The sequence below is a fragment of the Lycorma delicatula genome, chromosome 6 (genome assembly GCF_047948215.1).
Source record: "Lycorma delicatula isolate Av1 chromosome 6, ASM4794821v1, whole genome shotgun sequence".
NCBI lineage: Eukaryota > Metazoa > Arthropoda > Insecta > Hemiptera > Fulgoridae > Lycorma > Lycorma delicatula.
Genome location: NC_134460.1, coordinates 84,439,338 through 84,722,530, shown reverse-complemented (window position 1 = coordinate 84,722,530; position 283,193 = coordinate 84,439,338). Strand labels below are relative to the sequence as shown.

The window sequence follows — 283,193 nt, the reverse complement described above, 5'->3', positions numbered from 1 at the left end:
TTAATAACACTGACTCTGAACAGTACTATTTAAATAAATACTTTATGTAATATCTATGAAAGTGCTGTTATTTATTGCAGCTTTTATGAGTTTGTCTCTTTCAAAATCTGTCTATAAGTTGATCAATTTGAATGTTTGTTTATGTATAATAATTTTCTAAAATATCTAGATTTTTATTTTTTATTTTTTTTTATTTCTAAATTAGTATTAACATTGGAAATTGAGTACTACTTATAAACAATACTTATTACCAATATAAACAATAAATATTTCATTTCTGGGAGAGAGAGAATGCATCAGAAAGTTCTCCCAGGACTTTCATAACTTATTCTACTCATGAAAATTATGGAAAAAAATCACGTAAACATATTTCCTAAAATGCTTGGCTTGATATGCCAAATGAAAAATTTTGCTCGGAATTTTACCTGGTAAAATACCGTACTGAAATTTTTAAAACGTTAATTAAGGAACAAAATTAGTGATTTCTGATGGTTTTTGATCTGAAAAATCGAATAAAATAGATCCCAGGACTGTACCTGCGGTAGTTTTTAAGAAATTTCTGGTGAAAACCAATAAATTGAGGTAAAATCTGTTTTTTATTTTCGACGTACAATAATTTTGTTAAATAGGTCATGAACACATAAAACATTTAAACAAAACTTGTGGAAAATTTAATTCTGGTGTAAGATAAATTGAAGAAAACAAAGAAAAGTTGTAATTTTATTTAGAAACAGTACACTAGAAAAGTGCATTATGCGTAACATATTATAATAAATGTTCAAAAATGAGACATTGCGTAAAATGTAAACGCCATCTCGAGTGAAATTTGCCTCGTCGGTTACAAAAAATACTTGTAGAGTTATCAATTTGTATTCCACCAGTTGCAGAACTCCAAGCGAAGCGGACCGTCTGTAGTTGCAAATGTTGAACTGTCTGTATATGATAAGGGAAAACTTGTTTTATTTAAATGACCTCCAAACCATCGAATGCGAAACTCAGATTCTCTTAGAAAGATGTCTGAATTGACGCCTGGACTGCGAATCGATAATGTCATTAATTACAGCATCATGTTGGACAGATCGTAGCTGGTAGGAATACTAGGTAGTGAACCTATTTTCCGAAGCTTGCAAAAAGTCACTAATTGTTTTGGGATCTGGAATCCTGCATTTCGGAAAATATATTTCATATCCCATTGCAGCAGCTGTAGCATTATTACACACACACATGCGCGCACGCACACACACTTTTTAGTTTGAAAGAGCAACAAATTACAAACAAGGGAAGTTAAAAATGAAGTGTTTGCATGAGTGAGGAACAAGTACTTCCAGATGTTATGATGGATAAGGCATTGAAACAAGTGATTATAAAAACAGGTTTTTCTGGTAACAGTAAATTCTTTTTCTACAGTGCTTAGTTTTAGTAGAACGGATGAACAGCATTCTATGTGATTTAGGCAATCTACAAAAATTTCAGTAGTTCTATGGCTGTATAAGAATTACTTCAATCAATTTCAATATCCAGTGAAATTATGTGGTGCCATTTCATTAGTCGAAATGCAGAATTTTGAAGATAAAATTTAGTGTTGAAAAAAAACTTACTGGTAAACAAAGTATATATATATATATGTTTACACGCATGAGTGTATATACAAACATAAAAGCCATAATAGATTAAATGCTATGAAATAATATGTTCAGTTTCTCTTGAGCACTAATGTTTGAAAAGTTTCATTACGTGCTACATATGCTTCAGTTTAAAAGTCAAGTAATGCAGGTGTTAAATATTAACACTGATAAGAATTAATCACACGACTTTTTGCAGTCAACTTTTAAATCTTATAAACATTAAACATTAATTGTGAATCACAATTCCACTTATGTGAAAAACAGAATTTCCAATATCACATAACAAACAACCCTAATGAAATGTACTACTACAGTGTTTAAGTCACCATGTGTAAATAATACCGCTGAAATGATTATCTACAATTCTTTAAAGATAACACTAGAAATTTCAAATGTCCAAATGATTTACAATTTTAGTTTCCTCAACTAGCAAAGAAATCTGAAATCATGGTTTCAACAGGATGAGATTAGCAATCATATAAGTAGTAATAAATGAATGTAGTTAAACGATTGTTTACAGACTATATTAATTTAAGATATTCCTTAGTTTCATATCCCTGGATTTCACAGCATGTGATTTTTTTCTTATGAGGCTATTGAAGAGTAAATATTATCCTGTTGAAAAGTTGAAGTATAATAAAAGATCTGTCACTAAGAGCCAATTACATTGTTTGATGCAAAACATAAAAACTGGATTTAAGAAGGCATGAATCGAAATGGTGGCCACCTTCAGGATGTAGTATTCAGAGTTTATAATATTTTAAGGTACAGTAAAATGCTATTAACTAAATTGTCAAATTTTAGTAAACGTTTATTTTTTATAAATATATAAAAAAATTAAATCTTTAAAATCACCTGTTTTAGTGGTTCAGTCAATGTGTAAGTATTTACTATTTTACTTGCTTTTTGAGATAATACATTTAAAGTAACACTGTTGTTTATTTTTTGGTTATGGATGGTATTTAAAAGTTCTAGATTTATTTTAAATAAATAAAATAAAAAAAAAACCTTTTGTCTTCTCTTCTTACTGAATTACCTATGTTTATTTTTCAAACTTGTTCCATTTTTTACTCCTTTCTTTAGTTAATTATGTTTAATAATTTTAGTTAAAAATGTTTAAGTACACACACTTACAATAAGTAAATAAGTAGCGACCCATCAGGTTGGTCTAGTGGTGAACGCATCTCACCAAATCTGCTGATTTGCATGTCAAGAGTTCCAGCATTCAAGTCCTAGTAAAGGCAGTTACTTTTATATGGATTTGAATACTAGATCGTGGATACTGGTGTTTTTTGATGGTTGGGTTTCAATTAACCACACATCTCAGAAATGGTCGAACTGAGACTGTAAAAGACTACACTTCATTTACACTCATACATAGCATCCTCATTCATCCTTTGAAGTAATGCCTGAATGGTAATTCCCAGAGGTTAGGCAGGAAATAAGGAGATTAAGCAGTAAATAAGTATAAATACTGTGGAAAAAATGAAAATTTTGAATATATACTTAATTATTTACATATAAAATTTATTTATAACATTACAAAAGCATTATTATTAAGCATACATTGTTGTAATTTTGAATAAGCAATATTTGTACTGCGGTTTTTGTATTTATGAAGTACAAAACTTTTTGAAATTTACTATAAAATTAAGTTTGTTGAACAGCTTGACAAAATTTGTTAACACTATAAAATTATTAAATATTACATAAATAGGTTTTTTCAAAAAATTGAAACTTTTTCTTCAAACATTCTTTTGGAACTAATTAGCAGTATCTTCTTCATTGAAATTACTGTTAATGATAACTATCTTTGAGAAAAATTTAATTTTGTTGTTGGGTTTAATGCCTGAATGTGTTCCTTGCCATTCTTTCTATGAAAGATCATGGAAAACTACATACAATAAAATGAAATTTTTCAATTCACCTCATAGAAGCAGAGGGTACATATTTAAACATTATGATATTTCCAAATAAGTAAAAGTAATATGTATATTAAATGAACAAATAAATTAAAATTCCATATATATGTTTAAATATATAATATAATAATAAAATATAAATAATAAATATGTTTAAATAAAATAAAAAAATAAAAATTTACTAAATACAAATACTATATGTAAAATTGTCACCCACATGATCTTTAATTACACTTTTTTTTTGGGGGGGGGGGAGCAGCCGTGATTTTTAATTTTTAATATTTATCTCATGTTAGCAGATAAGAACAGATGCAAGTAATTTTCACTAAGCTACTTACTTGACTGTTCATGTATATGTGTTTGTGTGTGCTGTGGGTAGTTAAGTATGATAAAGAGCATTTAGACTGATAAATTTCATATAAATTACAAGCTTATCAGTGATAAAGACCGAATAAAATGACTTTAATATTTAATTACACTACTTAAAATGTTTTGTGCGCACATTGTTTCTATTTATATTTTCATCATTTATCGCCAAAATGTTTTTGCTTATTCATGAAACATTCAATGAGTATAAATAAAAAGTTAAATAATAACATATCAACAAAAAAAGATAACAAAGACATCTAGTCTCTAACTAGAATCAATATTGTTTCAAGTAGAGGTATAAAAATATCAACTGCTTTAACGCTTAATATTTTAGTTGATTAAAATAGGATTTTTTTTTCATTAGATTATTTTATAATAAAAAAATAAAACTGAAAAGTTCTCTGTTGTATAAATCTTAATATAGGAAGATTTTTATGAAAAGACAGTGACTTCTTAAAAAGTCTATAAAAGTTACTTACTAGATTATTTTATGTATTACTTTTTAAGCAAATTTTAAAATGTTTAGATTTTTAATTACATTATAATTGATTATTTTAAAAGTTGAAATTTCTTTTGGTTTTTATTATGTATGAAAATATAAAATAAAGTTAATATTTTTTGGAGGTAAAGTCATGGGAAATCATAACAAGTATAATGAAACTTGGGTTAATTTCCCTTATAAAAAAATGAACGGTGTTTTAACTAGGTGGATTCTAAAGTTATTTAATAAGTTGAACATTTTAATTTACCTGATTAGATTTGAAACACTGAATAGAAAATTAATGGAAAGGATATTATGCCATTAAACTAATTATCTTTTAACAAAAAGTATAATTAAATCATCATTCTATGAAACATTTTTCAGTAAGAAATACTTAAAATTAAAAAAAAAAATTATAGATAAATTTTATTTTAATAATTCTGCATAAAGCTTTATGCCGAATGTTTCTAAAATGGTGGGATGGCTATATACTTTTTCGGATTCTACTTATAAAACTAAAAAAAAAATATCCTTAGGAAAAATGGCAATTTTTCGTTTGTTCTCTCCCTGTCCGCCATTTTGTTAGTTTTATACAAACATTTATATCTCAAGTTCAGATAGAGACATCACATTAATGTTTGGTAAGCGGCTTTGTAATAAAGTTTAAAAATTACCAAAAAATCATAATATATGGTTTCACCACGATGGAGCTTCAGTACATTTCAGTCAGTTGGTGTTTAGTTTTTCTGGCATTTCTACCACCACCTCCCCATTCGGTCGTTCTAAAACATAAGACCGAATGTCCGTACCACAAACGGCTACTGTTCTTCAAAACGGTTTAGCGACCAATATCCTAATTAGCTCCTAGAGCTTATCTGCGTGAGCGGAATAAGCGTGGTGCTCTGCACCACCCGTTGCGTCTCCCACCGCTCACTTGTCATATATTACTAAAATGGATAGGCGCACCCTGTCTACATACTAAAATATATGACCTGTCAATAAATTAAAATTTATTCTGTCAAGGACAGCAATTTGCAGCCACGCCTAGGTCGCTGATTGCCAGCAAGTGCCTGTTCACCATATTTTAGCGCTTGGAGCTGTATTTGACCAGCTATTTCTCACGGGTAGCTTCCTATGGCTAGCAGTAGGAGTCTTATATCCCTTAAACTACTGATGCCGGTAGAACAAAGCAACGGCATCAAGGAACTTCCACATGATCCGACAATGCGGCTCACGCCACACTGACTCGCTACTTATGAGTGGCCAATTTTCCCCTGATCTCTAAGGTCCAGGGTGGCCTGAGTTCTGGCCCTGCCAAGAGCTGGGCAGTCGAACATCATGTGTTCGTCCGATTGGACCTCCTCGCATACGCACAGCTCATCAGTAGCCAGGTGGAACCGAAACAAATATTGGTTCAAATTCGCATGGTTGGACAGCACTTGGGCTCCCATTGCCCTTAAAAACGAACTAGAGGCGTACCATCCCCCCAAGTCCTGTACAAATCTATACAAGGACCTACCCTTACTTGTAGCGTGCCATTCTTGCTGCCATGTTTCCATCGCGAGGCTGTAAAGCCTCCTTCGCAGGCGGGAGATAGGCAACTGTTCAAAATTTAGAACCGGTGCATTGCGATCACTGTTCCGCACCGGTACAGGACCGTTCAAAACCGCATCCCAAATACCTCTGCCTCCCTCTTCGCAATTTCCAGATGGCCGCCCGAACTTTCACCACCAAATCGATTGGGAGAGCCTTTCCCAATACGGTGGTAGCCTCGTAGGAGGTTGTTTTAAACACACCAGTCCATACGATTAAGGCTCTGCACTGGGAACTCCTTAAATTTTGAATAAGTGCTCGATTTCTTTCCAACCTATGCGCCCAAACGGACGCAGCATAAGAGGTCATACTATCAAAGACATCTCGGTGCACCATGTACAAATGACAGCCCGAGCAATCCTCCTAAGCTTGTGCATCACAGAGACGGCGTCCGTCGCTACTTGCCTAACGTGGTCGCTAAACAGCAACTTCTCATCAAACAAATCACCTAGGTACTTATGAACTCTTACTCGGCTGATTTCACAACCTTTACAATTAATATGTGGGTTACGACTATACAATAATTTGTCTACACCCTTGAGAAGCATATACTTCGTCTAGGGCACAGAAATCTTTAAATTTTGCATGTCCCTCCAGTCCTCTGGGGTTGACAAAGCCGCTTGCATCCAGTCTTCTAGCTGTGGTTGTGAATTACCACGAACTGACAGGAGACAGTCATCGGCAAAAGGCTGGACCGTGACCGATTCTGGGGATGTCAATCCCAGAAATCCATCGAATACAAGGTCCCACAGCAAAGGGCCAAGAATGGAACCCTGCAGTTTTCCCCTGGTGACTGATTTTTCTACAACTAGATGCGCATCCTTAAACAGAGCCATACGGTTAGACAAATAGTCAAATACCACAGCCTGCAGGGCTACGGGAACAATGCGGCGTTCCATATTTTTTATTCAATAACAACATAATTTTTTCCAAACTGTTTGTTAATAAGAGGCGACTATTAAAGATAATAACATCAACATAAGAAGGAACCCTTATTAAAAAAAGAAGTAATGACATATTTTTATTACATTACAGAACAAAGCAAGCTTATATATTCATCTGAAAAGGCAAATATTATACTAATATTTCTGTTCAGCAATAATAAATACAAACAAAAAACTGACTTTGGCTGTTGATATTACTTATTTAACAAATTTCACTTTAGAGGATATAACTCCATAAAATGTTCTAGGTATTTCAGAATCATTTGCATCGATGACATCCTGGCTGAGGCAGACTGGAGTATGTCAAAAGCCGAGCTTTCGAAGATGATCTCTGGTAAAGCCTATATAGGCTAGGAACAGAAGGGGTGGCTTAAGGTGTCTTCCCCTATGAGATTAGTAGCTTTCTTTGATATAAATGCTAATGGCCATAAGACTTACTACTAAATGATCACTTCTCATCATAGTGAACAGGTACTCCTAAACGGTCTTCATGATCATCCCAATGTAATAAATCTAAACTTTCAAAACTATAAACTCTAAACTTTCATGACTATAAACTGTATTCCTATAACTGATGATTCTTCAACATTTCATTATTCTCAGAGAGGAGCATCTTCAAAATAAACATACGTAAATTTGTACAAAATATCAGTACTGAAAAAGGTATTCAAAAAACCGGCCTTTCTGTAGATCAAAAGTTATAACTGTTGATATTAAATGTAAAACAAAATAAAAATAATAACAGCAGTAAAAGAGTGTTAGTAAAGAATTTAAACCAATGGACCGATACCAAATAATAGGTACTAAAATGGATGATATGTAATTCTATAATGAATGAAAAAATGCTGTATCTGTTCAGGACTCAAACATAGAAAATACAAATGGAAGAGAGAGATTGGTAAATAATACATGAGTGTAACACATGTCAGTAATTCATAAAACATTTAATTCTCCTTTCATTGAATTAATAAATAGATGTGTCGTTTTACCTTTCAGGTCATTAAATATAAAATTATTACTTATTTTTTCTACAAAAAACAGCTACATCTAGTAATGATTTGTTTGTAATAGAAGAATTTTGTAGCAAATGAAAACTGCCAAGCCTAACAACGATTCAATCTCAAAAAAATTAAATTATTAACATAAATACTTCAATTTTCTTAAGTGAACAATTCTCTATAAAGATTAACTATGTTTAAAATTTTACAAATCATTGGTAGAAGAAACTGTTCACCAAATTTCACTAAAATATGCCTTTTGTCTCAAAGTTATTGTAAACTGATTTATTAAACAATTTTGATTTATCAAAACCTACACATATATATTTTTATAACATTTAAAAAAATTTTATATTTCACATTTTACAGTTGCCTTAACTTTATGTGTTCTTGCTGCAGTAATATCACTGAAGATACCCAATCAACTTATTACAGTGCCAATTAAAAGTTGTGCAGTAATTTTAATGTTGTTATATTTCCAATACTTAACAGCCTCATCGTTAATTTTTTTCCAACAAACCTCAGGTAATGGATAATGTTTAAGTACATATACAAATCATTAACATAGTATATATTATACATATAAAAAAATTTGTAATAGCATGTTTTAATGCAAGTATATATTCACTGTAATTTGATGTTCATAAAAATCTATCCTTTTTTAAGACAAGTAAAGAAAAAAAACAGTTGTTTAAAATGTCTAATAAGCAAAGCCAGAGTATATATTTATGCATTTTTCTGAGGTATATTAATGCTTTCCATTATTAGTCCCATTCTTCCAAGTGACTATGCACCTGTAAAGCACCTGAGGTACAAGCGGAACCATTAGAATTGCTTCTCTTGGAGTATTCGAATAAATATGGTAATCTCAATTTATTGACAAAACTAAACTTTCTAAATTTTTTTAATCTAAAATAAATGAGCTGTTAGTTTGAATTTAGTAAGTAAAACATTGATAAATGAATAAGAAAAAATATATTTAATTTAACATATATGAAATTATTATCTCTTTAAGCTTTTGACAATTGCCATCTTCGTCTATTTACTGGAAATTTGTTTTAATGTAACAAACATTTTTCCAATTGTTAATCAAAGCATGGAATTCAGGAGATAGCAAAATACAAGGTCTAATAGAGCATAATAATTATTGTAATTCATATGTAGAGATGGAGATAATAAGTATAACCAATATAAAAGACAACTTTCAAAACAATTTAATATCTCTCCCACAAATCTAATAAATATCAAACAATCTTCTAAAAATATTGTTTTATTTTTATTGCTCCACTTTAAAATTAATAGACATCTTAATTGCACTAATTTGCTATTAGGTCAAATCACATTGCTCCTATCAAAAGAATTTTGATCATTGAAGACTTTCATTAATTATAAAATATTTATTATGCCTAAAATACAATGTTTTGCTTTACAACTGTTTTAAAAGCATGTATTTAAGGATACAAAAATTGCCTATTGATTTTTGGTGCTGATGAATAATTCATTCAGACTAGTTTTTGGTACAGAAAAAATTACTGTAACATTTCCATAGTTTATAAAATACTATTTATTATATAAAAAAAAATACTTGTATCTTATCAAAAAACTGAACTATTCAATTTATTTAATATTAAATTAAAAGATTTTCATTAACACAAATAACGGTTGTCTTTTGATGATTTTTTTTAATTAATACTTGTCATACAGACTTGAATTTTCTGAATATTAGTTTAATCCATTAATATTTAAACAAATAATTAAGTGTAGCTAGGTATATACTTAAATATTTATTAAACAATTTCTTAAAACAAATTATTTTGTATTGATCGTGTATTGTATTTATTTATTACATTTACAAATTTCTATCTTTTTCCTAGTTTGTACACTAGCATTTATCTGTCTACCATCATCATCAGCTAGTCTTGGAAAAGAACAAAAAAGGCCTAGTAAAAAAACAGAAATGTAATCTTTTGATCTTTTGTAAAAATAAAAATTAAGAATTAAAAAAAGTATTTTATGTAAATAATTTTGTTATACAGTTTTTTTTTACACTGGAGGAGAAATCTCTAACAGACACCATTTGCCAACAGAGATGTTAGTGCCAGGCTCTCACAAACCAAAACCTATCCTCCTTAACAATACACAAAGACTGGACCTGCCATAAGCACTACACATCTCCAATGTTAACATCACAGTCTCATGGGGTTCTGAGGTTAACATTCCCTGTTGCAGTGATTGTAACACGTTACAGTATGGAAATCTTTGTTTTAGTGTTGTTTATTTTCAGATTATTAAATAAAAAAAAACCTTAAAAATGTAACAATGTTTGTGATCATATAAATACCATTCTTAAATATATATTTTGTTCAGCAATACGAACCACAGAACTTTATTTGGCAACAAGATTGTGCGCCTTCTAACTGGCATAATGCTGTATATGATTGGTTGAATGAAAGTTTCTCCCCAACCTCTGGATTTGTCGTTGAGGACTAGATAACAGGATTGTTTGTCATGGCCTCCTGATTTGTCCAATCTGACTCCATGCAATTTTTTTTTGGGGGTTTATACAGAATCAAGTATATGTGCCATATGTGCCACCGTTACCAGCTGACCTACCTGACTTGAAACATAAGATTGAAGCAACTGTCTCATCAGTTACTCAGATTTGCTGATTAAAGTGTGGGATGAACTCTTCTATTGGCTGGATGAGTGCCACATGATGCATGGTGCTCATATTAAACTCTTATAGGAAAAACTGAATTGCTCTTTCATTCTATATAATTTATCAATGTAAGTAAATCTTAATAAATATTACATAACTTTAAATTCCCAATATTCATTCTGAAACACAAAGTATATATACCCCTGTTATATATTATTAGCATAGATGCAACTTACCTTCTATGAATCTAAGACATCGTATGAGTTCTACCATGTTCAAAGCACAGCTGCATGTGCCTCTATGTTTGGTTGTATCTGCAACAGCATATCAGGGGGGATCATTTCAAATGCTGATCAAACAGTGTCTTGGAGCTGCTTGTTGTTGATCTCTTCTTTTACAAAAACCCAGAGTGCATTGTCAAGTGTGGTGAGGTCACGGCTTCTTGCTGGCCAAGGCAATGTAGTCAGTAACTCTTCTGACCCACGTCCAATCCAGCGATTTGATTAATTTCATTGAAGGATCTGCAGACATTTAAAGCAAAATGCGCTGGAGCACAATCTTGCTGAAATGTGATATCAGATCCCTTCTGCCATTAATTCTTAAAGCAACCTCTCATCGATCTCAAAAATGTTCAGCTGTTATCCCAGCCCAAATCATAACATAAGACTTGGATGGTGGACATTGTCTTTCTCCCAGAAAAAAATACTCGGTTACAAGAGCTTTGATAAATCACACACTCGTCTGAAAACATAGCGTTCTTTTTATCATTTGCTCTCGCAAAGTGTTCAAGGAATAACTAATATACATAAACACATCGAATAAGGTCATTGTTACTCAACTCAATAACTGTGGCTGGACGAAAACATTTAACTTTAAATCCTTCAGCATATGGTCTTGCACTGTTGATCTTAGAATATCTAACCCTGTAGAAATTTGTGAGTTGATTTCATTAGTAATCGTTGCATCGATACCTCCACTGCAGGACAAGTCTCAGCTTGAATGCTCGTCCTCCCAGTTCATGGTGCTTCAAAAACACTTCTTGTTACAAAAGCCTTCTTCTTTCTCTTTCAGTAATGTTTGCCATGATGGTGACAATTTCCCAAAATGCACAAAGAAACCACAATTACGACTAAGGTTATCCAACCACAAATCAAAACAGTGGACGATTCCCACCACGATTTATCCTCTCCACTTTTTCAAGTACAGTGAGCGATACCAGCAGTAGAGCCCAATTAAGGTACATTTATTACGGTGTAATGGGTCTTCCCATATATGACAGAATAGTTAACATATTTAAACACTATTAAATATGCAAACAAATAAAAGTAATATGTATATTAAATGAAGAAATAAATTCAAATTCCAACAACTCACCATATCTTAAATTACAACAATTCAAAACAATTTGATATAAGAAATTAATTAAAAATTTGGTTATTTTTATTAAAAAATTTAATATTTTTTTTAAATTAAAATAAATAACACTTACATTATCCAGCTACTAAATTTAAATAGCATTTATTAAATACTTTATTTGTATATAAATAAAAGAACAATAATTTATTGATTATATAAAATATATATATTTTTTTTTATTTTTTAAAAATTGTTATTTAAACATTAATTAATAGTGATAAACAATTTAGTTTATTAAATTTGGAAAGTCATTTTTTTATTCTTAATTTCCTGCAATACTCATAACAGTAATCTTTTTGCAGAACATAATAGATATAAGTTTTTTTTAATTACATTTACTTGACTATGAGTATATTATATGACTATATGAGTTTTTGCCGCAGTGAATAATTAATTTTGAATAAGTGTGCTGAAGAGCATTCAGCCTGATAAGTAGCTTTATTTATAAATTATGAGCTTATCAGTAATAAAGATTCAATAAAATGACTTTAATATTTATTTACAGGCTTAAATTATTTTATACGTAAACATTGTTTTTATTTCTTCAACATTTATCATCAAGTTTGTTCTACTTAGTCATGCAACATAAAATGAATATAAATAAAAAGAAAAGTTAACTAGTAACACATTCAACACAAAAGATAACAAGATACCTGTTGTTCTATGTAACTAAGATCAAGATGGTTTCAAATACAGGTAACAAAATATCAACTGCTTTAACATTAATTAATATTTTAGTTGTTTAAAACAGGTTTCTGTATATTATATTTTTATAAAAAAAAATTGAAAACTTCTCTTGTATAAATCTTAATATAGGAAGATTTTCTATGAAAAGGCAGCGACTTCTAAAAGTTATTTACTAATGTATTTTCTGGTTTACTTTTTAAGCAAGCAAATGTTTATACTTTTAATTATAGTCGATTATTTTAAGAGTTAAATGCAAATCTCTTTATAGAATTAAAGGTTTTCTTATGTTTTTATTACATAAAAAAAACTGAAATACAAAATTAAGTTAAATCTTTTGGCTGTAGAATCAATTTACGTTGTGGAAAACCATAACTATTGTAATAAAACTTGGGTAAACTTCCTTTATAAATAAAAATTACCAGTATTTTTGCTAGGTGGATTCTAAAATTATTTAATAAGTTGGACATTTTAATTGATCTGAACTGGATTTAAAATAAGCAACATTTTGAATAGAAAACCAATGTAAAAGATATTATGCCATTAAATTAATTCCTTTTTAACCAAAATTACAATTATGATTTTATGTAACATTTTTCAGTTGGAAATACTTAAAATTTTAAAATTATAGATTATTTAGATTAAAGTGTAAAAATTTTAAGATATAATAATTCTGTATAAGGAGTTACATAATCAGCTCCAAAAGGTCTTTAAGAAGAACAATTTTCATTAATATGAAATTGGGTTGTTCATAATTTTAATTTATATTTATTATATTTTGTATAGTTGTAACATATTATTTAGAGTTTCTGGAAGCTTCCATTATTCATTATTGGTGTATTCCTCTCATTAATATAATGAAAAATGTTAATATAAATGTAGTTCTGGAAAAAGTTTTGTTGTAGTTAGCAAAAATATTTCATCCAAATTTTTGCTCTAAAGGTCAAATAATGGTAAACTAAAACTCTATACAAACAAATTTTACATAAAATGAAGGGTTTAATACTAGTTATTTTAATATTGACTTAATATTACTAGTTGGTTTGGTGGTTTAATATTATTAGTAAGTCCCAAAACTGTAACTCCAACTGGTTTCCAAGAAAATTATTGTAAAACCAAAAAAATTTGGAATAACAAAGCATACATTTTTAGGTTTAAATTTACAAAAGAATTTACCTTGAAATTACCAAAAACCAATTAAAACTTTAAAATAATTTTTTTCAAAAATTTAATTCTGGGGAAAAAATGTAATTGAAATCATTAAAAACTATTTTTTTTTTTTAATCTATCTATATATATTGAAAATCAGACAATAAAATAATTCTGAAATTTTTTATTACATCTTGTTTAAATATTTAATATGGCTATCGACTATCATACTTTACTAATCACTTTATTGGGATTCTAATTCAATGATATATTGAAAGTAAATGGTTTCTAACCTGCTGTAGGTAATATTGATCCTACTGTAAGAAAAGGTCTCTTAGTTCTTATATTAAAACCAAATCTAAAATTTTTCTGTCAGAGGAAACACGATTTTAATACTGAACTGCTCTTGCTATTCTTTGAAAAGGTAGAATAAGAAGTATACTTTGGTTGCATTGTTTCCAGAGGTAGCAAAAATAAATAAGACCAAATTACCACCTAGGTAATTTGACTATGACTACCATGTACAGTAGTAACTAATGACTACCATGTTGTTTTGAGATAAATATGTTAAGTTAACATTAAGTTCCTCAGTAGACTTAATAACTTTAATGGAAGTATATCTTTCACACTAAAGTTTGTTACAAATAAAGAAGAATTTTAAATTTATTTACTCATAATTCTGTCTAGTTAGGGAATATTCAGAGAATATTACTGAGATCTGAGATCTGCTTTATGTAATGTTAATCTGCATTAAGTAATGACTACCATGTTCAGTAACTGTATCAAAACAGTAGAAAAAATACAATAGTGTTTTTGTTTTTTTTTCTATTAATGTGTATTATCATTTATGGTTTATGATTTTGAACACTATTTTACTTTCATTTTTCCTTTTTCCAGTTTACTCTTTTTGGGGGGCAAGATAGAAATGATTTTTATACCCAAATGATTTTTCTGACGTCAAACAGAGATAATGAAGTATAGAATTTTGCAGTGGTGAAAAATACTGAGTCACTATTATGAATAATAAACAAAAATAATCATAAATTATTTTATTTGTGTGTAAAAATAAAATCAAGTAAAAATGACTGTTTTATCGTATTGTGAATTATTAAATTTGCTCTAACAATAAACAACAACTATTTTATTCATATTAGTTACCAATATCATACAAATAGATATGTGTATATTTTAAACAAAAACACATAGTAGTGGTGAGAATATCCTCAAAAGCACTACCGGTTAAACGATATAATAAAATTTACTTTCTTGTTCATTTTTGTGGTTAATCTATATTATTTACACACAAACCTTTAAAAATACACTTAAATTTTCCACATCATGCAAATTAAAAATATTCATGTATCAAACAAAATATTACAAATATGCTGAGATGATCTGTAATTTACAGGAAATCAAGAAGAAATCTCAATTGATGACGCACTGAACAAAATTGGTAAGTTTGGCATTGAACTGATTAATATATAGATAGATACTTATCATAATATATTGTTTAAATCTGTAATTATGTTTAAATAAGCCTACTTCAAAAAGTATTTCATAACCTAATAAAAAAAAATCATTTTTTCTAAAATAAATAATTAGCAACAGTTAATCTTGGATTATTATTGAACACATGATAATCCTTGAGTAAGTAGGCAACAATATAAAATTGCATGTCTCTATAATAAGGAGCCGTTTTAAGTAGTTACACTGACAATTGTCCCCGGTTTCATGACTTGAGTATCTCAACTAATTCATAATGTTTCTTACTTGGCAATGTGATAGATATATTTTTATAGGAACATTTTTTGCATGAATTTCTTCATCACTAGATGAATTCATAATTAAATTAACTAACATACTTAAAAAAGCATTTTAATTACAAAAATCAGTTCAAGAAATAAAATGTAACTTCAAGCAACACAGTTAAGGAATAATCAGATTTTCTCCATACCCAATAATCTCAAAACAATATTGTAATTTAATAACAAGAGTAGAGAAGCTGATACAACAACGCTCTTCTGTGTAATATTGTCCATTTACGTTCAGATCATTGTATGACAATACATAGTCTGATTGTTCTTTTATGGTTCTTATGGAATATGATCATTCTTCCCACAAAGCAATTTTGAAACGTTGCAGGTAGAACAGACTCCAATAGATATTTTGTTTTTCTTAATTTATGCATAGAATGTTCACACAAAACAGAATCATATTGTGGAAAAAGTAAATTTTAGTAATTTTAGGAGTTTGATCTTTCTTTCCTAGTATCCTTCATATATAATATATATATATATATATATATATATATATATATATATATATGTATGCATGTGGGGTCCTTCATTAATTATATTACTATATATTTCATATATGAAGGGTACAAGGGAAAATAGCACCTTTGAACAATAATTAACCATCACAGTAAACAAAAAGCCAAAAAAAGATTTTATATATATATATATAATATTCCTTGTGTGTGCATGTGCGTGTGTGTGTGTGTGTGTGTGTGCGCGCGCACGTGCGCAAGTTTTTTCATACTAGGTTCACCAATCACTGGGATGTATTGTAATTAAAACCTAATAAAAAATGATAATCAGAACTGAGGATATTAAATTAGATAAAGAATAGAGAGATCTGAATCTGTCACAATACAGAAAGGTAAGCACCTAACTGTTGTACTACTTCATCACTAATTAAATATGACCAATTTAGTGATTTAAAAAAAATAACTATTAAGATATAATAAACAACTCGTATTTATTAATTAATAAATTTCCAAGTAATAAATGACTAAGCAAATGAAAAGTTATTCACTATAGATAATAATAATTAGTTATAGGTTTAATTTTCTCTCCTACTTAATTTTTGTAATCTTAGTGTACTTGAATTTTTCAGTTATTCCTTAAAAATAGTAGAGCTTCTGAAAATAACATGACTGAAGAATATGAAAATAACAGTAAATCTACAAATTCTACTGCATTTCTCATGAGAGAAACATTATTTTCCCGTCTGAAAAGTAGTAAAAACCAAACGCTATTTTATTAAATTTATCTAGTTGTAAATATAAAATATCTAGCTATAAAGAAACAAAACTTTTTAAAAATTATTCAGAATGAAATTACTGATTTTGTTTCATAAGGGAAAAGAATGTTTCAGATTAAATAAGCAACAAACAGCTGATGATTTTGATGACATTTGTCAGTGAAGAATATACATGCTATTTTATATTACCAAAAAGCCATTTAGATAATCGCAAAAAAAAAAACATTTTGATATCAGTAAAACATTTTTGTTTTAGTACATATGACCCAAAAAAATTATAATGAAATTGTAAACTGTATGGTAAGAGTTTCGCAGATATTATTTCTTCCGCTCAAAAAACAAAAAATTCTGTAATATAAATAAAATTGTTTTTAACAAAATGATACTGATATCAAAAAAGGTGACAGTGCAGTTTTGTTATCAAAATCTGTTATTGATTTATAATTTTGTTTACAGAAATAATACAATTCTTATGAGAATTGATTATTCATGATTCAATGATTAATTTGATTATTCATTGTTTAATAAATGAAATCAGGCTGGAGAGTTTTGTAACAAATTTTTCTTAACATGTGGAATGCTTAAACATTGTTTATTGTATATTATATTAGTATTGCCTATTACATATATTTAATATGTAATTTTTTTGAACAAAATTTTAAATTAATAACAGATTTTGATAATAGAAATGTAGTGTCTTACATTTTTGATATCAGTATCATTTTGTTAAAAAACAGTTTTGTTTATATTACAGAAATTTTTGTTTTTGAGTGGAAGAAATGATATCTGTGAGGCTCCTTTCGTTCAGTTTGCAATTTCATCGTAATTTTTTTGGATATCACTGTGTTCTGTTAGATTATTCTTAGATTTTTTTATGAATTACTGATAGTTATCTTATGGATTTATTATTAAAATTTATTACTTTTCTAGAACAAACAAATGTACATTTTTTTTAATTTCACGGCCAATTTTGTTTGTTGATAAGTCATAGCATATCACTTCATACCATATTTTTCCTTTTTAATAAAACTAGTATATGACCTTCACGAATCGAAGATCCGTGATGTAATATTGCACTTATTACTTTGTAAGCGTAACCCCCCATTTTTATCGTTATTTTCGCTTTTATCAATCGAATTTATTTCTGTTTTATTTATTAATTTTTTAATATAACTAATATAATCTCTTGTAAACTAATACTTCATTTTTTTTTAAAGAAGTGATGGGAATTAAAATAAATTAATTCATCTCCAATACTTTCATTTACATTAAAGGATTTACTATTAAAACAATCTGTAGTAAACTTTCTATTAAATTTTATTATTTCAAGTACATTATCAAGTTTTTGTATGCTACCTAGTACTATCAAGTTCTGCTATCTAGCGGCGCGATTAGTAAAGCCACCTTAAAAAATGAAAAAATGACATATTCGAGTCCCGCGGTTCATCAAACGGAAAAAAACGTTGTCTAACAAAATTCGAGATATTTTTTGAAAGTATTCTTCATTACAAATCTAATTGAACTGAAATATAATGTTTTAATGATTTTTTTCCCCAATTTTCATTTCACTTTTAGGCCATGTTTAGAACTATAAACGTATTTCGTTGACTTCGCCGTCTGCGGACTCTTACCGGCAAAGTTTTACCGAACGCCGCGATAAAGTTAATAAATTTGTAATTCCCTTAACAATATGATGCTACAATATGTGATTTTACAAGCAGTATTTTTATGAGTTGTGTGGTTTGTTTCTAGAAGCATAGTTTATATATATATAATCTATTAACAAATTATATGGATAAATAATACAATTATTGTTATAAATATAACTATTTTGCAGGTGTTGGATTTTTTCATTATAGAGTTAGCATAATTGGAGGACTTATTCTGCTTTCATCATACTTAAGTGTTGGTGTTGTAACATTTTTTATGCCAGCAGCTCAATGTGATTTGGGAATGAAATCAGAACAGAAAGGGTACCTAGCAGCAATATCGTTTGTAGGTAAGTTACGCATTCATTCTATAATAAATATTTTTTTATTTATCAGGAAAGATTATTTATATAATTATATTTTCTTCCCATTCAATAAAAAACCATAGGATAAATTTAACTTTTTTGTTTTGTTTAGGATATAGTGTTTATTATGTCAATGTGATATAATATACAGCAATATTAACATAACGCATAATTTAAAACAGTTTAAATAGAATTGATAGAAATGTTTTATAGAAATAATCTACAATTACTATTGAAAAAAGAATATATATATTGTCGCCGAATGGTTTCAACGGCACGTGATACTTACTAACCTTATGGTGACCCTGAAAAGGGTCGATTTTGTCGTCGATTGGCTTCGACAGCTCGTTGCAATTGCTAACCTTATAGTAGCCCTAAGAAGGGCTGTCGAATGGCTTCGACGGTTCGTATTTCATAACCTTGTGGTGGCCCTGAAAACCTTGTGGTGGTTAGCTCTGAGAAGAGCTGCTGGGTCTGGAAGCTGGTCTCCGGCGAGGTCGGGGAGTTACGGCTCGTCCATTGAAGTCCAACCGGGCTTTCCCTCAGCGGCAGTGGTGACCCCCAGAGCCCTGCAATGTCGGGTCGGCGTCGGTCGCCCTTCGCCGGCGCGGCCGAGGCGGTTCTACCCGAGCAATTCCACGCTGGGCCGACTCCTGCTTCTAAGTCTGCCAGCCAGAGCGATTGAAGCCCGGCGAGCTGGAGCTGGAGCGGGAAGGTAGCGTTCGCGTCTAGCAACTCCCTCGGCGAGCCGGCCAGGCCTGCTGCTCCGGCGGGGATGTTGGCATCCGCCGGTAGGTCCCACGTTGAGCCGGCCAGGGAACTTCTTCTTCTTCTTAATCTTCTCCAGGTGGTGGTCATCGATGAATAACCACTTCGAAACGGAACGGAACGCAAGGATGTCGGAGGGTGCAATACCCTCCTACTTTTCGCAGTATACGGACTTGCGTCCTTTGCTGCTGGGTGATTCTAATGGACTGACGGTTATTAATGGTGGCTGACGTTTATTCGTTTTGTGAAGTTTGGATTGCGTTCCGATCCAATGGAGGGTTTGTCGGTCGGGGCCCGACGGAACGATGTGCTAATAAGCTTATCTTCCGTGACGCGCTCCATTTCAGCCAAGAGTGGGCTGAAATCCTTCATTAAAGGGGGCGTCCTCTCATGAGGAAAGGACGTCGGAGGCGAATTTTGGACCTACACTTAATCATTTACTTAATTCAATTCAATATAACCACTTCATTCTCGTGGACGCTCTTTTATTGGAGGCTGAGAGTGGTGGGGCCTCAGCGCCGCTATGGTGGGAGAACTGCGCGGTGGGAGTGATGCTTGTATCAGCGCGTCCGTATACTGTGAGCCAGTCGCATCGTTTTCTTCAGTTCGCATCTGCTATGCCGTGTTCGGCCGCCGATATTAAATTAGACATATATATACATAAATGAATTTTTCTCCTATATACGTTTCTATACCATTCATCTGATTACGATAAAACTTTGGTGAACTGTTGTGCACACACACGCGAAGGTTTCTGAAATAGTTTGGATCTGCTAGATAGCGCAGGGGTCCAGATATTTCGAAAAATTGTATTTATGGTCCGATTTAGTTCATATTCTTTAATATATATAGATATATATATATATATATATATTAGTTACGTAAAAAGAAAAATTTTTGAAAAAATGGAACCGCTAGGAGGCGCTGGGGTTGAGATATTAAAAAAAATTTATGGACCGATTCGTATCTGCGGTCGTGCTCAAGCGCGATCTGATCATCGATGTCCACCGGGGGCCCGTTATCAATTGGGTTGCCAGGTCCTAAATAATTATGTCCGGGGAAATTCATACAAACAACTGCTTGGCGGTTGGGAAACACCGCCTTATATACCGCACAGCCAACCTCCCCACCGCTGTAAAGCCGCGAACTGGTCACTTGTTCGGATCTGGATTCCGTTCTGGAACCAGATCCAGCCTCACACCGAACGCCGAACAGCAAGTCTGAATGTATCGGAGGTTCCGGAGCTATTTGGTTCATATTCAGAATATATATTAGTTACGCGGTAAAAAAAAAAAAAAAAAAATCAAAAACTGTACCCGCTAGGTGGGCGTCGGTGTCGAGATATTTCGAAAAATTGTATTTATGGTTTGATTGGACTCATAGTCAGAATATGTGTTACTTAAATGGAAAGAAACATCTCTGCAAAAAATGTACCTGCTAGATGGTGCTGTGGTTGAGATATATGGAAAAATTGCATTTGTGGTCCGATTTGGCTCATATTCAGAATAAATATTAGTTACGTGAAAATAAATATTTTTTGCGAAAAATGGAAAAAGGAAAATAGGGAAAAAGGGGAAAAGAGAAGAAGCGAAAAAGGTAAAAAAGGAAGAAGGGAAAGGTTAATTTTCTGAAGTTCCGTAATGTTCAGTTTTTTCATGTTTTATCAAACTTTCACTTGCGTTCATTTAATCTATATATATATATATATATATATACTCAAATTTAGCAATGGCGAAGCTTTGCCGGGTCAGCTAGTAATCAATAAATAAAAAATATGGATATGAATATTGGTTTTATATAATTTTTTTTTAATTTCACTAATAGGTATTAAACTCATTCATAATGTTCTAAAAGGAACATTGAGTCCAGCCAAATTTAAAATAACTACTTTAGAAAATATTCTCTACTCTTAGTATAAATAAGAAACAAATTTACTTCTTGATCTATAGTATTTGCAAACCTATAAAAGGTTTGCAAATACTATTTCTAGGATTACAGAAACTTGCTATTGCATCAGTTTTCTACTTCTTTTTATATACGAGTAAGGATCATAACTCAATTTAAGTAAATTGGAAATGTAGGCTTCTCATTCCTAGTTTATTTTTTATTAATTTCTAATATCAGACTTGTTATGTATTTAAATTTTCCTTAGCACATAGAAATAATGAAGACTACCAATCATAAGATGCAAGATCATTTAAAACTGTTTAGTTGTAAAAAGCGTTTAAATTTGGTGTTCATTAAATCAGGCTCAGAGATTTCTGAAATAACTTTGTTGCTATATTAATTATAGTTCATATCAAAACAAAAATGAAATATGCTGTAACATATTAAATAAAAAATATTGACAATAATTTACTTTGTTTTAGGACTAATCCTGAGTGCTCATTTATGGGGATTTTTATCTGACACTTTGGGAAGAAGATATATAATAATAAGATGTCTGTTATGTGATGGTCTACTATATTTTATCACAATGTTAACATCTAGTTATTACATTATTCTAGTTCTACGATTCTTCAATGGAGTAGCGTAAGTGGAAGTGAAAATCTCTTATATCTCTACAACTTTTTGCATTTATCTAACTCCAATACTGGAAATTGGTTCCATTACATGTAAATGGATGAAACTCTATTATAGCCTCACATCTGCTAACTGAGATCCATTATAACCAATGTACTAACTCTGTGGTTTCCAAACTTTTCCGAGTCGCGGCGTCCTTTGTAAAATAAAATTTTTTCATGGCGCCCTACCCTAAATAAAAGTATGACTACTCGTAAGTAAGAGATTAAAATAAATAAAACTCTTATATCTTCATTATTTTTTAAATATATTTGCATTAATGTAACAATATTGAAAATAATAATAATATAATTTTTTGAGTAAATAAAACTATGTATATTCTTAAAAATGTTTTGTTTGGGGCCCAACTTAAAATGAACCTACTTTTAGCAATAAAGCTACTGCAGAAAATAATTATAATTCATTAAGGAAATAACATTTCAAGGTACAAAATAAATTATAAATAATGGTAATAATTAGCTAATAATGATCTGAAAACGAAAAAAAATTCCATTTTTGGATAAGGAGACATTTATTAATGTATTTATTTTTCAATAATGAGCAGTTATTTAAGAGTCTTTTGAAAATAACTTTAAAAAACATTAACATTAACATTAGCTGTCATTTTGGTTAGGGCTGTTTACTATAGCTCAAATTTTTTTTAGTGAAAATTTTTGTTTTCAATGGCCTTTAAAATTATGTGTACCAAATCTACTCTTTCCATTTAAAATATTTGAGTTGTCCTCCATGTGGGTTTAGAGTGTGATGTTCTCCTCTGGAAAATAAATTTTTTCAAGGTAAATGAATTTGAAAAACTATAAATTAAATTTTTCTATTTTTAACTACTAAGAAATTTTTTAAGGATTCCCATAATTTATTAATGCTCCATATATAAATTTGTAAGTTATAATTTCTACCCAATAAATTAGTAACCAAGAAAGGTTTGCTTTTAATTTGAATCAAGATACTTTATTTTAAAATTCTAATTTTAAAGTCCATTTTAGTTATACTTGATTAAAACATTGAAACATATTTTAATATTCTTTTAGCCAGTGGTTCTAGAAGCTAGCTTAAAAATAACAGGCTCTTAATCTGAGAAGGCAATTTTTCCAAGTTATCCTCTCAAATTTAAACAATAACTTAAGAAAACTGAAGGCAATCAGTACACAGATAACTAAGTATTTATAAATGTACCATTGTAAAGAAAGAATAGCTACTATCTAACAATAAACAAAACATTAAGCATAAAATTATCACTCAGTAAAACTTATTATATTTCAGATCCTGTGGTGGTGTTGTATCTGTCTATGCATATGTCGGTGAATTTCAACCGACACAATTCCGACCAAGATCATTAATGATTGTGTCACTAGTTGCAACATTGGCATATATATTCTTACCAGGTATGTAACCAAAACATTTTAAAAGTAATTTTTTTAATTCAAATTAAATAAAAATGAAAGATTAATTATCAAATTTATTTGCAATAGTAACTTTGTGAAAATTTAAATGGTAGATGTAAGTAAAGCCGTGAACTATCTCAACTGTTAACAGAACTTTCAACCTTTCAACAGAAATTTTGGAAAATAACAGATATAAATATAACATCAATAGGCAGAAAATAACGCGGACAAATAAATGAGTCAGAAGAAATAGTAAGAATTTGTTAGTTAAAAGTCAAAGAAATAACTGGAATGCTGCAGTACAGTAATAGTTGCACTAATTTTATTTTTAATACAGCTCTATTTTTAATACATAGAATATCAAAAATCAATAAGCGATTACAAATAATAGAGTAACACTCTAAGGACTTAATACAGCACTGATACAGTACTAATGTAAATACAATAAATTCCAACCTACAGTAATGTTTAGAAAAATACATTAAATTACTCAATAAATCATTCAGAATAATTTAAAAATAAATATAATAAAACAGTAAAATTATGTTAACGTAATAGTAAATAATAATACTTCAGAATAGTCATCTCTAGGAAAGCGCTTAACTGCAGCAATTGATTGTTATCTCTAGCAACAATAATCATAGATAAAATAACAATATTAAACAAAGTAGATATATATTAACAATAAAATAGACTGAAATATCTTTGTTCTAAAGATTAAAAATATTGGCTAGATGACTTCCATCTACAATACTTGATGCTGTTTTGTTTACATTCTAAACAAAATTTAAAAACAGTCTATATACAAAAAAGCGATTAAATAATTAGTAGGAATAAACAAATATAAAACATATAGTAGTCAATCTACTGAATATCTACAACTGACCACAGTTTTTTTCATTATTTTTCTATGAAGTAATTATTTGTTTCATTTTAAGAGATTATAAATGAAAACAGGCAAATTATGACAATACAAGGAATGGATCAGATTCATATGCATTTTATTTTTTTTCAAAATGAAAATTACTGAACAGCTTATGTTATAATGATTTCATTGAGGTAAGCCAATAAAGAATAATAATGAATGAATGGTAATATTTTACAAAACATTATTTTATTATGCTATACTACCACTTATTAGCAATTACTTATTAAAGATAATTTTGATTGCTCGCTACATTTTTTTAGTTCTGTTTAATGCTTTTTCAGAGGTTTCTGTCACATTTGTCGAAATAAACTTTTATAAAAAATAATTAAAAACATTTAAACTACATATATATGTTTATAATTTCATTCTTTGAAGTAAAATCAACTATTCTGCAGGTATAAATCCTCTATAAACTGATTTAAGTTGATGGGAAATAAAAATATTTTTTTAGAAATATAATACTTTTTTATTATAGTATTATAATAATTTTACTTTTAAATGATTGCTAAGCTATTTACATAGATTTATAATTTAATAATCAGTAATTTATAGAAGTTGTTACAACTTGTTAATAACAGTCAAATTATAGACTGGGTGATACTGAATTTTGTATAAAAAAATTTTGACTTTTTTTTTTTATTTACAGCTGCTGCATGGTTAACAATTCCATCAAAATGGGCATTTGAATTATATCCTGGATTAATTTTAAAATCATGGAGATTGTTTTATATTGTTAACGGAATACCAAGTATTCTGTCTGTAATTTTATTATTATTCATGCCAGAAAGTCCAAAGTTTTTAGTTGCTAAAGGGGAAAATGAAAAAGCAGTTGAGGTTTTACGTTCAATTTATAAATCAAAAAATAATAATAATGATGATAATTTCACAATAAACAATATTAAATCAAATGAACGCATCGGAAAAATAAGAGATGATAAAAGTAAAATTATGGCATTCTTTTTTTTAATGTGGGATCAGACTATTCCACTATTAAAAAAACCTCATCTTTTTAATTTTTTACTATTATCTTTGTCATTATTCACAACATTTTTTTGGTAAGTTTAATAATTTTTTTTATTTTAATCTTTTAGAACTTGATAGTATGTATTCATAAAAACCAGAATAGTATTTAAAGTTGTAATTAAACAGCAATACTGTACTGTTAAGCTGTACAATCTGTTAGTACAAATATGAAAACTACAAAGTTCAAATTTAGAATCAGATAAATAGTAATGGTAATATATTATTAGTAAAGTATCGCTAACTCAACAAAATTATTTTAAGAATCTACACAGGAAGCTATGTTTCTATGTACTTAATATTTTTCTAGAAAGAAAACTAAGTAATTTTTAGTTTACTAACTATAATAAATTAAATAACAATGAAAAAAATTCAAAGATAATAAAAATGCTGCAATATTTACATATAAATTGTTAGGGAACACATGGGTTTCTAACGATTTTGTGTTTAAAACATTAAGTGATTTAAAAAAAAAATATTTAAATAAAATAATTGGATAACAGTTAAAAAATGCTTTAAATTAGAAAATAATAAAATTACATTCATAAAAAATAATGTAAAATTAAAATTAATTTTTCTTGTACTATATTTCAGATAAATAATAAAAATGTAATTTATGTTCTAGTAATAACGGTATGTACATCTGGCTACCAGTAGCAATAAATAAAATGAGTATATATGAAAAGGAAAGTGGAAAAGATGTTGGAACATTCTGTGATTTAACACAATACGTATCCAATCAATCAATCAATCCAAGTAAAGAAACAGAATTAATAATGATTGAAAATGAATCTTATACATCAAATATGACCACAAATTTATTCAAAGCTGCTGAAGAAACTTGTATAGAAGATATAGATACAAGTGTTTATAATATTTTTATGGTATCAGGAAGCTGTCAAATTTTAAGTTGGATTATCATTGTAATCATCATAAAATATTTTCATAAGAAATACTTGTTGTGTAAGTATAAATTAATTAGTGATATTTCTTTTTTTTCAATATATAATGCTGATATTCTTACTCTCTTAGTTAAAATCTAATATACTTGTCTAATAAACAATTAATCTAAAATGCTATATTTTAAGACCCATTTTAAGATTAAATGAGTGTGATTTGACAATGATTTTAGAAAAGGGTGCTCCTTTTCTTGACAACAATTTACAATTGGGATTGAGATTTTTAATTTTAAACCATAAAAAAACTATCATGCATAAGGGAGATTTGAACCTAGATGAAAGGAAAAGATGCTAACACTACCATGGAGGTCAGTAACATATCAATACACACAATAAATTCAAATAACAAAAGTAGTTGAAAATATTTTGAAATTAATAATAACTTGGTTAAATAAATTCCAGTTTTTGATTTAAAATTATTAATTTTGAACCCAAAAACTTCCATAATACAAAATTAAATAAAAGTTTGGAGGGCTATCAGGTAAATGAGAGAGAAAACTACAATAAAAATGGAAAATGCTAAGGATTAAGAAAATTGAGCATTTCTAATTGATAACCATTATAAGACAGAAAATATTTTGCTGAATGTGACTAACTGCAACACAAATATCCAGTTTAATCCCAAAAGCACCTTTTAGTGACAACAAGTAAGCAATAATTAAAGAAGTTTATGCAAGAATAAAAAAAAATCCCTTTTGACATGCTGTAAGGCAGAGATAGATTTCACCGGTGCTAAGTAGGGGATAAAAAAGATTTCTACCTTAAAGTTAAGAAAAACTTCAAATTTACCCAATACAACAATGGTTTCATGTGAAAAAAGTTTCACGTGTTTAGCATATGACAAGCCCCATCTTACAGTTCCAGCAACATTTTGGTCATCCCTTGCTGTAAGGGATGGTCATATCAAAAATTGTTTCAGATAAAAGTTTTAGGGACTGTTTAGAGAACTAACAACCACCTTAAACCAATTTGATACTGTGCCTATAAAGGGAAGTATGATTTTTTTTTGTCTTCAAAAATCCATTTTTTCCACCCCCTAGGCCAATGATTGGTGATATCAAAAAACTTTACTTACATAAGTTTTAGGCCCTCATGCAAAGAATAGTAGGAACTTTAAAAAAATTGATATTTTACTTAATAACAAAGTTATAGCGATATTTTGTTGTTTTTTTTTAAAAAGCCCTCCCCCATTTCCATCCCCATGGTCTGATTTTGGCCATTCATAAACTCGACTGAGATTTTGGAACAAGTTATTTTTAAGGGATAATTTGAAAGTGATTGGTGCAAAATTACGGCAGTTATTGTGCCTACAAGAAAGTGAAATATATATATTTATATATATATATATATATACCTTTGAGCTGACAGTAGTTTTGGGGTCTAGGGAATGTGAAAGTGAAGACATGTCGAAATTTTGCGCAAGTCGAATCATGATACCCATTACAAGTAGCTTTCTTATGAAATCTACCTAAAAATGACAATGAGGAGTAGGCTATTACTACAATAATAAATGAAGGAATTTTCTATGTATTTAGTAATAATGAAACTCTAAGCATACATAATGAATGATAACTTACATCAAAAAGAAGATAAATAGAAAAACTCAATAACATCAATTGATTTTTTCCAGTGTTTGTTAATAAGAGGCGACTAAATATTGATTTTACTAAAGGTAATACTATCAATGTAAGAAGTGACTCTTATTGTTTATAACAAGTAATGACATGACATTTTTATTACAGTACAGAATAAAACAAGATTTTATATTTACATAAAAAAAGCAAATATGATATATAATTCATAAAATATTTCCATTCAGCAATAATAAATACTTAAAAAAAAAATAATAATAAAATAAAATAGAATATTAAAAAAATTGACTTTGGCTGTTAATATTTTTACTTATTTAACAAATTTTTCTTTAAAGGCTCCAACTCCATAAAATGATTTAGGTGTTACAGAACATTTGGTTTCAGTAGTTTTCTTTGCTATAAGTGGTAATGGTCATAGGACTTTCTATTAAATGATCACCGCACTCAGCAGACAGCTCTAAACAGTCTCCACAATCATAACAATTTTAAAATTTCAAGAAAGGGTGGTGGATCCTTGCTCTGACTATAAAATGTATTCATAATAAATGCTGATTGATTCTTCAATATTTCATATATCTCTAAGACCAACTTGAAAATAAACAAACATGAAATTTGTACAAAATATCAATAGTGAAAAAGGTATTTAAAATACTGTCCTTTCTGTATATCAAAAGTTATAAGTGTTGATATTAAATGCAAAACAAAATTACAGTATTAAAATCAGCAATAAAAGAGTGTATGAAAAGAATCAAAAGCAATAAAGGTGTTATGATATCATTCACAAATGTGAGCTATAGCATTTTTAAATATTCATTCATACATTAGTAAACAGCCTGGTACATAATAATAGTTACTAAGGTGGATGATAGTGAATTCTGTAATGAGTGAAAAAATACCTGATCAGGACTCAAACATAGAACATATAAACGAAAGGAATAGATGCTCTTACCATGAGCATTAGTGTCCATGTATTACTCAAGAGTAATACATGTCAGCAATTCATAAAAAATTTAATTCTCCTTTCACTGAATTAATATAATAAATAAGTATGTGGTATTACCTTTCAGATCTTTAAAGATAAAATAATTACTTATTTTTTTTACAAAAAACAACTGTTTAGTAATGATTTCTTTGTGATAGATGAATTTTGTAGGAATGAAAACTGCCAAGCCTAACAGTGGTTCAAACTCAGAAAAGTTAAATTGTTAATATAAATACTTCATTTTTCTTAAGTGAGCAATGTTCTATAAAAATAACCAGGTTTAAAAGTTTAAAAATCATTAGTAGAAGAAACTGTTCACCAAATTTCACTCAGATATCTAATTTATTTCAAAGTTATTGTGAACCGATTACTAATAAACATATACACCCATGAAGAAATTTTTACAAAGTTAAATATAATAGATTCATAAATGCTAAAAAATAAATTCTTTATCAGTTATGATGTATTATTTTTTTATATAATCAAAAAATTACACATATATGTTTTTTATAATATTTAGTAAATTTTATATTTCAAATTTTACAGTTGGCATAACTTTGTGTGCTGTTGCTACAGTAATATCACTGAAGATACCCAATCAACTTATTACAGTGCCAATTAAAAGTAGTCTAATCGTTTTATTTACTGCGGCTATATTTCCAATAATTAACAGCCTCGTAGTTGACTTCTTTCCAACAAATCTTAGGTAAGACATAATATTTAAGTATATACATAAATCATTAATTTAGTATATATTATATATCAAAAAAAAATGTACATAATGGGTGTTTTAATGCAAGTACTTTTACTGTAAGTTGATGTTCATAAACATTTATGCTTTGTAAGGCAAATAAAAAAAGCACTTGTTAAAATTTCATTTATTATCAATTCAGCTGATAATAAGCAAAGCCAGTGCATGTATTTATTCATTATTCCTGAGGTACATTAAATTATTGCTTTTTACTATTACTGTGGCAAACAAAATAAAATTGTCATTATAAGGCTGGTTATCGTCTGAATTCCAATGGCTTGCATTCTGATCTGCAACACATCTTAAGCTGAAGAGAAAGGTATTGAAAAATTAAAAGAAAATTGAAAAATGTTAAATGTTACTGAGAAATAACTCTTCTTCTTATTTTCTCTATTTAGTTTCGCAGCATGAAATGCTTGTTATTCTTGAAAATAATATTTTATTTACTTTTGTAAGCAACCTGTAATTAGCTTAAAGCCTGTAACTGAATATTAGCCCTATTACAGCCATTGATTAATAAATTTTTATAACCGTGAAAAATGAAAAGCCTGACTGGGATTCAAACCAAGTCCTGCTAGATGAAATGTAAAGACAGTATCAATCTATCATGGAAGTCAACAGAGTGGTAGCACTTTATAAGGTATTATATAAAGTATGTATGTATATAAAGTATTATAATGATATTTTATTTATTTTGATTACAGAGCTATGGCAGGCTGTTTAACTCTCCTGATTTCAAGAATTGGTACAGTCTCTACAAATTTAATGACAGGAATTCTGATTGACAAACACTGTGATATACTGATATGGTTACACATATGTTCAATTTCAAGTAAGATTAACAAGTTAATTTAAACTCTGCTTTATAAAACAGCAATTTATGATATATTAAATTTCAGTGATTAATTCATGTAATTCAAGTTTATGTTTTTACTAAGAGTTTACAATTTTTTAAAACAGTAAAAGAAGTCAAAACCTTGACATCTTGTAAACATCCTTGACATCTTGGTTGACATGTCAACCTTGACATCTTGTAATTTATGTCATGAGATACAGAATAATTTATATTGCTATCTCATCAGTACAATTTAATTTAAATTTATTCTAATTATGTTGCTGTTTTACTATTAATAATGAATTAAATAATTATGCTTTAATGAGGAATTTTTTTTACAGTAATTTCACTTAAACTATTCAACCAATTAAAATCAAGATCTTAAAAATTAAAGTTCTAAATGTCTCTTAAGCAGATCAAGCAAAACGGAGTTACATAACCAAAGATTTAATAAAATATAATGGAAAAAGGAGTAGAGAAGATAATAAGCTGTTAATTTTATTTTCTCTATAAACAACTTTAGTTATTATTCTTCATAATGATTCATTTCTTGAAGCACATTCAGTTTTCAATATTATATTTAGAATATCTCTCTTTTGTCTGAAGAGTTAAGGAAAAAACAATGAATAATAGAAAAACAGTTACAGAAAATATTCAATAATGTGCTATTTTAACAAATTGAATAAAAAACTCATTATGTGATTTGCACATCCACTCATTATTGAGTTCATAAAAGTTCAATTAACTTTGATCAAATACATTACCTCAATTTATTGACAAAAATGACTTTTTAAAAGGTTTCTGATGTAAAAAAAAATGAGCTGTTGATCTAAATTCATTAAGTGAAACAATTATGACTGAGATAAATATATTTAATTTAATTGATATGAAATTATAATCTGCCTGTCTAAAGTTTTTTACACAACTGCCATCTTGTCTACTTACTGGAAATTTGTTTTAATTTATCAAACATTTTTTCAGTTGTTAATAAAAACATAGAATTCAGGAGACAAAAAAATACAAGATCTAACAGGGCCCAATAATTATTGCAATTCATATGTAGTAATGGAGATAATGAGATAACAAATGATATAACAACTTTCAAAACAATTTAATATCTCCGCACAATTCTAATAAATATCTAACATATCTTCTAAAAATAGTGTTTTATTTTTTATTACTCCAGTTTAAAATTAATAGACATCTTGTTAATTATACTAATTTGCTGCTAGATCAAACTACATTTTATCATTCAGAAGAATCTTAATCACGAAAGATAATCGTTATTATTATAAAATATGTATTACACTTAAATACAATGTAATGCTTTAGGACTGTTTTAAAAGCATGAATTTAAGCGTAAAAAAATTCAAAATTCCCTATCGATTTTTGGTGCCGATGAAAGTAATTCATGCTGACTAGTTTTTAGTTCTGAAAACTTTACTCTTAAATTTCCAGAGTTTACGATCTGGAGTTTATGATCTGTTATATGCATGAAAATGTTATTTATTATTGAAAAAATAATAATTACTTGTATCTAATCATAAAACAGAACTCTTTGGTTTATTTAATATTAAATAAACAAATTCCATTAACAGAAATAACACTACTCTTTTGATGAATTTGTAATTAATAAGTGATCGTAAAGTCGCACATCCCAATTTTTTTTGCTTTGTAGGAATGACGGTTAAATTTTTAAAAGACATTTTAATTAGAGTAATTTTTTGTGTGACAGAATGGTGTATGGTAGCACTGTTAGATCACGCTTCCGTGCAACAATGAACGAGGCACCTTGCAGTTTGTTTAGTACGAACAGTTTTTTCTTTTACGCAAGGACAACGCGTCTTTATTGTTGTGAGTTACTGAGAATCGAAATCGTACGCGAAGTGTCAAGAAGATTTTTTAAATGCTTTTCCAGATACTAATGCGTCAAACAAATCCACTCACTATATGTCGTTTTCGGGATACAGGTAGTGTACATGACCGTAAGCGTATCGGCCGTCCAAGTTTTAACTGACGACAGTTTACGACAATAAATGAAACACGTCTTCGTTCTCCGAAAATTTTCTATCCAGATTGGGCTATTTTATGGAAGTGTTCTTATGAACACTATAAAATTACATCAGTACCGGATTAACGTGTCATCAACTCCAAGAAACCAGATATGGAGAAACGAATGCAGTATTGTCGGTGGCTTAGAAGTTTCATTCGAATTGACATATCTGTTCTACACTTTTTTTCAGCAATGAAGCTTGGTTTCATCTTAGCGGGTATGTTGACAGTCAAAATTACAGAATAGGGTCTTCAGAGAACCCACATGTGTTCCATGAACAGCCATTACATTCGCAAAATATTGGGGTGTGGTGTGGTGTATCTCGTCGGAGAATTGTCGGGCCTATCTTTTTTTCGGAGACCATCACAACTGAACGTTATCAAGAAATAATCATGCAGTTTATAAGTTTGCTACATGCTGATTGCTGGCTACAACAGCACACACGGTGATCAGTAGTATGTGATTTCTTCGATGACCGGATAATTTCTTGTGATCTGATTTTTATTTGTGGGGTTTTTTGAAAAATAAATATGTACTATGACAACCCGCATATACTTTATGAATTTAAACAAAATATTGAGGACTGTATATCAAATATTACTGCTGCTACAATGAAAAAGGTCGCATACAATGTAAGAAAACGCGTTAATGCATGCATTGAAAGTCATGGTGGCCATTTCCAGCAATTATTTTAAACTTGTAAGTAATACTTTTGTAAATGTTAATATTATTTTGTAAATTAATAAAAAAATAAATAAAAAAAAAGACTCTAAAAAACAATTTGTTGTCATTTGGGTTGCGCGACTTTACGATCACCCGTTACTAATCAAACAAAGCTGAATTTTCTAAATACTAGTTTAATCCATAAATATTTATACAAATAATTAAATGTAGCTAGGTATATACTTAAAAATGAATTAATCAATTTCTTAAAACATGATATTTTATATTGATTACGTATTATATTTATTACATTTACAAATTATATATTTTTTCCAGTTTGTGCATTAGCAATTATCTGTCTACCATCATCATCAGCCGGTCTTGGAAAAGAACAAAAAAGGCCTAGTAAAACAGAGGAAGTGTAATCTTTTGTTAAAATTAAAAAGCAAGATGTAAAACTATTATTTTAAGTAAATAACTCCGATACACAATAACTATGGAATCATATTTTTTAGTGTTGTTTATTTCAGATTATAATATTAAAAAAACTATAAAAATGTAACAGTGTTTGTGATCATAGTTGTAAATATATTATAGTTGTAATCTTTGTAAATTCTTTTATATTTTGTATGAAATTAAAACAGTTTTTTTTATATTACTTATATTGCTTTTCTTAATACATCAGCCTTTTCGATAACCTATTTTATGACTTTTAATTAAACACAAGCCTAATATTTTAAAGTTACTTTTACTTCCACAAATATCAAGAGTGATATTAAGAAAACTAATAATAACAGAATGGTGAATTTGGCTAACAACAAAAAATTTGAAAAGTAATTTGTGTGAAAGTCATGTAAGAATTATTCAGACCAATGGAAAATGAGAGTGATGAAAATAAAAATCCAGATTTTACAGAAAAACAAATTTAGTACTGACAAAAGAAAAAAAAAACGATCCTGTAGCAAAACAATACAGTAGAGCAGCTTTTTTCAATCTAGGGTCGCGGTGGTATGAAGGGGATCGTGAAATTAGCCTATTTACAAATTTTTCTCTATATAATCGGAAGTGAGTGGAAACATCAAAATTTTTGCTTTGAAGGAGAATAATCCAGAAATCAAGTTTCTTAATGAAAGCATGAACTTTGTCATTAAAAAAATGTTTTTATCATGTCCTTGTAAATTCACATTCAAGTCGTTTAAATATGAAAATACATTAGTTAAGTAAGCCAACAGCAACATACACTCATTATTCTGTAAATGAGAATATTCTGAAATTGAGAATAGCATTTCTTTATCCTGGAAATATATTATTAATTCATCTTGCAATTCCAATAACAGGGTTAACACTTTCCCCCACGATAACCGTCTGACTTCTGTATGGAAAAGAAGAGATTTTTTCTTTTCATCCATTTTATCGCTTAGTTTAGCAAACAGCCTATTCTGTAATGGTCAATTTTTAACAAAATCAACCATTTTTACACCTTTACAAGCAATTGTTTGAGATTTTCCGGCATTTTTTTTTTTTTGTGGCAAATGTCACAAAAACTTCCTATGAAGGAAGCACTGCGTCCATACCTCCTTGGTATAAGGCGATCTTTTAATTTCTTCAGAAATCCACTGTTCTTTCCTATTATTTCCTTTGCACTATCCCTTGATACTACAATACGCTTTATTCAATCTACGTTATAGTTTTTAGTGGCTTCATAAAAAATATCAAAAGGACATTGTTCTGTCGCAAGATCAAGTATTGATTTACAAAACACATTTTCTTTGATTGATCTAGCTCTATCGCATTCATATCTCACAAAATATAAGAAATGATAAATGTTTGCCACATCTGTTAATTCATCAAATTGAATACTAAAAATTCGCTTGAACTCGTTGAATTATCAGACTGCGAACATCGGCAGCCTTGTCATCGATTCACCTTGACACTGTCGTTAAGCGGAAATTTTTTCAATTCTTTTGCTTCTTCCATGTCTTTTAAAACAGTGATCATATCAATTGCAGCAGGTAAAATGATGTTTTCTGCAATTGTATGGGGTTTGAACATCTTAGCTACTCTTAATGCTACGAAATAAGATGCTTCAAGAGTACTTTTATCCGTATAACTTGATTTGCTAATAGAAGCTTGTTAATTTCTTAAAATGCTTCATTTTCTTTCGAGAAATTCAAAGGTTTGCTTTTATGATCCAGATGTTTAGTTTCTAAGTGACAGATTAATTTTTATGGCTTCATGATTTCATCAGAGAGGACTTGAAGCAAACAATGCACTGTGAAACAGTGCAAACTTGAAAGCAAACAACTAATCAAATATGGTAAAACCATAAATTAAATAAATGTCATTGTACAATCTTGTCTTTTTATCAAACGATTCACTGTACGTAGATGGCTCACTTCGTTTTTTCACAAATTTATCCATTTTGCATAAGAATCTAATTGGAAAAAAAATTGTTACACCATTTGACTGTACACCAAAAAACCAAAAGCTCAATTATTATTTTTAATCAAGGCTATGATTTTTCAGTACTTTATTGGTGGAAATAATTTGGTTTATTGAACAAATATTGATGAGCTTATGTTGCACTTAGAACAAGTTCATAAACCTGAGGACTGGCACCTTTTCATAGATTCATCAAAGTATAGTTTAGGAGTGGTTCTAATACACAAAGGTAACAAATATCCTTTGATACCAATCGCTTATGGTATTAATTTGAGAGAGACATACAATGTGATGAAAGACATTCTTGAAAAAATAAATTATAAAAAACAAGCTGGAACATATGTGGTGATTTGAAAGTTATAGGTATTTTGTTAGGCATGCAGTTAGGCTATACTAAGTACATATATTTTCTTTGCGAATGGGACAGCCAAGCTAAGGATAAACATTATGTTACCAAAGAGTAGAAGAAACGAGACAACTTAATTCCAAATGGGAAAAATATTATTCATGAGCCCTTAGTTGAACCCAGAAAAATTTTTTACCCCCTCTCCTAATCAAGCTACGACTAATGAAAAATTAGAAATTTCTGAATGTAAATGAAGGAACAATTAAAGAAGGAATATTTGTAGGTCCTCAAACAAGAGAGTTGATCAAAGATGATGTATTTAATTCAACGCTAAATAATGTAGAAAGTGCAGCTTGGGTTTCATTTAAAGACGTTTGCAGAAGTTTTTTCGGCAAATAAAATCCAATAATTACCTCAACATTTTTAATTAACTTCATACAGAGCTATGGGATGTAATATGTCTTTGAAAATACATTTCCTCCACTCACATCTGGATTTTTTCCCAGACAACCTCGGAGGCATAAGTGATGAACAATTTCATTAGTGATTAATTAAGTGATGAACGTAAGGTGAACATTTCCACAAAGACATTTCAATATATTTAAACATTATGAAATACCCAAACAAGAAAAAGCAATATGTATATTAAATGAACACTTTACTCAAATTCCAACATCTTATCATATTCTAAATTACAACAGTTTAAAACACTTTGATGTAAGAAAATCAGTTTAAAATTTAGTTATTTTTAATAAAAACAACTAATAATTTTATATAAAAATAAAATAAATTAAACACTTATATTGTCAAAATACTAAATTTAAATGGTATTTATTAAATATTTTGTTTTTAATTAAATAAAAGTACTGATTATATAAAAATAATTTTATTTTTTTTTTTACTCAAATATTATTTAATTAATAATGATAAACACTTCAGTTTATTAAATTTAGAAAGTTGTTTCTGTACTCTTAATTTCCTGGAATAGTCACAACATTCCTTTTTTGTAGATAAGTACAGATATAAGTAATTTTTACTACATCTACTTGACTGTGTGCATGTATATGTGTTTATATGTGCAGAGGATAATTAATTGTAAATAACTATGATGAAGAGCTTAGAGTCTGATAAGCTCCTTTATAAATTATAAGCTTATCAGTGATAAGGATCCAAAAAAATGATGACTTTAATATTTAATTACACTACTTAAAATGTTTTATACGCACATTATTTCTGTAAATCTTCATCATTTATCGTCAAAGTATTTTTGCTTATTCATGAAGCATTCAATGAGTATAAATTAAAAGAAAAGTTAACTAGTAACATATTAACTAAAAAAAATAAAAGAACATCTGTTCTCTGCAACTAGAATCAGAATGGTTTCAAGACAACAAGGTAACAAATTATCAACTGCTTTAGCACTAATTAATATTTTAAGTAACTAAAATATTTTAGGTTTTTTCATTAGACTGTTTATAAACAGTTATTATTATAATAATAACAAAAAAAAAAAAACTAAAAACTTTTTTCTTGTATAAATCTTAATACAGGAAGATTTTCTTTGAATAGGCAATGACTTATGAAAGTTATTTGCTAAATTCATTTTATTGCTTACTTTTTAGGCAAGTTTTGTAAATAAGTAAATTTTTTAGTTACATTATAGAATTAAAGGTTGTTTTGTTTTTATCACATAAATAAATATAAAACTGAGTAAAATCTTTCGGAGGCACAGTTAATCTGTGTTGAGAGAAACTATAACAATGTTGAGAAGTAGTATAATGAAACATTGGTTAACCTTCCCTTATAAATAAAAATTAACAATATTTTAGTTGGTGGATTCTAGTGTTATTTAATAAGTTGAACACTTTAATTGACCTGATGGATTTAAAATAAGCAACACTTTGAAGAGAAAACCAGCGGGGGGGATTTTATGCCATTAAAATGTTTCCCTTTTATCCCAAATTATCTGTTGCATGGTGGGGATGAGTGGCGGGCTAGTAAGAGGAGCTAGCAGCTGGGATCCTAAAGTCGAAGGAGGAGGAGTATCATAGCTGGAAGCAGATTGGAGAACTACTACTGGTAGGGGAAGGGAGGACAAGCCTAATCAGCAGGTGGCAGCTCTGTCTGTACCGATGAGCGATTGGAGAACCTGGGGGTCTTGGGAGTGGAGCCTGTGGCTTAGGCAGGCCATCTAGGAGGGGGTGGTCTCTTTGGGGATTCACCACTTGAGGTGTAGAAAACCGAGTCCCGGCCGCTTGGGTTGCTCTGGCGTAGACTGCATAGCCAGGGGCTTCTGAGTGGTTAGAGGCGAGACACCTCCCAGGACCACGTGATGCTTGATTGCAGGTCCAGCCCTGGGAGGCTGGGGGTTTTATGTAACATTTTTCAGTTAGAAATACGTATTTAAAATTACAAATTATTTAGATTTAATCTATGATTACAATATGTGTAAAATTTTACGAAATATTAATTCTGCATAAGGAGTTGTACTATTATCTCCGAAAGGTACATTAGAAAAATTTCAATGTACTCGTAATACGATAGTGGGTTTTTCTTAATTTCAATTAATATTATGTTTCGTAAAGCCGTTAAAAAATCTATACATGGAGTTTATTTTGTACGTTTCCACTACACTTTATAGACGACATATTCCTCTCATCAAAATGATTAAACAGTTAACATAAATTTAGGGAACTGGAAATGTTTTATTTTCTGTTATAGCTAGGAAAGTTTCATCCAGATTTCGGCTCTTAGGATCAAATAACGGTAAACTAAAACTACAAACAAATTTTACACAGAATTAGTGGTTTCATATGCTATTTTATACGAAAAATCGTAATAAATGGGCCCCAAAACTGTATCTCTGGTGGTTTCCATGAAAATTGTTTTAAAACCAAAAATTTGGTATCATAAACATATATTTTTTTTTAGGTTTGGTATAAATTTACTTTGATAAATTACAAAAAAAATAAAACCTAAAAACAATTTTTTTTCAAAAATGTAATTCTGAGAAAGTTGATGTAACTAATGTTATTAAGACAAAATAAAATTTTTAAAAATTCATATCTATTTAAATCAAACAGAAAATTTCCGAAATTTTTTATTATACTGTCGCGTGTTCGTGGTTCGACCAGGATATTGAGAGACTAATAGACTAAAAATTCCTTATAAATACAAATTGTTACTCAAGAGACATATAAACAAAATAAATAATAAAAATAATAATTACAATAGCTATATAGCATACAAAATAGTAATTGAATAAAAGGACAAGATTTATTTAATGACAGTTAAATTTTATAAATAGAATTCAGTCCAATTTACTAAAAACTTAAAATAATCGATAGAAATTAATATTGCATTAACAACAAGATATCAATATAACAATTTAAATTTCATATAAGTCACTTTCTGCAAATATTATTACTTTTACTCTTTACAATAGAACTAACCTAACTTTATGAATGAATATAATACTGTCACTTTCACTACACTCACTACCATTTATTGGTGGTTTTCCTCACCGACTGACGGTAGCATCATCTACTTGTCTTGTCATCCTTATAATAACAACTCTCCTACTCAGCGTGACCGTATACAAGCCTATGGCGGGGACTGTACGCGCAACCCGCCTATATTAATGGTTATGAGTTATAATGTTTACCAGTAGTCATTGTGAATACATTAAGTAAATAGCCTATTATTATAGGACTATTGTGCTACTTTTAAAATAATTTTATTTTTTTAATTGATTTTCTTGTCAGTGATTTTATTTTACAGCAAGTGTAAATTAAGTTTAATTTTAATTTAAAAATTTTTCTTCCTTATTTTCCTCAATGGAAGGAAAAATAAGGCCTCCTCCACCCCGTTCTCCCACCACGGAACTGTCCGTCGGTGGAGAGGAAAGCGAGTCTGGCGCTAGGAAGCGCCAGAAACGCCGGGACTCCGCGCCTCCTATGGAGGCGGAGCCCGTAGCGGGCTGCAGCAAGGCTGCAGCAGCCGCCAACTCGCAGGCTGATGATGGGGCCCCATCACAGCCTGCTACCGTCAGGCGGGAGAAAATCCCGCCGATAATGCTGGACTGCCCGAAAGAGTGGCCAGCATTGGCGAGGGACATAAAGTCGAGGATTGGGGGGCGCCTGGTGGCTAAAAGCACCGGGCTCTCGATAAGGCTGCAGCTGGGCAGCGAGGCGGATTACCGGGCGGTGCAGAGTTTTCTGCACTCGAAGGGGGAGTGAAAGAAGCCTTTCACTCCTTTCAGCTCCCGAAGGACAGGGAGCTGAAGGTGGTTATACGGGGGATCCCCTATGGGGCTGCCCCGGAGGAAGTAAGGGAGGAACTGACCTCCCTTGGCTATGAGGTGGTTTCGGTTAAGAAGCTCCTCACAAGGGACGGTCGGGAAACCCCGACCTGCCTAGTGGCCCTTAAGAGGACCCCTTTGGCCCGGGCCATTTATGACCTTGGCAGTATTTTTTACTGCAAGGTCGCAGTGACTGCATTTGTGTCACGAGGGGGGCCACCCCAGTGCCACAGATGCCAGAAATTTGGACACTCGTCCAATTACTGCCAGAGGGCCCAGCAATGCGTAAAGTGTGGTGGAAACCACGACACTTCTGCCTGCGTCAAGCCGCGTGAGGAACCAGCCTCATGCGTCAACTGTAAGGGGCCACATCCGGCCAATTACAGGGGCTGCCCCTATTATAAGGAGCAGACAAACAAAGTCAAGGGACTTAAAAAGCCCGCGACTTTGGACGGCCGCAGCTGGGCCCGTGTTGCCGGTGGGGGAAAAACAGTCCCCAAACCGGAGGTGCCGGCACCCGTGGCCAAAGCGGTCGTGAAAAAAGGGGAGGTACCCTCCCCAACACCCGCCAAGCCAAAACCGGCGGCAACCACCAAGAAGGTGGTGAAACAAAAGGCGGTGACAAAGCCGGCCCCGGCGAAGAAGGCCAAGCCTTCCTCGACGGGAAAGGCAAAGCCGGCCCCGGCGAAGAAGGCCAAGCCTTCCTCGACGGGAAAGGCAAAGCCTGCTCCGGCTGGGAAGGCCAAGCAGGCTGTTAAAAACACCGCGGCCCCTGTGGCCCCGCGCCCCGCCAAAAGGGCGGCCGCGCCAAAAGGCACCCCCAGCGGCAATCCGAAACCGGCTACCCCGTTGGAGACCACTGGCATGGACTTCCTGTCGCAGATGACAGTGAAGGATATCCTGCCAGATATCATGATGGTTTTGCCACGCCTGCTCCAGGCAAAATCTCTCAAGGACTGTATTCAGTCCTTAATAGAGTGCCTCATGGCTGTACTGTCAGGTATGGTTAGGCCCACCCTCAGACTCTTGCAGTGGAACGCCAACTCAGTAGTAGGCCGGACGGAGGAACTATGCCGTCTGGCCGAGGATCTACTGATAGACGTGATACTGTTGTCTGAGACGTGCTTGAACCCAAACAAGCAACTGACCCTTCGGAACTATTTTACATATAGGACGGATAGGCCAGTTCGACCCGGATCTCGCACCTCTGGTGGAACTGCGGTTTTAGCCCACAGACGCCACATGCATACGCGCGTTGTTCTTCATACAAACGTGATGGAGCAAACGTGTGTGCATGTGGAGCATCTGGGCACGGTGTATCGGCTGGTTTCGGCTTATAGCAAGCCGAACGACGCGGTAACCGGCGCAGATCTGGATGCCGTGCTGGAAAATTGGGATGGGCCCGTGATACTCATGGGCGACCTCAATGCCAAACACGTGTCATGGAACAGCATTCTGACAAATCCGAATGGCAGATTGCTGTACGAAAGGGCGAGAGCCCGCCGCTTGGTCGTCGTAGGCCCTGAGGTGCCCACGTTCGTGCATCGCTCAGGCAGATCTAGGCCTGACGTGCTGGATATCGCAGTCATGAAGGGGGGTACTCTTCCATTCATGATTGAAACGATAGAAGACCTCAGCTCGGACCATTCCCCTGTCCTGTTGGAACTAGGTCAGGCAGGGGGTGGCCGAGATCCCCCGCCTATATCCCGAAGGTCAGTCAACTGGAAAAGGTTCTACGAGACCCTCCAGCGGGAGTACAGGCCGGTAAATCCTGAGCTCCTGAACACCCCGGAGGAAATCGACGACACTGTCGGGCGCGTCACGTCGTCAATGACCGAGGCCCTGGCAGGCAGCTCATCGGCCAAAACTCGAGCAGTTGTTCGAAACGACCTCCCTCCTCATATCTCCGAAGCCATAACGGAGAAACGACGACTGAGGAGGAGATATCGAATCACCCTGTCCCCCGCTGATAAGCGGGCCTTTTATAATCAAACGGACAGGGTAAAACAACTGCTGACAAGCCATCGAGAGGATTCGTGGAACGAATACCTCGCCTCGGTCTCTGACGACATCTCCTCGGTGTTCAGGTTGAACAGGAGACTGCGAGAAGGGAAGAAGCCTCGCCATCCGGTTGTGGGGCAGCGAGGTTTTCTTGCATACTCGGAGGCGGAGAGGGCCGAGGTATTCGCCGATACCTTGGAGGAGCAGTTCACTCCAAACCCCCCTCCCTCCCCGAACGACGAGCACACAACCGAGGTGGAATCCTTTCTTGTAGATTATTTCTCACAGGTGGAGGACGCCCCTCTAGAGATTGACCAAGTCACTGAAGCGGAAGTTTCCGCAGCCATTAAGGCCACAAGCCCCGACAAGGCCCCGGGTGTCGACGGGATCAGCGCCCGTGCATTCCGGAACATACCGGCCTCCGTGATTACAGCAATTACGGTGATATTCACGTCCATTTTGTACGTTGGATATTTCCCGAATTGTTGGAAAACGGCCAAAGTCGTATGTTTACCCAAACCGGGGAAAAGTTTACTTTTCCCACGGAATTATAGGCCAATCTCCCTGTTACCGGTATTGTCTAAGTTGTTCGAGAGGATTTTTCTCGAAAAACTGAGGCGATACATGGAGGGAGAAGTGCGGCCCGAGCAATTTGGGTTCAGGGAGGGTCACTCAACCACCCTCCAACTGGTAAAAATAATAGACGACCTTGTCGGAGGCCTGAACAGGAAACGGGTGACTGCAGCCGTTTTTCTGGATGTGGCCAAGGCCTTTGACAAAGTTTGGCATAGCGGGCTGCTTTATAAGCTAGCGCGATCGGCGATCCCCTACCGCTATGTCAGACTGATGCGGTCATATCTGCTAGACCGACATTTTGTCGTGCGCGTAGGGGAAACGATTTCCTCCACCAGAGAAATAGCCGCTGGGGTTCCCCAAGGAGCAGTACTTTCCCCGTTCTTGTACACTTTGTACGTGAACGATATGCCGCTGTCGGAAGGGGTCAAAACGGCCCTTTATGCAGACGACACGGCATATTTCTACGAATCCGCAAATGTGGATTACGCGGTCCGGAGGCTCCAAAGGCAGCTGGACTTAGTGGAACCGTGGCTCGACATGTGGAGAATCAGGGTCAACGGTGAAAAATCGGTGGCCGTGATGTTCACATGCAAGACACGAAAACCGACCAGAGAGCTGGAAATCTCAGGGGAGAAAATCCCTTTTGAGAAAACAGTTAAGTACCTGGGGGTGGTGTTGGACAGGCGGCTTACCTTCGGCGAACATGTAAATTATGCGACCCGGAGGGCTAAGGCCGCCAGAGCCTCGCTATACCCAGTGCTGAACAGTGCCAGCCCGTACCCACTGGCAACTAAGCTCCTCATTTTTCGGCTGTACGTACTGCCGATTCTAACATATGCTTACCCGGCATGGGGGGCAGTGTTGAGCTCCTCGCTTCAAAAGAAGATCGAGGCCGTCCAAAACATCGCGTTGCGGACGATCTTTGGAGCTCCGTGGTTCGTCAGGAACGCCACTCTCCGATCTGATGCGAGATTTCAATCCGTGTCCGAGGTGGGGGTGGCGCAGGCGCGCAGACTGTTCGGGAGAGCGGCTGTGTCCGAACACAGTCATCTTCGGGACATCTGCCGAGAGGACCCAACTCCGACAGTTGTAAGGAAGCGGCTTCACGCCGTACTGGACGAACCACCGTGATGGTGCGGTGCGGTAGCCGAAAATCGACAAACCAGGCTTAGGGGCCTCCATATCGCATGAGCCATAAACGGAATAGTGCGTCAGACGCGTTTCCGGGGTCGCGAGTGAAAAGTTTTCGCGAGTTATATAGTTTGAAGACGTCAAACACGGTAAGTCGCGCATAAAACAAAAACGCGGTCTAAATTAAAAAAAAAAAAACTTACAGTAAGACAAAATATCCCAGCAATTGCGACTCCTCCGGAAAAGGGGACGCATTGCTCCCTCCTTATAGCTAGTGCCCCGTTGTGGCGTATTCCTGCTAGCCTATTAAAGAGTTAGCACCGAAAGGACTTCAGTGGACGGTCTGAAGGGGAATTACGTCGGGAGGACAGGCTTTATAAGCCTAGCCTTCCGCGGTCGGCCCATGAAATGGGTTCGATAACGCTGGTTTAACAACGGATTGGAATGCAATTAAATCCGTCTTAAATTCACTAAAATAATAATAGACAAAACTTGAAAAATTAGATCCGAGATTAAAAAATAACCCTTTTAAAAACAAGCCCGATTAGAATGATCCAGCAGCAAGGGACTCTGTCCAGGTTCTGCGATAAAGTAGGGAGTAATAGACTCCTGCCAACTTTGCATTCCATTCCAATGTTTACCAATAACTCCCCGAACACCTTCCTGCATTCACTCGCTGTCCACGCTCTAATAGTCGTGACGTATTCTTCACTCGCTGTCACCACATGCCCACTGTCATCGCCGTAATAGTAGCCGCGTCGAACTCGGGCGAAACTACTTACTGTTATCGCTATCTATCATGACTGCGTCAAACACAGCCTCGTATAACTAATCGTCGTTCCCTGGTCCCTGGCCTGCAAAACACGTACCCACCTCATCCCTTTAATTGTTGAAGCATAATAATTTTCCACGTCCGCAACCTTAACGTTTTTCTATTAACTCTTATTCCGGCCCGGTAACCCTTTTGGTCAAACAGCTTTTGTAGGCACCATTCTTTGAATTACAAAGAACAGACTGTTAAACACGTATCTGTTAGTCTGAGAAAAGAGTCTCTTTTAGTTCCTTCTTTTCATTATTCTTTTCTCATTCTTTCTTCTTAGATGGTAGAAATCCGTTAACATATTTATTATGGCTATTAAAAATCATATTGTACTAATCAGTATGTTGATGTGGTTCTAATTCAGTGGTCTAGTGAAAGTACACAGCTACTGACCAGGTGTAGGTAACACTGATTCTATTGTACAATACAAGGTTTCTTAGTTCTTATATAAAAAATATCCATTCTAAAATTTTCCTGTCAATGGTAAATAAATGAATGTAATACTGACTCCTGTTGCTATCCTTGGAATGGATAAAATAAGTAATGTAGTTTAGCTCCATTATTTTCCAGAGGTAGCGTAATAAATAGATCAAATTTTGATTTTAATTATTTTTACATCAAAATGATTTTTCTGACACAAAACTAACAGAGGTAATGAAATATAAATATTTGCAGTGATGAAAGATTGTCATTATTATGGATAATAAACAACAATAACAATAAACTATTTATTTTATTTATGTGCAGAAATAAAATCAAGCAAACATTAATGTTTTATCTTATCGTATTGTGAATTGTTTAATATGCCCTAAAAATAAATAACAACTACTCGTACTTTTTTCATATTAGAGACCAATATCATATAAATAGTATATTTATGTATATATTTTAAAAGATTAAGTACTTTTAGTGATGGTGAGGGTGCCCTCAAAAGCGCTACCAAAATAAAAATTCACTAGTAAAATGGATAGGTAAAGTAAAACTTACTTAATTATTCTGTTTAATTAATACACAAACCTTTAAAAATACACTTAAATTATTCACATCATGCAATATAAAAATATCCTTGTTTCAAAATATTTGAACGCTGAGTTAATCTATAATATACAGGAAATCATGAAGAAATCTCAATTGATGAAGCACTGGACAAAATTGGTAAGTCTGGCATAAAAGTGATTTATATTTAAATAAGGCATTTTATAATACATTATTTAAATCTGTAATTTTTGTTTAAGTAAGCCTCCTTCATAAAAAAATTACATTTTCTAAAACAAATGCTTAGTAGCATTTAAACTTGGATTATTATTATTATTATTGGAGAGATTATAATTTATGTGTAAGTACACAAAAATGATATGTTTATGTAAAAATGGCAATATGTTCTTATACTGAAAAGATTTTTAAAAAAAGAAGAAAATAATACAATTTAAATAATTCAAGAGGTAAAAATCATCAATAAAAACTTAATCAGGAGATTTATATTACAATATAGTTAATATTATATTATATATTATATTTATATTACGAATCTGTTACTACTGTTTCAAGACATTTTCCTTTAGAATATGGCTGTGATACTCCTAATAAAGACTCTATTAAACACTGGTATCAACAGTTTAAGGATACAGGAAGTGTAGTACACAAAGTGCTGGCAACCTCCCTTCCCCGAGGAAGTTGTGGATCGAATAAGAGAAACTTTTCAGAGAAGCCCGAATAAATCAACTTGTGCAAGTTTATAACTGAGATACCACAATTGGCAATTGTGAAGTTTCTACATGAGCACCTAAAACTTCAGTAACATTGAAGTTGGTGCATGTAATTGAATATTATGATAAAACATGCTATTGCAATTTTGCTGTGGACATTCTTGATAAAGTGAATGAAGATAATGTGTTTTAGAAAGGTAATCTTCTCTGATGAAGCTATCTTTGTGTATCTAGTCACATTAACTGTCATAATTATTGGATTTGGGGTAGCAAGAATCCTCATGCCAATTGACAAACATAACATGATAGCCCAAAAATTAATGTTTGGTATATGTTGACTGCTTATGATGTGATCGGACCATTCTTCTTCGCTGAGCGAACGGTTACTTAATAGTCATCTAGACATATCACAGGAGAATGCAACACAACAAATTGATCATTGACAACCCAAGTTTATTTCCAACAAGATGGTGCACCACCAGATAGGGGTTTACATGTTAGGGACAATCTACATGAACAATTTCCTGAAAGACAGGATGTACGCAATAAAGGTTGTCAACATAAATGATCTAAAAAGAAAATTTAAGGTGTAATTAATGGCTAAATTCTGATATTTTTGTTATTTGTAACATGAAACTGAATATCATCTAGAGATTTTACATGTCACAAAAGTGCTCATATGGAAGTTAATAAGTGTTAGCAAAACTGGTTGAAATGGCCTGTTGAACAATAAAACACGCATGTAAGTATATAGTTTTTTATTCATTTATTAACATCTAAAATGTAGTGAATAATTTATGATCACTCTGCATTACATAAAATAAGAAAAAAAATGAATGAAAAATGAATAAGTGAAACAGTAATAAGATTGCAATTGTTTACAGGATATCTAGGGTATCTTTGTTTAAAAAGCATACCTCTAAAACAGTTGCACACCAAGCTCGATTGATTATATATATATATATATAATAAAAATACATATTTTATCTTTATTCGTTTCTTGGGTTAACCAGTCAACTATACAAACTTATAAATTAAATACACAACATTTCACTTAGAATTCTCTAAGCTTCCTCAGGTGACAATACACATCATACAAAATCCTCTTACATATATATATTTATGTGTGTGTGTGTGCGCGCGCGCGCATGTTGTATAAGTTTTTCATTAGGTTAACCAAAACAAACGTCCAGGATATATTGTAATTAGAACATAACAAAAAATAGTAAGCAGAACTGAGGCACTGATAATATTAAAAGAGAGATAAATATTAAAATTTAAAAAGCACGACTACCAAGAAAAAATCCATTATATATATAGAGTGTGCTGGTGAAAATCGGTTCACCGTTGGGCTGCCATGGTGGAACAAGCACACGCGTGCATACATACATACACACAATAAATACTTTTTGGCCAGTCGTGTAAAAACACTAGTAAGACAACTTCACACGTATGAGATAACGAGGTTTCTGAATCGTGCAGATTGAAGTAAACGACTCATTCATATGATAGATTTTTTTTAATTTATTTTAAAAATGTATATATTTATAACTTTTTTTTATATTTGTGTAGCCTATGACACATTTCCGGTAACGTAAGGATTCCAATCCGGGCTCATACGTCTAAATCGGTTCGGCTGTTGAGCTGCTACGCTGGAACAAACATAAATTCATTCATGCATACACCCTAAAAGCAGTATACTCCTTTTTAAGCAGTCGTGTAATTAGAGAGTAAAGATAGATCTTAATCTATCTCCATACAGAAAGGAAAGCGCCTAACTGCTGTATTACTTCATCACTAGTTATTATCAATTTGATGATTTAAAAAAAATAATTATTAACAAATAATAAATCCTATTTATTAATTACTAAAAGTGCTAAGCAATAAATGTATGAAATGGAAAGTTGTTCACAGACAATAATAATCAGTAATAGGTTTAATTTTTGGGCATATTTAATTTTTGTAATCAAAGAATACGAAATTTTTCATTTACTTCAGAAAATACTGGAGCTTCTGAAAATAATATAACAAATAGTAATAAGTTTACAAATAAGAATGCATTTTTGATGCATTAGCATTGCGTTGTAGTCTGAAAAATAACAAAAACCAAATGCTAAATTAACTAACTGTTACTATGAAAGATCTAGCATAAAGAAACAAAATTAAAAAATGATTCAAAATAAAATTACTTATTTTGTTCCGTAAACCAATAAAGTTTTTCCGAATAAATAAGGAACATACACTGTACAGCTGACGTTATTCATGACATTTGTCAGTGAAAAATATACTTACATTTAATATTGCCAAAAAGCCTTTCAGATAATCACAAAAGCAGTTGCAAACACGTATCAGTAAAAAATGTTTGTTTAGTACACGTGATAGTTAATTATTAAATTTGTAATGCCTTTAACAATATGATGCTACAGAATGTAATTTTACAAACAATATTTTTGTGTTTTATGGTTTGTTTCTAGAAGCACATAGTTTATATATATATATATATATATATATATATATATATATATATATATATATATAAATATATATGTTTCATTTTAATCGTTCCAAGCGATTTTCTCGTAAACTACGTCCAATACAAAAAACAATTACATAACAAAAGTTACTTAGATTTGAGGAGAACAACTCATGATGACCTTGACCGTTATTTCAAGGTTAATACGATTTTTTCAAAATTGAATGACCTATTTTTGATCTCACCAATGAAAATAGCAGATCATTTTACATTGAAATATGTGGTCACAATATGGCCTTGGATCTATTTTCATGGTGTATAATTTTAATCGCCTAAGGGGATTTTCTCGTAAAATACGCGGACAATACAAATTACCTAAACAAAAGTTACTCAGATTGGAGGGGGGCAAATCATTGTGACCTTGGCTTTCACCATATTTCATGGTTACCACGATTTTTTCAAATGGAATCATCTATTTTTGACCTGAATGAAAAGTAAAATTTGCTGCTCCTTTCATTGATGGGGGTGAAAAACTGGTCAATCCATTTGGAAAAAATCGTTTTAACCTTGAAATAACGGTGAAGGTCAAATTCAAGGTCACTATAAGGTGTTCCCCTCCAATCTGAGTTTCTTATATTTAGGCCATTTTTTTGTATTGTGCGTAGTTTACTAATCACATGTAGGGTGGTTAAAATAAAACATATATATATATAAATTTTCTTTGTGGCTTATCTATGGTATTAACTTCAAAACTCAAAATTGAAGATGATCTAATCATTAATTACCTCTTATGTAGTGCATTTATTATTATTTTTATTATTATTATTATTATTATTATTATTATTATTACACAAAAATTAAGATTTATTTACAAATTAGATGAATATATAATACAATCATTGTTGTAAATCTAACTTCTTTTGTAGGTGTAGGATCTTTTCATTACCGAGTGAGCATAATAGGAGGAATTATTTTACTTTCATCATACTTAAGTGTTGGTGTTGTAACATTCTTTATGCCAGCAGCTCAATGTGATTTGGAAATGAAGTCAGAACAGAAAGGATACCTTGCAGCAATATCATTAGTAGGTAAGTTATGGTTCATTCTATATAAATATTTTGATATCTACGAGGGATATCTCTAAAGTAAAAAGACCTCTGAGAAATTTCTCTCTTTAGGTTGTTGAGCTTGTCATTCATGGCCACGCTAGAAAAATACACATTGCATTGTTGTCTGTAAGTTGTCGCGTTGTAGTATCTTTGATTACGTTTAATTATTATGTTATAAAATGAATAGGGAAATCGATGTTGCCGCCGACTGTGAAATACGTAGTCATACGTTTTTTAAACCATCAAAAGGTTAAGTCGACTGAAATTCATAAGTAGTTGGTTGCAGTGTACGGTGATAATTCAATGAATGAAATAAACGTCTGAAAATGGTATGAAAGGTATAGAAATAACAAAATTAATGCGCATGATGAAGAACGTTCGGGGAGGCCTCGGTAATCACAGAGGACTTGTTGAAACGTGTCGATGATGAAATCAGAAAAGATCCTCGCTCTTCGATTTCCGACATGGCTCTTCTTTTCTCTGATGTTTCAAGAGCTGTTAATGGTTGCATTGTTCATGACCATATAGGCTTCAGGAACGCTTGTGCACGTCTTAACGGAATGTCATAAAAAATCCGAGTAGGATCTGCTTTGGAATTTTTGATGCGCTACACAGAAAAAGGTATGGGTTCCTTAATTCAATTGTTACCGGCAATAAAACATGGAATTTGTATTACACGCCTGAGAGAAAACGGCAGCCAAGTGAATGTCGTCATCCTCAATCATCAATCAGACCGACAAAGGCAAGCCACAGCAATTTGGATGCAAACTAATGACTACAGACCCTTGGGATAGGTTTGGCATACTGCTGATTGATTTCATGCCACGTAGAACGACTATAAAAGTAGAAGCCTACTGCGAAACTCTACGTAAGTTACGGCGCGCTATTCAAAATCGGCGACGTGGACGGCTGACCGACGGCCTCGTCTCCTGCACGTCCATATGTAGCGGATCCGACACCTGATTTACTAAGAATGGGAAATTTAAGATCGTCCACCATATAGTCCGGACTTCTTCAGGATTATAATTTGTTTGGGAAATTGTAAAAAATATTAAGTGGTAAGCAATTCGCGGGTGACGAGGAACTTAAAAATGCAATCAGTGGCTAAATGGACTGGTGACAGAAGAATACGACGAGGGTATACTGAAGCTTCTTTTTTATGTTCTTCAATTATTACTGTTGCTGTTTGGTTCCTGTAAATGTTAGAAATTGTTCTTCTATCTCCTCTGTACTAGAACCCTAACTTTTTTAAAAAAGCTGGTGTATTGCTACGATAAATTCATGTGGTGATTATATAAAGAAATAGTATAAGGTATGTAGTTTAAGAGAAATAAAAAATATTTATAAAGTTTTAAGAATACATTTTTTTACAATGAAACAGTCTTTATTTTAGGGATAACCTCTCGTATAAGGAAAGGTTGTTCACGTAATTACAATATTTTCTTTACTTTCAGCAAAAAGCAAAGGATATAATATTTATATAAAAGTAATACATGCATATTAACATAATGCATAATTTAAAATATGTTTAAACTAAATGGATAGAATTTTTTATTTATAGAAATAATTCAGCATTATGATTGAAACTGAAAAAAGAACATACACTACATTTGTAAATTATCAATAAATAAAAAATATGGTTTACATATTGGTTTCAAATAATTTTTTTAAATTTTTGCAGGAATTAAAACTCTTTCATAATGTTCTACAATTGACATTGAATCCAGCCAATTTAAAAAAAAAAACTACTATAGAAAATATTTTTTACTGATGAAGACAACCAATTCCAGAATGTAAGATCACTTAAAACTATTTAGTAGTAAACAACACTTAATATTGCTGTTTATTGGGCTCAGAGATTTCTGAAATAGCTTGAAATAGTTATATCCATTAGAGATCATATCAGGACAAAAATGAAACATGAAAATATATTAAAGAAAAAATCTTAATAATTATTCATTTTGTTTCAGGACTAATCCTGAGTGCTCATTTATGGGGATTTTTATCTGACACTTTGGGAAGAAGATATATAATAATAAGATGTCTGTTATGTGATGGTCTACTATATTTAATCACAATGTTAACACCTAGTTATTACCTTATTCTAGTTCTACGGTTCTTCAATGGAGTAGCGTAAGTGGAAATGAAAATCTCTTATATTTCTACAGTTTTTTATATTTATTTAAATGCAATACTGGAAATTGGTTCCATTACATATAAATAAAAAGAACTGAATTACAGTCTCACATCTACCTACTGAGAGTTTATTATAATTGATACAGTAACTGATACGTGGTAAGTTATGTAATTCATTTCTTCTCTATGAAAAGAAGAATCTTGGGCCTATATCATGATTTTAACAATCATTAAATTAATTTAATTATATTTTCCATACAGCATGAGAACCTTAAATAATTTTTCGTTACAACCACAGTCAAAGGATGAAGCTTATAAATAATATAATTGCATCAAGTAGTAATACTGAAAATAATAATATAATTTTTGTGAAAATAAAAGTATACATATTCTTCAAAATTTTTTTTAAATGATTCAAAATGAGTATTAAAATAGAGTCAATTTTAGTTACATTTTATTATTATAATATTAAAATATAGCATTTTATTATTCTATTAGTCAGTGGTTCTATAAGCTAGAAAATAAGTATAAAATATATATTTATTTTAATAATAACTAGCTGTCCTACAGCTTGCTGTCTAAGACCAGTGGAGACAATTTTTTCAAGTTATCATCCTTTCAAATAAATTAAGAAAACTGTAGGCAAATGATGCACTAAGATCATATTAGTAAATGGATAATTAAATGTAGTGCACTATCATCTAACAATAAAAAAGGTTATTAATCATAAAACTATTATTCAGCAAAAATTATTATATTTTAGATCTTGTGGTGGTGTTGTATCTGTGTATGCATTCGTTGGTGAATTTCAACCGACACATTTCCGACCAAGATCATTAATGATTGTGTCATTGGTTGCAACTTCTTCTTATATACTCTTACCAGGTATGTAACCAAAATATTTTACAATTTTTTATTTCAAATTAAGTGAAAATAAAAAATGAATTATCAAATTTATTTGCAACAGCAACTTTGTGAAAATGTGATAGCTGTACGTCTTTTATTAATTTAAATTATTAAACACTTCAAAAAATTTTTGAAAAATAACAGATGTAGATAATATCTATAAGAAGAAAATGATACAGACAAATAAATGAGATAGAACAAATACTAAGAATGTATTCATTTTAATCCAGTTAAAGAAATAACTGGAGTACTGCAGAACAATAATAATTACACTACATTTTTTTTTAAATGCAGCTTTATTTTTAATATGTAATTTATAAAAATACAATCATAAGTGGTATGATGCATTACAGAACCAACGTAAATGCAGTAACTCCAACTACAGTAACACTGGGTGTCTGAAAATTATCTGAACTTTGATGGCTTATTAGGAAAAAAGTAATAGTCCTATTAATGAATTGTTGGGCTCTCTTTAATAGGGAACTCATAAAGTTTCCCTTGGTAAATACAGGACAGTGCTGTGATTGTACACATAAGTCGCCATGAATCCACAGATGAATCAAATAGTAGTATATTAAAACAAAACAGACACATAAGTGTGACACAATTTTAGAACTCTGATGAAAATATAGAGATCATCTGTCAGTCTTTTCTTCACAGCCCTGGGAAGTCAACTTGGAGTGCAGCACACTGGTTAAATCTTCCACAATCTACCATTTACGATATTTTGCAGAAACAATTAAGACTGAATCCTTATAAATTACCAAAACACCACAAGATCACACTGCTAGAAAGAAATTTGCTGTGAAAATGATTGAAAGAATTGAAAATGATGATTGCTACCTTAAAAAGGTTTTGTTCTCAGACAAGGATATGTTTCACATGTCTGGAAAAGTGAAGACCCAGAACATTGAAATACGGGGATGGAGAACTCACATGTTACACCATATTAGATATAGCTCAAAAATTAATTATTGGTGCGGACTGCTTCATGATTTTTCCTTTGCGGAAACAGCAGTCAACACCAATATCTATCTGGTCTTGTTAGAAGGGTTTTTTTACCCTGAGCTTGAAGATCTACAACTTGAAATTATATTCTAACAAGATGGAACACTGACACATTAAGTTTATTATCCCTCAACAACAAATTTCCAAATTTCTAGACTGGGTGTGATGGACCAATTGTTTGGCTACCTCAATCACATGATATAGCTCCATATGATTTTTTTCTATGGGGTTTCATCAAGGAAAATGAATATAAAACTTGTGTAGTGAATATTGATGACCTTACAGAGAGCATTGTTTTTTCATTTGAACTCATAGATATGGATATGTTACAACAAACACAGCATGAAATTGATAACCAGTTTGATATTTTATGAATTACTAATGGTGCACACACTGAATGCCTTTGATTACAGGTAAAAAAATACTTTCAGTTTTATGTTTCTAAATTCATACAATTTGTTATTTTTAGAGATATACATTCAATAATTCATTCAGAATAATTTAGAAATAAATAAAAACAAACATAGTATAACAATAAAATTATGTTAATGAAATAATAAGTAATAATACTGCAAAATAGTTATCACTAGAAAAGTTCTTTCCTAGTTTCAGCATATATAATGCAGCATGATATACAGCACTGTGCTATTAAAGATATATTAACAATAAAATAAACTAAAATATCTTTGCTCTAAAACTAAGATAACATTAACTTGATGTCTTCCATTTATGATACTCAATGTAGTTTTGTTTATTTTCAACAAAATTTAAAAAAGAATTAATAATATAAAAAAAACAATTAAATTTTTAGTTTAAATAAGTAAATACCAAACATATGGGCAATCTACAGATTATCAAACAATTGATGACAGATTTTTCATTATTTATTTATGAAGCTATAATTTGCTCCATGTTAATAATTTTTAAAAGAAGTTTGGACAGGCCTAATTATGACATTGGGACCTAGAAGGTTCCCAATCTGTTGAATTAATAACAAAACGTTGCTTGCTAGGTTCTCAAATTTATAAAGTGTAATTGAATCCTTATGTGTTTCCCATTGCTGCTTCCGCGAAGGATCGGGGATGAGGATTGAAATGTTCATTGGGAGTGTCATAGTTACTATTGTTTGTATTAAAAGATAATCGAAGGAATGGATCAGATTCACGTGTACTTATGCTGTCTTTAAAAATGAAACTACCATACTTGTACCTATTCTGCAATGATTTTATAGCGGCAAGCCTATAAAGAAGAGTAATGGTTGAAATGTAAATATATTGTAAAACAATTTTATTATAGTATACTGTACTGCTTATATGCAGTTACAATTTTTTTATAAAGATACTTTTTTAAACATTTAGTAAAGATCACTCACTGTTTTTTTTTTTTTTTTTTTAGCTCTGGTTAGTTAGTGCTTTCTGAGGTCTCTATTTGTCACAAATTTTTATTGAAAATAGTTAAAAGCATTTAAACTAGGCATATATGTTTATAATTTCATTCTCTGAAGTAAAATCAACTTCTCTGCAGATATTTGTTTTATAAAGTTGGTAGAATATAGATATATCTTTTTGGTATCATACTTGTGCATATTTTTTACTTTTAAATGATAGTATTTACACCAATTTACAGTTTATCTGTAATGTAAAAAAGGAAAAATATTATAACTTGGTAAACAACAATTAAATTATAACTAGGTGATACAGAATTTTATACAAAAATTTTGACTTCTTTTATTATTTTCAGCTGTTGCATGGTTAACAATTCCATCAAAATGGACATTTGAATTATATCCTGGATTAACTTTAAAATCATGGAGATTGTTTTATATTTTTAACGGAATACCAAGCATTCTATCTGCCATTTTATTATTATTTACACCAGAAAGTCCAAAATTTTTAATTGCTAAAGGAGAAAATGAAAAAGCAATTGAGGTTTTACATACAATTTATAAGTCAAATAATAATAACAATGATGATAGTTTTACAATAAACAATATTAAATCAAATGAACACATTGGAAAAATAAGAGATGATAAAAGTAAAATTATGGCATTTTTTTTTTTAATGTGGGATCAGACTTTTCCTCTATTAAAAAAACCACATCGTTTACATTTTTTACTATTGTCTTTATCATTATTCACAACATTGTTTAGGTAAGTTTTAAGCACCTCTTTATTTCAGTATTGTTCACAAATAATTTGTTAGACGGTTATATATAGTATGTGTTTATAAAGATCAGAATTGAATAGTTTTCTAGAGAGAATGAAATACATGCTTAAATAAATTAAAGTTTACTAACTATAATAAAATTAAACAATAATTAAAAAAAAATCACAATAATAATAAAAAATTCAGCAATATTTACATATAAATTATTAGAGGACACAGGTTTCTAATGATTTTGTTTTAAAAAATATTATAAGCGATTTTTTTTTTTTTTAATTTATTGTAATAAAATAACAGGAAAACAATTAAAAAAATGCTTTAAATTAGAAAATAATAAAATTACATTCATAAAATAGTAATGTCAAATTACAACTATTTTCCTTGTACTATACTTCAGATAAATAATAAAAATATAATTTATGTTCCAGTAATAATGGTACATATGTCTGGCTACCAGTAGCACTAAATAAAATGAGCCTGTACGAAAAGGAAAGTGGAAAAGATGTTGGAACATTCTGTGATTTAACACAATATGTAACCAATCAATCAATCAATCAATCAATCAAATTAAAGAAACAAAATTAATAATGACTGAAAATGAATTTAATACATCAGATATGACCACATATTTATTTAAAGCTGCTAAAGAAACTTGCATAGAAGATATTGATACAAGTGTTTATAAAACTTTTATGATATTAGGATTCTGCCAAATTTCAAGTTGGATTATTATTGTAATCATCATAAAACATTTTCATAGAAAATACTTTTTGTGTAAGTATAAATTAATAGTGATACATTTTTTTCAATATAATATACTGCTGCTATTCGTAATGAAACTCTTATTTCAAATCTAATATTCTTGTCTACTAAACATTAATCTGAAGTAGGATCTTTTTAAGACTTATTTTAAAATTAAATGAATTGGATTTAACAGTTTTTACAGAAGGATGTTCTTCCTCATATCATACCAATTTACAATTGGGAATAAACATTAAATTTTGCAGCATATAAAAAGCATCACACATAACTGAGATTTGAACCAAGAATTTGCAGATGGAAGGAATAGAAGCTAAAATGTTATCATGGAGGTCAGTATACATAAATACAAGCAGTAAATTCAATCAACAAAAGTATTTGAAATCAGTAATAAGATTGTTTAAGTCAATTTTAGTTTTTGATTTAATATTAATAATTTTGAACCAAAAACATTGTATACTATAGAAGTAAAAATAAGATTTGGAGGACTAGCAAATAAATGAAGAATAAAACTACAATAAAACATGGAAAATGCTTAGGACTGAGAAAACTCAGCATTTCTAATTGATAATCATCATTGGCAGAAAATATTTTGTTGAATATGACTAAAAATAACATTCAGTGTAATTTGAAAAGCATCTTCCAGTGATAATCAGTCAGCAATAATTAAAAAAGTTGATGCAAGAATATAAAAAAAAAAACAATGAGAATGAGGAGTGGGTGATTACTAAAAAAATGAATGAGGTAATTTTCCATGTATTCAATAATAATTAAATACTAAGCACACATAATGAATGATAACTTACATAACAAAGAAGATAAATAGAAAACTCAATAACAACATCAACTGTTTTTTTCCAAACTATCTGTTAAAAACAGGTGACTACTAAAGATAATAATATCAACATAAGAAGTAACTCTTATTGAAAAAAGAAGTAATCACATAATAATGAGTATTATGTCATTATTACCGTACAGAATAAAGCAGCCATACATATGCTCATAAAAAGGCAAATATGACATATATTAAGTGAAATATTTCTATTCAGCAGTAATAAATAGCTAAAAAAAAATATATATATATATAAACTGATTTTAACTGTTTTTATTTTTACTTATTTAATAATTTTCTCTTTAAAGGATGCAACTACACAAAATGCTGTAGGTGTTACAGAACCACTCACGTACAACAGTTTTCTTTGCTAGTGTTAATGGCCATAGGACTAACTATAATGATCACTTCTCACTGTAATCAGCAGGCATTCCTAAACAGTCTCCATGATCATCCCAATGAAATAATTCTAAAATTTCAAAAAAGGGTGCTGGATTCTTGGCATGACTGTAAATTCTAATCCTAACTGCAATATCATCGTCAAAATGTGTGAACAAGTCAAATGAAATTTTGTCTATACTAATGTTAAAAGTTTTTACAACTTACACTCCATTCTTCTTCTAAAACTGAGAAAGGGTTTACAAATTCATCTTGATTTTATAGACTATTAAACTGAATTTATTGCTGCTATCTATGCTTTGCAAATCGTGTTCATTATGTAAATTCTTTATTGAAAATGTTTAAAAAATGTTTTCATCAAAGACATAATATATATATATATATATATATATCAAATCCCCAAAACTTTTGAATAAAGGAGGTGATTTAAATTGATTTAAAGAGGATTTTTCAAGGGGACTAGTAGATATTGAATTAAGGAGGTTTGATTTAGGGAGGTTTGACTGTATTTTCTTTATATACATCTAATAACTAAACATAACTTTTTTTTATAAGATTTAGTAAATTTTATATTTCATGTTTTACAGGAGGTTTAACTTTGTGTACTGTTGCTGCAGTAGTATCACAGAAGATACCCAATCAACTTATTACAGTGCCAATTAAAAGTAGTCTAATAATTATATTTACTGGTGCTATATTTCCATTAATTAACAGCCTCGTCGTCGATTTCTTTCCAACAAATCTTAGGTAAGGCATAATTTTTAAGTTTATATATAAATTATTAACACAGTATGTATGTATGTATATATATAATTTGCATAATGGCATGTTTTTAGTGCAAATATATATTCAATGTAACTTGATGTTTATAAAAATGTGATGCTTTGTAAGACAATTAAAAAAATAACCAGTAGTTTAAAAACTTCAAATCTATCAATTCTGCTGCTAATAAGTAATGCCAGTGGTTCTGGGATAAAGGTAGCCTAAAGTAAGTAATGATCTATATTTAGAAAACCAGTCATTGTATCTCATAAACACAGGCTCAATCAACAGATAATATCTCTAAGATTTGTTCTGTATATTCTTAAGGTCAGCAGCATATGCATAAGCAGGCAAACTGACTCGCAATGCAATTGTATTCAGTCGACATGTGGACCCCACAACAGAAGGTTCAGTGCATGCTTTGGTTAGTAAAGTTTCAATCAGTTACACGTGTTCAACAGCATGTAGAAACTGAATGGAATATTGATCATCCTATATCCAAGTCTATTCATCAATGGGATACTACTTTAAGAGAGACTGGAAGCATGGTCTACATATTGGAAATTATCCATAAGTTTCAGTTAGTGATGAGACTGTAGATTGTGTACACAATGCATTCACTGCCAGTCCTGGAAAGTCAATTAGATGGGCTAGTTAAGATCTGCAAATTCCCCATTCTACTGATCGTGCCTACAATATCAATTTACTACAGAGGAATGCACCAAGTCCAAAACAATCCTAATTATTGTGAGTCATTATTATTTAGTAATGAGGCAATCTTTCATTCATTCAGGAAAGATAACAGAACAATTGTTGAATTTGGTGTACTGAAGGTGTCTTCAGTACCCCACTGTGACAGGACACAGTACTTCGAAATATTTGAGAACTCTGCTACATCTCAGATTCCTGCAGGCTTCAGCAACAAGATGGTGCTTTAACACACTTTCATCGAGATATTCCTTTATTCTTTAATAACACTTTCCTTTGGATGCTGGATCTGACAAGGAGGTCCAACAACTGCATGGCCACCTAGATCTTTAGATATCACTGCTTTGGACTTTTCTGCTTGGGGATTTATTGAAATTGAAAGTTGTGTGTACCAAAGAAAAGTTTGAGATTTGTTTGATTTAAAAAAGAGAATTTTGAACCCAATAACACCACAGATGCTCCTAAACATCTGGTAAGTTAAATTATTGTCTAGACATCTGCTGAGGTGTAATAGATGCACATAACATTGAAATTGACTAAGCTACATTAAAACTTGGCGAGTTGCTGTTTTTAAAAAGAATAAGGATAGATAGTATTAACTGGTTGTCTTAATCTGTTGCTTTTGGATACCTTCAGCCCAGACACTCTGAATTTATGCATTGTTCCTGAGGTACATTAATTTATTGCTTTACACTATTTGTCCCAATCTTCCAAGTGACTATGCATCTGGGGTACAAGAGGCACCATTAAGAGTTGCTTCTATGATAGTAATAATTACAATATTCAATCAGTTCCTGTGGCACAGAGAATAAAGTTGTCCATAAATAGGGCTAATTATTGTCTGAATTTTAATGGCTTGTATTCTGATCTGCAACAAATGTTAAGTTCAAGAGAGAGTGTTAAAAAGTTAAAAGAAAAGAGAAAGTGTTAAAAAGTTAAAAGAAAAGTGAAAAATGTTAAATGTTGCCGAGGAGAGGAATAACTTCACTCCTCACTTTCTCCAGTCAATCTGGTACGCATAGAATGCTTGCTATTCTTGAGAATAATATTTTATTTCCTTTTTTTAAGCAACCTATAATTGGATGGTTAGTCCAATTACAGCCGCTGATAAATATAAATTTTTATAACATTGAAAATGCCACGCCTGACTGGATTCATATGACCTGCTGGATGAAAGGCATAGACAATTCCAATCCATCTTGGAAGTCGGCAGAGTGGTAGCACTTTATAATAATAAGTACAAAGTGTTATACTGATATTTTATTTATTTTGATTTTAGAGCTATGGCAGGTTGTTTAACACTCCTAAGTTCAAGAATTGGTACCGTCTCAACACACTTAATAGCAGGCATTCTCATAGAAAAATACTGTGATATACTGATATGGATACACATATGTTCAGCTTCAAGTAAGAATAACAATTTTCAGACACTAACATAAAAATAATTTTTATGCTAAAACTAAAAAAAAAAAAAACTAAGTTGGTTTTTATATTTTTATAAGTTAATTTACACTCTGCTGTGCAACACAGCAATTTATACAGAATTATTTATTATTAATTATTATTTTATCTATTTATTTATCAATATTAAACATTCTATATTAAATTTTTGTAAATGAAATTTATGTTATATTACAACTCTGCGATTGAGTCATACGTTAAAAAGTTAATGTTTTTATTAACAGTTTTTGATTTTATAAAACAATTCGTATAATATATCACAATAACTTTTACAGAGTAATTTATGTCATGAGACACAGAATAATTTATATTTCAATTTCATCAATACAACTTATTCTAACTGAACTACTGTTTTACAATTAATAATGAATCAAATGATTATATTATACTGAAGCAATTTTTTCTACAGTAATATTACTTTAACTGTTCTACCAACTAAATCTTTTTCCATTTGGTAATAAGAATATGGAATTCAGGAGATAGTGAGACACAAGGTCTAACAGAGCCTAATAACACAACAGAAAAACTTTTTTTTAATATTTCTCTAAGTGTGATACCATTTTTTGAATGGCTTGTTTGCATACATTACATATCTGTAAATACAATTTTTCTATCGCCCTTAGTTTTAAATAAATTACTCTTCAAAAAAAATTAAGGGAAAAATAGTTAAAATCTGTCAAATTTATTATTTTGCTTGGCCATACCTGTGTTAGAATGATTTCACTGAAGCTTTTCTTTTATAAATAGCCTCAGGCACATCCCTAATTAATGTCAAACAGTAATCAGCTAGCATGTTAATATTCCATTTCCCTTTATAGTGGCTTTCTATCACCGAAATGACTTGGTGGAAATGTTCACTGTATTCGTCACTTCTGAGGTTGCCCGAGACTGAGGTTGTCCGAGAAAAATTCAGATGTGAGTGGAGGAAATGTATTTTCAAAGGCATATTACATCCCATAGCTCTGTATAAAGTAAGAAGTTGATTAACAATATCATGATAATTTTTGGAATTATGTTTGAACATCTTTAAATGAAGCCTAAGCTCCACTTTCTACATTATTTAACACTGAATTAAATACATCTTTCACCGACTCTTCTTATTTGAGGACTAACAAATATTCCTTCCTTCATTTTTCCTTCACTTACATTTGGAAATTTGTGCCTGATGTACAAAAATCCAGGACTATCCTTCTTTATTACTTTTACAAAATTTTTCATTAATCCTAGCTTCATATGAAGCAGGGGTAAAAATATTTTTTGGGTTCAACTAAGGGCTCATGAATAATATTTTCCCATTTGGGGTTAAGGTGTCTCGTTTCTTCCACTCTTTGGTAACATAATGTTTATCCTTAGCTCAGTCCCATTCGCAAAGAAAACACTGCATGCGTAACAAAATAGCTATAATTTTCAAATCACCATATATATTCCAGCTATGTTTTTATAATTTATTTTTTCCAGAACGCCTTTCATCACATCGTATGTCTCTTTCCAATTAATACCATAAGTGATTGGATATTTGTTACCTTTGTGAAGTAGAACCACTTTTAAAATATACTTGGATGAATCTATGAAAAGGCTCCAGTCCTCAGGTTTATGAACTTTTCTTAAGTGCAACATAAGTTCATCAATATTTGTGTAATAAACCAAATTATTTTCACCAATAAAGTACTGAGAAAGTTCTTTTTGTTGGCTTCAAAAGCCCAAAATTTTTGTATTTTTTTAAAGTAAATTCCAACCTTGCAGTCTTGATCCTAACAGCTTAGCTTGATTTTTTGATAAATTTAAATTCCTAACAAAGTCATTTAATTCACCTTGTAATATAAGATGTGGCTTATTGGAAGGTAATGCAACTGTCTTCTTCCGAACTGCCTGATTCTTCATCGCTGCTTTTGAAACATACATTCACAGGTGACTCAGGAACTGGAATAATTTCACTGTGAGGTACAGGCCTGCCTGATTGTAATGAAGGATATTTTACAGTATGTTTAGATAGTTTAGAAATTCAAAACACACTTGTTAAACAAAAGTAAATCGGTTACATGATCCTTTGGTTCACGCCAAACCATAGGTACACCAAATGGCAAAGCCTTCTGTGTACCTTTCAGCCATCCTCTTAAATATACAGAGCAATAAGTGCATACTATATGAGGAGCCCACGTCTTATTCTGGTTACCAATTTTACAACGAAAGTACAAATTATATGCTTTTTTAATTAAAGGTGTAATGTTTTTTACATTTCATTTTATGGTAAACTCACCACATACATAACAAAAGGCATCCACATCATTTACACAATTTCAAGGCATTATGACACTGCACTGTTAACAAACTTAAGACAGCAGTAAGACTGAACAAAATTAATTCATTCCTAAATCCAGTGCTTAATACAAACAACACATCTGTGTTTTCAGCTACATGTTTCGACCTACACAGACATGATTAATCTTGTTCATGAAGGCTCACTCTTCAGTATTAGAAATGATGTCATAATATGACTTAATTCTTTATCTAGTATTGTTTATTTATAGCTTACAAATTATGTTAACAAAGTTAAACAATAAAAATGAGCTAACAAAATACAATACAGGAGCTTAAAATGCTAACTCTATGCGTTGAAAAATGAAAAAAATCCTTTAATTAAAATTAAAAAATTTTTCAAAAATGGTGGGCGATAGAAAGATTATGAATTCATAATCTTTTTAAGCATCAAAATAATTTAAAATCATGTATCGCATGTTAGAAAACAAAAATTATATTTATCAGAGTAATTACTGAAATTCATATATTGATGGAGATAATGAGTATAATAAATATGAATGACTATGAATATAAATGAATCATTTTAACATTTCCAGATTTTATAATCTGCAAGTGTGTCACATGTGTGAAAAAATGCCATTAATTATTAAAAAATAACAATGATCTGTATATAATCAAGAAATAGAACTATTTGGTTTATTTAATAATAAATTAAAAGATTTCCATTTAACAGAAATAACATTAATCTTCTGATGAATTTTTAATTAATATTAATCAAACTAAATTTTCTGAATATTAGTTTTACCCATAAATACATACACACATAATTAAATGTAACTAGTTATATACTTAGAATATTTATTAATCAATTTCTTGAAACATGTTATTTTATGTCGGTCGTACTGTATTTATTTATTACAGTTACAAAGTTGTATTATTTTTCAGTATATTCTTTGTAAATTCCTACAGTTTCAGCAATTACACGAACAGTTAACTGATCAGATTACCTTACCAATTATTTCAATATTTTTATCTATTTTTTATGTAGAAGGGTGACCTGAGTGAACATCATCTTCAACATCTTCTCGGCCATGTTAGAAACATTTAAACCACTCAAAAAGTCGTGCACATGATTAATTCCCATATACTTCTTTTAATAAAATATAAGTTTCAGCAGCGGTTTTTCCAAGTTTTATATAAAATTTCACAATTCTTTGCTCTAATAAAACACTCATTTTTTCAGCAAAACAAAAAAACAGATGTTATTCAAAGGAAGGCCATGGCCAGACTAATATGTCTACAGAAACTGGAATGGCAAAAATTGAAAGAAAAGGCTTCACGCTACACAGATGTCATCATACAAATTTGGCACATGCGCAATTCTTCTGTAGCAACATTAGTCTCGTTATTTAATAGCCACACTTCATATAATTCCAGAGTTTTCATTGATTCTTCCATGCAAGTGCTAGAACAGTTGCTTTTTTTTAATCATGTATTATAACATTACTGTGCTAGCAGTGTTCTGTTTTTTTTGTTCTAAGTATTTTATAGCAAAACATTTGTACTAATTAACAGTTAATTTACATATGATGTTAATTAATATGTTGAATTTTTATACTTTTTTCCAGTTTGTGCACTTACAATTATCTGTCTACCAGCATCATCAGCTGCTCTTGCAAAAGAACAAAAAAGGCCTAGTAAAAAAGAAGGGGTGTAATCTTCATAAAAAAAAAAAATATATATATATAAAACAATTATTTTATGTAAATAATTCTGTTATATATTAGAGTATGAAAATCAGATTCTTTGTTTTAGTGTTGCTTTTTTTAGAATATTAAATAAAGAAAACTTAAAAAATGTAGTGATGTTTATGATTATATAAATGTCATTTGTAAATATATATTACAGTTGTGATGTTTTTAATACTTATATATTTTGTATGAAATTAAAACATTTTTTTATAATACTTTTGCTGTTTTTTCTTAATTCATCATCCTTTTCAAAAATATATTCCAAATATTTTATGTAATAAGAGACAACAGAATTTTTTACCTCACTGTTAAGGTGAATACTTTGAAAAGATAATCCTTTTAATCTGCAAAAGGTAATTTACTTCCTAGAGATCTTCCTGTACTGTTTAAATTTTTATCACTGGATTCTGGACAGTGTTAATAATGTAGACTCTATTTTGTATACCAATGAAACCATTACTCAAAGAAAAATATTTAATTAGCAAAAAAAAATAATATTACACATGGTCATGAAAATCCACACGGCACTATCAAAATTGTTATACTAACACAGGTTCCACATAAATGTTTGATGTGTTATTATTATAGACAATAAAATATTGGGACTACTTACATTCAATGAGAATGTTTTGGTAGGCTTACCGGGGTAATGGTTGGGATTTCCCCGGATGGTCTTGGTTTTTTAGTGCTGTCTGGGGTTACAAAAATGCCCAGGGTTTGAGAATTTTATGACTGGCGAGGATTTTTTTTAATTTTAGACTTATATATTCGATATCATGTTTTTAAACATTCTCTTATAGCCATGCATTTCTCAGCCGACCTTGGAGCAAGCGCTGATGTCAATTTTGACAGAGGCGTGGCTACCAGTCTCGTCACAATGTTTTCCTAGTCATTTGGCAACACAACAGGGGCAATGTGTTTATATTGTTTTCATGTGTGAAGTAACTCATCTACATGTTTTTGATCATTTTATCTCTATTCGATTTTTGTCTCATCGTTTAGCAATGGAAAAAGAAAATGTGTGTTTAATGTTAACCTGCAACAGGAATACAAATTTTTGAAATTGTGTAATGACAGTAACAATGAATGTGTTTATTGCACACTATGTACTGGAGAATTTTCTGTTGCACCTAAAGGAAAGGATGATATTGAAAACCATGTGAAAACAGCTAATCATAGGAGGAGTGCTATTAATGCTACTGCTTCAGCAACATAAGAAATTTTTTTATAGCCAATGATGGGAATAACAATAACCGTGATCTTAAGTGTGTTGCTAAAGAAGCTACATTTTCATACCATACTGCTGGACACGAACTCAGTTTCAAAACATCAGACTGCACGTCTAAACTGGATAAAAAGTTATATGACCCAAAATTTTCATCTGCTAGAACCAAAACTGAGGTAATTATTGTTAATGTTATTTTGCCATTTATATTTGATAATGTGTTGCATTCTTTAGAAAACATTAATTATGCAACAGTAATGATGGATTGCTCAAACAGAAGTGAAGTAAAACTTGTTCTGATTGTTGTAAGATACTTCAGTCTGGAAGAGGAAATTTAAGTTAAACTTTTAAATTTCAATGAAGTGTCAGGTGAAACTAATCAAATTTTGACTCTGTATCTTTTGCAGTGTGTGAAAAAATACAAAGTTGAAGAAAAGTTGGTTTGTTGTACTGCTGATAAACACTAATAGTAATTTTCATGGTGTGAAGAGAAAGGGGAATGAAAATGTGTTCAGAAAAGTTCAAAGTGATTTAAATAACTTATTTTATAAATTGGTTGTTCAGCCCACATAGTACACAATTCAGTACAAACAGCATGTGATTCTCTACCCCTGGACATAGAAGTTATTGTTACAAAAATTGATAAATATTTTCACATATACACAGTAAGACTAATGAAATTTAAAGAGTTCTGTAAATTTGTGGAAGCAGATTACAAAAAGTATTATCTCACAGCATCACAAGATTCCTTAGTTTGTTACCTGTAATAAAAAAATTCTTTCTATTTCTGATGGCCTAAAAGCATACTTCTTAACTTGTGACAAATGCCCAAAATTATTATTTGATTTCTTTGAAAATCTAGAAAGTGAACTGTTTTTGAAATTTTTAAATGGTTTTAAAGTTATTTAATGATGTAGTTCTGAAATTCAAAGCTAAATCTATCACAGCAACAGAAGTATTTCAGACATATTCTGAATTAATTTGTCAACTTTAGGAAAGAAAAACCCACAAATTTATACCCTCTTCTGCCAAAGAGTTGCTATATACTCTAAATGAAAATAATGATGTTCAGGAACAAAAATTCTTCTCAAGTGTAGACAATTTTTATAATTCTATTATCCAATAGTTAGTAAGTTTCAGTGGATAAATTTAAAAACTGAAATTGCCTGGTCTGATTTAAAAGATTGCACAACTTTTTAATGAAATTATAAAAGATTCCATAAATATTGATGACCTATTTGATGGACGTACATTGTTGAACCAGATAATTCAAACCAAAGGGTAGATTGTGGTTCAAGTTCTGAAAAAGTACCAGATACTATTGAAGAGAAGTGGAAAGCAATTTGTAAGGAGTTTCAAAAAACTGATGATATTTTATATTGTAATATTTCTAAAATGGTTAAGTTTGCAATATCTTTGCTTGAGACATCTGGTCCAGTTGAGAGAGTTTTTTCAATTACGGGGAACATTTGATCTGCAGAAAGGGGTAGACTTTCAGTATCTTTAATTCAAAACTTTCTTGTTGTGGTTTTAATGATGTAATAAAAACAAACAAACCATTTCAGAAAAATGTCGTCTAGTGAAAAATACAACTGAATAAATAAAGTTTAATGTTTCGGTAAACTTTTAAGTAATTTAAAAATATCTCCTGGGTTGGACCCCCAAAAAAATATGATAAGCCTATGTTTAAGGTGCTTCATAATTATACTTTTTGCAGAATAATTTTCCAGATCTATTGGAAGATGTTCTCTGATAAAATGATTTTCAGCACAATGAGAAAATTATACACTTTTCTCTAGCAGTAAGATAATGATTAAATGTGACTTTTAAAAGTCAATTAGAAGTAGCTGACCTATTAACTGACCTCCTGGCTTCCAAGGTTGTCTGAAACACCTCTGGGCTACTATATGTGGGGCTACCTGAAATCATTAGTATATGAACAAAAATGAAATACAAGAGAAGAGTTAGTTACCAGAATTTTAATTGCTGTACATCTAGTACAAAACAACTCTGTAGAAATGTTGAAAAACAATTCTCAACTATTGTATCCACTGCAGCGGAGGACATTTTCAGCAAATCATTCAATTGTTTGTAAGTTGGTTTTGAATGAATGAATAAACCCTTATTTCCCTTGTACAAAATATGACACAAAAAAATAATTCTTTTTGTGTCATATATACTTACGAAACATAATAACTGCAAAGGATAACCTGTGCACAGGTATGAACCACTTTATATAATATTTCTAAAAAGGCAATATAAAAATTAAAACTATTTTTAAAATAAATAGTAGTAAATAAAAGTTCTGACAAATAAAAAGTTAATTGTTAAAAATTGAAATTAATTAAAATTAAAACTTATCCTAGAAAACTTTATCAATCCAAATGATCACTCGCAACCATGCATTAATTTAACATTCTAGATTTGGTAATATCAAGAAGATAAACAAATATGAAGATGATGTAAATAATATTTATATTGTCATACACTTTTATGCTTATAATTTTACAAAATTACCCATAATAAGTTTGCTTTCCTTAGTTAAGATTTAGCTCCGTCAGGATTTTATATAAAAAATCAAAACATTATAAAGATAGATTAGGAAATTAACTAATTTTGTATCATGTAGACAAGATGGAGAAACATGTTTAGAAGAGTGATTCATGCACATTATTTGCCATTATCCACTCATCTATTTTTTTTTAAAGTTTTTTAAAATTACCGTGATATTGTCAATGATGTTATAAAACGACTAATCATTGGTGTTTGTACTCCTGCTATACATAAACTTAGCAGGAATAAGATTTATTAGTTTGTCAGAAATATGTACATAAAATGTCTTCTGCAGACTGATAGGTCATTTCTGAGTACTGTAGAGGTTCACACAAATCTTTCTCATTCATTCTCTGAAGTAATACCTTATGGTGGTTCCGGAGGTTAAACAGAAAAAGAAAAGGGGTACTGTATGAATCACAGATATTAAAGAAGTTTATATTTTTGTTAATATACAAGACAATACTTTTGACGTTGAGCTGTCTCTCACTGTCAACAGGTTAAATTCCCAGAATAGGCCAGCTGAAAAAGTCTGAGCCTATTTATGCTTTTATTAAGTATTTTTGAAGCACATAGAGTGCACATTTCTTGCCCCACCCCATGAACATATTCCATACTGCAATATTAATTTGGCTTAAGTAAAATATAAAAGTCTAGCAATACTGTTTTTGGTTTACTAATATGGTGGAATCTAAGGATTAAGTGTTATACTTTTACACATATTGTTAATGAGCACATCCCATTTAAGGTGAGGATCTATCCATAAGTCAAGATATTTTATTTACTTTTTCTAGTTTGGGGCACTTTTTCTAGTTCTTAATTCTCTAGTTTTTAAATTGGCCTTTTGCACTTTATTGAATGCATGGTTAAATTATTTAGATTAGAATCCTGACTACCATGATTTGTAGAAAACATCATAAACAAACTTTTTTAACATTTATGGTTAGTAGATGTGTCAAACCAAGCTTTGACACCCTTAATACCTTCTTCAGCTGATCTTATAACCTCATCCCATGAGGAGACCATGAAAATCAAAGCAGTGTCATCAGTGAAAGATATATCACAGTTTTTCATTTTCAGTTTTAGTAATTATTTATGTACAATAAGAATAAGATAGGGATATGGCCTACCACAGAGTAGGTAGGCCATATTCAGTCAAATGATTTATGCTGGTATTGTAGACTGTAAATATTTGCCTTTACCTATTTATTTTTTTTAATCTGTTTTTTGGGTAACTTGTATATAATTTATCAAGTAAGCTATGTATTCCCAAACTATTTAATTTTTGTAGCAGCTTTAAATGTGGTATGATGTCAGATCTAACAAAATCATATGGTTTTTTTATTATCCTTAAAATTATTTAGTATGGAGTCGATAAGATAATTTATCACATTTTGTGTGCTTTTCTTTGATTTAAATACAAATTGATTATTTATTATTAATTCTTTAGTACGCTTTGCTATATATGAAGAGATTTTTTTAAGAGTGTGATTCTAAAAGCATCAATACCAGGAGCTGAATTATTTTTGAGAAGAGTAAATGGAAAATAAGAACTGCGAGTTGTTATATCTGCATCTGGCTGATCATTGGCATGCATAACAGACATACTTGCATTTAAAAACTTTTCCATATATTCCTTACCTACTTGAAAAAAACAGTCAATTAAAATTGCAGGGTTTATTTCTGGAATAACGTTTGTTTTTTTTAAATATTTAATAGTTCATTTATACAGTTCCATTTCTTTACAGTTTCCTTTAGTTTGTAAAATTTTAGTTTTATAATTTTTTTAATTAGATCGCCTAAAAAATTTCTCTGTTTTTTATATTTAGTTTTTAAATTGGCACTGAAAGGTTGTTGAGAGAGAGTTGTTTTCTATAATTTATCATGACTTCTTATAGATGCTACTAAGCTGATAGTTATCCATTTTTTTTAAGGTTTATATTTGTGTGTTGTTATACCTTGTTACATTCTTTATGTGATCAGTCAGTTTAATAATAAAAGAATTTAACAATTAGAACATCTGTGCATGACCCAATAAGCATTCTTCCATCTCTCTTCTTTAAGACTTTGCACTAACGTATCACAATCTACCTTTTCATTAAATAACTGTTCTTTAGTACTGTTATTATTTACCTTATTTTCCATTTCAAGGTGGAAGATAGTACAAAAATGATCTACGGTCTCCACCTTAGTCTTAAGAAGTGATCTGATAATATTCTTAGAATAAAAAGTTTGTTTATGTATTTATTTAAAGGGATATTCATATTCCCAATTAAAACTGTGTTATCACTATCCCTAAACTTTTGTAAACACTCATCAAATTGTTAAGGAATGTATTCACAACTGCAGATGGTGATCTATAAATAGAAATGAGAGTAATCCTTATGGAATCTTGTGGATTCTCAATACTCAAAATCATTGAATTTTCTTTGAGTAATTCAAAATTAATTTTTTTAACCTTCAGCTTTTCACTGAAAAACACACATATACCATTACCTTTGTTATAGATACCAAGCTCATCATAAACTAAGTATCCATTAAGATTATAATTAAACTGGTCATGATCAGTTACCCAAGTTTCTGTTAAAAATTATTACATTATACTTAATATTGCAATTTTGAAGTACATAGGCAAATTCATCAAAATTTCTATTTAAGCTATGTACGTTCATCTGCAACATGTTAAAGAATTTTCCAACATTATTAGAATAATTTTGTGAATTAAAACTAAAGATATCATCGACCTCAATTGTATCATAAATTTCATTATCAAAGTTGTTTATAAGAACCACATTAATAATAATAAAGTAAAGCAAAAGAAAGAAAAACAGAATTCAATCATTTAGTATATAAAAACAAGAAATAACTGTGTAGTTATCTCTATCATGTTCATAAAACACTTTATCATTATAATAGTAAAAATAGAAATATTGTATTAATAATAACAATGAATAGAACTATTTAAGCTATTACCACTATCACTTTATATATATATATATATATATCCCACTTTATAATTTTAAATAATTATGATAAGGAATTAGCTAACCTAGTGGCTTAGATAAGAAGTGCATAAAGTTATTACTGATAACTGTGCCAGTCAAAACAATTACGATTAATGCTAATAATACAAAAAACACTATACATACAATCTATCGCTTACATTAACCAACAAAACCTGCAAATATTCTTCTCACAGAAGCTGATGCTAACTGTCTAATTAAGATCTTTCTGAGAGGTTTTCTGTTGAATATAGAAATTCATCACATAAATTGTTTTACTGTTTGTGTTTTTTATTTTTCGAACATATTTAATTCATTTTTATATAATACGGAGAATTTTGTTAAGTTTATACCTACTTAAAATCTGCCACATTTTGATATGTTTTGTTTTTAATAAAAGCTTCTTAAAGATAAATTTTTGTCTTATACAATTTTACACAAGATATGAGTATGTTAGGTCATTATCTTGCAAGCAAGATAAGTTGAATAAAATAAAGAAAAAAGACAATTTTATTTAGAAACTCCACACTAGACCAAAGTAAATTATGTGTACCAGTTTATAAATGTTCAAAAATGAGCTCACCATTTTCAACACATTTTTTGGTGTGCTTCTGTAATGAATTTGTTGCATTTTTTAGTTCCGCATCCATAATGCAAAAAATTAATTTCTCATGAGAATGTATTTTGTTTTGTATACAATATTTTTCATCTATCCCCAGACTCAATAATCTAAAGGTGTTAGATCAGGCAATCTTGGTGGCCAGGTATGTGGACCTCCACAAACAATCCATTTCTCAGAAAAATGATAATTTAAGCCAGTGGAAATGGGGAGGTGCATCAATTGTATTGGAAATATACTTTGCATCTCAGCACTAGAGGAACATTTATAAGCAGCCATAGTAATTCTTCTTGAAGAACATGCAAGTAGACCTCAGCATTTAAGCAGCCAGGTAATATGAACAGTCCAAACAGCTGACTGTGAAGAAAGTTGCACCATACATTGACCCTAAATTGGTGTTGAAAAATGCCTTCCCCACTCCTTCATGAAGGTTTAATTCTACTCAGGTATAAATTGTTAACACCACCTTCAGTGAAATTTGCCTTGTTGGAAAACCAGTTGCTTAACTCCAAGCAAAGTAAACCGTCTCTTGGGTGTAGATGTTACACTGGCTGTTTATGATAATGATAAAACTTGTTTTGTTTAAGTGTCCTCCAAACCATCGAATGCAAAACTCTTGATCCATTTAGAAAGACATTGTTTACTGACTCCTAGATGCGCTGAACTGTATCAATAATAATTTCATCAATAACAAATGATTTAAACACTAATACTGTATTTACATTGTTTATCAGCTGTTATTTTATTGCCAGCTTTGAAATTTTTTTTTCAAATAATTTAACATATTTCTGTCATTAACAAAAATTATCATCAAGTAATTTTGATTTAATTATTTTTATTTTAGTTGTATAATTTTTATTTTTTTTTTATTTTTTAATAGTAAATTTTGTTTTTATAAATTTTTCACATCTAAAAAGAATTTGGTTTTCCTTTACATTAAATAAGTACTTTTTTAACAAATGTCTTAATGTACTGTTTCTAAATAAAATTAAAATTTTTCTGTTTTATTCAACTTATCTTAAACCATTTTTTTTTTTTTTCAGAATTAAACTCTCTAAAAGTTTTGGGTGTTTATTACTCATTTAATAAAGTTATTGTACATCAAATGTAAAAAACGGGATTTTTTACCCCAATTTACTGGTTTTCACCCCAGATTTCTCAAAACCTACTATAGATACGGTTGAGATCTAATTTGTGTGATTTTCAGGTCATAAACCATAAGAAACTCTGTTCCTTAATTAATGTCTTAAAAATTTCAGTACAACCTCATTTCTCTGGGGTAGTTGAAAATCAAACAAAATCTTTCTACTAGCCATAACTGGCAAACAAAGCATTTTAGGACATATGTTTATATGAACTTTAACATTATTTTAAAGCGAGCAGAAAGTCCCAGGATAATTTTGTGATACACTCTGTTTGTATATATTTCCTAATTAGGCATCAGTGTGTTGTAAGATAATGAATAAATGAATAAAAAAATAAGTACAGGAACAGTGAAAAATTTTTGAATGTACATCTAGGTTTGTCTGATTACCAACGACTTCAGCAAGTTTTAGTTAAATGTACATTAGATTCTTATGGATTTATTACAATTTATAAAGAAATATGTAATTTTTAGTACTAAATATAATTATAATAGTGTTTTATTAAAAAATATATTATTATCTACTTACTATCTATTTATTTGCTAAAAGGGATATTGGGCACCAACTGTTAGTCCAGTTAACATATCCAGAGCACTAAGTGCAATGGTGAAATTTATACAACAGCCAAAAATATCCTAAAGATTAATGGTGCATTAGCTTATAAATACTAGAACCTGTCTGTCTGTTTTGATTCAATGTTCATCACCTACAAACAAATTGGTTTTCCTTTACATTAAATAAGTATTTTTCTTGCAAAGTCGTAATGTACTGTTTCTAAATAAAATTCAAATCTTTCTAACTTTTTGTTTTATTCAACTTAACTTATACAATTTTGTTCAGAATTAAATTCTCTACAAGTTTTATTTAAAAATTGTATGTGTTTATTACTGTTTAATCATGATAATATACGTCAAAAATAAAAACTGGGTTTTTTACCCCAATATATTTCTTTTTACCTAAAATTTCTCAAAAAGTAGTGCAGATGCGGTTCTGGGACCTATTTTATTCAGTTTTTCAGGTCAAAAACCATAAAAAATCACTAATTCTGCCTCTAAGTAATGTCTTAAAAATTCAGTACGACCTCATTTCACCAGGGTAGCTGAAATCCAAGCAAAATGTTTCACTAGCCATAATTTACAAAGCATTTTAGAACATATGTTTATATGAACTTCTTCCATTATTTTCATGAGTAAAATATGTTAAGATATATATACTGGGAGAACTTTGTGATACAGCTTGTGTGTGTATATATATATATATATACACTAGCATCCCCGTCGTGGCTTCGCTTGCTAAATATGTTTGCTTGCCTTTCCCGTCGTAGTCAATTGTTTTTTTATTTTATGTTTTTTAGTTAAGTAACCCAGAGGTTGGTGCAGCCAGTTGTGTCACATATACAGTAATAATGGCACGGGCTGTGTTGGTATAGTCATTGTCGCACTTCTTAAAAAATTAAAACCCAAACAAGGTTTTTAGATATTTTGTCGCAGACGTTCATCACGCGGTTCTCGAGATTCTTGTCTACGAATTTCTGCTGTTCTGATTCGTTGAGCTGCGTTTCTTGCTGCAATTTGTTCTTCCGATTCATGAACTCTCTTAACACGCATGCGTCGTGCATCTTTGCTACACACTGTTAAGGTTAAGGTTACACATTGTTAAGGTTAGATTTTTTCTGCGGCATTATACTGAAATTGAAAAAAAAATTGATAATATTTATTATTTAAATAAATAAATTAGATCAAAATTAATGAATGAATTAACTAACAATTAACAGATTAAAAAATAAAAATAAAATAAAAAACAAACAAGAAATACTTACACGTTTTTGACATGGTATGATGATTAATAGACAAAAAAGTTATCTATAAAGTTTTATGTTATTATTTTTCTGTTAAAAATTATAATAATATCCAAACGATACACAGTATAATTATAAAAATCATTCACAAAAAATTAAAATAGTACGGTTATGTCGTGAATATAAACAAATATGACGTGGAATAGAATGTATTATCTAGAAATCGAAACAACGCCAACGGATGTCAACGCAACCTAGATGTCAAATGATGTTAGAGAGTTGTATCGATGAATTAACTTACACCCTCATCTATTAGGAATTCATAGAACTAACCAATAAATACCCACTATTGTCGTATAATAAACATTTAATTTGCAATAACAAATACTGAGATAAAAACTATACTATCTTTTAAGTTGGACCAAATTACAGATTGTTACGAAATTTGACCAAAATCGGTTCAGTAGTTTCGGAGTTTATCTGGAATATACATGGTGACACGAGATTTTTATATATATATAAGATATATATACCATTGCTGCATTGAAGATAGAAAATTATGCACAATAGTGGTTTATAAATATTTTATCTTACATAAATAATTCAAATTGCGACACAAATAAAAGTTTTACATTGAAGGTATTTTTTTAATGTTATTAAAAAAACAACTTCTAAACAAAGATACATTGAGATAAATCTCAATAAGGTACATAAATCATTGAGATATATCTTAAGAAATAATACTGCTAATCTTATAACAACAAAAGTAATACACAATTTTATATTTTTCTTTTATAAATAAATATTTCATTTATATTTTATAAAGCAGAAGTAAATATAATTCTTACCTGCTTTACAATGATCATATTTCTTATTTATATATGTACATGAACACACAACCCAAAGACACACAAGCTATGGGGTTCAATGCTTGATTCTACATAAGACAATGTTCTATCAACAGCTCATGTTCGTTTACTAATACCCAAATTAGTTAACACTTTACATTAATAGCATATAACATACTATACGGTATATAGTGTGAAACACAAGAGGTAAGTGGTAGAATTTATAGAAATTACTCTGGGATGCAAAATCAGTCAATGTGGATAGGTTACTCATTATGATCATTCCACATCAAATGGATTACTTCTAAACTATTAATATTTTACATTAAAAATAAATTTGGCTAATGATAGAATTTATCGAGATATAAATAACATAATATATAGAAAATTTTGGGTAATCAGAGGAGGTGTTAAGGGATCATCTAAATGGTTGTACAGGACAGTTAATGATAGTTTATTACAATTTTCACTTCAAAAAACAAAAAAAAATCTTTAGCCCTAAACAAAATTCTGTTTCCTTTTCTTTAATATAAATACCAAACTCAACATTTACACAACTGCAAAGTAAACAAAAGAATAACTTCTTTGTTTTAATACAGGTAAAATTGAAATATCAGAATAAGCTGGAATGGTGGAGATTGTTAACACTAACCTTCTTATGGAGAAAGATTAATTAATTGTTTGAGGCCGTCCAACCAAACCAGTTATATATATTTGCTAACGACTCCTCAATTTTGTCTCCAGCTACCATTATGATGTTGAATTCTAATTGTCTATCTCAATCTGCCAATTTATGGATGTAAGAAGCTACAGATATACTAATTAACAAACAAGAGATGTGTTCATGCTTATAGACTCAAATTAAAACGCTGCACTAGATATTTAGAGAATTCAAGGTTATTATAAAAATGAACAAAACAATTAAAATTATAAAAATAATCAGAACTCTAAACCTAATATTTGGATTTTGTTTTCTAAGATACAAATGCGAAAACATTTTTCAGATAAGAGATATACATTATGATTAACTTTTAATTGAAGAATTTTTAAGGTAAAAGATACAAAAGAAACTATTTTTTTCTCAAAAATTATTTGAACGCAAGTGATAAAATTTGGTAGAGTAGTTTACCAATCACAAGGTTTTATTTTGGGCATAATGATGGAACATATTAAGCATTGTTACTGCATAAGTTAAGCCAAAGTTTCGTGATAAAAAAAAAACAAAACAATTCAATTGATTAAGCAGACTTTTAGGAACAAAGCTATGGAAGCTACACATATTAGAGGAGTATAATGATTTCCAAAATGGCTTAGTTGGAATAGTTTGTGCAATTTGGTAATCGAGAATTTTTGGCGGACTGTCCACAAAACTACTAATTACTATGAGATAGGCAATGCTTCAATACATACTATTTCAAATTATGATTTGGGCAAGCAAAATTTGAGACAAAGCTCCTTTTGCTTGAACAGAAAGATTTGTTTTAATGTTGTACAGAACATACTGAACGGAGCCAATTATGATCCTCACTTCCTTAAGACTGTGAGCTGAAATGAATCTTTTATCTTCACAAATCTTTTAATAAATTTCTGAAACAACCCAGAAATCAAAGCTCAGTTGTTGCAATGAAAGTTACCACTCTACACAAGGCTGAACAAGGAAAGCAGGCGAGAAGCAAATGAAAGTGATTTCTTTACCACCATCTATCTTCTTTGGGCAGGATATCATCTTCTTCTTCAGATAACTGAAACTGTCTTTTATAGTTATTCTTCTGGATAATTCTGATCCTGAAAAACAGAAGATAAAATATAAATAAATAATACACAATATAATTCAAATAACAAACTATAAATTTTATAATATAATAATCAAAATTATAAATAATTAAAAATTAATTTTTTTATATAAAAGGATTATTTTTTACCAAAGAAAAAAATGACGAAACAAAAATTTAACTTACATGATCAGGTACATTGAAGGATAGAATCATCCAGACTGTCATAGATTTCATTAATACAGCATTGCAAGTAAACCAGTTAAAACCTGAAAACATGACTGAGACATAAAAAACCACTTAAAAGGAACTAGAAGGATGGGGATTGCATTTGTAACTTGATGAAAACAACACACAAAATAGTTAAATTGTTGGGATGTTATGAATATTACCCAGTGTACCTGCTTAAGAGTAAAATAAATAAATGAGTATGAAAGCAACACTAAATTTCAGGTTAGAGATGTTACGGCACCTAAAAAACTGGTTGACAACAGAAATGACCTTTTTTTATCAACCAATCATGTTAATTTTCTATCCAATTAAGGAAATTATATTATAAAAATTAATTAAATGTTCTTGAAAGATGCATTTTTCTATAACATTAAAAGCATAACTCATTTATATTTTACTATATATTACTGTATATTCGGAGTTCTTTAAAATAAACTAAAATTTTGGTTTAAACTAACTTAACTGGTATTTCTGTTATACAAATATTTTAGATTAAAAAGAAACAAAAATTATTTAAAAAAAATATTAACAGTAGGAAAATTACTTGTTTTAAATGAAAAAGTTTGTTACTGATTTCCAATGTGTGCAAACACTTTTTGTCTTGGATTTTGATTACAGATTTGGATTAAGTATCATTACAGGATTACAAAAATACACAAAGGCTGCGATTGGCTGTTGGGTTCACTTAAAAAATAAAATTTTATAAATCATTACTCAATAACAGTATAAGCTATCAAGCTGATCCAAAACAATATTGTAAGGTTTACTAAAATGTATAAATATCAATTTTATAAATGAAGTCTAAGACCCCAAAATGACAGAAATGCTGATTTTTAATAACTGAAAAAAAATATGCCATGTAATTGCCAAAATGAAGGGTAAAAAATTTATATATTTAGCATATGTAGGACCACAATTGAGATTTTGTTAGACAAAATAACTTTGTTAGAAATTAATTAATTATTGAGAGAATAGTAATAAAAAGAATGTTGATCCAGTAATTTCTTTATAGACTTTTCATTGATAACTGTTTTTATGTTTTTAAACAGTTGGTTTCTGAAGCAAATAAACAGTACACCAGACTTTCAACCATAAGGTCAGGCTTGAAATTATTCAAATGTTATAAAATTCCAATGTAATTATAATCTCCATTAAAAATTGCACGGTCATCAATTCAAGTGTCTTTTATGTTATAAAATTAGCTCTCAACAGTAAAAAAATTAAAATGTTTGTATGAATATTCATTTTTAAATGATACTTTTTTCAAGTATCTACTCAAGATATAAATCTATAAAACTTTTCATTATTATTAACATATGAATGTAGAGTTTACAAGACTGTTTTTAGTACCTGATTATTATGTAACTTTTTTGCTATTTAATTATTAAACTGGGTCAACAAACAAATCTTTAAAGTGAAAAGAATCAAATAATAGTAACTACTTATACTAGCAAAACTTTATTAAGAATATGCAAATGTTGATAAACAATAGATTATGTTAAAAACCTATAAAAATGTATTCTCAAATGTTGGTCAAATAGGCACCAACATAATATTTACTCCCTTATATAAGTGTGATAAAAATACAACATAGAAAAAAAAATTAAAATTAAAAAAAAAAAATTGCAACTGAAAACTCAAAATGTAGGTTTCGTATGTAAGTACAAGAAGTCCAAATAGGGAACAAAAGGTTAACACTAACTGGTCAATTTTGAAATTTATTATGGTAGGATGGTAATCTACACCACCTTAATAAATTTCAAAACATGATCTATATCACCCAAACTCTTCACCACAGCATGACAGATGAAGAAAGAAACAATAAAAATTTATCTTACTGATGACTGAAATGCCTAGTAGCAAAATATTTCAACAATCACTGAAATAATCTTTAATTTCACACAATGTTACAACTGTAAAATTCTGAAAGAAAATGAATTTATTCACTATAAATGAAGTAAATTTCTCTGATTTATAATCCCTATTTTAAATGTTTTCTTAATAAATTTATTTTGGTCTTTTTTTTCTTTTTTTTTTGAGGGCAAAAAACACCTACGCGTTATCATTGCCCGAATTTTTTTTATAAAGGAATAAAAGAAATTAAAGCTAATCTAAAAGATAAATAAAACTTACAATTAATATTACAGATAAAATCTAAAATAAAACCAAAGGTAAATAGAATTTAACAAAGTCCAAGATGGATAGATTTAAAGGGCCCATTCTCAGATAACAAAAAGACTACAAAGAAAACAAAAAATCATAAAAGCTCTAAAATAAAACTTAAAACTAAAATAACAAAATTAAATAAAACTTATACAAATTATATAATAGAAAATTAAAATTAAGTTAAAAACAAAAATTAAGAAAGTGAAATAAAACTTATAACTAATATCATTAAAAAACTTACAACTAATATCACAGATAGAGTCTTTAAAACATAAAAGCTAAAATAATAAAAAAAACTATATAAAATTTAACAAATTCTGATAGGGAGTGTAAAAGGCTCTCTACTCGGATAACAAAATCAAAAACACAGAACCAAAAAAATAAAAAAACCAACTTATTAAAAACTCTTCCAGCATAAAAAATATATGCGACAATATTAAATTTTTTGTATTAACCCAGCACTATGCAAAAATAGAAACATCCGGTTTAAAATTCCATTATCATTGCACAAGACACCACAGATGTTTGTGAGTAGATTAAATTTATGATGCAACGCTATGTAACATATGCAATCTATGAGTATGTGGCGCACAGTCATGCGGCAGTTGCATTGTGCGCATAGGGGTGTTTCCTCCTGACATCAGGCACTCGTGTGTGACTCTCGTATGTCCTCTCCGCAATCGACAGAGGACTATTTCCTAACGAGTTTTTCTGCATGAGGAGTCCCATGGCAACATAGAATCTAATCTGCCGGAGTTTATTATCAATGGTAGCCGTCCAGTCACTTTGCCACTTTGCTCTTAGAGATTGTGTTACATAATTAATAAAATCACAAGTAGCAACTTGGGTAGTGAAAGGAGGCTGATTACATGCTTCTTTGACAGTGGAATCTGCATGTTCATTACCTGGAATCCCTACATGGCTAGGGACCCAGCAGAAACTTACTTCTGTGTTGCAATTATTCAACTCAGCGATTGCATTGTTAATTTCAATGACTATAGGATGTCTGGAAGAAAGGTTTTCTACGGCTTGGAGAGTACTACACGAGTCACTGAAAATATGGATTATTCTATCCTTAGGGTTAATATTTAGAGCCTTATTTATAGTGTATGGTTCAGCGGTAAACACACTTGTAATACCAGGTAGACCAAACATATAAGTTCTATCATTGACAACAAATGCACAACCAATGATATCGTTTTGTTTAGATCCATCATTGTATACCACTGCGTCTGGGTTCATCTTGGAGAGAAAACATTGAAACATTTGCTGGAAGACAGTAGGTGGTAGTATTGATAGTTTATTGTATGTCGTAAGGTCAAGCGTAAAATTTATAAGGTTTATTCCCCACGGAGGATATGAGCACGGACACGTTGGAAAGAATGATAGTGTGTCAACATTTATATGCTGCAGCAGACGTCGGGTATGGACACCTACACGTACAGTACAACGTGGATGGTCCTCATACCTTCCTAAATTGGATTTCTAAGGACCGAGTCAAAAGCCGGGTGATTTGGCTGTCCTTTGAGATTAGCAAAATAAGATAATAAAAGCTAGTCTTTTATTAGAGATCACACTGTTGGATTCACTAACTGCGACAGACTTTTTGTTTATCTTTGTCAGTTCTGAAATAGTGGCTGTTAGTGATGCAACTTGATCAGATAACATCTGAACAAGTTGTTTTAGCTCACTGCAGGATCTGCATGGCTGATTGCTTAAATTTGCAGGAGCTTGTTGTGATGCAGCAGCAGCAAAAGATACGTCTGGTTTAACCATGCTTCCTCGCATTAATAGTTTTTTATATTCTCTGCATGTCGCCGGAAAAGACAGTTTCTGTTCGGTAGAGATTCTGAGAACTGCCTTTTCTTCCTTAAACCTTGGGCAATCTCAGGAGCGAGCTGCATGTGAACCACTACAATTAGCACATTTTTCATCTTGTTGGCAGTTAGTATTATTATGGCCTTCTTTAGCACATCTACCACAGATCTCTGTTTTTGAGCAAGATATTATAGTGTGACCATACCCTTGACATTTGAAATATCGTCGTGGGTTGGGAATGAAAGGTCATACTCGAACTCAAAAGATAACCAATTTTTATTTTTTCCGGTGGGACTGGAAGGTTGAACGTCAGTATAAGAGAAGGTGTTGGTTCTACCAACACCGAATCTAATATTTTTAGAATTCAAGTCTAATGATTTGCGGTTATCTTCAGTAGAACTTTTATCCTTGTCAGACAAAGCTGACCGAGGTCTCTTTACAAGACTAGGTTTGGTGGTTTTTTCAGATGGACCACCAACCATCATAGTATTTATTATTGGAACTGAAATTTTGGTCCCACGAGTACCGGCGAAAAAACGGACCACTCCAGCAGAGCATACGCTTACTGGAGCTAGAGCTAAATATAACTGGGTTCGCTCTGGTGCCCAGAGGACATCGTTCGAGACTCACTACGTAGAGCCATTCACCCATCGGCACGATTTGTTCCCACCTTGGGTTACAAATGCGTTTTGTAAGATGTCGCAACACCATCGAGTGTAAATGTAAGAAATATCAGTGTAGGATGTTGTGTAATTGTGTATGTAGTAATTTATGTAGTGTTCTTAGTGTAGTATATGTGTATAGTGTAAAGTTTTTTGCAGCTCAGTGTATAGTGGGAAGAAAGGCTACAGAGACTAGGCCCGTGGGGATGTCAACCCCCAAATTCTTAAAGAATAAGACTCCCCATCGGGGTAATTTATTTTGTGACCAGTTTCCCAGCAATGCAAGGCTACAGTCAATTTCTCAGATTTTCTGTGTTTATAATGAAACAAATGCACTGCTCTGTTGTTTTAGCTAGTGTACATAAAGTTCTAATTGTTATTTTAAGATTAATTTATAATCTTAAAATAATACAATTATACCTATGACCTTACTGGGTCTGATTTTGATATTAGCATTTTTGAGAATGAGAATCAGAATTTTTTAGATGTGAGAATTGTAAAACATAAAATATGATTTTTTTTACCGTGTAAAAAATGCATGTCACTTTCTCATTCACTAATAATCTACATTATATCCAAATAAAAATTACAACTGTAATAGCGCACCATTATGTAATCGTAAGTAAAAATAAATAAATGAAGTGTAATGTGATATTGTCCATGCTTTATTCAGTCTTTCATTTCTGTTATTATGATGTAAGATTTCTAATAAAGTGACACCAAAATTTCTCCCAAAATGATCACACTGAATATTATATTCTAAGGGATGAAAGAATTGTTGGCAGTATGTCAATTTGGGAATGGTAATTTTTCTGAAAATATAAAAAGTGATATCATTTTTACAAATTAAAGTTTTAAAACTGATAATTTACAATGAGTATGTTAATAACATCATAATTCAAGTTAATTTTTCTTTAATAAAAATTATATAATTTATTTTGCAATGAAAATTGAACACTTTTCCAATTATGTAATAATGTATAAAAAAGTTTGATTTTTTTTCAGTTTGATTTTTTTTCAAATTAACTAATACACAACCTACAAGGTATTAAAATAAAAGTTATTTATTTCTAAACTAAAGACACAATACTCTAGCATAATACATTTATGTAAATATGTCTTTAACACCTTAACATGATATAAATAATGATCTATAGTAAATGTTTATTTACTACAAGATGTATCAATTCAAATCATAATTTCAAGTAATAAGATATATGAAATCATTTTTTTATTTTTTATTTAATGACTGAAATAATTTTCTGAACTACTACTAATTCAAAGTTAAAAAATAATTTTATAATCAACGTATTTGTATTTAAAATTATATAAACATTACCAAAATGAAATACATAATTCTTTTAAATAAAAAATGTCAACCCATTTCAGAGTATAATAATTGTAAAATATAATTTTTAAACTTTAAAAGCATGTCAGTTTTTCTCAATTTTATGAAAAATAATGTGCAGAAAGTTAATCAACTGTAAAAAACTGATTGGACTGGATTTGTACTTTATAACTAGGGTATGCTTGTTGGTTTACATGCCATATGCATGAGATAAAAAGAAAATCATTGATGAATACCCAACTTCAAAAACTTAAGGATTATAAATTAATAAAAATTACAGAACAAGAAGGATTACGAGACTTAGAAAAGAAAGTTAAATCTTATTAAAAAATTTATTAAATATATATTACAAATAAAAAATTACTAATGATTCATTTAGTCTTTAGGTGCTGAAACTTACTCGACGGTGTACCTGTAACATTATCATATACTTTTCCATTATCTGTAACAAAGAAGAAAAAGCTGTGAAATAAGTTCCTGTTTTTGTTTATGAAATCATGAAACATTCCTTAAACATGTAATTAAGTAAAGAGCAGCCAAAATAACTTATACAAAATAAGCAATTAGGTATGAAGTATATATTTGTCTAAATGTTCAGTATGCTAATAGCTAATATCACATCAAATTCCTTAATTCCATTTATGAAGTACATTGGGGAAGCAAGTAATATTTGCATACATACATTCTCTGTAGCAGCAGTACGTTATTTCAAGTATATGGGTTGATTTCTCTTATGTTCTAACAAATTTCTGATACTGTTATGAAACAACAAATTACATTTATATTTTGTTTCATAAATTTAAAATGTTGATCAGGCAGCTCATGAACTGCAACCTATAATCATTTTTTATTCATACCGTCTCACCAGTATGAATATTTTGATTAAATTTTAATAAATAACACTGATATTTTGTCGCCAGTTCTAAATTAAGTATTTACAACCTTTTTCCTTGAATAGTATCAAAGCATTGCCCACTTGTTTCATCTCGTGCTTCTCAAAAACATCTTTAACAACTAGCATGAGATAGTTCAAATTGTCAAAATAATTTCACAGAAATTCTACCAAGAAAGAAAAGACAATGGATGTAATTGTAAACTGTCAGCTTTTACAAAGTTTGAGTAAACAACAAGCAAGAAATCATCAGTGACTAGTAATTAGTACAGGAAACGAACATCCAAGCTACACAGTGGTTGTCTCTGATCAGAATTGATATTTTACATTCTTACAGGTTACGTTTTGCATGTTCATAACAGAAAAAGGTATTGCAAAATAGAGATTTTGGATATGGGTGAGGTAGGTATGAACATGTGTGTAAGGATAATAAAATACTTATAATATACAATACAAAAATCCCAGTATAAATTTTTATCTTGAGTTTGACCATCACCGAATAAATTATCAGCAACATATTTTTATTATCTCATTCAACCTGATATTACTATTTTTGGCTGGTAAACTATTTGAACTGCAATAACAGTGAAGTTTAACAATAAAGCAAAACCTAAAATATAAAACATTATTTTAAAATAAAAATATGAATATAATAATCGTTTATTTCACACTGCAACTATGGCCCTTGTCCAATTACAGCTATCTAAATCTTCTTCTTTTCTGAAGAAAAATGAATTTTCTAGTTTCTGAAAAATGTTAAATGCCCAAGATTCAAACCCAGAACTTTCCCAATGTAAGGCAGAGATGCAACTACTCTGCAATGGAGGTTGTATATAGGTTATATAGGAAATAACAGGATAATAAATAATAATAAACCAAGAGAAAGGAGTTACATAATAGCACTGAGAAGAATCTATTAGCACTTACCCCCATATTTAGTTTTTATTAAGTTAATTGCATTTTATAATGTCGATAGAATAAAATCTGACTTCATTATTCAGAAAAAATCAACCACATTATGTAGGTTGTTAATGAACCTTAAAAAACCTGTTATCCTATAAACATTCTTAACTTCATATTGACCAATATTAAATGTTTAAACACCAATAAATGTTTAAAATTTCTTAAAATAAGTACACATTAATTTAATAATTATTACTGCTTTTTGTCATGACAGTTCAAATAACTACTTCTGCTAATCTAATAAATGTAGCAACTATTAATTTTTAGTCACAAACTAGCAAGTCAAATCTGGACTGAATTTAATAGGAAGCCATTAACAAAATGTTTTAGGCCTTTATATCTCATAGCTCAGTTAATTGAATGTTGCCTTCTATAATTGTTTCCTAGAATAGCATTTATGTAATCTAACATTTCATTCACTTTCCAATAATTGCTTGACTCCTAACATATATTCTTCAGAACTTTAAAATCTCCCATCCTTCTGGAATAAATAATGAAAAACATGACAAAAAAGCTGGATACAATATCAAAGTTTATAAAGCACTCTTTAAACATAAATAAAATATACAAAATCTTCTTAGTTTGCATTTAAAAATGTATTTCAAGCATAAAGATATAATAGGATACATCTTTAAAATGCAAGGTTGAATAACATTTTTATACATCTATAATAGAAATTAAAGTAATTATAAATAACAAAAAATAAATAAATCATTAAAATATACTTACCTCTAGTAACAGTGATGTTTAATAAAATATCACGGCTTTTGTACTGAAATATTGAACCAACAGACAATTCATCACCTTTAGTTACATTGAGTGGAAAATACTGTTTAACAAAGCAAACAGCTTGTCTAGTGTACATATCCCAAATAACTTGCTTTCCAGGTTCAACTGGTGGGCTATCTGATACAGGCCCATTACAAATCATAATGTCATTATCAAGTTTATACTCTATCCACAAGACAATTGCATCGAATCGACCTAACCTGTTAAATAATCAATAATAATAGAAATAAATAATTAAGCACAAGCTTTCTTTATATATGATTATAATAAAATATGGTAATTTGAAAACTAATCAAAATTAAGTTACTCATTTTCTGGTAGAAAGAAATCCACCAGAAAATTAGTTATTTAAAATTTAATTACCTTTCAAACAGTTCATTATATTTGAAATTAGAAATCTGTCTCTTTTGAACACTGATTATGAACTGAATATTCACACATGAGTGAATGTTCAATTTTAAATCCTCTTGAAAATTACTTTCTATCAGGGATTTCTATTCAAAGGAAAAAACAATAAAAACTTAAATTTGCTCAATGAAACTAGAAAAAATTAAAAATCCAAAAAATAATCTCTTTTTATAATATTATCAAGTTATTTTTATAACTAAATTTTATGGGTTTCTAGGAATTTAACTGTTAAAACATTTACAGATTTAAAAAAGTAAACTTTAAATCATTTACTGCAAAAACTAAATTGTTAAATATGAGTAATAAATACTCAAATGAGTAAATTGAAGTTTATCAGGTTATAATTCTTAAAATAAATAAATAAAGAGGAGAATTGCTGACATCACAAACAAGTCAAATCATTTTTAGGTAGATTTCATAACAAAGCAACTTTTTTTGAAGAAATGTAATGGGTACCATGAATCGACTTCTGGAAAATTTTGACATATCTTCATGTTTCACATCCCCCAGACCTCAAAACCAACGTCAGCTCAAAAGTTTATATATATATATATTTCACTTTCTTGTGTACATGATAACTGTCATAATTTTATGAGAGTAACTTTCAAATTGTTCCTTAAAAATAACTCGTTCCAAAATCTGAGCCGAATTCATTAACAGCCAAAATCGGATCATGAGGGTGGAATATGGGGGCTTTTTCGAAAAAACAAGATATCGCTATAACTTTCTTATTAAGTAAAATGTCGATCTAGTTTAAAGTTCTTACTATTTTTTGGATAAGGGCCTAAAACTTATTCAAGTAAAGTTTTTGGATATAACTAATTGGCCCAGGGGATGGAAAAAATGGTGTTTTGAAGACAAAAAAATAATACCTCCCTTAATAAGCAGAGTATTGAATCGGTTTAAAGTAGTCGTTAGTCCTCTAAACATTACCAAAATCTTTTGTCTTTTTGGTATGACCAACCCTTATGGCAAGGGATGACCAAAATATTGCTGGAATTGTAAGAAGGTGGGCTCGTTGTATGCTAAACATGTGAAACTTTCTTTCACATGCACCCATTGTCGTATTTAGTAAATTTGAAGTTTTTCTTAACTTTAAGGTGGAAATCTTTTTTATCCCCCTAATTAGCACCGGTGAAATCTACCTCCGCCTTCCGGCGTGCCAAAAGGGATTTTTTTGTATAACAAACATCTCTAATTTATATGATATGTAAATATATACATGTATATTTACAGATTTTTAACAAATATTAAAACATTCTTAATAGTAGAAATTTTACTGAATTCATATATTAACCTATTCACACTTACAATGAATGCAACATAGGAGGTCACAAAAAGAGGTTTTCTCTGGGTCAGCGATACAAAGTGTAAGATAGCAATAAAACAAATCTGTTTGATCATTTTGAGTCTAACATTTATTGTATTAGGTTTTTAGGTTGGATTTCAGGCTTTGATTTAATTTATCACCAGTATTGTATCATCAATGTTTACAATTGGTTTTTGATCCTCCTAAATCAAAATTTGGTCTAACTGTACATTAAGAATTTTATTCTCTTTCTCCATTTCAGTACAAACTAGCAATACCCCAGCTATCATCATAGTAACTTCCACATTAATTGTTTATAATAAAAAGGTCACTATTTCTAAAAATATAAGAAAAGGGAATACAGTTTGTGCACAAGTTACAAGAAATTAAACATTTGTTCTTAAATAAAAACTTATGTTTTTACTTGTAATATTGTCTTTTGCACACACACACACACACACACACACACACACACACACACACACACACACACACACACACACACACAAGAATCAGAAGTACAGACATACTAGCTATAACTGAAGTAATAATACCATACCAATAAAAAATATTTCATTTTAAAAGAAAACACATTTATGAAGGGTATATATACAAAAGAAGAAACAAATTAAAAATTGCACACAGATAAGACTAAAAAATTAAATACGTGAATATTAACATAGAACAAAAGCTTTTAACATTGTAGAAAACTGCTTAATACAATGGATCTTCAAAATTTATAAACTCAAAAACTAAGTACTAGGATTAGAGATCAAGGTCAGTCCTTCTTTCTGTTTATATAGACAAACTTTTACATGACAGAGGAACCTCTAGGTGTGATTACTGGCGATTTTTGTTTTTGTTTAACCTCCAGATGAAAGGCCGAGATGCTACCAATTGTGCCAAAGAGACCCACTGATTAAGCAAGTACTTTATTCTTAAAATTGCAACTGGACTGGCAGTCAATCAAGAACAAGAAGATTACCAATAGAATTATAAAAACCTCAACAATTTCAATTAAAAAAAAAGAATTATTTATGACAATAAAAGTTTAAAATGAAAATAATAAAAATCAACCCAAATCTCAAGCAATTAAAATGAATAAGGTTTGAATGTATAATAATGTTTGAACGCATAAAATATTTACCCGAAAGAAAAGATGCTTACATTTCTATATCACTGCATGTTTCTAAAAGTACATCTTTTTCTGGTTTATCCTCATTTAAATTAAATTCATGTAATTTAATAGGACAGGACAAAGCAACTGTTCCATACTCCCATAACGGTTGAAGTTCTATAGGACTATCACTAATATTACTTGCTTTCTAAAAAAAAAAAAATTACAAAAAATATATAAAAGAATGTTATTAACCTGATAATCTAACAACAAATACTTGCATTTTATAAAACATAACTATACAATTTTATTAAAACTAAGAATAAAAACACTATAGTTTATAATAAATATAAAATGTATGTATTTTCTTTGAGTGTCATCATTGGATTAATTCTTTTTCCACTTTTCTAAAAGATGTCTCTGAACTTAGATTAGTTATAATCAAAGTATCACACAGATATTACCTTGATTACAAATATATTCTTTTATTACGTAAAATTTATAAATTTTTTGTGGAAATTATTGCTTTTGTTCATTTAAAACATTAACAAGAATAAACATAGTTTCACCCTGTAGATATCAGTTCTACAAAGACAAAAGAAAAATATAGGTAAAAACAGCTGAACAGGTAGAGTGAAGAAAGAAGAAATTGTTTAATGACTAATACCCTTGTTAATGTTTAATATTCTTGTGTGTAAATATTCTATCATATATGACAAGTCAATTAATCAATGTAGCACATTATGTGAGTGAACAACACTATATGTTTACAACATGAGCATATTTGCACCCTTCTAATGTATATCATCATTTAATTAGAAAAAAGAGATAATTCATTCTTTTTATGAAAATGACTTTCTTACAATTATATGAAAAGATATTTATAAATATACAAAGGCACTGCTATTGACTTCAATAATTACCATAATTATTTTAATATCTTAAAAGACAGAGACTGAAAAAAAGAGAATGTTTAATAAAACATGACTGATTTTTTAAGTACAAAATTGTAAATTAAAATAAATGTTTCCTTTAAAAATAGTTAGCCTTGAAAATATCCTTCAGGAATATAACATACATAATTATATCTAATTGCATTAAAACCAAACAATTTCTGAATGAAAAATTTCTTAAATAATGAGTTGTGTTTTAGTAAAAAATTCTTAACACTTTATTTGCTTCACCTGCTATAAACTATACCAAACTAGACAGCTACTTACTGATTACTCTCCCAAAAGAAGCATCTACATAATTGTAATATTAAATAATTACACATGTTTGAATAAAATATAAAAAATGTTACAAGGCAAGTTCAAAATAAAAATAATTTTTGTGATCTGCTTTTTTTTTTAATGAATGAAATTCATTAAGACATTCTGTAATTCTTTAGGCAAATATCTGTAATCTTTGATAAAAAAAGGTCATTCTACTTTAATTTACATGGTATTTAAAATATATACCATTTCTTATTCACAAGTGGAAGAATGTTCCAAAGATGATTCAGAGAGGTCAGGAAAGTTAAAAATAACAATGCTTATCAACCAAAACCCTGTCAATGAAGACAGACACATTAAAATGAAGAATTTATTTGAGAAAATTATAAAATTTCTATTTGCCGATATTTTCCTACCTATTTTCTCCTAGGAAAATACCATGTTTCTCTGATATACTATATTTTTCCCTAAAAAAATATTGGCAACTTAATTTTTCAAAACAAAGAATAATTTTTCTCTCAGTATTTTACTACAATTAATGTAATACCAGCAATTTCTTCCAAGAGGAGAGAGACCCAATAGTATTCTTTTAGGAAAATGCTGACTCTTACCCTGCTACTTTATTTATATAAATGCTAAGAGTTCAAGAGGGGCACATGACTCCATCCCAGATTTAGCATAACTAATCCATTTAAGGAATTTTTAAATATACTTTACTAAATTAAGGAATTATTATGAAAATAAAGAGGAAAACATTATGATCACAAAATTATTTATGAAAGATAACTAGGTATAACAGGATGAAATTGTGAAAAATAACTTATACCACCAAACAGATTACATCTATACTAGCACAAAAGCAGAAGAAAAAAATTTATAATCAAAGAATATAAAAAAAACTCACCAAAACCAGCTGATCAAATTCAGTCATGTTAAAATCAAATACTTTATTTAATGGTGCCCGTATTTTATACAAGTGATCAAACTGTACAGGTAAAGCCCAAATAGTCGCATTAGTTGGTAGCATAACACATTCATCATTATACATGCCAGGTTTCCAACGTAAATGATTCCATGGTAAAAATGCTGAACTGAAAAATGGTTCAGTAACAATAAGATTGACCTGAAAAAATTAATTACATTTCAACAATTCAAGATAATTTTGACACCTACTTTATAAGTGCTACAATTAAAAATATGATAAAATTATCAACTAGAGAAGATGTATTAAAATGCCAATAATTAATTTATTAGTATCAATACGCGTAATACATATAAGTCAAATAAAAGAAAATTATGTGAAACAAAATGTATGTAAAGATAAATAAAAAAAGAATTATGTTCATATTATAAAAGATTAAAATTTCAGAGATAATATTTTATAATGAGACTGTGGAATAATTTTTAATCCTTCCCAAATCTGAAATCTCAATGGTACATTATATCTCTTCTATAGTTTTCATTAATTAATAGGGTTAATCAATGATATTAATAATTTATTTAGCATATACTTTTCCTTCTAACTACCAAATTTCCATTACTGCAGCCATTCATAATTACTGCACGGTTCCTTCTAATCATAAATAAACATACTCATATTTACTTCATAAAAGGTTACTGAGATTTATATTACTTCAGTATTACATACACAGATTGTCAGAAAAGGATCAACCTTAAAGATATCTAGTCTAAAAGAAAGTAAATTGATCCATAAAATAACCAAACCACTAAGAGAAGCATGGCATCAAAGTTTAAATCAATGAAACATTTAAATTGTAATTAAATTTCTTTTAAATATTAAATGTAACTACATATATCCAATCAGAATAACTTAATAAGGAGAAAGAATGTGTAACCTGTAAGTTTTCATAAGAAATTTAAAAAAAAAATCTGATGTTGACAACACATGACTTCTTGTACTCCTATTTTACAATTACACATTTTCTTACAATGAAAAGTACATCAAATTTTATTTTATTAAAAATTTCTGATATTTTTCTTCTTTTTTTGTTAATATTGAATTACTATTTATCATAAAAACATTTTTACATTGAGAAGTTAATAATTATTAATAAATCAATATATTTAAGTTAAAAAAAAAGAAAAAAGTTAAAAAATAAAGTTGATGACGTCTGATTCGAACCAATGTGCCTTTCCCATCGATCCAAATACTTCATTAATTAAAATTTTATTCGGCTATAACTCTAGAACCAATGAAAATAAGTACCTCTTAAAATACATAGTTGAAAAGCTCTCAATGAGGTCTTATTACTGCAGTTAGGAAAAAGTCCAAAATCCAAATTTTTTTAGATTTTGGGCTTTTTTGGACACTTTTGGTTCAGTTGATCGCAATCAAATGGGAAGGAGCACAACTAGATGTTACAACAGTCCTAAATCCAAAATTTCAACATCCTACGGCTAATCGTTTTTGAGTTATGTGAGATACATACGTACAGAAGTCACACTGAAACTAGTCAAAATGGATTCAGGAATGGTCAAAATGGATGTTTCAACTGAAATCTGGAAACCGAAATTTTTCGCGATCACAATACTTCCTTTAGATTATACAAGTTAGTAATAAAAGAATTTTTGTAGTTTAGTTTTATAAAAAAAAAGTTATAAGAAATTTGAGTGGTATGCAAAAGTCTTCAAAGCTGAAATTTGTTTTCTAATGTTATAAAAAAAAAAGTATTTTTACTATATACTCACAAAAAAAATATCTACCAACTATCTTTCTTTTTTGACACCTTTCTTTATCAATCTCCTCATATTTGCAATTAATAACATTAGAATGAACATTCTTCTCTGCATAAAGTATGTAAAATAACTCTTGTAAGCCATTTTCATTTTTTTCTTCATGGCATGAAAATAAAAAAAAAAACACATGGTTTTTCAGAAGATTTTAGAACATTAAACTTCACTTATCTATATTTATATGCTGACAAATGGGTAGACAAATTACAACCTTCGAGCCATAGACGTGACTTTTTATAAGGCCCGCAAGCTAAGAAGGATTTTATATTTTAAAATTCTTTAAAATTTCAAAGTAACTGGCTGATAGCCAAATTTCAGAGTTGTGAGAGAGGCCACATGTGGTACTCCTGTAGTTTCTCATTTGTACAATGTTTGGTGGCCTCTGTTGTCATATCATTTTTCTTTACAAAATGAGGCCACAACTAAAGTAAGTTTATGAGTATCTCATTTATAAGACGAGGAAGAAAAGCTAATTAAATCATGTTTAATTGTCACAGACAAATCAAAGAAAATTGATTATTTAAATCTATCAGCCTTTTAACAAGAACAGTTACTTGAAAAATTAGCCATTTACTTAACAAAGCAAATGATTTAGAGTAGTTCTCCTTGACTCTTGATGAATCAACAGACATTAGTAATAGTGTTCAATTGCTGCTGTTTACTTGCTGAGTTACAAGTGACTGAAGAATTAGCTTCTATTAGTAGTCTGTATGAAACGACAGGAGAAAATATTTTTAAGGAAACTTAAGACAGAACAATTCAAAGTGGAATCAGCTAAAATGTGTTCCAACTGTTGGTGGAAAAAATTTATGTGGTACAGAGAAAGGCTTGGTAGAAAACATTCACGAAGCAGGTGTTATAAGATTATGAATATTCATTGTATTATTCACCAGTAGATACTTTGTGGGAAATATTTGAATCTATCATGTGTTTTTGTACTAGTTGTAGCAATAGTGAACTTCATTTACTCTCACGAGCAAAACCATCATCAGTTCCACAATTTGTTGCCCAAGAGAGAAGGGCTGAATATCCAGACTTGCCCTATCATGCAGCAGTTTGATGACTCAGCATTAGTAAAGTTTTATTGCAATTTTTTACACTCGGAGCGGAAAATATGGAAATCTCTCCTTAACCTCTACTATTGAACACTTTCCAAAGCTAAAGTAGCTTTGGAGATTAAATTAGCTTTTGCTGCAGATACCATAAGATCTCTTAAGAATTCAACTTAAAACTACTATGCAAAACAGAGGTTATATATGAAACTTATATTATGACAAAGTCATGGATGTAACTGGTATTCATTAAGCTCAACAAATCATGTCAAACTGCTTCATGCTTTTACCACATTATCAAAAATTTAAAGAAAAAGTGGGATCTCCATTCCTACATAAATTTTCAGCAGAAATATTTTCTGAGCTCAGGTTTCAGCATTGTTTTTCAAATCTTGATGTAAATATAGAACACATTTCCATACTTCAAAATCAATTTTATTGTGTAATCAGAAGTTGGAATAATTAATACGCAGCGTGATAACATGGTAAAAAGCAAACTTCATGCAAAAACTCTAATAAAATTCTATAAATGTCTTCCAAGTGATGAATGTGTTTGATTAAAATCATATGCCTGAGGATTCATATCTTTCTCTATTTGGCAGTACCAACTAGGGTGAAAAACATTTTTAAGGATGAACTACATACAATCTCAATACAAGTCAACATTAACAGATGGACATTTGTAATCAATCTTGAAGATAGGGAGTAGTAACTGAACCACAGCTTGGTAAAATATTATTAAAAAAAAAGCAATTCCATTTTTCGCATTAATAATATTTTATTTTAAACAAATTTGGTCTAATATTTTTTTTTTATTATTACAATATATTATGTTCAATAATTCATAAAAGGTTGATTTTTTCTTGTTATTTAAGCAGGCTTATCACCAAAAATATATTTGAGTTTGCCTCTTGGACCGCAGAAACTAAAATATTTACTATTTTATCTTTACAAAAAATGTTTAACAACCCTTATTCTAATATATTTATCATCTAACCCTAATTTATCATCACATTTGATTAAATGATTTAACATTTTTTGCACAAGTGCATTTCAGAATCTGATGGGCATTTTGCAATAAATAAGATAAAAATGCATTGAAAATTTGGCCAACATAATAGAAGAAGAGTTAAAAAAAAAGAAGGTATCTGAAATACAATAATTGACCACTTATTGCAAACTTGGAAGATACTGATCCAGACTACAAAAATGATGGCAAATCTTCTGACAACAATAACAATGAATAAACCAGTGATGAAGGATTGGTTACTTCAATGGAAAAAAAACCAGTGATGAAGGATTGGTTATTTCAATGGCAAAAAATTAAATTTGGTTTGAGGTAAGAAATATGCTGTTCATAATCAGAAGGGTAGTAAATTGTGTGCAAAAAATAAAAATTTAGTCTTTACTAACAATAAAATTACATTTTTTATCTCCTGAAATTTTTTTGATAGTAATATTTTTATCAAAAATATTATTGCATAATATATTGACTATAGAGCAAAATTTTTCTTTCTTATTTTTCTTTTTATTATATTTAGAGCTTTCTTATTTGGCATAACTTGTTTTAGGTTCTATTTTAGTTACAAACACTGATATAATCGAATATTTATAAATCTACCTTATAATTTATAATCTACTGTATTCATAATTAAACAAAAAATTTAGATGTTTATTTATGTTAATATTTTATCGATTTTGTTAAAGCAAATTTACTAATTAAACAAAAGTATGTCATGAATTGTTAAATAATTGATAAGCTTACATAGAAAGAAAGAAAAATCTGTATTTTACTACTTGCAGCAAGATGTATGGTCAGTTGAAACTGTGTTCTTGAATGAAAGAACAACTGCCATTCAATGTGTGTCTTTTTAATTAATAAAATAGTTTCAACTTTATGTTCATCAAGCATCTTTCATCATTTTATCTCAATCTATTATAGTAAACTTCATTTTGCACTGACACCTTATTTATCACAAAATGCCTGTCAGATCCTGAAATACAATTCTGTAAAACATCACGGACATTTTAAAAATCGTTTAATCAAACTGGTACTCAGCAATGATAAATAAGGGTTAGATGATGTTAGAATATCAAATTTTTATTGCCACTGATTATTTTTTATAGCTGTCTAGCTTACTTTTTAAAAATTTCCTAAAAAAACCATGTGTTTCTATTTTCACATCAATAAAAGCAAAAAAGAAAATGGAATGTAAGTGTTGTTTTATACAACTACACAGAAAAGATTGATGATGCTAATGGTAAAATTCAATTTTTTTATGCTATATTAACAAATTCCAGCACATGTGCAGAACAGTAGGTTTACAAAGAAGCTTTACTACACAATAACAACTGGAATTCCAAATAAAACAACTAAATGACAGATTAATAAATGAAAAAATTTATCAAAAAAGTTTTTTTATATAATATTTAGCATGAACACAAATTGTAAAACACAAACCATAAAAAATAACAAAATCCCAAAATTATACCAGCCAAATAATTCTCATTCACTATAGTGTTTCCACAAGAACCAATTTATAAAATCTTAATATCATTCTTGGTCGGTGGGAAGCTTTGGCAAGTTTAGTTCAATAATCTTCAATTCTTATGAGTTTAAAATTTTTTCAAGGTATTATAAATTTATTGAATAAAAAATATATAACAGACATGCCACTCACTAAATATGTAAATTACTTTACGAAACTGATTGGAAGTACCAAATTAATGTGATGCCCTGGTAAAAACAATTTTCACACATCACTCCTAAAACAGATATTATTGTGACAATGGATAAAGAGTAAATAAAACTGCTAATATAACTGCTTTATGGGCTATTTATCAAGAAGCTTTTATTTGGGGTTCTTCTTTTAATTTATTAAACCCATAAAACTATCCAAGTTTTTTTACTACTTAGGTACTATGATCTACTGAAAATCACAATTTTTAAATATTGAATCTATGAATCAGCTGATTCACCACACATTAAAGTATAAAAAATAATAGAGATTTTAATTAATTAAATGGGGCAAAGTTATCCCAATTTTTTTACTATTGATGATAGAATGAAATTCAGAAATTTTAAATATTCAATTTTTGAATCAACTGATTCACCACAATATTTTAATTATAAAAAAATAAAAGTTATATAATAATACCTCATGCACAACATTTAAGAGTTTATCAGGGAAGTTTAAAAATGTTTTCTTGTCGTCCTCTAATGGAAGTAGTTCAATTTTGTTAGATAAGTTATTTGTTTTAATAAAATTTGATACAACTGGTTGAGAGAAGAAAGAAAATTCTTGACAGTAAACCTGTTAAGCAAAATAAAAAAATCTTTATTTCAATTCTACACACAAAAATTCTTCAGTAAACTACAGATTCTAAAAGAAATACTTATAAAAGTTTTCACTGGCAGAATTCTTCATCCATGCTTAATTCAAAGTTATTATTACTTAATTCAAAGAATAACAGACCTTGAAAATTAATAACATGAATCAGTAAAATAAATTCTTTTTAAGTAACCTATACATGCTTGAGTGAATTCTGCATAAAATGCACTTCATGATTAAGCATCTTAATTAATATGTAAATGTTAATTTAGGGCTAAAAAAAGTCAGAAAACTTAGAAGTTTTCTCATTAAATTGAGTTAAGATTATAGGAAGAAAAAAAAACAGCTTTAACTGTTAATCATATTGTACAATTAATGTGGCTTTTAGTGCTGACAACCTCTACCAGAAGTTATCACTACCCCATTTAACTCAACAAACCAACTCCATTACTCCATTATCTACCATGCAATAGCATACAATCATAGATGGAGCCAGAGAACTGTTCATGATGTGGTACCAATCTAAGTAAGAAGGTAAAGGGTAGTATAAGGGACATCAACCATACAGGGACAGCTCCTTAGTAGAGTATGACTCCTCATTTGTGTTACTAAACACAACAAAATTTGATCACCAAAATTTTATTCTCAAATAAAACTGCATTCTGTAAAATATATGTAATGTTAATGAGCAAAAATGATTAAGAAGTGCTTTTAGATCTGACAAATTGATTTCTTATAATTGAGATTTATCATTTCAATTAATGGTACAGAAATAGCTTTTAAATAATTCTATTCATTTAACACATATTTTTTATAATGTAGCTAGAGGAGACAATCATTTTTTTATAAAAATACTTCAGTCTCATATTGATATTCTGTATCAATACAATTGGACATGGTGGAATGGAAACGTTTCTATTTTTCATCTGCAAGATTGTAGATTTGAATCCTGTTAAAGATCAGCAATTACAATGCACAAAATTCATTTATATAAAACAGTATGGAATCTGTAATTACCTCTACAAACTTAAATAAATGTAAGATGGTAATCCACCAGTAACAACTGCTTGCACAATTACTGCACATGTCATCTCTCTCCCCAATTTAAAGCTGGTTCATCTTCCTAACTTGTTTTCCTAGTGTTTCAATACCGATGGTTACATGCTTTACTATGTATTTTTATAAACTCTATAATACACTGTTAAAATGAACCTTATAACACAAAATCCTAGTGAATTAAGAAGTATAAAATGTTATTTTAATATTAAATGGCAGGAGATTGATAGTTAATGATTATTAAGATTAACTATGATGGTCATCATATGTCATAGAAAACTTGAAGCATGCAGTTGAAAATATTGTAAGTCAAGGTAGTTAGAGTTGCAAATTTTCCCCTAAACATTTTCATCTTTGTAAGTGACATTGTGTTGGAGCATCTGGGTTTACAATAGGATTTTGTAAAAAAACAGATTTCAAGGCAGCTGAACAAGCTACAAAATCAAGATGAGTCAGTTCTAATTTTTTTTTCGACTACAGATGAAGATGATTTTTGTAATCAATTGTCAGTTATGTCATAAAACAATCAAAAGATTACAGTAAACCATCCTACACTGAATGCATGAAAAGCTTTTCTGCAACTATTATTCAGCAATTACTATTCTTCATGACAATGGGTGATGCTTTATGCAGCTGCAACAACCCAGGCTTTGTTGGACAAGGGGTTTTCAATCATCTGTCCTCTAATCCAACCCAGATGACCTTACTCCAAATAATTTTCTCCTTTTTCCAAAATTCACAGACCTTTTTTTCTCCAACTCCTTCATTATTGTTTTTTTCACTAACCCATGAGCAGCTTACGCACAACCTCACTCAATCGGTAGGTAATTAATCAACAACTAATGGATAGATTAGAACCCAATAAAAGGCAATACATTACAAAGCTATGTATACATGGTGATTGGAGCACGTCATCTACAGATGACGTGCGTTGACATGCAATTTAAAAAGTTCATCTTTTTTTAACGAATTTTATATGTATGTATAAAATTAAGTAAAATAATCTTAAACAGAAAAAGTTTACCTTTTTAGCACCAAGATAGGCAGCAATTAATCCAAGTAAAGAACATTCTCCAATACTTAGAACAATACTCTCTGCATCTATTTTTCTTTTTAATGCTAATATATATTTTTCTCTACGTATTGGATCATTTAACATTCCTATGCGGGTGTATGAGCATATTAAATGTAAATTACATGTGCATGCAGGCCGAAATAACTCTTTCTTTTCATCTTCACTGAAAATTAAAATTAATTAAAAATTAAATTATTATGGAACAATTATCATATTACAAAAAAAAATAAAATAATAAATGCAGATAAATGATGGAATTTTTCTTAAAACTACACCAATTATTCTAAATATGGGAATTTTTTTATAAAGTAAACATCAACAGTTACAATTAAAGAAAATTATTTGGTTTTGGGTATGTTAACATGAAATCTAGAATCTGACTTGAACCCAAAATGTTATTGTTATAAAAAGTCTCAGGCCTGAAATTCATGTAACAAGTGTTGCAAGTGGCAAATAGCTGTATCTATCTAATATCTGCTCCTGTCAAATGTTAGGCTTGTTGAATTATTTGGTTTTAAAATACAAAGGAAAAACTGAAGCTGAGGCTTATTATCAATTCATTGGTGTTTTTGATAAAAATGTAATGAACAAGGAAAACAATGTTGAGTTAAAAGAGTTAAAACAGAAAGAAAAATGTGCAAAATAAAAAAAAAATGTGTGGAATACTACTGTCCACTGTGTTGTTACTGATGATAAAAAATATTCTCTCTAATAAACATTTAATCAGTTTTCTTAATGAAAATAGAGCTTCCTTGAAAACTAGAATTAAAACAACAAGCAGACTTTTATCTACTTATGATATTCATAGATGGCTGTAAGAGAGATTGATTCAACTAGTACAATGCTTCAATCATATTAGTTTTTATTCTTAGTTAACCATAAATGCTGATTCAATTCTTATAATATAAATTTGTGATTCCTCTTTTTCTTTTGATTCCTTGTATTGATATTACAGTAGTAAATGTTTTATTACTTAATAAATTATATGATTTGGGAGTAAAGTGTTATATTTTCATTTCTTATCTAATTTTTATGGTTCGTAAAACTGTAATTACAATTTATTTTTGTCATGCTGCTACTATTATTGGACTGTGTTATTCATACAAAAATGGGAGAATTAACTGAATGTAGATTATGCACAGTTCTTGAATCAATGAGAAATGTTTGTAAATTTTACATTGCACTTAATGTAAACAAAAGGTTTTTATTGAAATTTTTATCCAACTTATGGCTGATAATTTTCAAATATGATTCATGGAAATTTCCAATTGTTATTTTTTAAAGAAATTACAAATGTTTTCTTTAGAAAAAAACATGAAAGAACCCTTTACTAGTCAATTTCTTGCTTCCAAGAGACTAAAAAAAGCTGCTGCAAATAAAAATATTTACATAAAATTAAAGCAAGTGATTTAAAATAGTCTTCCTATTGCACAACAAATAATTTTAGATTATCCCCTAAGTATTAATTTTTTTTTCAGAGTAAAAAATGCTTTCATGTTATCATTACTCAGGTACAATATTTGTTCTACAAAAACTTGAGTTAAAAATTAATTAAAAACTAAAAACTCTGACATACAAAAATATGTCTTCAAAGTAAAAAGCCTGTAACGCATGCTAAAAACGAAATAACAACACAAACAAATATCAATTATATATCTCAAAAAAAAATCACAATCTGCATTACAGCAAATGGCATCAATATTTGGAACACACAACAGTAATTTAAATATTTGAATATAATAAGACGGCTCTAAGAAATAGTAAAACAGAAGGTCACTTCACTATCCCCTAGAATTGTTTGCACATTAGCCCATAGTTTAAACTTGTGACACAATGTCACATAATAGATACAATCCACAAGGATGTGGAGCATCGTCAGTCGGCAGTTGGAGTGAGCACAAATTGGTGCATCTGTTTGAGTCATCAGATATCCATGAGCAAGCCTAGTGTGCCCTATTTGCAAACAGCAGATAATAACCTCCTCCCGACAGTTATTTCTGCATGAGGAGTTCCAGTGTTTTTAATTGGCAAAGTTTATTGTTCATGCCACATATCATGAACTACCCTCTTTAGTAAACAGACAAGATTGTTAGAAGCAATGCAACTGGTAAAAGGAGGCTGAAAACAAGCCTCTTTTGGTACAATGTCTGCACGCTCATTGCCTAAAATTCTTATATAGCTGGGGATTGCAGCAGAAGCTCTCACTGTTGCATTATGATTACCTCCGTTAAAGCCACTACTGGCAAGGAATGGAGGGGGTGGTGTAGCGACCGGATACGCTACATTAGCGGGATCTTCTCCCCTCGGGGGGGAATCGAGATGTTGCATTATGATTTGTCATTTGCAAAATAACACACTGAATCTCACAAAAAACAGGGTGTCTGGAGTATATGTCTCTAATTGCCTGTAAGGCACTCATGAAATCTGAGCAAACAAGAACATATCAAAATTCTGGGCTAACCATATGTAAAGCCTTATTAATGGCATACAGTTCTGCGGCAAAAATACTGGTGATGATGGGAAGGCCAAACATGTATGTTCTGTTGCCAAACACAAAACCACAACCATTCGAATTAACATTTCTAATAAACTGTACCATTAACTGTAACCATCCGTATAAACTGTAACACCAGGATTCATACTATTTCTAATATTATAAAATTTGTTTTGTACAATAACTGGACTTGTGTTCTTTTTATTATACTGACAAAGAAGATCAAAGCAGTAATTAACGAGAGAAGTGTACCAAGGGGGGGTAATAACATGGAGCAACATTAAGGGCTGGAGATAATTGTATATACTTTAAGCTGAGAAAAGGTGGTGAGCTCTGATGCTTAGTGGAGCAGTAGATCTCAGCTGTTCTTTGTAACAAATCAGATGTTGGTTAGAGAACATCGCATCAAATGTTGGATGACTTCATTGCGCTTTAATATGAACTACATAAATGCAAATCATTTTATTCCGTCTATTAGAAAGGAACTGCTCACCACTTTCCACCAGCATACTTAACAAAGGGCTTCAGTGAAAATCAATTGTAACAAGATGGATGAATGAATGATGGATGGAATCCAGTATTCTAAGAGTGGGAGACCATGTGGATGAAAAGGCCACAAAGCCGTAGTTCAAGTGGGAACAGACTAAATCTTGGTACAAGCGCAACATGCATACTCAGTCAGCTCCCCATTGAGTATTAGATAAAACTCTCAGTATGTCTAATATTTTTAAGCATTTTACCTTCAGCTCCTTTAAATGTGTTACCCACATCAGTCACTGGTCAAATCACATTGCTAAAAATCTAACCTGTGTGCATGTTTTTACTGGTTCACCATGTAAAAACACTTAAGGGTCAGTATCTTCCTTACGTATCTTCGTTGAATAATAAATCTTCGTTGCATTTCGTTTTCTCCAGTCGTTTTACATCACGATTCTAAATGGGTGATTGTATTTTGGAGCAACCTCTCACTAGTAACTAAAGTTCTAGATGTTATGTAAATTGAAAAATCATCAATGAATAAAGAGCACATAACAGGTTTTTACACACAGTTTGTACTATTTATGGCTACTGCAAATAAGGTAATGTTTAGGATACTTACCTATAGTATTCTGTTTTCTAGTGTGGAATAGAAAATGCTTTTGTAAAACTTTTTTTTTATTGGGGAGAGTAAAAAACACTTTTGCATTATCATCGCCCAGAACAAACATAATACAATATTACAAAAGAAAATATATTTAAATAATTGTTAAACAGTCGAATACAGATGCAAGGCCTTGTAAACAACAAGATATCGTTAGCATCATCGTATTGTTTCCTAGAATATCTTGGATGCAAGCTCAGAATTTAAATTTATGATGCAATGCTGCACAACAAATACAGTCCACAAGTACGTGGTGTATCATTAATATCAATGTCTTAAAAGATGCATTACATTTTGAGAGTCACAAAAAATGTGTGACAATTATTAGTCACAAAGAGAAAACTTCAGATAAAGATATGCACTGAAATGGCTAAATAGTAAGGGGGAACTTTACTAAAAAGTTAGTATACCCACAATTAAAAAGGTTAGCTATAATGATTTAAAAACCGACAGTATGTTTTAAAAATTTACAAAAAAACAACTACAATAAATAAATATACAACTACAATAAATACATAAAATAAACAATACAATATAAAAAACATTTTAACTGTGTATCTGAATATCCCACCTAAAGTGTTAGAGAACAATGAAAAATAATTAACATTTTGATATCTCTGCGAGTTCATATATACAAAAAGACCAAGCTACCAGCTAGCTACCAACTATCAGTTGATATTTTGTGGACTGCAGATAATTACTTTGATCTCTTTTTAAATGCTGGCCTCCATTGCATGAGTACTAGCATTCTGGCCCTTCCTCTGGAAGTCCTAGGTTTGAATACCGGTCAGGCATGGCATTTTTCATATGCTACAAGATTCCATTTCCATATCCCATGCGCAAGCTTCAAGCTTATGTGGTGATATCAACGAGAAAAAATAGTAACCATAAAGATACACAATATAATTATAACGAATATTAATATATATATATATATATATATATATATATAAATATATATATTCACATATAAAAACAAATAACTGTCTTAATATCTTAATATTACTAACCTTAAATGTAACTTACTTACATAATATTTTCATCTTTAGTCAGATTAAACCAAAAACCATACTGATCATGACAACCAATAATTTTTAAATTTTCTCCTTTATTTACAGGTACATCTCTAGGGAAGTGATAAATTTCTTGCATCCAATGATCACGCCAAGGTATAGCATCTGCACCTCCTTTAGCTTCTGGTGAAGGATGTGCCCAATGAGGTGCACAACTTAATACAATATCATCTTCAGTATCCATAGTCAATTCCCACCACATGAAGACAGCATGTGCTACTCCACTGTTACAGGCCATGACTGGTAATTTACAATGGCGATAAAACTCAAGTTTTGTCTTTCCTAAAAAGTCGAAACTGAAACAATGTAAAAATTCTTGAAAATAACTTTTATTTTACTAATGTGAAACTAGTAATAAGATAATATATAAATATATAACTATTTTTTCTAAAATAGATCCTTTCAGGAATTATATTTTTCTGCACTGTATAAATTATATTAATCCAATCAACCCAAGTATAAAATTAATAAAATACAATAAAACAGGATGACACCTACCTTATTCCCTAATTCAAGCAAGAGCGCTTTCGCGAGTACCTTGCATCATCAGCTGCTACACAATTTTCCAAATCGTTTGTTGCAAATTACACATTAAAATTAAAAACTCCATACTTTACAAGAGACTTAAAATTTTTAAAAGAGCTTTTTAGATATAAAAAAATTTAAATTAAAGAGATTTAGTTATATTAAGTGGAAAAGGCTCTTTTAACAATTATAAATCTCAGGTATAGTACAGGGTTATTAATTTTAATGTGTAATTTGCAATGAACAATTTGAAAAAGTGTATAGCGACTAATGATGTGAGGTACTTGTGAAAGCGCTCTTGCTAGGATTATGGAATAAGGTGTAATCCTATTTTATTTTATTAATTCTGTACTTGGGTTGATTGGATATGTACATATAAATTCTATTAAATAAATATATGAATCTTAAAAACATTAATTTCAGTAAAATAATATATATATAATATATTTGCTGTTTTTTTTTTTTTTTAATAATAATTATAATACTGTGATAAATACCGGGTGATTCAAAATGGATTTAATAACTTTAAAAGCATATGAAAATTTATTGAGATAACTTACAGATTCAAGTGGGGTCTCATTTTACAGAAAACACATCGAATTTGCCACCCAATATTCACTTTGGTTCGATATTGCTTGCGTTTGTGATGTAACATGCATAATCCCACCTGAAGTCGATGTCATTCCAGACTGTAGCCAACAAGTCTAGCATTACCTCTGCAGTTGCAGTATTAATTTAATGTATCCATTTTTTAAAAAAAATGGTGACTGAATTTTGTACTAATGAACTACACGAGTCAAAACTTGATGTGTTTTACTATGAAATGAGACCTCAACTGAATGTGACAAAATAAATTTTAAAAAAATAATAATTTAATTAAATTATTTTTTTTTATCTAAATAAATTTTTTTTATATGCTTTTAGAGTAGTGAAGTTGTTCAGTTTTTGGTTATTTTTTTGTTATGAAAGAGCATCCATTAACAGCTGATCGTTGAGGAATCGAAAGTTTCGCTTGCACTTTTTGTCATGTTTTTGTTGTTTACTACATTGTTCTATGAAAGTATTCACAAACGTTTTGTTTTAATTTTAGTTTTATTATATAGATTTTAATGTAAAATTTATATTGTTTCCAAAGTGTGGGATTTGATGTAATAATTGTAAAAAAAAGGAAGGATTTTAAGTAAGGTCAGAGACGAAGATTGATTGTATTGTGTACGTTTGGTGTGAAAGACATCATTTCTAAACTGTATTTTTTAACTTAAAATATTAAACAGATTTTTGTTCACACAAGTTTCTGGTATAATTATAAATTTAACAAACTTTAAATAGTGTTGATATGCTTTATTATTTTTTTTTTCTCTCTTTCGTAATCACTACCCAATGCAGACCTCATATCCTCTTAGAACGGAAGTACTTTTTGAAACACCTGTTATTTCATTTCCCATATTAGTAACAAATTTGTAGTAAACAAAACCAAATGTATTCTAATGAATGGTACAATGGTTACTTAGAATTATGCCATTTCAACTCTGAAATGTCATTATACTTTTATATTTAACTTTTAAAAAGAATTTGTTGGAAAAAGTTTTGAACATAAGATATGCAATAAAAATTTACATAGAAAAAGTGTAACATCTGATAAAAAATGTTCTTACATTTAATATAACAATTCCATTATGTGCATTAATGATTCTATTAATGCATGTAAATAAAAAAATATTTTGATGAAAACACCAGAAAATGCAAGATTGGTTGGTTTAGCACCTTATCCAAATTTATAATAATAGCCCCTGAAAGCCTCCAGTACACTAGATGGTAACCCATCGGGTTGATCTAGTGGTGAACACATGTTCCCAAATCAGCTGATTTGGAAGTCAAGAGTTCCAGCGTTCAAGTCCTAGTAAAGTCAGTTATTTTTATATGGATTTGAATACTAGATTGTGGATATCAGTGTTCTTTGTTGGTTGGGTTTCAATTAACCACACATCTCAGGAAAGGTCAAACTGAGACTGTACAAGACTACACTTCCTTTACACTCATACATATCCTCATTAATCCTCTGAAGTAATATCTTAACGGTAATTCCTGAAGTCTAAACAGGAAAAAGAAAGTACACTAGATGGTGTCTTCTGTTAATGCAGCAGTTCCATGATAGTTAACAGACTTATAAAAAGTAATTCCTTTTTTTAACAAATAGTATGAATGTCTAAATGTAATAGAGGCTATATATATATATATATATATATATATGCATTAAATAATTTTCAATTATACATGATTAACTTTCATCATGACTGATACTGATGTTACACTGTGATTCTAACAGTAGTCAGGCACTTTTTCAAGCTGCTTTTTTAAATTGTATAAAAAAATATGTAGGAAAGCACAGTGTACTTTAGCTACTATCAATTCTAGCATTCAGTTTTTAGTATTTCTGTGTGGTTGTATATTTTGTATAATACAAGTGGATTGAGGTCTGATTTTTTTTGAGATGTAAGGATAACATTTTTATTTTTAAGTATTTAGTGTTGTTGTGATCTTTTTCAGTAAGTTGGGAAACACTATCTTATTTCCTTATAAGCTTCTTTTTTTATAATGCTTAAATCTTTGTACAGAACTGTATCTGTTTGCCAAATATGGAAAAAAATTTAATCTTATGAAGACTAGATTACTATACCATTAAATAGCTGTTCTGTTAAGCATTCCCTTGAATGATTTCTAACGCTCTCCAGATTAAATACTAAATGCTCAAAATTCAGTAAATAATAAAAACACAATACTTTACAACGAAATAAACATACAATAAAGAAAAAAATATTACTTACGCATAATTCTGAAAGAAGCAAAAACATATATTTATAATTTATTCTTTTCAAGAAAAACAGTCCCCAAAAAAACATACTTTACTTAATTTATCCATAAAGCAATTTTTTTAATCTAAAAATAACACATCCTCAAGAATAATAAAATCCCATGACCCATTTATTAGAGAAAATGAAAAATGAATGAGTGACAAATGTATTAAGAATACTTCACATATAGTAATAATTTTTCTTTACTGATCATTAATATTAATAAATCTCAATAAATTAATTTACTTACTGGTCAGATGCAGACATGAACAAATGCAGAATATGTTATTTATATTTATAAAACATAAAGTCAAGGCTGAAAATGGTATAAGAATAGAAAGAAACACTTCAAATAGCAAGTTCAATTTACGTATTATTTTTATTCTGTTAATTTTTATCTAATAAATATACACATATTTTAAATCTACTTTTCAATAACTTTTATATAATACACTACTTATGGTCTAAATAATTTTTTTATTTTTATATGGAGAAAATTTTTATAATTTACCATTTTTTTTCTTTCAAACCATCACATCAAGTGTTGATACAATTATTTTATGAAAATACTACAATATCCTAATGCCACGAAAACTGACAAAGCATAGTACAGTTTTAGAAGAGAAATATATACCCAAATATATTACTTTTAACCTGGAGTAATCAATGATAATCAATGGTAATTTTAAACTGACAAAGTTCATTTCAGTAGAACAGGGGCTTAAAAATACTTCGTAGAGGATGTTGAAAAGCTCATATTATTTAACATTACATCTAATTACTTTAAACTACTTTTTTACAACACCTATAAGATTTCAGTATAGAGATAATTAAAAATTATTTAAAATTCGATTAATAAAATGGATTTTTATAGTACAAAACATTACAAACCTAAATATAACTTGAGGTTGAACAATAGTTTTAAATTGATCAGTTGGTATTTGACTAAGTTGTAAATCATGTACTGAATATGTACCAGGACACTGTTCCAATGATTCTGGAACTTTTATTGCATTCTTATTATCTACAATTATGTCATCTAATTTATTCCAACGTTTCACCAGTTTGCTTTCAATGACTTGTACAATTACTCTACCAGATGATGGTACAACAATTGAATCCTCCTAAAAAAATATAAATGAATATTAAAAAAAGATGTTCAGTTTAAATGTATTTATTATAGAATTTTTGGTAGTAAAACAGATGTTCTCTTTACAGGACTGAATATAAACCTTTTCATTCTCTTTCCAACATGAACCCGAAACTTTTAATTTTGTAATTTTCCTAAGTTAAAAGTTTTCTCATAATCTCAAAAACTTCATTGACTCCAAATCTTCTACTCAACAAATGTAAATAAAATTAATAGATCACTGTGATGGAATGAGATTTACAATTTTTAAAAAAGGATAAATAAATTATATTTCCCAGTTAATTCACACATACTTTTATTTTAAATAATTTTAATATACTAGCAAAAAATAACTGAACTTTCCTGGCATTCCTTTAAAGTTTAAACTTTAACTCTTTTCCCAGTGATAAACTTAAAAAAAATAATAAACTATCAATTATTAAAACTATTTCTAGCAGGATACTAATCAATATTTTAAAAATGTAAAAGAAGTGTTGACAAATTATAATAAATAAGTATACAACTACATCCCTTTAATTATAATTACACAGATATAACTATAATTATTAACTATATAACAGTAGTAAATCTATACGAACTATATTAATAGTCATCAAAGAATAAGTGTTCTATTTGAAAATTTTTAATAGAATACTATACAAGCTATTATACTAAATTTTACAACTGTAATTATATAATTTGAAGGATTTTGAATACTGGTATGGAACAGTATATTCTGAAAAAGAAGAAAAATAATACAAGACATCTTACTCCTCACTTAACCTGGAATAGGAAGTTATTCTGCTTGAGAGTTTTAGAAATGACTGGTGTTTTGGTTTAAATCAACAACTAATTAGTTATAGCACCTACACACATAACAAATTGAATATTATTAACTGTAAATGACATTCAAATCTCAAAAAACATATTATCTGAAGTAATCTTCTAAAATAAAACTTTTTACTATATTAAATATAAAAACTATTATTAGTTTTTACGACTTCAAAAAAGGAGGTTATGTATCCCGACCTTATATTTTTTTTTTGTTTGTGCAAAAAATTTTTCCTATTAATCCGATTGAAATAAATATTGTTGCAATCAACGCTACTTTTCATGATAGTACCATGAATTTTTTTAGACAAAAAGAATCGGTTTGAAAATTGACAAAAAATCTTTTTTCACTATCCAGCAGGTAAGTAGGGACAGTTGGAATCCTGATATTCTATCAGGAAAGTGTCATGTTAGATATGTTATATGGTATTCTGTAGGGCAGGTAATGTGAGTTTCTACACAAGATATACAGCACCATTAATAAAATTATCAAAAATCACGATATCTCATCTTAAACATTTGAGACCCAATAATATGGATTATATATAATATAGAGCATTGGTAGGGACAGTGGGAATCCTATATTCATGCATCACATTGATGCAACTTGATGTCGGTTCTATTTTTTTAAAAATAATTACAAATAAATAAAAATTGAATATACTCAGATTGGCTCAGGTTCAACTGCTGTTAAGACTAATATTTAATACACCAATCACTCCATTTACCTCATCTACCTCATTAAAATATATGTGGAATGTATACCTTTGAGACCACAACAACAAAAATAGTAATCAAAGAAATATACAACACAGCAACAGCAATGTTTTATGCATTATACAAGAGGTTATCTCTAAAGTAAAGAACGTTTCATTGTAAAAAATTTTATTTTGAAAATTTTATAAAGATTTTTTATTTCTCTTAAACTACTTACATTATACTACTACTTTTATGTACAATCGTCACAAGAATTAAGAAATTTACTGTAGCGATACACCAGCTTCAATATACCCTCGTCATATTCTTCTGTTGTCAATCAATTTAGCCACTGATTAACAGCATTTTTACGTTCATTGTCACCCGCAAATTGTCTACCACTCAAAAATTCTTTCAATTTCCCAAACAAATGGAAATCAGAAGGAGCTAAGTTCGAACTACATGGTGGACGATCATAAATTTCCCATCCAAATGTTTTCAGTAAATCACATGTCGGATCCGCAACATGCGGACGTGCATCATCATGCAGGGGGATGATGCAGTCAATCAGCCACCCACATCACCGATTTTGAATGGTGTGCTGTAACTTACATAGAGTTTTGCAGTAGGCTTCTGCATTTATAGTCATTCCACGTGTCATGAAATCAATCAGCAGTATGCCAATCCAATACCAAAAGACTGTGGCAATCAGTTGGTGTCCAAATGGCTGTGGCTGGACCTTTGATGGCCTGGTTGGCGATTGAGGATGACTCCATTCACTTGACTGCCATTTTCTCTCTGGTGTGTAATACAAAATCAAAGTTTCATCACCGGTAACAATTGAATTAAGGAACTCATCACCTTTTTCTGTGTAGCACATCAAAAATTCTAAAGCAGATCCCATTCGAATTTTTTTGTGACGTTCCGTAAGATGTGCAGCTCCCAATGTGCACAAACCTTTCTGAAGCTTAAAAGGTCATGAACAATGCGACCAATAATAGCTGTTGAAACATCAGGAAAAAGAAGAGCCAAGTTGGAAATTGTAGAGTGATGATCTATTCTGATTTCATAATTGACGTGTTTCAACAAGTCCTCGGTGATTATCGAGGGCTCTACAAACGTTCTTCATCATACACATTACTTTTGTTACTTTTAAACCTTTCACACCATTTTCAGATGTTTCTTTCATTCATTACATTATTACCATACACAACAACCAACTGCCTATGAATTTCAGCTGGCTTAATGTTTTGATGGTTTAAAAAACATGACTCCACATATTTCACAGTTGGCAGCAACATCGATTTTCCTATTTATTTTATAATATAATAACTAACACATAATCAAAGGTACTACAATGCAACAACTTACAGACAACAATGCAATGTGTACATTACTAGCGTGTCCATGAACAACACAAGTTCGCCAATCTTAAGGAGAGAATTTCCCAGCGGTCTTTACTTTAGAGGTATTCCTCGTACACAAACCCATCCAAAATATTCATTATGACTACAATTGCAAAAATCATTTAATTATCAATGAAATAAATTACTTACAAAAAAACAATAATAATAATAACAGGATGAATTGGACACAACTATAGATAACTCCTCTCATTTATTATGAAATAAGGAATACATGCAAAGAGGAAAGACTTATCTTACCAATTTGTTCAGAATTAAATTCTTTACAAGTTTCATGTGTTTATTACCTACATAAAAAGCAGGGTTTTTTACCACATTTTCTGGTTTTCACTCAAGATTCTCAAAAACTACTGCAGATACAGTAGTACAGAATAGGTCCTAGGACCTATTTCATTTTATCTTTCAGGTCAAAAATCATAAGAGATCACTAATTCTGCCCCTTAATTAACAAACTAAAAATTTTAGTATGACCTCATTTCACTGGGGTAGCTGAAATCTGAACAATTTTTCACTAGCTGTAAATCGCAAACAAAGCATTTTAGGATATATGTTTATGTGAACATTTTCCATTATTTTCACAAGTAACAGCTTATTAAAGTCCTGAGAGAACTTCATGATCTGACCCACCTGGTATATTTAATAAGAATTTTTTGTTTTATACATTACACTGATGTTTGTATAAAACTAGATTATAATTTTTTTTTTTAATTTACCTCTAACAATTCTTCAAGAGCATGTCTAAATGTAATTAAAGCACCTTCACCGATGAAATCTGAATCAAATACTTCTGTAACTAATATATTAGCACGTTGTTTCATATCACCATCTGGCCCAACTGTTATCTGAGTTGATCGTTTTGAAATAACTTTTATATTATGAGCAAAACCATTCTCAGCAATTATTTCTCTAGCACAATCAGCCATTGGCGTAAAACCCTAAACATACAAAAAAAGAACAACAACATATTAATAACATAATATTTTAAAACTTAATTAAGAAGATATTTAAGAGGAAAATCACAGTGTTTTAGGTTAAGTGTTAGGTTAAGACTTCATCCATTTACTGCCTGATCTGATCAACCTACCTTAGTCTGCCTACAGTCATTAGGCTAGTGGAGGCGATGTAGTCATCTTTAATATCTCAGGAGTAGTGTTTTGAAAAATAAAAGAATGTGATACAAAGAATTACTGTGAATGGTCACAATCATGTATATGCCATAGGACTACCATCAAAGTTACAAAATACAATCACTGAATCAGTTTTACACACAAAAGAGATGCAAATAAAAACAAAGATATCAATACAGAAAACATACTAAAATATACAAACAATATATTCAGAAAAAAAATGTCTCATAAATTTAAAATGCTAAACATAAAGATCTTTTAGACAAAAAACAAACAATAAACAAAACACACACACACACACACACACAAAACACATTGCCCCAGGATGTACAAAATAAACCATTTTGACTCCAAAAAGGTGACAATGAATATAGGTTTAAATAAAAATAAATGAACATGTACAAACACCCCATAGAAATATGTCACAATTTGGCAACCACATTAATGAAAAATTACAAAGACAGTAGACTGTTTACTGTTGGAACTGATGAACAGTCAATTAAATGAAAAAGTTAGTTAAACTATGGAAATATTTTCCTATTAATAAAACTGTACACATTAAGTATTAATTTATTGCATAATCTTTTTCTATAAAAAAAATTGCTTTTGTGCATTACTTTCTGATTTATTAAGTTAAGGACATTATAGCATTCTATTACAGGGGTTTTCAAAATACGATACATTCCAAAAGTAATTTTCAACTCTGAATTCTGAACTTCAGTCTCCAGTTCTGCTTCTTTATTTTCTCTTTCATTTGTTTTTTTTCTTATTACTCTGATTTATACTTCTCATAGTTTCAATAATTTCATCATTCATCATCTAATTTTCTAATAGTTCACCACTACACAACCATTTACTTTCATGTAATACCTTGCCTATGTAGTTCTAATCCATATTTAAGATTTCTTCATTACCTGTATTTCATATTTTAACAACATTGCTGCATACTGTAATCTTTTGGTAGTACCTTTTTCTAACATTTGATATTTTTCATGCTACTTAAAATTTCACAAACTGCTATGTTATAAACACAATTTTTAACTTTTTTAAACAAAAATACATAATTGATTAAATTAATACATACCATTGTTTAGTTATTTTTTGTAATAATACTAACAATCATACATTGTAAGATAAATATTAAGTTGTTGAGTCAGTTAACTTGGAGAATCCAAATCGGTTATGAAAAGATCTGAGCATATTTCCTAATATTTAGAAAGTAAGGCATAGTTTTTTATTGTTAAAAATATAAACATTCCTTCTTCATGCTGACCTATGAACTACATTATACTGCACACACATAAGAGAGGAAAATAAAAGCATACAAAAATATACTCCATTGTACTAATGAAAAGGCGCAAAAAAAAATCAAATCTTTAATACAGTAAATCAGTAGTACTATTATTACTGAAGTTTAAAATTAAAATGAAAAAAGTAAAAAAAAAAACTGTATAAAGAGATTTTTGGTATCTCATAAAAAATTTATAATTTTGTGCAGTAACCAATAATGCCCAATAGCAGACCAAACTTTTTAATTTGCTTCATCACACACATAAGAAATGCAACAATACACATTCTTTTTATTTTTAGTTTTTTATTAAATTTTTTTGCAGATGGATAACAAAGTGAACCCAACAAAAAATTATGCATACATTCCTTATTAAAAAAATATATATTGAAGATAAGAAGCTAATAAAATAGTGTTCACAAAATAATAATGGTAAACTTATTTTTCAAATCATACTAATAATTTTTAGATGATTAGTTGCATAAAAATATACAACTAAAATATTGGCAAAGGAAACTTAATATCATTACTAAATATATTTAGAGAAGTAAAAGTATTTCCAACTTACGTACTTTTTTACAGTATTAGTTTATTTTTATTTATGATAAGAACATTTTTATTAAAAATTCAAAGTTTAGAACAGGAAGAAGCTTTGGGGGAATAACTTACCACTTCCAAGTAACAAGTATTTTAAAAGGACTTATGAGTATATTGCATCTAAGTTAATAATAAATAATATATATAAATTAATCATACATACTAATAATAATAATATGTTTGAATTGGTCATATAAAGCACGTTTTATTTTAGAAAATTAATTTATCTGATCAATTATTTACAGTAGATGAGAATTTTTTATTTATTTATAAGAATAACTTTCCCACTAACTGCTTTGTTTTTTCTTACACATTTAGTTCTTTCACAGTGAGATCTGCTACGGCAGAATATTTTATTCTGCAATTAAATTAAAAACATTCATTACAGTATTAACATAACAGAAGTACCTTTACAATCTCAATCACTGTTACAAAATGTATTACTATTATTTCTACTGCTGTTACAATTTGTTGCAGATAATTAAAGCACTGGGCTTTTTGGCACATAAATTGTATATATATTTTAAATAAAAGTTGAACAATTTAAATTAAATATATTGTTTTCATAATCCAATTATAATGTTCAAATTTTACTTGTTTATTATTAATTATATTTTTGTTGCTGTTTGTTAGCAAGTGTATTCTTGAGAGTAAGTGATTTAACTTTGTAGCAATTTATATCTAATATTTGCACATTTTCTCTTTTGAGAATATAAATATAATTTTTCTCTAAAGTAATTAATATAATTAATTTTCTGTTTATTACATTTATATATTTGTAAATATTTCTTAAAGTATTTAATTTTTAATTATTGCTTGTCATTCCTAAGTAGGATTTTTTAAAATAATTTCTCTCTCTATGTTCTATTTTATAATTTCCTGTTTTTTTATAAATCATAATGAATTATATTTAACTAATGTAGTGGAAATATCTTTAGTCGGTGTTCCTATCTAAATGGGTACACAAAATTATTTTTTCTTCTCTTTTACTGTTGTAAATTTATTCAAATTTATTAGAATGATATGAATTAACTTATTTGTTCAATCATCTATTTCATATCATAATGTTTTTAGCAGCTATTCTTCATTTAACCTACTTTATTTTCTACTAGTTAAAGGATGGATTTTCTACATAATCATACTACAGAATGTTGCTAATTTTTACTGGTGTGGTTGTGTTGATTTATCATTAATTTTTATTATTGGTAATATTATCATTAATAACTTATTTTTATCAACTTTAATGATAATATCTAAAAACTGGAATGTATTATTTCTGTTTCTAGCATATTTTGAATATTTATTTTTATGAACACTGCTTAGGTTTTTAGGTGATGTATACTCCAGACACCTTGTTGTTTATGAGATTCAGTGTGTCATTTTGCAAATGACTAGATGTAATAATACAACAGTGAGCTTCTGCTGGATTCCCAATCATCAGGAATTTCAGGTATTGAGCATACAGAGTGCAGCAAAAGAGGCTTGCTTTCAGCCTCCTTTTAAGGTTGTGTTAATTCTAATGATCCTATCTGTTTCCTGAAAAGGGTAGTTCATGATGAGTGGCAGAGTGAGTGGGATGCTACCATGAACAATAAACTTCTACCAATTAAGAACACCATTTCACCATGGAGCTCCTCATGCAGAATTAACCATTGGGAGGAGGTTATTTTACACCATCTGCGAATAGGGCACACTAGGCTCACTCATGGATACCTGATGACTCAAATGCACCAGTTTGTATACACTGCGACTGCCAACTAACAGAACTGAATCTGTTATGCGGCATTACATCACAAATTTAAATTAGGGGCTAACATGCATACTATTCTAGAGGATAATGGAACAAAATTATCAAATATTTGAATTCAACTGAACAGCTCTAAGGAATCGTAAAACATAAGATAATTTTGTTCCATTATTCTCTTTACAGAAAATGGCATAAATACCTGAAACGCAGTTGTATTCAACTATTTGAATATAATTGTGTTCCAGCTATTTATACCATTTTCTGTAAAGCAGATGGTAATTTTATTATCTTAATCAGATATATAGCACGATATATCTTTGTGTTTTTATTTTGATCTAAGTGTACACTACAGGTGTTTTCATTTTAAGATTAATTTTTTTTGAAGATGTTTTTGTTTTTAATTGTGGATTTTTAAAATTTATTTTTTTATAACACATATTGTGTTTGGGCAATAATAATGTTGAAGGGTTTTTCACCTAGGCAAAAACCAAAAAAAGAAAAAAATTTAAGTATACTTAAATTATTTTGTTTATTGTATATTACCAAAATGCCATCAAGATATCTATTTATTAATCTTATTTTATGGGTATTTAACATCAGTAATTATTACGTCTTTCATGCATTGTAAAAATACCTGACATTATTTTGCAAGGATGATCCAATTTAAGCTTCTTGTAAATAGTAGTTACTATTTAATGTAAAGCAATTTTGGCTTGTGCAGTAATAGAGATATTACTTAATTAACAATTGATTTGTTAACATTGCTTAATTAATGATTAATTAACATATTTTATTTAAATATTATTAGCCTATTTCAAAATATGTAATACCTTTTTTACTGACATTTAAACAACATATAAGTGGAACAATTTATTTTGTAATTAATGTTTACTTATACAACATGAGACCGTTGTTCAATAATTACCTCACATGCAACAATTGAATCAGCACCTAATCTAGCAGCCATCATTGATAAAAGACCAGTCCCAGTTCCTATATCTAAAACATCTGCTGATCTGCCCATACTCTTCATTTTCTTAATAGCTTTATCAAGGGCAACGTAATACTTTTCATTCTGGAACAAATAAGATAAACCAAAATATTAATGTCACATAATGTTAAGAAAATCACATTTAAACCGTACTGTTTTTATTTATAACTTTTCTGATATAATTGTTTCAAGAATAAAGCAATCTGCACACCAAAATAAGTTAGATTTAAATTTTAGGAGCCCTGACTAATATTTATTTTTAAATCTATGTTTAGGTAGACACCATTCAGCAAGCACCAATTACTGTTGGATACCTATCCAAAAAAGAAGATAAAAAGTAGACAAAGGTGACAATCAACTCACAGAGGGATTACCACTGATCAGAGAATCTTCCACAGAACCAAATTAAGAAACAACAAAACTGACTTCAAAATAATAAGTTAAAACTAACACAGAACAGATTAGCAGGATTTAGTAAAACTGCATTGTATGCAGTGAAACATGGATATTAATGAGAATGAAAAAACATTAGCAGGCAAGATTTAAGACTGTGGAAATATTGGCAATGTAAAGAGAGTGAGATATGAGCAAGTAATGAAAGGGTCAATCCATTTGAAGTGTCCCAAAAAAACATACACTGGTTGCTTGACCAATTAAAAAAAAAATTGAAACTTACCCACTTGTTTCATAATCTTAAAACTATTTTTTTAAATTTTTTATTTAAGCAGTTTACCTGTGGCAGCCATCTTTGTTATGGTGCGCACACTTATTTTTGTGACTGTAAGGGTTTACGAAAAAAATTATAATTAAAAAGCTATTGGTCCTGGAAGGATGAAACAAACAACAATTTAATCATATTTTCTCTAGGTAAAAGACTGGTTCAGTGATTTACCACCTCTCTTCTTTCAATGAGAAAATCACCATAAAGTTAACATGAAAAACGGTGAAATTTCACTTTTGGTAATTACTTTCTTGTATGATGTAAAGGAAGTATTGTGATCACGAAAAATTTTGGTTTTCAGATTTCAACAGAAATATCCATTTTTGACCATCCCTAAATCCATTTTCTCTAGTTTTGGCGTGACATCTGTACATACGCATGTATCTCACACAACTAAAGCCATAGGATGTTGAAATATTGGATTTAGAATTGTTGTAACATCTAGTTGTACACCTGCTCTTTTGATCACAATCGACTGAACCAAAAGTGTCCAAAAAAGACCAAAATACAAAAAAAAATGGATTTTGGACTTTTTCTTAACTGCAGTAATAGACCCTCATTGAGATCTTTCAACAAAATATCATAAGTAGTACTTATTTTCATTGGTTCCAGAGTTGTAGCCAAATAAAATTTTAATTAATTAAATATTTGAATCTACAAGATGAAGGCACATAGGTTCGAATCAGACTTCTTTTTTTTTTTTTTAACTTTTTTTTCTTTAATTTAAATATATTGATTTATTAATAATTTATTAACCTCTGATTGTTACAATTTTTTACAATAAATAATAATTCAATAAAAAAAAAGAAAAATGAAAAAATATCAGAAGTTATTAATGAAATAAAATTTTATGTACTTTTCATTTTAAAAAATATGTGTATATGTAATTTAATAGGCGTACATCAGATTTTTTTTTTCAAGAAGCAGGGATGACATATAAAGTTTGAATTAATTTTTTATATGTAGGTATATGTTAGTAGTTTTACAATAAATAATATTAATGGTGATATACTTACCCCTAAAGTTTTATGAATTTTTGAAAACTAATTTTTTTTTTTAAGTTCAAATTTTGGCTTCAAATAACTCTGATGTGACTGGTGATAAAAAACTCAAATTTGCACAATTTTCAATGTTTTTGTAGATATTTATGGCAAATAGAAAAGTTTCTTGTGTATTGAACTAATAAAAAATAATAATAGCCTCTCAAAAATCATGAAAACCCTGTTAAAAGCAATACCATTTTGACACTAAATAAGTGCCCCAAGGGGTTTTTTTTATCTTCTTCACACTTTAATTTTTTTATATTTAGGCCCTATGTTATTAAAGTTGATGTTTTTAATATTTTTAAAATATTTTTTTTTTTTTTAATTATTAATGATAGGTTGTAATTTAATGATAACTAATGTAATTTAATTCAATACCAGTAACCTAATACAATTTTGATTCAAAAATGCTTGTAAAACTTATCCAAACTGAAATTTCAATAAGTAGTCTACATATTTTTTCAAGAATTCATTTTATTGGTTTATTTTTGTAGACACTATCAAAGAATAAAATAAACTGTAGCAAAATTTTAATTATTCTTCAATGAAATAGCCTGTTTTTGTAGCAATGAAAATGTATTACTTAATGTGGTTAATCAACTGCTGTTGTATCTGATAATGGCTGTTATATCTCTTCTGATAATTCTCTTGAAATTGTGTGAGAATGACCCATCACTGTTGTTAATTCAAATGATGTCAACTTTCTCAGGACATTGCAGATCGGTACCCACACTTTTCTTGTTGAGACTTCTGAAATGATGTACGTGGTCTAGCTGTGTGGAAAAATGAACTTGCACATCATCATTTTTGACATTAATATCTCTACCAGTTCTCCTATTCACCACTGATTGTCATACACACAAGCAATTTTTTTTAATTTTTTTTAGTGAAAGTGGTATAACACTTGACACAGGCTGGTCTTCATAGTCCTTGGAGTCTGAACATCTTACAATGCCTTCTGACACAGGAACATACTTGTGGTAGCTTCTAGTACCAACAACTCTTTCACAGCAATCAAAATGGTTTTTTAGTTTCTGAAATCTTAGCTATCTCATCTGATTTAATAAAAAAATGTACTTAATATTTTTCAGCTTCAGATTACAAAATGAATACATTTCATCAATGTTTAGTATCTGACTATTTAATGGCCTTTGCCAACTCTTGTTTTGTTTAGAATGAAACAAAATGAGAGGTATTGGTGATGGTGTGCATGACAAGTATTTTTCCCCAGGGGATGATCCAGAGAAGTGCCATTCGGCTTCAAGATTAAAGTCTTTTTTGTGACTGCACAAATTAGCAAATATCTTTTTATTTTTATACTGACTTGAAGCACCATCAGCAAAATAAATAAATGTTTTAATGATCTGATGTACTTTCTTGATAAGGGTCTGTTAAAAGTTTTTGAAACCAATAAAATGTTGCTGTATCACCAAAGTGATCACTTAAAATAGACATTATTTTAGTTGTGATGTAATACATCATTTTCCTTGAAATAGAACACAAAAGGATGAACTGTGGCTTGGCTGTTGACCCAATGGAAGCTTTGTATCTCATCTTGAACAAGAAATGAAACGTTTTCTGCAAAGTCTGCCAACACCAAACATTCTTCTTCACCTAATTCTGATTTTTTCTTTTTGAAAAACTGAGCTTTTTTGATGTGACATCAAAATTTTGACATGAAATTGTGAGTTTTCAGCTTTTCCAATTTTTCCACTAATGATTCAAAAAACTCATCTTTGGTCTGAAAAGCAGTAAACATCTCTGCCCTATCAGCTGTTACCCACTATTTGTACATTACTGTATCTTGCAATACATCATACATTTTGGAAAAGTTGAGCGTGTCAAACACTGCCTGCTTACCTGGACATTTGGTACACACATTCATTATTCAGCTGTAGTTATCCCTGTCACAAACAAAGATGTCTACTAAGTCCTTATAATCAACATTAAGTTTGGGACCATCAATCATGAGTCTGATGTTTTGGTAGTAGGGGCAGACACAAACTGTACGCTTGCTCTAATGTTATTTGTCTTAAGTTTTTCTTAACTGTTTTTTATGAATTCTTAAAGGATCACAACAGAACTGTCCATACAGGTGACTGTATTCTGACAAAAACCTTTTTCCATAATATTTCCAAACACTAGTGACATCTGAATTAACATGTAAAAAATAAGTTGGTTTTAATCACTAAATTCACAAATTTTAATGAGTTCTTTTGGCACTGTATTATACACAATTTTATGACACCCTTCATTCACATAAATTCCTATGGAACATTGTTCTTCCATTGTTTTATGTGAAATTATTTGAAAATAATACAAAAATTTAACCGATTTAAAAAATTTGCTAATATAATATCATTAAGTAAAACTTATTTATTTAATAAACAATTCCACACAAAGGATGAAATTTGAGACACCTGGTAAAGATGTGAAAAGCTTTGCATTTAGCTTTGCAGTCTATAACTGCAAAGCTAAATGATGCAACAAGCATAAATGAACAAGTTGCAACATGAATTCACATCCCACGACCCCAAAACCACCATCAGCTCAAAAGTTTATATATATTTCACTTTCTTCTGGACACGATAACTGCTGTAATTTTGCACCAATCACTTTTATACCTAAAATATAACAATCCAAAATCTAGGTCGAGTTCATTATGGGCAAAATCAAACTATAGGGGTGTAAATGGGGGGGGGGGGGGCTTATTTGAAAAAACAAAATATCTCTATAACTTTCTAATTAAGTAAAATATTGAATTCATTTAACGTTCCTACTAATCTTTGCATGAGGGCCTAAAACTTACATAAGTAAATTTTCTTGATATTACCAATTACTGGCCCAGGGGGTAGAAAAAATGGGGTTTCGAAGACAAAAAAATCATACCTCCCTTAATAGGCACAGTATCAAATCGATTTAAAGTGGTTATTAGTCCTCTAAACACTATCTAAAACTTCTGTCTGAAACAATTTTTGATGTGACCATTTCTTACGGCAAGGGATGACCATAATGTTGTTAGAATTGTAAGAAGGTGGGGCATGTAATATGCTAAACATGTGAAACTTTTTTCACATGCAACCAACATTGTATTGAAATTTGAAATTTTTCTTAACTTTAAGGTGGAAATCTTTTTTATCCCCTACTTAGCACCGGTAAAATCTATCTCTGCCTTTTAATGTGCCGAAAGGGAAAGGGATTTATTTTTTTTATGTTAGTGGTAAGACCACTAAGAGGTCCTGTACATATTGTCAAAAACTACAGATTAAATAAATTATGAATACGGCACTCACACGTTCACTGTCATGAAGCATGTCAGCATAAGATGACCTTGCAATTTCCTGATGAAGATCAAACTCTTCATCTTCAATCCATTCAGTTTTTCCAGACATTTTGTTAATATATCTTGTAAATATGGTCATAACCTGAAATACATAATAGTCATTAAATACATAAAATCATTTACGTACACACACGATACCTTTTCCTTCTAACTGGAAAAATATTAATATTTCAATGATATAAAACGATAAAAAACTGACAGTTTTACAACCTGATATCTCAGCTCTTAGTCACATTGACTGCAATATGAGGTGTAGATCACTAATTTAAAAAAGGAATACTAAGACTAACCAAAATTATTAAACCTACCCTTATATTTATGAACATAGTTCACTTGAATACAAATGGACATGCATAGTATCATTAATTAACACACAGTTACTACTCTATCTAATAATCATTAATTATAAATAAAGTTTACAATTAAATGCAAACAAAGTGAACCTATAAAGTAAATGTGCAGATTTACTATATGTAAAAATTAAATTTCTTTAAAATGATGTACCACACAAAGGGTGTTACCATTTAAAATATTTAAGTTACAACCTCTGGGCCATCCTCCCAAGAAGGGGATGAAATTCTATTTCTTATCAAAAGGTAATGTAGTTAATCTATACCTTATCCTGAAGGTTACAGTAATCTATCTTTCTTTTTCTTTTTCCATTTGGCCTCTGGAAGAACTGTAAGGTGTTACTTCAGAGGATGATATGTATGAATGTAAATAAAGTATACTCTTGTACAGTCTCAGATCGACCATTCCTGAGATATATGATTAATTGAAACCCAACCACAAAAGAACAACGATATCCAAAATCTAGTATTCAAATCTATATTAATGTAACTGCTTTTACTAGGATTTGAACCTTCGAACTCTCGACTTCAAAATCAACTGATTTGCGATGATGAGTTCACTCACTCTGTATAATAAAATCAAACACCCTGATCAGTGAAAAAGAGTAGAAGTATTAAATGTGAGCTTTCACTGCAGCTTCAATGTGTAATGAGAAACAGTGTGACACAAATGTGTCACACATTTATATAAGTAAATTTACCAGATAACATACAACCCATTATCTTTACTCTATTAGAGACGAGAAACTATTAAAAAGAACACATTATGTACCGTAAAAAATAACAAAATGTTAACACAATGGCAATTCTGAGCAACTGCATGATCAACTTCAATTTTTTTCATAATTTTTAATATATCTTAGTAGATATGCTTAGGATCACAACAATACAAGATCTAAATTCTGAAAGCAGGTTTAGACAGCGAGTGATCCACGCAAAGACAAATTTCGCACCATATCAGTATCTAGTCAATTAGCAATCAGTTTTGTGAGTTATGGGGACATGTTAAGATGATAATCTGTTCTGTGGAAAAAGGTTAGGGTTAAGGTTAGAGTTTTGTGGCGAGAAATTAGAAGTTAAGTACCAAGGTATGACAAAGCTAAAAACCTCTCATACGGCACTTGGCTGTATTTATATTTAACCAGAAATATAATCACTAGAGAGAGACTACATGTGGCCGTCCATTATCCTCCACCCTTTGTTAAATGTTGTTATCCCATACTTTATATTACATTTATTGCTGCACATAAAAAAGACTGTATTAACACAATTTATAATTCAAGTTTATGTAGATTCCTGTCTAAGTTTAAGATAATCCCCACCAAGAGGTTGGTGCAATTATGATTATTACATAAGACTTTAGCAAGCATGTTCATATATGTTTAATTAATGTACTGCAGGTACTGTTATTTGGATTATCTGATATTTTTAAAATTACATCAGTAAATTGTAACTTATTCTAGCAGTGTTATACTGTTATTGTCACTGTTGGTAATTACAATTCAGCACAGTTATGAATCTTCCTATGAATGTGTTTGAACTGTTTATTTTATCAAGAGATAAAGTTGATTATTTTCATTTGCTTCAACATTTTGGTATTTTACCAGAAAATAACCTGTGTAATCAGGGACATGACAAAGTAATAAATATTTTGAATGCCTGAAAATGATGGCGGTCCAAGAAAAGGCAGTGCCTAGTAGCTATACAAATGTGGCTCAATACATGGTTGCAGGGCTGTAAATCAAGTCTTTTACCATTTATATTAAAAGAGCCATGAAATGATGGCTGAGGCCTTCCATGAATACGAATTAAATACCAACCAAAACACAGGTGTAATATCTGTACAGCACGGCTTGAGAAATTACCTATGGGAAGTGTGTGCTGAGAAGCATTTAAAATCAAATTGTTAATTGGTGGCTTGGGTCTGACAGAAGAAATATTGAAAAATTTCTATTCATAAGTTGGAATAACACTGTAGACGTGAGTCCCTCAGGATCAATGGGTGTTTGGAGGCTATGCCATGAAATGGGATAATGTTTTATATTTGCAACGGATATATTGTTCTGCAGATATGTGATTGCCAATTATAGTAAAGCACATTGTACCAGGTTCAATAATAATTTTTAATCAGTGAGCAGGATACAATAGTAAACGTAACTTGAACAAGAATTATGTGCAAAATATTGTAAACCATTCGAAGAATTTCACTGATCCTTTGTGGTGGAACATACTCAAAAAATACAACTATGGGGAATAGGACATCAGCAAAATGTAAAAGATGCTGCAAATCAGACATGGCAAGGGAATTTCAAGTCAATTATTTAAGCAAATTCTTATGGTGGAAAAAAGTGAAAACTGATGATTACAATGTGTTTTATGTCTTTATATGTTTTAGGTCTTAAAGCAGAATATCATCCAAGTTTCCAAAACTTGGATGATATTGCTGCTTTAAGACCTAAAATAAATATTCAAATGTAAATAGTCAGTGTTTCACATATTATTATGTTGGTTTCAGCTTTCATTAATTTTTATTTAATCATTTCAATTTACAATTTGTTTTTTTTTATATTTAAAATAAAAGGCTGGATATTTTTTAATTTTTTTAAATGTAACATAATCTAAGAAATTTGAAATATTTTTCCCAAAATGCTAATGCAAATTTTTTCAGAAATATGATTAGAATAAATGGGGAGGAGTTAATCGAGAACAACCAATCCACTATGAGTTCCATGGTATTAGTAATACATACGATGGAGAATCACCTTACGCTGAAAAGCAAAATCAAATTAAAATTATTTTCAGTACATATGAAATTGTGAAAGACAGTACCTGGAAAACTGTAGTCTGAAATATATTTGCTTAGGGTTAACAATTCTGACACCATTATTAAAATGACTTTGTAATTTTAGGATATACATTTAAGGTTAGGTTTAAGTAATACTTTAGGTAAAAAGGAATGTAGGATAAAATGTTTTTATAGCATGATACTAATATAGTTATACAGCACTACTGAAGTTTGTGTACTGAAAGCAATTTAATCTTACAAAATCCTACTTAATGTACTTGCAATCTACAAAATACACATGAAAACCATACAATGGTTTAAAGGATGAAGAATTGAAGAGCTTCAAGATTCAATACCAATAATACAGAATATTTTGAAGTATTCAAACTGCAGTTCATCTGTAAAACAGTATCCATAAGTTGTAATGAAGAATTTATATGTTCGTATAAATGAGAAACTAACTAATCTGTGCAAAAAGGGCAAAGATAATCTACAAACAAAACAGACAAAATTTAATAAATAAAGAAAAATGCACGGACCACATGGTTAATATAAAGTTACCATCTCACAGGTCATCCATTACCTTTTCAGAACCAGTTGTACGGCTAAATTCTTAGGATTTACAATACTTTAGTACAATGTTTGGCTACTTATTTGAAATAAAGTCAGAAGTCACACATTAAATTGCTCAACATCAATAAACTTACAACGAATACAAAATTCCAGCATAAAAATATCGATTAGTTCATGATAAAATGTAGAATTCGATCGGTTTTTCTCAATCAACGAAATACTACGATATTTTAGATGAACTATCGAATTTCGTTTCACAAGCATATCGACTACCGTTTATATATCGCAATCCCAACTAAATATTGGTGTGATCTGTAGTTGTTTTCATGGGTTAGTAATTACGAATTATAGCTTATATCCAGAGAATTTCGTTGTAATTTTGTTTTGAAATCCAGTTTTTAAAGTGTGTTAAAACTAAATGTGTGTTTAAACTAAAATACGTTGTGTTGGTTTAAATTTCTTGTGTATGTCAACAAATCTCATCGTCTGTCGAATTAGTTTGACGGTAAACGAAACTCATCAAAAATCAAATCATTTAGTGTAACATTAAAAATGCTTCACTTAGAAGGTGAGAATTACTTGATTCGTGGTGAAAGTATTGACTTTGCCAATCGTCAAAAATCTATTTTCGATCAATTGGATGCTGTTAAAGTTGCCAAAAGCGAAGTAGAACCAGTGGGTAAACCTAAACCAAAAAAGTTGAAAACAGATTCAGGAATGGCACATCCTTTTGATGCTACTGAAGATAATGCAGTAATTTCTCTTTCACATAAAGGGAAACATGTTGAAACTAAACATTTCAAAGGCAAAGAAAGTATTTTTAAAAGACCTGAAATTCCACCCCCTAATCGATTTAGACAAACTATCCCTGATTTTCAACGTAATCCACATAAGTGGAAAAAATATACTCTATGTGATGTTTCTCAAGATGATATGTCTGAGAAAAGTAATACAGCTGCTGCTATGGCATTTTTGAATGAAATAAGATTAAGAAAAGAGAGAGAATTTGAAGAACCAATGGAAACTGATAAAAAGATTACTTTCAAACAACCTAGTCGGCCAAAAGTAACAACTGGAGCTTGTGTGGTTCAGATATCAAATGAAGATAGCCCTGGAGAAGATGGTACATCATATTTTAGAGGAAGCAAACTTGTGATGCCAGAATATGTTGTTGGAAAAGAAGACAAAAAGAAACAGGCAAAACAAAATAAAGTAAAAAAAGATGAATCAGCTGTAAATAAGGAAATAAAATTAAACCATTTAACCGAATTTGATGATGAGGAAGAAGAGGACAACATAGATTAATTGGATATACCAACTGTAAGAATTAAAGTGGTTTTATTTTGTACAGAGATGTAAATATAATAGAATATCATTTTCATCTGTCATGGCTTCTCATTATTTAAGAGAATTTATAATGAGAGGACTTTTGTAAATAATTTTAGTTTTCTGGTTGATAATTATTTTATTTTCTATATATTTTTTAATGAAGAGAGTAATGTACCATAATCTGTAATTATATTCTTTTTGTTTAAAACGTTTGTGTTGTCTCAGTGATTCCCTATTTCAGTGATTTTTTCCGCTGCATATTATTTCAATATTACAGTTTATAGTATTGTTAAAAGTGGCTTATTATCTAATCTCTTTAAAAATTTGATTAGCCTGAATAATTAAGCTTTAACCTGTAACTTTATATAAAATTATATTAAGTGTACTATACTTTTTTATACTGTTTTACTTTTGCCTTAAAAATTAAATGATCTAATTTCTTCAAAAATTTGATTAGGCTAAAATTAAGCTTGGGGCTGTAACGTTTTAAATGATATTGAAGTTTTTAATGATAAGAAGTTGACTAAGGTGTTTTTATAAATTGGTACTTTGTCTTTAAAATTAATTGATGGACAATGTTTTTGCTTTATATTTATATACCTCTATTTGTTTCTGCTTTTAATTCAAAATGGTTACATATTTTAGAAGTGCAATTATTAAAGAAAAAGAATTCACAAAATACTAAGTAAATTTTATGAAAGTAAATGCTCAATTACCCATTAAAACTGGTCTCTGTGGCAGAGTGGTAGAGTCCAGGCTTTTCATCTGGATGTTCTTGGTTTGAGTCCCAGTCAGACATGGCGTTTTTCATGTGCTACGAAATTCCATTTCCATACCTCAAACACAAGCTTGAAGCTTATTTGGTGATAAAATCAATTTAAAAAAAAAATAAATAAATAGACTTTTTTAATGAAGTACTTTTGTTCTTTTCCTTTATTTTAATGTTTTTTTTTTTTTTTTTTTTTTTATCTGTAACTAATTAATGATTATAGTATCATAGTATCATTAAATTATGATTACCATTCTTGAAAAATTGACTTAAACAGAACTAACAAAGTGGCTAAGACTGCCTTTTAGTGTTAAATATATACATTTTGAGAAAAGTCGTATAATAATTTACATAGTTGATCTCGTACAAGTTCTAGAAACCATTCTGTGGTAATAAACTGTACATTTTTAAAATGTAAATACATTTCCTTCATCAGTTCCATTTGCTAGATTCCAGCATTCAGTATTTTAATTTATCTTTAAATGGCACAATTAGATTTTTGGGTTTTACTAGGAGGTTTAAACATTTTCCCCTTCTGTGAAATATTCATTACAATAAGAAATGTTTGTACATTATAAAAAAGGCATTGGATTATTTAAAAATTATACAATCAAGAAGATGCCCACAGGCGGGTGTAGTCACTTAGTCACTGTAGTTAGTTAGTTGTTAGATGGTGCCATGAAAAGGAGAAAACAAATAAATAAAAATTATAATCTAACTTTACATAATAAATAAATTTATATAAGTAACCAAATAAATATATTTGTAAATTTATATAATCTAACCAAACTTAACCTACGTTCGCTAGTTAAGGTTAGTGATCGTAGTTTAAGTTCAGTTAGTCTATTATATAAAGTTAGATTATGATTTTATTTTCACCTTACAGTGGCACCATCTAACAACTAACTAAACATCGCCTTTATTCTGCAGGCATCTTCTCAAAAAGTACCCAGTCAATGTAAGACTTGGCAATGCTGTTTTTTTATTTAGTTCTGCTCTCATGTACACAGACTAAAGTTGTGGAAGTACAGCCTAATTCTATACAACAGGAATTTATAGAATGAGTTTGACAATACTAGTAACATGCATTGTGCATGCTCTTACTCATTTGCTACTGTTTAATGAGCCAATTAGTAACTAACTGTTACATGACATCATTATATTTATATCAAGATAGATGTAAGATAGATAAGGTTTAAGTAATAAAAGATGATAAACAAAGGAGAATTTCAGAAAATTATTTTTAGTTTATAAATGTAGACATTTTCAAAGAAAATAAAATTGATTTTTTTTTTAACAACTAATAAATTAAAGTAAGGATGATAAATAAATAAAGTTTACCTTATTGCTTTTATGCAGAAATTTCAAATTTGGTAATACATTTTTCCACATTTAATACATTTTTTGTTTATGAGAAGGTATAGTAGTTTAAAAATAAGTATATTGAGAGGTGCACACTGCAGTTATCATGTTACCTTGAATCTTGAATGAATTGAACGATTTCTTTTATATTTCTTAATATATGGAAATTTGAATAGATTATATTTAATGTTTATTTTAAAACTTTTTACTTCCTTTAATCCCATAACTAATGCGTACTAATGAAACTGTAGCCTGTAAAGTAGGGAATCAACACATGGTTAATTATTAGCTAAAAATTAGTTGCAGCACAAATATTTATTGGTTTTGATAATTTTTAATAAAGTAGTGAGTAATCACGCATAATGAAAACAGAAATTAGTTGCACTGCACTTTGAAGTTTTATGAATTTAAAGGTATAGTCCCAATTAAGTGTATAAATGTAATGCAACATCCCACTAATCAGGTTGTATGCAAGTGTTTTTTTTTTTTAAATTAAAACATTTTCCTTAGCAAGTCCTATTATTAACAGACTAAAAACGGAAAAGATTCTCAATTTAATGTATTTTCTTCACACTACACAGACACTTTTGTAACCGCTTTGCAGTTTGTAACTAACAAAACCATAAATTATCTTTCATATATTAAAAGTAAATTTTAAAGCATTTCTTCTGTCTATTTACCTTTTTTTTTTAATTTTATAAAGGAAGTTCCCATTGATCTTTAATATTCACTTGATATGTGTTATATGAAAAAATCGGTTTCATGTGAACTTTTTTACAAAAATTGGTTGAAAAGTTATTAAACATTACTGTAACGTATAATGCTAATAAAAACTATTTGAGTCGATTATTGGCTACATATTTTATATGGATGTGTAAAAATTGAGTGTGAAAATTATTTCCTATTTTCACATTCCAAATATTTTTAACTAATGTTTAATGATTGTCATCATTTCGTTGCATTCCTTTTATCAAGATTCACAGTTTTTTTCTCTCTTCATGCATTTTGTGAACAGTTTTTTTTATAGCTTATTCTTATTTTAGATAAATTTTATTAACATAAAATTCACTAATAAGTGAAAATTAATACTTTTTGAATTTAAAAATAAAAGCTTCTTTATTGACAAACAGAATTAAATTTTTTAATAACTTCAAAATATTTTTTACTCATCTTCATGACCAGCTGGAATTCATACTCTGGAATAAGATTATATTCGTTTTTAAGCAGACACTGTTTAGTTTAAATCCAGTTCAGATTCAACACACCTTCTGATCACAGTCTAAACATATGTACATATACATAATTCAAAAGTACTACTACTAATGAAAACATCAGCTGATGTTATGTGGATAACTGCAGCAAGAATTGTTTTTTTGTAATTTTGGAGGTTTGGTCTCTCCCAGAGGTTTTGTTTAACCTCTGGGACCACAGTTGGATATTGCTTCAGAGGATGAGATGAATGATTTGTAGCGTGTGTGAAAAGTACCATGCCTGACCGGGATTCAAAGCTGGGACCTCCGAATGAAAGGTCGGGACACTACCACTCATGCCATGGAGACTGGAGCAAGAGTCTTTAGACATGGTCAAAAAGACAACCAAAAATATTTTGAAGTAAGTAAAATAAGGTCCCTGCCTATATTAAAAGGGATAAAATGCATACCAGTATGAAAATTTAATTTCTATTCCATTTAATTATTTCAAAAAAAGATATTCACAAATAATTGAATTTGAAAAAATCACTGCTATCTTTTCCTGCACAATTAACCAATTTCAGCTGTAGTATTTAATGACTTATATTTTTTTTTAATGATGTCATTTAGTAATCGAATATAAGGGATTTAACCAATTCCAAAAGATAAAATAAATTAAAAATAAACTTTAAAAAACATTACTCACTTTCTTTGTGCTGGGTAATAAGTAAATAGAAGATTCTTTTGTACAGTTTCCTTATTTGGTTTGTGTTTTATGTCCACATCTTTAAATAGCAGGAAAATCACTTAAACTGTTTGATCAAGTAGTATATTTATTATATTCTTACAAGCTATTTCATATTCTTGAAGCATGTTTTATTTTATTATATATATATAAAATTTGCTTAGTTAATATGTTTCTGTGAAGTGAATTGATTTGCAAAGATTGATTCTGATTCTGTTGTGTGAAGTGTTTAATAAGTTCTTTGTAGCTGTGCGTGAATGTATGTACCAGACATACTTGGGAATATATTAAATACTACCAACTGAAGATTTAATGCAGTCCCTACAGTTTAATTTGTTAAATCCTCTAGATGTGTTAGTTGGCCATTTTTTTTTTGTGTCTAGAAAACCCAAAACTGAAACACTTAACTAAAACATTTACGTTATCTCTTCACACAACACAGACAGACACACTTTTGTAACCATTTTTCATTTTCTGATGCACACCTAAAACAATAAAATATCTAGTTCATATTAATGCCTGCACTCATTCCTGGTTGACAGTATATTACTTAACTTGTAGAACAAGAAAGGATCAACCAAGATTCACATAAACCTCTTATTTTCAGAAATAAATAATTGGTGCATTTATAAAATGCACCAATCAATGAGAATACTCAAGTCAACCTTAAAACACACAATGATAAGTACAACAATCCAGGAGTTCATTCCATTAATTAAATCTCTGGTTATGTTTAGGGGCATACATTCTTCTGTGAGAATGTAATTGTTAGAATCAGATTTTGCAAATCACCTTAATATATAAAAATGATGAACATATCAAGTTGTTAACCATAAAAATGAAATTTTACACGTAAAAGCTGTAAATTCAAGTAGTTGAATTTTATGAATTATACATATGTATTATATTTATTTGACAAGTACAACACAGTTCAAACATCTTATTTTAATGTTTATTTATACACAATAAAATAATATAAATAATTTTATTTCATTTTCCTATTTTTCTGTATGTTTGTAACTTACATTTTGTACATACACAATAAGTATATTAATTTTCCTCTTTTTTTTTTTTTAATTGCATTTTGGAGTAGGTAAGAGACAGTAGGAGATTTACTTATAAATGAACACGTAGTAATACAGAATATTTATTTTTAAAGTTTTCTCGTCTTTGAAGTAATTTTTTAAAGAGTTCACAGGTTTTATTATGTTTACTTAAAAATAATGTAAATAGTTTTTACATATAAGTTAAAAATAAAATAGTGCAAACTAATAAAACATAAAAAAATCACACAAAAATATCAGAAAATAATTAAAAGTGAAATCCAAATTTATTATCACATTTTTTTAATCTTCTGTTATTTGACTGGTTTGATGCAGTGCTCTAAGATTCCCTATCTAGTGCTAGTCATTTCATTTTGGTATATTCCCTACATCCTACATCCCTTACAATTTGTTTTACATATTCCAAAAATTGCCTGCCTGTACAATTTTTCCCATCTACCTATTTCTCCAGCATCAAAACGACTATTCCAGGATTCCTTAATATGTGGTCTATAAGCATGTCTCTTCTTTTAACTATACTTTTCCAAATACTTATTTTTTCATCAATTTGCCGCAACACCTCTTCATTCGTCACTTTATCCTCCCATCTGATTTTTAACATTCTCCTATAGCACCATATTTCAAAAGCTTCTAATCTTTTCTTCTCAGGCACTCGTCCAAGTTTCACTTCCATATAAAGCTACGCTCCAAATATATACTTTCAAAAATGTTTTTCTGACATTTATATTAATCTTTGATATAAGCAAATTATATTTCTGCTAGAAGCTTGTTGCATGTGCTGTTCAGCATTTTTTATCGCTCCTGTTTTGTCTATCTTTAGTAATTATATTTCCCAAATAACAAAATTCTTCTACCTCCATAATATTCCTCTTCTTATTTTTATATTCAGTGGTCCATCTACATTATTTCTACTACATTTCATTACTTCTGTTTTGTTGTTGTTTATTTTCATGTGGCAGTTCTTGTGTAGGGCTTCCATCCATGCCTTTCATTGTTTCTTCTAAATCTTTTTTACTCTTAGCTAGAATTACTATATCATCAGCAAATCGTAGCTTTTTTATTATCTTTTCACCGTGTACTGTTACTGTGGATCTAGATTATTCTTTAACATCATTAACTGCTAATTCTATGTAAAGATTAAAAAGTTATGGGTATAGGGAACATCCACGTCGGACTTCCTTTTTTATTACGGCTTCTTTCTTATGTTCTTTGATTATTATTGTTGCAGTTTGGTTTCTGTAATTGTTACCAATTGTTCTTCTATCTCTATACTTGAACCCTAAATATTTTAAAATGCTGAACATTTTATTCCAGTCTACGTTATCAATTGACTTTTCTAAGTCTATAAATGCAATGTAAGTTAGTTTGTTTTTCTTTTATCTTCCTTCTACTATTAATTTGAATGCTAAAGTTGCTCCTCTTGTCCCTATACTTTTCCAGAAACCAAATTGGTCTTTGATCAAATTTTCACACCCTTTTTATTGTATTTCTTATTGTCGTTCCTTTTCCCTTCTTCATCACTAACATTCTTATACTTTCTACATTCATCCATCAGCTGCAATATATCCTCTTATATCCAAGGTTTTCTACTAGTTCTCTTTGTTTCACCTAAGTTCACTTCTGCTGATTTAAAATTCTCCATTCTTTATATTTTCTATCTTATCTTATTTACTCAGACCTCTTGTTATGTCCTCAAAAATTTTCTTCACCTCTGCTTCCTCAAGCTTCTTTAAATTCCACTGATTCATCTGACACTTTTTCTTCAGGTTTTTAAACACAGTCTACATTTCATTATCACTAAATTATAGTCATTATCAATGTCTGCTCCTGGATATGCTTTGCAGTTGAGTTGATTTTTAAATCTTTGTTTAATCATAATATACATATGTATAATCTATCTGATACCTTGCTATATTACTGGGCTTTTTCCATACGTGTATTCTATTATTATGATTTTCAAACTGGATGTTGGCAATTACTAAATTATACTTTGTGCAAAACTCAATAAGTTGGTCCACTCTTTCATTCCGTTTGCCCAGTTCAATATTTCTTCCTTGCCACTTCCGTTGCTTGCATTCCAATTTCCAACTATTATTGGATTTTCATCCCTTTTTATGTGTTTAATTGCTTTGTAATTATTTCTTATACACACTACCTCATCATCATCATGAGCACTTGTAGGCCTATAGATGTTAACAATCACTGTCAGCTTAGGTTTTGATTTTATCCTTGCTATGTTTCTGACAATGATTCTAACGCTAAGCTTTTTGAAATATTCTAATCTTTTCCTTATCTTCTTGTTCATTACAAAACCTACTCCTGCCTGCCCTTTATTTGAAACTGGATTAATTATTCTAAAATCACCTGACCAAAAGTTGTTTTCCTCTTCTTACAAAACCTTACTAATTCCTACTACATGTACATTTAACCTATCCATTTCCCTCTTTAAATTTTCTAACCTACCAACCTTTCTTAGACTTCTGACATTTCACTCTCTGACTCATAGAATGTTAGTTTTTAATTTTCTGGTGACCCCTTCCTTAGTATTCCCCACCGAGAGATCTAAACAGGGCACTAGTTTAGCTCTGGAATATTTTACCAGGGAAGCTGTTTCCATCTTTGTTATATGAAAATGCAGAAAGCTACATTTTTTTAAAACAAAAACAGCTGTCGTTTTCCATTGTTTTCAGCTGTGAAATATTCAGAAGATTGAGTGATGTTGACATGGCTATTTAAGTCCTCCTGATCTACACCTGTAACAACTACTGAAAGAGCTGCTGCCCTATTTCAAAAATCATTCCTTAGTCTGGCCTTCAACAGATACCTCTCCGATATGGTTGCACCTTTGGTCTAGCTACTCTGTATCACTGAGCACTCAAGCCCCCTCACCATCGACAAGGTCTCATGATTCATAAAGGGAGACTATCACTTAAGGATAGACTAAACACAATTATTGTGGTTGTTAAAAACAGTCAAAGTTGACTGATTTTCAGCCATTTTGAAGGATGAATTTCTGTTAACATAATTGGTTAATTAAAGAAAATTATTGGTATGATCAGTAGAAACTATATTATCATTTAAGGATTAATAAAAGAAAATTCTCATTTTTATTAATACACTTAACTCATTTATTTTAGTCATTTATACAAAACATCATTTTTTTACAAAAATATATTTCATGAAATCATTAACAATATAATGTCGGTTGTATGTTTCTACCTTACCTTACCTATGTGTCTGAAGATAGGTTTTCATTACATTCTACAAATTCTATGTATAACAGAAAATTGTATGTATATATATATATATATATATTATTGCATATATATGTGGTTATGCACTTAGTCACTGTTTCTTCTTTTGTTTAATAAATTGAGAAGAGCACATGAAATATTACTTTAACATCTTACACAAGTTTTCAAAGAGCAGCTTAAATAAACATTACACACAACATTTAGTACATCAGTGCTGTATTTAAAACAAATAGGTGAAGTATTTTTCTATCAGCTCACTGTTAAACTACTCTCATCTCATAATACTTACATATGACTCAATTATTCTAGTTGCAAATATTAAACAGTCTAGTTGCAGAAAATTTATAATTTCTTCTATTGACAAAGTGTATTTTATAAAATGTTCAAATTTAATAGGCCATAAAATTAAAAACTTAACATATAATTACATATTTACACTTACATATATTATTTGTTAGATATCATACATTTTTTGTATTGAAAACTATGAAATGGTTGACCATAAATGAATAAAATTAATATTTGTAACACAATTAACTTAGCAAACAAAATGAATTGTTGAGAAATTTTACAACTAAATTTAAGTAATAATAAATTATGTAAAATAACTAATTAAATTATAATAATTACTTAAATTACGTTAATATTATTTTTGAAGTTTTCATTTGTTGAAATTCAAAACATTGGGAATATAAAAGAAGCTACCTACTAAAACTTTAATGTATTATTTGCACCATACATTAGTGAGTTAACAATAAATTACCTCTTTCAGTTAATTTAAAGGTATTATACTGCTAGTATGTATTGTATTAAAGTATTGGCACACTCTTTCTACCAAAGCTTTGGTAGTTACATTCCATAATTTATTTTGACTGGAAAACCAATATCTACTATATAAGAGAGATAGGTTAACATCATAAAGATAATTTATGCATATTTGTACATTAATTTACAGCTGAGTTTCTCTTAGTCTAATATTTTTGTAACCTTCATTATTTAAGAACTACTAATATGATAATTGTTTTAATATAAATATGTTTTTATTCTCAAACCTGGATTCCACTTAAAGGAATATTCCCATTGACTGAATGAAATTTATAAATCTAAAATCATTTTCATATAATTACAAAGAGAAATTATAAATAAAAATGTTTGTTAGAAAATAATTCCATATAATGGGATTCTGTTTTTAGAAATAATCTGCAGCCTTTAAGTTTTTCCCTGCACTTGATTTGCTTCAAAAAAAATTGAAGCTACTACTATTGGTTAGGGAAGTAACTTTTTTATCAGCAAAAAAATATTTCCAATATAAAACTTAGGAGAAACGTAGAGAGCATGGTTTACACATTTATCATTGTGATTTTGTTTAGAGTTGGTCTTCTGTTTCTTAAAAAAGAAATAAATTCATTGAAAAAAAAAATAATCTCATCTGTTTTGTATTAAAAAAAACATGATAGAAATAATTATCTGCTTTCTAAATATTTGGAAATATGCTATTAAAAAGTATTTTTAAAACTAAAAAAAAAAATCTGTCCTTAGTTTTATTATACGTGATACTTGTCTTTAAGAAAGTCATTTAGTATGTATCCAAATTTGTTGTATTTATAAAATTTATTGTTAGTAAATTTCTATGTGTTTGTAAAGTTTGAAATTTGTGGTTAATGGCTGTATCCAGTTTCTTCGGATGGTGTGCAAAAATTTATTAAGACATTGTGGCAGTGGCAGCCCATAGCTAAAATTAGTGGAACTGCTGCTCCAGAAACTTTTTTCTGGGCCTTTTCAAGACTGTGGTTAAAGTTTTCTGTTAAAAGAACCAAAAAAAAAAGAATCAAATAGAATAGCTGGAAGTAGGATAATAATCTAATTCTTTACTTTTATCACATTCAAGAATATGGTACACAGTGTTTCAGCCCATTGTACTTAAAACTTGTATTTGGTTTAACTGAACAAATGATAAAATCTCAATACAGATATTTTTTAGTATTATTAGATAATAAATTAATAAGAGTCCGCTTAAAAACACTGTAGTCCAATGGTGCTTAATTGAAATTTCTTTTTAATCATCATATGGTTAACAAAGTCACATGTATGGTCATCTAAAGGCCATCTCATCTTATCTATAGGCTTCCTGTTATGCTAAAAAAATTAATTAATCAAAAAATTGTAGCCAAAAAATAAAAATATATGTGTGTGTGTGTTTATTTTAAATGAATAAAAACATGAAAGGCATTAAAGCCTCTCTCTCTTTTCTGTTTAGTCTGTGGAATCACAGTAAGCTATTACTTCAGAGGATGACATGTATGAATGTAAATGAAGTCTTGTATAATCACAGGTTGACCATTCCTGAGATGTGTGGTTAATTGAAATCCAACCACCAAAGAAAACCAGTATCCACAATCTAACATTCAAATCCGTATAAAAGTATCTGCCTTTACTAGAATTTGAACCTTAAAACTCTGTACTTTGAAATCAGCTGATTTGTGGTGACAAGTTCACCATCAGACTAACCCAATGAGCATTTAAGCTTAGTGCAATTTTAAATCAGTAGGAAACTATTACTCTGGAGTTTAATCTTCTAGACCAATGCAAAAACTGTAATACAATAGCAAATCCCATTTTAATTGTATTTTCATATAGAAAAGGCTTATGGTGGTATACGCAAACATTACAAAATTAATATTTTTTTGCTATCATAAAAATTTGTTGCTTTAGTGTGTATCATATTTACTTTTACATAAAATTATTAAATTGAAAATATAAAATTGTATTTTATTCTATTGTACAAAAAAATAAAATTACGTACAGGTAGGTCAAAATTGAAGCTCTGGAGACTTAATGTTGGGAAAGGGGTAAAGAAAAAGATGTTCACAAAATTCAACCAGCATGTCTTCTTCAAGTCTGTTGCTCCTGCGTTAAAACTTGTTCATATATATGCATTGCATTAATAGTGATAGAAGATGGTAATAACATGTACTTTCATCTATCCACAGTTTTTGAATTATGTAATTCAATATAGATTACAACAAAAAAACCTCCTATCTTAATGCAGGAAAATGACATAAAGGACAGGGATTGAATAAAAAAACACATGTTTCTAATACTTATAAGCTAATGCAGCATCAACCTTTAGGATATTTTTGGCTGTTGTATAAAGTTCACCATTACACATGGTGCTCTGGATGTGTTAACTGGACTAAAAGTTGGTGCCTAATATCCCTTTTAGCACACATAATTAGATAGTAAATAGATAATAATATTTTTTTTTTTAATAAAACACTATTATAATTATATTTAAGTGTTAAAGATTACATAAGTCTATATAAATTATAATAAAGTCTGTAAGAGTCTAATGAACATTTAACTAAAACTATTGTCACATGCTAAAGTTATCAGTAATCACACAAATCTAGATACACATTCAAAAGAATTTTCACTGTTCCTATTCTTATTTACTTGTTCATTTATTCATTATCTTACAACACTCTAATTACGATGCCTAATTATGAATTATATATGTACAGACTGTACATATATGTATCACAATGTTATCCTGATGTCCTAAAATACTTCATTTGCCAGTTAGGCTAGCAAAAAATCGTACTGAAATTTTTAGGACATTAATCAAGGAACAGAATTCATAATTTCTTGTGACTTTTGACCTGAAATATCAAATAAAATAGATCCTAGAACCACATCTGCCATAATTTTTGAGAAATCTGGGTTGAAAATCAGTAAATTGGGGTAAAAAATCCTGTTTTTTTACGTTTGACATACAACAACTTTCTTAACCCTTTGCACTCGAATGTGTTCTTTATAAAATGTCTTGTGGTGTTGAGTAGCCAATAGTACTGGCCATCACCATTTCTCTGTCAACTGGGAATTATTTGCACAGGTATGATTCTCTTGGCTTGGATGGCCAGCCAAACTGACCAAAAGAAATGTTCCTCTTTATTTTATTTTAGTCATTTTAATTTTGTCTGAATTGTGCTGAATCATATTGGCTAACTCTTGAACTAAATAGACACTTTAGTTTCCTGTCTGTTGTTACATCCCGCTGAGCCATTACTTAGTTGGTTTTTTAACCTTTACCATAGTTCACGTTTGCATTCTGCTGGTCTTATCTAAAGTACTGTAGCATACAAGGAGTGTATATAATACAGCAAAGTTTACTTAATTATTTAGTGTTTTATTATTTTTAATCTGTTGTAATGGGTGATTGCGACAATTTGGTAGCATATGATGTTAGAGAATTGTTGTATGAAGTGAATGAAAATGATATGAAAGTGATATAGATTCCAATGTGGGAGAACTTTTTGAAAATATTGAAGAAGCTGGCTATGAAGAAAGTAATAATAGATCATATTTAGAAAAGGAATCAAGTGATACTGATGGACAAGTGGGTGAGGAAAGTGTGAACAAGGAAGCAGCAAGTGAAGGTGACTGGGATGAAAATGGTTGGCAAGAATAAATGAAAGTGAATAGCAAGAATGGTCAGTAAGTTATATTGATTTAAAAAAATGTAAATGGTTAAATAATAGTAGTAGTTATAAACCTCTTGTAAGTCAAAATCACAAAACACCCATAGATTATTTTTAACTTTTTTTCACAGATGAACTATTGTCAGAAATAAGTTAAGAAATTAACAGATACGCTAGAGAAAAAATTCAAAAAACACTCCTTTAAGGAAAAAATTAATTTTTAGATGTATCACTCCCAAATTCAAAGCTTTTGTGGGAATATTAATTAATATGTGTATGAATGATAAACCCGAGATGATTATTTTTCCACTGACTGCGTAGATTATTGCCCATTTTATAAAGATGTTTTGCCTAAGAAAAGATTTCAACAGATTTTCTGGAATCTACATGTAAGCTCACCTCCAACTGGATTGATCGCAGGGACATTATCTCGCTCTGGAAAAGTAAGAAATGTTGTTTTGTATCTAGATAAAAAATTTAGAGAATTTTATTTACCCAATAAAAAAGTGTGTCGATGAAAGCATAGTGGGCTTTAAAGGTAGTTTTGTTTAAATTATATAATAAGGACAAGCCAGTTAAATGGGGGATAAAAATATTTGTACTTTCTGAAGCTAGCACAGGGTACATTTGTGTGCCTTAGAACCATAATTTGGGAAAGTGACTACAGATCATATGGAACACCAAGACTTAGGTTACAACCCATGTGGTTTTGCATCTTGTAAATAAATTAAAACAAACATATGGTGACATAGAGGAACTTCATGTGTTCACTGATCGATAGTACACCAGTTTAGATTCGGCTAAGGTACTTCATGATATGAAAGTACACTTAACTGGAACAATGAAAAATAGAAAGGGCTTACCAGACCAGAAGACAAGTAATAAAAATGGACAAGGTACGAAGAAAAGTGTTAATATGGCGAAATTAAAAAAAGGTGAGAATCATGTTTAGGAAAAAAACAAATATTCCCTTTTGTTATGGAAAGACTCTAATGACGTCACAATGTTGAGTACGCTTTACACACAATCAAAACAGGCGTATCATTAAAAATGGGGCAACATAAAATGTAGAAAACCCAACAGTGGTGTATAAATACAACAAATCAATATAAGAAGTCGACATTTATGACCATTATATTTCATCATATGCATTTACCAGAAAATCATTGAAGTGGTGGGGGAAGGTATTTTCTAGTTGTTGGAAACTGGTATTGTGAATGCGTTTCTACTTATCAAAGCATTAGATTGGGTCAATTGGGTTTGAGGATGCAGATTCCATGAAAGTACTTTCATGAAAAATTGACGTAAGATACGTCTTACTTTTATATTCTCTACTAAGTGGTTTATTTAATAAATTTAATAATATATAATACCATATAAAAAAAAAATATGTATATATATAAAATACACACATATACATAAACTTATAATGTATGAATACTGAAAAAGTTGCTTCTTTTTTTGATGAGAAATGAATTTAGCAACTGATGAAAACTGCTATGCCTGACTAGGATTTGATCCTAGAGCCTTCCAGAAAAGGGTGGTAGTTATTATTATAACTCAGATGTGGAGGTCGGTATATTTCATATTAGTAATGTTCTTATCGGTGAATGAGAATTCAACATTTAATTATATAGTAATATGTAAATTTTAAAAAAGTATTGCCTACAATGGTAATTGCTTCTGACAAAATATTTTAAACAGCATGTAATCATTGTTAAAAAAGGAAGAATCTATTATTTTACATTTGGTAATATGAAACCAATTGTTTATCAAACACAACTTATAGTAACTAGTTTTTTTTTTTATTCTTGATTATAAAAATAAAGGATAAAATTCTAAAATATAAATTTTTCTAAGACAAGTTTTACAATATTATTTGATAGTAAATACCAAATTTTGTAGGAAGTGGATCCACAAAACTATTAATAATATTAACCGTTAATATAAACGGTTAATAATATTCTCCAGAGCTGAAAAATGTGGTTCTGAAAATTGTATTTAATTTATGATCCATGTTTATCATATAAACTCTTTTGTATCAGTCAGTAACTGATAATAATATGACTAAACCATTTAATCGTTCATTTTACATAGGTATAACTATATAAAAAGTTATGATTTTTTAAATCTTAATCAAGGAAAGCACTTACAAAATTAAAACAGAGGAGATATAATCAGTTGTAGAATCAACTATCCTAGGCAATTAATTACATGACTAATAGTTGATATATTAAAGAACTTTCTGATAACTACTTCCATATAAAATAACCTGATTTAGGAATATTTAAAAATATCTTTCTAATTTTGTTCACATTGTGTATCATTCAGTTTTATGATTATTTTATATAAATAATAAATAATCACAATAATCAATATTTAAATGCCTTCTCTGACTGAACTATAGGATTTATGTAACAATTTTTAGTAAAAACAATAATCATTTTAAAAATTTCATATTTTATAATAATAAGATTATTTTTAAGTGATTAAATTTCAATATTTGATTAACCACTTTTTTATTATTTTTTTTAAGAAGAAGAATAATAATCGTCACTGTCTCTACCAATATTATCCCAGTCTTCCTCATCTTCAATATATTCATTATCATATTCCTTGGCTTCATCTTCTTCATACTTATAACTACTTTCACTCATACTTTCTTCATCTTCTATTATTTCACTTTTATTTTTAAAATTCCTTTCGTTGGTTTGTTCTTCAGTTTTATAAATTTTTATTTTTATGTGAGTGTTGTTGTACTTTATTTCTCTTTCTTCTTCATCATTAGAATCCTCTGAATTTATAATATTAGGTGATTCTATGATTACAAATGGACATCCTTGGGGAAATGATAACCTAAGTATGAAATGACTTTTGTTAAACATTGTATCATTTTTTAAAGCAACTAGTATATTTATTTTTAATCATGCATATGAGTTTTGAACTACTTAATTTTCATCATCAGATGGAATGTCAAACAGGACAAAATGAATCATATTTCATTAAAAAAAATCAATAAATACTAATCCAGATGAATAGAGATTGAACAGGAATATTAAATTAACCATTCATTACAGATTTCTCACTCTGAATCTCAAGTTTTTCTTGTGCATGGTAACAGAAGGAAAACTGCATTTATAAGAGGAATTTTCTTTAAAAATCTATTGAACAGTTGCAGTAAGTGTATGCTAAAGTGATTTTAAAATATATTTAATACAACACAAAATATTTTTAAAAGATTAAGATAATTAAAATTAATAGTTAGTTTTATTTAAAAAATTTATAAAAAAAAAATTATTTTTTTTAACAGTAATAGGTCAATATCCAATTTAAGTCATATCATCTTAAAGTAGAAGTGAATTTTTTTATGGTGAGCAGAGAATACTACTCATTTAATACAGAGGTTATAAGTCCATAAGTCCTAAATCTTCTTGTTGAAAGGCAAAAGTGCTACTACCACTCTTTAGAGGCCAGTGATTCTAAAACTTAACTTTGTAATAATAAAAACAGAAAATGTATTGCACTTATAAGACCCTGTTCTTATAAGTGAATATAAGAACAGGGTCTTATATTCACTTATAAAATAAAATATATATATATATATATATATTATTTCTTAATTATTTTAACATTTTATAATTTTGGGTTTTTAGTATATATTAAAATAACACCTAGTCTTCCATGTGATCATTTTAGATCATTTTATAAATCAGGTTTATACATGTATAATTGTAATTGCAAATTTACTCAATTAAAGATAAAATAATTATTTTTATATGATTACTCATTACTGTAAGACTGATAACAGGAAAGAACTGTTCTTAAATGTTAACTGTAATATTCAACTTTTAATTAATCCACTTAACTATCATGGTGTTTATATGGACATCAGTGCTTCTTTTAAGAAAAACTTCTTATTAAATGAAAATAAAAATAAGTAACAAATAAACTAATAATTTTGAATTTTTGGCTAATCTACAATAAATAATTTTTATTATGATGTATAATACTATTTAAAAACTAATTGAAGTTGATTTAATATTTCAAAAATTCACAAGAAAATACCAATTTTTTAATATATAAATGAATGGTGAGAAAATAGTTGGTGGGGAAAGTCATAATAATATTTTAATAAGCAATGATTTCTCATTTAAATTTAAAAAAAGAGTAGAATCCTTGTTACACATACTGTACAAAAAAAAAAAATTATACTCTAAGCCAGTAAGTATTGAATGTGCAAACATTTTTTATAATAAATGAACTGGTGATATGTACACATATGTAGCATAAATATAAACATAAACAAAACAGTTTTACAAATAATGTGATTTTAAAAAATGCTAAAATGTGTGAAGGGTGGCAATAAAAATTAATATAAAAAGCAGTATAAAAATAAATAAATAATATTCTAAGAATAAAAGAAAAATTTAAAAATATGTATATATAAAATGAATTAAAATAATACATTATTTTCAAAATATTATAATAATACTGTCAATTCTAATTTTTGCAATGTTTTTTTTTCACATTCATGCCTAAATACTATACAAAATTTTTCATATTTAATGACAAACTAAACTAGATTTATTTTAAGATAACAATTTTTAAGTGTATATAATAATGATTTATCACTAAATGTTTTTGTCCACGAAGTGATAAAAATTTTGTAATGCAGGTTTAATAAAAACTGTCAACAAAGTTGTTATGAAGTGGAAAAATAATGATACATGAAAAAATTTTAAAAATTGATAAATTTTTACTTTTTCTGCTTCTCACCCCCAAAATTTTATTTTTTTAATTTGTCTACGTTTACTATGTTAAATGAAAAAACTAAAAAAAAAATTCCATTGAAAAATGAACAACCAATAAAAAGTTAGGTAAGATTATTTTTTGGGTATAAAAGTGAATTATGATAAAATTATATTGTATTACTATACTATTATTAAAGTCTAAATAAACAAAAAAAGATTTTTAATTCAAAAAATCAATATTCTAACTTTGATCAGCTCCCCACTCAAAGTATTACCCACAAAATATCTTTTTTGGGCCACTTGCACTATTACTGTGCTTAGAAAGACAAACAAATTTGGTTAAAAGATGTGTAATAATAAAAAGATATCTTTTTTCAGTTTTTGAGGAAGGAGGAGAATTTGCTGGCAAACATTTTTTAAATGGTAAGATAAGTATGTATGCTTGAATCGAGTTTAATATAAAGTGGGGTTATGTTTGCAAAACTTTTAGAAAATTGGCCCCAAAGAAACTATCTACCTCACCCCCTGGATGTTTAGACCCCAAATGTTTACCAACAAGTTTCCCCTCATGCATGAGTCTCTGTCTTAAATTTCATTGAAATCAGTTACCATCCCGTCAAAAGTTATTAAGCTTCTACATGTCAACACATGTACATATGTAAGTACGAACAAACATAACTCCCCACTTTTTTTTTTGTTCTTTGGAGTCCCTCAGTCATGAAACATCAAAAACACAAAATCTTATAACCTCATTTTTTGTCTGATTACCATACTTTCCCTCTAAGAGCATAGTCTAGAACGATGATGCCAGGAAAGTAAAAATGATATTAAAATAGATTTGGTTCTGTTTGTCATTAAGACTTTTTTTTTTTTTTCTTCAGTCATTTGACTGGTTTGATGCAGCTCTCCAAGATTCCCTATCTAGTGCTAGTCGTTTCATTTCAGTATACCCTCTACATCCTACATCCCTAACAATTTGTTTTACATATTCCAAACGTGGCCTGCCTACACAATTTTTTCCTTGTACCTGTCCTTCCAATATTAAAGCGACTATTCCAGGATGCCTTAGTATGTGGCCTATAAGTCTGTCTCTTCTTTTAACTATATTTTTCCAAATGCTTCTTTCTTCATCTATTTGCCGCAATACCTCTTCATTTGTCACTTTATCCACCCACCTGATTTTTAACATTCTCCTATAGCACCATATTTCAAAAGCTTCTAATCTTTTCTTCTCAGATACTCCGATAGTCAAAGTTTCACTTCCATATAAAGCGACACTCCAAATATACACTTTCAAAAATCTTTTCCTGACATTTAAATTAATTTTTGATGTAAACAAATTATATTTCTTACTGAAGGCTCGTTTAGCTTGTGCTATTCGGCATTTTATATCGCTCCTGCTTCGTCCATCTTTAGTAATTCTACCTCCCAAATTACAAAATTCTTCTACCTCCATAATCTTTTCTCCTCCTATTTTCACATTCAGTGATCCATCTTTGTTATTTCTACTACATTTCATTACTTTTGTTTTGTTCTTGTTTATTTTCATACAGTAGTTCTTGTGTAGGACTTCATCCATGTCGTTCATTGTTTCTTCTAGATCTTTTTTACTCTCAACTAGAATTACTTTATCATCAGCAAATCATAGCATCTTTATCTTTTCACCTTGTACTGTTACTCTGGAACTAAATTGTTCTTAAACATCATTAACTGCTAGTTCTATGTAAAGAATAAAAAGTAACAAGGATAGGAAACATTCTTGTCGGACCCCCATTTTTACTGTGGCTTCTTACTTATGTTCTTCAATTATTACAATTGCTGTTTGGATCTTGTAAATGTTAGCAATCGTTCTTCTATCTCTGTATTTGAACCCTAATTTTTTTTAAATGCTGAACATTTTATTCCAGTCTACGTTATCGAATGCCTTTTCTAGGTCTATAAACACCAAGTATGTTGGTTTGTTTTTCTTTAATCTTCCTTCTACTATTAATCTGAGGCCTAAAATTGCTTCCCTTATCCCTATACTTTTCCTGAAACCAAATTGGTCTTCTCCTAACACTTCTTCCACTCTCCTCTCAATTCTTCTGTATAGAATTCTAGTTAAGATTTTTGATGCATGAATAGTTAAACTAATTGTTCTGTATTCTTCACATTTATCTGCCCCTGGTTTCTTTGGTATCATAACTATAACACTTTTTTTGAAGTCTGACAGAAATTCCCCTTTTTCATAAATATTACACACCAGTTTGTATAATCTATCAATCGCTTCCTCACCTGCACTGCGCAGTAATTCTACAGGTATTCCGTCTATTCCAGGAGCCTTTCTGCAATTTAAATCTTTTAATGCTCTCTTAAATTCAGATCTCAGTATTGTTTCTCCCATTTCATCCTCCTCAACTTCCTCTTCTTCCTCTATAACACCATTTTCTAATTCATTTCCTCTGTATAACTCTTCAATATATTCCACCCATCTATCGACTTTACCTTTCGTATTATATATTGGTGTACCATCTTTGTTTAACACATTATTAGATTTTAATTTATGTACCCCAAAATTTTCCTTAACTTTCCTGTATGCTCCGTCTATTTTACAAATGTTCATTTCTCTTTCCACTTCTGAACACTTTTCTTTAATGCACTCTTCTTTTGCCAGTTTGCACCCTGTTTATAACATTTCTTAATTGCCGATAGTTTCTTTTATTTTCTTCATCACTAGCATTCTTATATTTTCTACGTTCATCCATCAGCTGCAATATATCGTCTGAAACCCAAGGTTTTCTACCAGTTCTCTTTATTCCGCCTAAGTTTGCTTCTGCTGATTTAAGAATTTCCTTTTTAACATTCTCCCATTCTTCTTCTACATTTACTACCTTATCTTTTTTACTCAAAAATCTTCTTTACCTCCTCTTCCTCAAGCTTCTCTAAATTCTACCGATTCATCTGACACCTTTTCTTCAGGTTTTTAAACCCCAATCTACATTTCATTATCACCAAATTATGGTCGCTATCAATGTCTGTTCCAGGGTAAGTTTTACAGTCAACGAGTTGATTTCTAAATCTTTGCTTAATCATGATATAATCTATCTGATACCTTGCAGTATGGCCTGGCTTTTTCCAAGTGTATATTCTTCTATTATGATTTTTAAATTGGGTGTTGGCAATTACTAAATTATACTTCGTGCAAAACTCTATAAGTCGATCCCCTCTTTCATTCCTTTTGCCCAGCCCGTATTCACCCACTATATTTCCTTCCTTGCCTTTTCCAATGCTTGCATTCCAATCTCCAACTATTATTAAATTTTCATCTCCTTTTACGTGTTTAATTGCTTCATCAATCTCTTCGTATACACACTCTACCTCATCATCATCATGGGCGCTTGTAGGCATATAGACGTTAACAATCGTTGACGGTTTAGGTTTTGATTTTATCCTCATTAAGACTATTGTGCAGTAATATTTTGATGTTTATATTTAAAATTACTATAAAACAGCAAATAATTACATTAGATGAGTCAGCAGTTTATTTCATGCAGCAACACCATTAATTGGGTTATAGCTTTATCCCTAAATTGAATGAAATTAGAACAAAGATGCTGAAGAACTGTTATACGACATCTATCATAATTGCAATCCAATCCCCTTTTCTACTCAGAAATTGTTTTTGATATTTTTAGTAGAACCACTATGTTAATTGTATAATGAATTTTTTTTAATTTTTTTAATTTACAAGAAATGAAAATTCAGTGATAATTGGATTAGTGAATGTTAAATTATTTTCATATAATTTGTTCTTTGCTTAGCCCAGTTACTATTGTTTCTAATGATTTTATTGTTACCTCATTTTATCAGAATGTAACAACAGGAAACTTCCTTTTAGGACTTTGCAGTGTTCCTTCATATTTTACAATTGATAGATATTTGGTAATTACCTAAAGAAAATGTTTAAAATTCATTTATAATGCAATATACTCTTCTATAATGAAGTCTTACTAGTGAACATGAATGTACATGTATTCTTACTAAAAATTTAAAAAACATTGTTGATTTCTTTTCTATTGCCTAAAGACTAATTTTACACAATAAAATACAAAATGTATTGACTAATTTTAATCTAATCAATGAGCTAATTATTTTTTAACTACTATTATGTATGTGTTATAGTAAAACAAATTAGTAAAGCAAGTTTAAATTATATGTAATATTTACAATACTAAAAGTTTTCTTATGGCAGTTCTTTTCATGCATAAGTCATACAATTATATTGAAGTCTCTAGGTTGTCTGGTGCAGTTTTATTTGAATGAGGCTTGTAAGTAGTTACATCTCTAGTTTGTAAAATTAACAGGGAGATTTATCTAAGATTTACAGTTAAGTGTTACATAACCACCTTAGGTGAGGAGGGGTTTGACCCTTTGCTTACTTTTCTGAGAAGGAGCAGGAAGACGGCTTAAATATTTACATAAAATAAAACAGAAGAAGCAAAACTGACAAAAGAGTATCAGTTTTGAATTTCTAATAATTATAATTATAATAATAAAGATTGTTTCATTATGTTTAGAACATTCAACATATATTTCACAATATTTGGTTATTGTTAGATTCTAGGAAAATTTCTTCAAATGCTTAAAAAATAATGTAGCAGTTTTGATAGATTTAGGGTAACATCACTTAAACCTCTTGCACCTATTCATAAAATTAAACTGCATTTAGATTTTTTTAAGTAGTGCATTTGATAACAATAACGTTTAAATAGTATACATTATGTTTAATTTATTTACAGCTTCTAATGAAAGATATTTCATAAATAAATAATGAACTGTTTTAAATTCTTTAATATATTTCATGTGCCTTGATTTTCAGTTGATATGTCTACAAATCCAGAGCATACTAAAATATAACACCCTATCTGATCAATGCATTTTTAACTATAGTGAAATAACAATAACCAATATCAAAAACATAACAATAATAACCAAATATAGAAATACTGTGTAAGCAAAGGGAGGTTATGGTATTTGCTTTCAAGGGCAAGGAGAGCTAAAAATCACTGAAAAAGTATTTTGTATATTTTCTTGTTGAAACAGAAATGAGTGGGTTTTAGAATTAAAATTTAACAAGTTAAGGTTTAAACCTAAATTAGATAACATTTTTAATTGAAAAGCAAGCACTATTAGTTATGTTACCCCTACACCAGGGGCAACCAACTGCCTAAGGTGGCAAAATTTATGAGTGGCAAACCACCTGAACTAGAGCACAAAAAAAAATAAACACAACCCACAAAAATATATTTAGATTACATGAATCCAGAAAATAATATTATTTACTATTTATTATTACAATAATAATAATAATATTGTACTAGTTTTATTTATTGCTTTAAAAATGTATTTATATTATCTCTGAAAATAGTAGGTACTGGTTATAGTTTGTAAGTTCGTTGTCTTTAGCTTATTAAAAATGTAAATTTTATTTTTCAATAAAACAGTTTTCTGTAAATCTGTATCAGTATTATAGTCTTAATTCAATTATAGTAAATATCGTTTATAGTGACCTCCAAGGGATCAACAATTTTAAGTCATCATAACCGACGTTTAGTAGTAGTACTACTTTCATGTGCCACCTACACGTATATTGTAATACAGTAATAATAATGATTATTAAAAATAATAATTTATTTCCGCAAAATTGTTATAAAAACAAAAACAAAACTACGCAATAATAAATACAAATTCCTCTACCGTAAATGTTTTTTGTGAAGTCATAATTAAATCATTATTGAATGAATTATACGGGATACATAAAATAAAATACTGCACCTCCACAATATGATATGCTCACAGCAAAAGATTAATAACAACTACATGTGACTGTCTCGGTTTACAATAATCTGATACACGAAGAAGAAGTAATCAGGGATTACTGATTAATTATGAATTTTATAGTTATGCATACAAATTTTTATAAATATGAATTAAAATGAAAATAAAATTTAAAATTATTATGTTCTTAGCAGTTGATTGTCAATAGTTAAAATAAGTCAACATTAAAAGAAAAACTTCTTGTCAGTAAGATGTTTACAACTGTTACCAAATGTTAAGAAAATTAAACTTATAGTACATACATAAGAAAAAAAGTACTGTCAAAATATTTCTGTAGCTACAATGTAGATGTACTACGTTACTGATGAGTCACTTCTATCCGTCATTATAAACGATAAAATGTTGCATTGCAGTAGGAAAAATAAGTCATAATAACCAATATGTCACTACAACTTATGTCATAATAAATGTAATGTACATATACATTAAAATCATACCAAACTAACAAAGAGACAAGTTTTTGGTCACTATATTCGATAAGTCATCATTATATCCGATGTCACTATAAATGATACTTACTGTATATGTCATTTTTCTAGTTAACATGATTCTTTTATAATTTTGTATTTTTTGAAAAATTTTAAAGTTTTTTTAAACTTGGGAGACGGCATATTTTGGCTTTGCCTATGATAGAAAAAACGCTAGGGCTGGCCCTGCCTATACTCATGTCTAATCACAGATACATACTTTACTTACTGGTATAGCAACTGAAAAATTTTAAAACGATTTAAATTTTTACATTTTGAATAGATTTTATTCTGTTTATGACTGAATTCCTGTAAATTTGATATCATTGTTTTTAGTATAGTTTTTTTACTTCTAATTTATAAGTCAAAGCTTTGTGTTACTAGTAAAAAACGTATTAAAACTTGAATTCATAAATTTTCTATTGAATACAAACACTGATTGTCCCAAAAAAAGAATGAAAAAATATGCCAAGTTCACAATGACATATTTAATGGAATACTGATTTCAATAATTTTTTAAGATTATATAAGCTATATTTTACTTTCCTTCACATCTTGGTTGCATCTTGCATTACAACAATAAAATATATAACATACTTTACCAATCCAAAAAAGAACAAAAAAAACTAGTTTTGAATGGTCAAGTTAACAGAATACTTTGGGTGTTCAATTAATGATTATTAATTAATTATAAAACGTCATTGTTTTAAGAGTGACTGAGCTGGAAAAATTAGCTATCAGCTATAAGCTATAATTTAGATTACAGCTTATTTAAAACAGTAAATTTAAAAAAAAACAATCGGCAATTTTGTCAAAATTGAATTTCTTATTTGTAATAATTACAATGTAATGGTGGTAAAGAGGGAAACTGAATTAGGTTGAACTGGTATGCAAGTAAACAAATTGTTTTAAGATAATTCTATTTCTTTTCTTAAGTCAAATCCAGTCTAGAAGTTGTAGATTTTTTTTACCAATTGACCTAAATCAATTTCTCTCTTATTCTAATCGAGTTATGTTGAGATTCAGGTCTTATCTTTATATGGAGATCATTTACTAAACATGCTATTTACTATACACATTTTTTGTTTCTGTACAAACAACATTTGTAGCAAACAAGTGAGATACTATTAATAATACAGTATAGTGCAGTATTCTACTCATATAATTAAAAATAAAAATAGTTTTATTAAAATAATTTGATGTAACCCACCTACAAGGAGGGTTCCGTATTATTTGTTGTAATATTGTTTCTACATCTTCTTGAATTGTTTCATTATCACTGGTGATGTATTCTTCCCTATGCAATTTAAAAATATTTAATGTAATATAAAATACATAATTAATTATTTTCTTGTACACATTTATTGTTTACAATTAAAAATTTACATGTATAAAATATTATTATAAACATATAGCAATTATATGTACCTAATTTTAGCTCGTACCATCAAAAGAAAATTCAGAAGATTAATTTTATTTAAAGTGAAAAATAAAAATAAAGTTTATTTATAGACATATTGAAAAAAGTTGCTCAGTATGCATGGCATGTAGCTGCCAGCACGTATCATCAGTTTAATTCTGTTCCAAAGCTGTACTATGTACTGTTTGACAAATAAATTATGCTGTACTGGAATTCTCAGACAGATCAACATTTGCTGTTCAATAATTAACAGGAGAGTTATGTATGAACATTTGTTTCCCTAGCCATTTCTATATTCTGGTCTTAAAGATCATGAGGAACTTACCACTGAATGAATTGATCTGTTATCTCTGAATGAGAGAATGAATGTTGATGTCCATTGCATTTTTCACATTAAAATGTGTAAAATGCTATATACTCTCATACAAAAAGTTATATTGGTTGACAATTTTTTTATATAAATAAGATATTTTTTTAAATAAACAAAATAAATTTCTGTGCAGTTAAGATAGCTTTTATCAGTTCTATTTAATTCACAACAATTATTCAAAACCATTCATGCCAAATTTTTTGCCATTGGATGTACCATATAATATAGCACCACCATGTTGTACATAGCGAGGCAACTCTTCAGAAGTTGCCTCAGAAAATAGCTAGGCTCATGAAGATGGGTTAATAAACAGTTGAACAGTTGGATATAAGTATTAAAACTAAATATTTGCAAGTTCTATGTGACAAAAAAGAATTCAAACAGGTTAATGATGTCACAATGCTGCATAAATGATGTTGATATAAAGATTAGAATAACATTATTAGAATTTTTCAGTATATAAACATTTTAATACATTAATGAAGTTAAATACTAATTTTTTTTTCAATGTACGTGAGTACTGCAACATGCTGTGTTGGAGCTGAACAGCTAATATACGAATGCTAAAAATAAGAAGTTGAAAAAAATATTGAGGCCAATGGAGATGAATTACTGGTAGCATTGTTGTAAAGTAGCAATAATCCAACCTTGTAAACAAGATTGGAAAAGGTAAAACATAAGCAGATAAGAAGGATGAGAGTAGAAGGGAACATTACTGTACTGACATTATAGAAAAGAAGCAGCTATGTTGTCGTTTAATGAAGTGACAGGTGATCACTTACCAAGGAGGATGTTTGAAAGAGTACTGCCAAAACATTTAAGAGTTTGCTGGAATTTTAAACTAAACATATTAATTATCCAGAGTTAGCTGGAAACAAAAAAACTGAAATCAAATTGAAAAGGAGAGCAATAGAGATTGATTTAGAGCAAAACAGAAGAAAATGGTGTATGAGAAGCAATTTATTGTGTTGTAGCAACTTGCTTTTAAAAAATAATTTCTGTACTAAGTATGTTTTCAGTAAAGACTAACATTTATCACTTTCATCTCCTTTTCCAACTACAATTCATCATTTTTTAAGAGTTTTCTTTTGTTTAGTAATATTATATCTTAAAGACAGTAGACTAAACAAAAGAAAATTTATTAGTATTTATTTTATAATATTATGAAGTAAATCGAAATGTGGAACAGATCATGGAACAAAAATTTTCTGAAATTCATTCTTATTCATTAGTCTCAATCTGTATATCACATATCTATAACAGATCTCAACATTGATAGATCAACCAACACAAAGATATAAACATACTATTATTTGAGAAATACTTAGCTAAAATAGAAACAATGGTAGGTTGTAATAACTGCAATAGCCATAACAACCTGGTTACCTGATTCTTATATAAAGTTTACTATGAGTTTTTAATTTCTCTTGTATTTGTAATCATGAATACAGTAAAATTAAAAATCTTATCAGTAAAATATGGAGCAAACTTGACAATTCACACAACTTAAAAAAAAATACACTTATTTTAATCTCCATATTTGCTACAAAAATCCTTAGGTATAAAAAAAACAATTGAGGTAATTAAGTAATTTCTACAGGATCTGTTAAAAGATAAAAGCCAAAAAAATGAACAAGAAAATTACTTTAAAAAATATTATAAATATTAAAAGTATGAGATTTAATGAATGAAAAAGTATTTATGTTAGTGTATATATTTATTAAATATCACAAGAACACAATGTAACATTTGTTTTTTTTTTTGTGAACAATTATAGTATTACGGTATTATACAATTGCACATAATATATTTATTTAATAATAATAATTATAACTAATATATATTTTTCAACTATTATTAAACATCTTTAAAAAATTATATATGCTTTTTTATCACTTACATTATATGATATTAATTGCAAAAACAGTACATTTTGGCTATGAAATATTATTTTATAATATTTCTCAAGAATGAATAATAGTTTTAGTAGAATAGAATTATTTTTAGTAAAACTTTGAAGAATAGCTACATACAATTGGTAAATATTATAATAATTAGGAACAAGGTGTATGAAAAGGAAGCACAGGTCATAAGTACTTGATAGTGAAAATGTGTTTAAAGGAAGCACATAGAAGGGTACATAATTTTATTTTGGCAACCATAAACAGTTTATTGTAGCAAATCTAAGATCATTTTTTTTTAATTTAACCTCTAAATTTACTACTTACTAATAATAACAAATAATAGTTTCTTATTCCATACCAAAATTACATTTTTTCTTTACCTCTTTACATTTAAAAATAAATCCTTTTTTTCTGATTATAAAAACATGATAGCAAATAAAACATTCATGTTTTCAAGAATACATTATTGTATATACAAAAAGTTATAAGTTTGATATTGTAATATTTACAACTAAAAAAACAGTAGTATTAACGTTGTAATGCAATGTACAGATCTGTCAGAATTAAAAAAGGAGTTCAATTATATATATAGCATAACTTCTTTGAATGTATTTAAGTCATTATATTGTTTTAAGCAATAAAAGTTAAAACCATTTTCTTCTTTCTTTTTTAAGGTATAAAGTATTGAAGTTCCTTTTAAGTACTATACACTTTTAAATGCCATTCCAGGATTTAGGGTGTAGTAACATGGTATAATATAAGGGAAGCTAACACTAGTGTATTTTACAAACTGAATTAAATAATACATTTTTTTATTTAAAACTAATTTGTTATGACAATTAAGAGAATTTAACGTTTATAGAAATCTTAACAATCTCCTGTTTAGTTTTGCATGTAAACAGGACTAAAAAAAATATTGTGTCAATGAGTGGAAAAGTATATTAAGATTGTGAATAATGTATCAAATATTACTTTATAATATTTATCATATTTTGTAAATAAGAATTTTATAAAAAAACTATTACTAAACAGCTTAATCATATTTGATTTATTTTGTGAATGAAATAGCAAATACATATTTCTGTAATCTTAAATGTTTTTAGTTTTGTTTTTAATAAAAATGCATTCTGAAGTAGATTTCTCATCTGCTTACTCAATTTACAGGATGAAAATAATTAACAGCATAAATGAAGAAAAAAAAACCAGTAAGTGAAAATAATTAATTTTTATAAAATAATTACATAAATAAAAATATATTAACAGTAATCAGCCTAAGAACTGATTTCAAGCACATCATTGCCAACCATAATATTAATTGTTTAATTTTATTCATGTTCCAGACTTTTGAATGATAGCTGCATACATTTATCAACCAAACTAAGGAAAGAATTAGCCTTGATGTTAATAGTAATGTTACCTAACAATTCATTCACATTCATAATTCAATAGTAAATGCAATATTATTTTAATCTATTTTACAGCCTAAATAAGATGGATGTAAGAAGAAAGAATATATATGAGCATATTCCTTTTCAAGGAGAATAATATATGTATGTTCCTTCTAAGGAGATAGAATATATATATATATATATATATATATATATGTGTGTGTGTCTAAACTCTACTAAATAAACTATACAGTACAGAAAATTGAGATAAGACATATCTTACCTTAATTTTTCATGAAAGTACTTTTGTGAGATCCCACATCCTTAGTCATAATTGAAATAATTCCATTATTGCACAATAGATATTCAAAATAATAATAATAGAAAATATATTTACAGTAAACAGCCTAAGAGCTGATTTTAAGCACACCACTGGCAACAATAATATTAATAATTTTATTTTATTTTAAACAAAATAATTAATATATTAATATATATATATATAAAATTTTATTAATATGTATTATTATATTAATTTACATGACAGCTGCTATCTTTTGCAGTTTTTATAAGACTATATCCCTCAAATATTGTTTGATGGTTTATCAAATTGAAATTTTGTTTGTATTTATATACTGTATGTAATACTTTTCTAAAATATTTAATTTTATGTCATCTTTATTAGTTTCTAACAGTTATAAATTTCTATTAATATCAGAAATAGAATGTTTATTGTTTATTAAATGGTCTGCCACATTAAATAAAACTAATTTATTATTTTTGTAATTTTTATAATGTTCAAGAAATTTGGTTTTAAAGAATCTGTTTGTTTTTCCTGTATAAATAGCATTCAGTCATTACATTTAATTTTATAAATTCTATTTTATGATTATAGAGTAATCAGATGTAAATATAATAACAAATAAAAGTTAAATAAAGAAATAAAAATCATAAAACATATAGTGGTGAAAATGGATATGATTACATTAATTATAATATTTATAAAAAACAATTATCAAAACTCAGTAACAAAATAGCTACCTTACAACCAATACATAATAAGACACAAAAGAGTGAAAAATATACATAAAGTATTTGTGTATTAATAATATCATTGAAAACATTATTAAAACTTACAATAAAGAAATATTTAAACCAGCATAAAAACCTAATAATGACATAATACAACATTTAAAAAACAAAAACAAATAAAGAAACAATCAGTGTAGAATTTATAAAATTAAATGTAATGATTTTTATACTATTTATATATAGGAAAAAACAAATAAATCCTTTAAAACTAGATTTCTTGAACATTATAGAAATTAAAAAAATAATAAATTATGTTTATCTAATGTGGCAGACTAATAAACAATAAACATTCTATCTTTGATATTAATACAAATAAAAAAATTAAAAAAGATGACACAGAATTAAATATATTAGAAAAATATTACAGTATATAAATTATATTTCAGTATAATACAGATATAAATACAAACAAAATTTCAATTTGATAAATCATTAGACAGTGTTTGAGAGAGATGGCCTCATAAAAACTACAACAGATAACAGCACTCGTGTAAATTAATATGCACTTTTCATTTAAAATTTCTATTATGCAATATCAAAATTATTTCAATTATGACTGAGGATGTGGGATCCCGGGAAAGTACTTTCATGAAAAATTAACGTAATGTAAATATGTCTTATTTCAATATACTGCACTAGGTAGTTTATTTAATAGCATTTAATTATAATTTAACAGTACAGAGGAATATTATGAATCTTAAAAATATTCATTTCAATAAAATAATATATATATATATATATATATATATGAGTGTGTCTGTGTGTGTGTGTGTGTGTGTGTGTGTGTGTGTGTGTGTGTGTATACATTTTTTTTTCTCTCCTTATACTTGTTTTTTGGGTAAAGCTTAGAATCAGAAATACATTTTGGCCCAGGTTGAGGTTTTATGGACTGTAGAAAAAGTTGTACATGCAGACTTCTCTTTCTTATCTGGAAACAGAAATCCCAAATAGACCTATAGATAGAGCCATCCCAACACCTCCAAACCATAAAGAGTAAATAGTCTTCTAAAGTCCCCATGCTCCGGTTTGGCTGTTTTTATATTTTTATCCAAAATTCATAAAATAACACCAAAAAGAAAAAAATAAAGTAAGACTGAAAAAAATAAGAGAAAAACTGGATACTGAGAAAGAGATAATCTATCCTTAGACTTTTATAAAACAAGACAATCACATCCAAAGGAGTGCTTCAAGATTCCTTCCAAGCAGTGACATCAATCCATCTATGAACCCTTGGTTGATCAAAATATTTTCACCCAGAGTGGGAGCAGTACATAATTGATCAATATGTTTGCTTGCATTATACAGCTCATTCAAATGCATGCTATTACAATTTATTTATTTCAGATAATGGAGATCTAAAAGATAATAATTTCCATAAAGTCCTTAAAGAAACTACTAGCATTCCCAGATTAATGTAGTGTGAAGAACCCATTTAAATCATAAATCTTTCAACCAGGCCACCATTGGACAGTGAGAAGGCATTTAGGATCAAATTTGTTTCTTGTTGTGTATGTATGCACATTCACTAACAGATATACGCTGACTTTACAATCTCTTTTTACATATACATTGCTTAAACTCATCAAACTTGGATCAGCAATTTACAATTCTACACCCTACAAAATATTTTCCTATCTCACTTATTTATAAAAACTGAGGCATGTATAAACCCGAGTAGCGTTGAAATAGTCTACTGAGTGAAATGGTGTGAGCTACATTCATGGTTTTTTTAATTTAAAAGCAAACTACTACAATACTGATTAGTTTTCAATATATTGATTGGATAAAAAAAAATATTCATAAATATTGTAACTTAATTTACAATTAATTATTAATCAGCTAGGATCATTGTAAGAGAAAGCTACAAAGCATATAGATTGGTACATCCTTCTACAAAAAAAAATTTTATAAATCATAAATATTACTAGTAATAATTAAAAATATAAATACTTTATAATAATTTTAAGGTCTAATCTGTTGTTAAATTTTAGAAAGTTACATTAATTTAACTTGACTATGGATCAAAATAATTTATTTTTAGTTTAAATTTATGATTATTATCTTCATTATCTGTAATGACAGCATTGAGTATATGTTCATAATTATAGAGTTTTGAGTTGACCTTATCTATAGTTTTAATGTTGATGATTTGAAATATGTTAATTTAAAAGCATAAAAAAGATTAAGCCTTAGGATATTAGGAACATTTAGAATTACTTGTGGACACCATATGTTGCTCAAGGAATTTGCACTCTTAAATTAATTCAACATTACTTAATAAAATATATTTCATTAAGCTTAGTAGAACTATCACCATTTATAATTATGACTGTAGTAGGGTATTTCAGAATGGTTTACTTATATACCTCTACATGAGTATTTCCTTTTGGAATTAATGGTAGCTTCACTGTTCCTGAACTATTATTATATCATCTCCAGTTTAGAGAACTTAGCTATACTTTAACATAGGTGCGGTATTTTAGTTAATAATTAATCCTGAATTAATTATTGTTTAAATTATATACATATTAGTAAGTGGCAAAAATGTGCGAGTTATTTTGAGCTGATAACTAAAATTATGAATTAAATTAAAAAAATAAATTAAAAAACCCATCAGGTTTTGAAAATATATCATTCAAACGTTGAAATTTATATTCTTATATTTAAAAAATATTACTTTATTAATTTAGTTTATAAATAAAATTACATTTCTTATAAAAATACATGTATATTCCTGTTGAATACATTTACAAAAATTTTCTATAAAATTATTTTTAGTTTAGACTTTAGTGACATTTATACTTCATATTGCATATAGATATACATTTTTTTCTTAATGTGATTCTTTGATTTATTATAAAAATATATTATTAATACATATTGGTCAGTTATGTCTATAATAAACTCTTAACATATATAAATTATACATAAGAATAATTTCTTATAGTGTCTAAAATAAAGTGGGAATAAGTCATGAAAAAAATATAATGTCCATTTTACTCTAGTAGTAACCGTAAAGTTTTCTTGTGTGTAATCACAAGAATGCTCTGATTCCAATTAATAACATAAAATAGTGCATCTATTTTGTGATAAATCCAATAGCTTGTTTACAGCTAAAAATGATTAACAGAAAGAAAGGAACAATAGAAATCTACTGTGTTACAAAAATCGATCTCCGTAATTATAATTTAAGATGTGTTTAAACAGACATTGTAAAGATTCCTTATTACTGAGGCAGTAAGAATGGGGTGATATTCCACCCCATAAAACACTAAAATGTTCTGATTTTTTCTAACTCTATACAGTAATTAGTTGATATTCTTGTAGACTACCTACTTAAAAATCATCTAATTCTTAAATAATCTTTTTTATTCATGTTCTATTAGAAATAAGTTTTTTCTTAATCTTTATATAAAAAGATTATATAAGCAATTTTTGTTTTGTAAAAATGGGCCAATATTCATTAGAAAGTTAAATTGCAATAATAGTAAATATAAATGGTGTTAAAAATGAAACTTGCAAAGTTTTTTCACTTACTAAGATATCAAAAATTTTCAGATATCATAAGTACCTTAATTTACACAGAAACAAACAAGCGGAATAATCTTCATTCAAAAAAGTTAATAAACTGTTACTACAGTCACCAATACGTCACAGAAGTAATTCTGGATTACGATAAACCTGAACTAGAGTAGTCTATTATTGCTAGTTTGCTGAATTTTTCACATCTAAATTATATTAAATGATTATATTGATTTTTTATGCATCTGTTTCTATTAAAATATGTAATTTTAAAAGGATTAGTGTGATAACATCAGTCTGATTACACAATTTCTAATTGGTTCACTTCTGTCCAACTACGAATAGAAAACTGATAGGTAATTACGTCTCAGAACTGTATAAAAAATGTAAAAATAATTCATAATCTATTTATAGTAACATAATAATAATGTTAAAATTATTTAGTATATTAATAATAAAAATATAAGTTATAAGATATAAGTTTATTTTATTGCAATTAATTGTAAAAATAATTAATAAAAGATAGGTTTCAATTACATAACCAACTTGTAAATTATGGAAAAAAAGTATACAAGTGCTTGTGAAGTGAAGAAAATACCAGAAAATGTACAATTCATATGACATCATTCAGCATTTTTGTTAACAACGAAAATTAAAAACCATTTTCATTTTTATTCAAAGTTTTTATAATCTACATTAAATATATTGCAATTACTTAAAACTAGTTAATTACAACAGCAATGTTAAAAAAAGGTACAATAACTGTGTAGTTTTCTAAAAGACATTAATTTATAAACAAGCAAGGCCTGATTATTTATGTATGAGTAGTACTATTGTTATTTAATTTTGGCTTATGAATTGTATACTTAAAAGAAAAAATATGTCATAATATCCAGAATAGTAAGTAGGCAATATAATAATAATAATTTATAAGATATCAATAAAAATTTTCTTAAATCTTGTTTATTTTTAATTTAAACTTAGGCTTAATATAAACTTAACAATTTATATAAAAAACTTTTTGAATCCATGAATTCATCATCAGTTATAAAACATAATCAGATAATGTATTACTATTGTTGTAAAAAGTGAATTAATTACTGAAAACTAATATCTAGTGAAACAATTCAGTTGATAAAGACAACTATCAGTTTTTATATGTAAAGATAGTAATTATTTCCTTATTTTATAACTATTTTGTAATAGATGATGAATTCATAGATTAAATTTTTTTTAATATAAATTAGATTTGTTTTTTAAACTTTTTTATATTATACTTGGACTATATTTTGTTGTACATTAGGGAATTTTTAAAAAAAATTTCTCACTATACAGCATGAGACAAAGCAGACAACAGTAACTGACATATATATTTATATAATCTTTAGTAAGTAATCTCAACCAAGATTCATGTTGCTAACTACTGCATTTTTTTATAAATATACAATTTACTCCAATTGTTGAACTGTCAGTTTTTAAATTTTAAAATACAGGCCAGTTTTTAGTTTTGAGATACATTTAAATTACAAATTTAAATAATTTCTCAGTCATAAATAATATTATTGACTGTTCATTTTATTGTGTGCCGTTTGCATCCATTAGTAGACTATTTTCTTGATAGATATAAAAATCCATCTAATTGTAAAGATATGCATAAAAGACAAAAAAAGTTTAGAAACACTTTTGCAGTTTAATAGTTTATTTGAAGCCAGATTGGAAATATCTAGTTTATTCTCTGTGAAATATGATTTTTTAGCTGGTATTGATGTTTTTTGTCATAAAAGCAACAACCCCAGTAGTACTATTGTTCTAAAATAAATTTTTAGTATTGTTAATTTGTTGATATTCAGCGTTTTCTATCACATGTGAAATAAACATACTTTGTTTGTTTAACAATGAAATGTCATAACATCTGAAAATTATTAAATGCCTCATGCCTCACTTTCAAAATATTATAATCTATTTATTTTTTTGAACATTTAAGATACTAATTAAATTTATTTTTAAACATTTTATGTGTGATAAAGTGAGAGGTTATAATCTTTCTTTAAAATAAAAGATTTTGCATAAAGAAATAATACTGTTGACTTAAGGTTCACTTCCATTAATTACAATTGTATATATATATATATTTACAACAATAATCTTATTTTTATCTATTTTTTTTTTTTACTTTTTGTGTGTGATCAGATGAAATTCCTTGCTAGAAATTTAAATGAGAACAAGCTGAACATCTAATAAATAACTTAGATAATTCTAAAACAAGCATGAAGATAATTTTTAAAATGATGTTAAAAATGTTATTGTTTAAATTTAAGATGACTAGAAAAATAGTCTAGTTTAAAATAAATATATCTTTTTAGAAAAAATTTATACTAATTACCTTTAACAATAAGAATAATTGAAAATAATGAATGGCAATAGATTTTCAGCCACAATTTATGAACAGGTTTTAAAACTGTAGTCAGAATTTTAAGACCATACTACTAGGTAGTAGTAAGAAAAAATAAATTAAAAAAATGTAATAAAAATCAGACTTTTATTTAGTGAGAATTTAAATTTATATTAAGTGATAATATAAAAATTATTACAATGGTAGAATAAAAAAAATAAATATACATTATAAAAGCTACAAAAAAATGTTTTTTCTTTTTTTCTAATAAAATAGTGAAACATACTAGCTACAAAAACAAAGTTTTTACACTAAATTATCTATATTACTGCTTATTTAGAAAAAAAATAAAAAAATTATTTACATTGAAAAAGTATGTAATAAATTAAAAATATTTTCATTTCTGAATAGATTAAAATTATAAGAAAAACTGTTCGTTTTGAGAATAAATTATTATAATTTCACTTCATAACTTTTATATATCAAATACATACATATTTAAAAGTATTGCCTTGTTTTGTCATGGTTAATACAATGTTAACTATTATTATTTATTAACATTTACTATCTAAAAAACTGTATCAATTAATTAAAAACAAATACTACAATTTATTAAGTATTGCTTTATACATTAAAGAGTTTTAAAAAAATCATTGTGAAAGACAAAAAACTTGGATACATAAATAATTTTTTTTTTGTAGAAAATAAATCTGCTAACAGATTTTAAAATCACATAATTTATTTATTTATGAACATATATTACAATATTACATTATTTATTTATTTATTTTTGTACTACATCATTATTTGGTATTAATTTAACAAGTAGATTTAGTAGATTATAATAATGTTGTAATGAAAACATTTACAAAATATTAAACAACTTATAATATACACATAAAGTGTATTTTTTATGCTGGAATATAATATTATAGACAGTTTAAACTAAAATATCAAATTTATAAAATAGAATACAAAAAATGTTGTATATAAATAATTAAATAATAATAATTAAATAAGCAAACAAATGTATAACTTACAGCAATAATTTTTATTTATAATCTATTAATTTTTTTAAAGTAAACAATAATTTTTAATTTTAAATAATTTGTGTTCAATACATGATTTTATTTGCATAAGATAAGGTTTTTAATGATGGTATCAAGGGCCTTAAAAACATTAAATAATTTTTTTACAATTATAAGAAATGTTCCATTACTATTAGTACAGATCTAAACAATAAAAACTTAATTTTAACTTTTATTTTATTTTTATTTTTTGATAAAAATAGATATTTAACAAGTTAATAATAATTTAACAAATAATATATTATTGTTTTGAAATGTAAATCTATTTTTTTTTTTCTTACTTTGAAGTTAAACTCCTGTTGAGAAAATTGTCATTTCACTTTAATTTTTATTTATTTATTTATTTTCATTTTAATTTTTAGTAATGAGTAATGATTATATCTTGCACCTCTGGCTTAAACTTTTTTTTGATATGAATGATTAAAGACAAATTCTTAGCATAAGGAATGTGTGAATGACTGAAGATATCTATTCTCACTGATGTTAATGAACTTCTGGCCTTCCCATACATTATTGTTTTGTCTTTGTATACATGCAATAGATTGATGCTCAAAATTTTTAATTAAATTATAGTGATGAGTAATAATAGTTTAACTATGTTAACAATAATATAATATATGGAACAAAAAGTGATTTTCTTAATTATATGCTGTATTTCTTCTTTGAAGAAATGTTATTGTAGTATTATGGTTTGACATTACCTATTATAAATTGATTGATTATTGAGTGATACATGTTTTAGTAAGTAACCAAGAGTTGTCACCTTTGTACTCCTTTAGAACTGGAGGTTGTATAATAAAGATGTTTTATACTATTATTATGTGTATAATTTAAATGCTATGTTACATTTAAATGTCCTCTTTTTAATTTTTATAATATATTTCAAATTTTTTTAATTTATTAAATCTTGCTACATAATTTATTAATGGATCACAGTAATTTAATAAGGTAAACTTGTAATATATCATTTTAGATTTCAACAAATATTTTTATTTAACAACACCTTTTCATTTTAATTGCTAATAAAAATTTCATTGTAAACTGGTACTAAAATTAAAATTTTTCAACAGACATATTAATTAAACCCAAACAAATAACTGGCTTGGAGAGCAATCAAACTCAGAAATCAAATAAGTTACCAATATTTGCTAGTGACAGTGTCATAACATAAATAGGCAAGTGACAATAAATTTAATAAAATGTAAATACTTTGGTTTATTTGACAAATATTAAATGATAAACATGTTGCAACCATTTAAAAAAACTTAAACTCTATGATTTTAAATTTAGATTATCAGAGTAGATGGCTCAGCTTTACCTTTAGTACCTTACAAGATCATCTAATCCTGCAATATCTAGATAACAGTCCTCGAACAAGTCCACAGGCAGAATAGCTGTCACTGCACAAAGTTCCACTATGGAAGCGGCTGCCTAGCAGTTAATATAGATATATAATTTTTATTCAGTTTTTAGGTGTGACACCTTAAGTAAATCTTATGATACCTTTCCAAGGTAAATAGGGTAGCAGATAAAGAAAAGATGAGGGTAGAAAGAGAGAACAATTAAGCTACAGAGGGACTGTCATGAGATTAGGGTAAAGTCTTGTTTAGTACTAAAATTAAAACTTATGATAAATGTATAAAAATAATTTTGTGATAAGCTAATTTTATCAATTTTTCACAGAAAACAAAACTCACCAATATTGATTAAATTTTTTTACAATAATACATATTTGATATGAAACGTTAAAATTTAATTAAAATACCATATAATGTGTATTATTATGTAAATTTTATTTTATAACAAGAATTAAAGATATGATAATACTTAATTATTGATAAAATACAATTATTATGAAAATCACAGCTTTTTAATACTCATTAATTAGATTGTGTTAAGAAAAAAAATCCATATTTTTTTTCTAGAACTGATTATTTACATTTAAGGACAAAGATTTTAGTTGCAGGTTATTACAAGCAGATATATATATATATATATATATATATATATATATATATATATATATATATATCTGCTATAATATTAGTGCTAATATAATATATGATGCAAATATATATATATATATATATATATCAGTTTATATAAATATATTTTGCATCCTTTTATATTTGCATAATTATTTTTTTAATTAAATGTAATCAGTAAAATTATAATAAGTATTTTTAAAAGGCAGTGCGGTATGTATATTCTATAATGATTGAAAAACATTAAATAATTAATAATTGCTAAATGTAATTTATAAACAATTGAAAATCTAAAATTAGTATTATTAGTCAAATAAATGGTGTAACTGAAGTGTATATTAATAATCTGTTAAGATATGATCCAAATACAATGGAAATTTCTTATATATTATAAGTGCTTGAAAATTTGTATGTACTTTATTTAAAAAATGAACTAAATTAACTTATTTCCTGAATTGAATCAGTCTGTTCAGTTATGCAATTTATAACAATATGATTTTAACAAAATTATAAAAATTTAGATTAATATTTAAAATAATATTAAACTTTTGCTGAAATCTAGGTTTGTATTAATTTGAACCAACTTGTATTAACTTTGAAGGTCTTGCATTAACTTATTCACACAGGTCTTGCTACTTTTCTTGATGAGAGGATTCCCTGCTGTATTTAGTTATTTTAAGTTACCATTTTATTAAATGACAAAATTTTATTAAGTAAAGTTGGGGTTCCCCCTCTGATGAAGAGCTATTGCGCCTATTAATAGCATTTGTGCAAAGCTATTATTTAGTGTAAATCTAATTTATTTAAATTTGAACTTAAGTAGATGATAGAAGAAACATTAAATTTAAAGATGAATATTAAACTATTAAAAATTTTAGATTTACTCATATCAACATTTTTAAAATAGCTTCTGTAACACAACTGTAGATTGGATCATTTAAATGCTAGCAGTTTGTGTCGTAACCAAATGATTGTTGGTGACTGATATAAGGTCAGGTTCACCACAGTTGCTGGCTATATAATGAATATCATTTACTCTTGAGAGTAAACACAATTACTTCACTCGAGAAAGCAACTCTCATTTGCATTTCTTGTGTCTCAATGTTTTTACAGCGTATTGTAAGCAATAAGAAAGATTGGTTTAAAAGATTAAAAAAAGTTTTTTGTGTAGATTTTTTTAAAACTTGACAATATTTTCTTAGTAACTTTTAAAAGCATATATTACTAAACATTTTTTTTTATCTCATATGTGTATATTTTTTGCCAAAGTAAATAAGATATTTGTAAATAAAATTTTATTTAAGCAACTAAAATATAAAAAAATCATGAAATATTTTAATTAATTAACTCTATTATCAATATAGCACTGATTTGTTTTTGATGAACAAATGGTTTTTGCAATATTCTTGATTTTCTTTTTAAAAAATTAATAAATATAATTGAAACTAGAAAAGTAAAGTTTTTGGATTGCATAAATATTGTAAAGTTAAAAAAATAACGCATTTATAAATAGTAATAAAATTAACTGTAAATATTAAAACATTAAAACAACTGATATTTAATGACAAGAATATAATGTAAATTGAGTGATAATTTAAATAAAATAATCGTAATACATTTTGTTAGATAATGAATCATGCTGTCATGAGAGATTGAGGAAGGAGGAAGTTATGACTCCCATATAGGAAATTTAGAAGTTGTTTGGTGAAAAATGCATTGATTAAGTGATCCTGTGACAGTTAATCAGAGGCAATCTTTATTTGAGCTCAACAAAATTAACTAAGGATGGTTATTTTTCTAGAAAGGCCTAGACTAATTATACTCAAGTGGTTAATATAATTATTAGAAAAAGTGTCATATAAAAAAATTAAAACTGATAAATCCCATTTTGTATCCTCTACTCAAGCTGTAACAATTCAAAGAAAGACAATCTAGAATAATAAAGGATGAGTAGTTAAATTTTCAATGATAAATATACATTTTACCATAGATTACAGAGGTTCCAAAAATTTGGCCAATTTCACCAATGAAAAGTGCAAATCTAAACATTAATAAGAAGTTAATAAAATTACAAGCAGTACTTGAAAGAATAACCACCATTTATTTCTGCATTTTCAGCATGAGAAAGAAGTTTTGAAGATTTTGACTGGAAATGTACAAGAAATTATTTTTAAGTTTTTCTGATTATATGTACTTAAAATCCTAATATTTGTTGATGTAGTATTATTTTGTCTCTTTTTCAATTTTTTCATTTAATGAAAAATAAAAATTAAAGAGTAATTTGTGAATAATCTTTAGAGAATTAATCAATTAAAACAATATCATTGGAAAAATATTTACAACCATCAAAACTTTACTTTCAAGTGACTATGATATAAAGAATATCAGTGATATTGATAATTATGTTTTCATGTATTTAAATTTTTAAGTCGCTCTGCATTATAAATAGCATATTTCTATAAAATACAAGTACTCAATACATCTTTCCCATAGATTTCATAAAATTTAGCATACTTATATTTAAAAATATATATGTAAGATGGGTACAATAAAATTATATTGTAGAACTTAAGGTACAAACAATAAATTGAATTTTTATCTGTAAAAAATAATGTAGCAAAGTACAACATGTTGCAAAGAGATTATTTGTTATCAAATGAGAATAAAAAAATATTTAAATTGCTAATGTGTTTTATTATATGTGTCTTTATTTTGATATCCTTGTACGTACCCAGAACTGTCTGGTAAATCTTTTCTTCCTTCAATACCTTTTCCTTTACCAGTTCCATCAAATCTTTGTTTATGTGAGCCAGTATATTTTGATGTATCAGTCAATCTTTCAAATGCATTTGGAACTTTATTTGAAGGCTGAAAATATAAAAATAAAATATCAGTTAATACAGTGAATAAGGCAATACTGTGCCATGTGTGTGTGCGCACGCACGTGTGTATCTTGAAGTCATAATCTAATGGGTACAGATGAACTAATATGAGACAAATGTCACTTTCAAAGTGACACTGCTGTTTTGAAGAATAATAAGCATTCATACTAGACTCATGCAGGAAAATAAGAAATGAGGCTTTCTCATATACCATCCTTTGAAAAGCAAGTGATTTTTCAGCTCTACTAGAGATGCTTTCAGTCTGTCATTGCAGTCGCTTGTAATATGTCAGTGTGATATTATTTTTAAAAAAACGACTAAATAATGCCATAAGAAGAATATTGTAAATCAACAAATTAATGTACAATGTAAACAATATATTCAACAAACAATAATAATATATTAAACATAGTTATTACTTAGAATGGGAAAATAATATTTTATTATTAAATGAAAGTAGATATACTGAAGAGTGTGTACTTTTCAGTACATCTACTGTAGTGTGCGTACTGAAGAGTATACACTCTTCAGTATATCTATTCTGAATAGTAGATTTATTACAAGTGGAAAACTCTGTACAGCATAATTTTTATTAAAATATGAAAAAAGAAAAAATCAAAAATATATGTGACAGAAAGAAAAGTAATGATAAAAATAATTCTAAGATAAGATTTCATGATTCATCTATAGCTAGAGTTTAAACAGTAAAACTAAAAAAAATAATGTTTAATATTTTTAAGTTTCTAATTTCTATATACACTATAAAAGTTGATTTAAATATATATATATATATATATATATATATATATATATATAAATTTTTGTAATGTATATTTTATTCTACTTTATATATTTTTATTTATTTTTTATTGAAAATATGGAGAGGAATACAAAAACATTGCTTGTATGCTAATATACATTTACAAGAAATACATAAGCAATAAAAATTGCACCTTAATAAGAATAAAATAAAAAAAGGAAAAGGATGCAGAGAAATAATATAAAACAATACCTTAACTCACTTTTTATTACTCCAAGAATGTGAGCTGATGCCCTTTTGATGCCAGAAATACTATTATGTTTTACTCCTTTGAAGTCAGGAAATGATGAAATAAATAGAAGCATTGTATCAGTAATACAAATTTTCATGCAAAAAGGAATAATTGAAGTATTTATAGGTGTAAAAATAAAAAAAAAGGTGCTGATAACATATTTTATGAATAATCTTTTGAGATAGTATAACAATCTTTTGTGATACTGAATCATAACAATAGGAAATTTTGAAAAATAGATTGTGAAGTAAAGACAGAGTAAGGTAATCTGATATCTAGTTTAACAGAAAACATTTGAAATTACATAGGTTAATGTTTAGAGAAACTGGATAAGAGAGACATAAATGAAATTAAAAAGAAGAAAGGGTTTGCAGGTCACAGAAATATTAAATGGACTAAATAGATAATAAAAATTTTATCAAGATATTTATTTATTAATCTCTTTTTTGTAGTTATTGATTTACCACTTGAGCCAAGAAAAATTACCTGAGGTTAAAGCTGGTGCATATAAATATATGAGTCATTTTGAACCGCATGAAAATAGCAAGCCTAACTGGAATTTTAACTTGGAAATTATTGATGAAAAGCCGGGATTCCACCACCACATCATGAATTTCAGTGAGATCCTTTCATAAAACACCTAAGAATTAAAGAAGATATCCTATATTTAAAGAAGATACCCTCCTCTCCATAGGGATCTCTTTATCTTTTTTTTGTCAGAAATATAGTTGAATACTAATTTGGAAGCACTCATACATTTAAGGGAACCGTATACTCTGTTACAATTCCTATAATATAGAGTTAGTTATATCTATAACGAAAGGTTAACTAACATATCTAGAAGGTTTATGCATACCAGATTTACACTTTCCAATGTTTCAAAGTAAAATGATGGGAAATCAATGAAGAGCATGGCTTTGGCCAAGTAATTGGTAAAAATAACGTCAGCTTCAGTCTGATATAGATATTATGTTTATTTATAAGATGAATTTAAATGCATTTTGTACTATAATATTAATGAAAAAATAAAGTCAAAATAAACATTTATTTATTTCATTCAATCATGAAATAATGTAACAATTTTACAAATAAAATTACTTTATTAAAAATGTTCAGTAAAACATGTTGCAACAGTTTGAGTAAAGTCAAATTTTAAATTAATTTATTGTGATTTCAAAGAATATGTCTGTGTTTTTAGTGGGAATCCATTAAAAATGTTTTGATCTTAAGAACATAAAAGTGTTTGTAATAGGAATACAGTTTTAAAACAATTTGCCTCTAGCCCATCTGCTCATTAATTGCAGAATAAAATCTTGTTTTAAATTGTGTTATAAAAGAGAAAAAAAAATATTTAAAGAAGTTTAATGTTTGAATAATTTATTTTAAATTGAAAAAATAATAATGTTTAATCTTTTAAAATTTTGACCACTCTGTTATACTGACCAAGGAATTAAAAAAATCATTGATTAATTTAATTAATCAAATATTTATAACAGACTTAATGTACTATAAAGAAAAGATAACTGTTCTTTATAGTATACATTAAACAATTCTTCTGTTTTAATATATTAAAATTTGTTCTAAAATTGAGTTACCATATTAAAATGAAAATACCAGTTCCTTTTGTTTTTGATTTTTATAAAGAATTATAGTTTGTCCTTCACTATATGTTCTTTTCACTAAGAAACACATATACATTATGTTCTGACCAAAATTATGTGGTCTTTACCAATTAATTCGATCTGTAAAAATGGCTCCTTAATCAAAACTAACTTATCACTTAATTTATTACATTATTAAACAAGATACGTAGTGTGTATATACCATATTTAATGGAAAAACATTATGGAAATTCAAAGAATTTATCCATAATAAAGAAGGAATATTGACAGTAAATTGGATACTAACAGAATTTGTTGTTATTCCAGGTGCCCCCGAAGCTCCCATTTGCCTTTTGACTTCATCAATATTCATATTTTTACTCTTAACAAGATCTGCTAAAAATTTTTCATAGTCTGTGAAATTCAATTTTTGTTGTCTGAAATTTGTTAATAAAATATTTATTAGTAAAACAAAAAAACAAAGTCTTCATTAAACCTAATTTTAACATTATTTCTGGTTCATTTTATATTAAACAATGATTTATTTTCAGATTGTTTTAGTAGTTTGATAACTTCTTTTGTGGATAATGCAGGGATTAGGTATGGAGTGTCTCTGATATTATAAAAATAATTATTTTAAATTTCCTAACTATAATTTTACATTGGACCTTACTCTGAAATATTAAAAATCTGAAAGTAATAAGGCTACCTGTGACTAAAGAGATTTTGAAAACTAAATAAAACTAAATTGAATAAAACAATTAAAACAATTGAATAAATTGAATGAAAACTAAATTAAATATCTAGTATCATATGTTGGCAGATTACTGCAACCAGCTAGCTACATGCTGCCATACTGTAGTCAGCCAGCCAGTCAACCATATTTTCAGCAGTTAAAAATTTTTTTTAGAGTATGTGTATTTTTTATAAATTAAAACAGGTTACAAAAATGTACATGCTCAGAAATATCTATTTTGTATTCAAAGGTACTCATACACATATCCAACCACTCAATTTCACATAAACATTTTTTTTAAGTATACAATTTCATAAACATATGTACTTTTATGTCAGTTTAGTGCTTACTTTTATACTTTTATAAAGTACTATCTGTGTGTGCTTGTAGTTCTACTTTTTCTTTTAAAAGGTGGTCCATAAACTTCTTAACCTAATCTGGTGGCTCACATCACAAGAAAACCACATAAAAGAAACTTACACAATAATCTATCTAGGGTTACATAAATCTATATAATAGTACACCATTGACACTTCCATACACTATACACTTATACACTATACACTATACACTATACACTTCTATACAGAATAAATCTAAAATAACAAAAATATATTTTCATTTAGATAATACCTCACAAGTTTAAAATAGTTGGTAAAATAAAGAATTCAGAACAAAAAACAATACAAATGATCTTATACAGAAAACAATCACAAAAACAAAATGAATGCAACTGGAATACCAAAATTAAATTGCTCTGATTGTATATTATTCTACCTATTTGACCAATATACAATACAATGACCACTTAGTCTCAATACTAATTTCAGTCAAATCAATCTTTGCCCAACATTTCATAAATAAAAATCTACAAATTACAAATCTATAAAGATAAACGATAACCTTGATATTCTTCTTTTTTTTGTCTTCAGTCATTTGATGCATGGTTTGATGCAGCTCTCCAAGATTCCCTATCTAGTGCTAGTCGTTTCATTTCAGTATACCCTCTACATCCTACATCCCTAACAATTTGTTTTACATATTCCAAACGTGGCCTGCCTACACAATTTTTTCCTTGTACCTGTCCTTCCAATATTAAAGCGACTATTCCAGGATGCCTTAGTATGTGGCCTATAAGTCTGTCTCTTCTTTTAACTATATTTTTCCAAATGCTTCTTTCTTCATCTATTTGCCGCAATACCTCTTCATTTGTCACTTTATCCACCCATCTGATTTTTAACATTCTCCTATAGCACCACATTTCAAAAGCTTCTAATCTTTTCTTCTCAGTTACTCCGACTGTCCAAGTTTCACTTCCATATAAAGCGACACTCCAAACATATACTTTCAAAAATCTTTTCCTGACATTTAAATTAATTTTTTATGTAAACAAATTATATTTCTTACTGAAGGCTCGTTTCGCTTGTGCTGATATTCTATACATAAACAAAAATGACCTCATTTTAATATCCTTGAACTTTATAATTCAAATATAACTTGCTTTCCGATAGGATTTTCAATACATACCAACTCAAAAAAAATTACAGCAATAACATCAACTGATGCCAGGGTTTGCAGCACTAGTGCTGAAGATGACCACTGTACAATGACTGAAAGTGTTATAATGTTAGTCTTAAAAATTCTGAATCTGACAGTTTTCATTTAAATCTTTCGTTAAAGTTGATAGTTTTAAAAATTGCAAATTTATTGTAAACTAGTAGCAGTTCTTTTTTCATGTACAGCACAATTAGGGGGAAATCTTATCAATTTTATTGAATACAGAATTTTACCTCTTAAATGCACATATTCATATTTAAAGATCTTTCGTAACTTTTTTCTGATGAATGTAAAATTGGGAATAATAGTTGATCTAACTGAAAGAGAATGACAAAAGTTATGCTGTCAGATCCCACTACTCAATTACATTATTGATTATAATTATTTTTTAGCAAATCATATTTTCTTTAGATCTAAGTTTTTCAGTTCTGTGTCTGAATGTTTGTTAAGTTCAAATTTTTAATTGTTTATAAGTAGAATAATAGGTAGACTATTTATACTTTCTTTTGATTTTTCAAACTTAGTTTTGAAGGTTGTGGTGTAATAGGTTATAAATGTTAGTAATATTTTAGTAATTTTCTTAAATTTTTTTTTAACATTTTTATTGTATTTAGTGTTATATGAGAGATAAAACTTTGGTAAAATTTTATGTTTATTTTACTTTTTGTAATTGTGTTAAGAAAATTTTGCTTTAATTAACTTTTTCTTTTCTTCTTTCTTCTACTTAGTGTAGTAATATAATTTATATTTATTCATATTATTTTTTTTTTTAAAAAAAGAGCAAATAAAAGAAATTCTAACTCTAATTCTAATCTAACATAGATTGTGTAAAATGTTAATGGAGTAATTTACACAAGAACTAGAATTGTTTAAGGAAACTGTTAAGACAAAATTAAACTTAAAATAACAGTTTCTGTGATTTAATTTGAAAATGTAAAATATTATTTCATACTTAAATTTTTTGAAGTATATTCCTGAATCAGTAGTTGTAATCTTTTTACCATCAATTATTTTTGCTTGTTTCATCCATTTATCACTTTGTGATAAGGTTATGAATTTACCGTCAGATTTTGTATCACCAAATTTAGAAAATGCTCTAAAACATTCTTTAAATGTGACTGGATTTTTGAATTGTGTAGATGAACCTTCATCACTACCACCATCTTTTTTTGATCCATCAGTTTCTCCTTCAGTTCTGTTCATATCGTCTCCTACTTTTGTGCTTACTGATATCTGTAAAACAAAAAAAGGTTTGTTTTTTAATAAGAAAAAAATTATAAATATAAATTCAAACTTTCCTATTCATTAGAAAATAATTATTATTTAAAATTTTTCAAGAAATTTGTAATAAAATATCAATGAAAGAAATAACCAATTTTATTATTCATATCTAGAAAAGATTCAAAAACTATTTACTAAAATAAAAATTTGTTTATTTGTTATAACTGGTCTTTCAGTGTTTTCTGATTATAAATTTATTTCTATAAAAAACAACAAATAACTCAAGTGCTAAGTTGCAAGACCTAAGTAGAAAACAATACACTTTCAAAATACATTTGTTTTAGAAATCTTAATACAATTAAACATCTTATCCAAAATAGATCTAAACATCATCATGCCACAAAAATTCAGTTGTTTACACCAGCAGTGTTTTCTAATATGAACTACCCATTTCAGCTGATGACTATAAAGAAGTTATTAGTATTTTGTCATAAGGAAGGTTTTCTTATGGCCACTCTATATTTTCATCTCTTTTCAAACAAACTAGTTTCTGCATGCTTTCTCCTCTTTGATACAATCTATTATTTGAAAACCTTTTCGTTCATTCTTCTCTCTCCATTCACCACTCCCTCACTGTTTCAATCAATATAAAATCTTCTTATAACCTTCTTCTTATAAATGTCCAGTTCTATTAACATTTTAGAGGTACTTTCTTGTTTTCACATCATTCTTTACAACTTTTCTATACTTCTTAAAGTTTCTCATTCTTTTTCTTTTCAGCAACTATAAACCTTCAACATACCCACATATCAAAATTTTACTTATTTTCAATTTTTTTTTAATATATTTTTTTAAACATCCAAATTTCACCACATTGGTTATATCTTTAAAAAACAATTTCTATCATTTTTTTTAAGTCACTTAACACAAACAGGAGATATACATCTAAGATATTTTACTATAACATTCAAATTTTATATTCAGCGAAACAAAACCTCAATCTTAACTAACTCAAAATAAAATTAAATACACAAATACAGTAATTTGATATAAAAAACAATATTAAATGAAAAAATGTACATCAATATGCTATTAACCACATAATAAAGCAATCTATAAACCATCTAAAATAGGTATCAACAACAATAAAATCCGTGATGAAAGTTCTAAAAACATTATAATTTCTATATACTTGTAAATAGTTTTATTTAAATTTGATTTATTTACTAGCCATTCTGATACCATAGATATAGCTTAAATTTTATGGTCCCTATAACTGTAATTTTTGGAAAGGTATTCTGATTTCCTAAACTTATTGAATATAAGTTACTTTTTTAATATTGTTATTTCCATTCACAATGTGATATAAAAAAATTATGTTAATTTTTGTAATTTATAAATACTCATTTTTGTTGTAGTTATAAAAATATCTTCAAGCAACACCTTATGGTTTATACTAATTGATTTTTGTAAAAAAAAATTGTTGCTAACATGTAGATATGAAAAATTTACAAAAAATATCCACATTTCAGTTGATCGATCATTAATAATTATGCAAATACAAACAATCAAACACATGTATTTTCTATCTTTTAATTTGTTTTTATATTTTCAACTTATGTTATAATGACAAGATCTATATGATGTATTTTTATGTACTGATCAGAATAAAGATTAACCTAATACAATTATTATAAAAAACCATGATGAATATAGTATTTTATAGTAGAAGAAAAAGTAAAACAATTTTATTTCTGATGGCAGAATTCATTAGACTGGAAACAACTATAGCTGCTGTTTTTTTTACAGATGATACTAAACAATATTTTTAAAGTTTTATTTTTTCAAACTGGTTGGTACTAGTCGACAAGGCGAGTTACATATTCGAGAGTTTACGAACTATGCTGTGTACAGTCACGTTCCAGTGATACTAATAAAGTACGAGTAATTGCGACTTCTGCCGTGAGATCAGATTTCTGTTTTAAACATTATTGTCCGAGTGTATGGACGCAGACACTTATCATGATAGTGTTACATAACATAATATTATTTATTAGGCTATATTTATGTTAATTTTATATTAATAAATTAATTGATGTCATTTTAATTTCAATGTTTAATGATAAAACATCAGTTTCTCTTCTGTTACGGCTATTTTTGTATAAATAATGAACTTTATATCCCTGTTATTTTGTAATAAGAGCATTTGTTTTCTTAGTCAATGTACTTTAAATCACAAGCAGGATGAAAATATATCGTACATAAAAGGGGTATATACAAGTAAATAAAGCATATATCTTACATCAATTGTGGTTTAAGTAATGGTATCATGACTAACAGAGACGTGTGAGTCATATTATTATGGGTTAAAAGTTTAAAATAGGCATAGTTATAAGCATTACATAATTTGTAGATGTGTTATTTATAAAAAAACAAATATTCTCTGTTCATTAAATTGAAAATAGCAAAAGTTGTTACTTAAACGTAGTTGTGTTAAGGTGTCAAGTGTACGTGGAAAACCTCTTCGTAGTCAAGCGCGTCATTTCTCGTTTAACAGACAAAAAAAATGGATTATTGGTATCTCTTGTAAAAGCGACAGAAAGCGCTTGTAGAATGTTTAAACTTAAGCTGATTTATAGTAATTGGCGTCAGGAAAATTGGATACGAAGCATACGCTAGTGGTACTCAAATTCAAACGCCAAAGAAAAAAAAAAAAAACTTCTCATAATAAATATGAAACAGATGATTTCTGTAAGGAAATACCTATTATATAAAGATTTTACCGTTTAAAAAATAATAATTTTAAACTTTTTTTTTTCGCGAGGAACTGAATTTTACCTCTAGTGGGGAATCATTAAAGAAAATCTGTAGGTTTTTAATTCAGGAAGTGCAAAAAACAGTAGGCTGATTTTGTGTGAACGAGATGTAATCGCGAAACGTTTGGAAAAATGCAACTTCTGAGCAAAAGAGAAACTTACATTTATTTAGATGAAACTTACATATATATTACACGGTAAAAAGGTGACGATGTACCAGGTTGATAATAGTATTGTCGGTGACCGTTTAATAGTAGTTTATGTGGATGGGGACATGGGATTTATAACTGTTTTTTTTTTTAATTTACAATTACAAGAGGAAACAGATTATAATTAAAAGATGTACAATGAAAATTTTTTGAAGTATAGTGAAAAACAAGTTATCTCAAGACTACCGACAAATTAAATTTAATCATAGATAATGCATCTTACTATAATAAACAAAAAATAAACTTCCGTCATCCAATTCATTGAAAAAAATATCCAAGAATGGATCCAAAAAAATAAAATTTACTACGACCCAGAACTAACAAAAACAAACTTTTAGTAATTTTTAAACTATCTTAACTTTGAATTAGACCAAATACTAAATAACAAAGGAATTACAGTGCTTAGATTGCCACCTTACCACCCAGTCTTTAACCCGATTAAATTTATATGGAATCTATTTTTTTTTTAATTTGAGACCGCAATATGTCCCACATGTCATTAATAGAACTGAGAACCGTTTCATTAGATGCAATTTCTTCAATTATAGTAGAAAACTGGAAAAGATCAATGTCAAAAGTTAAGGAGTTAATGGATTTTTACTGGAAAACAGATACGTTGTAGGAAGATACCATTGAAAGCATAATTATAAGTAGAGGGCTAGACGATGATGAGATATCAGATAGTGAAGATGAATTGGAAATTAATTCCGGTGGAAGTGAAACCGAGGCAAGATCAGAAAGCAAGAGTTGTTGGCCTATCAGAGAAGATAGTTCTATGGAAACTTCAGACGAAACCGGTTAAGGACTATATTAAAGTAGTATTGATCGTTTAATTATTTAGTAAATTAATACAAAAATATTATTTTACTCTTTATTGGGGAGCTATATCCAATATTTTGCGATTTCTTAGGCTTATATGTCCAAATTATTACCGGCCTTGCTTTTTAATGCTATGAACCGTTTACTTTACTAAATTATTGTAAATTTACTTTATTAAATTATTGTAATTAATTGCAGGTTAAATTTATTTCATTTACCAGTACAGTAATGTAAATTAATATTTTTAATTGTGTTATTACCGTAATCCGAAAGAAATTGCAGGTTCCAAAAAATCTGATGTGTACATCATATGACTTCCTTGTACGCCTATTAAATTACATACACACATTTTTTTATAAAAAAAAATGCATATCATTTTAATACGATTCTAAATTATAATTTTCAATTAATGTCAGATAATCATATGTTTCATCAAATCTGATGTTTACATCACTTTCTCAAATCTGATGTAGGATTTCTTGTACGCCTAATAAATTAACATATACACACTTTTTTAAAATGAAAAGTACATAAAATTTTATTTCATTAATAATTTCTGATATTTTTCATACTTTTTTTTTATTCAATTCTTATTTATCGTAAACATTTTTTTACAATCAGAGGTAATTAATTATTAATAAATCAATATATTTAAATTAAAGAAAAAGAAGTTAAAAAAAGGAGATGAAGTCTGATTCGAGCCGATATGCATTCCCATCCAAATTTCATTTGGCTATAACTCTGGAACCAATGAAAATAAGTACTACTTATGATATATCATTAAATAGCTCTCAATGAGGTTTTATTATTGCAGTTAAGAAAAAGTCCAAAATCCAAAATTTTGGACATTTTTGGTTTAGTCGATTGCAATAAAAAGGGGAAGTGCACAACTAGATGTTACAACAGTCCTAAATCCAAAATTTCAACATCATGCTGATAATCGTTTTTTAATTATGCGAGATACATACGTACGTACAGACGTCACGCCGGAACTAGTCAAAATGGATTCAGGGATGATCAAAATGGATATTTCCGTTGAAATCTGAAAACCGAAATTTTTCGCGATCATAGTACATCCTTTACTTCGAACAAGGAGGTAAAAATACAGTAACCAATCTTAAACAGACCACATTTCTTGTTTAGAACGGATTGACAAGCAAATCACTTTGTTCAGTAGGACTAAGCCCAGACCGCATTGTTGTGTTATACCTCCATCTCTGTCTGTAGGCAAACAAAACAACAGTTTTGCATTTCTCCAAGAGTATGAACTTTGCTTTGTCGACTTGTACCACATATAATCACAGGATAAAGATGAAAACTGTTATCCTTATTTATGAAATTCAAAATTTTTGGTGTTGTAAAAACAACCATATTAATTTTGTTTAATTTGTAACATTTGGCTGATTCTTTTACCTTTTTTACAGTGCTGATTTAAAACTATCTTGTAACGAATTTAAAATAAATTATTAAAAAATATTTCATATACCTTTATTAATATTTTCAAGAGTATTTATGATAAAGTAAAAATCGGTACTGTTGACAGTATTAATTTTGGTTAGTTTACGCAGTACCAATAATATTCTATTTTTTCTGAATAATTTATGTTTGTAAAGTTTTATTATATCGTTATTTGAATTTTAGAGCAGAAATCTGGGTGAAATCTTTCGCTAGCCTAATTCGAAAACAAAACTTATTTTTAATTGAAATTTTTTTATTATTTTGATGAGAGGAATACAAAGTATGGAAGAAACCTCCTAAAATATTCTGTATATTTTGCTTTGAATATTTTTTTAAGTTTATCTAGTAACGATTTTTCTGAAGCTTTCGTTTTTTTTATAATTCGTGAGTGATGATAATAACATTAGCATTAAGATACTAAGGAAAACATAATAATAAAAATTATATACGAGTAAGAACGATGAAATCGAATATGTAATGTTACATACAACATTAATATAATTAAGTTTTCAATTGGCGCGAGTATCACGCAAGTCCTGAGGGAATTAGGATAGTCTTGGGAATAGGCTGTAAAACATCATCTACCCTACCGCATCACCACTCTGAATTACACGAAGATATAGTCAGCTTATGCAGCAGACTTAGCGCTTCAATATGGGTTGAATAGTGAATTTAAATTTAGATTTTTTAATTAAAAGTAGTCACGATTGTTTCCTAAAAACCACAATAAATAAATAATTTGGGGTGTAATTAATTATATTAACTACAATTTTTTCACGTATAATCATTTATTTACGCTTATTTAATTTATCAAAATAATGTAATTATATATTAAAATAATATAATTAAGGAATGATATAAAATTGTTCAATGTATATTTAACAGACACGTGCAGGTAGTTATACATACACACACAAATATGCAGCAGAAGAAGGCTGCGTGTTATATTATAACTTTAAATTCTAAGCTCTAAGTTTAAATTAAAATAAAGAGTTCTTAAATTTTAAATCTTCGTTTACATATTTTTATTAATCATTTTTAGTTCAAAATATTCGTTAAGTAAAATTACAACCAACCGATATTGAATAAAATTACTAGGTGCCGTCTACACCAAAAATAGACATGCTTTCAGCGTAGGATGTATCATGTCAGTGAATTAGAAAGGTTAATTTATTTTGCGTGATTTTTTCCATCACACATCACATCCAAAAATAGTAAGTAGGAGTATTAGGCGTCCAAATTGTAACACAAAAATAATATACAATTAAACAATAATTATTTATCATCATCACAAATTATCATAATTGTTAGACTAGTTCTATTTAAAATCTGCCTCTCATTATTGTAGTTATTAAATTAAATTATTAGGTACTACTAGCCAGTAGTCATTAGATAATTTAAGAGTTTAGGTAAAAATGTATCCGAATTTAAAACATTTTTATTTATTTTTTTCATATTGGCAACGTCACTCTGATATCCAATTATAATCACCCTATTTTTTATTATGAGAAAAAAATTTTTTAGCTTATAAAAATATTAAGGTTGACCGAGAATTGAACACAGAACCTTTGGATGAAAAGTAGAGGGGGCTACAATCCGTGACGAAGATCGTGTAGTTGTGGCCGAACCACTGGAACCATTACAAGTAGTCCGAGATATTTTAAAGAATTCTTAATTTTAAAAACCACTAATTTGCCGACTCCTATTTTTATTTGATTTTGGTTCCTTTCAAAAGAATTTTATTGAATTTTACATAAAAAAATAACATTTTAACTACTGAAAAAAAAATTAATTTGATTTCAAACAGATTTTGTAATTTTATATGTTCTAAAAAATCTGTCCTAAATATAATTTTTTGAGATTTTTCACAAATCTCAATATCAATTATTTTGAATAGGTATACTGAAAAGAAAAAAGCAGTTTAATCCATTAAAAACAAATGCTTTCTTATTATTTTTTTTAAGTTGAAATTATAATACTTTCCCGGAGAATATAACTAGAATAAATATATTAAATCCACCAGGTTGGTCTAGTGGTGAACGCGGCTTCGCAAATCACCTGATTTCTAAGTCGACAGTTCCAGCGTTCAAGTTCTAGTAAAGGCTGTTAATTTTATACGGATTTGAATATTAGATCATTGATACCGGTATTCTTTGGTGGTTGGGTTTCAATTAACCATACATCTCAGGAATGGTCGACTACACTTCACTTACACTCATACATATCATCCTCATTCATCCTCTGATGTAGTACCTGACGGTGATTCCCGGAGGCTAAATAGGAAAAAGGAAGGATAAATATATTAAAGGGAAAAGTATGTGATCATATCTAAGATCGTGAATCATGTGTTTTACAAATCTTTACGGTTTAGAGTCCAACTAGTTCATCTACATCAAAAACCACAAGTATATATGTCTGTGAGTACACATATGTACGTATGTAAATTCGCACTGCTTTTGGCCTTACATCTCAGGATTGACCAAGCTGATTTTCTTCAAATTTGCCTCAAATCTTACTACTATATATATGGGGCATTGATAATATTTTTTTTTTCAAAATTCGTTAAGGGGGGATATTACGAAAAAACTAATTTCGATTTTCTTTAGAGGCGTTTTAGAGATAACTTTATTAAAGCAAATTTGTTACGTACTCGTATATTGAATGTATAAACAATCCAAAAACGATTTTTCAAAAAATCAACCTCACATCTTTAAAAGTTGAAACATATGTTTTTTGGTATTTGATTATTTTACTCTATCTCCCTTATTTTTCAAAAAAAATTGAATGTTTATACTTCATGCGTAGAGCTACCAAGAATGTCTCCAATTTTTTTAAAATGATAGACCCGAAAATTGTATTTTAAAAAAATGTATTAAGAATGTTTTAAGAAAATGTATTTTCTGCATAAAATGCAGAAAATATTTTTGAAAATTTTATTTTAAAGCGAGTGTTAGATTTAGAAGAAAGTTTATTTAAGTAAACTTGTTAAGCTTAAATCTATGCATGAATATTTTTAGAAAAACGCTTCTTAAAATTTATTCCCTACTTCTAAAAAAATATATGTCCTGCTTTTTGACTCTAATTTTTTTTAATCTTTATTATTAAATTTTTACTTCCTTGTACAAAGTAAAGGAAGTATTGTGATCGCGAAAAATTTTCCAGATTTCAACGGAAATGTCCATTTTGACCATCCCTGAATCCATTTTTATTAGTTTCGGCATGACGTTTGTACGTACGTATGTATATATCTCGCATAACTCAGAAACGATCAGCCGTAGGATGTTGAAATTTTGTATTTAGGATTGCTGTAACATCTAGTTATGCACCTCCCCTTTTTATCGCAATCGACTAAACCAAAAGCGTCCAAAAGAGCTCAAAATCCAAAAACATTTGGATTTTGCACTTTTTTATAACTGCAGTAATAAGCCCTTATTAAGAGCTTTTAAACGATATGTCATAAGCGGTGTTATTTTCATTGGTTCCAGAGTTGTAACCAAATAAAATTTTAATTAATGAAATAATTCGATCTTAGAGGAAGGCACGTCGGTTTGAAACAGACTTCATCTCCTTTTTTTAACTTTTTTTTTTTTTAAATTTAAATATGTTGATTTATTAATATTATTAACCTCTCATTGTGAAAATAATTTTACAATGAATAATAATTCAATAATAATATTAATAATAATAATAATAATAAAATAATAATAATAATAATAATAATAGAGAAAAAAGTAAAAATAGCAGAAGATTTTAATGAAATAAAATGTTACGTACTTTTGATTTTAAAAAATGTGTAAGTGTAATTTAATAGGCGTACAAGGAAATCATATGTTGTCCACATCAGATTTTCTCTTTATCATTTAAACGGCTATTAAAGTTAGGTTTTGAATATATGTACCAAAGGTACCCAAAAAGAGAGCAATTTTTCCACTATCTTCAAAAAATGATACTTTTCTCAATATTTTTAAACAATTCACTTTTAAATTAATCCTTTTTTTTTCTTATTGGGAGGGATAACTTTTTTATAAATACATTTTTATTAAATTTTCCCCATGGAGTAAGGAAGCCCCTAAAATCAAAACGTTTATTCGAAATTTGGGAATTTTGATGCTTATATCTTATTTTGGTAATGCTCACTTGATCGGCACAGCTGAGAAAGTCATGCAATGACTTTCGCCAGGTTTTCCCATTTTATGAAAGTAACAGGTAATTATTTGACAACACATAAGTTTTTACTTAGTTTTCATTTTCCTTCTATAAGTCATGATTCATTATAAGTCAAATTGGTCAAAATCCGTTATATCCACACAACGCTTAAACATTTTTCTATAGACTAGATACTTTGTTAAACAATGTTTTTTAGTTACTATTCTAATAATTGACTTTAGAGTAAACATTTCAAGATATTTCGGTTGGGATTGTTACCTTATCTATTTTAGTCATCCCTTATCCCTACACATCGCCGCGCGTCGTAACTGGTCAACCAATAAATAAATATAAATAGTTATAAAAATGGTAATATAACGGCTATATCGGGTGATATTAACAGTAACCCAAAGGTTTGCTGGTTATAATTATAGATATAAATTAACCAAACTTAACCTACGCTCGCTAACTTCGACTAATTAACAATAATGTTTGATTATTTAAATAATAAATAACTGCAATAATTACTGAATTTATTATTTCAATACTCAAAACATTACTGTGTTAATTAGTCAAGGTTAGCGAGCGAAGCGAGCGTAGGTTAAAAATGGTTAAATTATATTTTTAAAATAAATAAATGTAAATGGCTACGAAAAAGGTCAATTGTTTAATTCAGTATCTAGTCTATAGAAAAATGTTTAAGCGTTGAAGGCTTATAACGGATTTTGACCGTCAAATTTTATAAAAGAGAAGATAATGTAGGATTAATATAATTTATTTGCAGTCACTGTTCACAATCATCCTGATAGCTCCAATAAAATTATTATTAGTTGAATTGCCAATAGATCCTGCCTTATTGGATTCCAATAAGATCAAACGGTATCGCTTCACTCTGATATGTGAAACAAAACGCTAAGCTTGTTATCATCATTAAATAATTACTACGCCTTTATAAGTTTCTTCTAAAATAAAGGTTTTCCGTTATAATAGCAGCTTTATCGACTGGAACAAATAAGTTATTTGAATTGAATTTAAATGTCTACGATATTTCTGATCTTAGGATAAAATTAGCTTTTCTTACAGTTAGCCACTCCATAAAGTGTGATCTTGTTATCGGTAGCATTTTGTGACCACTAAATATGAATCGTAAAATAACAGTAGAGCAGAGTATGTTTACCTTACAGTGTTGTAAACTGTAACAAACAATTAAAAACAAAAATTACTGAACTAGTTCAGTTATTTCAAGAAAATCATGCTTCACTGCCAAACAGAAAAACTATTAACAGTTAAAAAAAAAATAACAATAATAATAAATTTGAGGGGGACGGAAGCATATACCCTTTACCAGGGTACGATCGGAGACCTCAAACAGCCTAAAGTAATGAAAAAGTTATACGACAACCTATTGTCCACCATAATCATACGACTGCTGAGTTGAATAATTCACATTGTAGTATACTTCGTATTCCGAAGTTAATACATCTGTAACAAACCAGATATGTAATAAAATCTTACTGAAAATTATTTTTATAAATTTTAGTAGGATTTTTAAAAATGGTTTGTAATGTGTTGTGAAGTCGAACCAAATATTTTCAAACGGATTATTTAGACAGCTGAAGCTAGTCTCAAACTGAAAGATCGTTTTAATTGTTATAAAATCGGTGTTTTCCTAAAACGATTCAAATGCTCAGGAAATAATGTACTAGTAATTAAATATTCCTGGTTTGGATATGTAGGATTGTCTAGTTGGTATTACGGGTTGATATTCACTGTTATTTAATAAGAGAATCATATTTTGAAATATTATAAAAAGTAATTTTAGTTATTTGAAAATACTGAGGTAATTTGGTGATAAGCTGGTGTTCCTCAGCATTACAATTCAGCAGTAAGAAAATTCCTCAACTGAAACCCTGAATCAGCAATATACAACAGACTGGGCTCTAAAGTATAGTAATCTCTCTTCCATAGGAGTTTTTCTTAAGTGAAAAGCCAAAAATTTAAAAAGCTAAATCAAGATAAAGAGTTGTGTTACTCCAGTGTGAGTAAAGCTGTGATCAAAAATTGTATTAAAATGAATGAAGCAAACGTTTATAATTTTTGTTTTATATACGTTTATATACCAAATGTTATTTAAGTATGGAAACAGCTTTATAATGTATATTTGAACATAATGTATATTTTGTATTAATGTATATTTTGTATATTTAACCCACCGGGTTGGTCTAGTGGTTAATGCGTCTTCCCAAATCAGCTGATTTGGAAGTCGAGAGTTACAGCGTTCAAGTCCTAGTAAAGCCAGTTATTTTTACATGGATTTGAATACTAGATCGTGGATACCGGTGTTCTTTGGTGGTTGGGTTTCAATTAACCACACATCTCAGGAATGGTCGAACTGAGAATGTACAAGACTACACTTCATTTACACTCATACATATCATCCTCATTCATCCTCTGAAGAATTATCTAAACGGTAGTTACCGGAGGCTAAACAGGAAAGAAAGAAAGAAGAAAGAATGTATATTTGAAAGGTATTGGAGGCAGAAAGAAATGGGGTTCTACACAGTTAAAAAATTCTGCACTATGGGGGGTTTTTAATTTTTGTCCCATCTTGGATCCGCCATATTGAATTAAATTTAATTTTTTTAAATAGGAAGGTGGACATATGGCACATGATTTCGATTTAAAATTTTACAAGAAAAACAATAGTGAAACCCGTTTTTCTATTAAAGCCTCGTTATCGAGTTATAAGCATTCAAAGATGCTAACTTTGACGGAAAAATCATGTTAACAATAAAACGAGGTAAAACAGGTTACATGAACAATTTTATTGCATTTTGCATTCATAATGCATATAATAACGAACTTTAAACAGTATATTGATGATAATAATAAACAATATCTAATAATTAACAAAATATTAAACGGCTATATCAACTGATATTATTACTTTAAATATCACAATATTTATTTTAAAATTTTAATTAAATGTTTTCGTTCGTAAATTACTAATGAGGAAATTTTTTAAAACATACCATTCTAAATAAATGTTCAAAATGCTTCCCCTTTACAGCTTGGCAGTGTATTAACCTCATTTAATATTCGATTACAACTGTATCTTTTCTTGTGGTACACGAGCAGATTCGTTAATTATTCTTCTTTCCAATTCGTCAATGTCTGCAGGTTTTGTTTTGTAAACATTATGTTTTAGGTCCCCCCCAAAAACAGTAATCTAGGGAAGACAGGTCTGGGCACCTGGCAGGCCATTCTATACTGGTCTTCTACGACTTTCCAGCGATTTGGAAATTGTTAATTTAAAATTTGCCGTGCCTTTAAATAATAACGAGGTGGTGTCCCATTTTGCTGAAACCATACATTACTATTTAATTTTTTTCTAAAATTTTCCTGGATATTTGGTTAAAGTCTACCGACTAATAAGTTGCAGTAAACATCTCCTGTAAGATTGTTGTCTAAAATAAATGGCACTACAATACAATGACCAACGATTCCCGCCCTACCGTTCACTTTCTGAGGGTGCTTGCATGAGTTTCCAACCTCCGTCTGGGATTATTATCGCTCCAATATAGATAGTTTTGCTTATTCACGTGACCATTTAACTTAAAAGTTGAATCATCAGTAGAAATTATTGAATTAGAAAAATTTGCATCAATGTCTCATTTTTGCATTATAATATCACAATACTCACCTCGGTGATCAAAGTCATCTTCCGAAAGTTCTTGCATCAGGTGTAACTTAAAAGGATGAAACTTATTTGTTTTAAGAAATTTTTGAACTGAAAAATAACTGATGTGTTGGACAACAGCTTTCTAAATCGATGAATGAGGGTCTTCAATAAAGGTATTTTTTAACCTCTAGGACCACCCTCAGGTATTACTTCAGAGAATGAGATGAATGACAAATATCTGCGATACATTTAATGACTGATTTAATGACTTAATCAATTGTGACAGTTCTTGTCTACCGGTGCGAGGACGATTCTTTACAGTACCGGTTTCTTCAAATTGCTGTACTGTCTTGATTACAGTTGATTTACTTATTGGTTCTCTGTTTGGAAATCTATTATTAAATAAATAACATACCTCTTGTAAAGGTCGAACTCCGTCACCATACCCGTACATTATCAACAGAGTTATTCTTTCGGTTTCACTTAAAGAAGGCATTGTTACTTGAAGATTTAATATTCCATAAAACTAAATAAATGAACGAGGAAACTAATAATAAAACTTTCACCAAAAAACAAATTTGTGCCGCTAGACCTGCAACTTAATTTTTACTAGCATTATAAAATTTTATCATTACAAGTATATTGAAAAAGGTGATATGAGGAGTTAAGTTGCATTGTTTCAACATAATACAAACTGCATTGTAAATTAATAGATGATTTACTCAGCTAAATTTGTAAAATATTTTTGAAGTCAGTATTTCTAGCTGATTCGTTTCATTTACGATAAGTAACAAATATCAGTTAATATTAACACTGGAAGTTAATTTTTATTTAGAAAATATCAGTTGATATAGCCGTTTAATTTTTTGTTTTGTTGTTAACTATTAATTATTGTTTATTATTATCAATATTATAGGACTGTTTAAAGTTCGTTATCGTATAAATTATAAATGTAAAATGCATTAAAATTGTTCATCGAGGCGCGTTTTATGTCGTTTTTATTTTTAATACGATTTTTCCGTCATTGCAATTTTTAATGCTTATAACTCGATAACTAAAGCATTAACAGAAAAACGGGTTTCACCATTGTTTTTCTAGTAGAATTTTAAATCGAAATCATATGACATACGTCCACCTTCCTATTTAAAACATTAAGTTTGATTCAGTATGGCGTATCCAACATGGGGGACAAAAATTAAAACCCATTATAATGCAGATTTTTTTACTGTGTAGAATCCCATTTCTTTCTGCCTCCAAATACCTCTCAGATATGCAGTATAAAGCTGCTTCATTGCTTAAATATCACTATATATATATATATATATATATATATATATATATATATATATAAAACAATTGTAAAATATATATAACAATTGTACAGTTGTATTATATATTTAACTACTATATATTTAACAATTGTGTTTTTCTCTCTGTAAAACAGCTTTTTGGGACACTGTACAATTTGCTACATCTGTAAAACCAGAAAAACATTTCAGGATACAAATAAAAATATGAGTCATGCACATGGATAAGCAAGTTAAAAATTTTAACATTCCTTTTACTTTTATATTAAAGAATGTGCTTACTATCTTTATTAATAAATATAAATAGTCTTTTATCAGAAGCAAAAAAGAAACGTATTTATTTTAGTCAAAATGGAAAAGATAATTATTTTCAATATTACTCAGTTTAACGCTTAGAACTACGAGAAATGTCTTTTATGCTTCCGCAGCATTTTTTAACAAATTACTGGCCTTTAAAACCATGTCAGTGATTTTAAAGGTCACAAAATAAATAATTACATCATTCAAAAAACTCTCTCTTTCTCTCTCACTATATATATATATATATATATATATATATATATATATACACACACACACACATACATTACTCTATGAGTTTTTAAATATTTCCAATTAAATTAAAATTTTGTTTAAAACTCGAGTAGTAATAGGTAATTCAATTTTTTCTCCTTTAACGCCTTCAAAATGATTGTTTTATTATTTTCACTAGCTGTAGGGCCATGCCGTAAGCCTGCCCTCTGTAGCTAGGCGCTCCGGGCGGGTTGCCCTGGCGGGCGGCGTTTCGGATTGGGATTATTAGGTGTCCAAAATTGATTACCTTTTGTGTGCCAAAATTGATTACTGTTTACCTTTTGTGTAAAAATATTTTTTTTTGAATGAAGAAAATTCATATAACGAAAGTTAAATTACAAATTTAACTCTAATAATTGATAGTAACTAATCGGGATGTTCCGCTAATGATCGGCACATTCCGGTGCCTACTTTTTGGTTATAGTTCATTATTTTATGAAGAAAAAAGTAAGTTAAGTTTCAAACTCAACGAGGTCTGTTTTTAAAAAACAATTTAAAAAAAACTATATTTATACATTTAAAATTATTACAATTAGTATACACTAACTGTAAATAATAATTGTTAACATAATTTTGCGTACATCTAATGATGAATTAAGTGGGACGTCGAAGTGTATCGAACGAGTACAGCAATAGTTCGTTACTCGACGAGAGTCGACAACAGTTGTAAGAAGCATATTACGCGCAAGTGAAAAAAAATTACAACAATCACTTTAAATTGAATACAATTCAAAAATGTATTTCATTTTTCTGTAAAATAATTATATAAGATGATTTTTAAAAAATAAAACAATTTTTAAAAGATTTTGATAAGAAAAATCAAAAATAATACGATTCTAAATTATAATTTTCAAATTATATTGCATAATCAGATGTTTCACCAAATCTGATGTGGGCATCATATGACTTTTTAACTCCGAGTATACCGTTACGTATTACTGCAGAGGATGATAAGAATGATTTGTAGCGTGTGTTAAATGCCATCGGGATTGGGATTCGAACCCGAAACCTCCGGATGAAAGGTCAAGCCGCTACCACTCGCTCCACGGAGGCCGGCATATATGACTTCCTTGTACGCCTATTACGTATACACAATTTTTTTTTAAATGAAAAGTACAAAAATACTTATTTATTAATAACTTCTGATATTTTTTCATTTTTTTATTTATTATTTACTTTTTTTTACCCTCAGAGGTTAATAATTATTAATAAATCAATATATTTAAATTAAAAAAAAAAAAATTAAAAAAAGGAGATTAAGTTTGATTCGAACCGATGTGCCCTTTCTCTTGTAAGATCCAAATATTTCATTAATTAAAATTTCATTTGGATATAACTCTGGAACCAATGAAAATAAGTACCACTTATTATATATCATTAAAAAGCTCTCAATGAGGACTTTTTACTGCAGTTATAAAAAAGTTCAAAATCTAATTTTGTTTTGGATTTTGGGCTTTTTTGGATACTTTTGGTTCAGCCGATTGCAATCAAAAGGAGATGCACAATTAGATGTTATAACAGTCCTAAATCCAAAATTTCAACATCCTACGGCTAATAATTTTTGAGTTGTGCGAGATACATACGTACGTACAGAAGTTACGCCGGAAGTAGTCAAAATGGATTCAAGGATGGTCAAAATGTATATTTACGATGAAATCTGAAAACCGAAATTTTTCGCGATCACAATACTTCCTTTACTTCGTATAAAGCAGTAAAAATATATTATTATTAATATATATTTCGCATATATATCGATATGTAATAATGCGAGACACCACGAGACATGTACTAACAAATCTATATTTTCCGCTAGTGATCGGTACATTCTGGTGCTAAACTAAAACACACACATACACATGCCCTTTAGTTGGGTAGGATTATAAATTTAATTAAATTTACATTTACATGAAGTAAAACGATTAATATTATCCAAGAATTAATACTGAATATAACCAAATCTTTTAAAATGTTGTTTAATAACGCTCGGATCGAGTATTATCACAAAAACCTGTTTTCAAGGAAAACAAGATTTTCCATGAAAACAAATCAGTAAATACTGAAGAACAGTTGGGAATCTTACATTATTAAATAAATAATTAAGGATGAAGAATAAAAATTATTAAGTGTAGAGGAAAACTATTAGAATAATAAAGCTATTAGAATTTAAATTCATTAAAAATCTTTAGCAGAATTTTCGTTAAAAAGAACATTAAATTGTTACATCCATTCTTAAATTCTATTTAAGGGAGGGGATTTCTCTTTTATTGATTGAAAATTATACTAGCTGTGTCCTACTTGAGATGAATTTGAATCTTATCCAAACTTAAAGGGCGTATATTGGTGGTAATGGTATTTGGTAGGGAATCTGAGGGATTTAAACCGATAATCTGTAACCTTATAGTCAAGGTTATTTTCATTTTTTAAACAAAGATAGAAATACTCTCGATGTAGAGTTTTGAAAACGTTTTATTTGTTTAATTATTTTTTTTAAATTTACGTAAATATCTCAGAATCTAATAATGAAGATTGTTTAACAGTAGAAATAACCATCTATCAAGTTTTAAATTTTAATTTAACGGTTTTTGAGTTTTTTAAAACTATTTCGATAACCGTTTAGCATAGATAATTCTTTGTATTATTATACAATTGTTGCATTTACGTATAAGTATAAGCTATAACCTCTTTTATTTTCTATTAGCTCATTTTTCACTTTTTATTGGTACTTTGATGAAAGATTTTTACGGGTTTCCTTGATCTTTCCAGTCAAATGCTGGAACAGTCCTTTTTTATCATCTACTATTTTCATTTTTGTTGTATCTATTATTCCTCATATGTTCTATTATACTTACAATTGTGTATTGTTTGAAAAAAATTGTTTATTTATTTAATCAATCCAAGTTCATTTTGTTCCCTCTTCAAATTACCACCAGTCTTAATGTAAAGTAATTAATATGGTAATTATATCATATGATGTAAATTAAATTTTATTTCGGTTTTCAGATTTCACCAGAATATACATTTTGACCACCCCTGAATTCATTTTGACTAGTTTCAGCATGACGTGTGTATGTACGTACGTATGTGCGTACTTATCTCGCATAACTGAAAAACAATTAGCCGTAGGATGTTGAAATTTTGGATTTAGGACTGTTGTAACATCTAGTTGTGAACCTCCCCTTTTAATTGCAATCGACTGAACCGAAGTTTTCCAAAAAAGTCCAAAATAAAAAAAAATTGGTTTTTGGACTTTTTCTTAATTGTAGTAATAAGCTCTCATTGAGAGCTTTTTAATGATATGTCATAAGTGGTACTTATTTTCACTGGTTCCAGAGTTATAGCCAAATGAAATTTTAATTAATGAAATAATTTGATCTTACAAGAGGAAGGCACGTTGGTTCAAATCCGATTTCTTCTCCCTTATTTCTTTTAACTTTTTTTTTTTCATTTAAATGTATTGATTTATTAATAATTATTAACCTCTGATTGTAAAAAAAATTATAATAAATAATAATTCAATAATAATAAAAAAGAAAATATATCAGAAGTTATTAATGAAATAAAAGTTTATGTACATTTCATTTTAAAAAAAAATATGTATATGTAATTTAATATGCGTACCGGGAAGTCATGTGTGTCCGCATCAGATTTTTTAAATTGTAATCTGAAACCATTTTACTATTATGAAACTTTAATGATACTGGCGTTATAAATGTATGTTTTTAAAGCCTTAAAAGAACCAAAGCCGCTAAAAAATAAACATAATTATTATAATAATAATAAAAATAAAAAAACATTAAGGATACCATAATAACTTGTGAAATTTATAAAAAAATTTTCATACAGTACCAACTACGACCTTATATGAGAACATTTACCTCTAGAACTATGAAAAAAATTAATATAAAATAAAAAAACCATAGCAAAACAACAGTTCTTATTCTATTTTTAGGAAAATTCCATTATTATGTGTCAAGATAAATTATATTTTTATTCCTTTTTATTAAAGAATCTAGGAAAAAATAATAATTGGTTGCGCAGTTATGTAATAGGCTTATAGTAAGGAATGAATATTTTGGTAATAGCCTACATAAAGTAGAAAAAAAGGAAAAATATCAAAACCTTTTTACTATATACTGAGAAGATATGTGATAGCTTATTGTTAATTTGTACTAAAAAATAACTTTCTTCCATATTAAAAAAGGTATTTATTTATTTAGCGTATGGCACCAAGACACAACACCAATTACAGTCAAAAATTACAAACATCTAACAAATTAATAAAAGCTACTGATTCTGGAGTCGCCATCAGGAAATCTTCAGGAGTCCCGTCATAAGCTGTCCTAGGGCAAACTTCTGTGATGTGTTTAATAGTTTGATTTTCACTACACTCGCAAAGGGGCGTCGTTTGTGTTACATTTTCTATCTTTTCTAAGGTAGAAAATGTAACACAAACTTTTTTCGAAAGAAAAGAGGAGACGGCTAGTGCAGAGAGTTATCGTAGAAGCCAAGGCACATAAAGGATGTTTTGACAAAGTAAACTTTATTCTTTTATTTTACTAATGTGTATTTTTAATCTGTTCAGCTAGAAAATAATAAGCAACCCCCTCCCCACGGCCAAATGAGATGAGTATGTTATGTAAATGAGATGTAGTTTTGTATAGACTCAGGCCAACCATTCGACTAGCCCGATCTAGTGGTTAACTGATCGTCGCAAATCAATTGTTTAATAGATGATTTTTGAAGTCAAAGGTTCTGAGGTACAAATCCTAATAAAAGTTATTTTTTTATACATATCTGAATACTAGACAATGGAATGGTACTTTGGTGGTTGGGGTTGAATTAACAGCACATCTCAGGAATGGTCAGCCTGACTCTGTACAAGGCTACAACTCATTTGCATGTCATACATATCATATTCACCAGACTGGGCCATGTGGAGGGGGTTGCTTAATGTTCACTAGCTGAAGTCTGGGGTATGAACAAAAGTTGAGTTCAGTAAGGGAATTAGGACTAAATTTCGTTGTTGCGAACAACATTTTTGGTGGTATGATGTGTTTCAATTTGCCTCGAATCTTGTGACATTCACAGAATTGGCTCAATAAAAGTAGAACTAGGCACGGGGTTCGTGCTTCCACGAACTCGATTAGCTAGTTCAGAGGGAAACGAAGTAGGACATTCAAGATGTCTGGACGAGGCCTACAGCGAAGGCAAAAGCTGAGTTCATAAATCACCGATATAAATGTCTAACGAGGCATTTACATCGGTGGCATCCCAACGAAACCAGGTTTATTACTATGAGATGTAAAAATTCAGAGAGCGAAAGACGACGCCGGCTACGAAGGGGGGGGGTGGCGACCTGAAGCGTCACGCGTTACAAGGCGGGTGTCTTCCCCTACGGGGTTGGGATGTTCACTAGTTGAATTGACTGCGATGTGAACATTAGAAAAAATAAATCAAATTATTAAAACTTTATTTGAAATCTTTTATTATATTGATACTGTAATGCAGTATAATTTTTATTGACAAACTATATGAAAATTACTTTAATGAAATATTCGCCGTTGTCCGTGGCGGAGTGGAGCGTCTTGACCTTTCAACCGCAGGTCCTGGTCAAGAATGTCATTTTTCATACGTTAAAAACTTTCCATTTTATCATTCCCATGTTCAAGCTACTGTTGTGAATTAATTTGTCAAGCAAAAATGGTTCAAATTCCTTATTCATCAGAACAATAATGAGTTACAAAAAGAACGCAATGTCTGGAAATTGAGCGAATTGTAAATAGGAATACATAAAGGAAGAAAACTAAAAAAAGGTAGATTCAGTTAAAGTTGGTAAAATATTCGATAACACCAGACGAAAAGCCCGGAACTAAAAAGCTTTTGAAGGGTTACAATTGATTAATCAGAACATCTGGGATTGAAAAATCCAAAAAGCCTTTACTAAAATGTAAGTTTAATACTGATTCAAATGGTTGTAATTTTTAAAACGGTTGTATTATCAACTAAATGAAAGGATCTTTTCGACTACCAATAACATCAATACTTCATTGTCTAAATATATTCATTTCATTTATATGTTTGAACAATAATAGTTTTTATCAAATCGTATCAACCACAAGGAATCGACCTGTTTAAAAGTATCAGTCGGGGCGATAACCTAGATAAATATTAAATTCTTCACCTATTTAATAAAAATTTATCTATCACGTTAGACATTCGTTTTAATAAATGTACATAAAAAAGAAAAAAAAAAATAGAAAAGAACTAAAAATCATTAACTACATAATACCCAGTATTATTTAGTAATCAACCGCTTGACATCGGCGTCTAAAAAGGAATTTGTTAAAAGGGCGTAACCTTCTTTTTTATTTCCATTTCTAGGACAAAACGTTAAAAATAGGTAAACGGACATCATATAATATACTGCCGGATAAAAGTTGGTAAAAAGGGCGTGGTATTATTCCATCCGTTGTTACGTTTATTTCTTACATATATCTATTACTTTTATGTTCATTGGATAAATTAATAACAAAAATACAAATAATTTAAAATAATAGTAATAATTATTATTGTTGTCAGTATTTACTGTATTTTATGTAATAAAAAATACGCCTTTAAATGCATAATATTTATATTAAAAAAAAAAAAAAACACTTCGTAAATAACAATAAAAATAAGACAGAATAATCATCCCTTAGCACGAAATGCTACTAATATGCACTTAAGTGTAAATTTTATAACATTAGACACGAAAAATAACAAATTTAATAACTTTGCAATAAAAAAGATTACTTAGTGACTTTTATTTAATTTTTGAAATATAGTTTATTTTCTTTCTTACTTAATAAGAAAAATAAATGGACGTAAAAGTATATTTAATTGAATTTTTTTAAAGAATTTATACTTAATGTTTAAAAATCACATTGACTGTATTGTAAAGATGTACATAAGAAATACATAAGCGTTTATTAATATAAATTTTGTTATGGTTCAGAATAAATAAATATTAATAGTTGTTATCTGTTATTCAGATTAACTGATTAAGGATTTAATTTTAAGTTTAAACGAAAACAGTTAATTTAAATTGCAGTTGAACATTCACGTTACCATTTTTTGTTGTTAAATTAACGTCACTTTTAGGTTAAGTCGATTTTTATCAAACTCAATAATGCATATACAGAAATGTAAATCACTCTTACCTAATAGAGAGGTTGAAAATATTTATAAACTTAAATATTCATACACTAAATTAAAAAAGAGAGAATTGTAAAAAAAAATAAAAAAGTAGCCTTTATCAATATAATCATCTTTATAATGGGTTAAAATAATACGTTACAACGCATTATTTCATTTAAAAAAGGGTTGCATTAATTTGTTGTTTTAAACCGTCTACCCCAGTGTACCTATGGCTAACATTACCTACGGCTGTGTACTTGTGTAGCATCTATGGTTTAAGAGGGATCAGTCAAAGCTTTCTCTGCAAGCGATGATTCCATTATACAGTCTGACTATGGTAAAAACGGAACTTGTAGTGTTGAATATCATCTACATTTCGGTGAGCTTGATGTGAATATATGTGACTATATATTTCGCTAAGAGAAGAAAAAACGGAAAACCAACAACTACACTTCCCACTTTTAGGTAAACTTCATAAGAAAGCTACCTATTGTAATGGTTACCATAGTTTGACTTCCGGAAAATTTCGACATATCTTCGCGTTTTACATCCCCAGACCCCAAAATTTATATAAAGACCCCAAAATTTATGAACCCCAGTTCATAAATTTATATATACATTTATGTATATATATATTTTTTTTTTCACTTTCTTGTGGACACGAAACTGCCGTAATTTTCCGCCAATCACTTTCAAATTTATACATCGAGTTCGTTAATGGTAAAAATCAGACTATGAGGTGAAATGGGAGGCCTTTTTCGAAAAAACAAAATTTTGTTATAACTTTCCTATTAAGTAAAATATCGAATTCATTTAAAGTTCCTGCTATTCTTTTGATAAGGGCCTAAAACTTATCTAAGTTTTTTGATAACTCCAACTATTGGCCAAGGGGGTGGAAAAAATGGGGTTTCGAAGACAAAAAGTCATATCAAAGTAACATTACATAAAACTTTTGCCTGAAACACATTTTGATATGATCAACCCTTACGGCAAAGGATGACCAGAATATTACTGGAATTGTAAGAAGATGGGGCTTGTCGTATTCTAAACATGTGAAATATTTTTTCACATTCAACCATTATCGTATTGAGTAAATTTGAAGTTTTTCTTAACTTTAAGGTGGAAATCTTTTATCTCTTACTCAGCACCGGTGAAACTACCTCCGTCTTCCGACGTGCCGAAAGGGATTTTTAAAATAATGAGATGCTTATTGTTTTTGAGAATGAATGAGCCGTTTTTAAGAGTGACTTGTGATTCACATCAAGTTGCCCCGACAAGTCAATTAAGGCACTTAACATACAAGTACATCAATCGTTCAAGATTTACAAATGGTATTATTTTGTTGTCAGAAACAATTATTGGTGTAAAATAGAATGTTATTTAAGTTAGAATAATGTGAGATTATCTAATCCTAACCTACCGGGTAGGCCTAATGGTGAACTCATCATCGCAAATCAGCTGATTTCGAAGCCGAGAGTTCTAAGCTTTAAATCCTAGTAAAGGTAAACTTTTATACACCAGGATATATGCCCTGGAAAGTGGTAAAACACATTTTAATTAACAATCGATAAATGTAAGCGGAAAAGAGCCATTCGGAGCAAGATATTCTTCCGTCTGAAGAGATGGAAATTGGTTTAAGAGATTATCCTGTCTGAAACTTGTTCAAGTTTCTATTTACTACCTGGAGAAAAAACAATTTTTTTCATTTTTATGTGATTATTTGTCTTGTTTCGATTCTTGTGATTACAAAGTGAACCTTTCCCACTAACCGTTTTCCTTACTCTTGATTGCTTATTAGCCCCGATGTTGGGTGATAATTAGCTGGACAATTGCATAATCCACATTAAGGACTCTTTGGGGCCTCTGCCTGTGGACTTATCCAGAAAATTTTCATTCTAGCCAGTATCTGGAAAAAAGCCAAGCCAACCTGGAGCTGAAGTGTAAAACAGTTAAAACCAGTTTTCTTGTAATAAATACAAAAAAAAGAAATAGGATAAAGACTATACCTTGTGTAAAAAATGAGATTTTTCTGAAGAAATGGTGTCTGAGTTTAGAATATATTTTAAGGATATATGGATGGAAAGGATCTTAAAAGGAGAACCAGTAAGAGGAGTAAAAGAAGATGATTTTGCTGGGAAAAATCAGATGCAAGAAAAACAAATGGATAAACTATAATTATTTAAAAGAAAAGATTTTGTTAATGGATCCCATGAAGAATATTATAAAATATTAAAATAAGAGAAAGAAGCAGGGTTAAGAAGTATAATGACCTGAAATAAATAAATTATGAGGACTTTAAAAGAGAAAAAAAGAAGAAAACTTTGAATAGAGCAGGAAGTGATAGCGCTACCTTGGTCCTGCAAAAACAAATATGATGATGATACCTCAATCAAAAAAACATGCTACTCTGAAAATTTAAAACATCACTTTTTTAAATTAGGTAATAAAGATTACTTAGGTACTTAATTGGAGAATAGATATATGGGAGAATATTATTTGCAATATTAAATCTTTACAGATTTAGCTATTGATTGCCGCACAAAACCATTACTTAAAAAAAATCTCTATAAGATATGTTCTAAAAAAAAATTGGTTTTTCTACAATGGAAATAGGCCGTTCAGATAGTAATAGTTATCACGCTGGCATTTAGATCAGCCTAGTTTCAGTGCGATTCCCAGCAAAGGTCAGTCATTTTTGCTTCCTTGTATGAAGTAAAGTATTGTGATTGCGAAAAATTTCGGTTTTCAAACTTCAACGGAAATATACATTTTGACCATTCCTGAATCCATTTTCACTAGTTTCGGCGTGACGTCTTTATGTACGTATCTCGTATAACTCAAAAATGATTAGCCGTAGGATATTGAAATTTTGGATTTAGGACTGGGGTAACATTTAGTTGCGCAACTCCCAATTTGATTGCAATCGACTGGACCAAAAGTGTTCAATAAAGCCCAAAATCCAAAAAATTGGATTTTCTAATTTTTCTTAACTGCAGTAATAAGCCCTCCATTAAGAGTTTTTCAACGATATATCATAAGTAGTACTTATTTTCATTGGTTCCAGAGTTATAGCCAAATAAAATTTTAATTAACAAAATATTTGCATCTTACAAGGGGAAGATACATCGGTTAGAATCTGATTTCATTTCCTTTTTTAACCTTTTTTTAAAATTTAAATATGTTGATTTATTAATAATTATTAACTTCTGATAAAAAAAAATTATGATAAATAATAGTTCAATAATAACATTAAAAAAATAAAAATAATATGAAAAAATATCAGAAATTATTAATGAAATAAAATTTTATGTATTTTTCATTTTAATAAAAATGTGTATATGTAATTTAATAGCCATACAAGGAAGTTATATGGTGTCCACATCAGATTTTTTTTAGAGAGTAGGATTTATTTAGAATTTTATAAAAAAAAATTTCTTAGCATTTAGTTAGTTTAATTTCTTAAAATACATATTTTATAGAATTAAACTGTTGTGGAACATCTCACAGAACTAATAATATTAATGATAATTATTAATTATTATTAATGATATCATTAATAACAATTAAAGATATATTTGGAATTTTAGCAGAGGAAACAAATAGGCTTTTTTTTATAAAGAAATATAAGATAAAAAAATTCATCTCGCACTGCTTTTAATCCTTTTTATTTCTCTTTGTACGTCAACTGTAGAAGTCAGTCATAAATAACAGTTTCAATAAAAAAAAAAAATTAAAAAAAAATCTACGTAGATATGCTGTTTTCATTTCGTTTAAAAATATATATTGTGTTTATTTAGAAAGAGCATATGTGATTGATGGAATATTATAAGTAATACTAATTCTATATTTAGAAATTAAGTCACGACTTAACATTTAGGTAGGCGGCTAGCCTTCAGGTAGTTTTACTTATCAGCTGTAGCAATGGGAGGAGGAATATGACGTCACTGATTGTCAGGTAGTGTTACTAGTACTGAAATAATAGTAATGGTATTTTATTACAATGTAAAATTTCTGTTTACAAATGCAGTATAATAAATTTATTAATATACTTATGTTCAATAAAACTGCCATAAATCATCGTAGCTTTATTATTATTATTAGTATATAATTTCACGTTTTATAACGTTGTATACGATTTAAATTCATAACAATAATTACTGGTTAAAATGAATAGCTCGAATGGTTTCATTTATATATATATGTATAGCCTAATAGAACATTTTTTTATAATTAAGCCTTCAGGCGTTCAAATAAAATGCTATCAATTTCCTGAAATCTGTTCTCACAGATATACTCGGACTTACTAAAACATGGCAGTGAAAAACCCACATTATTTTTATTAAGTTATGACATTACTACAAACAACAGTTGTTTTTTCTCATCATTTTCTGGAATTAGTTGAAGGAAATTCGGTAACATTTCCATAACTGGATACCCGTTTTGAACCCGTCAGACGAATATAAAATGGAAATTTTTAGCTCTGAAAAACATATCAACCTGATAAGATTCGGACTCAGAATCTGTCAGATGAAAGATGAAGACTAGTACGCAACTTATTTCTGTGATAATGATAATATTCTCTAGCCCAGAACTTCCTATAACGATTCTATAAAACTAAATATTATCCTCAAAAATAATTGTATTGTAAAGTCCTAATTTATATAACATGATCTTCTTTTTTTCTTTTTCCTGTATAGCCTCCATAATTACCTTTCAGATAATACTTCAGAGGATGAATAAGGATGATTATGTTGAGTGTAAATGAAGTATAGTTTTGTACAGCCTCAGTTCGACCATTCCTGAGATGTGTGGTTAATTGAACCCCAACCACCAAAGAACACCGGTATCCACGATCTAGTATTCAAATCCGTGTAAAAATAACTGACTTTACTAGGACTTGAACGCTGGAACTCTCGACTTTCAAATCAGCTGATTGGGAAAGACGCGTTCACCACTAGACCAACCCGGTGGGTTTACATAACATGATCTGGCCGCCCATAAATATAACATACACCGGTACACTCATTATGTGAATAAGGGACGTAGCGGTCTCCCTAAATAAGGCCTCTCAATCAAGGAAATGTGCCCTCAATATCTTAAGATTTCCGGAATATCGTTTGAATCGATAATCAAAAATATTTAAATTAAAATGGATCTTGAATTTATTAGATGATTTATTAGTTTTAGGATGTCGATTGTAGCAGAGGTATTAGGCTGTACTTAAATAGATGTAAAAAAGCCGGCTGTGTTCCCAGATGAGCATATGAAGAAGATACACTAGTGTAAATCCTGACCCTCATAGGAGAAGATACTCGCTTTGTGACGATCCCGGTCGCCACACCACCCCTTCGTTTCTAGACTTGATAAGCTTTACCGTCGTCTTTTGACTCTCTAAACTTGATAACACAACACAGTCATCAGTTTGGCTTCTCTCAGGAACCCACCTAACCTGCATACATCTCACATCAGGAAAAATATCATGCGTGTAACGGTCATCGGACGATTCAGTCCACCTGACCTGTCATAAATGAAAACCCTGGTCGTCTATTTCTTTTATGCGCCCAGAGGTATGTTGGCCTATCTTCTTAGCATCGTAACGTAATCGGGGCTCAATCCCAAGGGCATCAATGGGCTTAATACCAGATATAACAAGGACCACCTCTCAAGAGATGAATCCTATAGAATCCTATAGGCATCAATTACGGATAACAATAGGAGACGCTGGGGTCTCAATAAAATATTCCTATAACATTCGATGAACCCAGACAGGTGTAGCGTACGGAATTATAGATTCTAATACACCCTTATATAGAACACACATTGTTCTGAAATTAAGCATCCAATCGAGGTGAACTGCTCTCCGAACACTGAAGAAAGCAGTAAAAGCCTTTTTGGTAGCAAAAAATTGAAAGTGCTCCTTGAATCGAAAAATCTCATCACCGAATAACCGAATAATATTAGCATAAATGTATAAGTTGATGCAATGCTAATGAAAAATTTAACATCAGTCTTGAGTGGTCCAGAAACGACCACGATATCAGAAATTAGAAACGTAGCCCAGTAAGAGATAATTTTACGATTTTACAGGACGGTTAGTTTGCATGAAGCCATGGAATTTCATCCTAGTTTATCACCCCATTTAAACATCCGTTAGGATCTTTTCTTTCCATACTGAAATTTATTCAACTCCATCTGTTGTAATATAATCATTATTCGAAGTTGAGGAATCATTAAATCTTTCGTTTTATCGCTTTCAAATTATGTTTTTTAAAACTTCCTCTACTTCTCAGTGTTAATTTCCGTTATAACCATCAATCTCCTCCATCAGATACTGATCTGTTCCTCGCACTCTTCAACACCAGCAGCAGCCGCACTACCGGGGAGTTTGTAAAAAAAAACAGATTTTCTTTTTGTTTTAATAGCTCTTGAAAATCTTTCTCCCAACCTTCCAATTTAATACGTTTTTTCTTTTAAACTATAATCGCTTTTCTTTACAATGATATTCTTTATATTGTTTAGAAATTTATTAATTGAGCAGTGCTTACTGTTTTCCCGAAGACATGGAGACATGACAGTCTGTTCGATAACTTTTTCTCAAGCTAGTTCTTTAATATTTAAAATACCAGGTAATGATAATATTATACAGAATTATATATATATATATATATATATATATATATATATATATATATATATATATATACTGATATTACTATACAGACTTATGTAAAATTTCTGGATGTTCGTAGATAATTTTTTCAAACAAATTCCTGTCAAATTCTCTTTCAGTTTCATTCTCTTCTTCGTTCGATGATGACCTTAACGCGAATTGTTGAAAAGAGAACCTACAACTGATATGACAAGGGAAATGTGTCTGGTAAAGACCAGCTGATGCAGGAAAGAGTCGAAACTACTTTTTAACCACTTTTATTACTATCTACTTCAAAATATTCAGGAATTCTGGATGTGTGATCCACTTGACATCGAGTATTATTTTACGCAAGTAAGATCTTTTTATTCAACTGGTTTAGATGGAACATTTTAATGCCTAATCATTACTCGAGTGAAGTTACTACATTTTATTTGCTTCACTCAATATTTTTTAATGTTTTTTAATGTTTTTTTTTTTTTTTTTTTTTTTTTTTTAATTTCAAATACATATATGATTTATTAAATAATCGATTTTTTTTATAATTATTATTGTTAATATTTTTTTCATTATTTACATTTATAAGTATATAAAAATAAAAAAATTCCGTATTCTTTATTTTTTCTTCACACAACTTTGAATGAAAACATTCAGTTTGACAAGATAAAGTTAAAAAAAAAATATATTTATGGAGTTGAGAACTTTTGTAGTATTTAGTTTAACCCCTTTCCTAAAAGAAAGTGGTGATCTACAACCTTTATATACAGTTTATATATATATATATATATATATATATATATATATATATATATATATATATATATGTATATATATTGCCTCATACCATCATTTCAGATATTGAATTTGTGCCAGAATATACAGTGCTTATAGGGTGAAAAGTCCTGAATAAAAATGTTTTACCAGCCAAAAATGTAAAAGCTAAATAAAATAGCATTTGAAAAAAAATAAATAAAATAACATTATAGAAATTACATTTATTACCTAAAATTTATTTATTCTATTTTAAATAAATTTTTCAGTATAAATAACTGATTAAAAATACATAACTTTACTGAAACTTGGGTGAAATATTTTTAATAAAGAATGCTCAATATTAAAAAAAATTTTTCTAAGGAGCAGTGTCCGCATTAGTTAATGCGACAAAGGAAGCAATCGATTACCTCTTTTTATAAACAAGGGAATGAAAAGGTAAATAATAAAAAAAAAAAGATTTGATATAAAAGAATAAAATGAAAATAAAACTAGTAATTAAATAAACAAATTTTTTGATAGAAATGTACATTTATGCATAATGTACAACAATTATAAATCTTTTAAACGGATATTTTTTTACTTCTATAAAATCCTACTAAATCCCTCAGAATACTTCCAAAAACCAATGGTAAATATGAAATAAATTTTAATAAAAAAAAGTTCTATAACGTAAGATGCACTAATACCAATTTAAATAACGAAAAATTTTAAAAACATTCAGATACTTTAATTTATTTCAATATACTTTACAAATATTTATTCATAAATTTTGGTATACCGCATTTTACTCGCGTAATTCACGGACCTGAATTTTTAAACTTTTTTTTTCTTTTTAAGTACTCAAAAATAAAATATTCAGTCAAATAAACATAATTTTCTCACTGATCATCACATCTTAGTTACATTATGAAGCTATGTAAAATCGTTTTCTAGTATGAATCACCCATCTGTTTTAGATAAAAAAATGTTCGTCTAAAATGTTTGAATTACAGAAGTAAATACGATATTTCTGTGCAAGTATATTTTTATACAATTATCACGAAATCTAAGCTCACGATAACCCAAAAAGAATCATTTGAATCAAATTTAATATGTATTATCCACTGAAAATGAATCTTTTACTTGATTATTTTTGAATATGATTATTTTATTTGAAAACGATTACTTCTAATGATGCTAAATTAACTACATAAACATTTGTAAGGCTTTATCTTTTTTATAAACAATTGTTTACTAAACTAAAAATTTTTTATTAAGCATAAACTGACTAAATTTATGCTATAATAATATTAGTAATTTTAGTTTAAGCGATAAATCTGTCAAGACTGCTGTTCCATTTTCGAGAATGATTGGTATGTATGTCAGATACTCTACAATCTTTTAGGTATGGAACTTACATAACGTACATACATTCACATCTTTTATATAATTTGGATCCAACTTGGATATTCTTAAGAGTGCCTAGAATATTAAATTTAATTATAAAATTTTAAAAGTTCCAGGTACGAAACAGGATTTGAAACCAAGAGTCTGGATTTTTGTGATTTGGTTAATTTAATATTTTTTAAAGATCGTCAAGTTGCTTAGATTTGAAAAAAAAATATAAAAACTTCAATTTTAGATCTATTTTGCAACTTTGTACGCTACGTCTAATGACTAGTTTCCATCATCATGAGTTTAGTTCATTAACGTGAATGCATCAATGGAAATAACGCCTACCTATCTACACACACACAAGCGCACGCACGCGTACACACTAATGATTAGAACCTTTTTTCGAAAATATCATTCGACACAAAGTACGAAGTTACAAGACACTGTTTATAAAAATTCCACATAAATGTTTCTTTGTTTTGCAATAAACTTTTGGGAATGTGAAGAATACCCAGATCACTGTGACAATTAAACCCAATTCCAACTTTAACTCAAAAATATTCGATTTTGTTTTGTAAAGGAAAAATTAATTATTTATCACCGAATAATAAATTTCATTTATTAATAATACAATTTGCAAGTCTTATTTTTCTTAAAAGAAAAGTTATTGGATTCGTCAATTTAGCATGGGTAAAAGATTTATAGAAACAATGTCTTTTTTTTTACTTCCTTAACTATTAAATTAAAATAATTTCTTTCCTAATGTGTACACTGCAATCTGTTCAAGTAAATCATAAGCAACCGCCCCACAGCCCAGTGAAATGAGAACAATATGTATGACATGTAATTGAGGTGTACAGACTCAGGCAGATTATTTCTGAGACGTCTGCTTAACTGAACCCCAACCACCAAAGTACACCTCTGTCTAGTATTCAAATCCGTAAAAATATAAAAGTACAACTAACTTTTACTAGGATTTGAACCTCAGAAGCTTCGACTTCGAAAATCAGTTAGTTGTTAAACGACTGATTTGCGACGACGAATTAACAACTAGACCAGCCTAATGGGCAAAAATAAATGATAATAATTTCTATTATTAGTTATAATAGAACAGGAAAAAATAATTATCAGACTGCGTAATTTTTTCGATCCATAATGAACTACGTGAATCAAAACTTGATGTATTTTTGTATGAAATAAGACCTCAACTGAATCTGTAAGTTATCTAAATCAAATGTTATATGCTTTTAAACGTTGTGAAGTTCTTTTTTAATCTCTCGGGATATGTATATAAAAATGTTTGTCAAATGTTTCTCAAAACTCAGGTTTTTGAGTTATGCTAGATATATAAGTACACGTACATACATACATACATACATACATACATACACACATACATACGTATGTACATGCTGAAACTAGTGAAAATGGATTTATGGTCAAAATGGATATTTTCGTTGAAATCTGAAAACCGAAAATTTTCGAGATCACAATGCTTCCTTTACTTCGTACAAGGAAGAAAAAATGGCGAAAACTACCTATATCCCTTTTATAATCATGTTAAAATTTATAACAAATCAATGCCCTCTATATAAAAAGATTTTTGAGTAATATTGAAGAATTTATATTGTAGCAGTCTGGAGCTACAGACTGGGATGGTCATTTTGAACATCCCTGAATCCATTATGAATAGTTTTTAGAGTTATGTCGCATAACTCAAAAACGATTAGCTGTAGAATGTTGAAATTTTGGATTTAGGACTGGCGTAACATCTAGTTGTGCACCTCCCCTTTTGACTGCAATAGACTTGACCAAAAATGTCCAGAAAAGCTCAAAATCTAAAAACTTTGGATTTTGGACTTTCTCTTAACTGCAGTAATAAGCCCTCATTGATAGCTTTTACAACGATATATCATAAGTGGTACCTATTTTCATTGGTTCCACAATAAAATTTTAATTAATAAAATATTGGAATCGTACAAGGGGAGGGCCCATCGGTTCGAATCTGACTTCATTTCCATTCTTTTTTTTAACTTTTTTATTAACATAAATATATTGAGTTATTAATAATTATTAACTTCTCATGGTAAAATATTTACAATAAATAATAATTCAATAATAACAATAAAAAGAAAAATATTAAAAAAATCAGAGGTTATTAGTGAAATAAAATTTAGTGTACTTTTAAAAATGTTTATATGTAATTTAATAGGCGTGCAAGGAAGTCATATAGTGTCCAAACCAGATTTTTTTATATTCTAAAAAACTCTTGTTAAGAACGCGTTTTATAGTGATTCATAAATACTTTTATCTTTCAATTCATATTGCTTTTTTTTATTTATTTAATTTACTTATTTTCTCATATTTATTATTTCCTTATTGTCTTTGTTTTTATGCCACTTAGGGTTAAATTTTACATAATTTTTATTAACGGTTTTTGAGCGTAATATTTTACGCTCAGTAACCTTTTCAGCAGATTTGTTTATTTATATTTAGGATGACTGTATTTATATATATATATATATATATATATATATATATATATATATATATATATATATCTATATATATATATATATATATATATATATATATATCTTCTTCTTTTATATATAAAAATGTTAAGTTCGTTTGTGTACGCTTCAAAAACTCAAAATGTTCTGCACCGATTGAGCTCAAATTTTAGCACGATATATAACCCGCATCAAAGATTGATTTTATCTATTTTTCGCATCAGTCACATACCCGCAACCGCGAGAAAACAGTTTTTTAACAATCAGCTGTGTACCAGTGACCGCGCCATCTGCCGGAATCAAGCGGAACACTCGCCATACTAGCTAACGACACACCTGTCAAGGTGTGTCGTTAGCTACATGGTGGTATTGTTTCACATGTGACTGCGGTAAAGTCACATGTGAAACAATACCTGTTACCAATTACATTGTTTATTAAAAAAAAAAAAAAAAAAAAACGTATCCACTTGCATCTGATTCAGATTATTATACAACCTGAATTAAATATTCACTTATTTCGAGGTACTTTTGTGTGATCGTGTCGTAATTGAGCTGCGCCTTTCACCAAATCGTAAGTAGAGCTTATGTTTTATATGAGAGACAGTCAGTGTTTACGCCGTTGCGTAAAGTTGCTTTATTCCAATGAATTCAAGGTTATGGTCGAGTCTTGCAGTTTACAGGCTTGGTAATTTAATTTTGCAATTTTGTAAGGCTTATTTACGTGTATTTTTAAATAGGTTGTTTGGGTTTGTTTTCGATATCATTTCTCTCAGTCTCCAGTTTGACTTACTGATTGCATCATCATATTGGTGTAAGCTCATTTCATATCTCGCATTATTTATTGCTGTTTAGTCTTAATGTATATATTATTCTTAAGTGTTTTTTATTCTCAACCAATTTCAATATTGTCATAGTTCCTAGAAGTCTATTTCTCTTTGTCTGCTCTGATGTCATTTCTTCAACTTGCGTAATCAGAATTTATTTTGTCAGCCTTAGGTAATTCTTTAGTGGTCTGCTTGCTTGTAAATTATTTTTGTTATGTCTTCGTTCCCGAATTCCACACGTTTTCTCTAATCGTTCTCATACTAACACTTAGACACTACTCTTGTCAATACACACACACACACTCTTCTTTCCATTGCTTTGTTCGCTTCCCCTACCTCTCACCACGCCAGCTTTGGTCATTCTAGTCCTGACTTTCACGTTGTGCGGACCAGGCTTTGATGTTCTCTCTCTCGTATAATGTTAATACTTTCGTCGTCTTCATACTCTTATAAACGTTGCGGTATTTCTCTGTCGAAATATTCTCTAGTTCTACTCGCCAGTGTTTCGTGATTTCACCGATCTCTATGTTTTATTTTACCTCGTTTCTTTGTTAAGTTATTCTTCAAATTCACTATATTACGTCTCTGTGGAAAGTGTTTCAATCACTACATACTGCCAATTCTATCGACGCCGAATCTTCTCGAGCTGCTGATTACATTTTCATCGATGCAGAATCTCTGCAAACTCGTTGCTACTTCTTTGAGACGCCACGTCCTGCTCAACCTCTAAACTACGTCTCACCCCTGCAGACTACACCCAGGATTACTGTATGTATTCATTTACCTTCATTCACGAGTTCGTCTCTTGCTAATATTTGTGTGCTACAGGCAAGTTCAATTTCCATTATTTATTACGTTAAACAGTTATTTTATCATTAAAATTGGTGGAACATTCAGTTCATCGTACCTTATGCATTTCACTTTCAAGTTTACTTTAAAAACCATTTATTCACTTAAATGCAGTCACGACAGGTGACTTATATAAGGTTGTGTCATTGTTCAGCTGCAACCTATTTACGTGCTTAATTATTTCAATTTGTTGTTATTGTAATTAACTCTATCATTTAATCTTGTAACTTGTTAATCGCCGAGATTAATTCTTTTCTACTCATGAACTGTATTCATAATACTTCTCGTAAATTAACCTAAAGCAAATTATTCCTGATGTGCAGTTATGTTTTAGGACTTCTTTGTAATTTTATATTTTCAAGAAAACTTATTACTAAATGAACTCTATTTACCTGTTTATTTATTTCAATTTGATTATTGTAATAAATAAATAGTACAAAAACTCTTTTTGTACTAGAATATTATTGTGGCCTTTTTCTACACTAAACTAGAATTACATGTTTTTAATTATTTAATGATAAGTTTGTTGTTCATAAATCAGGAAAGGCCAGTGCCAATAATAAAATGTATTGTAATTCATTTTTCTAAGTTAATGACGTCTGTTCATTGCTAATTTTCATTATTACAGCATATGTCAGTAATGCAACAGTTTTCCAGTTATACTTTTTATTGATGTTATGTTTAGAGTATCTAATTTGAAAATAAGGTGTTTTATGTTCTCTTGTTTTCAGGCTTTGTTACATTGTGTATTTAAAAAATGTATATTCATGTATTTACTCATTTAATATCATTGTTCATATGTTGATTCAGCTGATATTTATTAAGTATCATTAAGTTATGTTAATTTCATAATTTTTTTTTATTTTTTAAGGTTATGATTTAACATAAGTTCATTTGTTTTATTTATTAAAGTCCAATTTCTTTTGGCAAATACGAGCTGTGTGTAGTTTTATTTTTTGTTAACTTTACCCAACAGTCAGAAAAAATATTAATTTTTTGTAATTATTATTTAACTATTTCATTTAACTAATATTTTACTTATTTATTTAAATTCATGTATTTAGTTAATATTATAAATTTTTGGCCACTTTTCAATACTGTTTGTCCTGTGTCTCATTGTTGTCGAGCTGCAGCTCGACAACAACGACGGCTTTCGAATATGACTGAGGAAGAGCGGGCATCCGTACGAGAGAGGAACAGATTAAGCACCATCCCGATACGTAACGTGGAACCAGCAGAAAGACGAGCAGCCAGGCTTGAGGATACACAATTGCGAGCACGTCAGTCGCGTTCTGCAGCAACAGATTTGGTTCGTTCTCAACGGAATGAACGCGACAGGGTGAGGATAGCTGAAACACGAACCCAAAGAACAGCTGATTTGAATCTGCATTACAATCGTCTTGCGTTTCGGTACAATCCAGCTGTTGATTATAGTTCAAGTCGGCATGTTGTCATTGGCCAGATAAGTCATGTCTGTACCTACTGCCAGGCTCTAAAGTTTAATAATGAAACGAAAGGGATGTGTTGAGCTGGCGGAAAAATCAAATTGCGTCAACTTGATGCACCACCAGAGCCATTGAAAACTCTACTTGCTGGATCTCCTCGCTGTGCCACAGCGAAGCGTGGCAGGGTACAGCTAGTATATATATATAAATTTTTTTTTTTTTGCTTGATATTGCCAAAGATAGAAACACAAGAATAGGCAAGGAAATTGGAAAGTATACCAGTAACTAAATAAAAATTAGAAAAAATTAATAACAAATAGAATAGTTTGGAAAAACAACTGAAGATTGCAAACTAGATGAAAATAAAAAATCAAAGAACAGCTCTAGAAAATTTAAACAATAGCAAAAACAAGGACACTCGATAGAACGAATAGGTACTGGAAACAACGAAAAGAGGAAATGAAGAAAAATAGGTCTAATAGAAAGAAGAAGATATTGCCACATAAGCTTCAAAAGCTTGTAAATCGGATATGGAAATGGAATTTTGAAGCGCATGAAAAATTTCCATGCCTGTCCGGGATTCGGACCTCCGGATAAAAGGCCGATTCGCTACCATTCCGCCACGGAGATCGGTGGATTTAAATTAATTTTGCATGCAGTGTATACATCTAGAATAAGGGGGTAATGAACTGGCATGTAGAGAGAAAAAAAACTATTTTTAAAGTGATTCTGGTTACGATTAATAATACTTTATACGTTCTCACCTGTACGAAGTTTATCGGACAGCAATTAGCATTATAATTTTCCTCTCGTTACTTGCAAATGAAATTGTAATCTGTTAAATTACCATACTGTACACTTGACTGCATGCATTTATTATAAACCTATTTGTATTCGTTATTAACATGGATAATACGATAAACTGGGTAGGTCGTTCCTAGATATCTTACGTATATGAAACATATTTAAATTATACAAGTACGTAATTATGTTTACAAAAGGAGTGTATATGTTTTTGCTAATATATATTCTATTTAAACAAAACTCGTGCGCACGCACATCTCTATCGTTACATCATTCTTTCTCACTCACTGTTTCTTTTTCTATTCATACAATCCTGGATTTTTGTATTATAAGGAAATACATCGTAAATGCATACTGTATGTGTAGAAGTATGTTCTTGCACGTGCGTGAACAAATTTATGTTTATAAACTTAGATATACGTGAAAATACATTTATATTTTATTGGTTTGTATTACCGCGCGCGCGCGCGCACACACACACACACACCACAAAAATACTTTCTCTATTTTATTTTTTTTTTTCACTTTTATTTAATTCATCCATTTTTTATTAATTATGTAACCTCAATCCCTGCCATTTCTTCTGCCGGTCTTTAGAGGCGACTGAAAGGAGGAATAACAACAAACTCTGAAAGAAACTTTAGAAATATATTTCTCTATTAACAAGTATTATTACTTCTTTGATGACTGACGATATTTGGAAACTTCTGTAATAGTCTTCTGATTACGCCATGTGAATTATATGAGGTTTGACATGGCTAATCACCGTACCAGCAGATACCATAAAAACTAAAAAAAATAACACTAAAATACAATTGAAGAAATGTTTGTTAAGTGCATATAAGTTTGTAGATATTTCACAGAAAAAATAGTTCGAAACTATATAAAATACGAAGAAGGAATGATGGTAAATAGCTATTTAAATAAACTGAAGAACAAAGAAACGTTCAAATAGTTTTCTTAAAAATCTAAATAAAACTACTGTAGATTAGCATTTCGATAGTTCGGCAACCAGTTGATACTAATACTGAAACTGATTTTTAGTTTGAAAGTGATCGTATTAAACATGAATTAATTATGAAAATTTATCATTATCGGTAGGGAAAAAACATCTAATAACCTTTTGGAATTTTAGATTTATTAAAAATGCTTTTACAAAAGTTTTCTTCATAAGAAAATTGTACTGTTATTCTTCTTTAAGATTTGTTCATGGGAGGGATATGTTTGATTGGTTTAAGTTAAGGTTCACATTATCTCTATATTTCTTGATATAAATTTTTATCTTACTCGACTTATACAGGTGATTCAGGAAAAAATGTAACAAAACATGTACTACTGGTAAGAATTAAGAAGAAAGATTTATAAACATAGGTTCAGAAACGCTTCGTTAGGGAGTGTCAGCAGGCAAAATATTTCGCCCTGATTTCTGTGCCTTTGGTAAAATTATGCCAGACTAAAATTCTTCAAACCCAAATTATAGTATAGTTAGTGATTTCATATAAAATCTGACCTGAAAAATTCAGAGAAAGTAGATTCCAGAAATGTATTTTTATCAGTTTTGATAAATCTAGGGTAAAAACAAAACAATGGGGTCGAAGATCATACAGTTTTATGTTTGGCGTTAAATACTATTTTATGTTTAATTTATTGATAAAAAGAAATAAGTTTTAAGCAAACCTTGTACAGAATTCGATTCTGAGTAAAATTATATGAATAAAGCTCACAGAAACTAAGTACAAACATAAGAACTTTCACCTGTATTAAAAACAAAACATCAAAATATGGCAAATTTTGAACAGTAAAACAAAGTAGTTGAAAAATAGAACAGTATAAAGGGTCATGAATTAAGTCGTAACAATCTTGGAGATTTCAGTGGTAAACGTTTTTCTAAGCTGTTTACGCATTCAATTGGGATTGTCTAAACAGACAATATTATTTTATTTTTATTTTATAAACACAGCATGGGATTTACATAAAAAATATTTGTTTTATAGAGTTTCTTAGATATTGATTATTTGTTTAATAAGTTTACTATTATTTATTTCTTTTTGTAAGTATTATATTCTCTTTTCATCAACTAATGATGATATCTTAACAATCAAATGACTATCTAGATTTAAATTTTAAATAAATTCTTTGTAAATGGTTTTTGAATGTTTTTTTACTTCCTTGTTCGAAATAAAGGAAGCACTGTAATCGCGAAAAATTTCGGTTTTCAGATTTCAGCGGAAATATCCATTCTGACCATCCCTGAATCCATTATGAATAGTTTCGGCGTGACGTCTTTACGTACGTATGTACGTATGTCGCATAACTCAAAAACGATTAGCTGTAGAATGTTGAAATTTTGGATTTAGGACTGGCGTAACATCTAGTTGTGCACCTCCCTTTTTGATTGCAATCGAGTGAACCAAAAATGTCCAAAATCCCCAAAAAATTTGGTTTTGGACTTTTTCTTAACTGCAGTAATAAGCCCTTACTGAGAGATTTTCAATGATATTTCATAAGTGATACTTATTTTTATTGGTTCCAGAGTTATAGCCAATTGTAGTTTTAATTAATAAAATATTTGAATCTTATAAGGGGGCACATCGGTTTGGTTTAGACTACATCTCCCTTCTTTTTTTTAAATTTATATTGATTTATTAATAATTAACCTCTAGTTGTAAAAAAAAAATTTACGATAAATAATAATTCAACAAAAACAATAAAAAAAAATTATGAAAAAATATCAGAAGTTTATTAAAAAATAAAATTTTATATACTTTACATTTTAAAAGAATGTGTATATGTAATTTAATAGGCATACAAGGAAGTCATGTGGTGTCCACATCAGATTTTTATTTTCCAGTTTAAAAATATGAATACTTAATTTTAGTGTAAGTGACGCGCGCACGAATTTTATGCCAATATACAGATTGTCCTTAAAAGGTGAATCCAAACTCTAGGAAGTGATTTTACTTAACATACTGAAGAAAATATGTCCAGTTAACATAGATCCGAAAACGCATACTTTTCTGTCTGACTGCCATTTTGTGTTTTTTGAGAAAAAAATTATTTTTCAAAAACGATTGGAGATAACAATAATAATTTTATACTTTATTTTAAACTAACATTTTTTTAATAGAAAAAAAATAACGAAACTCTTTGTTGACAAATTTCAAGATGGCGGTGGTTTCGATTTTTAAATTTTAAATATCATAGGAATTATTAGATTTAGCAAATTGTGTTGCATTATAAAAATTATGAAGTATCTTTTTTGTAAACAAAAATACACCTTAGTCGTAAAAATCCAACGACAAGTAACAGAGTTATTGCAAAATGTAGGCCTCAACGATATGGCGTCCATCTTGTTATTTTTTATTATCGCGACTCACTTTATAACTAAATCAAATTTTTTGATTATAATTGCTAAAAATTCAACATTATGGATATTTAATAATAATTATTTTAAGAGCATGTGAAATTTTGTTTATTTTCTGATGAGAATCACAACAAATTTTCACTGTGACCTCCATTTATTCTAACACAACAATCCACACGTTTAGTGATTGACGTACACGCTCAAAATTCCTCGGTGTTTCCCGATTATTTGATAAGAGCGGACAACTTTATCCTCTAAAAGATGAACTGGTGTTGAATAAATAAGAGACTTTACATTGTGCATAGATAATAGATGGGTTCAGATCTGGGGAGCGTGCAGGTCAACGAATGGGACCGCCTCAACCAATCCACCTTCCTTACAAACGATAAGTTAATTTTTCTCTGACGCGAGTTGTAAAGTGGGCAGGAGCACCATCATGCGTAACCACATGTTCATTGTGCTTTGTAAAGAAACATCCTCTAGAAGTTCAGGTAGGCCATTTGTATTTGAATTCCAAATACGAGTCTCCTGTCGATCTATGTGACAAAAAGAAAAGCCCGATTAGCTTATTCATGTAAATTTCTTCCCAAACATTCAGAGAAAACCTGTATTGACTTCCTGCTTGAGATACTGCATGAGAATTCTTCTCACACCAAACAAGTCGGTTATGGAAGTTGTTTATACCATCCTTAATGAAAGACGCCTCGTCTGTAAAAAGAATATTAGACACCAACTCCGGGTTATGGACATACTTGTTAATTAACAACCGACTGATGGAATCCTTAATCAGTTATCACCTGATAGAGGAGGTTGTACCCGTTGTAGATGGTACGGATACAATAATTGTAAAATAATTAAGTAATATTTAAGTAAGCAATAGTATAACTGTAAAATATTCCATACTGTATTACGAGATACATATCTCGTAATACAGTATGGAATATTGATAGCAACTCTTTTCTTGATAGTAACTATTGATAGCAACTCTTTCACTTTTCTTTGATAGCAACTCTTCTGTACAATAATTCTGGATCCTGTGTAAACTTGTTCAAAACCTTTTCTTCTACTTGTGGCGTTGAAACAGTTTAGGTCTACCATTACCACCCAGTTCCTGACGGGACATGGGTGTTTCAATGGTTATCTCCATAAGGTGGGAAGAAGGAATGAACCAATGTGCATGTACTGCGAACAGGACGATGATTCTGAGCATACGTTTTTAGTATGTAATAAATGGATAAGACTAAGACACGACGCGGGTATTCATGGAAAAACGCCGAAGGAAACCATGGATTTCATGCTCAGCAGTAAGGAGAACTGGAGGAAGGTCGCTGATTATATAAAGACAGTACTAAAACAGAAGAATGAAGATGAAAGAAGTATAGGTTTCTAGTATGTTAGGTTGGGTGGACAGCCTCAGCGGTGAGAGCCAGCATGCTTAGGTGTGCTGGTTTCAATGATCCGCTGAGGACTCCTTGGGGTGTGCTGTAGGGACAAGAGAGAATTATGAAAGTTCCGGGGATCACATCACGACTTGTAGGTATGATGTGGTTTCATAGAGAACATAATAGAAAATAAAAAATCTCAAAAGAGCCACCGGTAGGCCTGACCTGCCATGCCGGTATATGGCCGGTAGGCGGGGAGGGCCTATTAGAGTAACGGACACTCCCCTGGGTGGCGTAATACCATCAAGTCGGTCCGACCCAGGGGAGTAGAGAGAGAAAAAAAAAGGTCTACCATTACCAACTATGACGGCTTTAAATCTCTCAGTTTCACTTAAACGTGCATGAAGACGTGTAAATAATTTTCTATCTGGCTGACAGCGGTTTGGGTACTTTTCTTGGTACAGCCTTTTTGCCTCACTCGCATTGCCATTGGCAAGACCGTATGTAAAATGCATATTAGCGAGTTAATTATTTGTATAATTTTGATTCATTTAATATGACAATTTTCAATAAAAAAACAAAGATTTTCAAAAGTCAGAGCGCAGATATCACAATTCAATGAAAGTAATAGAACATGAAACTGTTTTGTTTACAAGTGAAAGAAAAACAATGTAAGTAAAAAACTCAAAAACCACCGGGTTGTTCTAGTGGTGAACTCGTCATCGCAAATCAATTGATTTCGAAGTCGAGAGTTTCTAAGGTTCAAATCCTAGTAAAGGTAGTTAGTTGCTTTTATATGGATTTGAATACTAAATCGTGGATACCGGTTTTCTTTGGCGGTTGAGTTTCAATTAACCACACACCCAGGAACGGCCGACCTGAGACTGTAAAAACTACACTTCATTTACATTCATACATATCATCCTCATTCATCCTCTCAAGTAATACCTTACGGTATTATTTAGCCTCCGGTGGTTCCGGAGGCTAAACAGAAAAAGAGATAAGTAGAAAAATCAGCTGTTCAGTTGCAATTATCACGGAATACTTATTTATACCCTTTTTTATTAATAAAATTTGTTTAAATATGTAGTTTACATATTTTTTTTAATTTCATTTTCAAAATCTATTTGAATAAACTATGTATTTTATTTTCACGTTGTTTTATTACTGAGAATTAATTGTTTCTAGGCTAGCTCTTAAAATAATTATTATTAAATGTCCATAATGTTGAATTTTTAGCAATTTTATTTAGAAAACTTGATTTAGTTATAATGTGAGTCACGATAATAAAATATAACAAGATGGCCGCCATATCAGTTGAGGTCTACTTTTTGCAATAACTCTGTTGTTAGTCGTTAAATTTTTACGACTAAGGTGTCGTTTTGTTCACAAAAAAATTCTTCATAATTTTTATAATACAGCACAATTTGATAAATCTAATAATTCCTATTATATTTAAGATTGAAAGACCGAAACGACCGCCATTTTAAAATCTATCAACGAAGAGTTTCGTTATTTTTTTCCTATTATTAAATTTTACTTTAAAATAGAGTACAAAATTTTATTGTGTTATCACCAACCGTTCTTGAAAAATATTTTTTTCTTAAAAAACAGAAAATGGCGGACAGACAGAAAAAGATGCGATTTCGGACCTATGTTCACTGAACATTGTTTTCTTCAGTATTTTAAGTAGAATCTCTTTCAACAGTTTGGCCTCACCTTTTAAGGACACCCGGTATAAATCTACATAAAAAAATGAAAACTACGATGTTTTTATATATAATTTAAATGCATTAATAATACACAAAAAACAAGTAAAGAGGAGATTTTGAATAAATAAAAAAGCTGTTAACTAGAAAAAAATGTAAAACAGGTGTAAAAAATTATAAAAAAAATTAAGTTTTGAATTACATTAACAAATATTATACTGTATATAAATTTTTCCTTCTGTTTTACATGTATTAAATTATTTTAGCGTGCGACAAACATGTAATGTTAACAAAAACATTTTTGTTTCTTACTTTTCGTTTCTGACCCCCTTCACTACATCACAGTCAGAAAAGCACTGATTTTCGAGTACAACGCACTATAATGTTCGATTAACGATTAGACCCTACGAACAAGCGTCAACTTTAAACTCACTCACCACTCGCTGCATAAGCGCGTATGAAAGATACACCAATACGAAGTTAACATAACCTTAATTTATGTTGTCTCTTTTAGAACTTAAATTGAGCGTGAATCAAGAACGACGCAACCAATTTTCATCATATTTTTTACGCATAACTTCAGATATAGTACTACAGTATATCTAAATTTCAATGAAATTGATTTACTAATTTTGGAAATTTTCGAGCCACAAAATTTTATACATGAATGGAGATTTTTGTACTGCTCATACATCAAAACGTAAATTAAATTCATTTTTACCCCCAATCCTGCCATACGACTAAAAGTAATATCTCAAATTTGAGGTTATGTTGTCTGTTAATGATTTTAAATACACAACCTGAGATATTTTTGAGCCAAAATATATATATATATATATATAAGGAAACTACATTTTAAGTGAATGGTATTTTCGTACTCCTTACCATAAAACGTAATGAAAATTTAATCACACCGTGCGATCGAAAGTAATACCGTACTTTTCTTCGAAAAGTTACTAAAAAGATTTAATATATTGTTCATCACTAAGAAAGAAAAAATGTAACAATACAGCTTGAAATTAATACATAATTTAAAAAAAAATTATTAAGTTAAGAGGTTGTACAAATAGACTGTATTAAACTGTATGCCCGTAAGGAAGAGGAAAAACTTCCAACATCAATAGTCTAAAGTTAAGATTTAATACTAAAGGTTAAATTAAGTAAGAAATAAATAAAATTGTTGGAACAATTATAATGTTGTTTTTAATTGTGTAGCCTTCGCTAAATTAAAAATTGACTGAACTATATATAATTTACTACTACAGTCAATTAAAAATTTTATTTATTATTTTATATATACATATATATATATATATATATATATATATATATAAATAATAATAAAATAATTATATATATATATATATAAAATAAACACACACACACAATATATATATATTATGTGTGTTCGTGTGTGTGTGTGTGTGTGTGTGTTGGAGCGGGTGGGTGAATGGTTGTGTGTGTAGTATAATTTAAGTGGGAGAATAGACCGTTTGCAATTAATTTCTATATTCGTCTCAGTTTCCTGTAGAGAGTTTTTTTGTATAGTTTATAGATCAGTTAAATAATTACTACATTTTCGATATCGGTCAAGGGTGTTCTTTAAGAACTTTAAAACTCTTCTGAATGATTGATTATAATTTCTGGTAAATATAATGTTTTTGTGCAGCTTATGTTCAAAACAGCCAACATAAAATCATTAATGGAATGAAAATCTGCTGCTGGAGTAGAACGTAGCAACAGATGTTACCTGTTCTGATTGTGACATTTTGCTCCGAGTTTTCCTATGTAGGCTATCCTCTCCAGCGACTATACTTTTTCCTTATTTTTAACTTCCTTTTTCTTATTTTAGGTTTTGTAACTGCGTAGATTACACCCCGTTACAATGATAAGAATACGGAAAGTTTTCTTCCAGCGTAAGTTAAGCGTGAGCACGGTAGAGAATGGCTGCTTGCAGACCAGTTTGCAGGCATCCAATCCCAATCCGGAGGCTCTTTTTCTCTTTCTTTTCTGGTGTTCACAAAATAAACCTAAAAACTACCAGTTACCAAGTTTTATTTCCTACGTGTCTCGGACATCATGCAAAGAAGTAATAGGCTACTTGTATCTACATCACATCCGTATTACACTACTTACGATCTTCTTGGCAAGTGATCATGTGAGTTGAGACCCGTATAATTTACAATTAAACAATAGAAAAGAAATGTTTTGATATAACTTTAAATCGCAGAAGGAAAACCATAAACAATATGAAACTGATACAATTGTGGACGCACTTAAACACCTTTGTTTTTCAAGCGATTAAAAAGGTTTAAAAACGTAACGAAGATAAGATTCTATCGGCTTTTTTCGTAATAAAATAACAATTAAGAACGATAAAAAGAGTTCTTTAGAGAACCAAATCATATCACGAGTCATGAGCTTAACCAGAACCGGGAAGCGAGAACCTTTCATGTTCCCTAATGAAATACATCTAACACTAATTTCGACCATATTATTTATAATATTTAAGATTAAAAAAATAATACTTTTTTCATTTAATCTGCATTATATGGAAATATAGTTTTACAATTTAGGAAAATTTTAAATAATAATTTTGATTGAATTCAAATAAAACCATGTTACGCTCTATAAAGATCGATTTTAAAAATTACCAATTGTTATTTTAAGAAAATCGTTAAATAATTTTGGGTGCTAGAAAGTTTTCCAACATTTAATTTAAAAAAAGGCATGATTGTGTGTATTAGACAATTACAATCCACCTAATTTTAAGGAATAAACCAATAGAAAAGCGGTTTTGATATTTGAAAATCAAAGAGTAAACTGGAACGGTAGAAAATTAATTAAAGAATAACACCTAAATCAGAAAATAGCTATAAAAATTAAGGACCCACAAACTACTAGGAAGGGGATGAAAAAAATGAAACGTGAAGACAAGAGTGATACCAACCCCCAACCAGTTTAATATATGTTAAAAGTATGAAAAAAATGATAAAAATTATATGATAAAAATTCCACCCTCCAGAAGAAAATAAATTATTCGGCTTTGGCAGAAGGAGAATAAATTGTTTAAGATTCGTAAATTTTATAGTGTTTTTAAAAGCTAAACCATACGTTATTCTACAGATGATTCCAAAAGTAAAAGATAAGATAAGGTGTAAAGAAGATATTAAGTAGATAATGGCAAGCGTTGCTAAATGAATAGTCACTTATTGTTAAAACATAACAATATTCATCTTTATCAAAAGGAAAACAAAACTATATGTTGTCGACTTTAACTTGAGAATAACTAAAGACCGATTCAACCAATCTTCATCAAAGTTTCACATGCACAACTTCAGATACATTACCGTACAGCATATATATAAATTATTAAAAAAGTGAAAATCCATCTTACCGGCAAATTAAACGTGACTCTCTGGATCTTTCACTCCTTAGACTATCGTCAGAAGAATAAAATAATATTATAAAATAAATTTAAAATGATTAAGTAGTAATGACTGCTTCATCATTGTAGTTTATTTAATTTACTGGTAAAGTGGATTTTCACTTTTTTAATAATTAATTAATATATCAGCGGTAAACATGTTTAAGAAATTTATGCCTATATATATATTATGTGTGTATGTGTGTGTGTGTGTGTGTGTGTGTGTGTGTGTGTGTGTGTGTGTGTGTGTGTGTGTGTGTGTGTGTGTGTGTGTGTGTGTGTGTGTGTGTGTGTGTGTGTGTGTGTGTGTGCAAGAAAATCACGTTTTAAGTGAATGGTGTTTTCTTTCGTACTTCTCTACCTCAAAACTTAAAAAAATTCAATTTCACTCCCCAAATCACACCGTGAGATCATAAATGATATCGTACTTTTCTTCGAAAAGCCGGTAAAAAAAACATGATTTATTTGCATCCCGTTCAACGTGTACATAAATATATACTCAAAATAATTCTCAATAATAGATTTTGAATTGTGAATTATTTTCTAATATAATTTTATATTAAATGTAATTACCTTAACATTATTTCATAAGTTTGTATTTAAAAAAATAAATAGAGCTTTAAACGAATGACACTAGATAGAGAATCTTGGAGAGCTGCATCAAACCAGTCAAAATGACTGAAGACAAAAAAAAATATTTTATATTGATGTAATCTACATAATGTATTAATATGTTCCAATCAGAATAAAGATTTATTTACTTATAACGTTATAATGAGAATAGGAGATGATAATAAGCCAATGACTGCTACAAAAACAAAAACCAAGTACTGAACAAGTAAAACGTACTTTGGCATAAGATGAATACTTAAATGAACGAAAATAAAAATTAAAATAATAAATGGCTAAGGAATCATTCAACAGAAAGAATTTATTACGCAATAAGGTAGAGTTAGACCTAGTTGGAATCGCCGTGTTAAATGTTTAGTGTTTAGTATTTCTGCATAGGTATGAATACAAAGAAAAATGAACAAAAAAATCCTGGAAGTATTTAAAATGTGGTCATAAGGAAAGAAGTCGGAGAAAATGAGGTGTTCCGATATGATGTGAAATTAAGAAGTAATGAAGAAAATAAATAAAAATGGAAGATTATCATAAAAATTTAGAATAGCAAAACCATTTGGCCAGGACATACCGTAAGAGGAGAAGGGTTGACTAAAAAGGTCAATCGAGGGTACTAAGAACAGGTGGAAAGGGTAAAAACTATATATAGACTAGTAGAAGGACATTAAAGATATTCTTTACTAAAAATATTACCTGAAAGTAGAAAAGAAGGGAAATGGAAATTTTGCGAGAGAATTTTCTCACGACAGTTAACCATGTACTCGTAATTATTCAAACCGAGATATATTAACTATAATCTGATAATTCCTAGTTTATAGATGTACGGTACGTAACTTTTGATAAATCGCAGTTTCCTAATGACATTCTTTTTTTACTTTTCTAGCATGAAGAAAAATTCGGCTTACAAAGGTTGTAGTCACACAAGCATAGCTACGTATTAAAAAAACTTCCGTCATAATAACGTCATTTCAACAAAGTAATGTATTACGTAAGAATTATCGTCATAACTTTTATTATAATAAGTGCAATATATTCAGTGTTATGACAAAAATAAAACCCCTTCATTTACATCGACATTCAATAATTTAAATATTACTTGCATTAAATAACAAAGCTGGGTCAACCACACGGCCATTTAGTTTAATCAGTTCGTTTTATAGTGCATACCACGCTACATGCTATAGCCTATATTTTAAATTATGTATACATACATAAAAGAGTATAATGAACCGATATTTACCCAAGAAAATGCTTAAGTAATCAATATTATATAATATTGAAATAGTATTTTCTTATCGGCTATTAATAAAAAATTTAGCACTTAACAATCGCAGTAATTATACATGACTGAAATTTGTTTTTCAAGAATTCGACACTGTTAATGAGTACGTAACAGATTTTCTAAAAAATAAATTATTCTTAAAATATCTTTTAAGTGTAATCATTTAATATATTACAACTTAAACTGAGATTTGAATTGAAGTAAAATATTTTTTTTAAATAAAAAAAGATAAAACGTAAGAGGAGAAAGAGAGAAGTAAGATATGAAATGATTTTTTGACAGTAAAATTAAGAGATATATTTCAAATTAACTCGCACGAATATAATTTTAAAAATGTGATAATAGAATACATACATAACTAAAACATTAAAATCTGTATGTATATATAAATTTTTATTTAAAATCAGGGTAAATCCTCAATTTAAATAATTAGATATTATGAATCGACGTTAAATCTATAGTTTTGTTTCATATATTTTGTCCTGTAAGTTATTCATTGCAAAAAAAAAAAAAAACGAACACTGTCTTAATGTATATTTTATTGTGGCTGAAAATTTATCTTTACAACCGTAACTGTTTGAAACCTTTAGGGAATGATTATCTTGAAGAAAGAATTTTGTTCTTAACAATCTTAGTTTAGTTAAGTTCCACATAAATGTGGAATGTCTTCAGTTCAATTAGATAATATACGCTTTATGTCCAACTTATACGAATGTTCAACATTATGCGAAAAGCGTAATCTATATCGGTAAAATCAGGTAATTAGAAGTCCACTTCGTGGATTCATCAATTTTCTCATCTACTGACATATAATCTCTATCTGCTCGATCTTGCAAAATTAATACTAAATAAAAATAAATCAAATGTTCATGAAGGAATGAAAATGATATTTTAAAATCCTGGAATAACTTAACTACTTAGCATTTCTATGTATTTAACATCAATTGGCCAATCTCTATGGTGGAGTGGTGACGTCTCGGCCTTTCATCGGGAGGTCCCAGGTTCGAATCCTGGTCAGGGTTGGCATTTTTCATACGTTAGAAGATTTTCTTCTCATATTTCCATGCACAAGCTTCGAGCTTATGTGTTAAAAAGTTTCATTAAAAAAAAGTTCTTTCAAAAAAGTAGAGATTAATTAGGATTAAAAGGAAAAGGAAAATAAGTCTTTTCCATTCACCAGTCCCTGATAATTAAATTTAATTATTCAATTTTGCATCCCGATTAGTTACATTTTTATTTGTTTACGTGATTAAATTGGTAAGTTCTCCTCTGTTCAGAAACTTGGACCTTCCTCCAGACAGACTTGAACCGGCTACAGGTTACCAAATGTGGTGCCTACGCCAGATCATACAGTCCTCACTTTATGACCATATCCGAAATGAAGTCATCAGATCCCGATATGGACAGCAAACAATAGTTGAACAGCAGATCCAAACGCGGAGGCTGAGATGGTTTGGTCATGTGTGCCGGATGGTCGCAGATCGCTTGCCGCACAAACTCCTCTGTATCCAACGTCCTACTCAGTGGAAGATTCAAAGATCAGCGTCAAAGAAAACGTGGATAAAATAAGTTTCATGTGACCTGAGGTATCAGCGAATTGATCTCGGCCAGGCCAGGATCATCGCTACAGACCGTAAAGCATGGAAAAACGTTGCGAATAAAGTTCGTATTCTTGTGGCACCCATAGCAGCGTATTGGTTGCGCGGTCAGCCGCCCCTCCAGTCACCAGCTAGGGATCAAAGAAGAAAAGAAGAAGAAGTAGATAAATGTAAGTTTTGCTAGAGAAAATTTCTTTAAAGAAAAAAAATCAAATTCTTGATGAAAGTGATAAAGAAATGTCTCAGCCGTTTAGATGCACCTATCAAATTCATCTGCAATTAAACATTCGTTGATTCCAATTCCAATCGTGGAATATAATATTTTCATGATTGATTCAATATGTAAAACTAATTTCCAAATTATTTTTTGTTTTTAAAGCGATTAAAATAATAGTCAGCTTATAATAGATAAAAACTTATAAGAAATTTGTGAAGTAGGTAAGTGATATCTTTTAACTAAATTACAAAAAAATAATTCATACATTAAATACTTAGAATACGCCTTAAAAAAGTAAGAGTTTTGAACAAACAAAAAAATCAGATTTAATTAGTCAAAATATAATTTAGAAAAAAATGAACAATAATCAATCAAATTTGCAACTTTAAATACTCTTTTTAACGGTATTATACGTTCGTTAGGAAAAGGATAAGAAAAAAAATATTTTGAGACTTCACCGCTTCATAACAATTTTAAATAACAATTCAAATATCTTTTTTCTGTTTCGAACTGTTTTTTTTTTTTTGTAGACAGCACATTAATAAAACTCGAAATATTAAATATTCAAATACAATTCCTTAAAATGAATCAAGCATTTCTTTAACTGTATTTGAATATAGATCCTGAAATGTCAGAGAAAAGCTGTAATAAGAGTAGATTGGTTATGAGGTTTATCATTCTTTTAACCAATACGTGAAAGTTTAGTTCAAACACCATTTATTTTTAACTTCTATTGAATCCCCCTGTTTCGTAAGCCAATCGTTATTGACTAGTAAGCCGTGTAGACAGCTATAACCAAACCGTAATAGTTAAAGCCGAATTAATCATTATGTTATGTAAAACTATTTATAGCATCATGCTAATAATCTCTGGATTTAGATTTTATCAATAAGAGAATGTGGAAAACTACGTTAGTACAAGTTAATATCACTGTGTTTTTAAATAAGTTTTAGATTTTAAAGGTTGTTATAATATTTTATCTACAGCTTACTAACTTGATGCTTTTAGTACACGTAGTTTAACCCTTAAATTTGGTAGAAAATTCGTTACTGCATGACAACTTGCTTATACTTGTTTCCTAATAATTTACAAACAAGCAAGATAATGAAAAATAACATAAATATTTTTAAGTGGAAACTTTCATTAATGCACAAGAGAAATAGTATATATATATATATATATATATTCAAAAATATCTATTTTTCTATTAAACATATACCCATGCTGAAATGATAGTTAATTCGTAGAAACAGTCATAATAGCGGAATATGGCACACTATTATCGTTGACTTATTTAGATAATTTCTTTCATATTTAGATGTAGATTTATTTAAACCAGATTCCGCAGATCATGTGAAAGTGCACCGAAGAAAGCGATCTGCAGGAAAAGTCTTTGCTAAGGGTTTTCTTGGGATTCTCGTGGTGTTGTGCCGAAAAACTAATTAGGAAAGTGGAGGAAAATCACCGAGGAGTAATACACTTTACTACTGGACTGATTTAAGGGTGCTATTTAGGCTAAATGTCCACATTTGGCAAAAAAGTGCTCTTTCATCACGATAATGCTCCTACATACTTGTCTCGGATTGTTGCTGAAAAACTCCAGGACCTTCAAAATCTTGGCTCCTAGTGATTATTTTCTCAACCCAAACCTAAAGAAATGGCTCCCTGGATGAAGATTCACTTCAAATGATTAGGTGAAAGCTGAGACGATCACTTATTTTGCTAAGTTGAACAAATCTCATTATACTGAAGATATTAAACAAATGGAAAATCGTTGGTCTAAATGTAACGAATTGCAAAAAGAATTGAAATGTAAAAATTTCTTAAAATTATTCTGTTTTCTTTGTGAGTTTGAAAAACTTTCCGAACTGCCCTCGTATCTTTCTATATTGTTTTAAAACCTTTTCTACTCATACAATCAATGTACAATGATTGTATGTCATTTAATGTGTAAATTCTGAATATTTTTAAAAATTAATATTTTGCATTTCTAATTTCAAAAAGAAAAATATATGCATAATATTTTTACTTCCTTGTACGAAGTAAAGGAAGAATTGTGATCGCGAAAAATTTCGGTTTTCAGATTTCAACGGAAATATCCATTTTGACCATCCCTGAATCCATTTTGACAACTTCGGCGTGACATCTGTACGTACGTACGTACGTATATATCTCGTTCGCATAACTCAAAAACGATTAGCCGCAGGATGTTGAAATTTTGTATTTAGGACTGTTGTAATATCTAGTTGTGCACCTCCCCTTTTAATTGCAATCGACTGGACCAAAAGTGTCCAAATAAGACCAACATCCAATAATTTTGATTTTGGATTTTTTCTTAACTGCAGTAATTAACTTAACTGCAGACGCGTGATTCGAATCCGACTTCATCTCCTTTTTTCTTTTAACTTTTTACTTTTTAATTTAAATATAATGATTTATTAATAATTATTAACCTCTGATTGTAAAAAAACGTTTACGATAAATAATAGTTCAATAATAACAATAATAAAACGAAACAAATATTAGAAGTTATTAATGAAATAAACTTTTATGTGCTTTTCATTTTAAAAAATGTGTATATGTAATTTAATAGACGTACAAGGAAGTCATGTGATGTCCACATTAAATTTTTAATATTAAAAAATAAATTTATTTATTTTTTTATATTTAAGATGATTTTTTTTTATTTCGCCTTTTAATTTTAATATTATTCCTTTATTATTTTTATTTTTCTATCTTAAACTGCTGAATAGCCAGTTTTTACAAAAAAAAAAAAAAAAAAAAATGAGTAAACACAGAAGTTAAAAACGAAGCACATACATTAATTTGAAAGAAGTTTATTTGTAATGATTGAATACGCTTAAAAACTTTATCAGATCGATCGTTTGGCTGCTTGTTTTTTCTTTCATACAGGGAAAAAAGACGCAGTGAAAGGAAACCTTCCGTCGCCAAGCTTTTGCTACTGCACTCCCGTCCGCTTCTAACGCGACCTCGGCTAATGTCCACCCTTCTTTAGGCAATATGTGCATTGCTCTGACCTTCCAAAATAACCTACCAATTATGATGTACGTAAAATAAAGCAGTTAGTAGCTGCATCCTAACTACCCGTGCTTCATTCTACTCAGCCCTACATACTGTTATTTTTACTTTATTAGTTTAATTTCGATGCTTTTCTGTTAAATTTATTACAAAAGCGAGAGCTAATGTACATAGAAATATATTGTTTATTTACTATTATTGCGATTTAAAAATAAATTTTTATTCCATACTGATGAATGAAAAAAAAAACATTACAAAATAATTTCTTTAATTTAAATTTTAGTTTAAAGTGAAATAAATGATACGATACTCTGATTTAGATTGTCTAAAAGTAGTTTTCCAATCATATTAAAATTCGAGAACTTCTAGAAACTGATTAATTTATAAGATTGGAATCTGCAAGTACGTGTAACGTGTAAAATTCCATGTATAAGTATAATGTTAATGTGTAACAATAAATAATTTGAATTTATAAGAATGATGGAAAAAAGGATGATGGTTTTACAGGCTGTTATGTTGATTTTCGTTTGAAATTTTTAGTTACATCTTTGTTGAAATCTTAAATTAAATTATTTCACATTTTAATGTGAAATAATAATGTGAAATAATACGAATAAATTGTATTCACATTAAAAATGAATTCCCCCATTGAGATTCCTCAAAAATTACATATTAATGCGTAATTTGTCATTACAAATTACACAAGGCATTTTTGAAGAACTGTTTGTATTTTCAGATGTATAGTAGAAAATTACAACAATAACAAGAATCACAAAAACTGCAGATATAGATGAAACACTCAAAAAATAAAAAATAAATTAATTAATAAATAAACTAAATAATGTGCAACACTCAGTGGATGTAATTACAATATAGAGTTACTTAGATCCAGAACATATAGCCTCTTAAATCTACCAACATCCTCACCATTGTCCAAAAGGTTTACGGCCAAGTGGTTAAACATAGTGATTTAACTGAACTTTATATTTCAAACTGAAATGCTGTATTTCCTCCTTGACATACCGTAGACCCAAATATTCGTAAATTTCACTGTTTTTACAAGCTACGGTGCTTCAGCTATACACCTCACTAGTTTGTTCTAAAACTGCTGTATTATTTCAACATTGGACTTGCATGCCGAACTCCATAGCTGGTCATCATAGGTCCATATTGGTTTCAAAATAGCTAAGTATAAACGTAGCTTATTAGATAAAGATAACTATTACCCAGCAAACATTTCCTTGAATTTCATGTTAAGTTGCTTTCCTTCTCCCTCCCATGAACCTTCCACGTCAAATGATGATCTAGATGTACGATACTCATGAATGTGTACAATACCCATGTATCGTACACTTTCAGTATGTGGAATTAAAATGCCATCAAGTTGGTTTTCGAGAATTTGTCGTCTCGTGTTGAGAAATTCTATAAAGTCTTTAAAGGTGGGAAACCTTTGATTTGATAATTTCTCACTCCATAAAGTGTTATAATCCAGTTTAGATGTTAGAGATTGAACTACTATATAGATTCACATGTATTAACAGGAAGTTGCACTGCTTCAAGCGAATTTACATGTGAGGATATTTTGTTAATAAAATTATACAATGTACCTACAGATTCTCTTTTTATGGAATATGACTTTACGATGCAATCATTGTTATGAGATGCAATTAAATATTTGTTATCATATCGAGTGAGTCTTTAGTAAATCTAAAGCAATTCCATAACTCTCATTCATTATTTTTAATAATGGCTAACACTTCATCTTTTAAAGAAGCAAGCAAATAATGGAGTTTTTGTAAATGTGTTAAATCAGTTCTATTACATATTAAGTCAATAAATATATTATAAAAATGCTACCGCTCTAACACATTACCTCTAAATAAAGGTATATTAATGGGTTGTAGTTGTGTTTAACTGTTGTATGTATTTGAATTAACTTAAAAAAGAAAAAAAGAAATTTTTTTCTAATTATTATTTTACTACAACAGCAATTTTCAGTTATTTTAATAAAATAATAGGTTGAATACAAACAGCAATATTTGCTATTTAAATTGAATACAAAAATCTCAATAACATTCCAAGGTGTAAGTTCATTGAGTAGTTCATTATCAACTTAATAATAACAGTTGCTAATTTTCACAGTCCAGTCATTGTTAAATGATTGATATTTAAATCAATCAATCAGAACTTATTCCCCATTTCGATTGTAACATAAGTAGTGTGTAACATAGAGCGACATGATAACTAAAAGTATTCCCATATGTATAAACTCTTTTTTTTTTTGTTTACTAAATGAGATGTATTTAAAAATACATATGCTTAATATGGGGAAAAATATTGACCAATATTGATCTCTGATTTGGAAAATTCATAGTTATAATATGCAAAAGCATGTTTCCTTAAGATATTCTCCACATTAGCATCCTCCTCCTTAACCCCCCCCCCCCCCTCCAATGATGAGTGAATAAATTTGTATCAATGAATGATTTTCAAAATTCTTGAATAAAAATTAACTTTCGTAACAGGAAAATATCAGATACAATATGCGATGTTTTAAAAATGTTTTGATATCATTTTAACAGATTGTTTTTTGTGAATATACTCACATTACATGACTTTCTATTTGCTACTACAAGAGTAAATATTATAAACAAAGAAAGAAAACGGCAATTACTGTTGAAACAACACTTCAAATAAAACTCAATAGACATCTTAGTGAAGGTTATGTAATCAAATTTTAAGTTAGAAAACAGAATTCATTTCTTATTTATTTTAGTAAAATGAATATAGGAAGGTTAATTTAATTTTATAAAGAGAACAAGAAACAGTAATCTGCTTCATTTTAGTTAAATCTCTCTAACTGAAAAAAAATTACGAGAAGATAATACAAATAATAAAATTAATATTAAAAAAAAAAATATATATATATATATATATATATATATATATACAAATTTTCTGATAATTAAATTAAGCTAAAATGATTACTAAAAATGTTGAATTCTTGCAACACAAACAACCTGTTAAGGTTCAGACTGCATATATACACATAACACACATGCGTACGAATAATAAATTTTTCATAAACATCTATAATAAATTTTAAATATCTTTTTAATTTTTAATATCTTTTTAATAAATCTTATAATAAATTTTTTCATAAACATTTTCAATAAACATCTATAAAGAAATCTACTAATTTTATAAACATTTTTTAATATAAAATTATATAATTTTCTGAAATTAGATTTAAAAAGAATTTTTAATAGGGTAAAACATTTTTAAGTTTATTTTTAATTTTAATTTCCTATTTGATTGGAGTGTACTATCATATACTTACTATGTACTATGTACATATCATATGTACTAAGAAATGAAAATGAATTGTTTAACGTAACTATATACACTGCATAACCTGTGTCTCTTCTACACTAATTCTTTAATTAATTTCTAAATTATTGCTGTTATTTTTAATCCCAACATTCATATTGTATACTTCTGTTGCATTTATTCGTCTATAGTCTAATATATTATTTACTTAATACAACTTTGTTTTTAATAATCAATTTTGTGTTGTTAAACTATAATCAATTTTATTTTATACAGACTAGCAACAATAAAGCCACAAACAGCTGTTACATAATAAAAAAAATTTTAAATGCTGTAATGGTTGAAACTCACCTGACTTAAGATAAATCATTTTGGATATATCTACTCGTATTTCTTCAGAATTGATGAAGTGAAAAGAAGATAGTCATTCAAAAGAAGTCACTCAGCGCAGTGGATCTGGGTGTATTTTTATGTTTAAAATACCATATTTAGGCATATAAATAAGTTCTTTATCCTCATTTGTACCCGTATCCTAGCCTAAACAAATCTCAGGTACTGGTTGTATCATAAACTTATCATTATCAGAGTAATAACTGACTAGTGCGTCTAGTACTTATAACTTTTCACAGATCGCAGCCATTCGAAAAACTAGGATAGATAGTATATTCCAGTCTAACAAATTTAATGTATTTTTCTTCGTTTTGAAATAGTACATTCACACAATTTTACTTTAGTAGATAAAAAGAGCCTTTTCCATTAACATTTAGAAGCATGCTTAGATGTTTAGTTTACAAAAAAGAAAAAAAAAGCACAATGAAACAAGATAGATTTCAAGAAACTGTGCGTGATTTTTTGTGAATGTTTTACCAAACAGGGTAAATGGATGCAATGTAAAAAGAAAATTTTATTTCTTTTGTTTATGCTATTTTTAAATCCTGTAATAATACATCATCTGTTCTTGAATTTCAATTGTTATGTAAATAACTCACTGTTATTGAAGTGGGAAGTATGCATCGAGTTGCAACTGTAATTACACACTTTTCCTCGTACATTAAAAAGAATATTGTAATAATGTAAAATTGGAGTGTTTTATTCAACTTTAAATGGCCTATTTAACATAAATGTTAGTAGGTGGAGTTCATTTATATTAATTTCCTAAATATTAAAAATTTTAAAGCAGTTATTGATTAAATATTAAAAACCTTTAGATTCTATGGCATCAATTCGAGTAACAGTTCTTGTTATTATTACAGGCATTACCTGTATGAAAATGCTCGAAAAAAATTCCTAAAAATCTCTTACAAAAAAATTTATTTTTAATTTTTTTTTTTTTTTTACTCAAGAAATTTTTTGTTTAATTGCAATTCAATAAACCAACTCGGTAAACAAAAAGCAGCTCAATATATGAAGACCCCGCTTAAAATTTCAAAAATCTTTTCTGAAGTGCTAAGAAAGAACATTTCTTTCTTTTAACAGTTGTTGAAATATTACTGGTTCTGTGAACTTAGATATTACTCTTTTCATACTGAATAACAAACTACCCTACTAATAGACAATTAAAAAAGTGCTAAACTGAATTGCTGATTGTAACTGATTGTTTAAAGTTTAGCTAATGCCAAAAATAATGTTACTGCCATAGCACTATTGTAACAATTGTTTCCATGAAATACGGATATTACTGACAAATAACTGTTGAGAAGGTACCTCAAATCAATATTTTCCTTGTCTTTTTTTATATTTTGTAAATAAGTTATCCGAGGGGAAAAACAATAAAAATAAATTTACCGAAAATTGCTATTAAATTAAATATTTGATACTTTTATAGAGGCATGGTAATGTGCAGTAGCAGGAGAATGGTTACAGAGACTAAAGTTAAAATTAACGATTGTGCAAAAACGTGAAAGAGAAGTATCTAACGTGTAATCTTGATACACGAGACTGTGATACGAGAGATGTCAGAGGTAAAAAGGTGGTTGGTGGTTGGGTTTCAATTAAGCACACATCTCAGAAATGGTCGAACTAAGACTATATTTCATTTACACTCATATATATCATCCTCATTCATCCTCTGAAGTAATATCTGAACGGTAATCCCCGCAGGCTAAACAGGAAAAAAAAGGAAAAAATGAATGGATGAAAAACCGTTATACATACGTTATTCCGTATACTAGCAAGGCAGTTTATTGTAAATTCATAAAACTAGGAAAACTCGTTTGGTTGTAAGTGCATCATAGAAACAAAAACAAAGGCGAAGTTTCAAAGCGTCTTGCTTCGTTCGGTCAAAGAACCATTTATAAAAAATTAAAAATTTGAATCTAAATACGAATTACATTTCATTGTTCAGTCACATCAGAAAAAATAGAAAAATCAATAAAGTAAATATAAAAACAAAACTTAAAATAAACAAATGAATATAAAAGAACTATTAAACGAAAAGAAAAATAGTAATTAAAAATAATGTTTTTCTACCAGTGTTTATAAAAATATAAAATTAACTTACCTAAAAAGCGATACAAGATAGCTTTGTACAAATTGAAAGTAAAATATTAGCTTAAATAAAATCTAAAGGGGTTAGACTTATTCAGACTGCCTTTTATTGAGCAGCTTATTTTAAAAATAAAAGTTTTATCTACGTAAAATTCATAGCATGAATGTTCAGCCATTACTGAAATATCTCCTTTCCAAAAAAAATTAATAAATTTTATGAGTTTAATATGTAAACTCTTTTTTATTTCTTTGTACGAAGGAAGTATTGTGATCGCGAAAAATTTCGGTTTTAATATTTCAACGGACATATCCATTTTGACCATCCCTGAATCCATTATGAATAGTTTCGCTGTGACGTCCGTACGTACGTATGTATGTCGCATAACTCAAAAACGATTAGCCGTAGGATGCTGAAGGATTTAGGATTGTTGTAACATCTAGTTGTGCATCTGCCCTTTTGATTGCAATCGGCTGAACCAAAAGTGTCCAAAAATGCCCAAAATCTAAACAAATTTGGATTTTAGACTTTTTCATAACTGCAGTAATAAGCCTCATTGAGAGCTTTTCAACGATTTATCATAAATGGTACTTATTTTCATTTGTTCCAGAGTTATAGCCAAATAAAATTTTAATTAATGAAATATTTGGATCTTAGAAGGGGAAGGCACATCGGTTCGAATCAGACTTCATCTTCTTTTTTTTTAAATTTAAGCGTATTGATTAATTAATAATTATTAACCTGTGATTGTAAAAAAGTTTTACGATAAGTAATAATTCAATAATAACAATAAAAAAAACTATCAGATGTTATTAATGAAATAAAATTTTATATACTTTCCATTTTAAAAAAGTGTTTATATGTAATTTACTAGGCGTTCAAGAAGTCCACATCAGATTTTTTAATCTTTGTTGATTGAAAATTTAACCAATTGAATTACATTAAGATTATTTAAACATCTAATTGCACTAGTTTGTAGCTCTTTAAATTTTAAAACTAAAAAAAAAAACTTATAAAACTGAGTAGTGGACTAACGTCGCTAAAGCAAATACCTATATTAAAATAATGGGCTTTTAATTTATGAAAAATATAAAATTATAATTAAAATGTACAGAAGAAGCTTCATCTTTATACATTCTTTTCGCTACAAAAAATTATTTTACTTCACTAACACCTCAATAAAAGTGAAAGAGAACGATTTTTAAATTAACTTTTATTTTCTTCAGACAATTTCGTCCGACAAATGAAAAATAAAATAAAATGAACATTATTTTGGAAATACCTACAGCCAGTTTGTAAACTTAATTACCGACTAAAAATATTACTGTGCAAAGTATGACGTAAATTGCGACTTTTTTCCCCTTCCTGTGCCGGACTCTCAGCTAAGTATAACAGCCCAGAGAAGTGTCCTTTATTTCTAACGGGCCTTCCCGCCCACCAGCTGTACATCCGGCAAGGCAGGTCGGCCCGCCGGTTGGATCTTTTTCATTGTGCCAGCCTCTAGCGAGGAGACTCCGGATCAAGCAAAGCTGCAACCTTTATCCCCACGCTGAAGGCCGGATCTTGGTCTTGTCTGTGCCTTATGCCTCAAATGAGGGTTCTCCAAGAGGATCCTCCACCGGAACTCTGGTCTTAACTCCCCCCTAGTGGGTGGCAGGTTCTAAAGATCTTCATCACAACAGGGAACTGTCATAGCGGTACATGACATACACGAACTCCCCAACTGATCATCGGAGCTGGCACACCAAGGCGTACCAGTCCTCACTGCTGAGCCTGACCAACGCCCCCCGCTAGAAGCTCCTTCTCCTCTCCTCATCATCCTTAGTTCAAAGCACCGTTGGGGAAAAAAGGCTGAACGCATCCCAACGATTTGCAGAAGCAATTATGTCAGTAAGGATGCAGGTGTCAACCGGGAATCCCTATGTTCCTCCCATTCAGGGCACTGAAAAAAGATGTGTTCGACAGTGTCCTACTCTGAACAGAACTTACAGTTGGGATTGTCACGCCTCCCAATGCGGTGTAGATAGCTTCCAAAATCCCCATGGCCTGTGAAAATTTGTGTAATGTAGTAGTCGAGGTCATCAAACTTTCTTAAACACCACAGTCGCAGGTCTGGTATCAGGATCCTTGTCATTAAATATAATAGGATCCTCATTAAATATAACAGTAAAAGAATTATTAATATCAGCACTGCATTTATGAAATTTGAGTAAGCATGAATGTAGACGAACAATCCACTTTTCATAAACTGATACATTATAAATCTAGTCATGGTGCAATATGAATTGTTCTGCAATAAAATTTGACAATGTATTTTAGTTTGAATCAAATAACAACTCTGCTTGGTATGATTAAAGAGATATGTACTTTACTTTTATGGATATTAGTAGATTCAAAATAAATAGTGTTATTAAAAATAATATAGCTTGTTTTAGAGGTTTTGGAATAGTGAAAACATTTTTCCATTGCAATCCTTGGAGTTAAAAACGGCTTCATTTATATTTGTGTCAGCGACCAAAAAGGTGTAGGTATGCTTTTGGTGTACATCATCTACATTCTAAACATATACTGTTTACCGATAATACAGAGATGAATGCTTTCCTGAAAGTTTAAATTGGCTGCAGTGACCGACAGAGTATTTTAAAGGAAATACTAGTTGGTAAATGCTAGCCAGTTTATTTATTATATCTTTACTAGTATTTTCAACATATGTATTAATTATTAATTATCCTTAAATTAATTCATAAATATAAGCCAAACAAATAAAACACAGATTATTTTTATTACTTTTTAATATATTTATTATTTTTTTCATAAAAATTTTAAAAAATCTGATGTGGACACCACATGACTTATTTGTACGCCTATTAAATTACATATACACAATTTAAAAAAATGTAAAGTACGTACAATTTTATTTCATTAATAACTTCTGATAAGTTTTAATTTTTTTGTTGTTATTATTAAATTATTATTTTCGTAAAATATTTTTACAATCAGAGGTTAATAATTATTAATAAATCAATATATTTAAATTACAAAAAAAAAAGTTAAAAAAAAACGGGAGATGAAGTCTGATTCAAACCGATGTGCCTTCCCCTTATAAGATACAAATATTTCATTAATTAAAATTTTACTTGGCTATAACTCTGGAACCAATGAAAACAAGTACTACTATGATACTAGTATTTTGCTGAAAAGCTCTCAATGAGGGCTTATTACTACAGTTAAGAAAAAGTCCAAATTTTCGATTACCTTTTGATGCACAACTAGATGTTAAAACAGTCCTAATTCCAAAATTTCATCATATTACGGTTAATCGTTTCTGAGTTATGCGAGATACATACTCACGTACGTTTAGACGTCACGCCGAAACTAGTCAAAATGGATTCAGGGATGGTCAAAATGGATATTGCCGTTGAAATCTGAAAACCGAAATTTTCGCGATCACAATACATCCTCTACTTCGTACAAGGAAGTAAAAATTAAAATTCGCAATGTCATTTATGTAATTTTTATGGTATTTTTACACAATTACGATTTAAAGTAATCGTAATTATGTACGATTACTTTAAATAATCTATTAAAAAATTTATTGATAAGAATTTTCAAATAAAAAAACACATTTTCTTAATTTTTTTTAAAAATATTTTGTTACACAAACACAGTTTTATTCTTAAACAAACGTGCATGATGTTAAAAACACTTGACAATACACAATTACAGAATGAATGCAAGTTGCATACGAAATGCTATTGTTTTATTATTCATTTGACAACAAACATAAATGATTGAAAAATAATAAAATACTCGTTATAATTCTTCTTCTTTTTTTTCATTTTATTATTTGTAAAACAATTTTATAAAAAAAAAATTAATTTTTTACTTCCTTGACTGCGAAAAATTTCTACTTTCAGATTTCAATGGAAATATCCTTTTTGATCATCCCAGAATCCAATTTGACTAGTTTCGAGGTGGCGTCTATACGTACGTGTGTAAGTTTCTAGCATAACTCAAAATGATTAACCAAAATTTCAACATATTATGATATGTTGAAATTTTGGAATTAGGACTGTTGTAACATCTAGTTGAGCACCTTTGGGTTGCTATCGACCGCACCAAAAGTGTCAAAAAAAAGCCCAAAATCCAAACAATTTGGATTTTGGACTTTTTCTTAATTGTAGTAATAAGCCTCCATTGAGAGCATTTCAACGATGTGTATAGGTAGTACTTATTTTCATTGGTTCTAGAGTTACAGCCAAATAAAACTTTAATTAATGAAATATTTACATCTTATAAGGGAAAGACACATCGGTACGAATCAGACTTCATCTCCCTTTTCTTTATCTTTTTTTTAATTTAAATTTATTGATTTATTAATAATTATTAACCCGGATTGTAAAAAAATATTACAATAAATAATTATTCAATAATAACAATAAAACAAAAAATATGAAAAAACCCAGAAGTTATTTGTGAAATTAAATTTTATGGCCTTTTAAAAATGTGTATATGTAATTTAATAGGCATTATTACATATGTGTATATGTAATAAATTTGGTGAAACATCTGATTATTTAATATTAATTGAAAATTATAATTTATAATCGTATTATTTTTGGATTTCCTAGTTTAATTTTATTTAATTATTCTGGAATTTCTGTTTAATTTTATCTACATTAAAGTTAACAGAGTGACTGAAAGGTAGACCTTCACAAGAACAACATATACATTGAGATCGGGCATATACATGCCCGATCTTTAATAATTTGTAAAAAGTTTTTATCCTTTAGTTCATTACTCTGATTTTTTTTTCCTGTTTAGCCTCCGGGAATCACCGTCAGGTATTACTTCAGAAGATGAATGAGGATGATATGTATGAGTGTGACATATAGTCTTGTGCAGTCTCCGGTCGACCATTTCTGAGATGTATGGTTAATTGAAATCCAACCACCAAAGAACACCGGTATCCACGATCTAGTATTCAAATTCGTATAAAAGTAACCGCCTTTACTAGGATTTGAATGTTGGAACTCTCGACTTCGAAATCGGCTGATTTGCGAAGTCGCGTTCACCATTAGACCAACCGGTTGGGTTGATTACTCTGATATTGTCGGACAATATTCTCCTTAAGGCGGAGTTTGATCATCAAACTTAAGGCTTGTCGTTTTTTAGATATATTTCTTCATGTTATTTTTCTTTTTCCTATACAATTGTTTCTTTTTCATTTTTGATTGTTTACCAAACAATTAAGTTATAAAAACTGAGTATTTTACAGCGTAAGTTCGAAATTAACATTTGTAACCAGTATACAGTTCACTAAACGGAATAGTTTAATTATTAACTTTTATTTAATGACACACCAGAAATCTGAAACTTTTGTTAGTCAGGAACTCACGAAGATAAGACTAATACTGATATAGTAATACAAGTAATAAAGGGATTTTTACTCTATCTTAATATTTCATGTAAGATTGTTGAATTAATAATTGTATAAATATTTGATGTTAATAAAAATTAATATTTTAGCAATTGCGTAAATGTCCACTTTATTAAAGAATTGGAGGATCCTATCTCACTTTCAAATATAATTGCTTATTTCATTTGAAAAAAGTTTTTATAATTAAAAATCTGTATATATAATTTATAGGCTAACAAGGAAGTCATTTATGTGATGTCCACAACAGATTTTTTAATGTAATTTAACAATCTATGGAATAAATACTTATCACTGATGCAACTATAGTATTTTGCTAAAAACAACATTATTTCTGATAAAAAATTATTAAAATAAGTTACGTAATAATTTAGCTCTTACTAAGTAAATATTTAAATAGTTTAGTTTCACAGTGAAAAAATATATTGTGCGATGCTTTAATATTCCTGTGAAATACAAAAAACATAAAATAAATAAAAGTGTCTAGTTAGGAATTATCTTTTATAAATTACAGTATTTATAGCTACAATTATGACTAATTGCATAATTATTTTTGTAATTTTTTTATGAAGACAATATTTTTTCATTATAATGAAACTCTCTTTCTTTCCTGTTTAGCCTCCGGTAACTACCGTTTAGATAATTCTTCAGAGGACGAATGAGGATGATATATATGAGTGTAAATGAAGTGTAGTCTTGTACATTCTCAGTTCGACCATTCCTGAGATGGGTGGTTAATTGAAACCCAACCACCAAAGAACACCGGTATCCACGATCTAGTATTCAAATCCATGTAAAAATAACTGGCTCTACTAGGACTTGAACGCTGTAACTCCCGACTTCCAAATCAGCTGATTTGGGAAGACGCGTTAACCACTAGACCAACCCGGTGGGTTCTCTATAATGAAACTAATTTTATAAATTATCAAATTTAAAAAAAAAATATTTTATTACTCATTAGACAGTTACTAAGAAAGTTAACTCGTAAAAGGACTAAAGATCTTAATCTTACAATATTTTTCGTGAATAAATACTGAATTACCAATTCTTAGGGAATCAATAATTGTAACACTATTAATTTCGCTGCTATATTTACAGTATATTTGTTGCGTTATATTTTAGCCGATGAGTTAGTAGATTATTAACTCTACAATGACAAGTAGCCCTTTTATTTTATTTTTCAATCACATTTGTGTTAACTTGTGCAATTTCATCTCATTAATGGAATTTTCACATTTTTTTTCTTTTTAACTTAACCTAACCGCTATATAAAAGAATTTTGAAAATATTTTATTTTAACCGATGCCATAATTTTGTCTTATTGTTTACATCAATTAGCATCTCCCGTCGTGGCTATATGAATAAAGAACTCCAAAAATTGAGCCCGGAACGTTTTTCTTCCTATTTATGACCTCGCCGACCTAGGCATTATGACAATATTAATACCAAATTGAAAGTCGAATCTATGCCGATTAAATGTACAGCTTAACTTGATTGAACTTCTTAGTTCAGAATATAAAAATCTACAGTGTGCTACTTTATTCGAATTAGGATGTATTCTCGCTGGTCACTGCCAGATTAGATTATGAAATTTAATTTAATAAAATCTTTATTAACACTTTTCTGAAGAAATCGATACTGATATAGACAATATCTGTCGATATAAACAAGGACAAAAATTTAGAAAAAAAGCTCTAGATTATTTATTTATAAGTTTTTTTATGATTTATATAGTAGTGAGAATGGTGAGGTTTGAATGTGATAAACATTTTGGGGGGGGGGGTCATAAGAAAGCTACAATTAAAATTTCGTAGTGATTAGTTTAGTAGTTTTCTCGGTTATGGGAACAAACTAAAATGACATTGTCTATTTATATTTATATATGTCTATTTATATTTATATTGCGATTTTCTAGTTGTCAGCCATTTGCCATTTCCCAAGTATTATTTAATAAAAAAGTTTTTTTTCCTGTAAATAAGAAATGGTACTTTTTTGATAAGCTTACTGAGAAAAATTACTGTGTAAAAATTATATGTTCATAAGCATCATTAGATCAGGATTAACAGAGAATTTAAATTAAAAAAAGAAGATTTTATAACAAACATATAAAAGTTTTATGGTGAATAAGAATTACTGTAACTTAATTATTTAATCTCGAAATCTATCTAGGCTATATTGTAGATAGTTGCTCTTAAGGCAATGCATTGATTAATAATTTATTTTCTTTTGCGGGAAGTTTCATCGACCGTACTGGCGTCAAACATTTTCAATCAATAATATCAGTTAATTCATGCGTAGTAATGGTTATTTTTCATTACTAAATACATCTTATAAAAGAAGAGTAGCAGTATTTGTTACGCAAATGAATACCTCATTCCTAATTGAAAAGACCATTTTATATTTGAAAGATGGTCGATAACTAAAAAATCGTTATTCCTAAAATACCATACTTGGAGAGAGCAGTAGGAAAAGATAATTAGGTAACGTACACCTTGTAACGTCCAATTTTTATCTGTACTCTTAACGATTACAGTTAAAAATCTAACAGAAATTTGAATTTAAAAAATACCTAAATGAAATTGCATATTTTAACAGAAAAGTGATAAAGGAATAATAAAAACCTCCTTGATTTTTGCTATGATTACTAAAAAGCTAATTATTAAGCTATAAGCTTACCGACAAAGGTATAACGTGACTAAACTACAATATTCAATTTTGCTTCACGTAAAATGTTTTAACACCAGTTTGATTATCGCCCACCCGTCTTTAATTTTATTTATTAATAATAAATTATTCTCACCGTCATAATCAAGAAATGATAATATACGTTTAAATAATCCATTTAAATTTTAAAATAAAAGATTACTATTACACTTACTAATCTATAGAGCTTAAATATGTACGATGATACTTATGATAAATATTTCCAAGTACTTAATTTTCAACCTTGAAAAAGAACGCTTTTACTCACCGATGGACTGCTATAAAAATGTAGCTGAGTTAACTTATAGCAAATTAGTATGTTTACAAGGATGGTCAAATTAGTATGTTTACAAGCACTGTCAAGTTAATTGAAATAACCTACTACTGTATAATCACACTCCTTTATTCGACGAAAAGAAAATTGACTAAATTAGAAAACCAAAATAACTTACATTAATGAAATGATGCAAGTATATACCGACCTTCAAGTGGCGGAGTGATAATTTCTCTGCTACCACTAGTGGTTTTTATCAAGAAAGTTTGGTATTCGAATCCCAGTCAGGTGTAAAATTTTTCAAGCTAAGAAATTAATTTTTCATTCATTATGAAAAGAAAAGTATATAATGGGAGTGTCTGTTGTTATGTATGAATAAATAAATAATAAAATAGAACGGTAGTATTTGTTTAATACTTGCACTTATTCTAGGCATTTCTGAAAGAATTGAGAATGCAAATACTTTATTTAAACTAAAAATAAGCAAATAAACTAAATTCATAAAAAACAATCTAAAATGAGAGTTTGGTAATATTGCTGAAATTTCTTTATAATGGTTATACTTTTCTTTGCGTATTTAATTTTTTTGATTTCCTCTTAATTTTTTTATTGATTTCAATCAAATGAAAATCACACTCAATATTCAGACTAAAGTCATCAACGATGTTATGAGTAAAATTACAAAAATACCTATCTAACACTTCTTGAGTTTCATGATTAAAACGTAAAGTTGATTAACGATTGATTTTATAATGCGAAAATAAAATCTTTATTTTATTTATTAATAAATAAAAGGAGCTGTTGTCCTCCGGCCGATTTTCAGCCAGAATTTCAGCATTCTTCTTACCATGTTATAATATAGCGAGAATCAATGTTCGTTCATAACTCGATGCAAATTTTAGGAAAGACTATGGGTGAGATCTCATTAGGTTTAACTTGATTCTCCGAATGTTTTAAGCCATTGATCGTCCCAATAGAACAATTAGTTCTCGAGTTATTGCAATATTCGTTTTTTCAGCATTTTTATCACTGTTTTATATTATAGGGAAGATAAATAGCAAGATAAATGTAAACAAACCGTTTTATGAATAATTCTTCTTATGAGCTTGGAAACAACGTCAACACCGAACTGTATATATACTATAACCTAAAATTTTGTAAAGGTTTAATAACTTCAGAAAAGTGATTAACTAATTTACTAATAACTGTGTCAACAGACAACTATTAAAGCTATAACAACTTTATAAATTAGAGGAAAATAATTGGCAAATAACAGTTTTATTGTTAGAAACAAACAAATATCAATTTAATTTTAATTGTCTAATTTTGTTTAGATTGATCCCTAATTTTCAGACTACCAGTAAATTAAGTATTTAATATAATAATATTTTAATAAGTTAATGGTAATAGTTTGTAAAATTATAGGTTATGAAATTCCTTTATAAATAGCTGGCAATCATGTAATTTTAATTTCTTAATATTTTTGTAATTTATAATTTCCCCATTCCGTTTAGGAAAAAATTAAAAATTATAATTACCCTTACGACGTTAATTTTCTTATTACTTTTACCAATTTCCTAAACAAAAGAAAAATGATTATAAAAAATTTAGTTTTGAGGATTAATTTAAAGTAAAAATTCAATTTTTTCCCAAAATACTATTAAAAGTAATACTAGAAGTCTTAATAATAATTAAAAACGCTCCAAATAATGATATTTTTTCAAAAAATTATTTTAAATAGATTAATTTATCTTCTGCTCCTCAGATAAAGAATAAAAAATTATTTCTATTCTGATTAACTCCTCATTAAGAAATTATAATAGTAAAAAAATGTCATTCAAGTTTATATGTTTAAAACATACATTAAATTTAAATTAATAAAATGAGTTAAAAAAAAATTAAATATACTTTTTTAATTCTTTTTGTAATTTTCGACTTGTAGAAGTCGGCGTCACGTTAGAAAACTACTAACAACTTAACGAACTTTAAAAAATCAAAGAACGTGACAGAGATAAAAAACTGTATAATTAAATTGTTAAATAAAGTACATTTATTAGAGTAGTTGGCAGAACTGTTTGGGATATTTAATGGAAAAAATATAGCTTCCCCCTTTTATATTTGGCTATGGGAAAGGTAGAAAGTATAATGAATCTAGAAAGTAAAAAACGGAATTTTAAGTTGTGAGGATGGATAACATTGTTTTAACTGAAAATATTACTTTTAATACTGAAGATGAGAGATTTTATAAAATGAGTACAATGAAGTGGGATAAGAGATAAGTAAAGGAAAAATAAATTCAGTAAAAAACGAGGCCCACATAGTACTGCTGGTACATTGAACGAGAGAATTTATGAAAGGGCTGTTGACTTAAAATACCAATTGATTTTAATTCATGAAAAGCACAAAATAAAAAAGGAAGTAAAACACAGAATTGCAAATGTAATTCTGACATAAGTATTTTACATATTAAATAATAAGTCAAAGGCCATTTCTAAAAACTCTAATTCAAACGTGTAGATGTGAAACATTACAGTTAAAAAAAAATTTTTTTAAAGTAGAAAGCAGAGTGCTTAGGAAAATATTCAGACCAATGAAATATGGAGGAACTGGACTAAATAAAGTCGAATTAGGGAAAAGCAGGAGCTAAGCGAATTATATAAAAGATACACTATTACCAGAACGGTCAAATCTAAAATTCTGCAATGGGTAGATTACGTATATCCGATGAAAAGAGTTGCATTAAAAAGTATTATCTAAAAGGTATATAGAAGAAACAAGAAGTAAATAAATTAAGTAGATGGGATGATGGGGTTACAGACCTCATCCTCACACCCTTGTGTTGAAATTGACACCTAAGGTAAAGAATGTCATGTTACAGCAAGTGATAAAGAAGAATGGCGAAAGTTGGTAAAGGCCGTCAAGGTCTGTGACCAAACGAAGTAAGTATTAAATTTTTATATTTTATTTTATTTACTCGATTTTGATTTTTATATTTATTCTTTTATAAAATAAGAATAAAAGATAAATATTTTTATAAAGTGATAGAAGCAACAAAACGTACAATTTAGGGACTAGTAAGGAATTAAATCTGACGAGATTTGTTAAAGCATAGTATCTTCAATACATTATATAATAATACAAGAGGAAACAAGTAATTTAAATATTTAATAAAAACCTACACGTATATTTTGTGTAATTCTTATTTTATTTTTAAACCGTTACATAAATAGAATTCATAAACTACGAACAAAATTACAAAAAAAAAATTTTTATTTCTATCAGAATGTGAGAGAATAAAATTTTCTTTTTTAAAATATTTTATTATTATGATTTATTAAAATATGACGCATTAAAAATATTAATTAAAAAAAAGTACCGTTAAATAGTAGTTGCGATTTTTACCAAAGAAACAATACCATGGTTGATTATTAATCGTACATAAGGAGATAATTTTATCGTATACACATCTGAACAAATTATACATTATTTAATTAGTTACTTTGTTTTGAGGGAAAAGGAACTAGCTATCTATGCCGTAACTCTTTTGGCCGAGTACAATTCAAGACTAACGCCAGATTTTTTTTATATCGGTTAATTTTTATACGCGATAGATAATGAGAATATTATGAAAATAAGTATTTTTAAAGTAAATATTGAAAAAAAAACACGTAAAAAGGATTTTTAAGAGGAAAACTATATCTATAATAATGACAGGCTGATCGATTTTTGTTTAATGTGTATGTAGGGCAGTAGACATTTTAGAAGCCCGTATAATAGTCTTAGGGAAAGGATATGAGATGACATTTCACTAACGCAACCCCCTTATATTATTAAAATACTCCAGGCTACAAGTTAACAAACTTCGTTTTAATGCAGTCGTGTGCTATATACAGAATTCCTGAAAAAAAACATTATATATAAAAATAATTAGAAAATAGATTTCTTATTCAAATTTAAGTTAAAAATTATTCCATAAACATCCAAAAACGCTTCGCTTTTTCGTCTGATTGTTCATCTGTATTTTTTCAGTAGGAGTTCATAAATCATGAACGGATTAAGATAATTTCAAAAGATTCGGTTTGTACGTTTAAACTGCTATACGCTGAAAAAAAGTCTTTCGATTTTTAATTTAAAAAAAGGCAATCAGGTTAATTTTCAAATCATTAAAATAATCTTGGCGGTTCACTCTAATGATTTCCGCTAAAGTCGATTACTTGAAATCATATTTAACCAAATGAAATTTTTAAATATAATTTCACAATAAAAAACTTAAAACTTAAGTAATAACAAATTATTAAATAACTCTCAAGGATAATAATTATAATAAATAATAAAAAAACCCTTACCGAAATATTGATTTAAAAATTAACTCGGACATCACTTTAATGTTAGACAATGTAATTTAATACTTCCATATTTGTTTTATTCAATAAAAATGATAGTTTAAACATGTATGCCATATTTTATGAAATTATCTTAAATAAATATATATTGAGAATACACAAAAAGAGACAATAAACGAAGAGTTGTTTAGCCTTTCTATGTAAATTATTCTGTTTAAAATCGTATCACTTTTCCGATCCAATTTGTGTGTTTTGATTTTTATTAAAGTTGAACTTTCTAAATTTGTGTTTAATTTTAATAGACGTTATTTAGATCAATTTTCTCAGAATTAAATTCTCCACAAAGTTAACAAAAAATATTTATTCGTTTATTGGTAAAGTACAAAGTTATTTTATTCCAAACCTAAAAAAAGTTTCTCTGACAAAATCTTTCGTGTTTTACCCCGTTTTTCTTAAAACTTAATTAAGATAGAGGTCTGGGATTACTTTTATTCAATTTCTTGGATCAAAAATCATAAAGAAGCACCAAATTTACGTTTCTATTTCTACTCCAAGAATTTTAGTAAGGTTTAATTTCACAGAGGGAGCAGAAAGCTGGGCTAAATGTTTCGCGAGCCGAAACTCACTAAAGAACCGTTTTCTGACCTATGTTTATACGAACTCTTTTTCTTATTTTTAGTTATAGAATCATCTCCCGAGAAATTGCCGTGCAGTCTGAAATAACTCTGTATATAAATCTTTTAGTTGAATTTTCTTTAATTTTTTTTTTATTTTTACATTATCTTCTCTAACAATTGATAGTGTTTCCAATCATTCTCTATTTTACTTCCATCATAGCTCTAGAGCTATGCTGCAAGAATTAAAGTTGGTAATCAGTCAAAAAATGAAGTATGGATTTTTTTCATTTCTCGACGTTTCATAACCGAGAGACCCAAAAAACAAAAATAGTGGGAGGGGATAATTTTCGTACGTACGTATGTACGTTGGTATGTTTGAAGTTTAATAACCTTTGACTGGATTAATCGATTTTGATGAAACTTTATGCAGACTCGTGTATATGGTGTAATTTGTTGGCAAAATTTTGGGATAAATATCTCCAGGAGGGCAGGTAGGTTTTTGGAGTCAATTTTCTCAGAATTTTGCAAACATAACCCCACTTTATGTTAAGCTCAGCTAATGTCTACATCCTTATCTTACCATTTAACAAAAAAATTCCCCCAAATTCTCCCCTTTCCCAAAAATCGAAAAAACTTATTTTTTTATTTACGCTATATTTCTCAACAGAATTTTTGTTTAATGTCTTCCTAGTATAGTAGTAGTAGTATAAGTGATAAAAAAAATACTTTGGGGCAATATTGTAGGTGAGGGAACCGATGAAAATAAAAAATGATTTTTTTTTAATTTTGGATTTTTTATGATCATTGTTTTTCTATTATAGAAGAATAAACCAATGCCAGGAAACTGTAAAAACTTTGTTACCAGCTTTTTGTCCAACACTGTTATTAGAGTTCAAATTTTAGAACTAAAATACAATAATTGGGTAGACTTGAAAAGAACTTTATTCTCAGTTGTAGTCATCATATTTTTTTCCCCGTTATGTCTATTCCTATATATAAACTTGATACCCTAACTGTTTTGATCTTCAGTTTACCTTTTTAAAAATTATATTATTACTAAACATTAAAATTAAAATTCAACAATTTGAATTTAAAGATATTCGTTATATATCCACAAAATCTTGATACAATTATCCTCATATCCTTTTATTTAAGTATGCCTACCGCATTAATTGAACTAATAATACTACTCGTATTATTATTTATCAGTAAAATCAAAACTAATAAATAAAAAAGAGATTTTCAATGAATAGCAAAAATAATTTAGATTAACTACTGAATGACGTAACACTAGAAAATTAAGCTTTTTAGTAATGGAAGACTTTTATTTTCAACCAGAATTAAGTTTCGTGAAAAAAACATGGATTAATGAATGATACTAAAAGATAATATATAACTATTATCAATTTATAATATAGATTACTAAATCAAGCTCTGGTATCAAATGTTTTCTATAATCTTTCTTGTTAGATTTTCAACCAAAAAAAAATACTTTTGGTTTCATAATGAACCACATTATTTGTAGTTTTCCTTAATTATGCAATATGTTGATTTTTATTTTATATATATATATATATAATATACACTGTATATAACGTTAAAAAAAACAAAAATAAATAAAAATTTGTAAAATAAAAAGAAATTAAATACGAATTTAAAGTATAAACAAATAGATAGAGAAAAACGATAGCTTAATCAATACTGTTTAAAGTGGTTATTAATTCTGTGAATTTATACACTGTCTAAAACACGACAGAACGATGACAGAATTATGACATGATGTTATCTCACTACATTTGATATTATTTTGCTTTATTCGTAACATCAGAATTTTGGCAGGAGTTTATAATAGTTTCGATCGACCAGCCTACGTTATTTTAACTATAGCTTAACGATTCAGAGATCATATAAAACGCAATTATTACCGAGATTCGAGCACATACCCTTTAAATAAACAAATATTAAATAGTATACTTTCTAGCACGATATGATTTTTGATACGGTTCCTTACATTTAAAAACAATTATAATAATAAGAAATATATAATCACTACCAAAGTATAAAATAATAATAACTGTTCTAAAAATAAAAGTAATTTCTATTTTTAAATCTACACGATAATAAATGAAGGGAAACATAAGTTAAATAAGCAATTTCTAAGATCTCTAAGGAAATAATAATTGTATATTATAATAATAAATAAGAAACACATGTACGCTTCTGTAATAAATTAATTTATAATTTTATTTTATATCGAATAATACGTTCGTTAGCTGCATGATATTGAAATAATTAACCATTCCGACAGGAACAAAACTGTTGTAATCCATATAAGAAGCCTTTAAATACATTATTTTTAGTATCCCGCTTACATAAATTAAACCCGTTAATAATTTATAACCAAGATTATTAAAGAAATAAATTTATTTTTAAATTTAGCAAATATTATTATTTTTGTTATTATCTATTTATAGACATAACAACAGGCTGACAATTTCACAGCAGTTATTGATGGATAATAATGAATCTTTGTCGCGTGCGAAAAATGTCATGTCTGATTGGGGGATCCAAATCTGAAACCTTCAGATGAAATGCAGAGACGCTGCCAGTCCACCACAATGATAAGAAAAATATTTTAATATAAATCTTTATTTAACACTACTCTATGCATTTAAAACCAATACATAATGACGAAATGTATATAATTATTTCAGGATTGCGTATCTCCATGATCCATTGATAAACCCAAATAAAATTCGCCAGACATATGCGAATCGTTCGCTTCTCGTTTTATTAGACTTACAATTTAAGCCTATAATTAAGCCTTATAAGCTTATTCCTGAGATAATGTTGTAAACTGAACTCTTATTATCAAAGTTGACAGGTAACACAACATTTCAATTTTCCATAAAAATAATAACAAATTTTATTGAATTTGAAATGGGTTCCTATTAAAATACAGAAAAAATTGTTTAAGCATGTTATAATTATTTAAGAGATTTAGAAATCACTCATTGTTAATGTTGGACAATTTTTCTTAGAAATGAATTTAATCGATTAAATTTTGAACCTTTTTCGTCTACAACTTCATGTAAATATATTTGAATGAAAGATCCATGGAATAAGAACGAGTTTTTTTATACCTTCCCTTGCTCTAGTCTTCCCTCTTTGAGTTCTACGTGACGGGTACTTCCCATTTTAGAATTTGTATTGGGTAAAAATAGTTCGTGTTGAGGATAACCTTATCCTTTAGAACCTTTCATCTGATTTGATCAAAGCACATCGATCTACAGACACGAGGACCCTGTTTTCTATCAGATGACCACCACCTGACGTTTAAAGCCGGAATTTCTAATTTAAAGTATATTAGTACTTCCAACAAAAAAAAATCATAAATTTAATTTTATCATCAGCTAATACAAAAACAAAAGGAAATAAAATTTATAATGTGGCACTTAAAATGAATGTTTTGTCGTTAAACATTTTCAGAATAGGATAATAACAAATTTTAAGGAAGGTATGATTTATCCCACATCCAAATTTATTATTTTGTTAATTTCTCAAACACGGTACCGCTAATATGTTAAATTATTAAATTAACGATTAATATATTCCACCTTACCAGCAAGTTGATACGCGTCTCTAAATCTTTCGGCTTACTTGAAAACGATCATCAAAGAGTTAAAATTAATGCATTAAGTTCAAAGTTTAAAAATCATAGTTAAATTTTAAAAACTCCTGATGATGGCTTCCAAGTAAGCCGAAAGATCTAGAAAACGTATTAACGTCCAACATTCAACATCCAAATTTATTATTTTGTTAATTTCTCAAACACGGTACCGCTAATATATTAAATTATTAAATTAACGATTAATATATTCCACCTTACCAGCAAGTTGATACGCGTCTCTAAATCTTTCGGCTTACTTGAAAGCGATCATCGAGAGTTAAAATTAATGCATTAAGTTCAAAGTTTAAAAATCATAGTTAAATTTTAAAAACTCCTGATGATGGCTTCCAAGTAAGCCGAAAGATCTAGAAAACGTATCAACGTGCTAGTAAGGTGGATTATATTAATTGTTAATTTATCTATTATTTTGTCTTTCAATTTTCTTGATAAATAACCGACACATCTCATTGTATTTAAACACAATCGTTCAAAAGGTAGATAACTGGTAAATGAAAGAAAATAATTATAAAATTAATCATGTACACTTATTGTTTTTATCCTTTTATTTTATATATAGTATTTTCTTAAAGATGTCGACGTCATTAGAATGTTATTTTCACTTTTTTTAATGAAAATATTATAATTATAGAGAATGTTTATCATCTCCTCACTGACGTAATATAAACTACTCTGCTTAAAGCAGAAATATTTATTTTATAATAGTAACAGAGTTAGTAAAAAATATTTCTCTACAATTTTAATATCATATAAAAATACGTTCTAATGAAGCAGAAATCCTTGTAAAAGTTTTAAAACTCAAAGTAAAACAAATATAGTAATGAGGAAAAAATTAATATTATATATAATTGTATTTTGTTGCTACCGTTGAAATTTTCTAAAATTAAAAAATAATGTGTATATTTAAACACTTAAAAAATAATGTACCTATATTTATTATATTATAAGAACAGTGATGACATCTCAGCGTTTCATTCATTTAAATTTAATTAAATTAGAATTTCACCTATGAAACAATTAATTTTTTGCTTGAATTCGCCACGTACGTTTGAAGGCTCGTGTGTTGTAATATAAATATGGAAATTTGTAGTGTAAGAAAAATGCCATGCCTGACCGGGTTTCAAACCCGGGACCTCCGGATGAAAGGCGAGACGCTACCACTTCGCCTTGGAGGTCGGTGAATTGTAACTCTTAGTTGGAAAAGTTTTATGAATTATTGGAATATGTAAAACTCAAATAAAGATAAATAAGAACGCAAAATAAAATATAGAAAGACAGGAAAAGATAAAAGAGGAAATCAGATTTTTGATAAGGCCAGTCGCTGATAAGCAAGTAATTTATTTGCTTATTCTTGAATATACAAAGGAGCTGGCAAAAAATAGATAAATAAAAATAAGTAACAATCTAGAATCAAGTGACATAAATTTTCGTAAGAAGATTAATAAAGGAGGATATAAAGAAAAAAGTGAATTTAAGAAGAGATTTAAATAAATAAATGAAGAGAAAAGTTTCATGGACAAAAAATGAACTAGACTTTTCATAAATGCTTCCCATTTCTTTAAAAAGAAGGGAAGGGCTTAGTGTAAACCCATAACATCATTTACAAATTATGATGTTCAGTCAACGTTGCAAATTTTATTGACTTAACGTGGAACTTCCTTGACTACCCCTATCTTACCCATGAGCGTGGTCATTATTAGAACTTAAAACAATGACTCAACGCTTTAATATTTACATGAGAAATTAAATAAATTATCAATCTGTTTGAATAAAAAAATTTTTATTTTTAAAATTATCTAGTAAAAGCCCAAGTTGTAAAATGAAAGTAAAATGAAATGTAGGATTTATGGATCGAAAAATTAAAATATGGATGCGACTTAAAGCCGACATATAAAGATAAAAAAGAAGAAAATCGCTAAACCTTTATACATTTATTGTTAGATCGTATAAAAAGTTTTTTCATAGCAATTTTAAAGACATAAATAATTTTTCCAAAACTAACTTTTTATATTTATACCTCAGTATTATTTTTAAAAAGTTAAAAAAACTATTATAAATAATTACAATAGACAAAAAAAAGGGTAAAAAATAGAAAAAATCTTTCTTAAATTTTTATTAAATTTAAAATTTTAGAATCCAGCACTAAATTAAGTGGTGGGTAGTAAATTAGTAAATTGTTGGTAGTTTTTAATTTGGTGGCGACTTCAAAATGTAAAAATTAAAAAAAAAAAAGAATTAAAAAGGATTGCTTTTCGTGTTTTTTTTTTTTCATGCTGATCGTGGTGGAGCGGTAGCGTTCCTACCTTTCATCCGGAAGGTGTTCTGGATACGAATATCAGTCAGGCTTGGCATTTTTTCACACGCAAAAAAATTTATTTATAAAAAAATAATTTCTCTAAATTGGGCGTATGCCTGTAGTAACTGGAGAATCAATAAATAAACATATTTTTATTATTTTTTGAATGCATATTCTATTTCATTCTGTTTTTATTTTACGTTTATTTGAAATATGGAAAGGCCCGCACAAAACGCTGTCCGTACGAAAAGAGTGATTTATAAGTAAATAAAATATTAGTAACCAGTTTCTTGATAAAAATACCAAAGGAATGAAGAAAAAATGTCGTAAAGAGACTGAAAATGAAACTGAATATATACTCTCTAGAAAAAAAAAAATATTTTTTATACTTTTTACTTTAATTTTTCCAATTAATTTTCTTGAGCTTTTGCGTTAAAATAGTTTGAATATGAGAATGACATAATTCAATAAATCAAATGCTATCCAATGATTATGAAAGAAAAAAAATAAACTCGTTTAAAAAAGTTTCCATTTTCAGTTGCAAATTTAAAATGTGACCCCCGAAGAAACTTTCTTAGAAAAAATTGGCCAATTTGATAAAAAGTAAAAATTTAACACAAAACATACGTATGGATTTAATGAAAAACATTTTTTATTTTTTACTTAGTTAAAAATTACTTTTTTCCAATTTTACATGACAGTTTGTTGTACTTTCAAAATAATAATTACAGGGATATCGAGTTCTTAACACTACACATCAATTCAATAAAAAAAGAGATTATAATCTGTCTAAAAAATTGCTCTCTCTAAATCATCATTCAATTATTAGTATAAATACTATAACGTGCCCAAGTAAGTACTTTTTTATTTATTTAGATTTTGCTTCTGGTGATCCTAAAATAGAAAAACTAAAATGTCATTACTTTAAAAATAACTATTTTATGTATATTTATCGACATTAACATATTTATCGATAATCACAAAGAAATCTTTTGATTTATAATAGAATTTATTTTTTTATTATTGTAGTTTATTGAATTTAAACAGTTTTATTGATAGTAATGTTTGCTTTAAAAAAAAGAAATTAAAGAAATTGATTAATCACACTAAAACAAATATTATAAGTCAACAATTTAATATTATATTAATTTCAAATAAATCTTTATACATAATTCATAATAAAATTCAAAATAATAAAGAAATAAAATTTGGTTTGATGACTTAAGGAAAGTCAAGGTCATTGAAATAACCTTAAAATAACGATTACTGTATTTAAGTAAATGGTATACGGAAAAAGTTTAAAAAATTAAATATAACTTATAAACTTTTAAATATTTTAATAAAGTTATTCACAAGTACTACTTTAAAAGTTGTAAAAGTTTGTATGCAACGGTATCTCATAACAAAGCGATAACATATTACTAGCACATAGTATATACCATGCTATGAAACCATTAATTGTCGCTTGTCTTGGTAAGTTTTTATAGAATACCTCTTATGTTACATAAATAAGCCCACATGAATTAAACATATCTATAATTTTGCATATACATTTATCTTTCATAATTAATACAAAAAAATAAATAAGGAAATCTGTAATAAATAATTTGCCAATAAAGTTTTTATTATTCATACAACGAAATGAGGATGAAAGCCTCTAATCAAATCTGGTTCGTATATTATTTCAGCTTTTTTGTCTGGAAATATCCTAAAATAAATTCGAACCGATTTTAATGCATTTGTTATAAATATTCTTTAATCTGAAAATAAAAAATTATTAAAAGAAATCAAAACTTTTTAATGGATCAAACTACAAAACAATTTATAGAAATTGGTCTAAAATCGCAAGTCGATTAACGAGAAATATTGTAATATATTTCCATAAAAGAAAACTTCTTAAAAATCTTCTCCTAAGTCTGTTTAGAAATATTTGATAAAATCTTATGTGTATTGTGATTGGATTTTTCTCAATAATTAAAAAAAAAAACCTGACAACAAAGTTGTCATACTTTCCTGGCATTGGTTGTTTATTCATACGAGTATATAAAAGTAATATAAAAGTTTAACAAATTAAAAAAAATCTATATTTTAATAGATAATTTAAAAAATTCGGTTAAAAAATATGCAATAGATAAAAAGGTATCTTGTGATTTTTGGGGAAGGGAAAGAATTTGGAGGTAATTTTTTTTTAAATGGTAAGATAAACTTGTACCATTTACGAGTATATCATCTTAATACTCGTATAAACTGGGATTATGTTTGCAAAGGTTTGAGAAAATTAACTACAAAGAAACTGCGTACCTGACCTAGCCTCTGGAGATATTGACCCCAAATTTTTACTAACAATGTGCCCCACGTACACAAGTCTCTGTACAAAATTTCATCAAAATCGATTTATCGTGTAAAAAGTTATTAAACTTCAAACACGCCGACACAAGTACTTACGTACGTATGTAATATGTACATACAAACATTACCCTGAATTTTTTTTTTTTTTTTTGAATCTCTGAGTTATGAAATCTCAAGAATGAAAAAAGTTTCATAACCCATTTTTTGAACGATTATCATCATACTTTTCTTCTTGAAGCGTAGTTTAAGAGCTATGATGCTAGAAAGTAAAAATCCTGTGTACTATTATTTTTTGTCTCGAAGATTCACATCCGGAATTTCAGTATGAGGGCCCATTAGGGGTATACCTCATTCAATAATGTGGTGCATTTAACACAGTAATTACAATTATGCACGTCTCCAGAATTACCAATTTTTGGGTTTTTGGAATTATGACTTTAGGATCCAGGCCAACCTTTCTATGTACTTCTTTAAATTTTTGTTAATTAATCCGTTTGCTGTTATCACAATGGGAATAACTTCTACTGAGTTCAGTTTGTAAATTTCTTTATATTCTATTGCCAGAGGGTTGTATTTGATTATTTTATCTGTTTCAGCCTTATTAATATTGTGATCTGATACGTGAGTGACATCAATGAGAAGAGCAGTTTTTTCTCTAATGTTGTGTAGAACCATGCCTGGCCTAACTGCAGCAACAAATTTGTCAGCATCTATGGGGAGATTATAATACAGTCTATAATGCTCATTTTCCAATGTAGGTTTGGCCTTATATTCTGGCCTGTTTGGCCTTATATTCATAATAAGAACAATGCTCGCTGTCATCTACAAGTCCTAATTTTAATGCCAATATCTGACGAACAATGTTTATTGTAAGATTGTGGCGATGCAGATATTCCGTGTTAGCCAAATTGGAGCATCAGTTATCAAATGATCAATTGTTTCAGATGTTGATGACATACTCTGCACCCATCACTGATATCCTGATTTTCTATGAACTTTTTGTAGTTTTTTGTCACAATGACCTGGTCCTGGATGGCATGGATAAACCCTTCAGTTTCTCCAAATAGAGACCCATCCTTTAGCCAACGCATAGATGCGTCTTTATCGGGATTTTCGAGAGAATGGGGAAATCTACAGAATTCATTGTTTTGAAGTGATAGGTATAATCAAAAGAATGAAACAAGATACATTTTGAAACCAAACAATGTATTTAATTTTTTACTTATTCTTAGTTCAAAACAAGACCTATTCGACAAGGGTAGATCTAGCCATCATCTAATAGAATCGTACAAAGATAGTAGTCCAGTAATCGTCTAATAACATACGATGTTTTCACAACGGAAATTTAATATATTTTAGATTCATATCCTCCTTAAACGCCAAATAAAATTATTATTCCGCAAAAATATTTTATTGGCTCAACTGGCTAAGTATAAACTTTACCTCCTCCCAGTATACTTCTAAAAAGAATTTTCTCGATCCGTCTCTGCTTCTCATTATTATTAAGAAAAACATAGCATAGAATATATCAAATTTACAAAAATTCATTGATAAAATTAAATTAAATAAAATTAAGCATGATGAAAATAAATATAGAAAACAATAGTTTTCTAAATATTTTACGTGAAAGCGTGCTTTCTTTCGAAGTTTTATACTACGTTCAAAAAGATCTTCTGAAGTCAGGATATTTAGAAAATATGTATTTTTGTTAATATTCACTAAAATTTAAATAAATTCTTCATAGGATACTAAAGATTTAATAACATCTTTTTTTTATTTTACCGTTAAGAAATTGAGAGAGGTCCACTTAAAAAAAAAAAGGTTTTATTCTGCAACTAGCATCTCTGTCGCTGCTTCACTTGTGCTGTATGCGTACAGAACTTCAAAAACTGGAAATAGTTTTCCAGTAATTATGTGTGGGCTGTTATTCTTTTGAGGTTTCATTATTCACATTTACGGGATAAAATAAATTAATTTAGATGAATAACAAACCTTTCAGTTGTAAAAATAATCGTAATTCTCTTTAATTTTATTATCAACTAATTTGTTTTTACGTATATTATGATAATAATACAAATTGATCTTTTATTGAAAATGCCATTAAATTTAATAAATCACATAATAATTTTCCGAAGAAGTCGATATTGACATATACAACAATCGATATAAACATGGCATTTAGTAAAAGAAGTTCTAGGTTATTTATTTATACTTTTTTAATTATAATTTACATATTAGTGAGACTGGTGAAGTTTGAACAGCGGTAAATATTCCGGAGATCATTAAACATTTACAGTTACAATTTCGTAATGGTTGTTTCAGTAGTTTCGCGGTTTTCGGGAACAAAAGAAAAAGACGTCCTCTTTATATAATGAGATTTTGCACTGAAATGTTACACTTACAAATTAAATTTATTTAACGAAATAATTTTAAATGGCTGGAAAATACTAACTGTAATTTTTTTTAGAAAATCTCGTTTCTGATAAAATTTTCAATGTAGAATCACTTAAAAAAAAAAAAATTAATTTTCATCCATTATTTTTTTATGATGCCAACCGGTTTCCTTAATTCATATTTTAAAAATTATTAGCACGTTATTAAGATATATATTTATTTACTATTTAAAAAAGAAAGTAAGAGAAATACATGATAATTATTTCATGACATCAAAAAAAAAAAAGAAGCTTTTTCTTGGAGTATTTTATTTATTTGATAACGTAATACTTTTTTTTCAAATTTCGGTCAAAAAAATAAATTAAATATAATAAAAACATAATTTTAATTATATTATAGTAGCATTAAATAACTTAGCAGTCTGATCGATTACCCGTCAGTCTTCAGCCCTATTGTCGCAGAAAATAAATGAAATACTTTGACTAACAGCGCTTTGTATGTTCAGCATGCTGTTAAAGCAATATCGTAAATTAAAAATTAAATCGATACACCTAAATTAATTAGTGCAAATACAGAATACATTTAATAACCGCGATTGAATAATTTATTTATTATTACTTTTTTAATTTATAAATAAAAATAATCTTGTATGATAATTATTATGTTGTCAATTATAAAAAAAGCTGCGTAATATTTGTAATTCAGATTCACAGGACAAAAGATTTAAAACAGTGTAACAATTTAAGGCTTCACAAGTATAACCTTACATAGCAGTAAAAAAAAGAGGAATAAATTTCAATATGAGTTTATTTTAGCTGTTGCGCGCGTATGTTTATTATTATTTTTTGATGTTTTTTTTTTATAAAAGGTATACGCATATTTTTTGGAAGCAAAGAGAATTATGTAAACGAGGAAACATAGTAATTGAATGAGAAATATTTTTAAAGTAATGTAGACAGTTTGTATGCAGTAATACAAACATCGTAAACATGTCATGTAAAACACACGACTTAATTGGTTAAGTAAATTAAAACAGTTATTCTTGTTATAAATACACATTTAACCTTTATTAAAGAGCTAATAAAATAAATAATATATGCGCTTATGAGTTTTTTCATTCGTATGGTAAATTTCTCTTCATAATCTAAAAAAAGTATTTTTCTGTATAGTCCAGAAAAAAAATATTTTCCATCCTCGAATGAACTGCTGTAGAAGTTATTTCACCGTTATCCTGCACAATAAAATATTAAAAAAAAAAAACTAAAAGTTTCCACAATTTGGACAGGAAGCTACATACATACCAATCTTAGAAAATGAAGCTAAATTTTAGGTCATTTTCTTCCAGACAATGATCTATATAACACTTATACGTCATATACAATAATAAAAGAATATAAATTAGATTTATGTATAACTAGCATCCTCATTGCTGCTTCTCCCGCGTTGTACAGTTACTTGCGTTTCCTATCGCGGTCAGGGTGAGCGAATCAGGTTCTTCCCATCTAGTCAGGGGGCTCTGCCCTCTGAACCCCCTATATTCATTAAACTTATGCTTGTGAGAATAATAATGAAAATAAAAATTAAAGCCTTTTCAATTTATAAAAACTATTATTCTATTGTAATTTCTTCAGAGCAACAGTTTGGTCACAATAAATCTCATAAAAATTGATTCAATAGTGGTAGTATAAAACGTTAAAAAAAAATTTATTTTTTTATCCCTTAAAATATTAAAATTCAAAACCCCGAAAAAGGGTGTTTAGATATTTATCTGAAGAGTATTTGCAAGTTCAAATTGAGTGAATATCTCGTTTAGTATAATCGGAAATGGGAAAAAATTGCAATCATTGTTCGAAATATTTTTGATCTTGCTTCATTCTTTTCAAGGTCGAATTTTAAAAATCTAGAAACTTATTTTTAGATATTCATATGTAGATTACACATACCAAAAATCAACTTGATATCTTCGTTTGTTACACAGAAATTAAAAAAAAAAAAAATAGTAAATTTCATTGTTACACCATTTTAACCCTTTTAACTCGGAATTTCAAAAATTATTTCTTAGTGTGTATTTACACCGTAAGAAGAACATAAATACAAATTTTCATCAATTTATCTTCAGTAGATTTTGCTGGGCGTTGTTTATGAATCACTCACGACATGTTTTATATATATATATACATACACAGAGAGAAAGAGAGAGAGAGAGAGAGAGTGTTTCTAAATTTCTAAAATGGTGGGCTGGCTATACTTTTTCGGTTTCTACTTGTAAAAATAAACAAAAAATATCCTTAGGAAAAATGACAATTTTTCCTTCGTTCTCCTCCTATCCGTCATTTTGTTATTTTTAAAAATGTATATCTCAAATTCGGTTTGACGAATCACAATAATATTTGGTAAGCGTCTTGGTAATAAAGTTTTAAAATTATCAAAAAATCAGGGCTTAAATTTTTTTGTAATTTATCTTCGCAAATTACAAAATGGCGGATATGTTTATTTTTCAATCCGTTATATCTACATAAATAAATATTATTTTTATCAAAATTTATGTTATTGCTAAAACATTAAGCCTTTTATTTTGCACAAAATGACATTTTATTTTTTTTAAATCGGTTAACAAATAGACGAGTTATGGGAGAAAATTATGTTGTAATTTTTGAATCATAATTATTAGATCTATTACTGCGAGAAAATTATTACTTAATTTGATACTAATTTACAATACTAGAATTAGCAATAACTAAAAACAATTAATACTTCATCAAACTGAACGTAAAGTGGAGGACATGGAAACAGACACATAATAACATCATAAATTTTGATAAAACTAATATTTATGGAAATATAACGGCTTGAAAAATAAACATGGCCGCCATTTTGTAATTTGCGAAGGTATTTAAGTCCTAATTTTTTTTCTAATTTTAAAACTTTATTACCAAGACGCTTACCAAATATTAATGTGATTCGTCCATCCGAAATTGAGATATAAATCATTATAAAAATAACAAAATGGTGAACAGGGGGAAAACGAAAGAGAAATTGCCATTTTTCCTAAGGATATTTTTTGTTTAGTTTTAAAAGTAGAATCCGAAAAAGTATAGCCAGCTCACCATTTTAGAAACACTCTGTACACACACATATATATATATATATATATAGAGAGAGAGAGAGAGAGAGTATTTCTAGCAAACCAATTGAATTTGTATATTGTATGATATATAAAATGAAATTTTATATAAACAACTTCCCATATTTACACTAACGTGATATAGTATATTTAAAAATAACTAAACACTTATATTTATTGGCTTTGAATAATATTCAAAATTTAAAAAAAAATCTGAAGTATATGATATATATAATAATTTTAAGAAATCGTAAAAATCCATTGATCAATGAGGAAATATATACCAATAGATTACTCTGAATTAGTTCTATACATTTTTTTAGAAGTGCTTACTGATAATAGTGTTAAATAATAACACTCTAAATTATCTCTAAGTGCATTAAACTGAATTGAATTATGTTGTTTCACATGAAATAACCAATAAAATTAAGGATTTCAAGAAAAACTTTACAATTAATCACGCAATGTAATATATATATATATATATATATTAATCACGCAATGTAATATATATATATATATATATATTTATAAAAATACAATTAGTCCTTTGAGAAACTATTAGTAGTACACATATATATATGTATACTGTTTTAAAAAAGAAAAGATAGATTAATTTGTTTCTTTAAACAATCTATCCCAATTTTTTCTATGGCTGTAAAGTATATTTAAGGGACAAGAAGCTAGCAGTTTGCTCTTACTGAAATTTTATTCTGTACTGTGTTCTTTTAATACTGAAAGTCAACTATATTACAATAGCTTAATGTCTTCAAATACAATAATGTATTAACTCAGTAACAAGAGAGATTCCTTGGGAAAGAAGAAAAATTCATATCTCAATTTCCCTCGTGCTTTTTATGGGATCTTTTGTTTCTGAGCATTGCTAAACCATCTTTGGTAACCATAAAGTCTCAAACATACTAATATAATAGTGGTTATTGCATTAACTTCTAAATATATCTCTATGATGGTAGAATCTTTAGTTAATGGAATAATAAAGAAAAGAAATTATAAAAATCATTAGGCATATTACTAATTCAAATTTATGACGGAAAATAACAAAACAATAAAATAATCACATATTTTAGTTGAAAATAATAAAAACAAACCATTTTACAATATAAGCAGTGTATTATTCTAGAGTAATACAAGTAGGTTACTTTGATAACTAAAAAATACATAATTATATGACACAAATAAATAAACGTTACACTATAATTCATTATTTGTGTCGTTATCAATAGTTTGTGTAGTTATCTAGTTGCACTTAAAAATGATAACGTCAAAATAATTAAGTGTATTTTTATTCTCCTAAATTGACTATGTTGCTAACTCTAACTTTCACCTCTTCCTCGTGGAAACGATAAGAATTATTTAAAAGATAAAATAGATTCCAAATATAAATTTGGTGATTTGTATTATTCACAAAAGTGGAACCCTAAAATAAGGTTTTAAAATAAATATCTTATTAAAATGTTTACAAATTATAATTTTTTAAAGTGTTACCCTCAGCGATTAATTAATTATAAAAAAACGTTGATGTAAACACCACATGACTTCCTTGTACGCCTATTAAATTACATATATACTTTATTTTTTAAATGCAAAGTACATAAAATTTTATTTCATTTAAAAACTTCTGATTTTTTTATTGTTATTGAATTATTATTTATTGTACATTTTTTTTTTTACAATCAGAGGTTAATAATTAAATCTATATGTTTAAATTAAAAAAGTTAAAAAAAGAAAAGGAGATGTCTGATTTGAACCGATGCGCCTTCCCCCTGTAAGATAAAAATATTTCATTGATTAAAATTTTATTTGGATATAAATCTGGAACAATGAAAATAAGTACCACTAATGATATAGCATTGAAAAGCTCTCAATGTGGGCTTATTACTGCAGTTAATAAAAAGTCAAAAATCCAAATTTTTTAGATTTTGGATTTTTTTAAACATTTTTGGTTCATTCGATTACAATCAAAAGAGAAGGTGCATAACTAGATGTTAAATAGTCCTAAATCCAAAATTTCAACATCCTATGGCTAATCGTTTTTTTATTTATGCGAGATACGTACATAATAAGTACGTACGTACAGACGTCACGCCGAAACTAGTCAAAATAAATTCAGGGATGGTCAAAATGGATATTTCTATTGAAATCTGAAAACCGAAATTTTTCGCGATCACAATTACTTACTTCGTACAAGGAAGTAAAAAAAGGAAAAATATGTTTTAATTGTTAAGAAGAGACTATGAAATATTTCCGTTTAAAAAATTTCCTTTTAAGTTATTAGGTAAAATTGTACGAGAACATCAGTGGAACGTTCTCAAAAAAAAAAAAATAATAATAATAAATAAAAGGATCAAAATCGGTCCATTTTTTGATGTGTTACAGGTGAATATGCATTAAATAATACATATTGGTCGAATTAAGAACCTGTTCCATTTTCTGAAGGCAGTTATAAAAAAGGAAACTTTACTATTTTATACTTTCTAATAAACCTAAGTAACAGAACTGCATTTCAAATGCATAATACAGCTGTGCTTTACAACTGTAAAATTAAGCGATAAAATTGTAATAAAAAATTTTACTTCATTATATTTATAATTACACAGTTAATATTATTTATTTATTGTTGTATTATTAGTTCGTTCTAAGGTTCATTGAATCGGATATCTGGTGAATTACGAAAACCAGTACAAATTATTACAGTCTGTAAAAAAAAGAAATTGTAAATGCAGAAATTAAAAATTTTTGGGTTAAATTAACGGGCCTGTATCAGGAAATTTTTAATAGACTGAGAGTGGTAGGCTTCCAATGAATATTATAATATAGGTAAAGATGAATAATTAATGAGTGAAATTCATATACATCCAGGATTAATTTATTTGTTGATGGAAGTTAAAAAGAGTAGAAAAAAGGTAATTGAAAATATTATTCGTGAAAAGTACTAGCGAATTTTTAAAAAATGTTGCACAGTTCTGCGCAAGAAGACCAACTTGTTATTTTATTTCGTTTCCTTTTGAAAAAGTATCAGTTCATTTTAATCTAAAATTTTACAAACAAAAAAATAACTATGATGCATAAAAAATAATTACACATCAAAAACGCACTGTAATAAAAAAATTTAAAAAGTACAATAAAAATTTCAGTACTTGGAAAAATATATCGTATTTAATTCAACAATAGATACCGCAGATAAAGAAACGTCAAGGTTCCAACTTGCAGCAACATAACGATCCACGCTTCTAAATTGCCCCGCTCAATTTTTTGACCTTAAATTGGGCATAACTCCAGAACGACTCAACCAATTTTCACATGCACAACATCAAATGCACTACTAAAGCATATCTAATTTTCAATTAAATTAAGTAGTTTTTGAGATTTCCCGAACCATAAAATTTTATACATAGGCCTGTAAATAAATATATAAGGAAACCGCTTTCCTTTAAGTGAATGATATTTTTGCGCTTCTCATATCTCAAAACATACAGAAAATTAATTTTCATCCCCCACTCACACCACGAGGACGAAGGTAATACGGTACTTTTCTAGAAAAGTCGATAAAAAGATAATTTATATAAATAAATCAACGATTATCAAATTCAACATTTCTTAGATTAAAATTATAAGGGCACAGAAAAATATCTTCATGATTCTAACAGTATAATTATTTATAAATAAAAACTATTTTGAGTTATTTGTTAGTTACAGTAAACCGAAAGGATCGCGTAACGTACGTAATTAGGAATCTTAAAAATTAAATTTTTATATTTTTCTTTGCAACACGTTAACCTAAATTACATTCCTAAATTATATAAGTTATGTATTCTAACTCGGCGGATTGCGCAAATGATTGATAGTCTATCAGAATTTAACCCGTAAATTTCAATTTAATGTCTTGGTAATACTTCACATCAAATAAAAATTTACTTCGTTCAAAACACAAAATTATTATATTTTCCAATACAATGCGAATTTTAATAAATTTGAATTTAGTTTTTTTGTTTTTTTTATTTGGTATAAATCATAACTTAACACTGTATTTAAACTGGCTTAATTTGATTTTAATTATTAATATTATTACAACTGGCATGCAGTAATATTACTCAGCTGAGTAATATTACAGCTGATTTCTTAATGTATTTCGATCTTAACATACATTATATTTCTCCAACCAGTTTTCCAATTACTGACGGGTCTGAGTGTGTGTATATATACGCAAATGCAGTTACTACTACCGGCTTGCCAGGTCTGACGTAGCTGCAGATGTAGTGTAATTTAAATGTAAATGTACCGGTAAATATGTAATCTGGAACAGACTCAGGTCGACCACTCCTGAGTAGTATGGTTAATTGAAACCCAACCGCTAAAGAACTATAGTATCCAAAGTATCCATAGTCTAGCATTCAATCCGTATAAAAGGACTTTCCAAGAATTAGAAACTTAGAACTTTAGACTTAGAAAATCAGCTGATTTTGCGATGACGAGTTTAACCACTAGACTAACCCGGCGTAACTACATCAAAATATTAATATTTGTAATAAGACAATTATTTTATTTTGCTTCTTTCTTCTTCTTAATAAAAATGAAAAGTCAAACAGTTGTTAGTATCATTATCACGAAGAACCTGCATTATAACTTATTTTAATTAATTATTCAAATTTTTTTTTGTAATACAATGTTTCTGTAACTGTCAATTTTTCTTTTAATTGACTAACAATTCTTTCTAATATTAATCTGGATTACTGGGTCACTTTTTATAATTTATTAAAACATGATCTGTAATTATATTTAATAGGATAAATTAGGATTTCATTTAGGATTTTCTCTAATAAAATAATCTTAACTTAGTTTCTATTTCATACTTTCGAGTTATTGCCAGCAAAATACTGTTGTAAGTTCTATATTTTTAATAAAGTAATTTTTTTAAACATGGTTGTTTTATGGAAAGTTATTTTATGTACTTTATAATGTCCGTGAAAATATATATTTTATTATACTATTCTGGCTTTTTAATACTTTAACTAGCTTTTTCTCAAAACTGTCATATTAGGCTTACGATGATATTTTACTGGGTGCGCGATATTTTAGTACTTCATTCGCTATATAATAATAACAAAAATAATACATCTACAATACTCTTTTTACAAGGTTAACATATCCAGGTTAACTGATGACACTCGATTAACAATTTTATTATTTTAAATAGTGGTACAATGGTAAAATATTAATGGTGGTACAATATTAAAATATTGACTAATTAAACTTTTTTTTTTAATTTGTCTCACAGCAAGTTGGCTTATAATATGTAATTAGCTCACATTCAGTCATCCATTTCTGAAAGAGTGTGATTAATTTACCTCTGATAAACAAAGCATACTTTTAACAGAAACTTTAAATTCATGTTGAAGATATTTATTTTATTCAGGATTTGAAATAAGATTCTATAAACGCCTATTCGCATAGCTAGTTGACGATAATACTGAATTCTGTTACAGAATGTAACAGAATTTGCAATAATACAAATCATTCACTCACGATTAAATATATTCAAATTTAAATGAATTCATCATAGAATCTTACAAAGTAACTTGTACATGGGAATATAAAAATGGAAATTTGTAGCTTATGAAAAATGCCATTCCAGATCGGGATTCGAACCCGAGACCTCCTGATGAAAGATTGAGACACTATCACTCCGCGACGGAAATCTGTGATTTTATATTAGATATTTGTTTTCAGTTTTAAAAGGCTTTCTATAATATATAGAAAACCAACGACAAACAGACTTAATAACATTTCAAACCACCCAAACTCATAAATTTTCGAGTTTTCATAGGATGATAATTACAGATACTAAATAAACCCATGTCACCAAAAGATCACACAAAATAATTTTAACTGTCTAAAATCTCTTTCATTATTTGTTGCCTCAACGCAAAATGTACACGAAAAATACGTTAAGTTTACATATACAAATTTTAAAATACTATGTACAATGGAGCCTTTTGAATGAAATAAAACAAACTCACTTAGCAAACAAAATAGAAAATATGTACTGACTGCTTCAGCTTCACAGTTTTCTACATTGGACAAACAGAACGCAGTTAAAAGATCCAACGGTCACAAAAATACTTCACAATTAACGTTTGCCGACCATTTTATAGATGTAAATCACAAATTCACCAAAATTAAAGTTACTGCCGTGTTCATATTCCGTAGAAAATAACTACATCTTAGCACACTTGAACATTATGAAATAGAAACTTCTTTCAGTTAACACGTTCTTGGAATCCGTGTTTAATGGAGAGGAGGACTCTCTTTCCTGCCTGGTGGCTGTACAGAGGTGTTTATCCTAATGCCCAAGAGCGCCGAGATAAACTCCTAATCTTTCTTAATAAACATACATTATTATATTTATTCTGTGAAGATAAAGTACAGTTCCAAGTTTAAGTAACGATAACCCTAAAGTTGATTTTACATGGAATTCAACTTATCTTTCTACAGTGTACTTTTGTAGCTAGGAATCGATCAACGGCACTAATTTAAAGATTAATCAATCCCAATTTAGTCATCGTCTGGAAAATACCACGATCAAACGAAATTTAGATCATAGGTTTTACATTAAAACTAGTAAGGTTTTTGGTTTTAAGATAAGTAAGGATGTCTTACACTTCATTGGTTGTACCAACAAATTTTAAAACGTGTAAGTTTTTTTTAATAAAAGAGATATTATAGATAATTATTTAAGTTGTGATAAAATATATATTACACATATTGCGCGCGCGTTTGTGCGTATTTTTGTAACTGACTACATTAGCACACAAGAATAAAACTACTTATAGACAAACTCGATAAAAAAAGATGTGTGTGTGTGTGTGTAACGCGCTCACGTTTGTGTTTGTACGTACTAGTGTATTTTTTTTATTCGCTGACTACATTAGCACACAAAAATCTAACTACTTATAAATTAGAAAATCAGTATAAAAATAAAGTTAAAAGAAAGGTAAACATTTACAAATTCCTAAGTAAACAATGCTTGAAAAAAAAACACATTTTTCTTTTGTAGACTAAATATTACTTTAAAAAAATTACACAATTCTTTCATTAACTCTGATCCTACATACTTTGTAATGTTCATGAAGCCTACATAAAAAAATTTAACAGATATTTACGCGATCATAAACTTAACAAATTGTTTTACTAAAGTTAAATATATATGACAGCGTAGTAATAGAACGTTGTACCTGTTGAAATAGATCCGCAAAAACAGACAACAGTGTGCAAGCGTAGCGCATATTGTTACAACTGAATGGACTGTATTGTCTCATAAACATTTTATTTGATACATTTACAAGCGTACCCACCAAGTTTAAGATTTTAGATTATTAGGCCTCGAAATACAAATAATAATTTTGGGTAGATCTAATCCAATCCAGTTATTTACCTTTTTGAGAGCAAAAATGTAAAAGTTAATGGAAACAATGCATTATAGTAATAAGTAACAAATAAATGCAACAAATTTAGAGTAAGCTGAAAATTTCGATTAGAATCAATATTTTTAATTGAAAAAAAAATTAATAGAAGACATTCTGGGAAAAATTTGATAAGATAAAATTTTAATAATTTTCAAACAGCATAAAACTCGTGAGAATAATATTTTTTTCATTAAATTCAGCCCCATATAAAATATGATCCTTCATCCATTTGTATTTCCCCACGCTTAGGATCCTGACATTTAAAATTCAGTAGCATCAATTGTAGAGACGTAATTACACCTAATTTAAATATTTTTGGTTTAACCAACCTCGAGTTATTAATCAAAGTAGAAGCAAATACATACATATAAAAAACATGCATACGAACAAAAAATAATTTCTATTTTCTTTAGTTCTATGAACCCTGAGTTAAAAAATGTATCCCCATATTATAGTTAACTAACTGTCAGATAATAATAATGAAAAAAACAAGCAGCAGAAAAAATACACAAGGAAAAATAAAGATATAATTTATTGTTGATATCGTTCAAGAGCAGTGTAAAGAATTATTTATCAATGAACGTGTTAACTATTACAACGTATTAGGTCATGATGTAATATAGAATACTAACTATTAACGTAACATGAACGAAACTTTGAAAGAATGCTTAATAAATAAATTTCACAATCTTTTATGAACAAAATTTATAAAAAAATTAAGTATTTCTACGTGTTTAAATTACTTAGCCTTTTTCTTAAGGACGTTTATTTTTGTTATATTACGAAGGTGATTTTAAGTGTTAAAAAAAACATTAATATTCACAATTACAAAAAAAAAACGATATTTCTTCAATTTAAATTGTTTTTTTTTTTTTTTTAAATAAACATTTTCTCAATCAAAAATATTACATCTGAATTAACTGCAAAAGACAAAACATTTAATTTTTACCTATGACTAGATTTAATTTTCTTATTTAGTTTTGTCAAATATATTGAAAAACGTATTAAAGTAAGAAAAATAAAACAAATTAAAAAAAAAAAATCACCAGAGAACTAATATTAATAAATTCACAATTATAAGCCCACTTTTGTATCAACTGGTCAGCTCGTTATCTTTAATTTACTTATTTTCTCTAATAACAATAGGCTGTCATCATTACATTTGTATATAATAATGAGAAATGAGTTTTGTAGCATATGAAAATGACAAACAGACTGGGGGGATTTGAACCCTGAACTTCTCGTATGAGAGACAGAAATGCTATCTCTTGATCGTGGAGATTAGCTAGATTGACAAAGTATAAGTTCATCATGCATTTAAATATTTTCCAATCTCTGTGTTTTTAAAAATAAAATGAAGATTATATGTTTAAATTAGTGATGGATAAATAAAAGAAATTTCATATCTTTTAAATAAAAATTAACAACAAACGATTTTAAAATTATGTTCATTGCAAAACCAAGCTATAAATTTTAGTTACGTTGATTACTAAACGTTTTTAGTTATTTAAATAACTCCATGTGTAATTACTTTTAGATATTTAAAAAAAGAAACTACGTAATAATAAACTGCGTATAGTAGTGCAAAAGAGACTTTATTAAAATAATTATTCACTGCTTGAAAAAAATGCACCAACTATAAACTTATTGGATGATCAAATCTTAAAATAATGTAACACTTTCATAAGGGTGTATTATTAGTTTACTTTATAAAATTATAAGCTATTATTTATTTAATCATCTTCGAAGAGGTTAATCAACGATATGCTTAAAATGAATAATGATTTTAAAAATGTGCGAACAATGAACTATCATCCCTAAAATGAAGGGAATGAATCGGTTCAGGTATTTTGTGAATGGAAATTATATATCACTGAATCTTATCTTAATTTATATATTAATTAATTAAAATTATTTCACTTACTTATAGGTTATGTGAAGTCGATAGCTTCCAGAGGAAGTTAAATGATAATATGTAATATTGTAAACAAGTGACGATTAAGACAGAACCAAAATAACAGTGATGTTAACAGAATAGCGACGACTGGTGTCGGTGTGATGCTGAATTCTGGGAAGAGGGAGCTTTAAAAGGGATACTACTGCGCATGCTTTAACTTTTCGTATTCGCAGCAACAAACGGGTGGGGAGTTAAAAAGAATACCTATTTCTGATAAATCTCACAGACATCAGCTGCTCTCTCAATGTTGTCTACTGTTATAACCACAGTAAGGTTCCTATTCCATGCACTTCAACAACCCTCTTTATGTCTTATACACTATTCATACGCGTAAAATGAATACCTATTATGTATACTGAATAGAAAATAGTCAGGTCTTGTTAAACAGTATACTAAACTGAATAAAATTATTTCATGAATTAAATTTAGATATATCTATTTAAATCATTAATTATATTTAAATAATAATTTTTTAAGTAGAGATTTTATTAAAGAATTCTAAATAGTACATTAGTTTAATGAAAAAGAAACTTAACTATTGTCACTTGCATACGAATAAAAAAAACCATTTAGATTTTTTGCCCCTGGCCCTAAATCCTCATCAAAAAAGACTTCTTGATATCCTGAAAAATTAAAACTTTGCAGACGAGGTTTTTTACCCCTATATGTACGTGTGTGTGCGCGGGCCTGTGTGTGTGTCAACAGTTTCGGAGAATGCCTAAAATTTCTCGCTCAATTTATGGATTTCTTTTACAACGAGTAAATACACCAAAAAAAGTAAATAAAAAAATAAATTTAAATAGAGATAAAAAAGGTTTCCAATTTAGACAATTTTTCTTTAATTATACTTTAAGATAATCTGTATTTACAAAAATTGAATAAAAATGTTTGTTAGCGTAACATAATTCAGATTATTTAATTAGCACTTTTTAGCTAAGATTTCGGTTCTGTTTACATACCAGTCGTCTGAAAAAACATTCTATACTTTGAAAAATGATTTTCATTGAAAAATACCTGCATAGAATTAGAATTTTTTATTTTAATTTTTTTATAATCTGCTATTTTCATGATTATTTTCAGACAAATAAAAACTCTTCAAATAAAAAAATGATGAATAATAATGGAATAATAAAATTTGCAATATTTTTTTTTAAATATAATTTAAAAAAATTTTGGATGGGAGCTCTTATGTTAAAAACATTTTATTTTTTTGCTTTTCTCATCAAGTATAAATTCAACAAAACATATTAAGGAACTAAAATTTTTAAAAAATGCAATTTTAAATGAAAGTTTGTGGAAACTTAAGAAAACATGTCCATTGTATAAACATATAAAAATGCTTCCTATTCCGTCTATTTTTTAATTACTTTCTCATCTAGATAGCGCTGTAGCTCTAGAAGGGATAGTATTGTAATCGACCCAATTTGGATATATGCGGTTTTTATCAAATCTTGACGTTTTGACACCTAAGGAACCCAAAAAACAGGATGGAAATATTCCGGATGTTAATGTTCGTATGTGCGTTCGGTGTTGGGCTCTACATCGCCATATTTATCTCCAGAACTACTGGACCGCTTTTGATCAAACTTGATCAGATTACTTTTATATACAGGACATAGATGCAATTAGATTTTGAACTTAAAAGGTTAAAGGGATGAGGCTGTAGAGCAAGTATCTCAAGATTTCAGTATCCCAAGATTTCCTCAGTATCTCGAGATTTCGCATAATTAAGGTCATTCTTAGGCACATGGTTAACAATTAAAAAATAACAATATCTGAAAAAAAACTTTTACAAAATCTCACCTCTACCCCAAAAAATGCTGTTGTAGTCGATGTTATTTTGTGACGTCACAGGTGAGCGGTAGAATTAAATAATGAATAATATTTTAAGTGTAAAAAAATAACTTAGTCTGGCTGGGTTTCGAACGCTCGGTTGACTCAGTTCCTGGTGCGTTAAACCTCACGGCTACACCAGCTGCAAACCGTGCAATCGAAAATTTTTATGTTTTTTTGCCTTCAGTCATTTGACTGGTTTGATGCAGCTCTCCAAGATTCCCTACCTAGTGCCAGTCGTTTCATTTCGGTATAACCCCTACATCCTACATCCCTAACAATTTGTTTTACATATTCCAAATATTGTCTGCCTGCACAAGCTTTCCCTTCTACCTGTCCCTCCAGTATTAAAGCAACTATTCCAGAATGCCTTAAAATGTGGCCTATAAGTCTGTTTCTTCTTTCAACTATATTTTTCCAAATGCTTCTTTCTTCATTAATTTCCCACAACACCTCTTCATTTGTCACTTTATCCACGCATCTGATTTTTAACATTCTCCTATAACACCACATTTCTAAAGCTTTTAGTCTTTTCTTCTCAGGTACTCTCATTATCCAAGTTTCACTTCCATATACTCCAAACATATATTTTCAAAAATGTTTTCCTGACGTTTAAAATAATTTTTGATGTGAACAAATTGTATTTCTGACTGAAGGCTCGTTTTACCTATGCTATTCGGCATTTTTTATCACTCCTGCTTTGTTCGTCTTTATTAATTCTATTTCCCAAATAACAAAATTCTTCTACCTCCATAATTTTTCTCTTCCTATTTTTATATTCAGTGGTCCATCTACATTATTTTTACTACATTTCATTACTTTTGTTTTGTTCTTGTTTATTTTCATACAGTAGTTCTTGTGTAGGACTTCATCCATGTCGTTCATTGTTTCTTCTACATCTTTTTTACTCTCAACTAGAATTACTTTATCATCAGCAAATCATAGCATCTTTATCTTTTCACCTTGTACTGTTACTCTGGAACTAAATTGTTCTTAAACATCATTAACTGCTAGTTCTATGTAAAGAATAAAAAGTAACAAGGATAGGAAACATTCTTGTCGGACCCCCATTTTTACTATGGCTTCTTACTTATGTTCTTCAATTATTACAATTGCTGTTTGGATCTTGTAAATGTTAGCAATCGTTCTTCTATCTCTGTATTTGAACCCTAATTTTTTTTAAATGCTGAACATTTTATTCCAGTCTACGTTATCGAATGCCTTTTCTAGGTCTATAAACGCCAAGTATGTTGGTTTGTTTTTCTTTAATCTTCCTTCTACTATTAATCTGAGGCCTAAAATTGCTTCCCTTGTCCCTATACTTTTCCTGAAACCAAATTGGTCTTCTCCTAACATTTCTTCCACTTTCCTCTCAATTCTTCTGTATAGAATTCTAGTTAAGATTTTTGATGCATGAATAGTTGAACTAATTGTTCTGTATTCTTCACATTTATCTGCCCCTGCTTTCTTTGGTATCATAACTATAACACTTTTTTTGAAGTCTGACAGAAATTCCCCTTTTTCATAAATATTACACACCAGTTTGTATAATCTATCAATCGCTTCCTCACCTGTACTGCACAGTAATTTTACAGGTATTCCGTCTATTCCAGGAGCCTTTCTGCCATTTAAATCTTTTAATGCTCTCTTAAATTCAGATCTCAGTATTGTTTCTCCCATTTCATCCTCCTCAACTTCCTCTTCTTCCTCTATAACACCATTTTCTAATTCATTTCCTCCGTATAACTTTTCAATATATTCCACCCATCTATCGACTTTACCTTTCGTATTATATATTGGTGTACCATCTTTGTTTAACACAGTATTAGATTTTAATTTATGTACCCCAAAATTTTCCTTAACTTTCCTGTATGCTCCATCTATTTTACCAATGTCATTTCTCTTTCCACTTCTGAACACTTTTCTTTAATCCACTCTTCTTTCACTAGTTTGCACTATCTCTTTATAGTATTTCTTAATTGTCGATAGTTTCTTTTACTTTCTTCATCACTAGCATTCTTATATTTTCTACATTCATCCATCAGCTGCAATATATCCTCTGATATCCAAGGTTTTCTACCAATTCTCTTTATTCCGCCTAAGTTTGCTTCTGCTCATTTATGAATTCCCTTTTTAACAGTCTCCCATTCTTCTTCTACATTTTCTGCCTTATCATTTTTACTCAGACTTCTTGCGATGTCATTAAAAATCTTCTTTATCTCCTCTTCCTCAAGCTTCTCTAAATTCCACCAATCAATCTGACACCTTTTCTTCAGGTTTTTAAACCCCAGTCTACATTTCATTATCACTAAATTATGGTTGCTATCACTGTCTGCTCCAGGGTAAGCTTTGCAGTCGACAAGTTGACTTCTAAATCTTTGCTTAACCACATGATATAACCTATCTGATACCTTGCAGCATCACCTGGCTTTTTCCCTGTGTATATTCTTCTATTATGATTTTAAACTGGATGTTGGCCATTACTAAATTATACTTCATGCAAAACTCTATAAGTTGGTCCCCTCTTTCATTCCTTTTGCCCAACTTATGTTCACTCACAACATTTCCTTCCTTGCCTTTTCCTTTTCCTTGCACTCCAATCTCCATTATTAAATTTTCATATCCTTTTAGATGCTTAATTGTTTTGTCAATTTCTTTGTATAAACACTCTATCTCATCATCGTAGGCATATAGACATTAACAATCGTTGTCGGCTTAGGTCTTGATTTTATCCTTATTACATTGATACTATCACTATGCATTTTGAAAAACTCTACTCTCTTACCTATCTTCTTGTTCATTACAAAACCTACTCCTGCCTGCCCTTTATTTGAAACTGGGTTAATTATTCTAAAATCACCTGACCAAAAGTAGTTTTCCTCTTCCCACCGAACCTCACTAATTCGTACTACATCTACACTTAATCTATCCATTTCCCTCTTTAAATTTTCTAACCTACCAACCTTTTTTAGACTTCTAACATCCACGCTCCGATTAATAGAATGTTATTTTTTAATTTTCTGGTGACCCCTTCCTTAGTAGACCCCACCTGGAGATGGGGGAACTAGTTTACCTTTAGAATATTTTACCAAGGAAGGCTTCTTCATCTTTGTTACATGAAAATGCAGAGAGCTACATTTTATTGGAAAAAAGCAGCTGTAATTTTCCATTGCTTTCAGCTACACAGTACTCAGAAAATTGAGTGATGTTGATATGACCATTTAAGTCCTCCTGACCTACACCCTTAACAACTACTGAAAGAGCTGCTGACCTCTTTCAGGAATCATTCCTTAATCTGGCTCTAAACAAATAGTTCTCATATATGGTTGCACCTTCGGTCCAGCTCCTCTGTATCACTGAGCACTCAAGCCCCCTCACCATTGCCAAGGTCTCATGATTCAAAGAGGGAGTTGTTTTATATAAGTTGTGAAATTATATTAGTTTAGTCAGCACCAACCATTGCCGCTAGTACATCACATCCGCGCAAATTAGATATGATATGCATGCCCACTTTAGTTAGAATCATTGAATTAAATAGACGAAAAAATATTATATTTAAATAAAATGATAAGTATTTTAATTTAAGTTCTTTGTGTGTGTGTGTGTGTGTAAGCTGTGCATCAGAAAAACCCCAGAGTTGTAGGACTTTCCCTACAATTGTATTGTCAGATTTTTTTTAAAAGAATTAATAATTTACTCTATAATAAATAATATTATTAAATTACTCTAATAATTTGCTTAACTATAATAGATTTATAATCTCTTTTACTTACGATATCAACTAGAAATTTTGTTTACACATTTTTTATAATACCTTTAGATATTAAACCAAACATTAAAAAATAAATAATTTAAATTTTCAAAATGGTGGTGATTAAAAATCTTTAATGCCAAACTTTTTAAAAAGTGTAGTTATTTAAAGAAATAAAATACGAATATTTTTAATGCTTAAGAAAATGCAACTCTTTATTATGATGTAAAGTAACACTGACTAACTTTTCTGGCAGAAAATATTTGTTTTCAGCTGTTATAAATTAAGAAGTAGTGGAATGTGCAATAATAATCCGGTATAATTTGTTAAATAGTAAAAATGAGATTTTTTTAAGGTAGTTTTTAAAGCTTACTGTAGTATTAATGATTTTGAATAGCTGCCATTTTAAAACTTTAAAAATGTATATTTTTTATGCACTATTAAAAGATCAAATAACGAAACATATCAACCAAATTGGGCTTAACATCTTACCTAGATGAGAAATTATTTTATTTATTTTTTTTTTTACAAAAATTATGTGTAAAAAATGAAAAATTTTTAGGTCTATATTCAATGAAAATTTTTTCATTGGTCTTAATATATTTAAACTTTATTTGAAATTTGGCACAACTTTTTTTTATAAATACTACTTTTTTTTTAAGGGTTCCAACTCCGCTTGATGAAATTGTTATTTTAAAAATACTTTGTAATGGACAAAAGTGAATTATCAACAGATTCCAACTGTTCTGTTAAAAAATGAAAATTTTTATTTTTAATGAAAACTGTCAAAATATTTCAGATGAATTCAATATTCACCATTATTAGACAAAGATTAAGTATTCAATTTTTGCTTTTCATGGTCAACTGTTAACTAATTGATCTTGAAATCTCAGCTAATTTTTTATACAGTTTGAAAAATAAAATACTTTTTGTAAATTAATTATTCCATCACACATACACAACACACATGCGCATGGTGTGTGTGAGTTTATAAATTTATTGTACAGTAAAATAATTGTGCTAGTCAATATTTATGAGAAACTTTGATACACTGAGAAAGTTTAGTTGTTTTTAATGAATTTTTTTGTAACTCTCCAAAAATCCAAACAGTTCATTGTAATAAAAAAATCTTTTCTTTATTTTTTTATAAAAGATTATGTGTAATTTCCAGATTACACATAATTTTGTTAAAAAAAATATTTTTTTATCTTTTTAATTTTAAATGAATTTTTTAACGAAATCTACCCTTTAATATTTCCTAAATCAAGTAAACTAATTTATTCTATGAAGAAAATTAATGATTAGTTCACAGGTTTTGTTTAGAATAAAGTTCAGATTTACTTAAAAATTTGTATTAAGTCCATGTGCAAGAGTCAAGTTTGGAACCACAAAAAAATTGGACACACCTAAAATGTAAGTAATGAATATTTTGTTAAAAAGAATACTGAAAGAAAAAATTCTTGATAGATTTTGTTAAATTTTTATCTGCGTGATTTATTATGTACAAAAAAAATAGAAATTGTTCATTATGTCTTCAGTAGGTTAATATCAAAACATAACATAAAATATATACTCTTAATTGGTTTTCACCCATTTGCTTTAGAGCTGACCAACAAACACAGCTTTGCCTGATTGCACAGTCTAATTGTACTGTTGTACAAATTACAATGTTAATTAATTATGTAATTACTGTTTGTAATTTGTTTTTATTTTGTCACTGCAAAATGAGTGGCAATAAAGATAAAATATGATGTTAAATATGAATAAATAAAATTTAAATTTCACTGTTGGTTTACAAAACTAACGTTACCAACAAGTTCATACATCACAGTTATGGATGCATAATAGGACACATTGCAAGGAACTATGCTGTAGTAGTTGATGGGATATTAATATAGTGGGGGTTGGAAGGAACTGAAGCAGAATAGATCAGTCAGTGCTAACAGTGTTCCTCGTCCTCTCCATCTTTGATTAAGCTTAACCTCTACTCTTCCCCATCAACTGAAACCAGTTACATTCCAGCTCTGCACACTAATAGTTTTATAATAACTTTGATGCACTGTACAAACACACTCAGAATTATAATATTACATGTGTTTGTTAGTGAAGGGTTGAGTTTTTTGTTCCTACTGCCTTAATCATAAAATATGGATAAATACTTTTATCCATACAGTCGCCAGAAATTTAAATTTGATTTTAGGATCTTTCCTCAATTCTCTAAAACCCTCTTCAAGATAATATCTATTTTAGTACAAACTTTGACTTAGGGTAATTTATGTGGCCCGATCATTGTCTCTGAGTGCATACACTGCTGACTCTGTATGAACAGTTTTAAATAATAACTTAAATAGTTTTACTAATACTGTTAAAAAATCATAGGCGATTTAACAAATGATGAAGGAAATTTTTAAAAATACTTCATAAAACTATAACCGTCACAAGTACATACATAGCCTTTATAAACAGCCAAATTTATTTATTCACTTAGCAACTTTATAGGTTGATGACAAATTATGGTTATTAACAAAATCGCTTTTTTTATTGGAATGAGAGATGAATTTTGTAGCAAGTTTCACCCAGATAATTATCAACCCATAAACTTATGAAAGAAAGGTAAAGATGCACTGCCACAGAAGTCAGGTTTCTCTCACTCTTACCTCTGACATTGTCATTATCGTATAAATTCTTTTAATGGTCGGGTGACCATTTTACCACTACCTACAGAAAGGAGGTAGATCTAAGAAATGTGATATGATTAAACAATACAAATTATTGTTTCAGATAATACATTTCTTTTATAGTTAACTGTTAATGAATGCACCTTAATGTCTTGAAGTAAATACATGAAGCAATAATTAACTGGGAAAAAGTAACAGTTAAGTAGTTTCATTATTGGTTATTAATAAACAAAGTAAATCAAGTTAAAGGAATATTTTGGTTTTGGAATAAAAATCAGAGCTCTCAAAGCATTACAGCATAATTTCATGGAGAATATTTTGTTACAAGAATATTGGATAGAAAAATGTAATGATTTTGATCCTTTTATTTTTTTGATTTTATATATGTCTATACTTAGCAGTCTTTTACTAAACTTTTTTCATTTTAATAAATTCAGATATTGCTATTAATGAAGTCGTAATTTTAATAAATAGATCAATGATAATCATTTTGCAATGGAACTATGCTGTGGGATGCATATTATGCACAGTTATTATTGGGATTTATACTTATTTACTGATAGTTGGGCAATAAAATTTAAAATTTTCAACACATTACACTAGAAAGAATCAAAGTAATAAAAAAGCTTTTGTAAACTAAACTATTTAAAAAGTGAAAAATAAGGACGACATAAAGATGAAAACAAGATCTATTTATTACTAGGTGATGTAGTTTTTTATAATACAAAACAGGATAAGTAACATACTGCTATAGATCTATTAAACATTTGCTGGAGTATTAGTTCCAAATCTCAGTTTTCTACTGTTCTCATATAGAAAGGACATAAGGACCACAGCAGCTGCAGGGTTAAATCATTAGAATTGATTATCTTTAAAAATTATCTTACTCTAACTCAGCACAATATTAGCCAACTAATTAAAAAGAAAAATCATTAACTTAGCATATCATACATTTGTATTATAATAATATTAAAAATGATCTAACACTGAAAATATAAAATAGTATATTAAAATATTTTTTTTTGTATAATGAAAGGTATAACTCTGTATCTTATTACACAGAAGCTTTCAAATAAGCTTCTGCATAATTAATCAACCAAAAAATAAGTAATAGGGAAAAACATATTACATTCTCAAGTATGCAATTATTACTGTTTCTTTCATCATATTTAAAACAAATATAGTATGACATTCGAAATTTATGAAATAATTGGGTTTAATAGTGTAATAATTGTTTGTAGAAAAGTATTTATTCCATTAAACAGAGTAAAATATTTAATAGTAAAATACTTCTAACAAAAGAAAAAAATAAATCCATTTGTATCTTACCTTGACTGTAGTTATTTATTAATATCACCCAAAAAATGAAAAAATGCTTTTGTACATAGCAGAACAAATGGAACAGCTAAAATGTTCTAATTATTAAAGAATACATTATTCCAGGAACAACAATTTTACAGATAAGCTGTACACACTTTGAATACTATAGTATAGGATCAAATAATGATCTCATCACTGATTGTTTTCTATGTTACCATTAATTAATTAATTTTT

The 283,193-nt window shown here is 28.9% G+C and overlaps 5 protein-coding genes across 13 annotated transcripts; 3 read left to right on the top strand and 2 right to left on the bottom strand.

Annotated features, from left to right (window-relative positions):
* Nucleotides 1-12,531: 12,531 nt before the first annotated feature.
* Nucleotides 12,532-34,094, top strand: LOC142325986 (synaptic vesicle glycoprotein 2C-like). The gene is made up of 10 exons (XM_075368013.1): nt 12,532-12,703; nt 15,249-15,293; nt 18,723-18,884; nt 22,037-22,199; nt 23,511-23,632; nt 25,207-25,615; nt 26,206-26,543; nt 29,660-29,819; nt 30,569-30,696; nt 33,752-34,094. The coding sequence occupies exons 1-10, from the start codon at nt 12,688-12,690 to the stop codon at nt 33,838-33,840; spliced, it is 1,632 nt and encodes a 543-aa protein (XP_075224128.1). The 5' UTR covers nt 12,532-12,687; the 3' UTR covers nt 33,841-34,094.
* A 3,218-nt stretch (nt 34,095-37,312) lies between these two features.
* On the top strand, nt 37,313-65,543 carry LOC142326712 (synaptic vesicle glycoprotein 2B-like). 3 transcript variants are annotated; one of them, XM_075369356.1, is made up of 9 exons: nt 37,313-37,598; nt 46,142-46,186; nt 50,137-50,298; nt 52,290-52,452; nt 53,219-53,340; nt 56,110-56,518; nt 59,109-59,268; nt 61,271-61,398; nt 65,340-65,543. In XM_075369356.1, the coding sequence occupies exons 1-7, from the start codon at nt 37,580-37,582 to the stop codon at nt 59,182-59,184; spliced, it is 996 nt and encodes a 331-aa protein (XP_075225471.1). In that variant the 5' UTR covers nt 37,313-37,579; the 3' UTR covers nt 59,185-59,268; nt 61,271-61,398; nt 65,340-65,543. The 3 variants fall into 3 exon arrangements, with proteins under 3 accessions (XP_075225471.1, XP_075225470.1, XP_075225472.1); XM_075369355.1 differs by lacking the exons at nt 46,142-46,186; nt 59,109-59,268 and adding an exon at nt 56,960-57,305; XM_075369357.1 differs by lacking the exons at nt 46,142-46,186; nt 50,137-50,298; nt 59,109-59,268 and adding an exon at nt 56,960-57,305.
* A 19,424-nt stretch (nt 65,544-84,967) lies between these two features.
* On the bottom strand, nt 84,968-127,506 carry LOC142325984 (protein arginine N-methyltransferase 7-like). Of its 3 annotated transcripts, XM_075368008.1 has the most exons (12): nt 127,351-127,506; nt 123,583-123,714; nt 118,460-118,609; nt 113,489-113,710; nt 109,587-109,819; nt 105,276-105,614; nt 100,560-100,773; nt 98,306-98,461; nt 92,246-92,464; nt 90,178-90,335; nt 87,234-87,493; nt 84,968-85,091 (listed from the first exon to the last, which is right to left on the bottom strand). In XM_075368008.1, the coding sequence occupies exons 2-12, from the start codon at nt 123,709-123,711 to the stop codon at nt 85,021-85,023; spliced, it is 2,151 nt and encodes a 716-aa protein (XP_075224123.1). In that variant the 5' UTR covers nt 123,712-123,714; nt 127,351-127,506; the 3' UTR covers nt 84,968-85,020. The 3 variants fall into 3 exon arrangements, with proteins under 3 accessions (XP_075224123.1, XP_075224124.1, XP_075224126.1); XM_075368011.1 differs by lacking the exon at nt 84,968-85,091 and having other exon boundaries at nt 87,355-87,493; nt 90,158-90,335; XM_075368009.1 differs by lacking the exons at nt 118,460-118,609; nt 123,583-123,714; nt 127,351-127,506 and adding an exon at nt 114,987-115,112.
* Nucleotides 127,507-127,620: 114 nt separating this feature from the next.
* On the top strand, nt 127,621-128,877 carry LOC142325985 (uncharacterized). Its single transcript, XM_075368012.1, has one exon. It carries the CDS (start codon nt 127,893-127,895, stop codon nt 128,643-128,645), a length of 753 nt encoding a protein of 250 aa, XP_075224127.1. The 5' UTR covers nt 127,621-127,892; the 3' UTR covers nt 128,646-128,877.
* Nucleotides 128,878-136,915: 8,038 nt separating this feature from the next.
* LOC142325983 (tubulin polymerization-promoting protein homolog) lies at nt 136,916-273,479 on the bottom strand. 5 transcript variants are annotated; one of them, XM_075368005.1, is made up of 7 exons: nt 273,345-273,477; nt 187,366-187,477; nt 176,568-176,848; nt 173,630-173,759; nt 170,519-170,655; nt 153,837-153,923; nt 136,916-141,966 (listed from the first exon to the last, which is right to left on the bottom strand). In XM_075368005.1, exons 2-7 carry the CDS (start codon nt 187,405-187,407, stop codon nt 141,957-141,959), a joined length of 687 nt encoding a protein of 228 aa, XP_075224120.1. In that variant the 5' UTR covers nt 187,408-187,477; nt 273,345-273,477; the 3' UTR covers nt 136,916-141,956. The 5 variants fall into 5 exon arrangements, with proteins under 5 accessions (XP_075224120.1, XP_075224121.1, XP_075224118.1 ...); XM_075368006.1 differs by having other exon boundaries at nt 136,916-138,854; XM_075368003.1 differs by lacking the exon at nt 136,916-141,966 and adding an exon at nt 143,683-144,387 and having other exon boundaries at nt 273,345-273,479.
* Nucleotides 273,480-283,193: the final 9,714 nt, after the last annotated feature.

What these genes read in the sequence shown, in the direction of transcription:
- LOC142326712 (XM_075369355.1), top strand. An exon ending in TGCAGCAATATCATTAGTAG is followed by an intron (nt 50,299 to 52,289) that starts GTAAGTTATGGT and finishes ATTTTGTTTCAG; the next exon opens with GACTAATCCTGAGTGCTCAT. An exon ending in TTCTTATATACTCTTACCAG is followed by an intron (nt 53,341 to 56,109) that starts GTATGTAACCAA and finishes TATTATTTTCAG; the next exon opens with CTGTTGCATGGTTAACAATT.
- LOC142325983 (XM_075368003.1), bottom strand. Translation starts at nt 187,407, where the DNA reads ATGCTACCGATAACAAGATCACACTTTATGGAGTGGCTAACT. An exon ending in CTGGAATAACAACAAATTCT is followed by an intron (nt 170,656 to 173,629) that starts GTTAGTATCCAA and finishes TTATATTTTCAG; the next exon opens with CCTTCAAATAAAGTTCCAAA. An exon ending in GATTTACCAGACAGTTCTGG is followed by an intron (nt 153,924 to 170,518) that starts GTACGTACAAGG and finishes TAAATTGCATAG; the next exon opens with GGAAGAATACATCACCAGTG.
- LOC142325985 (XM_075368012.1), top strand. Translation starts at nt 127,893, where the DNA reads ATGCTTCACTTAGAAGGTGAGAATTACTTGATTCGTGGTGAAAGTATT.
- LOC142325986 (XM_075368013.1), top strand. An exon ending in TTATTCACAACATTTTTTTG is followed by an intron (nt 25,616 to 26,205) that starts GTAAGTTTAATA and finishes TTTATGTTCTAG; the next exon opens with TAATAACGGTATGTACATCT. An exon ending in TCATAAGAAATACTTGTTGT is followed by an intron (nt 26,544 to 29,659) that starts GTAAGTATAAAT and finishes CAAATTTTACAG; the next exon opens with TTGGCATAACTTTGTGTGCT.
- LOC142325984 (XM_075368008.1), bottom strand. Translation starts at nt 123,711, where the DNA reads ATGACCATATTTACAAGATATATTAACAAAATGTCTGGAAAAACTGAA. An exon ending in ATTCAATTGTTGCATGTGAG is followed by an intron (nt 113,711 to 118,459) that starts GTAATTATTGAA and finishes TTGTATGTTTAG; the next exon opens with GGTTTTACGCCAATGGCTGA. An exon ending in CAACCTCAAGTTATATTTAG is followed by an intron (nt 105,615 to 109,586) that starts GTTTGTAATGTT and finishes ACATTGTTTCAG; the next exon opens with TTTCGACTTTTTAGGAAAGA.